Below are 288,358 nucleotides of genomic sequence, written 5' to 3'. Positions count from 1 at the left end.
TGCAAAGATCCATGGGATCTAGGCAGAGGGAACATCCAGTGCAAAGACCCCACGCAGGAATGTGATGGGAGAGTCTGAGAAACAGCAGAGACCAATGTGGCCCGAGTGCAGGGAGTAGGAGAGAGGAGTTGGGAGAGGAAACAAGGTCACTTTAGGTCTTGATGACCATGGTGAGGAATTTAATTTTTATTCTGGATAAAAAGAGAAACTATTGAAGAGTTTTTAGGACTTACGTTTTAAAAAGAAGTCTCCGGAAGTTATGTGGGAATTATGGGGGGCTAAGAGTGGAAGCAGAGAGACCTGTGTGGTGGACTAAAGATAACCATTAATTCTTTGCCTCTCCTCCCACCCAGAGGTGGATTCTACTTTTCACTACTTGAATCTGGGCAACTTCTGTGATGGCTTTGATTAAAAGTTTGCACAGAAGTGACCCTATGCAACTTCCAAGGCTGTGATGTAAGAAATCTGCAGCTTCCCTTTCAGTGCTTGGAATGCGCCCTCTCAGAACCCCACCACCATGCTGTGAGGAAGCCTAAGCAGTTGTGCGGAGAGGTGAGGCCCAGGTCGAGGAGAACTGCCAAGGCCCCTGGCCAACAGTTCCAGCCGAGCTCCCACTGGGCAGCCATCCCCCACTGCCAGCCATTTATATGAAGCCATGTTAGTCCTTCTAGCTATCCTAGCACCCCAGCTGACATCATGGGAAGCTGTAGGGCCATCTGATCGACCCACAGAACATGCAAAATAGTAAACTATTTATGCTTTAAGCCACTAAATTTTGGAATAGTTTGTTACACAGAAAGAGACCACTGAAACAGCCTGTTAGGAGACTATTAGTCTGGGTGGTAGATAATGGTGGCTGGTCCTAGAATAGTAGAATTGAAGGCAGTGAAGAGAGCAATGACAGGATTTGTTACTGTCCAGTAAGGGAAAAAGAACAGGAACAGAATCAAGAACTTAGGTCTCCACACAGGGAGGAATGAACTTGTCATTTACGAAGACAGGAAGTGTGACAGAGGAACAGGTTTGGGGGAGAAACCAAGAATTCAGATTTGGATATGTTAAGTCTGATATTTCAATTAGACTTTCAAGTGGAGATGTTGAGTAGACAGGTGAATCCATGAGTCTGAAATCCGGGAGAAGAATTTGGGCTGGAGACTTAAATTTGGAAGTCAGCAGCATATAAGTAGTATTTAAAGCCACAAAAATGGATGCGATTACTTTGGGTTAGTGTTCAAAGGGAAGAAAAAAGTTCTGAGGACTGAGTGCCAAGGTACCACAGCGTTTAGAACTCAAAAAGAAAATAAGAACTCTCCAAGAAGACTGAGAAGGATCTGCCAGTGAGATAGGAGGGAAATCAAGGGCATGTCCTGCAGGCCAAGAGAAGAACATGTTTCAAGAAGGGAGTAAACAATTGTGTCCAGTGTGGCCGGTTTACTCCCTGAGTGCAGATATAAAGGTCACTGTTTATACCAGTCATCTGATATTTGTTGAAACTTGCTCTGTGGCTGAGTATGCAGTTGATGTCTGTTAATGTGTCTGCTGCAGTGAAGGGCGCCGTGTTCTATCTATGTCAGAGAAAGCCTGCTAATTGTGTTCAAATCCTCTACAACTTTCATGAATTTTTGGTCTGCTTTATCTATCCATTACTGAAAATGGTGTGTTAAAATTGCCCACTTTATCAATGATTTTCTGTATTCCTCTTTGTAGTTTTGTCAAACTTACATCCTTTGTATATTTTGAGGCTATTTTATTAGGGGTGTTCAGATTTAGAACTGTTATATCTTTATGAAGTGACTTTTTATCTTGAGATATGCTTTTTGTCATAAAATTCATTTTGTATGTTGTGAATATAGCTATACTAGCTTTCTTTTGATACTGGCCAGATATATCATTTTCTATCCTTCTTTAACCCATTCTGTATGTTTTATTCTGATGTTTTTGATGTGTTTCTTTCAAATAAAAAGTGGCCGTTTTCTTTCTTTTTTTTCCCCAGCTATCTCTGTCCAGATGTCAGGCAGGAGAGTCAAGAAGACATCTTAGACACCCAGCCCAGTCTAGCATTCAGATGACTCCAACCCCAGCTGCGGGGTTAGCACATGTAAGACCCCGAGCAAGCACCATCAGCTAAGTCCAGTCAACCCACAGAACGGTGAGAAATAATAATACATTATTGGAGTGATTTGTTACACATCGATAAGTAACTACAAGAGAAAATTTTCTAGTATCAGAACAAATAAAATAGAGGAAATTACAAAAAGAAAAAAGGAAAGCTAATGATTTGACTGTATACCAAATATTAAACAAGGGAGGAAACTCCAAGGGAATTACAGAGCATCTCATGAGCAAAGGAAGAGACAGAGATATTCTAGGATTGGAGGGAGGTCAATGTTTTAGGTAAAATTTGAATTTGAATTTTGATAGGCTCAAAGGAAAGCCAGGATCTAAATAAAGGAGGTAACATTAGGTCTGGACTGAGAAGAGGACCCCACATCTTATTTCCTTGGAAATTACAAAATTAAGCTAAATGGTAATATCATGTCAGGTGGAAATGGAGGCTGCTCCTCTGAGTCAAAGTGACCCATAGTGCTCAGATCCTCTGGGAAAGAGGCGGATGTCACATTCTCACTCATATGGTTTCAAACAGCAAAGTTTCTAGCATTTGTGGTTTTAGAGAACAAGGTTTCTCAGCACTTTGTCTTTTTCATTCATCAACAAAACAGTTTTTGCACGTTTATGCCAGAGGCTTTGCCACTGTTTGCTGGAACAGCAAGGAGGAGGGGAGGCTGAGTCTCAGATCATTTTCTCTTGTGTAAAACCTTGATGGGAGCTGAAGTGGGCTGGGTGTGGGGAGGCCCTCCTTTTAGGATGGCTTTTCTAAAGTTAGGTCAACAAGCTTCCAAGCAGTAAAACCAGGTTTTGTTTTTAACAAAAGCAGATCTTGCAAACTCTCCAGACATTCTTAGAATATTTACAAAAACTGTTTATATTCGGCTTGATTTTGCAAGTTCCCAATGGTAGTAATTCTTCCAGCCTAATTTTCTGACCCCAGTGCAAGTGATTTAGTCACTAACTTTACTGACTGGATGCTCAACCTCAGTGGTAACCAGAGGAAGGCAAATTAAACCAACAGGGTGATGCCATTTTCTCCCCATTAGAATTGGTAACAACTATAAGCATTAGTCACATCACGTGTTGATGAGATATGGGGAAATGGGTTATTTCATAAAGTGTGGGGGTGAACTTGATGCAGCCCTTTTGAAGGTCAACTTGGCAGTTTCTATTGAAATTGTATCCAGCATTCCCTTCTCAGTATCTAGAGAAATGCCCTTGTGTGCAAGAAGGCAGGTACAGACATTTTCAAGGCAGCAGCACTCTTTGTAGTAGAAAGAAGGGACGGTTAGGTCAGGATGGTATGTTAATGTAAAGAAATACTCTGTAGCAATTTTAAGAGACCAAGGTGGAGCTATAGATAGTAATATTTTGTAATTTCTAGCACTTTTGTAACCCAAACCATAAAACTTTAAATTCCTAAATGTAAGCGTATGTTTGTAAATGCACAGCAAAACATCTGTAAGGATACTTAGCTATTTAATGTTTGAATGTTATAGAACAAGAATATTATGTATTACTTGAGCATTTGACATTTTATAGAGAAACTAGAAGAGAATGAAGCTAAATACTCATAGTACTTGCTTAGGAGGGTAAGAGTGGTGTTTATTTTCCTCTGTGTTTTTATTTTTATATTTAGTAAATTTTTAGAATGATTATTTATATGGGAAAAAAGACAATGTTGAAATAACAATAAAATCAAGAAACAAGACCACCAAAATAAAAAAAAATTTTTTTTAAAGATGCTCATTAAAGGAGATATGAAATTGCACAGTGAGGGTTCCTGAGCATGTTCTGGACTCTTCCCATTGGATATAAATCCTTCCCAGGGAGTCTGTGTATGGTGGGGGGTTGAGGGGGTGGAGTACACTGTTCTTTGGAGACCCAGAATTGGAACACATGGCTAGTAGTAGGAGCATCTCTGTGGGGCTAGTTTTCTTCATCCAGAGAGAAAACAGGTTCCACATACAACAACTGTGTAGCTAAGCTCAAGCCTTACTATGACGCTGAGCTGTTTGCCACAGGGAGGACTGGTGACACCAGTGTCCTTGGCTGGATGGAGCTGCACCCCCACCGACTGTCAGATGCTAAGGTCTCACTTCCTTCTCCCTCTGCTTCTCCTACTCCTGCCTGCCTGCTCAGCTGGCAGCAAGCTGGCAGGAACGGTATGCAAGCCAGTAGACCACCTGCCCCTGCCCCAGGATGACATGCCCTCTTGCTGTGTCGCCTTCTTACATGTAACATTGATTTTTTGAGATCAGGAGAAGTCAAGCCCACAACACTCCCTCGGGTGAGGGCTGCTCACTTTTCCACCAGCACTAGTTTGGGGTCCAGGTCTCCCCATTTCCATCTCTGGCTTTCTCATCCTGTGGATTCTAATGGTCCCAGGTACATGTTAATTGACCAATGGCCCTGGGCCCTGGCAGCGCTTTAACGTCACAGTGTGAGACCAGGTAGTGTCTGTGTGCAATGTAAACAAAACTTCTGGTCTGAGCATTAACCTCCATTTGTTAAGATCTGGCTCCCAACCCAGGCCAAAGACTCTGGATGGAACCAAGAGAAAGAAATCTGGAGAGATCAGGAGAGAGTTTGCATCCAAGGCCAGAAATATTCAAGACAGAAGGCACACAAACAGTGCTCTGGGGGGAGGGAAAGAACTTGTTTTGCCATCAAAATAAAATTCTTTATACATTTATTCTATTTGGGAGTGAGATGATACTGACAGTGATCCACGAGCACAGAAAAAGAGTTGGTGGTGCCCTACATCAAGGAAAGAGAAAACCAGGGCTGGCCAGATAGATCAGTTGGTTAGAGTGTTGGGCCCATTTTTAGGAGCAAACATTATCTGTGAGCCACATGGTGCCTATGGGTGGAGGATGAAGATGGCACCCGCGGGAAGTAGGGGAGGCTTAACCCAAGATAGCTCCAAAAGGTTTTTATTGGTCCTCCAGTATTTCCACACTCGTGAACCCTGCGTGATCGCTATGCTCAACATGTTAGTACAAAATGCATGCCTGCGTGATCCTTTAAGTGATTGGTTAGTTCATGGAAAGCCCCTACTTGCTTGCTTATATAAATTGCAGTGTAACGGCAATAAAGTGGAACTGCCCTGACAGAACCCCTGCCGCATCTGAGTGTCTCTTTCACGGGGCTGGGTTGGCGGGCAGCAGGCTCACTTTTCCCCGAGATCCCTCGGTCCCAACACCGGGGGTAATCCTGTCAGCTCCTTCTCCTTCTGGGTCTGCTGGAGGACCCCAGGCGCGCCCCCACAGTTAGAGCACAGCCTTATAACACCAAGGTCAAGAATTTGGATTCCTATATTTCAAACTTATTTTATCTTGAAATAATTTCAAACTCAAAAAATTGCAATAGTGCAGAGAACCCCCATATACTCTTTATTTAGGTTCTGACTAGTAAACATTTTCCCATATTTGTTTTCTCTCTCTCTCCCTCTCTCCCTCTCTCCCTCTCTCTCTATCTCTCTCTCTCTCTCTCTCTCACACACACACACACACACACACACACACACACACACACAGTTTTTCTGAGCCATTTGAGTAAAGTTAGAGATACTATCTCCTTTATCCCTGAATATGAGTGCATTTTCTAAGAACAAAGAAATTCATTTACACAGCCCCTTTCAATTATCAAAATTATTGATACAATGTTATTATTAAATAAACATTCCATATTCAAATTGTGCTGTTTGTCCTAATGTCCTCTATAGCAATGTTTCCAGTCCAGGGCCCACCCGGGGTCACACATCTGCACTGAGCGGTCCTGACTCTTCAGCCTCCTTCCATCTGGGACTAATGTTCCTTATTCTTTCTTTGTCTTTCAATCTGAGAAGCTTATTCTTTCTTTCTTTCTTGACCTTAACATTTTTAAAAGTACAAGCCAGTTCTTCTGTCGGATGTCCCTCAACGAGGTCTTGTCTGATATTTCCTGGTGATTATTTTGGATTACACATTGCCGGGAGATATATCACAGAAGCGACACTGTTCTCTTCTCAGTGCATCGTAGGTTGCTATATCTCGGCACTGGTGCTGCTAACATTGGTCTCTTGGTTAAGGTGGTGTCTGCCAGGTCTCTCCACTAGAAAGTTACTAGTTTTCTCTTTGTAATTAATGAGTAATTTGAGAGTAAATATTTTCAGACTATGCAAATGTCCCATTCTTATTCAGATGTTCATGCACTAGTTTTAACATTCATTGATGATTCTTGCCTGACTCAATTAATAAATATTATGATGGTTGCAAAATGGTGATATTTCTAACTTTATCACTTCTTCTATATTTATTACTTAAATTGGAGAAAAGGGAAAGCTCTTCTTCACAGTAGAATGCCAACTTATAATATATAACTACTATATGCAAACACACATATACACACATACATAATATACTAATAGTGTATATGTACATATACTTTGTACATATATAAAGTATATGTTATACTATGTAGTCTAATGTAGTATATTAATGTATACTACTATATACTCGTATATAATATACATAATATAGTAATAATGCATGATATATATACTTTATGCATAAAATATACATTATTAGTTGGCATATACATACACAGTGTACATATTTTTAAAAACCATGGATAGATGAATTCTTCTTTTATTTATGGGTTATAATCCATTACTGTCATGATTTGTTTTGATGCTCAAATTGCCTCAAATTTGGTCAGTGGGAGCTTCTTCGAGTTAGCTCCTTCATTCTTTTGATATGTTGCCCTGGAAATCTATTTTTTCTAAAAGGAAATTGGTCCTTGTCTAAAGCTCTTGAAAGTGCCCTGACTGCTCCATCGGTATATCCGCTAAGCTTCACATCTCATTACACTAAAACCTTTCCTTCAGCACTAACATTCCATGTAAGATTTAATCTCATTTAATTTTACTTTGTGTCTTAATTATTTGTAATATAACATATTGTGAAATGATTGTTTATTAAAAGGAGAGACTTTTGAAGTAATCTCTATGTTTAAACATCTTATGAAATTTAGAATAAAGTATAACATGGTTTCCTACCTATTGTTTTTGTGCAAATGAGCAATTGCTGCCACATTATGGGGTGAGTAAGCTTTTATGGGCTGATCTGGACACTTACCTAGCCAGTATGTAGAATACTATTTGCACTGGAAAACGCATTCTGACGGTAAAACAACCAATTTATAAATGGACTTTGAAAGACAGGATATTTATAAGATGGGTTCAAAGGCAGTTGAACTAGTCAGTGAAGTTTAAATTCTCCTTCACTCATGATTACCTTTAATTGGAAACCAACTCAAAGCTCGACTCTTTTTTTTTTTTTGGCTGGGAAGGGTAGTGGGGAGGCAGGATAGGGAGAGATTGGTTAATGGATACAAACTTACAGCTAAATAGGAAGAATAAGTTCAAGTGTTCTATAGTAGTGCTAGATGTCTATAATTAACAACAATTCATTGTATATTTTTAAGTGGCTAGACGAGAGGAGCTCAAATGTTCTCAACACAAAGAAATGACAAATGCAGTGATGGATATGCTAACTACACTGATCACTGACTTGAACACATTGTATACATGAATCGAAATACCACTCTGTACCCCACAAATGTGTACAATTATTATATGTCAATTAAATAAAAATTTTAAAAAAGAAAAAGACCTGTCAAATGAACCCCAGGGAGAAAAGGGTTTCCTACTATGTCCCATGGTTGGGGTCATAGTTTGCCCGCAGCATGAAGATGTGCAAAGAAAACAAGGTGAGAGAGGGTGGTTAGCAGATGCCACAGAGATGCAAGGCAGTGGTTCTCAAGTGTAGTCGCTGGACCAGCAGCGACAGTATCTGCTGGGAATTTGAAAGAAATGCATATTTTCAGGCACTACCCCAGACCTCAGGATTTGAATCTCTGGGGGTGGGACCCAGGAATCTAGGTTTTAACATACCCTCCAGGGGATTCTCATACACTCAAGTTTAGGAACCGCTGCTCTAAGGAAAAGGAGGGGAGGACAGGAGTCAGAGCTGCACCTTCTAACAGGCCAGCTGGCTTCCCAGAGAGCACCCAGCTGGGAGCAGGAAAGGGAGGGCGCTTATACTGGGGGCAGGGGGCACCATTTCCTGCCTCCGTTCTTGCCCGAACTCTTCCAGGTTTGCCCAGAGTCAGGTATTCAGGCAAACCGGTACCTGCAGGAAAAAACACCAAGCAGAGGGTCCCCTACATTCACAGAAAATCCACAGTGGACAGCGGGAGCAAAGATGTGTATATATTTGCTGTCTCCAGCAGTTCCCACTCTACACCTGCTTCTGTTTTCAGAGCAGCCTTCTTGGGATCTTGATTTTTCTCCTTGTTGAGTCTTGTCTGGCAGGTGAGGATATAGGGAGTTCAAGGCAAACAGCTCCAGGAAGCCCTGCAGAACATTCCTGTGGGATATGGACAGGGGCCAAGGGCTTAGGGCTGGTGGGTGGGGGCAGAGGTGGGAGGAGCTTCTCCCCAACCCTGTCCCATCCTGTCTGCCTTGCCACTTAGGGATGGGAATGCGACCGCCTCAGAGTTTCTGTTCAGTTATAACCAGTAGGATGGGGGCAGATGGCCGTGATTCCAAACTGTAGCTGTAATATTTGACATCTACTTAAAAATCTCAGAATAAAGCTTTTTGCTGCCTAGAAAAGGGACTGACTGTGTGCAGCAAATGGATGCAGAGGTAGGAGGGAGCACTCAAGAATGGCCCAACCGAGGCCAGTGATGGGGCTGTGCACCCGGGGTCCAGTGCACTCTTCTGGGCTCCTGGGTCCACATCTCCCATGTTTTGAAAAGAGAGACTTGGAGTGACTTCAACCTTAGGCTTCTTCAGGAAATTCTAAAGCTGGGAGCTGTGAGGAATGCTGTGCTGACCAGGGCAGCTGAGCAGAGTAAGGATCCAAATGTTTCCTATTTAATGATGAGCCCAGGCCAAGGTCAGCCTTCAGGGAAACTGCTGAGTCTTTCTTCTGCTCGCTCCAGAGCAGGGTTCGAGAGTCCTACTGGGCTGAGAGGCTCTTCAAGGATCTCAAGTTTGCACAGCAGGGAACATGTTGACCTTCACTTTTCAATCAATGGTTTGTCCCCCAAGGCCATGCAGAAGGTCAAGACTGCAATCTGTCCATTCACCTTCTTCTCTCCCTCTGAAGTCTTTTCCCAGGTCTGGCAGAGCTGTTTCCTGGAGAAGAAACAGGTAAACATTTACCTCCCAGGTCCTAGTCATAGACCATGTGGTCCTACAGCATCTGCTTTCTTACCGTTTCTGGGGACAGAGTGGAGGAGGGGAGAGTCTAGACCAAGGGCCATGGTCCCTTTCTCTCTTCGGAGGACTTGCAGGAAAGGAACTCGTGACCTAAAAAAATTGAGATCAAAAATTGAGTAAACCTCTGAAAATCCTTATAAACTGTTTAATATTTAATAGAATAAAATAATGACTCTTCCACATGATGTAAAGGCAGGATAAGCTCACCAGGAACCTTCAGCATCCTTCCATGAATTTCAATAAGAAGCTTGTGAGTTTACTTGGCTCTGGAACAGATAATACACAAACCATGAAGAATTATTAATGTGTGTATACCTGGTTCTTCATGCACACACACACACACAAAAGGTGGTTTTAATGTGACTAGCATTTATAGACCCCATATCCTGGACTTCTCTCTGTTTCTGGAGATGTCCTCCCACCTCTCCCACCAACAGAGGCAGGAAAGCCCTGGGTTTATGGACTAGCTTTCCCTTTCTTTTGATGTCACACTGCAAAAATTGTATTGTCTTTCTCTTCTTTTCTTCCCCCCCAGGTCTCATGCTTTCTAAGCACCCCCTCCAGAACGAGCATCTCTGCTCAAAAAAGGTACCAAAGGGGCCAGCCCCGAGGCGCACTCGGGAGAGTGCAGCGCTTGGGAGCACAGCGGCGCTCCCGCCGCGGGTTCGGATCCTATATAGGAATGGCCGGTGCGCTCACTGGCTGAGCACGGTGTGGGCGACACCAAGCCGAGGGTTGTGATCCCCTTACTGGTCACAAAAAGACAAAAAAAAAAAAAAAAAAGAAGGTACCGAAGGAGCTAGACATTTCCATAAGGAAAATGCACAGCTTGGAATTACTATATAGAGAAATAAATGATCCAGTAAGAAATAAAGTGAGACCATGGATAAGGCCCATAAAGAAGCCAATGTGCCACATAGCGAGTACACACGTGCACATAATGTATGTGAAAGCACTTTGTAACCCAGAAAGGACTAGTTTAGAATAATGTTCACCAAAAACAAATGATGGCTCTCACTGAAACTTATAACCTGTGAAGTAGGTAGAACAGGTGTTGTTCGCAATTCAGAGAGGAGCAGAGTTGCCCAGGTAATAACCACACCACAACTTCTAGTTCTGATTATTTCTTTAGTGAAATATCTTCCAAGAGTTCTTCATGTCTATAAAAAACAAATGCAGTGAGTAAGCCTTAAGTGGCTCAAGTTTAAAAAAAAAAATGCTATAAGAGAAAATTTTTGCAAAATAGAGAAATTTGAATATGGACTATATATGGATGGCATTACTGAGTTAATATTAGTGGCCTTAAATGTGATAATAATATTGTGATTAGATCGGAGACATCCTTATTCTTTAAAGATGTTGGCTGGAGGATTTAGGCCATCAGGAAAAAGGAAGAGATCATAGAGAAAAGGAAAGGAGAATGAGGTTATCAGAGGACCCAGGTGGTCTGCTCAGGACTCCTCTCAGCCAGATAGAAAATACACTGTTTTGAATATCTATTGTTGTGTAATAGAGCAGCCCAAATGACAACAATGGCTTATTTGCTCTCAGTCAGGTACACACCTCTGCTTCACGTGGCCTCACCTATGGTGCTCAAAATGTTTGGGGCTGAATAGAATAGCCTGCTGTGGGCTGGATTCCTTGATTCTCCTCCACATGTCCTCTCCATGTGGTGAGCTTGGGCTTCCTCACAGCATGGTGGTCTTACATAGCAGCTGGCTTCCCTGGTAGTGCAAAACTGGAAGCTGCCAGACCCTCACAAGGCTTAGGCTTAGAACTGGCACTGTGTCAATTCTGCCATAGGTAATAGGGCCAGGCCAGCTTCAAGGGACTTAAATACCAGAAGGAGAGGCTCGTGGGAGGAGGGGCACTAAATGAATGGGAGCTGTGGTCAGTGGAAATTTTCTGCAGGTCTGCAACCACAGGAGCAGGGTACTTGAGAGGTGACTGTGTTTCAAAATTCTTCAGCTCCTTGGCCATATCAGGGCACCTCAGTTGAAAAGCAGTGATCAAACTGTTCCATGAAAAAAAGAGGGAAACGAGTTTCCTTATAGCAGGACTTCTACAAGAATTTAGGAAACTGACATGCATTGTGTGTATAATATGAAGCATTTCCCAACCCTAACCACGGGGCACACTTTTTAGAAAAAGACTATCATTTGGGGCATCAGGACTGTAAAGATCCTGTATTAATTCATTTTCTATTACTTTTAATGGAGCACCTGAAACTGGGTAATGTATAAGGAAACAAAATTTATTTCTTACAGTTTCAGAGGCTAGGAAGTCCCCAGTCTAGGGGGGTGCATCTGGTGAGGGACTTCTTCAGGGTGGCCACTCTCTACATGGTCCCAATGCAAGCAATAACATGGTGAGGATGGCAGGAGCTAGAGCTCTTTCATTACAAAGCTACCAGTCCACACTCATGAAAGCCTATTAAACCATCAACCCATTACTCCATGAATGAATTCATTCATTTACCAGGGCACAGTCTTCACGACCCAATCACCTCTCAAAGGCCTCACCTTTGAAATACCATGATCAGATTTCCCACCCTCTTAACCCTGTTACAATGAAGTTTCCAATACATGAATTGGGGCGGCGGGGGGGCACACATTTGACCATAGCAATTTAGATTATTATTCTCCAGACATGAAGTATGAGTTTTCATTAGATTATAGTTCTGGCTTTTCTGCAGCCTGGCCTCAGTGCCACCATGACACCTGATCCTTGATGCTTATGATGTATGTTGATAGTCTCTCTTCTCCCACATCATCCCAAGGAGATTTGCCAAGTTTCAATGTCACCATAGGGTCAGAATGTGAGTCTTAAGAGCCTAATATGAGTTCTCCTGGTATGGGAAAACTCTAATTGCTCACAGTACATATTATATCCTGGTGATGTATTTCCCTTGTCACTCTCAGTCTCCGAATGACTGACCCCTATCTGTTCACTTGCTGAACTCCCACTGGTGTTTTGAGACTCAGCCCAAAGTTTACCTCCTTATTTAAGCCTAATATTCCCACTCACAGGCAGTCTGTCCACTCCTTTAAGTGCATTTCCATGGAATAGCAAATAATAACACTCTCAACTGGCATTTATTGGGTACTTACCATGTGTATGATACTGTGCTAAGCACTGGGATTCAAATATAGGCTTGTCTGACTCCTGGATGTAAATATCTAATTATTGCATGGCTTGGCCCCTCCAGGGATGTTTCTCTATCAATATTTCGCATATGGCATTGTGTGGCAAAGACTGATAGTTTTCCCAAAATCCGTTTTCCTTTTCTTCCAGGGAACATGGCTTCCCAGGTGACAATTGTTTTCCAACCTACTCTATGGCTAGGTATGGCCAAGTGACTAAGTATACAGCAGTTGAATGTGAGAAATTCTCAGGTCACTCCTTAAAGGGAAATCTCTTTCCTAGGAACTGTCCCCCCGTCCTCCAGTGCCTGCAATCCAGCTTGGCCATGCACACCAGGATGATACCCTGGGGATGATGGAGAAACACAATGGAAGGAATCGAGTTTCTAACTGTGTGGAGCAGAGCCACCTGCCAAACCTGGAGCTGTTAACGAAAGTGAAATAAATTTCCATATTCTCTAAGCCACTGTATTTTGGAGACTATTTGTCACAACAGCTGAAACATCATCCTAAACAACTCACACTGAGATGATCTGTTTTTTTCCCTACAAGACAGTGAAGTCCTTGAGGGCAGAAACCACACCAAATTCATCTCTTTGTCTTTCTGGTCTGGCCCGGTGCCTGGGGCGCAGCAATTACTCCAGAATGAATGCTCCTGTTTAATGCGTGATTGAATAAATTGCTACTTCTTTTATTGCTGCAAAAAAGCCTACTAGAAATTTTCATGCATTGAGACTGGCTGCAGGCATGCATACCTGAAAAGGGAGAAAGACTGGTCCTCAGCAAGATTTGGGACCAAGAGGCGGGACTAACAGCATTCTCTTGGGACTGGAAGGAGGATGCAGTCTGGTCCTGGTTGATTTCCACAGTGGCCATAAGTGTGCCTGCAAGGGCTAGGAAGGCCTGGCCAGCAGGGCCCTAAGAACACCATTTAGTGACCTACCATAGTGACCAAACCTCAGGATGTTGCAGGGTGGCTTCCTAGCTCTTTTCTCCAGCATGTTCTCTCTGTTGAGTAGCACACGGCTTTAAATTTGGGAAGGACTGAGAAGACAGTCATACTGTCCGTCAGTATCATCTGTTGTCATCTTTGAGCTGCCAGGGTGACAGCTGGGGAAGAGCGGGATCAAGTTGACTGGCAGAATGTTCCACATCTAATGAGTTTGTGCACAGTGATAGTATAATAAATAAGGCTTGAGAGGAACTCGGTTATCACTTGCATTCCAAAAGTGAGATATGGCCTTACCAGAAGCTCACAGAGCAATCTGTCATCAAATATTAGTCTTTGTGTCAATGGCTGGACAGGCCTGAGGAAATGGAAAACATCAGCAGAGGAAGGCAAATGACGACACCATGTCGTACAGGAAGATTTAAAGGGGACTACCTTAAGGAGCCAGAGATTTCCACATGATGTTGAAATAAATACATAAAATCACTACCAAAAGCAGTTAGACTTGCAGCCTTGGCTGCTGAATGCTAATGAGTCTTTCCATTGGATGAGTTCAGTTTCTGTCACTCGGGGAAAGTTGTTGAGTAATATCATCCTTATCTGCTTGGATTTGGGGCTGGAATTATTGCCATCTCCTTTAATGTGTTTTTGCCAGTTTGATCCATCAAAATCTGATCGGCACCGAAGTACTTTCTGCTGATGACACAACCATTAGTGACAGAAATATTGAAAGTGGAGGAAAGCTTGAGAACTGGATAAAAGCTGTTAGGATCTGTAGTTGTTTGCTTTCCTCGTTTTGTTTGTTTATTGAGGAAAAGGAGGAAGAAGCTCACATGCTGTCCGAAATAGAAAACTGGGGCCTAAATGAATCCCATCCATCAATAACACTAGTAAATATCAAGCTCTCAAACTGCATTGTAATAGGGAAAGTCCAGGAGGACAGAGTGGCATGGTGACCTGTAAAAAGGATGGAAAATTAGAAAAACTATTCATTGATATAAGAAGTTCAAGTACAGCCAAGTCCCAGTGGCAGCAAATGCAGCTTTTGTGGGCCATATCTGTGTAAGGTCTTCAGCCAAGAAAAGTGTGGTTTCCCACTGTTGCTAGGAGACCAGGATCAGCCTCTGCTGGGAGTGACAGATATGGGTCCCAGGGGAAAGGATTTGCTGAGGTTGATTTTTGTGGCTCAAACTCACAGGATTCACCTCTGGATTTGGTTTCCCTGTTGGGAACAATGCTTCTCAGATGTATTCTGGGATGAGAACTGGCAGATATTTATAATGGATATGGTAGAACAGTACACAACAACCATTTTAGCCCCTTCTGGTATATCTTAGTGACAGGAATATTGAAAATGGACAAAAACTTGAGAATTGGATAAAAGCTGTTAGGATTTTGTTTGGTGTTATTCTTCTTGTTGCGGGAAAAAAGGAGGAACATCACAAACCGTCCCAAATAGAGAACTGGGGCCTGAATGAATCCCATCCATCAATAACTCAACTAAGCACCACATGTTAATGAGGAAAGTCACTGTCACTAACAATTGTCCCACACAACATCACATACTGCAGAGCCCACGAAGATAAACACTACCTTTTCTAGACTCCCTTGCAGCTAGGGTTCTGTTGTGGGTCCTACCAACCAAATGTGCTTGTATGAGATTTGGAGAATGAGAAGCATGCAGGGCTGTGCTGCTGCTGCTTGGGTTCCAAGCTTGCTTGTGGAGGTGTCAGCAGAGGTCCCACAATGTCAAGGCACAGCACAGTGAACCCATTTTGCTGGTGGAGATGGTAGAAGGGTAGCTTGTTACAGGAGCTGGCAGCTCTAGTGGGGCTTTCTGATTGTGCTGGTTTCCTGATTGTGGCAGCTTTCTGATCACTGTGATATCTTGATTGTGGCAAGTGGCATGTTTCTGGTGCTGGCCGCTGTAGAGTGACTTTCCAGTTTTTTGGCAAGTGGCTTCTTTGAACAAAATCAACACATCCTTTGATGGTCCAGTTTGGTGGTGTGTGGCTACATTTGTTTCTTCAGCCTTTCCAACAATTCTTTAAGCATTTAATGGTCTATTGTGGTAGAGATTCTCCAAAGACAGCGCCCATCAGTGGTTTTCCTCCTTCCAAACACATGCAACTCCACTCCTCCCTTTGCTGGCCTGAGTTACTTGCTTGGCCAATAGAATGTGGTGAAAGTGATGTTCTGGATCATAAGAAGCATTGCAGCTTCTGCCTGTGTATCTTGGAATGCTCACACTTGGAGGACTGAGCTGCCATGTAAGAAGTCCAACTACCTTTAGACTGCCATGCTTTGAGGAAGCCCAGACAGCCACACGGGAAGCCAACTATAGTCAGGAGGTAACTTGCTAAGCAAGAATGAGAGCAGGGGGAGTGAATGGATGGTATTTCTTTTTTTTCCTTTTTTTAAGAAATTTATTTTATTTATTGAATCAAAATCGATTATACATATTTTGGGGGTTGAACATTAAGATATGTTGATTAAATCAATATTACTAGCATATTTATTGTTACAAATCATAATTATTCTTTATGCCCCTTGTCCAATCTCTCCCTTTCTCCCATTTCCTCCCCCTCCCCGCTCTAATTGCCCTAGATTTCTTCTCTCCTTCTGAAAGAATAATGATTACTCTGTTAATTTGTTGCCTAGATGATCTGTCCAATGCTGAGAGATGTGATCAGGTCCCCCAATATTATCATAGAGCAGATGCTTCTTCTGTCACTCTGAAATGGGCTTTGTGGAGAGAAACATCCTCTTCTTTTCTTTGTCTCTGCTGGTGACTCTCCTTGTGTGAATGCACTCCAGTGGTTGGCAGACCATCTGCATGATGGTTGTGGCATATAGCCACTTTTGTAGCAGCCATGGTTATTGTGGTGGCTGTGGTGGGCCACCCACATGGAGGTGCTGTTTTTGGTATGCTCCTTAGCACTGGCAGTATTCCTGGTTGTGGGGTGTGTTTGGTCACCTTCTCCATGCCTCTGGTCCCTGGGCAGGCCCCAAGGCGCTGGTGCCATGTGCCTGGTTGTGGGAAGGATTGCCAGTACCCTTCTCCATGCTTCAGGTCACCAGGCAAGACCCAAAGAGCTGGCTTGGTATGCCTGGTTGAGGGAGGGTGGTCTGGTCCCCTTCTCCATACCTCAGGTACCCAGGTGGGCCCCAAGGTGCTGGCGTTTTGTGCCTGGTGTGGGAGGAGGGTCCGGTCCCTGGCTCCCTACCTCAAGTCACTGGGCAGGACCTGGGGCACTGACTTGGTGTGCCTGGTTGTGGGAGAGAGGTCTGGTTCCCTTCTCCATGCCTCAGGTCCCCAGGTAGGCCCCCAGGTAGGCCCCGAGGCGCTGGCATGGTGTGCTTGGTTGTGGGAGAGAGGTCCAGTCCCCTTCTGCATGCCTCTGGACCAGGTGGATGGTATTTCTGTGATGGCCTGTTTCATCCATCTTCTCCAAACCTAATATGCATGCTGAATGAGTCAATTTTTGTGTGTACTGGCTGGAAGGTCAGGGGGTTGGCAGCTACCTTTACATTTGCCAACCCAATCCACATTACCTACCTATTTCAACCCCTTTCGTTTGCTTTCTTATATCATAGAAGTGGGAATGTGAAAAACAACCTTTCTTAGACTCTTCTGCAGCTACAATACAGGCATGTGACCTACGGCCTCCCAATCAGATGCAACCCTGCAAGATGTGGATGCAGAAGTGAACGGTGACACTATCCCTACAGCTGCGAGTAGAAGGAGTGGGCCCTCCAGCAAGCACAGTGGCAGAAGTGTCAGGTACCCCCAAGCAGTCAAGGCAGAGTTTATGACATCACAGTTGGCAGGTAGCAGAGATACTAGTGTTTTCACTAGGACGGTAACTTGGGCATTTTTCCTAGTTTCATTGTAGTGCTGTATGCACACACGAGCCTAGTTGGATGGTTCTCCTGGAGATTCTGTAGCTATCAAGTGTTCCTCAATAAATCCTTTTCTGCCTAATTTAAGCTACAGTGGACACTGTTGTCTGTTAGTAAGGACTCTGACCACTCTGACCATTACAAGTGATTACTGCAATCAGGCAATTGTATTTTAAGTGTTATCGCTCATTGTCAATCAAGAGACTTTTTATTCAGTGAAAGGAATTTCAGGCATCAGTGACAAAGAAGAAGGAAAGATAAAGGTGTCTACGGAGTCAGTGCAGAATAACAGTTGTATTCCTGAGGCCAATTCTGCTAAACCTAATTTGATTATGTCGCATGAGAAGTGGAGAATCCAATGAAACTATATGTGGTCTCCTTTCACCAAGAAGATAGTTTCTCCCCACTCCCCACCTTTCTTTTCCTGTAAAGGATGGACTTTAAAAAAACACAAAACTTTAAAGGAAATGCATGCTGATGTAATCTCTCCATTTCTCTCCAGTTTTTTATATTATCTCATTTGTACTTGCTAAAGTAAAATTATGACTGTTGTCACTCAAAATCCAACTATTCTAATTCATTTACTATCATATTTGCATTCAAAAATGTCTTTAAATATACTTTAAATTGTACATTCTTATGTATTCAACATTTTTTATGGAAGTATTTTAAAATTATTTCAGCCCATTTGACAATGTGCATTAAATCACCCTCTCGTTACATATTCATTATTTAATTGAATCTAAGATACCATCAATTATAAGGTCCAAAGTTATTTTATGTACCACTAAGAAGGAAAAAATACCTCTACATAATCTGTGATATGCTGCTTCCTTTTCACTTAGAATATTTGTTTTACATTTATTGAAAGAGCTCTTTGGGGCTTATTTAAACATAGATTTTAAGAAATCATTCTACAAAAAACCAAACATCTCAATTAAAAATGGACAAAAGACTTGTATAGACATTTCTCCAAAGAAGATATAGAAATGGCTGTAAAAAGATAAAAAAGATGGTCAACATCGTCAATCATCAGGGAAATGCAAATCAAAATCACAGTGAGACACCACCTCACACCCATTAGGATGAAATCCATTAAAAAACAAACAGAGATCAGCTACAATGTATATCGACAAAATAAAATTTAAAAAAAAAAAACTTAAAAAAAAAAAAAAACAAACAAACAGAGAATAACAAACATCGGTGAGGATGTGGAGAAACTGGAACCCGTGGGCACTGTGGTGGGAATATAAAGTGGTGCGCTTGTGATGGAAAACAGCACGATATGTCCTCATAGTATTAAAAATAGAATTACCATATGATCCAGCAGTTCTGCTTCTGGGTATATAACTGAAAGAATTGAAAGCAGGGTCTCAAAGAGCTATTTGTGTATCCACGTTCATAGCAGCACTATTCACAATAGCCAAAATGTGGAAGCAACCCAGGTGTTCACTCGTGGATAAATGAATAAACAAAATGTGGTGTATACATGCAATGGAATATTCCTCAGCCTTAGGAAGGAATTCGGACACATGCTACAAAATGGATGAACTTCGATGACATTATGCTAAGTGAAATAAGTCAGAGACAAAAGGGCAAATATTGTATGATTCCGCTTATGCAAGGTGCCTAGAGTAGACAAATTCATAGAGATAGAAAGTTAGAATATGGTTGCCAGGGGCTGGAGGAAGAGGAGACGGGGAGTTAGTGTTCAATGAATACAGAGTTTCAGTTTTACAAGATGAAAAAGTTCTGGAGCTGGATGGTGACGGCTGCACAACAGCGTGACCGTACTTAATGCCACTGAACTACACAACTTAGTAATGGTTAAGATGGTAAATTTTATGTTATATGTATTTTACCATAATTAAAAATAAAATTTAAAAAGAAAAAAATAATTTCACTCCTGTGCATAGATAAAAAAGAAAATACAGGCCAACTAAATAAGGTAATACATTCCCCAAACTCTTTCACATATAGAACCTTCTAAATCGCTTTTTGATTGAGTGGCTGATGTTGCTGTTTGCACGATGTCACCTGTGGTGTCATGAAATGCATTGGTGACACAAGTTTCGATGTGCTCCACTGTTATCTCCAGGACTTCCATCCAGGCAGCTGACACCCATTCTGCAATGACAACTATGTCATGACTGTAGTCTGGCCAACAAAGCACATCCCAGTTTCAGACTTGTTAGGATGTGAATGTGACGGAAATGTGAAGGGAAAAAAATGTGCCAGAAGCAATAAAATATGGTATTTTTTTCTTGGCTTTTATTAGCTGATAGGCTGGATGAGCCTAAAATGAGGCCACTTAAATGCAAATGCTCTCTTGAAATGGAACCTTCAGCCACTGTTCAAAACCCTTCAGTGGCTTCCAACATTACTAACATAATAAAGGCCAAATTCCTTAGCATGGACACAAAATTCTTCATGACCTGCTTCTTTTTAAAATTATAAACTATTTTATTTTATTTATTTATTTATTTTTAAACACACAAAAATGCAAAGAACAACATAACAAATAACATGTAGCCAACACCCAGATTTGACAAATATTTGATAAATGTTGACATTTTGCCATATTTGCCTAGAATGTTTTTTTGCTATTGTAAACATCAGTAACATTTATAACACTAATATTAAAAAGCCAGGGTAAATTATAATTACAACATATTATAACCGTTCCAAAAAACATGCAATGGGAAAATATCTAGAAAGAAATAAGCCAAAATTACAGCATGAATAATATATGCTAAAGTTTCTGGCCCATTTCACATTTTTACAGCGAGCATTCATAGGAAAATTGTTAGAAAATTAGCGGTTATCAATGACATAATGAAGAATATGGCCCTTTCCATATTTCTACATTCATAGGTACAGAAAGTTGAGGGGATATTTTGGCCAGAATATATTATTATTTATTTATTCATTTAAAAATTTTATTGATTACGCATATTCACACGGTAGAAAGCTGACCTTCACCACCTGTGCCGAGGATGTGACGGTCAGATCAATAGTAACAGGATGGCCATTAACACAGTTGCGATTATTCCCCGTGTCCCCCACCCATTTCATCCCTTACCTTCCTCCCCCACCCCCACCAAGTCCCAGCAACCCTGGGTCTGCTCTCTCCCTCTGCAAGTCCAATGCACCACTGTGGTTTTTCTTTCCTTCTTTCTCTCTTAGCTCCCACTTATGAGTGAGGACGTGCAGTATTTATCCCTCTGTGCCTGGCTTATTTCACTTAACATGATTTTGTCTAAGTTTACACATGTTGCTGGAAATGGCAGAATTTCATTCTTTCTTATGGCAGAGTAGTATTTCTTGGTGAATATATACCACATTTTTCCTTACCTAGTCATCTGTTGATGGACATTTAGGTTGGTTCCATATCTTGGCTACTGTAAACAGAGCTGCAATGAACATGGGAGTGCAGGTATCCCTTCGAGGTGATGATTTCCATTACTTTGGGTGTATACCCAGCAGTGGGATTGCTGGATCATATGACAGACCTATCTGTAGTTTGAGAAGCCTCCATACTGTCTTCCGAAGTAGTTGCACTAATTTACAGTCCCACCAACAGTGTAGGAACATTCCATTCTCTCCACATCCTTGCCACCATTTGTTATTCCCCATCTTTCCGATTATAGCCAGTCTAACTGGGGTGAGGTAGTATCTCAGTAAGGTTTTAATTTGCATTTCCCTGATGATTAGTGATGTTGACCATTTTTTTTTCATGTACCTGTAGGCCATTTGTATATCTTACTTCAAAAAATGTCTTCTCAGCCCCTTTACCCATTTTTTAATTGGGTTGTTTTTTTACTGTATAGTTGCTTTAATTCCTTGTATATTCTGCAAATTAATCCCTGTCAGGTGCATACTTAGCAAATATTTTCTCCCATCCTGTAGGTTGTCTTTTCACTCTGTTGATTGTTTACTTTTTTGTGCAGAAGGTTTTTAGTTGGATATAATCCCATTTATTTATTTATTTGTTTATTGATTGATTGATTGATTGATTGATTGATTGTTGCTTGTGCTTTTGGGCTCTTGTTCAAAAAGTCTTTGCCCAGTCCTACTTCCTGAAGTGTTTCCCCTCTATTTTCCCTTAGTAGTTTTACAGTTTTGGATCTTATACTTAAATCTTTAATCCACATTGAGTTGATTTTGGTATATGGAGAGAGGTGCAGGTCCAGTTTCACTCTTCTGCACATGGATGTCCAGTTTTCCCAGCACCATTTTTTGAAGACACAGTCTTTTCCCCAATATATGTTCTTGTTGCCTTTGTCAAGTATCAGTTGGCTGTAATTCTGTGGGTTGATTTCTGGGTTCTCTATTCTGTTCCACTGATCTGTATGTCTGTTTTTATGCCAGTACCATGCTGTTTTGGTCACTATAAGCTTGCAGTAAAATTTGAAGTCAGGTAGCGTTATGCCTCCAGCTTTATTTTTTATTTTTTTGCTCAGGATTGCTTTGGTTATTCAGGGTCTTTTGTTGTTTCATATAAATTTGAGGATTATTTTTTCTATTTCCATGAAGAATGTCATTGGAGAATGTATGTTATTTTTATTTTTATTTATTTATTTTTTGATCACGAAAGAAGAATCTTTCATGGACCAGCAAAAGGAAAGGAAAAGAGGGACAGAGAAACAGAACATGATAGAGCTTCATTACCAGTGAAGATGTGTGCCAAAGTGCACAGGCATCTTTGCCAGAGAGAGACACGTACGCACCCCTGACCTTCTCCATCCTCTGTCCCACCGGCAAACTCCTATTGGCTGCCCTCTGCCCCTCATGTCCCAACTGTTGCACAGGCTCTGGCTGATCCAGTCTGAATATAAGCAGCCTTCCTCGGGTGTGTCCCCACTCTATCCTGCCTCCACTGTACTAATTTACATTCCCACCAACCATGTATACAATTTTTTTTCTTCCCATTTCTTCAACGTTATTTTTAATTTTCTTTTAAGTAGTACCCATACCAAATGTGGTGAGATAATATTTCATTGTGGTTTTGATTTGCATTTTCTTGATGATTGGTGATGTTGAAAACTTTTTCATGTACTCATTGGCCATTTTTATGTTGTGTTTTGAGAAATATTTATGTATTTCTCAGGTCATTTGCCCTTTTTTTAATTGGATTTTTTTTCTTGGCTGGTTAGTCGTATATTCTTATATTCTGGATATTAATCCCTTGTCCAATGAAAAGGACATTTTATTTATTTGTTTCTGTTTTTTTTTAAATTGAATCATAATTGATAATACATATTTTTGGGATTCAATGTTGACATGTTGATCAAATCAATATTACTAGTATGTATATTATTACAAATTGTACTTATTCGTTATGCCCCTTGTCCAATCTCTCCCTATCCCCCCCCACCACTGATAACCCTAGATTTCTTCTCTCCCTCTGAAAGAGTAATGGTTACTCTGTTGACTTGTTGCCTAGATGATCTGTCCAACTCTGAGAGGTATGTTCAGGTCCCCCAATATTACCATAGAGCAGATGCTTCTTCTGTCACTCTGGAATGGGCTTTGTGGAGAGAGACATCCTCTTCTTTTCTTTGATTTCTGCTGGTGACTCTCCTTGTGTCAATGCACTCCAGTGGCTGGTGGACCATCTGCATAGTGATTGTGATGTCTAGCCACTTTCGTGGCAGCCGTGGTTACTGTCATGGCTGTGGTGGGCCACCCACATGGAGGTGATGTTTTGGCATGCTCCTCAGCACTGGTGGTGTTCCTGGCTGTGGGCGCGGGTCTGGTCCCCAGCTCAATGCTCCTGGTCCCCGGGCAGCCCGAGGTGCTGGTGGTGTGCCTTGGCCGGAACTAATTTTTTGTCCTTTGCTTACTTCTAAAACATGGGAACTTCCTGTGGGAACCAGTACTTGAGTTGTTATTGCTGCTTTGCTGCTATTTCCTTAGGCAAGACTTTTCGTGCAGCTCAGGGTTTAAAGTTTGACCTTACAGGTACTTCTGGTTCTCCAGGGACCTGGTGCACCTGGGTTGTGTAGAAACTCTGACCTGGGCCTGAATCTTTTCATCAAACTGCACCCCGTGCAATTCTGCATTCCCAAATAGTCTCCTCTGAGTGGTCCTGTGCTGATTGGGGACTGGACTGGCTGTCCTTGCTGTGTCCCAGTGTTCTACTGGTGGGCCTGTCTCCCCCACTGCCCATGCTCCAAACACTTCCCACAGGATGGGCCCTGCGCTGGTCCCTTGCGATGACTCACCAGCCTCTGAATGTCTCCCTTTTTCAGCTGTTCTGGCTCCTCACTCCTCCATGGGTCTATGGGAACTCTATTAGAGGTCTTGCTGTCCTGGGGGCCACCAAGGTCCTCTTCTCCCCTGCAGCCCCCCAAGCAACTGTATCTGAATGGCACAGCTGCAGCTTCTGCAGCTCCTGCTCCATGAGCTCAGCAGTTCCAGCATTAAAGTGGCCATGGCCGAAAATACTCAGAGCAGTTTTTTCTTTGTCTCATTGTGGCTTCTCCCCCTTCATGAACTCCACAGGTCTCTCTTCCTCTTCCCTTGAGCTCCAGCAGCTGCAGCTTGGCTGTTGTTACATTTTTATAGCTGTAAATTGGTTGATTTGTGGGAGAGAGTGACGCTGGGGACTGTCTGTTCTGCCATCTTGACCAGAACTCCAATATGAGAATGTACGTTTTTCAAATGTAAAGAGAGAAGCTGCCACTGATGCACTGAGGTCTCTGTACACCCTCCATCCTAGTTTTTCTTCCCCAGAGCTAATTACTTTCTTGAAGACCCCACAAATCCCTTTCACCCATGTTTTTATACTTTTACTGTTATGAGCCCTTTCCTCCCTATCTATAAAAAACACACTGAATTGTTTTGTGTTTTTCACTTTCACATACGTTTTATTAACTGTATAACTCCTTCAGCAATGATCATTTTCCTACTGGTGGGCACAAACGTTTCCAAATGTTTACTGTTTCAAACAATGCCACAGGTAAATTTTTGAGCATGTCTCTGTGCACAACAGTGAGGTCTCTATAGCACCTTCAGTCAATAGAAATATAATAAAACCACAAATGCAAGGCATATATGTAATTTTAAATTTTCTGGTACTCACATAAGAAAACGTAAAAAGAAAAAAACTAAAAAAAAAAAACTGGGGAAATTAATGTTAATGATACATTTTAACTGAACAAATTCAATACATACATTTCAACATAGAATCAATATAAAAACTGATGGAATATTTTACATTATTTCTTTCAGACAAAGTCTTCACGTCCAATATGTGTTTCTAAATTTGGACTAGCCACATTTCAAATGCTCAAAAGTCATCCTGGAAGTCGTAACTGTACTGGACAGCGTGACTCTAGGGTATATATTTAGAAATGGAATTGTTGGATCATAGGATATGCCCATCTGCAACTTCACTTGATGTCATAAATGTGTCTTCACAGTGCACTGGAGTCCCTCTTTCCCAAACTCCTTCCCAATTATCAGTGTGACCTGCCTCCCAATCCTTGCCAGTCTCTTGGGTATGAAATGGCACCGTACTGTACATTTCTTTTGCAGTTTGCTACTTTTGTGAGTCTGAGTACCTTTTTATGTTTACCGATCATTCGGGTTCTTTTTCTATGAATTGCTTATTCCAGTCCTTTGTTTTTTCTACTGAGTTGTATTTTTCTGTTGATACACATTTCTTTATATATTCCAGACACAGATCTTTGATGGATACATACCCTACAAATATTACCTTCTAGATGATGATTTTTCTTTTCACATTGTTGGTATTTTTGTCACACAGAAGTTTTAAATTTTAACGTAGTGATATTTATCTATATTTTCATTTATGAGTCTGTGCTTTTTCTGTCATGGTTAAGAAAGTCTTTCTTGTCCCAAAGTCATAAAGATACTTGCCTTTTTTTTTTCTTTAAAAGTTTTACAGTTTTTCCTTTCACACGTAGTTCTTTATTCCAGCTGGGATTTCTTTTGTGTTAAGGGTGAGGTAGAAATTTAATTTTCTGTTTTGCTATGTGGACTGCCAATTGGTCCAGCACCATTTACTGGAAAGTGTGTTATTACCTCACTGATTCCTAATACTACATCTGTCCTGTACCCAGTTAGCAATACTTCTAGGGCTTCTATTCTGCTCCATGTTTCTAGCCCTGAGCCAATACTACATGGCCTCATTACTATTCTTTATAATAAATCTTGATTACTGCTACAGCGAGACCTCTCCTCTTTATTGTTCAAAATTGTCTTGATCATTTTGGCCTTTTAAGTTCCTTCTGAATTTTATGACCAGCTTGTCAAGTTACTGGAACACCTGTTGGGATTTTGATTGAAATGGCATTGACTTTTTGGATTAATTGGAAGAACTGTGGTTCTTTTAAGATACAGAGTCTTCTCATGTGTGAACATGTAGTTCTCTGTTGTCAACAAATGTTTACAAATTTGCTTTTCAATAGCCTCTTAAAATTTTTAAGATTTCTGTTGTGTAGCTTTTGTTTTTACTGTAAATGGCATGGGGAGAGAGGCCTCAATGCTGGGGTGCAATTTGGAGGGAGAGCTGACACAGGCCAGGAAGACCAAACCTTCCACTTACTGCCCTTGCATAGAGACACAGCTCCCTGGAAGGGAGCCATGAGGCCAGAGAACTCTGGGATGATGTTAATAATGGCCCTAACTTAGAGCCACTTGTTTCTGACACCTACACTTGCACATAGGCACAGTCAGAAATGGGGGATCTGTGACCTACTGGTCAAAATAAGTTTCTCATCTCTTAGGCAGACAATGGAGCTGCAAAGTTAACAAAATAACGTTTTGATCTTGGTGATTGTGATATTCCCATAATGTTAGTTTTACTGCCTGCCTCCATGGGCATCTGAGAGCAGAACACTGGCTCAGTGGCACGTACAAGTATTTGACAATTGTTGCTGGTCACACTGTGCTTGCTGGTGTGAGACTTTACTCCATGCCCAGTGGAAGCAATATTTCTGCTTTCACTCAGATATTACAGAGATGGTTGGCCAACAACAAAAACATGACCCCAATTAGCTTTGTTCCCTTTATATGATTCTAAAAATAATAGGAGTGCAGACCCTGCCAACAGATGGCAGGAGCATGCAGGACCTCAAGAGAAGAGGGCAGCCCCTGCCACTGCTGCAGATACCACTGCCACATGGGTGGTCCACCACACCTACTCCCATAGCCACAGCAGCAGCCACTACTGTCATGCAGGCAACCCACTGAACACTTGGCTACATTGACAGGAGACTCACCAATGGAGCCTGGGGAAAGAGGTGAGTGAGCACAGACCCATGATCCAGTGGCCCAACCAACACAGGGAATTATGCTGCCACACATGGTAGCACACCTGGGAGTGGGAGATACATGCACAGGCTATGGGTCTGCTTTGGTCCAGGACGAGACACATGTGGAACCCTCTGAGAGTGCAGAAACCCAGTCTACCCAAATAGAGTAAGGAAGAAATTTCCTAATCACCACCAACCCATTCGCCAACTGGGGAAAGCAAGGACCCAGGAAAATCCTCTCTGCCTGTAGGAAAGAGAAAGAGAAACTGTACTCAGGGTCACTCAATCAAACTGAGGAGCTCCACTATATCCCAGTGCACCCACCAGGGTCATGGGACACTAGCTGGGGTGCCTACAAGCCCACCTACGGTCACCCATTCCAGCCAAAGAGCAATAGGGTACCCTGGTGCTTCTCCAAAGAACCTGACAGCTCACTCATGTCCTCAATGAACAAACTCAATGTCACTAATCTCAGCAAGCAATCACTAAGTGCCCCAGTGATTAGGCCATGGAGACACTCAAACACAACACCATACAGATGAAGAAACCACAGAGTCTACATTACAGTGTCTGCCTGGAACCAATACTAAAACATTCTACTCATGGTCAATATAAAACACATCTACAGGAGGAAGTCTCTTTCCTCAAAGCCCACTCCAGAGTAACAGAAGAAGCAACTGCTCTATAAGATGACCAGACTACAGCATAGAAATACAAAAAAACAAACAAAAACAAACAAACAAAATCAAGAAAATATGACACTACTAAAGGAATAGAATAATTCTCAAGTAACAGACCCCATAGAGCAAGAAAATCTTAAAATTACTGAAAAGGAATTCTGAGCAACAATCTTAAGGAAAGTAAATGAGATACAAGAAGACTCAGATGACACAATGAAATGAGAAAAAGTATCCAGGATATGAAGAAGGAAATTTACAAAGAGATTAATACTTTAAAAAGAATGTAGCAGAACTCCTGAAACTGAAGGATTCATTCAACAAAATAAAAAACTCAACTGAGAGCTTAAGCAGCAGGTTAGAGGAAGGAGAAGAATGAATTTCTGATCTTCAAGATGGTCTTTTTAAAATAACACAGGTGGACAGCAACAAAAAAAGAAATAAGAATTAAAAAAATGAAGAAAATCTAAGAGAGCTAGCAGACAAGTTTAGCGTACAAACATCCGAATTATGAGTGGTCCAGAAGGGGAGGCGAAAGGAAAAGGCATTAAAAACCTATTCGATGAAATAATAGTGGAAAACATCCCAGGTACAGGGAGAGACATGGAATTTCAGATCCAAAAGGCTCAAAGATTCCCAAACAGATTCAATCCAAAAAGGTCCTCTCCAAGACACATTATAGCCAAACTGGCAAAGAGGGGATCTTAAAAACAGCAAGAGAAAAGCATCAAATCACCTAAAAGGGAGTCGCCATCAGACTAACAGACTTCTCAACATAAACTCTACAGGCTGGAAGAGAATGGGACGATATATTCAAAACAATAAAAGAAAAAAACTGCCAGCCAAGAATAGGAATACTATACCCAGCAAGGCTATCCTTCAGAAACAAGGGAGAAATAGTGTATTTCCCAAACAAGCAAAAACTGTGGAAGTTCACCACCACATGACCAACCCTACAAGAAATCCTCAAGGAAGTTCTGCATCTGGAATCCAAAGAACAATAATCGCTACCATGAATACACAAGAAAGTACAAAACCCACTGGTAGAACAAAAATGCAAATGTGTAAAAGAAAGAAACTATATCTTACCACCTCAAAAAACTAACAAACACTGAAGACAAACAATAAAAGGGGAGAAAAGGAACAAAAGATATCATAAACATCCAAACAAAAATTGATAAAATGTCAGGAGTAAGACAACACCTTTCAATTACATCACAAAATGGAAATGGATTGAATTCCCCATTCAAAAGATACAGACTGACCTGATTGGATTAAAAAGCTAGGCCCTATTATACGCTGTCTTCAAGAGACACACCTCACTTGTAGAAACATACACAGACTAATAGTGAAGGGTTGGAAAAAGATATACAACATCAATGGAAATAAAAAATGAGCAGGAATAGCTATTCTTATATCACATAAAAGAGACTTTAAACTGAAAACCATAAAAAGAGACAAAGAAGGCCTTTATATAATGATAAAGGGATCTATCCAGCAAGAAGACATAAGAGTTATAAATGTATAGGCATCCAACACCAGAGCACCTGAATATATAAAGCAAACACTATTAAACCTAAAGAAAGAGACAGATCCCAACACTATAATAGTGGGGGACGTAAACACCCCTCTCTCAGCATTAGACAGATAATCTAGGCAACAAACAGAGAAACGTAGAATTTAAACTACGCTTTAGACCAATTGGGTCTAGCAGATACCTACAGAACATTTCATCCAAGAACTACAGAATATACATTCAACTCATCAGCACATGGAACATTCTCCAAGATAGACCATATGTTAGGTCATAAATCAAGTCTCAACAAATTTTTTTTAAAAAAAGGAAATCATTTCAAGTATCTTTTCAGATCACAAAGGATTAGAAGTAGAAATCAATAACAAGCAAAACTCTGGAAACTATACAAATTCATGGATATCACACAATAAGCTCCTGAACAACCTACAGGTCCAAGAAAAAATTAAACATGAAATCAAAAAATTTCTTGAAACCAGCGAAAATAAAGACAAATCATACCAAAACCTGTGGGGATACTGCAAAATTATCACTAAGATGGAAGTTTATTGCAATCTAAAGAATAGAAAATTTTCAAACAAACAACTTAATACGACACCTCAAAAAACTAGAAAAGAAGAACAATCCAATCCCAAAATTAGTAGACAGAAAGAAATAATTAAGATCAGAGAACAAGTAAATGAAATAGAGAACCCAAAAATGAAGCAAAAGATTCATGAAACAAAAAGTTTTCTTTTTTTTTTCTTTGAGAGGACAAACAAAATAGACAAACCATTAGCTAGGCTAACTAAAAAAAGAAAAGACCCAACTAAAAAAAGAAAAGACCCAAATAACCAAAAATCAGAAATGAAAAAGGAGACATTACAATTGATAACACAGAAATACAAAGAATCATTAGAGACTATTACAAACAACTATATGCCAACAAATTTGAAAACCTAGAGGAAGTGGTTACACTTCTGGACACATAAAAAGTACCAAAACTGAACTAAGAAGACAGAAAACATGAACAGACCAATAACAAATAAGCAGCAAGATTGAAGCAGTAATCAGCAGTCTACCAACAAAAATAAGCCCAGGACAGGATTGCTTTACTGCTGAATTCTATGAAATCTTTAAAGAGCAATTAATACCAATTTTCTTCACACTATTCCAAAAAACTGAAACAGGCCATTCTCCCAAACTCATTCTATGAGGCTAGCATTACCCTAATACCAAAGCAAAGGTACAACATAAAAAGAAAACTACAGGCTAATAAATCTGGTGAAAATAAACACAAAAATCCTCAACAAAATATTAGCAAACAGAATACAGTAACAGATCAAAAAAGTTACACACCAAGATCAAGTGGGATTCATCCAGGGATGCAAAGATGGTTCAACATAAAGAAGTCAATGTGATACACCACATCAACAAAATCAAGGAAGAAAAACAATATGATTATCTCAATAGATGTAGAAAAATATTTGACAAAATTCAACATCCCTTTATGATAAGGCCTCTCAGCAAATTAGGTACAGAAGGAAAGTATCTCAACATAATAAAAGCTATGTACAACAAACCCACTGTCAATATCATCCTGAACAAGACAAGGATGCCCACTGTCACCACTCCTATTTAACATAGTATTGGAAGTACTAGCCAGACCAGTCAGCCAGACCAGTCAGGCAAGAGAAAGAAATAAAGGGCATCCAGACTGGAAAAGATGAACTCAAACTGTCCCTGTTTGCAGATGACATGATCCTATATATAGAAAAGCCTAAAGACTCTACAAACAAACAAACAAACAAAACTTTTATTTATTTTTTTAAAAAGATGACCGGTAAGGGGATCTTAACCCTTGACGTGGCATTACCAGCACCACGCTCACCCAGTGAGCCAACACTGCGCATCCCTATATGGGATCTGAACCTGTGGCCTTGGTGTTATCAGCATCACACTCTCCTGAGTGAGCCACGGACTGGCCCCACAAACAAAACTTTTAGAGCCGATAAGTGGTTGCAGGATACAAAGTCAACACACAAAAATCGATAGTATTTTTATACTCCAATAATGAACTAGTAGAAAAAGAAATCAAGAAAGTAAGCCCATTTACAATAGTCACCAAAAAAATAAAATACATAGTAATTAATTTAACCAAGGAGATGATGTCTACAATGAGGACTACAAATCACTGCTGAAAGAAATTATAGAGGACACAAAAAGATGAAAAAGACATTCCATGTTCTTGGGTAGGAAGAATTAACATTGTGAAAATGTCCACACTACACAAAGCTATCTACAGATTCAATGCAATCTCCAAAATACCAATGACATTCTTCACAGAAATTGAAAAAACAATCCTAACATTCATATGGAACAACAAAAGACCTTGAAGAGTCAAAGCAATCCTGAGCAAAAAAATAAATAAAATAAAATAAAGCCAGAGGCATTACACAACCTGAGTTCAAATTATACTACAAAGCTATAATAACCAAAACAGTATGGTACTGGCATAAAAACAGACACACAGACCAATGGAACAGAATAGAGAACCCAGAAATCAACCCACATACTTACAGCTAACTGATATTTGACAAAGGCAACAAGAACATACATTGGAGAAAAGACTGCCTCTTCAATAAATGGTGCTGGGAAAATTGGATATCCATATGCAGAAGAATGAAACTAGACCTACACCTCTTGCCATACACCAAAATCAACTCAACATGGATTAAAGACTTAAATAAAAGACCTGAAACTATAAAACTACCGAAGAAAAACATAGGGGAAACACTTCAGGAAATAGGACTGGGCAAAGACTTTACGAATAAGACCTCAAAAGCATAGGCAACCAAAGAAAAAAAATAAACAAATGGGATTATATCATACTAAAAAGCTTCTGCACAGCAAAAGAAACAATTAACAGAGTGAAAAGACAACCTACAGAAGGGAGAAAATATTTGCAAACTATGGATTAATATCCAGAATATACAAGGAACTCAAACAACTTAACAGTAAAGAAACAAGTAACATGATTAAAAAATGGGCAAAGGAGCTGAATAGCTATTTAATAAAGGAAGACATACAAATGGCCAACAGACACAAGAAAAAATGCTCAATATCACTAAGCATGAGGAAAATGAAAATCAAAACCACAATGAGATATCATCTCATCCCAGTTAGACTGGCTATTACCAAAAAGACAGAGAATGGCAAATGCTGGTGAGGTTGAAGAGAAAGAGGAAGCTTCCTGCACTGTTGGTGGGATTGTAAGTTAGTGCAGCCATTATGAAGAACTATTGTGGGGGTTCCTCAAATAACTACGGGTAGAACTGCTATATGATCCAGCAATCCCACTGCTGTGTATACACTCAAAGGAATGGGAATCATCGTGTCAAAGAGATACCTGCACTTCCATGTTTATTGCAGCTCTGTTTAAAATATCCAAGAGCTGGAACCAACCTAAATGTCCACTGATGGATGATGACTGGATAAGGAAAATGTGGTATATATACAGCATGGAATACTGCCCTGCCATAAAAAAGAATGAAATTCTGACATTCACAGTAACATGGATGAACTTAGAGAAAATTAGTTAAGTGAAATAAGCCAGGCACAGAAAGAGAAATACCACATGTCCTCACTCATAAGTGGGAGCTAAACCAATAAGCAAATAAAAAAAAGAAAACAAACAATCAAAGTAATTCATTGAACTCTCAAAAGGAGAGAATATAACTGAGGCCACTAGAGATGGGGAAGGGAGACGGGGAGGAGGGTTAGTGAGAAAGTGGTAAAGGGTCACAAAAAATGATTACATTGTGTAATGTGGAATATACCAATTATCCTGACTTGAACATCACTTATTGCACACAGGCATTGATATTCAATGCTGTACCCCACAGATATGTACAATCAATTATGTTTCAATAAATACAAAAATAAAAAAATTTTTTTTTTCAAACTGTGTTTCCCTAGTGGATCACTCTACTGTTGATTTTGGAAGTTGCTCTTGTGTCCACCAACTTTGCTGAACTCTCACTGGTTCTAACACTTCGCCTTTAGTCTCTTGATTTTCCTTGTTAGCAACCATATTGTCTGTAAATAACGAACACTTTGTTTCTTCCCTTCCAATATGTGGTTGCTCCTTTCTCTTGGTGTAGTCCACTTACCTTCACAGACTCACCTAACTGCACATGTATCCTGTGCTAGCCTTATGCAACAATTACTTGTGTTTAATCTACTCATTCTTTTGTGCTTCTGAGCCTTGCATGTGCCATTTCTCTGACTGGAGTCCACTTATGCCCCCCAGCTCCACCCCATCTTGTATAAATGCCACCATGTAAAGCTCAATCCCAGGAAAAATTATTTTTCACTCTTCTGAGCTTTGGGGACATATATACCTACCATAATGTACTGTATATAAGATACTGTGTTTCAGGCTTTGTCTCCTTTGCTGGTTTGTAAGTATCCTGAGGTCGGTGACTATCTTAGATGCACCTCTGCATTCCCAGTGACTAGCACAGCAGATCTGATGCACAGAAAATGTCAGAAAAGGTTTGCCAGATGAGCAATGATAAAGCTGTATCTGAACTTCAGTTCGAGGTAGCTGATGGGGGGTGGTTACTTCAGATCTAAAGAAAAGTTCTTGACTCTGTGAGTTCTGGTGCTTGATTTCACCAGTTCATCAGATCCTGTTAAGCAAGCTCACAAGTCTGATTTATAAACTTGAAGATCAATTTATTAACTTATGCCATGATACTGCTTTTACCTGGGAAACAAGACTAGCTATGGGCCCAGCTCACAATGTCCCCATAAGCTTGACCTCCTGGAAACCCCAGAGATTAGAGAGGTGACCGGTGATCAGAACAGAGCAGCTTCCACCTTCTCCACTTAGCCATGCCCTCCCAGCACTTGTACTATTATTTAGTATATTTTTGAAAGGCAATTTTCTTTTTTCCTAAAATGTATTTTAAAAGAAAACTATATCACTTCTATACATTTTAAACAAATGTTACTTGAGATACACAGAAAGTAATTAAAAAGAAAAAAAGTTATATTTTAGCTAAAAAATTTTGTTTACTAAAGCTTTTGGGCCCTAGGCCTACTCTGTCACTAGTAAAAAGTAAGATAAATGTCAGCAAAGTGTTAAAGACTACCACCAAACCTAGGCTTCCTTATGGACTATCATCAGTACATGTAACATATGGTCTCTTGGTAAAAGATGTTCACGTGCAGGACTCTGTATATTCCAGCAGCATTGCTGACAAATAGCTAGTTAGTGGCCTGGTTGAGGGGCCTATTTGTTTTCTTAGTGGGTGTAAATCTTTTAAAGCTGGTAAGATTTAGATTAAAAATATAAATGATTAAGAGAATAACAAAGCACAGAAAAAGTCTGGGAGGGTATCAACCAGATATCAATAATGTTTATTGCTGGAGGTTGGATTTTTGTGTGTGAAATAATTTTAGATTTACAAATAAATTACAAAGATAATGCAGGGTTCTTGTATACCCATAACCCAGTTTCAGTTTCCCCTAATTTATCATATCACTGCAGTACATTTGTCAAAACTAAGAAACAAACACTGGCACATTAGTATTTACTAAACTTAACATTATTCAGATTTTCCATGAATGTCTTTGTTTGAGGATCCAATGCAGGATCCCCCATTGCATTTAGTTGTCATATCTGTGTCTTTTCCAGTCTGTAACAGTTTCTCAGCCGTTCCTTGCTTTTCATGACATTGATAGTTTTGAGGATACTGGCTAGGTATTTTGTCAAATGTCCCTCAATTTGAGTTTGTCTGATTTTTTTTCATGATTAGACTGTGGTTGTGATTTTTGGAAAGACCACCACAGAGGTGGAGTGCTCTTCCCATCGCAGCATACCGGGGAACCTGACATCCATGGAGTTATCACTGGTGATGTTAACCTTTATCACTTAGCTAAGTGGTGTCAGGCAGGTCTGTCCACTGTCACATTACTATTTTTTCCTCTCCATACTCTATCCTGTGAAGTGAGCCATTAAGTCCAGCCTACATAAAAGAGGGAGGGAGGGAAGAATTAAGTTCCGCCTCTTGGGTCACAGGTTGGAGGAACCCAGTCCATCTGCTATTTTCCAGATGGAACATACACGAATATCCAGAGAAATGCCCCTGATACTGCACCTGCTGTTGAGAGACTCCACTGGGCTTCACAACAGGGTGAGGTTACTGAGGGATCTCCCTGCCAACTGGCTCCCTTTGATTGGCTCCCATGGCTCAGTTCCATAAATGCCCCCTCTCCTCTGCCCCAAGGTTAGCAATGCCCCGCCACCTTCTGCAGCTGTCAGTAATTGTAACCACTTCATTTAGAAAGAGTCCAGCCACAGATACTTGAAGTCTCAACTGGAAAAAATTTCCTTTATTAAGGATCCAATTTACTTAAAAAAAATTTTTTTTTTCAAAGATGTAATGTTTATTGAGTGAGCATTTAGGAAACCTTGCAAGTCTCACCACTCCAGAATTAAATTACACATAGCCCGGTTAGAACAGACATAAATGAAAGAGTAGTATATTGGAATTTTCCTATGGTTAACAACCTCCAAATTTCAGTGGCTTAAACATGCATCAGCAGGGTTAGTCTGCTCATCCTGGTCACTTAGGGGCCCAGGTTGATAGAGGCTCCAGTTTGTCATATGCTTCCATGTTTTCGTCACATGACTCAGGGGTTGGTAGAAGCTCCATTTGGTCACATGCTTCCATGTTTTTGTCACATGACCCAGGAAAAGAGAAAATAAAGAATCATAAAAATTCTAACCAAAAGTAACATAAGTTACTTTGGCTCACATTTCAATGGGCAAAGCGAGGTACATTTTTTAAAAAAAATTTTATTTAATTAATTAATTTATTTTTATTTTTATTTTTTAAAATTTTATTTTGTCAATATACATTGTGGCTGATTTTTGCTCCCCATCACCAAAACCTCCCTCCCTTCTCCCTCCCCCCCCCAGCAATGTCCTTTCTGTTTGCTTGTCGTATCAACTTCAAGTAATTGTGGTTGTTATATCTTCTCCCCCCCCCCCGTTTTGTGTGTGTGTGTCTGTGTGTCTGTGTGAGTGTGTGTGTGTGTGTGAATTTATATATTAATTTTTTAGCTCCCACCAATAAGTGAGAACATGTGGTATTTCTCTTTCTGTGCCTGACTTGTTTCACTTAATATAATTCTCTCAAGGTCCATCCATGTTGTTGCAAATGGCAGTATTTCATTCGTTTTTATAGCTGAGTAGTATTCCATTGTGTAAATGTACCACATTTTCCGTATCCACTCATCTGATGATGGGCATTTGGGCTGGTTCCAACTCTTGGCTATTGTCAAGAGTGCTGTGATAAACATTGGGGAACAGGTATACCTTCGACTTGATGATTTCCATTCGTCTGGGTATATTCCCAGCAGTGGGATAGCTGGGTCGTATGGTAGATCTATCTGCAATTGTTTGAGGAACCTCCATACCATTTTCCATAGAGGCTGCACCATTTTGCAGTCCCACCAACAATGTATGAGAGTTCCTTTTCCCCCGCAACCTCGCCAGCATTTATCGTTCAGAGTCTTTTGGGTTTTAGCCATCCTAACTGGGGTGAGATGGTATCTCAGTGTAGTTTTGATTTGCATTTCCCGGATGCTGAGTGATGTTGAGCATTTTTTCATATGTCTGTTGGCCATTTGTATATCTTCCTTAGACAAATGCCTACTTAGCTCTTTTGCCCATTTTTTAATTGGGTTGCTTGTTTTCTTCTTGTAAAGTTGTTTGAGTTCCTTATATATTCTGGATATTAATCCTTTGTCAGATGTATATTTTGCAAATATTTTCTCCCACTCTATTGGTTGTCTTTTAACTCTGTTAATTGTTTCTTTTGCTGTGCAGAAGCTTTTTAGTTTGATATAATCCCATTTGTTTATTTTTCCTTTGGTTGCCCGTGCTTTTGGGGTCGTATACATGAAGTCTGTGCCCAGTCCTATTTCCTGAAGTGTTTCTCCTATGTTTTCTTTAAGAAGTTTTATTGTTTCAGGGTGTATATTTAAATCCTTAATCCATTTTGAGTTGATTTTGGTATACAGTGAGAGGTATGGATCAAGTTCCATTCTCCTGCATATGGATATCCAGTTATCCCAGCACCATTTGCTGAAGAGGCAATCCCTTCCCCAGTGAATAGGCTTGGTGCCTTTGTCAAAGATCAGATGGCAGTAAGTGTGTGGGTTGATTTCTGGATTCTCTATTCTATTTCATTGGTCAATGTGTCTGTTTTTATGCCAGTACCATACTGTTTTGGTTATTATAGCTTTGTAGTATAGCTTAAAGTCAGGTAGTGTTATGCCTTCAGCTTTATTTTTTTTGCTCAGCATTGCTTTGGCTATGCATGGTCTTTTATTGTTCCATATAAATGTCTGGATAGTTTTTTCCATTTCTGAGAAAAATGTCATTGGAATTTTGATGGAGATTGCATTGAATTTGTATATCACTTTGGGTAGTATGGACATTTTCACTATGTTCATTCTTCCAATCCAAGAGCGTGGGATATCTTTCCATCTTCTTGTATCCTCTCTAATTTCTCTCAGCAGTGGTTTGTAGTTCTCATTATAGAGATTTTTCACCTCCTTGGTTAACTCAATTCCTAAGTATTTTATTTTTTTGGTGGCTATTGTAAATGGGCAGGCTTTCTTGATTTCTCGTTCTGCATGTTCACTATTGGAGAAAAGAAATGCTACTGATTTTTGTGTGTTGATTTTGTATCCTGCTACTGTGCTGAAATCATTTATCAATTCCAAGAGTTTTTTTGTAGAGGTTTTAGGCTGTTCGATATATAGGACCATGTCATATGCAAACAGGGACAGTTTGACTTCATCTTTTCCAATCTGGATGCCCTTTATTTCCTTCTCTTCTCTGATTGCTCTGGCTAGTACTTCCAACACTATGTTGAAGAGGAGTGGTGAGAGTGGGCATCCTTGTCTAGTTCCTGTTCTTAAAGGAAAAGCTGTCAGCTTTTGCCCATTCAGGATGATATTGGCAGTGGGTTTATCATATATGGCTTTCATTATGTTGAGATACTTTCCCTCTATACCTAACTTATAGAGGGTCTTTGTCATGAATGAGTGCTGAACTTTATCAAATGCTTTTTCAGCATCTATAGAGATGATCATACGGTCCTTGTGTTTGAGTTTTTTAATATGGTGTATCACATTTATTGATTTGCGTATGTTGAACCAACCTTCCATCCCTGGGATGAATCCCACTTGATCGTGATGAATAATTTTACGTATGTGTTGCTGTATTCTGTTTGCTAGTATTTTAATGAGGATTTTTGCATCTATATTCATCAAGGATATCGGCCTGTAGTTTTCTTTTTTGGTTATATCTTTACCTGGTTTTGGTATCAGGATGATCTTTGCTTCATAGAATGAGTTTGGGAGATTTGCGTCCGTTTCAATCTTTTGGAATAGTTTGTAAAGAATCGGTGTCAATTCCTCTTTGAATGTTTGGTAAAATTCTGCTGTGAATCCATCTGGTCCTGGGCTTTTCTTTGTTGGGAGCCTTCTGATAACAGCTTCAATCTCCTTTATTGTTATTGGTCTGTTCAAATTTTCTACGTATTCATGGTTCAGTTTTGGGAGCTTATGTGTATCCAGAAATTTATCCATTTCCTCCAGATTTTCAAATTTGTTGGCGTATAGTTTTTTATAGTAGTCTCGAATGATTCCTTGTATTTCAGATGAATCAGTTGTAATATCGCCTTTTTCATTTCTAATTTTTGTTATTTGAGTCTTCTCTCTTCTTTTTTTTGTTAGCCATGCTAATGGTTTGTCAATTTTATTTATCTTTTCAAAAAACCAACTTTTTGATTCGTTGATCATTTGAATTGTTTTTTGGTTTTCAATTTCATTCAGTTCTGCTCTGATCTTAATGATTTCTTTCCGTCTGCTAACTTTAGGTTTGGATTGTTCTTGTTTTTCTAGTTCTTTAAGGTGAAGTGTTAGGTTGTTCACTTGCCATCTTTCTATTCTTCTGAAGTGAGCATTTAATGCAATAAATTTTCCCCTCAATACTGCTTTTGCAGTATCCCACAGGTTTTGGTATGATGTATCATTGTTTTCATTAGTTTCAATAAATTTTTTGATTTCCTGCTTGATTTCTTCTTGGACCCATATGTCGTTAAGTAGAATGCTGTTTAATTTCCATGTGTTTGTATAGTTTCCAGAGTTTCGTTTGTTATTAATTTCTAATTTTAATCCATTGTGGTCTGAGAAAATACATGTGATAATTCCAATTTTTTTGAATTTATTGAGACTTGATTTGTGACCTAATATGTGATCTATCCTGGAGAATGATCCATGTGCTGATGAGAAGAATGAATATTCTGAGGTTGTTGGGTGGAATGTTCTGTAGATTTCTGCCAATTCCAATTGGTCTAGAGTCTTGTTTAGATCTTGTGTTTCTCTACTGATTCTTTGCCTAGATGATCTGTCTAATATTGACAGTGGGGTGTTCAGGTCCCCTGCTATTATGGTATTAGTGTCTATTTCCTTCTTTAGGTCTAATAGAGTTTGTTTTATAAATCTGGCTGCTCCAACATTGGGTGCGTACATATTTATGATTGTTATGTCTTCTTGATGGATCAGTCCTTTTATCATTATGTAGTGTCCCTCATTGTCTCTTTTTATGGTTTTTAGTTTAAAGTCTATTTTGTCAGATATAAGAATAGCTACTCCAGCTCGTTTTTCTTTTCTGTTTGCATGGTAAATCTTTTTCCATCCTTACACTCTTAGTCTGTGTGAATCTTTATGGGTGAGTTGGGTCTCTTGTAGGCAGCATATAGTTGGGTCCTCCTTTTTGATCCAGTCAGCCAGTCTGTGTCTTTTGATTGGGGAATTTAAGCCTTTTACATTAAGAGTTGTTATTGAAAAGTGTCGATTTATTCCTAGTATTTTATTGGTTGTTTGGTTGTCTTAGGTGTCTTTTGTTCCTTGCTTTCTGATTTACTGTTTGGTTTCTGTGTTTGTTGGTTCCTTAGGTTGTAGATAGTGTTTTTGTTTGCTTGTTTTCTCTTCATGAATGCCATTTTTATTATACTAGTGGGTTTTGATTTTTCTTGGGTTTTTATGGCAGTGGTAGTTATTTTTCAGGAACCAAACCCAGTACTCCCTTGAGGATTTCTTGTAAGGGTGGTCATGTGGTAGTGAACTCCCGCAGTTTTTGTTTGTCTGAGAAATATACTATTTGCCCTTCATTTCGGAAGGATAGCCTTGCAGGGTAGAGTATTCTTGGCTGGCAATCTTTGTCTTTTAGTATTTTGAAAATATCATCCCATTCCTTTCTAGCTTTTAGGGTTTGTGATGAAAAGTCTGATGTTAACCTGATTGGGGCTCCCTTATAGGTGATTTGGCGCTTCTCTGTTGCAGCTTTTAAGATTCTCTCTTTGTCTCTGAGTTTTGCCAATTTGACTATGACATGTCTTGGCGAAGGTCTTTTTGGGTTGAATACATTTGGAGATCGTTGAGCTTCCTGGATCTGAAGATCTGTGATTTTTCCTATACCTGGGAAGTTTTCTGCCACTATTCTGTTGAATAAGTTTTCTATGGATTCTCCATTTTCCTCCCCTTCTGGAATCCCCATGACTCAGATATTTGATCGCTTAAGGTTGTCTGATATCTCTCTCAGATTTTCTTCAATGTCCTTGATTCTTTTTTCTTTCTTTTTGTCTGCTTGTGTTATTTCAAACAGCCCATCTTCAAGTTCAGAGGTTCTCTCTTCAACTTCGACAAGCCTGCTGGTTAAACTCTCCGTTGTGTTTTTTATTTCGCTGAATAACTTCTTCAGTTCAGCAAGTTCTGCTACATTTTTTTTCAGGACATTGATTTCCTTGTACATTTCCTCTTTCAGGTCCTGTATACTTTTCCTCATTTCATCATGATGTCTAGCTCAGTTTTCTTCTATCTCATTCAGTTTCCTTAGAATTATCACTCGAAATTCCTTGTCAGTCATTTCAAGGGCTTCCTGTTCTATAGGATCTAGAGTTTGAGATTTATTAACTTTTGGTGGTGTACTTTCTTGATTTTTTGTATTTCTGGTATCTTTTTTTTGCTGTTTATTCATTGTGGCAGGGGGTTTCACAGTCCACCGTTTTGAGACTAATGACTAACTAGGATGTTGCTGTGGTTGCCAATTTCGTATGGCTCCCTCCGTGACTGCTCAGTTGGCCTCTAGTGCCTTGTGTGTGTGGTTGCCTCGGGTTTTGGGCTTCTCCAGGGAGCCACCTTTCTGGTCAGCTTGGACTCTGCTGTGCTGGTGGATCACGTACCACAGGGTGTGTGATCTTTGTTGAGCTTTCACTTCCTGTGCCGGACTTCTCCCTGTTCCCTGTGCTCTGGCCCAGGCTGTTGGATCGTGCAGTGGGGACCCCCACTGGGTGTGTGGTTTCTGTCGAGTCTCCGCCTCCCTGGCAGCACGTCTCCCCACTCTGTGCGCACTGTGCTGGGCTGGGCGTGTCTTCTGCACCCCTCATCTATCAGCTGGACCTTCAAGACCCTGTTCGGCACTGCCTTGCCCAGGAAGTCTACCAGGTTTCTGCTAGGCACAGACGACCGGTCGCTCTGGGTGCCTTTGTAGCACTGTGTAGATCTTTCTTGGGTCTTGTACACCTTTGTATCCCCCCGGCATAGACCGAATCTAGCACTCGCCTGCAGCCAGCTCTCTGGCAGGTTCAAGCAGACCTGGGAACTCTCCTACCACACTATTCCCAACCAGAAATTCGTTAGGCTTTTTTCCAAACTGGTGGCCACAGAGATGGTATCTGCCTCCCAGTAACAGGAAGTTTACCAGGAGCCGGAGTCCAGGGTGTGGTGGAGTGACAGTCGGCCCGCCTGTACTTCCTTGCCCTCCTGACACTGGCCGGGTACGCCCCCTGCCACCAGCCCCACCAGAGAACCACAGAGGGAGTGGGAGGGGAGGCCGGCCCGCAGGCTCCGGAAAGCCCCGCGCCGGGCCAAGCAAGTGGGAAGGCTCAGTGATGGCCGAGCGGGGCAGAGCTGCCAGCACCTGGGAAAATGGAGGCAGCCCCGGGGCGGTGAGTGGCCTGGTGATGCAGGTGGGAGCCGGGTGGGCGTCAGCCCCCTGCACAGAGCTGAGCCAGGGGTCACTCACAGTGCTGTGCCAGGTCGGGCGCTCACTCTCTGTCTCTGGTTTGTCGCCTTTCCCGTTCTCGGCCGCTGCCGCCTCGGGCTGTTCAGTCGCGGCGCGGCTCGGGCGCTCCCAGGAATCTTCTTTAATGCCGGCCTGAAACCTCGAATCCTGAATAGGGCAGCTGGCCGCCTTCAGCGCGGCCCCGGCCTCCGGGATCCTGGCTGCATCCACAGCAGCCCTGGCGCCGTGTTCCCTGTTTCGAGACTCGCTTTTGCAGCTAAGAAACAGTTCTTTTCCTGCTCCACACTTCAAAGCTGTTGCCTGTAAGTGAGGCAGCCTCTCCTGCCGGGGGCAAAGTGGCGGTCACCCCCACGACCGGCCAGCAGCTGCGGTCCTCCCTTAAGAGATGGCGGGAGGCCACCTGGTTATCTTAAACAGACTTCTAAATTCTCTTCTAGTTTCATCTATGTATTTCTTCACAAAATCCTATGGTAGAATTCTATGGTATTTTCTTAAAAGGAAAAAAAATCTTCTCTGCCGCAAAGCTAGGTACATTTTTACATTTAAGTCCAATCCTTGCCACGCACACTACCCCTTCCTTGTCTTCTTAGTACCTATTGACAACATCGTATTTATATTGCTCCTCACTTGGCTGCCCATCACATTTATATCATATGTCATTTTTGACTTACTTTTCTTTCTTTTTTTTTTTTTGTGACCAGTAAGGGGATCGCAACCCTCCTGTGCTCAGCCAGTGAGCGCACCGGCCATCCCCACATAGGATCCGAACCCGCGGCCGGAGCGCTGCTGTGCTCCCAGCGCTGCACTCTCCCGAGTGAGCCACGGGGTCGGCCCTTGACTTACTTTTCTAAAATGAGTTTTGATGAATAGCATGCCTTTTGACTCTAAAATTCTAAGACCACATGATCTCTAAAAAGCTTTTCCAGTCCTAAAACAGTATGATTCTAAATTTTCCCTTGTTTTCTTTTGGCCATAATGTACTCCCTCATTTATGGCAGAATGACATTAGAGTCAATTCCCATTTTTTTTTTTTTTTTGTCTTTTTGTGACCGGCAAGGGGATCGCAACCCTTGGCTTGGAGTTGCCCACACCGCGCTCAGCCAGTGAGCCTACCGGCCATTCCTATATAGGATCCGAACCCACGGCGGAAGCGCCGCCGCGTCCCCAAGCGCTGCACTCTCCCGAGTGCGCCACGGGGCCGGCCCCAATTCCCATTTTTTATTACTGCTAGATAGGGAAGGAATATTTTTAAAAAAACAATGCTGCAGTATAAAGCTAAAGAGTTTTAAAAGCCAAAGAATATTTTCTTATTAGAATAACTAGGCCAGAACAATATAAATAGTGCAACAAAACAAAACAAAAAAACCCATGTTCCTGGCTCCCTACCAAATAGATAAAAGCATAACCCCTGACCTACTTTCTGCCTCCATTTTTTGTATCCTAGACACTTCATATAAATGAATTATACATTATGTGATCTTTTGTGACTGGGTTCTTTCACTTAACATAATGTTTTCAAGGTTTATCCATATTGTAGCATGAATCAGTATCCCATTCCTTTTTATTGTATGGATATGCCATATTTTGTTTTTCCATTTACTAGGTAATGAACATTTGAGTTGTTTCCACTTTCTGGCTATTAAGAATAACACGTCTATGAACATTCTTGAACAAGTTTTTGTGTAGATGTTTTCATTTCTCTTGGAGTGGGATTGTTAGGTCGGGTGGTAACTCTGTTTCACCTCTGGAGGAACTGCCAGACTGTGTTCCATAGTTGCTGCACCATTTCACACCTTCACCAGCAGTGTGTGAGATTTCTCCACATCCTGTCAACACCTGTGTTATCTGTCTTTCTGACTCTAGGCATCCTAGAGGGTATGAAGTGGTATCTCACTGTGGTTTTGATTTGCATTTCCCTGAAAACCAATGATGTCAAACCTCTTCTGCATGTGCTTATTGGCCATTTGCGTATCTTCTTTGGAGAAATGTCTATTTATATCCTTTGCCCATTTTTTAATTCGATTGTCTTTTTATTATTTTTAACAGTTCTTTATATATTCCAGATGTAAGTTCCTTTTTAGATATATGATTTGCAAATATTTTCTCCCATTCTGTGGATTGCCTTTTCACTTTCTTGATGGTGTCCTTTGCACACAAAAGTTTTAATTTTTATGAAGTAGAATTTATCTATTCCTTTCTTGTTGTTAGTGCTTTTGGGGTTATATCTAAGAAACCATTGCCTCGTCCAAGGTCATGAAGATTTACACTATATGTCTTCTTCTAAGAGTTTTATAGTTTTAGATCTTACACTTAGGTTCTTGGTCCATTTTGAGCTAATTTTTATATATAGTATGAGGTAGAAATCCAACCTCATTCTTTCGCATGTGGCTATCCAGTTGACCCGGCATCACTTGTTGGAAAGATTATTCTTTTCCCTTTGAATGGTCTTGGCACCCTTGTCAAAAATTGACCATAAATGTGAGGGTTTATTTCTGAATTCTCAATTCTAGATTACATATAAATCAATGGAATCAACATTCCATTGATCTATATGTGTATCCAGTACTGTACTGTCGTAATTATTGTAGCTTTTTAGTAAGTCTGAAAAACAGGAAATGTGAATATTCCAGCATTGTTTTTCTCTTTCAAGGTTGTTTTGGCTATTCTGGGTCCCTTGACTTTCCATATGACTTTTAGGATCAGCTTGTTGATTTCTACAAAGAAACCAACTTGAATTTTGACGGGCATTGCATTCATCACTTTGCTTCCTGATGACATTTAAAAATGAAAATTCTAGTTCATGTTTATGTCATGAAATTTCACACAAATAGCAATGTGGTCCCAAGTTTTCCTATTAAACAATTAGAAAACTTAAAAGAACATGTTTATGTTGGATATCACATATGAATACAGGGTTTCAGTTTATTCAAAGATTTTATTTCCAACAGATGTTACAGCTTATTAATCATCAAAATCATCAAAACCATCGATGGATGTATTTCTAGGACGTAAAGCAGCTTCAATTTCTGAGTTACTGTCATCAGACTCACCCCAGAAGGCTGGAAGAGAAAACCAGACAGGTATTTAACATTTCTGCACTCTGATTAAGAGTTTATAAAACAGCATAGCAGGACTGGTTAATTAGAGCATTGGCCTGCAAAAGGCCTAATACAGATACCACATGATGTACCTTACCAGACACAACTGAAATGCACTTCAATACTGTACAAATGTACACATATCACGGTGTGTTCTATGCATTGTTATGTAAAACACCTTGTAGAATATTTTTTCCCTGCTGTGTCCAACTCTTCACTATAGGATAGAGATTTAAAATCAGAGTTAACAAGGAGGTAGGGTGTTTTATCAGGCCTGTTCCACCTCATTTCAGCTGCTCCTCCACTTTATCTCCCTTTGTTCTTTACAGGAGCAGAGAGAAGGAAAAGATACAGTAGAGGAATCAGCACTGACGTCTGGCCTGAGACAGGACTTGGGTACACATCGTTTATCTGGGAGGTAATCCTAGGAACCATGGTGAGCGGAGTGGGAGAGTGACACATGGAAGAGAAGCAGGTAATAAAGCATATGCTAACGAGTGGGTGCTGGCAGTGGGCAAGTGTGGCTCAATCATGCAGGGGACCCTCTGAGAGACTGTGTAGAGTTCTCAGATTGTCCCAGCCAAGAGCAAGGAAGTGGCGCTACTGATCCATCAACTCCCCTCTCTTGATTGGGGGTTGTTCTCAATCCAGGGCATCGACTTCCTAGCACACTGGGCTGCCCTGTGAGGGCTGAGCATGCTCCTGTGGCCACAGAAAGCCCTCAGGCAGAGATGCACTGATGTCTGATGCAGAAGATCTCAGGCATGTCTGAGAACTGGAGCGGAGGTGACCTCCCAGTGGTCTGACAGGATGTGGTGGGGACACCAACAGCGTCTACTAAACTAAAAAAATCTCCATGACTACTGACATCTACATGGCACAATTTGTCAATTCTGTGCTGACTTCTTATAATACAACCCCATTTAATTCTTGCACCAACCTAAGGGCAATATTAATATCTCCATTTTACTGAGCAAAGTGAGGCTGAGAGAGGTTAAACAACTGGCTACGATTGCAATGTTAGTGGGTGGTCAAGCTGGGGGTCCCACCCAGGTCATCTGACTCAAACCCTTGCTCTCCATTATAACCCACTGAGGATGGGGGTTAAGGAGACAGGAGTAGAGAGAGCCCAAGCTCAGCAGGGGCTATGCCACAGTGGCATGATAAAAGGAGGGTTAGATTTTCTCTGTGAGCTGGGTGTTGAAGGATGAATAGGAGCTCAGTGGGCTGAGGAGAAGGGAAAGAACTTCATATAGAAGAAAACATGAGCAAAGGCACAGAGGCATAGGTGTGGTGTATCTTTTTGGCTCTGGCTAGACTCAAAGAGGGCAGGACCTTGGGAAGAAAGAGCTAGAAAGCAGAAATGAGACCAGACCACAAACAAAGTGTAGACTCTGTCCTGCAGGTGGTGGGGAGGCGTCAGCAATTCTTAAGCAGGAGGGTAAGAGGAGTAAATGGGGTTTTGGATGCTGATGGCCAGGTGAAGGACGGTCAGGAGCTGGGAAGAACTGGATGTGAGGAAATCAGTTAGAGCTACTGCAAGAGCCTGGCCACGTCATGAGCAGGGGCTACTTGTGGGGCATCAGCATGAGGATGGGGAGAGGCAATAATATACTAGGTAGAATATACTGGTGTTGGTAATCAACTAGATATGGAGGCCAGGATCCCCTGCAAAGTCATACTCGCAAATTACAATGCTTTGCCACTGTGGTCCATGGCACCTATGGGGCCCTGTCACTAAAGAACTGTGCCTTCAGAAGCCCTCAGATCCCACCCCAGGGACAGCTACAAGGGCCACCCATGTGATCACAGGCATACTTCACAGTCCTCACACGAGTGTGTAGAAAACTCATATATGTCATAAACAACTTTTTTGGTTAACACACAAAATGAAAATCTGGTGTCCAGTTATTTCTCTTACCATTAGACTTTAAACTGGTCATTGGTTTCTTTTTGTTTTCATGCCTGTAAAATAAAGAAATAGACTAAGGCCTGAAAAAAAATGACAACCAGACTAATACTTTTACAATAAGCATGTTAGGGAAGAAGCACCATTATTCACCAAAAGGCCACAACTTTAAAATTTATTTCCAGATTTTAAAAGTAAAAAGAAAACATCAGAGGTATTTGCTGATGCTTCAGTGGGAGGGTTGCTGTTAGGATAGTATCCCCAGAGACCCAAGTGTGTGCCCCTTGCAGGCTCTGCCCTGGGTGTGCTGTGCACTGTGTGCTGATCGTTCTGGCTGGGGGTGACTGCATGGCCAGGCTCGCAGAGCACTGATGTCCATTCAACTGTCCTCTGGAAAGCACTGACGTGTAAAGCTTTAGTGCTTTCAGGGAAGCTAAAAGTGAATTACCTATAGTAGGGAATTTAAGAAGTTAGAATGCAAGATACTGGAAAGGAAGTTAAAATACTCATCTCAGTCAATCCAGTGACAGCAATACTAACAGTTTAACAAAGGAGTTCAAAATACACACATGGTAGAGAAAAATGTAAGTAACATGATACCTATGTTTAGGTTTCTGGGTATCAAACACATAAAAATGCTAATGTCTACAGCATCTGGTACCTAGTGACTTGTCTATTAAAGCCAATAGGACAAGAAAACTGCTCTATGATATGATTTCCCAATGTGCCTCTTCAGGAGCGTTTGCAATTTTAATGAATTTAAAAGTCCTCTCTGGGAGCATTGTTTGAATTTTTCAATATATTTAAGTTCTTTAAGGCTATACTGAATGGTCAAAGGAGAGACTGGAAGAGGTCCCTGTGTGCAGCTCGCTCTGTGGTTTATACTGTGTGCCACCACTCCTCTTCCTGAGCCTGGGACCCTGCTCCCTCCTCAACGTGGGAAACCCTGCGAATTCAGCTTTTCCTTCCCTTTGGGCCAAGTCTGGTTAGCCCAAGGCTTAAAAATCTGTCTTTTGCCATAGCTGCCATGATTTACTCCCCACCCCCCCAAACAAGCTCCACTAAGGAATCATTTTCAGGGCTAAATAGGAGGGTACTTTAGGAAGTCTGTGGAAAAATAGAATTAAAAGATAATAGGAATCTTTCCATGAACTTTTTGAAGATCCGTATCTGTCAATATTTCCTTGAAATTTAGTGCCTGTTACTTTATTTGCATGACCAAATAGCACCTATGGCCATTTTTCCAGGAAGAGAAGAAGACCCCTGTGACCACCTGCGAGGGCCCAGCAGCTAATGGACAGTCATGGGAGTGCCAGGAATGTGGAGAGTTACCAGGAAGGTGAGCCTGCAAGAATCCATCTTACCTAAAGTGCCTGCACATGTGCACACAATAAATGTGACTGTGGGTTGTGTCTGCTATTTACCCACTTCCTGCCACCTGAAGACACTGGGCCAGGTGCTGGAGGGGAGAGGGAGATTATAAAAATGTTGGCCAGCCTGCAGAGAGGCTAATTTGCCATCTGTGATCCAAATAATAACAGCCCCAGGGGGAGAGGGCGAGATCACTGGCCGGCTGGGAGAATTGAGAACATGGTAGTAGGCCATAAGGTGAGGGCTACAGGGTCCCTGAGGAAGCAAGGCATCTCCTGGACTCTGCTCTGAAAGATGGAAAGGATTTCGCAGGCCAGGACTGAGGGACAGGATGTGGTAGGATGTGGCAACAGGGAGTCCTTGATACAGCAGTAAAGGCACAGAGGTAGGTGTGCTCAAGCCAGGGCCCCATGGCCTAGACCACTTCTCCGAGCTCCAGAAACATGCCTGGTACGCACTTGGTAGCTCCACTTGGCCTCCTCCAAAGTGCCTCGTGGTCGCAACATTCCCATCCATGACCAAACTCACTATCCTCCCAGCATGTTTCCCTCCCCTATCAAACCAGGCCCTCCTCCTGTCTGCAAAGGGCATCTCCAACCCTCTAGTCGCTCCCAAGCCTCTCTCCACTCCTATGCCCTCCACACCCAGTCAGCCACCAGGTCCTGAAAGTTTACCTCCCAGTACTTCCTGAAGTCTTCACCATTTCCCTACATACTGCCACCACACTCATCAACAAAACAAGCATCTCTTGCTTCTGTCTCTGCAACAGCCTCCTAACAGGTGACACCATATCCATCTTGCCCCCCTATGATCCATTTTCCACTCAGCAGCACGAGTGAGCTTTTCAGAACGCAAAGCTGATCATTCCACTTCCTCGCTTAAAAAACTTCAGCACCTTCCCACTGCTTTTGGCATAAAGAACTATATCCTAACCAGTACCTCCAAGGTTGATCTCCCAGATGGGTTGGGCTCTCCGCTGTAGCCTTCCCCATTTCCCAGCCCCCACCCCCACTGCTGAGTCCTTATCAAAGCTGCTGTTTTACATTCCTTTGTGTAGCTAACCTGTGCATAAGCTCCATGAGGGCAGCAACCACCCCTGTTTCAGCTCACGTGGCTAACCTGGTGCTAAGCACTTCATAAGTGTTCAGTGAATACATGTGGAATGAACAAATGAACTTGAAGCACAGGGTCTTGCTTAAAACACTCAATCCTTGAACAATATTCAATGATACAATATTTGATTTGCATATTTCTACTTAATATGTGACTTCAGAATCAGGTTGTCAAGTTTGGTTTCCCTACTGGCAAAGAAGAAAAAAACTCAGAAAAGAAAAAAAGACACACACAATGCTGCAAACACGGTCACATCTATGCAAGTGAGTGTTAGTTTGCAGTCACTTAACTCATGAGAAACAAGTCAGCCAGCAATGAGGAGGCTCACTGTGGAGGTGACCCACTGAGTAGTTCAGGGCTCTCATGTTCTGCACAGGGCATTCTAGGTGTTGGGAAAAAAGAATAGTTTAATCAGGCCCCCTCCACCTTGGGTCTGGGTGGGGATGGTGTGGCACATTCTTTGTAAGCAAATTGTGTGTGTGTGGGTGGAGTTAGTGTGTTTGCGCAATGCTGGGACTTGGCTGGCGTCTACCATGCTCGGCCATGCTCTCGAACCTATGGCTCCAAGGACCTTTTGGCCAGTTACCTAGCTCATAGACCTGCGTGTGAGGGGTCTGGTGACCCAGCCTGGTGTGTGAAGGGTTTGTGACCCAGTCTGGACAATAGGCTCGAGGGGTCTTTGAGGTCCAGACCCAGCCCTAGCCCTATAGTTGGCCCAGTCAGCAGGATTACGGGCAGATAAAAGAGCCCAAGCCTGACAATAGGCAAGAGTGAATTCCTGAAGCTACGTCTCCTTGAGGCCACCTGCTTTTCTATTTGTCCTGTGGCTACACAGTATGCCTTTGAGAACATTTAAGCCACAGGGAGCCAGTAAACATCCCAGTGAAACATGAATTAATTGTGCAATGTTTCTTAACTGTCCATTTTACAAGTTTCCTCACAAGAAATAAACACACATAGTCTACCCACTGAGAAGGGCTGAGGATGCTTTTAAGTATCTCCAATTTCACCCTCATACCTATGGAGCAATTATGTTTCCTTCTGGGAACCCATCTGTGAAAGTCAATGTGATGCCACAATTCAAGGTTGACTTCTATTACACCCAGTTCGTAGGGTCAACATTTCTTTCTCAGGTTCATACCTAACGTGTAAAGCTAAGGCAAGGCCAATGGGGACAAGGTGAGAAATTTCCTTGTAATGCTGAATAGAGACAACTTGTTTGGCTAATAGTAAATGAGAGAAAAACAAAAATTCACTTCAGAAAGCATAAGAAATGGAAGAGTTAAAGTTGTAGACCATGGGATATGATCACCATACTCTATCAAATGGAGTATATTGCTAGAAATCTGCCTGCCTAATCTCTGAGAGCGTGAAGGTAACATTTCTATCTTGTAAGGCAGGGGTTGGCAAAGATTTTCTGTGAAGAGCCAGAGAGCAAATAGCTCAGGCTTTGTGGTCATATGATTTGTCACAACTACTGAACCCTGGTCGTACCATGAAAATGTCTGTGGAAAACTGCAACCTAATCGATGTGGCTGTATTCCAATTAAACTTCATTTACAGACAATGAAATTTGTATTTCATATAACTTTCAAATGTCATGAATCATTATTCTTCTTTGGACTTTTCTCTCAACCATTTAAAATGTAAAAACCACTCTTAGCCTGTACAGCCCCAGGCAGTAGCCTAGGCATGGCCGAAAGGCTGTAATTTGCCTACTGTAAAGCACTGCCAACATCCAGTGCATGGCAGCAAACCAGCGAGCCTGCCTTTCCCTGCAGAGACTTTCATGGACAACTGCTGGAACCCAAGACAGCAGACTTGGTATTCCTTCCCTAGAAGTTTACGATTAGATTGGAAGTCCTACTTAAAAATAAATCATTTTCAGGTTAGAAACCATGAGAAAATTGAAATGTAACCATGTTTTGCTGGTCTCATTATAATGGGACAATTACGTCTGCAGAATTTCCCAGTAGGTTTGATAATTTTTTCTCCCAGCTGTCCCATGAACACCACATATGTATCAGGGAGATGCTCGTTTGTTAACATTTTGCCATATTGGCTTTATCAAATATCTTCCCTCCATCTATCCATTAAGCTATCTTATTTTTTGATGCATTTTGGTAATTGTTTTTAAATTCCCCCAGTATTGATAAATTGGATTAGGACAATTCTAATCAAAGTCACTTTTGTTTTCATTCTTGTTAAACATGAAAAGTTAAGGTCAGCCAGGATCTTTACAGAACAGGTTTTATCTAAGAGCAGCCTTGACTGACAGTGAATACCCTATACATATAATCATGACGATATGGTGTACAGATAAAACAGTAGAAATTATGTGTCAGTTGTCCATTTTATATGAGCGAAAGGCTAAGGTAGCTAGAAATAGTTGACACAGTCAAGCGACATAAATACAAAATTAGATGGTAAAGATTGCTGAAAGTGTTAAGTTTTGCTTTACGGAGCCAGCAAGTAGAGACAGAAATGAGACAGGGGTGGATCCTAAGATGGCAATGGCTGCGGCGGTTGGCGCGGAGTAGCTGAGGTGGAAAAGGTGGCCACTGGGCCTTACGCAGCCGGGAAACTTGTGGACCTTCCTCTGGCCGTCTCTCAAGGGAGGACCGCTGCTGGCAGCCGGTCGTGGGGGCTGACCGCCACTTTGCCCTTGGCAGGAGAGGCTGCCTCGTTTACAGGCAACAGCTTTGAAGTATGGAACAGGAAAAGAACTGTTTCTTAGCTGCAAAAGCAAGTCTCTAAACAGGGAACACGGCGCCGGGGCTGCTGTTGACGCTGCCAGGATCCCGGAGGCTGGGGCTGCGCTGAAGGCGGCCAGCTGCCCTATTCAGGATTTGAGGTTTCAGGCCGGCATAAAAGAAGATTCCTGGGAGCGCCCGAGCCGCGCTGCGGGACCGAGTGAGCAGCCCAAGGTGGCGGCGGCCGAGAACGAGGAAGGCAATGACGCAGAGGCGGAGAGGGAGCCGCCCGACCCGGCACAGCCCTGTGAGTGACCCCCGGCCCGGCCCTGCTCGGAGGGTGGACGCCCACCTGGCTTCTGCCTGCCCCACCGGGCCACTCACCGGCCCCGGGGCTGCCTCCACTTTCTCAAGTGGAGGCGGCTCCGGCCCGGCTTGGCCAAGCCTGTCCTCCTCGCCTGGCTCAGCTCCTCACTGAGCCTTCCAACTTGCTTGCCCCGGCACGGGGCTTCCTGGGGCCTGCGGGCCGGCCTCCCCTCCCACTCCCTCCGTGGTTCTCTGGCGGGGCTGGTGGCGTGGGGTGTCCCTGGCCAGCGTCGGGAGGGCAAGGAAGTACGGGCTGGGCCGACTGTCACTCCACCGCACCCTGGGCTCCAGCCCCCGGTAAACTTCCTGTTACTGGGAGGCAGATACCATCACTGCGGCCACCAGTTCGGAAAAACGCCTAACTGATTTCTGGTTATGAATAGTGTGGTCGGAGAGTTCCCGAGTTCACTTGAACCTGCCGGAGAGCTGACTGCGGGTGGGCACCAGAGTCGGTCCCTGCCGGGGAGATTCAAAGGTGAACCGTGTGCTGCGGGCTCCTCCCCCGAGGAGCTCACGCTCTGGTGTGGGAGATAAGACAAGTACACAAATAACCGCGATACTAGGAGGAAGGTGATAAGTCCCGAGAAAGATCTACACAGTGCTATAAAGGTACCCAGAGCGACCCGTCGTCTGCGCCTAGCAGTAACCTGGTAGACTTCCTGGGCAAGGCGGTAAAGAGCAGGGTCTTGAAGGCCAAGCTGATAGACAAGGGTTGCAGAAGACACATCCCAGCCCAGCCCAGTGCGCACAGAGCAGGGAGACGTCCGGCTAGGGAGGCGGAGACTCGACAGAAATCACACACCCTGTGGGGTCGCCAGTGCGTGATCCAACAGCCCGGGCCAGAGCGCATGGAACAGGGAGAAGTCCTGCACGGGAAGTGGAAGCTCAGCAGAGATCACACACCCTGCAGAACCGCCCTGTGATCCAGCAGCCCAGAAGAGTCCAAGCTGACCAGAGAGGTGGCTCCCTGGAGAGGCCCAAGACCCGAGGCAACCATACACACAAGGCACTAGAGGCCAACTGAGCAGTCACAGAGGTAGCCATACCAAATTGGCAACCACAGCAACATCTTAGTTAGTCATTAGTCTCAAACTGGTGGACTGTGAAACCCCCTCCTACAATGAATAAACAGCAAAAAAAAGATACCAGAAATACAAAAAATCAAGAAAGTACACCACCAAAAGTTAATAAATCTCAAACTCTAGATCCTATAGAACAAGAAGCCCTTGAAATGACAGACAAGGAATTTCGAGTGATAATTCTAAGGAAACTGAATGAGATAGAAGAAAACTCAGGTAGTCGTCATGATGAAACAAGGAAAAGTATACAGGACCTGAAAGAGGAAATGTACAAGGAAATCAATGTCCTGAAAAAAAATGTAGCAGAACTTGCTAAACTGAAGAAGTTATTCAGCGAAATAAAAAACACAACGGAGAGTTTAACCAGCAGGCTTGTCGAAGTTGAAGAGAGAACCTCTGAACTTGAAGATGGGCTGTTTGAGATAACACAAGCAGACAAAAAAAAAAAAAGAAAAAAGAATCAAAGACATTGAAGAAAATCTGAGAGAGATATCAGACAACCTTAAGCACTCTAATATCTGAGTCATGGGTATTCCAGAAGGGGAGGAAAATAGAGATTTCATTGAAAACATATTCAACAAAATAGTGGGAGAAAACTTCCCAGGTATAGGAAAAATCACAGATCTTCAGATCCAGGAAGGTCAAAGATCCCCAAACGTATTCAACCCAAAAAGGCCTCCTCCAAGACATGTTATACTCAAATTGGTAAAACTCAGAGACAAAGAGAGAATCTTAAAAGCTGCAAGAGAGAAGTGTCAAATCACCTATAAGGGAGCCCCAATAAGGCTAACATCAGAATTTTCATCACAAACCCTAAAAGCTAGAAAGGAATAGGATGATATATACAAAATACTAAAAGACAAAGATTGCAGGCAAGAATACTCGTCCCTGCAAGGCTATCCTTCCTAAATGAAGGGCAAATAGTATATTTCTCAGACAAACAAGAACTGCAGGAGTTCACTACCACACGAACACCCTTACAAGAAATCCTCAAGGGAGTACTGGGTTTGGTTCCTGAAAAATAACTACCACTGCCATAAAAACCCAAGAAAAATCAAAACCCACTAGTATAATAAAAATGGCATTCATGAAGAGAAAACAAGCTAACAAAAACACTATCTACAACCTAAGGAACCAACAAACACAGAAAACAAACAGTAAATCAGAAAGCAAGGAACAAAGGACACCTAAGACAACCAAACAACCAATAAAATGCTAGGAATAAATCAACACCTTTCAATAACAACTCTTAATGTAAAAGGCTTAAATTCCCCAATCAAAAGACACAGACTGGCTGACTGGATCAAAAAGGAGGACCCAACTATATGCTGCCTACAAGAGACCCACCTCACCCATAAAGATTCACACAGACTAAGAGTGAAAGGATGGAAAAAGATTTACCATGCAAACAGAAAAGAAAAACGAGCTGGAGTAGCTATTCTTATATCTGACAAAATAGACTTTAAACTAAAAACCATAAAAAGAGACAATGAGGGACACTACTTAATGATAAAAGGACTGATGCATCAAGAAGACATAACAATCATAAATATGTACGCACCCAATGTCGGAGCAGCCAGATTTATAAAACAAACTCTATTAGACCTAAAGAAGGAAATAGACACTAATACCATAATAGCAGGGGACCTGAACACCCCACTGTCAATATTAGACAGATCATCTAGGCAAAGAATCAGTAGAGAAACACAAGATCTAAACAAGACTCTAGACCAATTGGAATTGGCAGATATCTACAGAACATTCCATCCAACAACCTCAGAATATTCATTCTTCTCATCAGCACATGGATCATTCTCCAGGATAGATCACATATTAGGTCACAAATCAAGTCTCAATAAATTCAAAAAAATTGGAATTATCCCATGTATTTTCTCAGACCACAATGGATTAAAACTAGAAATTAATAACAAATGACACTCTGGAAACTTTACAAACACATGGAAATTAAACAGCATTCTACATAATGACATATGGGTCCAAAGGAAATCAAACAGGAAATCAAAAAATTTATTGAAACTAATGAAAATAATGATATATCATACCAAAACCTGTGGGATACTGCAAAAGCAGTATTAAGGGGGAAATTTATTGCATTAAATGCTCACCGCAGAAGAAAGGAAAGATGGCAAGTGAACAACCTAATACTTCACCTTAAAGAACTAGAAAAACAAGAACAATCCAAACCTAAAGTTAGCAGATGGAACAAAATCATTAAGATCAGAGCAGAACTGAATGAAATTGAAACCCAAAAAACAATACAAAAGATCAACACACAAAAATCAGTAGCATTTCTTTTCTTCAAAAAGTTGGTTTATTGAAAAGATAAATAAAATTGACAAAACATTAGCATGGCTAACAAAAAAAAAGAAGAGAGAAGACTCAAATACCAAAAATTAGAAATGAAAAAGGCGATATTACAACTGATTCATCTGAAATACAAGGAATCATTCGAGACTACTATAAACAACTATACGCCAACAAATTTGAAAATCTGGAGGAAATGGATAAATTTCTGGACACACACAAGCTCCCAAAACGGAACCATGAATACGTAGAAAATTTGAACAGACCAATAACAATAAAGGAGATTGAAGCTGTTATCAGAAGGCTCCCAACAAAGAAAAGCCCAGGACCAGATGGAGTCACAGCAGAATTTTACCAAACATTCAATGAGGAATTGAAACCAATTCTTTACAAACTACTCCAAAAGACTGAAACAGACGCAATCTGCCAAACTCATTCTACGAAGCAAAGATCATCCTGATACCAAAACCAGGTAAAGATATAACCAAAAAAGAAAACTACAGGCCAATATCCTTGATGAATATAGAGGCAAAAACGCTCACTAAAATACTAGCAAACAGAATACAGCAACATATATGTAAAATTATTCACCACGATCAAGTGGGATTCATCCCAGGGATGCAAGGTTGGTTCAACATACACAAATCAATAAATGTAATACACCATATTAATAAAGTCAAACACAAGGACCGTATGATCATCTCTATAGATGCTGAAAAAGCATTTGATAAAGTTCAGCACTCATTCATGACAAAGACCCTCTATAAGTTAGGTATAGAGGGAAAGTATCTCAACATAATGAAAGCCATATATGCCAAACCCACTGCCAATATCATCCTGAATGGGCAAAAGCTGAAAGCTTTTCCTTTAAGAACAGGAACTAGACAAGGATGCCCACTCTCACCACTCCTATTCAACATAGTGTTGGAAGTACTAGCCAGAGCAATCAGAGAAGAGAAGGAAATAAAGGGCATCCAGATTAGAAAAGATGAAGTCAAACTGTCCCTGTTTGCATATGACATGATCCTATATATCGAACAGCCTAAAATCTCTACAAAAAAACTCTGGGAATTGATAAATGATTTCAGCACAGTAGCAGGATACAAAATCAACACACAAAAATCAGTAGCATTTCTTTTCTCCAATAGTGAACATGCAGAACGAGAAATCAAGAAAGCCTGCCCATTTACAATAGCCACCAAAAAAATAAAATACTTAGGAATTGAGTTAACCAAGGAGGTGAAAAATCTCTATAATGAGAACTACAAACCACTGCTGAGAGAAATTAGAGAGGATACAAGAAGATGGAAAGATATCCCACGCTCTTGGATTGGAAGAATGAACATAGTGAAAATGTCCATACTACCCAAAGTGATATACAAATTCAATGCAATCTCCATCAAAATTCCAATGACATTTTTCTCAGAAATGGAAAAAACTATCCAGACATTTATATGGAACAATAAAAGACCATGCATAGCCAAAGCAATGCTGAGCAAAAAAAATAAAGCTGAAGGCATAACACTACCTGACTTTAAGCTATACTACAAAGCTATAATAACCAAAACAGTATGGTACTGGCATAAAAACAGACACACTGACCAATGGAATAGAACAGAGAATCCAGAAATCAACCCACACACTTACTGCCATCTGATCTTTGACAAAAGTCACCAAGCCTATTCACTGGGGAAGGACTGCCTCTTCAGCAAATGGTGCTGGGATAACTGGATATCCATATGCAGGAGAATGAAACTAGACCCATACCTCTCACCATATACTAAAATCAACTCAAAAGGATTTAAGGATTTAAATATACACCCTGAAACAATAAAACTTCTTAAAGAAAACATAGGAGAAACACTTCAGGAAATAGGACTGGGCACAGACTTCATGTATACGACCCCAAAAGCACGGGCAACCAAAGGAAAAATAAACAAATGGGATTATATCAAACTAAAAAGCTTCTGCACAGCAAAAGAAACAATTAACAGAGTTAAAAGATAACCAACAGAGTGGGAGAAAATATTTGCAAAATATACATCTGACAAAGGATTAATATCCTGAATATATAAGGAACTCAAACAACTTTACAAGAAAAAAACAAGCAACCCAATTAAAAAATGGGCAAAAGAGCTAAAGAGGCATTTCTCTAAGGAAGATATACAAATGGCCAACAGACATATGAAAAAATGCTCAACATCACTCAGCATCCGGGAAATGCAAATCAAAACCACACTGAGATACCATCTCACACCAGTTAGGATGGCTAAAACCCAAAAGACTCTGAACGATAAATGCTGGCGACGTTGTGGAGAAAAAGGAACTCTCATACATTGTTGGTGGGACTGCAAAATGGTGCAGCCTCTATGGAAAATGATATGGAGGTTCCTCAAACAATTGCAGATAGATCTACCATATAACCCAGCTATCCCACTGCTGGGAATATACCCAGAGGAATGGAAATCATCAAGTCGAAGGTATACCTGTTCCCCAATGTTCATCGCAGCACTCTTCACAATAGCCAAGAGTCGGAACCAGCCCAAATGTCCATCATCGGATGAGTGGATACGGAAAATGTGGTACATCTACACAATGGAATACTACTCAGCTATAAAAATTAATTGAAATACTGCCATTTGCAAGAGCATGGATGGACCTTGAGAGAATTATATTAAACGAGTCAGGCACAGAAAGAGAAATACCACATGTTCTCACTTATTGGTGGGAGCTAAAAAATTAATATATAAATTCACACACACACACACACACACACACAAAAAAAAAAAACCCAGGGGGGGTGGGGAAGAAGATATAACAACCACAATTACTTGAAGTTGATACGACAAGCAAACAGAAAGGACATTGTTGCGGGGGAGGGAGGAGAGGGAGGAGGGAGGGAGTTTTTGGTAAGGGGCAACAATAATCAACTACAATGTATATCGACAAAATAAAATTAAAAAAAAAAAAATGAGACAGGGACCTCTTAAGGCTAAGAAAGCCTCTATTAAATTAGAGCAGAGCATTTACGGATTATCAAGCCAGGGCCTTCACTGTATGGGTGGTTGGGCCTAGAGAGGTTGAGTGGTGTGTCCTAAGACACACAGAGCCAGCTGGTGGTGGATCAGAAGTGGAACAAAATGCTCTTTCCGGTACACTCTTACAAAATGCACATGTTGCAAACATCCATCTCCATTGGGCCTCCTGGGAAGTGGTAAAACACTGGGGCAGGGAGAACTCTGTTGCAGAGTGTGACTGGCTGTGAGTTGCTTTCCGAAGCTGAGAATGTATCAGCTCTGGGGCCAGACTGACTTGGCTCCCAGTGCCCATCTCTGCTCACTATGTGGTCCTGGACAAGTCGCCTACCTCTCTGGGTTTTTTCTTGCTTATAAAATGGGGATAGTAACGCCTTCCTTGAAGTGTTCTGATAAGTTTAGAGCCAGTCCCGAGTGAGAGCCTGTACACAGCAGGCTTCTGTGAGTGGTGATACTGTCATCGTATCTGGTGAACAAAAGCATGTGCTTGATTTGATGGTGTAAAGTCGTGGGTTCTAAGTAGTCAGGCACAGGGAGACAGGCCTGAGATGTATGAAGTTTCCTCCTCCAGGTCTGATGGGTGGGGAGCACACGGGATGTAGAAGAAGAAGGAAAATGGTCTCAGCTGGGCCTTCCACAAAAAGGTGGGCAGAGCATCTATCTAGTCTGCAGTTCGTTCATTTGTCTGTCCATTCATCTGTCCATTCATCCATCCTTCCACTCTTCCAGCAAACACAATAATACAATAAGGCGACATCACACATCAGGCTCTGCGCTGGGGCTGCAGCAGTGAACAAGACAGACTATATCTCTGCCGTTGAGGTGTTCCTGCTCCATTGCGGAAAATGGACACCAAAACAAAAACTCCAACACAGGCCAAAAAGGGCAATTTTGGGGTTGGCTGAGAATTGATGGCAGTGGAATTGGGGGATGACATTCCAGGCCCCCAACATGTGCCAAGAGCCTGCACACCCTCAAGGTCAGGACCAGGAGCCAGACACCCTTCTAGCAGCAGACAGGATGGCAGTCAGAAAGGGTCTCTAGTATGGGCCTTTGTACTCACTCAGGTCCTGCTTCCAGAAACTGTGACTGCACAGTGCCCGAACAGAGGGCATCATCAAAGCTGACCTTAAGAGTCTTCCTTTGAAAATTTGCATGTCCATACACACACCCCCACTCATGCTAACTGTGTGGAGTGCACGATTCCCCGCAGCTCAAGCATGTGATGCCACATACAGGCAAGAGCCCTCGTGCAACTGACTCTTAGAAAGAAAAATGCTTGAGTGAATGGTGGAGTTATATGCTGATGCTCATTCAGAAAGTTCAGTGGTTATACAGCACTGGTGATGAAGAAACCCACCACCTCAGTGAGGAGCTCACACTGAGCGGAGGGCAGGGACTTGTAATGGCTTCTATCCTTGCATTACAGATGATGACAGAAATAGCCCCAGGGGCCTCAGAGGGGGCATCCTATACAGCCAGGTCCCCTGCTTATGGAACTTTAAGAAGGTGGAGTTAAGCCTTGAAAATATACAAGGCATCAGCCAGGTGAAAGAGATGGGCAGGAATATTCAGGGACATGAAAGAGCATGTTGTGTCAGGTGCTGTTAAAAATGTTCTATAAACAGGGGCATGTGGGGGAGCAGGCTGGTGAGGGCCCGCAAGGTGTAGGCAGCACCATCCATGAGAGGAGGGTGCAGGCAACAGGGTCTCTTGAGAGACTTGAGCAGCAGAGGTGAAGCTGTTGGGATGGAGGTCAGCTGCTCATTCCTGGGCCTCAGGTGAGAAGGAATTTGGAGAACAGGAGACCTGGGGGATGTCCTAATGTTAGTAACACATTGACTCTCAATCCCCTTTTTTTTTTTTTTTTTTTAAATAAAAAATATCCACAGCCCATTAACAAACACACTAAATTACTGTGTCTTGGGGAGTTTGGCAATAGGACTCTCAGGGTCTGCTAAGAGCACAGTCTATTTTGCTGGGGACAATGAGAAATAGCTCCCAGTGGGAAAAGTCCTTCCAGTTCTAAGCTCTTATTATAAGACTGAAAATAACTAACTTATGAGAAGATGTGGTCTCGAGACTCTGAATTCTAAAATTTTTAATAATTTTGACTGCTAGCTAAAATCAGTCTAAATATTTCTCAAATAGCATGTCAGCTGGCATTGTCTTCAAAACAGACTTATGTTCCTGAAAAATAGAAGGAAAATATAATCCAGAAAGAAAAAAATCCCGGTGACTGTACAAACAAATCTCTGCAAATACTAATTTTAAACTTTAAAGACCCACCAGTCCGAGATAGTTTTAATTTGAAAAGTCTGGGCGCCCCCTGATGGTTAGTCAGGCATCCTACAGTAGATGCTATTTTTAGCTGCCTCGGATCAATTTGTTAACTTCTTCCCTTTAAATAATCAAGCAAGTGATTGTTCTTATGTGCTCTGTGCAGAAAAAACAAAGTATGTGGGCTTATGATGAGCAAGATGGAATATTTAGGAAGCTGCTAATTCAGTAGAATTTAAGCAGAATGCAGGTTTGCTAAGCCAGAGATGGAGATGGATGCTTTTTATAAAAAATGAGAACCTAAAGGACTTCCAGGAAAAGCTCACTTTTATTTCACTGGACTCATTTGTTCCTCGTGACCTTTGTATCATCCCGGGAGAAATGACACAGTGATGAGGCAATAAGAGAAGATGCCACAGCCCCCACCAGAGCTGCAGGCTGGCGCCCTCCGCTGGCTACTCCTGTGGCTACAAGGCAGGCTTGGAATGCCACCCACAGCGGCCTTGCCAGGGTGCAGTGGCTGGGTGACTTCTGCTACCTTTCCCCCGGGCAATTACGTTGCAAGCACAAACCCTTTTTTGGTAAAAACGTTATCTTGATCAAACCAGTAAGCTGAAGTTACAAGGCAGGAACCAGTAAACTGAAGTTACAAGGCAGGCTGTTAAAATACACTCTCCATTGAATAAATGGATCCGGGAGAGTGAAAACCGCTTCCTGGTGAAGGTAAAGCGAGACAATGTTTGCAGAGGAGAGGAAGCTCTGGCATGCACCCCTGAACAAAAGGGAACAAGTGGTCTTTACTCAGAGAACTGCTTCCTATTAGGACTCACTCCTTCGTACATTATGCCTTTCATCCCCACTCAACCACAAAATGATTTTGCTGAAGCAAATACAATGGTAGAAAAAGATTTACTCTCAAAGAATCTTTAATAATAAACTGTTGCCGATCTGCCTACTTGCCCGTGATTTATAATTCAATAAACATCGGATTCTATTACGGCTCATGCACTGAAGCCGCAGCTCTGAAAAACGGAATATGAAAGCACCCGGACCCCACCACCATCACAATGAAATGAGCATGTATAAATGTGCTAAGAGTATCTCTTTGCATCTTTTATAGCTTGTGTGTATTAATCTGTAACGCTTATTAAGAAAGTCATTGCTATGCAAAGCAGCACCCAATCCCTTTCTCTGGCTTTTCAACAGAGTGCACTGTTTAGCCAATAGGACGGACCCTCTGGCCCTCATTCTGCATTCATCACAGGCAACATTTGCACAATGTATCTCTCAAAGGCGGCTGAAAAGAAGGCCTTAATACTCATGTAAACAACTGCAAACCAATTACTTAATGAATCAGGCCCACACATAATGAGGTGCAGACAAAGAGCTATAAATGCATTTTTGCGCCCAAGCCGCTGCTTTAAAGTAAAATCCCTCAGCTGTAGTTTGGGCTTTAACTAGCACATCATAATTATTGTCTCTAGGACATCAGAGGAAGCCATTTTTTTTTTTTTTTTTTTTTTTTAGGTCCAGCGGGGTCTTTTTTTTGAGGTTGCTCATCAGCTCACTGACAAAATAGAGCAAAGAAGAATTTTTAAAAGTGCTACAGCAGCACTGCACTGTTATGTTTATTCTCAAGTACTGGGTTTCGAGACCACTTGTAAAAGCAATAAAGCACAAGGAGTGACTGCAGTAAGTGGGATCCTTAAATGTAAGCCTCTAAGAAATTTCAGCGAATCCAGGCACAAACAGCGAAACCAGAGATCTCCAAAGCCCAGGGTGGCGTATTAACACCACCAAACCCAGCACAAGAACCAAATCATGACAGACAGCTTGCTAAACCCACGCACTCGACGCCCCGACCTTTTCAAGGCTGATTATCAAGTGTCTAGGACCAAGGGTTCCTTGAAGACTTACTTGTGTGTGTTTTTTTTCTTAAAGGGGGTGATGAGACTACTTGTAATTTATTAAGAAATTAATTTCATGCAGAAACAAAACAACAGGAGTAAAAAAGGCCCCTACCTCAATTTGAAGGGGAAAAAGTTTAATTTTAGCTTTCTTAAATATAGACAAGATGTGAAATTATCAGGCTGAGAAAATGTTCTACAAAATCCAATTGTTTTCTGAATGTATCTTAAAAATTGCCCAAAGAATACATATAAAGAAAAGTTTTAAGAATTGTTTTTTTTATACCTCCAAAATATAATAGAGACAAACACTTCTAACAATCTTTACAAACTAAAGAGACGTATTGTTAATTAAGCCAAATAGTAACAACAAACCCTGAAAACTATCTATAGAATTTATTGTCTTTTAAAATATCTTGCAGAAGACCTAGAACTTGGATTTATAGAATAATCATAAAAATATAATACGTTAACACTCTTCTTGTCCCCCTTTATCTCCCACTTCTTTCAAAAACATGGATGAAAACCCGGGTATTAAAGATGATAATTTCTAACTGAGTATTTCCCTAAAACTGAATTTATAAAGTTTCTAAAAGCAAGAATTTTAGAAAATAAATTTCATTTTAACATATTCCGGGTCCTAAAAGTACTGTCACGTTTTCACAAAATATAAATGAAAACAATTTTATTCATTTTAAATTACTACATTCCTAGATCAAATCATTTTATCTATGGGACATTATATGTAACATTAAAAACATTAAGTTTGTGTTTTAAAATTTCATCAGGGATAAGTAGTTTATTCAAATGTAATGCAGTCATCTAAAGAACACCTTCTTAATGAGCAATGTTACTACATGAGGAAACTTGCTATACTATTTTAAACAAGATTTAGCCCAAAGCAAAAGGGTAGGTATTTCAGCAGATGATTATATTTTCATCTATAAATTCTTTCTATGTGACTTAAAGCCACTGCATGTTAGGATTTTATATTGATGACAAATTCAACACACAACTCATCATTGCTCAAAAAACTCACAAGAAGTACTACAGTTTAACAAATGTAAAAAAAGATAAATTTTGTTCTTTACAGAAAATAAGCAAGGAAGTATCAGGAAAGATACTTGGTAAAAAAGAGGAATACAAAATGAATATCCAGCAATTGCTAGTTTATATATCAGCCATCTTAGAAAGAAGAAACATGCCACTTTATTTCTTTTAAGGCCTGATGTTTTCTCTTGCCCTTTTTCTGACAACATCCATTGTGTGGTCTCTAAGCAGTCCTACTGCGAGCAGCTGTAGACGCTAATTTGTGGTTCACTGAGGTGTCAATTGAGTCTTAAACCAAGGAAACAACAGCTGCAAAACAATACTTGGCTCTGGTGCAAATATTTTCAAAGGTAGACTAAAGTTTCAACTGTTATTTTAGATAAACAAAAACCCAAACCATAACCCTCCATCAAGTCACACAACAAAATAGTATGCAGCCAGTTTTAATTCATTACGTAGTGACATTTCTCATCTTGTTGCTGCTATTCAGAAAGGCTTTCAGGACTTTACCTTGACAAAGGACTTCCTTTGCTAGATGAAAAACTAGCTTCCAGAGCGATTTTGTTAGTTGTCTTTGTCTTGAATGCACTGCTGCCAATATTCAAACCTGTGATAAAGCACAAACATGGAGAGTGGGCATTAGCCACCATGCAGTAACAAAATGAAATCAGTGATGAAGTAGCCTCATCTTAACTTTGGTAAAACAAACCCCAACAGAGGAAGATGCCATTCAAGCCACAGAAGGCAAGAAAGCTTCTGAAGTAAGGAATGAAATGTTGGTAAAATACTGAAAGGAAGTAGGGGGTTTTCCTGTGATATTTAAACAGAACCTACAAAAAGTAAAAAATAAAATCACCCAAAGAGCTCTATTTTAAATGATCTAGATGCATGTGTAAGCACATGGTCTCTACTAGGCACAAAGCACTGGCTAATTCACATTGTTATGACACACGGACAGCGAAGGATCACCAAGAAAAGACGTGCTGAGAACCAAGTCTCAGAAATAATGAACACCCCCAGATGACAGTTACCCACCCCATATACCCTTACTATTTTCCATCCCACAGAGAAGAATGAATGTCCACTGAAAGCTATCAAGGCCACTCTTTAACCAGCTTGAAAAGGTTGAGGAGGAAGTTGTACGATCTGCCTCCTTCCCGGGAGCTGGGGGGACTGGACAGTTCCCATGATGTTCCCAGCTTGCAGGAGAAACCTTGATCTCTGCCTGGGCATCATCAGCCTTGGATGTTTCTGCTACAGTTCTGGTTCTTAATTGGCAGTCACCAGAGATCACATATAGAGAGTGCATGGGCATCTTTGCATAAGGCATTTGTTGAGTTTTTAACCTATAACCTACTTGCCTGCATTAACCTCTGCAGCAAAGTGATTTTCTTAACAATGTGCCCACATTCAGCCCAAAGAGGGTTTCCACCTGCTTAACAGGACAAAGTCTTTTCAGCCATGAAAACTAAGGCTCAAGGTTTAAGTGGCTTTCCTTAGCAACAGGTCCAGAGACAGAGACCTAAAACATCTGGCTCAGAAAGTAAATTAAACATGGACTGCTTCTTCAACAGTTAGATTTGGGGGTGGGCTCCTGAGTTCAGAGCATACATCCTCACCACTCACTGTAACAAAGCTGTGAAGTTTCTCTCTGTCCTCCCAGCCCATCTTCCACTTCTCTTTGCAGCTCAGAGAAGTCCCTAAAATCTGAGAGTAGGGGTGAACAGGTAATGCACGACCAAATGTAAAATGAATACCAGAGGTAGTACCTAACTAACTACAGTGACAGCCAACATCATCAGAAGCACTTCCATGGTTCAATGCCAGAAAATGTGGAACCTTACAAAAGCACAGAGTGCAATTCTGAGTATGCTTTGAGGGAACTGAATCTAGGGGTGCTTGACTATATATAACCTACAAAGTGTCATTTCACTTATGAATAAATTAATTTAAAATAGTTAATTATTAGTATATCAATAGTACCATAATTTTTGATACATATCCAAGGGACTACAACTTATGTCAAATTTACTCATCCTTTATATTTACCAAAAGCAGTTTTGTAGAGTTGCTTTCCCAACTATGTGTGTCTGCTAACTAGCTATAATGCTCTGTGCAAGGCATCACCCTTTTGTGGCTCTGTTTGTAAAATGAGGAAGGTGGATAAATATCTTCTGAGATCCTTCTGGATTCTAATTCTGTGACTTGAATGTAAATACGGTGATGAAAAGGAAACAGTTAAGAGTTTGCAAGTGTTATATCTTTCCAAAGTGATGATGACCTCCATCAAAACAAAGGCCCTGTTTAACACCTCAACAAACCACAATATCGTATGTTTGGGAGTTCAAATAACAACCACCACCACAATGGCTGGCCCTTCTTGGGGGCTTTTTATTGCCAGGCACTGTGCTGGGCACTTAAACTGCAGTGGCCTGCTGAATCCTCAGAACAACCAAATTAAATGAATTTTGCAGCAACTGACTCTACCACTAATATTACCTAGAAAATAGTTTTCCAAAGTTCTCCAAAGCTAAGTCTGAAGCACCCTAAGTATGGCCCTCAAAAAAGTCTGTCGGAAGAAAACATCTTTCAGAGAACTGGAAAATCTAAATATTGACCAGAAATTACATGACATTAAGAAATCATTGCTCTTTTTGATAGGTGGAATTATGGCATGATGGTTAAGTAAAAATAATTCAGTCATTAATGTGTATTTCCTTTTGTATTAATCCATTTACTCTCAAAAAGAGGATTAAAGTGACTTATACTTTTAAAAAAGGTGTAATAAAAGGAAAACCACTGAGGATAATAAATGTACAATAAGTATAAATAAAACAAAATTACAATGAAAACAAAATCCTAGATAAGGAACTACATTTAAGCTTAAAATATAGCTTTCCTGGGAGTTATAGTCTCTCATTAAAATAACTCAAAATTCCCCAACATTTTAGTGAGCGGCAGCCCAGCATTACATGCCCATTGGATGATTAAGAACCTGGGAGACATGGGGAACAGCATCTCCTGTGGTTGTTAGTGACAAGTTACTATCATGACATGCCAGGCAGGATCCTAGGGCCTTAGATGGGCCATCGCCATGCTGCGGCCAGCACATATCCAAGACAGAAGGCTCTTCCAAGCACTTGTTCCCTAAGAATGAAAAAGTACTCCTTCTTTCTGACCTAGTGACAGCCTGATACAAAGAAAACTCCAGAAACCTTCAAAGAACAACTACCCTTTGCTGAACACAGCACTGGCTGCTTCCCTGTGCCCCTGGGACATGCTTCAAATGCTCAATCTGCCTTTTCTTACCTGAGAATTGTGACACAGAAGCATCTGCCTTCTGAAATCTGTCTTCAATTTGATTTGTATTATCCTGAAGGATAGACTTCTTCAGAAACTGGTAGGCTTTTGTTTCTATAGATTTAAAAAAAAGCACAGAAATAGTGAATTTTCTACTGCTCAGAGACAAGTTGCTTAAATTCTTCCTATGAGGTTAACACTTTTTCAAATGCATGCAAATTAGTTTTTTGAGCTATTGCTTTTCAGAAATTCTGAAAACAAAGAATAATTTCATTGAACCCATTTTTCAAGACTATAAGAGTTTTCTGAGGTGGGCAAATTCCATTCGTTATTTTGAGTGGGTCTGTGGGGAGGTTCCACACCACAGTAAAAGTTTCTCTTCCCTCTAGGCCTCGCAGAAGCAGCTACAGGAATGAATCAGAAGAAACAGCACTGACTTCCTAGGTAGGTAACTCAGGAGTGCTTCCTGGCCTGGTGGGATGGTCAGGAAGGGTAGTGGCAGGAGGATGAGCTTAGAATCCCACAGATGAGGAAGTCTAACCAAGGCTTGCCACGAAGAGGAGAGAGGGTGTGTTTGCAGGGAGCAAAGCCAGGTGTCCAGAGGGGTCAGCAGCAGCTAGGACCTGGTTCGTGTTCACAGGATGCTCCTGGCTGTGCAGGGCTTCTAACAGCATCTGCAGTAAGCCAAATTAAGGAAGACTATTGGGAAAAACAGTAAACAAAAATTACATAAGGGACCTGAGTGACACAACCTTCCCCATAGCCTTAAGTCTCGAGGGCACCTAGATGAAAGGGAGCACAAAGATTAGAGTTTTAGCACAGACATAACAAAACAGCATCCATGTCCACATCTTCAATGTAGCCACAAAAGGATTCCTGCTTTCAGCACCAGGGCTGGCAATCAGTTGCATTCCTGCTTTTGCTGGCTTAATTTAAGAACTTAACCACAAGCCCTTTATTACTGGATTAAAACTACCATCACACTGAAGAATAAATATATAACTTATCTTGCCCTACTGAGAATCAAGCAAGATAAAAATTAGTATTTGAAATGATCATATTTTGGAATATTAAATGCTATATATTAAAATATGTACAGATCAGGGACTCAACTCTGAAGATAATGAATCCTAAGGCAACACTTTTTAACACTGCTGGATTGGGGAAATCGGTTTGGTGTTTTGGAATTAGAATTTTGAAAAATCTAATAAAGAAAACACTGGATGCAGGGCATGCAGAGGAGAAAGTACCTGCATCATTTTGTGCAACTTCTTTTCCTGGCGGAGGTTAGTCCCACGGCACTAGGATGGCTCCAACAGAATGAGTAGTAATACTCCCCAATTAATTCTAACGTCCATATTACTTCAGATGTGTTGTAAGGAAATTTTGGGAGGGTTAAAATATGAATAAAATCAGACAGAGTGTCTGCATTCTAAAGCTAAAGAATCACTGTAAAAAAAAAAAAGGTGAAAATGCCCTATTTTGTTTTTATTTTATGAAAATCAATCAAAAAGTTTTTCAGCGTTTAGTATACAAGTCCAGATATTGATGACAATATGCTATTTCTGCATTCAATTAAGCTTATTTGGTCAAGAAAAAGATAGAAGTTTAAAAAGAAAAAGAGCAGCTTGATAAAGGTTTCTGGCCACTGGAAGCTGGAACGGGTTTGTAACTCCTCTGTCTACTGTCTTAAGGTAAATCATTTGACTCCAGTGAGACGGCTCTCCTGCTTCTCAGAAACCATGAAAACACGTGTCACTGACTTCCAGGAAAGGATTTTCAGGAGAAATATCAAGCTAGTAGTTGTGAGGTGATTTCAGATTTGGGAAGATCAAGCATTCTACCCAAATACAAGACAGTACTGATATTATTACTGGTCTGAATCCTGCAAGGGAGGAAATTACAAATGTGAAGTAAATTCACTTTTAGCAGCAAGGAGCCATTTTAATACTCTGGAAAAGATGGGCCCTTTCCATGATCTACCCACTTTCCATTCTGGTCTCCTTCCCTTCCTCCTTGAGGGACTTGGGCTCTGTAATTGAGCTTCACCTTCAAGGTGGCATATGTCTGCTTTCAGGTGACCAACAGTCTTGGAGGGAGAGGGCTCACCCTCCAGTCCCATTCAACCAGATCCCAACCCCTTCCCAACTATACTCCTCACTGGTATTTCACCATCAAACCTTCTGTGGCCCCTCTCCAGAGAGTCACTGAAGCCTGCCAGGACAATTTCTATCTGGGATGCAGCTGTCTTGACCCAAGTAATGAAGGATTGGCAAAGTCAGGCTGAGGACTGTTGGGCACTCCTCCACCCCCAACCCCAGTGCATGCCTCCTGCAATGGTCTACGGGCAAAGTGAAGTCTAAAAGGCACAAAGATTAAGTGTGGTCACTCAGAGGAATAAACACTAACCGAGGCAGTACTGGAGTGGGTGGAGCGAACAGCATGTGCTGCCATCTGACAATAGGATGTCTGTATTGAGGAAGAGACATCAAAACTGGTGTCATTCTTCCCATGGCATGTACCACACCCTTAGCTTAATTAGAATTCCTGCACAAAATGACATATGAAAGACTGGGAGATGAGCCAAACAGGAAAAACAAAATTATTAAGGTTTGGCTAAAAATAAATTAGGAGAGGGTAAAGGACACACAGCCTTTATGGAAATAAAGTTGGAGAAAGGAAGGAGGGTTTGAGGACTCAGATATTGCAAACAGACTGGACAGGGCAGGGACTGTGAATGCAGATGGCTTCTGGGACCAAGCAAGAACCACAGATAAGTGACTCTGGGCAGGTGGGAGCAAAGGGAACGGAGAACTCTGTGGCAGGCTGGAGAGTACATGCCCTGTCCACAGGGGTCAGCTGCTGGGTGGAAAAGTGGGCCTAGTATTGCCAGACGTTGCTTTTTCTTTTTTCTTTTTTCAAAAACACTGCCGAGACCAAACAGAACATATTTGCAATCTCAAAACTAGATGGTAGTGAACAATTTATTTTTGTTCACTGAAAGTGGACAAGAACACTTAGGGGAAAACTGCAGCCAAAGAACACAAGCTAGACACTAGGAAAAGCTTTCTCATTGAAAACCCTGGAACATATTATCAAGGGAGGCTGCAACAGCTGTATGATTTTTAAGCTGCTGTCTATAAGGACCAGGTTTCAGACTAGAGGCGAGTATACTTTTTGCTAGGAGTTCTGAAACAATTCAGACATCTTCCCGAAACAGCCTAGAAGACTTGGCCAGGATGCCAACTTCATGAATCAAAAAGGTAAAAGTACGGACATGAGGTCTGTGGCAACTCAGGCCCAGGCTTTTCTGGAAGGAAGACTGACAAACCAAGTGATTAAAAACTGCACTGTGTTGTGCTGTAAATTCATAGTTACTAAATGAATGAATGAACAAACAGAGGAGCAAAAGTAACAAATCTAAAAGTTCAAGTTAGCCTGCTATAAATAAGGTAGGGATGAGGTTCATATATTTCTAAGGGAAAAAGAATTTAGTTTTCTCAAGTGCAAGTAAACTGCAAATCTGAAGATTTGAGAATTGGGTGGCCACTTAGGACTTCACTTTCTAGCCTGTGATTTAGAACTCCAGGGAAATACTTCCTTCCATTCATAATGTTAAACCTGAAAATAATGAGTAGCAAAAATGAGATAAAAAAACAAACATTTCTAAAGAATACAATTATTTTCAGTTAGAATGTTCTGGTACACACAGGAAAACACATGCATGCTCAGGCTTTCAGTTCTGAACTCTCAGTCAAAAGTCTATTATATACTCAAATTTATGTCAAGATTTAGCTCACAAAGTAGAAAATATTGCAGTTTAAAACATAAAACAAGGCAAGGGGTCCCATCCTATGCAGTATCCAGCTGCAGGAGGTTAAAATCTACCCTCGTCTATTAATTCCAGACTGATGAAACAATGAGATAAATATATTTTTCTCTACTTTGTTTCATAAGCCGCCTGAACCCAATCATCTATCTTCTTGCAAAGTGCTGAAGGATCACTGAGACTTTATTTTTCTTTTTGATATGCATTTTGTGTCTAGAAAATAGAAACTGCTAGAGAATGAAAGTGAAAACATGCTGAATAAAGGGAGGTAGGAGAGAGATGATGTTGAGGAGAGGAGAAAGAAAAAGCCTCAACTTCTTATCTTTTATTCTCTTTTATATGCAAATGTACACCTGCTAAAATACTTCTAAATCTACAAATAAAAAGAAAAAGAAAATATCTGATGAACAAGTGCTTTTAACAACCCATTATAAGAGCCAGATAAACATGTGGTTCACCAGACTCTAAGGGGTGTCTTGGAGGCAGGGAATCTGCCCATTGCTTTTGCAGAAATCCTTAATGAAAAAAAGAAGAGTTGGGCCCAGAAAAGGAATAACAAAGGAAGATGCAAACAATATTATCACTACAGCTAGAAAAATGACCTTGATCTGACAAAGAACTGGACATCGTCCAGTAAGGAAGGGTTACTATTCCTATATGAAATGTATAGAAATTTAAAAATTAAATTTGAAAAATATTTTCTATCCACTGAGTTTCCTAGCAATGTTACTTTTCATGTATTTTTACACTGATGTGGGGTTTTTTCCCCCCACATTGAACTAGACGTGTTGCTGATGTAGCAAACCCAGTTGTTTTTGCAAAATAAAATAAAAATGTTTGATTATATTTAAAAAATTAATTCAAAAGACAAATATATCCAGAAATCATATGTCCAGTAATCTGTTCAAATAGAAACTAGGAAATAATAGGATATGGGCGCTTTTGCAACTCTGAAAATGCAGAAAACTCATTTATATTTAGACTTTATTATTATTATTTTTTAAATTAAGTCTTAAGTTTACATGAATGTGAAATACACAGGTTTGGATCTGTAACCAGAATCACTTTTCATGTCCAGGGGCTGGCCCGTGGCTCACTCAGGAGAATGTGGTGCTGATAACACCAAGGCCATGCATGGGTTCGGATCCTATATAAGGATGTCTGGTTCGCTCACTGGCTGAGCATGGTGCTGACAACACCAAGCCAAGGGTTAAGATCACCTTACCTGTCATCTTTAAAAAAAAAAAAAAAAAAAAAAAAAAAGAATCACTTTTCATGTCCAGACTTCATGCAATAAACTCCACTGCACTGAAGACTTGGGCCTGCCAATCTATTGCCAAGGTCTGTGCTCTCATGCTTGAAGTGGGATGAGGGCTGATGCATGAGAAGAGAAACTCCTAATTCACATGAGTTTCTTGGGGCTGCTTCAGAAAATAGGGATTTATTAAATCCCTATAAAGCAAGTCAACAATTAAACGTGAAAATAAATTCCAGTTCTGTGAATTACCCAAACTGAACTAAAACAGTTTTACTGTTATTACTACAATTTATAACAACAACGATTGCCACTTAACACTGTTTAACCACGGAAGGTGAATTTTCAACTTTCAAACTCATGGACACTTTAACTTTTCAAAGCTTGAGTAATCTTGATCAGAAGCTGTATTTTATCAGTATAATTAGTTTTTTTAGCAATTTATACTCAATGATCTATATGTATAATGAGGAATCAGAAATAATGACAATATTATCTTTATCATCAGTTACCGTAGGACCAGGAATAATCACTGTATAAGACAAACTGGATGCTAGAAATCTCTCCCCTTGCTCCCCAGGTTGAATAGTGTCCCCCTCAAAATCCATGTCCATCCACAACTTCAGAATGTGAACCTGTTTGGAAACAGGTTCTTTAAACACGTGTAAGTTCAGGATCTCAAGATGAAATCATCCTGCATTTATCATGAATCCTAAGCCAATGACTGGTGCCCTTATAAGAAGAGGAGCAGACCCAGAGAAACAGAAAATAAGGCAATATGAAGATAAAGGCAGAGACTGCAGGTATGCTGCTACAACCCAGGAGCCACCAGAAGCTGACAAGTTCAAGGGAGGATTCTCCCCTAGAGCTTTCAGAGGGAGCACAACCCTGTTGACAACTTGATTTCAGACTTCTAGCATCCAGTACTGTGAGAGAAAAAATTCCTGTTGTTTTAAGTTTGTGCTACTTTGTTACAGCAGCCTTAAGAAAATAATACACCCCCTGATCACTGATTTTATTAAAATACTTAAAGGCTGATCTCTTCTCTCTCTCAATATGAGTCTCCTGTGTCAAAGGAGGGTGCTTCACAACATGACCTACAAGGGTTCTTTCAGCTTTGAGACCCCTGCTCCATAGTTCTTAAACCTAGGAAGTCGCCTGTATGTATTATAAAATACTTATATCTGGGTCCTACCCCCCAGAGGTTCTGGTGTAATTGGTCAAGGGGATGGCTGGGGCATGGGTACGCTTTAAAACTCCACACGGGATTCTACCCTGCAACCACTATGGAGAATTTCTCTCAGTACTTACAAGTTCATTTCCTCGAATGCGGAAGCATCCAAGCAGAAAGGTGCCTTTTACTGTTTAATGACCACATTAAATAAACACCACCACCCTGTACTGTAAGGAGGAATGCTTTGCTATTGCAAGTAGCAGGCAGCAGGTCCCATGGGTGAAGCAGCAGGCTGACTTCTGCCATAGAGAGAGGGCATGTGGACTGCAATGGACAATCCAGCAGCATATGGCAATTCCCTTGGTTCTGCACTGATACCAGGCATAGCAGGTACAGGTCTTTATTGATTCTTGTCAGTAAAGCACTTCTGGGCCAGGGCAGGTGAAGTCCATCTTTAGCGAAGTCTCGATACCAGAGGTATTATGCCACTGTACCTTGGTGGCCCAAACCTGTCACTGCAGTCTTTTCTCCCAGGACAAATCCAGTGACCGATGACAACCTGGCCACTGTATGTTTCCAGCTCCTTTCCAATTTGATGTAAAACTCAAGCAATAATGTTTTGGGAAACACTGCCTAGAACTCCAAATGGCACCCTCCAAATCCATGCTGATCTCCTAGAAAGATTCTAAATGGATGTCTTAGTATGACCTTGAATATTTCAGCTTGCCAAAGAATATCACCAAGGAATGGCACAGACAGGCAACCACTTTCAACACAGCTTGATCAAGAGAACTGGTTTCAAAAGAATGAGAGGCTGAATGGACATCCTTAGAGGCTTAATCCTCTTGAGATAAAAGCCGAGAGCCCTTTTCACATGGAGCTTAAGAAGATGAGTTTGGCCAGGAGGGGCACGTGGGGTGGGAAAAGTACTGGTGGAGTGAATGACTGAAAAAGATAGTATTCTGGCCTAAATCAACAAGAATTTAAGGAAATTCCTTAGTATCCCCATTTTTATTCATTTGTTTGACAAATTAAGTGCCCACTGAGTGTCAGATACTATGTTAGGTTCTTGATTGTATGACATTTAGCATTAGCTGAATAATTTGCTAAAACTAAAACTCATTTAAGGATAAAAGGTAAATTTAGTGTGAATACAAATAAAAGTGCCAGTGTGGGGAATTTCACTTTAGGGTTATAAGTAGTTCAAAGGGAAACTTTCTCTCACAATCTAGATAATCATCACTTTCTTCCTGGCCCCAATGTTCCAGGGAAACAATGACCTGAATACCCTATGATCTGCACATGATCTCAGAGGCCTAGGTGTGCTGACACTTGTCCACTTTATAAAGGGCATACCTCTTGGTACAACCTGCACTCAGAAATCCCTGTAAGCTGCCCACCTCTTCTGGCCTAGCCCAAGAGAAAGGAAAATTATGGCTTTGTTCATCACTGCTCTGAAAAGCACCCTTGCAGAGCTCATCTTTTGTTATGATATATGCTGATATTCAATTGATCCAGACATCCTGATGCAGTTGCCTTGCTGGTAAAATAAAAGAGGCAGGCTGGTTAACAAAAAGAGTCTAGGGCTCAAATCCTAAAGTTTTAAGTTTGATTCAAGATCCAATACACTAGAACATGGCCCTGAGCAGGACACAACCTTTCTAAGTTTGTTTGACCATTGTAGGATGAGTTACTAATATTTACCCAACAGGACTGTTGTGAAGATTAGAGATGATGGAGGCTTAGTGAGGGCAGGGATCCAGTCTTTTGCTGTCCCTGGTATCCAGGATTCAGCTCAAGTAAATGTGAAATATACATGAAAATATTATACTACTTATTAATATACCAGAAAACTACACAAAGATATCAAAATTAATCTTTGACTTCTACCTGTATTCTTCAGTGAGAACAACTAGACTAATAAAAGGGTTAGTCTGTGTTAACAATAGATTATACAGGCCGTAGAAATACTTACTCTGATAGTGTGTGTGGTGTGTGTGTGTGGGGGGGGGTTCTATTGTAAACCTTAGCACAGAAAACTCATACTCTCCATAATGATTAACAAGGCAGATGCCTTTGGAGTGATAGCAAACTCTTTAAGAATGTGCCCCTCTGCCAAGAAGTCCTGTGCTTTGATGTGATAAGCAAATAAGAAAGAGAAACAAAGATATGACAATGTGAGCATGTTTGAGTCCATTAGCATAGAGAATCACAGTCTCTTAGCATTAGAAGGAATGTCAAAGGTCCCAGAAACAAGACCCTCCACAGTGCCCTTTTAAGAGAGCCACGTTTCCTACCATGGTTCAAACACCCAGCACAGAATCTCACTCCCACAAGACAGTTAGCTTGGTTTAGCTGAAAGGAAGAGCTAGAAAGTTCTTTTGTTACTGAGCTGCACTCTATGATTATGCTTGATAAATGTTCTGCCGTGTATGTGGCAGCCCCTCAACTATTTAAAGACAGCTATTGTACCATTCTCAGGTGAAACACCTACAGGACCTTCATCATTCTGAAAATGGTGAAACTTCAGAGCCCCAGCCTCCTGTGCCTGCCCTGGGTTTCACTTCAGCCTCTTTCTCTATTATATATTTTCCGAAATGGCTGTAAAGAAACTAAAGACACACGAAGGACCCCACACTGAAGAAGAGCACTTCTGGACTGTCAAAAGTTACTATTGTAACCTTCTGGTCAATTGAGGAACATCTTTAACAAGTAGCTTGATCATAACATCAGGTTGTAGTTACACTGAAGTAACCCAAAGTCACATTATAAAGCAATCCCGTCCACAAGGGAGGATCCCACAAAATGGAACCACAGGAATACATTGAAGATAATTTTAGTGTACTGAGAAAACTGGTGTCCGCATTATACTAATTGTTTTAAAAAATGTTCTACGTATATATGTGTATGTTTCATAAGGCATGTTCCACAGAATATTAATTGTGTTGGCTGCTAATCAGAAGGATTCCATTGTCAAACAGATGATAAGTTATTTGAAACTCTGGGTTCATACTTTTAAATGGTCCCTTTACTGAAAGTCTTCAATATGCTCCTGTGCATTATGCATATCACAGAGGGAGAGAGACTCATGTAGGATTTAGCCACAAAACATGCTTTCCTTGAAATATTTTCTGGGTGGAGCATTGCACAGAACACATTTTGGGAAATGCTGTACCAGCCCATCAACACCTGTAAGGCAGCCCTTCAGGGGAAGCCTGCCACCTGGTAAGCAGGTGCCCTGCAATGTCCTCAGCTGTGAGTACGTAAGGGTTACTAAGGGCAAACAGGCACTCACAGGTACAGACGACTTGGCCTTAACCAGAAAGATCCCCAGGAGCCACTTCATCAGCTCTTTGTGATTTTTCTCTACGGGTTTCCTCACGGGACTAATTGGAAGTTCCAAAATTATCATGAAACTCTCAAGATTCCTTTTTGATAAGGTAAATATCCTTCTGGATTCAAATCATCAACTGTGTTCTCAAGTGGCAATTTCTTGCAGAAACTAATTTAGCAGTACTGTCAGGAAGCACTATCTCGGAGGAATCACAGCAGCACCATGCGTGGACAGGTCTTGGTCCCAAGTGGCTCCCCCAGCTCAGGGAAGGTGAGCAGCTGCCAGAATAACAGCCTGGAGTATCCAGACACCCTTCTCAGGGCTCGTCTCTGGATTATTCTTTGTGTGATACTGCATCCTCATTCCCCCTGCTTCTTTTTCTCTTTGAGTTTGCTTTGTTAGGTTCCTTTTCACTAGATGTCACCAGTTTGGAAATGCTGGGGATTGCAAGGGCTAGTGCAGAAGACCAATAACACTATTAATGTTCATATGAATATTATTATACACTACAGATAATGACCAATAACACTATTAATGTTCAAATGAATATTATTATACATTACAGATAACGTATTGAGTGTCTAGTGTCTGCTTGGCACTTTCACATACACGATCTCACTTAAACTTTAAGACAGTCTTGTCAGATAGTATGTCTGCTTTCCCAATACAAATGCTCAGTGGAGTAGAGAAACAGAGCAGGAGTAAAAGAGCTGACACTGACAGCTGATTCCAAAGCCCAGACTCAACTGCTACATCCTCAATACACTGGGGACAGCCTCTGGAATATTCTTCTTTGGAATATTCTAGATGGAATGAAGCCCATACAAACACAACCAGCATGTACCTACACAAAAACGAAACCCCAACAGAACTATTATAAAGGGGCAGACAGACTTTATATTAAATCAAACTATGTATTTGCCTTATTCTATGACATGCCAAATCTCCAAAATTTAATAAAGAAACATTAATAAAAAGAAATGATGGTCAGGAACTTAGAGTTAAAAGTAGCTGCAATGACCGACAGAGCAATCATATGAAGCAGAGCCAAGGTGTGTGAGGTCCTCAAACATGAGCTTCATGGGAGGTCTGAGGGTGGGTGGGAAGCAGAGAAGGATTAGAGCTTGGTGGCAATGCTCGAACAAGATAAACAGCTTTGCAAAGTTTTTCTTCATATCTCCCAAAGTTATTTCTTTTTATATCTAATACTTTCGTATACAATTGACAGATTGATGGTAGGTTGTTAGAATTACAATTTCCTTTAAAATTTTAATGGCAAATAGCCCTGATTGCTTCTAAGCACATCACACTTCTTTCTGCATGAAGAGAAGAAAGATTTGAAACCCTGGTACTTAACTATTTCTTCTCTAATAAAGAAAGTCTATGAGAAAATAACATTTGCATTAATTTGGGGGAGAGTTAGCTACTTGCAGCAAGGGGTTACTGGAAAGAACACTGAAAAGAGAATTAAGTATGGTCAACTAGATCATTTCCTGGTTTGTAACAAGTCTCTATAATTTTAAGTGAAATAAATTTAGAGACCATTAGATACCTCTGCGTTCAAAGGTAAATGCAAGGGAAAAGCATCCAAATGACTTCTTGGTTATCTACAGTTTGGATCTTCTACATTTCTCCTATTGATAAAAATAATACCAGAGTTTTCTCAAATGAAGAATAAAAACATAATAAGCATTGCACTAGGAAAAATGTTTAAAAGAAAAGAAAACCTCTGCATTTTGGAGTGAAATATTATTGGACGCATAATATATTGCTCCACTATATACCCTTTTTTCAAAACCAGAGTTCATCACAGAAACATGAATTTAAAAATTAATCATCACACCATGAATTGTACTGCCATAAAAGCAAGCCACTCTTTTCTGCTTATAAACAACAATGTAACTACCACATATGCAGATGCATGCCTCAGTACCTCCGTGCAATGGTGTATTTACTTGTATAAATATTTAAAGTCAGACCTTTGAATTTATAATGAAGTAGTACACCACTTTACAAAATAAGGTACTAGTAAATTTAGATGTATGACAAATAGAACTCTGTTCAGAATACTAATTGCTGCTGCTGATGTTCTTAAACTAAAAAAAGTAATGATATGATTCAGATTCCATTAAACAAGCCTCATAATACATGTGCAGAAATCTTAATAAGTCTCGATGAAGCCTGACTGGTAAAATTTTTAAATTATCAGACAGGCTTTGTAACTGAGGCACAAGCAAGTTTCCTGTCTGGCACTTTTCCCACCCTGCTCTTATTTTAATGATATACATTCAATTACTACAGGAAAGAAAAGAGTAAAATCAGAAACATCTGTAGTTTGCCACATAATGACTGGGTGGGTATTCCCGAGGGAGACTGACCTTCTCACACAGACGCAGGTGCTTTAAAGCTGCATGATGAAGGCTGTTTACAGGCATAAATGTATAACACGATGATGAAGATTCAATAAATATGGTTATTTTCCACCTTAGTTTATGTTAATGTAAGCTTGTATGATCTTATGATTAATCTCCTGCTCCAGCGCGCAGAAGCTGAATATACTTGCTCTTAGTGGGGTCCACAAACCACTAACCTAGAATGCTCTGATTATACAATAAGGCTGAATTCAGTGTTTGAAACTCTTAGGCAACTGTAGCTTTACCTGTGATTGGGATCTTTGTGGCCATGCTTTCTTCCTTGCTCTCATCTCCACATCCACTTGAAACTTCTAAAAATTGAACACATGATAACAAAAATGTACTTCAAAGTTATGAACAGATCTTTGTTTGAGTTTTTAATTACCACTCCTTTTATTTTCACTGTCTCCCCACTTCCTTTTTTTGATTAGTTTATTTCTGGTCTGAAATAGTACTGTTTCTAAAAGGAAACTAATTCTACAACCAAGGTATCTCTATGTTGCTTTCATGCAAAATAATTTAGCCTGATATCTATCAAATTTGGGTGGGACTTAAAGCAAGTAAGCCTCAAATCCAGCACATGTATATCGACTTCTGAATACTTCCTGAGCAACTCAGCTGTTTTGGAGATAACATTAGAGTGTTTTACTGGCATGTCTTAGTGAGATAAGAGGTGCTCAGTTTCCCTTGGTTTGAATTTCAGGACACGCCTCTGGGTTTCAAGACACGCCTCTGGGTTTCAAGACACTCCCTGAGGTCTCAGGCCCATCCTCTAGAGGAAAGTTAACTGTTGCTAGTTAGATCTATTTTTGGCACCAACATCGGGAAGATGAGACCACCAGGGGCTGGCTTATGGAAATCTAGTGGCTGGGCATGCTCAGTAGAGAAAGGCTATATGACCCTGCTAGCTGAATGACTTTCCACTAGAGGTGCTAGAGAGCACAGAATATTCTTAAATATGTCTGGTGCACATGACAGAATCTGACCAATGAACATGCTCCAAGAAGAGACCGACTGAGCATTTGCAAGACTGTTACATAAAAAGGAAACACTCCATTAACTGAATATTCATTAGAAAGCATGAATATGTATTAGACGGCAAAATTATAAAAGCTAAATCACAGCAGCCAGCAGAGTGGATGTTGCTCACTTTCCTGGGGCCAATTTGTATTTTGCAGGCTGAGGTATGTGTGCTTTATTTTTGTGTTAAACTTACTTTTAGCAGGTAGCAGCTCACTCTCTTGAGCCAGCCTGCACTCTGTACTGAACTTTAAGTGTGTATTTCTTACTTTTGTGTTAAACTTGCTGTAGGCCCTGCTCAGTCTCTGGAGTTAGGTCTTACTCTCTCTGTGAAATCTGTATCTCTTATTCATTATATTAAACCTGTTTTCACTTTCTACTGTGACTCTGCTCTTGAATTCTTTCCTGTGGTAGAGTCAAGAACCGGGTAAAAGGACTGGGTGGGTTGAGGCCAGCCACTGGGCCTGCCAGACCCTTCCTCCAGCATCATAAGCAGTAATGCTAAAATAATCACAATTTCTGGGTATTAAAAATTGTTTATTAAATTTTGGGGCATAAATTCATTGATTCTTAATCATCTGTCTTGACTTTGATAAGGTTCTATTATAACTAAAAAGCATGTTTAAAATTATGAGTAAATTCTATGAAATGAAATCAAAACCTTCACTGTACTTTACAGAATCACTGTAATCAATGTACCATCTTCATATCTGTGGGATCAAAATTATCTACTGCCAAGTGATTAGTTTTGTAAGATTTCATAACTCATAAATACTTATTTTATTAAGAATTCAGCAGAACTACAGACCTACAATTAGGTTTCCAATTCCTGTTAGACTAAACAAGAACATATATATTTATTGGAAGGTGTTATAAAACATATAACATATTATGCATATTAAAATCAGAAGTATTCCATAGTCAGGTTATTTTAGAGGTATACTTTGAGAAAGAGGACGTGGCATTGACTCTGAATACCTTTTTGCTGTGGACAGACCCTTTCATAAGTTACCTTGTTTCCTTGCACGAACACTGTTGAGCCACAGAGCGGGTTTAGCTTCCTTTATTCCACTATTGTCATTCAGAATAGATAGCAAGCTGCAGGATGATTCATTACTGTGAATAGCCGAGGTATTGTCTTCGCACTCTTCTGTAAGGGCTTTTTTCAATAACCCTATTGCCTACAGTGTTTCAAAGAAAGCACACAGAAATAAAAAACTGTAGTCACACCCCCTTTGGTCTCAAAGATCCAGCCTTCAAATATAATTTTAGGTTAAGCTTTACTTAGGATTTAATTTGCTTCCTGACATTTAACTGAAATTAAAATGTCATCAAGATAAAATAACATCTGGTGATTTTACAGCATAATTTAATTCTTAACAATATTTTACACTCGCAGTAATACATTTTTTAAGGACTGAATCTTATGTAATGTGAAAGTGTTCCTCTATTTCTGTAGTATGTATATGAGATGTGACCAGCTATGTGAATCTGGGCTGGTTTATCCTCCCTTTGATACATACAAAAATCAGAGCTCCAGACCTCCTTTCTGAAGGAAAGATTTACTTATTCACTGCATAAATCTTGTTTTCCAGTTGTGTAAGACAGACTTGGTGTAAACTGAGAAAAAGATCTGGAAAAATATGACCCTGTCATATCACCAACCTCCCAGTAATGACCCCTGAACTTACCCCAAATGAGAAGACTGCAGGAAATGTTTGTGGCTGAGGATGCACTAAGCAAAAAGATAACTGAATCTAAATCCTAACCTTCAATCAAGGATAAAAATGGCCTGCACTTTGCCTCTAAGTCTGCCCAGGAGCTGGGAAACTTATGTGCCACACTGCCTTTTTACATAGGGCACTAGATTGTCTTACCTATATTACCTCATGTGTCCTGGGCAGGCAAGAGGACACAGATTTTATCACAGCCAACTTTAGAGGTGGAGAAAAGTAGCAATTCACAGGACCTATGTTAGTACCCATGTCTCTTAATTTCTAGATCAGCACTTTTTCCTCAAGAAATGAAAATATGCTGGTAACAATAGTTAGACTTTAGTAGACAACCACTGCTCACATTGTCTCGCTGCCAGTGTACATCTCTCTTTTACATCCTACTGAGGAGTGGCATTTTGCTCAGGTAGTTGGAAAGGAAACCTCAGAGGTGGTGGTGGTGGTGGTGGTAACGGTGGTAACCTTTCATTGCTATCTGACAATGACAGTAAATATGGGGCAGTGTCCAACCCAATCTGCAGAAAATGGACATGAGACTTTACAAGTTAATATGAAGAGCAGAATTGGGCAAAGCCTCACAGGTCATCTTTAGTTCAAAAGCAAAGTGGTAACAATATAATTATCCATTGAATAAGGGGTAAAAGAATAACCTTGCTTTGTGATTAACGTGGAAGAAGGCAAAGATGCACTAATACAGACAATCACTGGAGTAGAGCACAAAAGATCTAGCTTTGCTTAAGCAACTTCGAAGATACTTCAAGGCTACAATGCCTTTGGTCCTGACATCCCTGCAAGGCTCTTGCCTTCTGCCCTCCCTAGGACTGGCTGGCCTCTTGGACCCACAACCCATCCTAGGAGCCAGAGCAGATGATTTGGGGGGGAGAGGGGGGATTTAAGGAGTTCTAGTCTTCTTAGCCAAAGGACTTAGTGTCAAGTTAGCCTTGGAGCCAGGACCTTTCTGTGGTCCATTTCTAGTGACATGGGGACTTTCTTCTATTTGTATAAACTAGTCCCTAGATTTTATCCAGTTGTGGTAATTCTGTTGGGATGACTTGCTCAATATCCCTGTTTCTGCATACTGGGGTTCTGGCATAGAGTCCTGCCCTTGAAGCCCAGGCCAAGGCTGATTCTCATTCATTGGCTGCCTTACTACCACTATCCCAGCTGCCTACACGCACCACTGCAGTGCACCTGCTTCTGGAATCTGCCCAGGAGGAGAGAGGTGGAGTGTAGACACCTCTTCCTTGAATTGCCATCTCTCAACTGTCTGTGTGCTCTCTGGACTGTCCTGGGGTGTCTCTACTCATTCTGATCTAGTTTGTCTGTGCCCAATGATACTGGATATATGAAAAACATTTTAAAATATGAACAAAAAGAACTGGCCCAAATCCTGTACTAAAAGCTATAATTTTCTTTGTCTGAGATTTAAAATAATCCATACATTTTGAGAGAGCCTCAAATATTTATTTCTATGTTACTTACCTCACACAATAGCTATAACTAATAATTTCTTGACATGACCTCATAATAGCCACTGTCTTATACATTTTAAGAATAAAATTGTTGAAGGACTGTTGAAGTTTTTTATACTTTCTACTATAGAATTTGCAGGCAATGGGAAGATTCATAGATTTTTAGGCAATTGCAAATAAACAACTTTATCATTCCTCTCCTCTCCTGAATGCTGAAACCACTTTGGATTGTCAGTGACTCAGATTAGTTCTCACTAGTCCCTCAATTATAATACACAATTGAACTCACTGTTTTGCACATCCCTTTCATGTCAGACCCTCTTTTGCTTTTGCTAGGTTCCAACTGGGCTTCAAAAGAACACAGAATAAAATGCTGTAATAATACTACAGATGTCTTTCTAATAAGTCCTTGTATACTCAATAAGAATACCACCATTGGCACCAGCTCTGTGCTGAGCCCTCTTTTCCACAGTGAGGTATGCAATGTGGCGGGCATACTGCACTACCAGTTTAATTTATTTCACATATTTTATCCCATTTATCTTCACTACTCAATACTCATCTCCAGGATTTCAAAAATGATAGAGATGTTTATAAAAGGATTCATCTTTTAAGATAATTGTATAGACAATTATCAAAGATGAGTATTTTACACTGTAAAGATTTTGGTGGATGGTCAAATTACAACATGAGAATGGTTGGATGACTCTACTGGACCAAGGGGCCAATAGAGAGAGCAGTGGATCTGCCCAATGGGTCATCTACAAAGGAATCCACAATACAAGGGTACTTCAAAAAGTCTGTGGAAAAACAGAATTAAAAGATAATACAAATATTCCCATAAACTTTTTGAAATACCCTCGTATAAGTCTCTAACAAGCAGGTAATAATGATAAGCAGGGACTTAAACAAAAGGCAGCCTCAGACAAGGACTAGTCATAAGGTTTCTAGTCAAAAATACTTCTACAGAGTCAGGAAAAACATCTACAATACATCCTCAAGATGTACTGTTCGCAGATGTTCCAGAAAAGGAAGCCCCCAATTTGATGAGCTTGCGGTCTGAGATTGATAGCACTAACGCATACCTGCAAAGGAATAAAAGATATTTTACACACCTCACACCAGTAATGAATGGGCTCTGCAAATTGAAGCTCATTCTCTGAAAAATGCCACCAGACAACAATTTTACCATGGGCCTTCTATATTGCTTCAGAATGGACTATGCACAGGTTTTAAATGATCTGTTATTAATAAAGGCTCTTTGTGAATTACATACCTTTGGAGCTCAGGAGGGAAACCTGGAGATTGTTTACTGTTCTCAGTAGTCTGAAGCCAAAGTCAATAGCAACAAACTAGTCCCTCACTTTTCTGCCTTCACAGGAACCAGGAGAAGGGGTTTGGAAATTAAATGCCAAGGCACACAATATATGCAGAACACTAATGTTGATACTTCCATATTTCAGATCTTATGGAAGATAAATCATTCTTTGAATTACACTTAGTAACTTAGTTGTATTCCTAGAATTACTGGCTCAATTCTACTAGAATTTTCCTCAAAGTTCAGTTTAAATATGGATCCTACTATGTCTAGAACTCCGAGACATGTAGGATGACTCTTAATTTATATCCAGAAATGTATCAATTGTGATATTCAAATGCATAAATAGGTAGATAAAAATATTAATGGAAAAGACATTGTGTACAAAATACCAATAAGAAAAATAAAAGGCAATCAAACTGCTAAAAATATTATAACAAAATGTACAAAATTATATAAAAAGTCAATAAGAAAAAATTATAAAATTATAAGTCAATAAGAAAAAATATTACCATCCTAATAGAAAAATGAGCAAAGAACATAAACTGGCAAATTATAAAAGAAGAAACAGAAATGGCTAAAAAGTAGGTAGGAAAAAAGTTTGACCTCAATTGTAATAAAAAGGTCAAATGAACAAAAAAAAGTTGAAAGTCATTTTCACCTCTCAAATTGGTGCCAAAAAAAAAAAGTTGAGAGTATCTAGTTTCATAAAGAACTCAGAGAAATGATATTTTCATCCATTACTGGTAACTCCGATGACCCTTCCAGAGTAAGATCTGGCAATGCATAGCAAAAGCCTGAAAGACATACATAACTTTTGACCTAATAATTCTACATCTGGAAATTAATTCTAAGGAAATATAATGAATTTTTATAAAAACTGAATTGCACAGATGTTTTTTGAAACTTTTTTACTAGAGGAAAACTTAGAAACAAATCAAATGTTCAACAACAGATGACTGGTTAAAGAGTGGACAGGTCCCTCTATGAAGCCATCTGAAATTATGTAGAACATGTAATTAAGTGTATGAAAGGAAGTTCACTTTGCAACAAGTGGGAGAAAACAAGGATATGTATACAAACAACGTGACCCATGTTTGTCTATATATTAAAAACCACACACTGCAACGTCAACAGCATTATACTTGTATGAGGGGTATTCAAAAAGTTCATGGAAAGATTCACATTATCTTCTAATTCCATTTTTCCATGAACTTTTTGAAGTACCCTCAAATACAGATAATAGGATAATGGGCAATTTTCTTTTCCTCTTTTTGTTTATCTTAATATTTCAAGGTTTTCTTTCCTGCTTGTTTTTTAAAGAAAACATGCTAGCTCTAAAGGAATCTGATTTCTGCGATGGGTGGTATAAATACAAAGAGAAAGTGATGTGGGAGTATTTGGTAAAATTAGATTCCCTTCTATATGTAAAGCAGTGCTATTAATAATGACACAGAAAAGTAAGGAAGTTAAAAGCCACGGATATATACAGCAGATGATATTTTCCCCTAATACAAAGATTTAACTGACTCTTCTTCAAAAACCTTCCTCTTGGACACTGGAAGTAATTGTTCAGTGTTTAAAGAGAAATGCAAACATCATCACTTAAGTTATATCTAAGTTAAAGGAAAGGAAGGGATTTTATCTATGTAGCAATTAAAAGAAAAGGGAAAATATTCATATGAGCCAGCAAATGAGTATTCAAGAGATAAGAACAAGAAAACAATCCATCATTTAGGAAGAGTCTGCCTGGTGAATAAAAATCAGTGTGTGTGTGCATAGCGGGGGACAGGACCTGACCTACTCCAAGTAACACCAGCAAGCTGCTCTGCTGCAATGAAGTTCTCATTGGTGGAAACAGAAATCACGTGGGAGAAAATGAATATTAAGGAAGCACCCAACTCATTTTTTTTTTTCACATAAAGTAATTACAAATATTTCTGATTTAAGAGTATGCAGCTCAATTATGTAATTGCCTAATAGGTTATGTGGGCACTGTGGATCTTATCTGGTCTCGAGGGGACATAACCTGAGTTTCTGCCATTTTGATGATGTATTTACTCAAGAGAAGGACTGACTTGAGTTGACAGCCCAGGGACCCACAGGTAAACATCAATTACATGTGGCTGCTTAATTAGCCATTTACCCAAGAGATCACAGTAAATATTTCTGAGCTTCATTAGACTCTTGTGAGGAAAACAGAGTAGTTTAGTCAGGCCCCCTCACCTCAGGTCCGGCTGGGTGTGGTGCAGCACATCCTTTGTAAACAAGTTGTGTGGGAGTAGAGTTAGTGCGCATGCCTGCCCATGTATCCTTTTGCTTGTTGCTATTTTTGTGTGGTCCTCGGTTTGTGTGGTCCTCAGTGTGTGAGGCAGCGGCTCAGGACGGCTGGTCAGCGGAGCTCACGTCTGAGAATAAAGCCCATTATTTCTTCACCCACAGCTCCAAGGACCTTTTCCTGTTACATAGCTTGTAGACTTGCGTGTGAAGGGTTTGTGACCCAGTCTGGACAACGGGCTTGAGGGGTCTGAGCTCCAGCCGTAGCTCTACAATTCTTATCCAAGTAATTTCCAGTAGAGCTTTCTTAAATTTTGAAAATTACTTACTTTTAAGATTTTATCTAAAGAGAGATATTTAACCCATAGTATTTATTAAATGTGTATATTGTTTCATATGCAGAAAAAAACTAACAGTAAAAAGGTGACACATAAGCCAAAACAGTTCTAAAACCCACAAGGGCATTTTATCCTAAAAGTTCACAAGCTTGCCTTGCCTGTGCCATTTTGGTAACATTGTTCTTTGGGGCTGTGTATTTTCTTCAGTCACAGCCCAACAGTTTTAGAAACAGCCTGTTTACTTCCATTTTTAAGAATAAAATTTGTCATTAATGTATTGGTAATTCTTATGATTGTCATTAAAATGAGACAGCAATGATTTAAAAAGAAACAAATATCTACTAGAGAAGGCAGAATATCATCTGATATATTGGTTTTTGGGGGCAGCCCCCCCACCAGCCTAACAATTGAGTTATTATTTGAAATATGAGTGGATTGGTTATTTCAAACTTTAAACACATTTTCTAATATGAACAACACCTTTTCTTAAAAAAAGAGGATTAGATAACAAAGGGCAGTCGATCAACACTTATTTTACCCTTCACATGGCTGAGATGTGATGTACTGGCAGTGAACTAGAATGGAAACAATGTTACAAAACAGTGCAAAATAGTGCTCAATAAAACCTGAAAACAATATCCTTCCTAAGATTTACATTAATCAACAGAGATGGAATGGATATAAAAAAGACAGATTCTGTTCTTCTTAAAGGACATTGTTTTTAAAATTCACAAAAATGGTATCATACTGCAAATAAAACAAAACTATAGCTATTTATTCAGTTACACATAATGCAGTAAAAGGAAAATGCACGGGAAGGATATGCACAAGGGACATGGAATCTGCAAGAGGCACACAGGGGGCTTTATCTATATCTGCAATAATTTATTTCTTCCCCTTAAAGGAAAAGAGGGGAGCAAGAGGGTTAGAAGAGAAGAGGAGGAAGAGACAAAGAGCAGAAGGGGGATAAAGCAGGGGAGGACACAGAGAGAGGAGCCGGTAAGAAGATGGAGTAGAAAAGAAGCAGGAGGAGGAGGAGGAGAATGAGGAAACATGGTACAACGGTAACAACGTGACTGGATCATGAGCATGAGATTGGTGGGTTCATATTATCACTGTAAATATATGTTTGCAATGCTAAAAAAAATGTTAAAAAAGTCCTTCTACTCTCTTTCAATTAGAAGGGGGGACTTGAGGAGGACTGAAGGAGCTCTGAAAGGCTTGAGGGGTGATCCCAGAGGCTCTAGACTCTAGACTGCATAGCCACACAGGCGCATGACTTAGAGACAGAGGTGGCAAGATTTGCCTCCTGAGGGGCATGTGTAGAATCCTTGAACTATGTGCATGATAAACAAAAAACTGAAAAGAATCAAAGCCAGAAAATCCTGTATTATGAAAAAAATATACTTTGAAGACAGATTGATAAGACATTCAGCATGGGAGAAGAAAGGCCATCTCCCTGAATATGGTTTTTCTAGAGAATGATGAATACTATGATGCGAGTGCTCTACATCTGGGCTTCTGATTCCTCCCCTCAAGCTTTCCTTGCTAACTTGTATACCATCTGTTTGCATTTTCTGTTCAGCACCTTCAGACTCTCCCTCTGCACTAACTCCAAGTCAGGCCCTTCCTTCCTCTTACCTGAATCATGGCAGGGCTCCTCTTCCACTGGCTCAATCCCAAACCTAAGCAAATGAAATTCCCTAAGGCACTGCAGAAATCATAGCACAGCCCTGCTCAAAAGTTCCAGTGGCTTTCCAAAATCTACTAAACACAATCTCCCTAGCCTGAGGCCAAACTCCAAACAACATGGCCCATGACTACCTCTTCGGCTTCCTTTCCCACCATCCCCAGACTTGAGCCCATTTCAGTCACATGGATGGCTCAGTTGCCTAGATATGTGTTGGGTTTCCTGGTCTGAACTTTGTCTCATAACAGCTCCTCCTTGTTGCCCCTGCCCCTCTCCCCTATTCCCACCCTGTCAAAAAGACTGCCTACCTTTTAAGGGTCACCTCACACACCCCTATACTCCCTCCATCATAAAGTCTGCCCTCATTGCTTCTCCAGATGGCTTGGCTCCCTTTTTTGAAGACCCATATTGCTTTGCTATTTTCTTATTACATGCATCCCACTCTGTCACACCCCAGAAGAAGGGGCCACATTTCTTTCTTTCTTTCCCTCCAAAGGATCTGGGTTGGTACCTATGTACAGTAACAGATCAATAAATATTTGCTGAATTGACATGAATGTACAGTATTTTTAAAGTATAGAGTGAAGACAGCAAACCAGAATGTTGCAAGATTCTTCTAAGTTCCTTGGAGAATGCTGTGGTAGACAGATTTAATTTGGTTACCTCTGGTACCTGAATTAACATTATGTCAGGAGTTGGGATTCCTATACAAACCATTATGCAAAAGGCCTGAGATCAGAAAGTTAAAAACAAACCAATCAACCAAACACAAAACCTTGCTTATTATTTTTTTTATTGTTAGGTTTTTTCCCAAATATGTTAATCATTCTTAAGGACATAACTATTTCCTCAAATGAATAACTTGTACACCTTGAAAGTTATTAACAAATAAATAAAAATTACTAACTCTTGTCTTCTGGACCACGTTTTTGACTGGGAAGATTTCAGATAGTTTAGCTACCTACCTCTTCTTTGAGAGAAGTATCATGTTCTTTCAAGGCAGCAACATGCTGACCCAGTCGTGCCTTCAGTAAGCCTGAGTCTGGTGATTGTTCAAATCTATGAAACAGAAACAGGAGACACACTACAGATTTGTCGTACTGGGTTACTAATAAGAACCCCACATTTTTAAAGTCTTCATAATCAAGTTAGTAGAAGATAGTTTATCTAGAAAAGTCTAAAACCTAACATATTTTGGATTAACGGAATTTTGAATCCAAGCATCTCTTTTTTTAACTTTAAAAACATTTTGGTTATGATTTCATTGTTAAATGAGCACTTTCAACTTTGGCTGCACACAGAAACACTTAGGGACCTTTGCAAAATCTGCGTGCCTAGTGCCACCCCTACAGAGTCCAGTGAAATTGGTCTGGGGTGTGACCTGGCCACTGGGATTTTTTAAGGTTCACAGAGTGATTCTAAAGTACAGCCATGGTTTTGTTTCACTGTACAGATGGTCAGTCTCCTAAATGTGGTTAAGAGAAATAGAACACATTTCCATCTCAACAACAGTTTTTTGTTGTTGTTGTTGTTGTACTCTTACTATGGTCTACTCACGATTTTAAAAATTAAGATACTATTAGGAAGGAGTTAAAAAGTAAACTTCTATTGCTGCCCAGACTGTGGGATTTACATACTAAAAGAAACCAGGATCCTTTTAAAAAATGCCCTATTCCAGGCCTAGAGCATGAAATGTACAAGATGAGCCTGGAATATCTTGTCGTACTAGAAAGTAAGGAAGCTCTCAAAGACTACTGGGTCATGTCAAGAGGACTGAGGAGCTACCTTGAAGGGGTTCCCACTGGTCAAAGATGAGACAATTTGAATGCCAAAAAGAATAATAGCTGCAATGAACTGAAACACAGCAAATACATAAAAACTACAAGTTCATTTAAAAATAAATAATAAAAATAAATAAAATTAAAAAAAAAAAAACCTTTGGATTTATCCTTAAAAAGGAATAAAATTTTGTCACATGCTACATACACATGGATGAATCTTGAGGACATTATGCTAAGTGAAATAAATCAGTCACAAAAAGACAGATATTATATGATTCCACTTATATGAGGTACGTAGAGGAGTCAAATTCATACAGACGGAAAGTAGACTTGTGGTTATCAGGACCTGGGTGGGAGGGGAAAATGGGGAGTTGTTTAATGGATCTAGAGTTTCAGATGTGTAAGATGACAAAGTTCTGGAGATCTGTTGCATGACAATGTGAGTATATTTAACACTACTGAACTGTACAGTTAAAAATGGTTAAGATGGTACATTTTTTGTTATGTTCTGTATTTTTTAACCACAATTAAAGGCAAAAAATACCCAAAAACCTTTGGAGGCTGTTAGGACAACAACTTATTATTGTGAAAATTGGTACAAAAAGGAACAGAATCAAGCATTTATCCTGCCTTGTGGTCAAAAAATGCATTTCAGAGTTACCAAGTAGTTGATGAGGAAAAGTTCTTCCAATAAATGCAGAAGAAATGATTGAATTAGAAAAGTCACCATTTTGTAAGTCCAAATTAATGAATGATTCTAGCAAATGATCATAATTTTTTGAAAACTGCATAATGGTAAATTTTTATACTGGAGTCATCAATCTGCCAACACTTTAGTCTTAGTATTATTAACAGTGGGAAGACCAGACATCATGTGCTGCCTGAGCAGATGTAGTAAAAAGTACCTGGACTGCCTATGATGTCCTCTTTCTGAGTAACTGGCCTGGAAGTATAATCACATACCTGGGTCTAACCACCAGCTTACAGGTAGTAAAGGGGAGAAGAACCAGCTAAACAATACCATATAACTAGTCAAATCCAGCATGTGAATTCTCCAGGATGAATGATTGACTCATTCTTTCAACAAATTAATTCCTTCATCAAATCAATGCATAAAAAATGGAAGATATGTAATAAAACTAAAAGAGATTTAAGAGACATATCAACCAATTGTAATATATGGACCATATCTGGATCCTAATTTAAAGAAACAAGTGTAAAAAGACATTTTTTGAGATAACCAGGGCAAACTGACAAGGACTAGGTTTTTTTTTGTTTGTTTGTTTTTTTGTCTTTTTGTGACCGGCCATACCGCACTCAGCCAGTGAGCACACCAGCCATCCTTATACAGGATCCGATCCCGCGGTGGGAGCACTGCTGCACTCCCAGTGCCGCACTCTCCTAAGTGCGCTACGGGGTCGGCCCAGGACTAGGTATTAAATGAACTAAAGAATTCTGATTTTATTAAATGGTAATAATTAAGTTCTTACATGTTAGAGATATAAGTGTTTGTGACTGAAATGACATGTTGTCTGTTTTAAATTACTCAAAAAAAAAAGGTGTGGGTGAGGGAAAGAGATAAAACAAGACTGGTGAGATGTGGACAGTTGGCAGATTTGAGTGATGGGGCTTCAAAAGTTAAAAAAATTTCAAAATAAAAAGTTAGAAAAAATACTGTCTGCAACTTACTTTTAAATGCATAAAAATAAGAGATTGACGAATGGAAGGATGGATAGACAGACAAATATGGGAGAACAATATGTCAATGGTAGGATCTGGGTAGTGGGTATGTGAATGTTCATTGTATGGTTCCTTTTACTTTTCTGTATGTTTGAAAATTTTCATAATAAAATATTTGGAAAAAAAGTAAGTCTAGGTATAATTCAGAACTTTCTTTAAATAATCTTAATTCTTATAACTTTTGCCTTACTTAACTGTAGTTTTCCCCCAAGACTTGAATAAAGTGGGATTAGTCATTGGAATTCTTTTTTGTATGTCTTTTGAAAAAATTATTGATTATATATATTTGTGGGGTACAGGATCAAATATCAATACATGTGTACAATATGTGGTGATCAAATCGGGATAATTAGTATACTCATGTTTACAAAATGTAATCAGTCTTTGCGACCCTTAACTAGTTTCTCACCAACCCCCGACCGTCCCCCTTTCCCACTTCTAATAACCACAGTTCTGTTCTTTTTTTTTTTTTGAAAGTTTGATGTATTATTATGATCCTTCCTTCCTCCCTCCCTCCCTTCCTTTCTTTCTTCTTATTTAAAACCTTCCATGAATGATTCAAAGGCTTCTGACTAGTTTGATAAAAAGCCCCTTCAGCAACCTCTTTCTTTGTAACTACCATACCTTAATGACGTCATAGAACCACCCAATTCCTTTGCTCTGACTCTACATAAGTGAAGCAACCTTTGCATCTATATTTGGTTTCTCAATGGATCTCCCTTCTGGGAAATGACCAGTCATCAGCAAATTCTAGTCCATTCAGCAGTTATACAAGGGTACTTCAAAATGTTCGTGGAAAAATAGAATTAAAAGATAATATGAATCTTCCCATGAACTTTTTGAAGTACCCTCGTCTTTCTTACACGTACATCTATGTGTTTCTGGCTTGAAAACAAGCTTAATTAGGATGAATTAAATTAGTTAAATGAGTTGGGTGAATCAAATGATCAGAGAACAGTCTCTCTGGTGGCTAATACACATGATTTTCTGCAGAGGCAAAGCCCATGTGAGACTCAGGTCATTAATACTCCAGACTAATGCAACTACCCTTTGGGTCCTGGCATAAAAGAACATACTTTTAAAAGCTTATTATTAATTTCACATACTTGAAATAGCTTTCAATCAGAAAACTGCAATTTAGACTACAACTGATTTACAACAGATTTGACTGAAGTTTTAAATACAGACAAGGCAACACATACCCTGAATTTTATTCTGAACATAGGCAGAATAAAACAGAGATTTTTACATATTGAAATCCAAACAATATAGCTGACAATTTTTCAGCATGAGTTTGAGAGCACAATTGAGTAATTGTACCTAAAAGTAACCACTAATAGAGACAATTAGTTGCAACTAGATAAAAATAAGGGTAGTCTTATGTTTTTCATATAAGATAAAACTACTCATTAAGTAATCATTTTTATGTTACAACGTTTTCCAGAAGGGAATAATCGGCAAATTTTTTTTATCAATTACTCCAAATGGCATGAATCATATTTTAATAATTCAAAAAATTTCTAAAATAATAACTTGGTCCTCTGCCTGAGAATAGTAAACCTTATGTGAAAGTCTTTGAACACTTAATCCTTGATATAACATAAATCAATAATAATGACAGGAGTGGCTTTGTTCTATTTTCTCTTAAGTTGCTCCATTTTGTGAGCAGAAATTCAGAAATCTTCACATTATCTTCTAGAGTATGCTGTGGGACAGGTGTCCCATTTTACAGATCAGATGAAAGAGACAGATGTGATTGCCATGGTTTGGTCAAGTGCATAGGCAGGGCTGTTGCCACACCAAACATGGCTCTATTCAACGGGCTTTACGGATTTCATAACCTGTTAGAGCCTTTCTTTCCTGCCTGGCCTAGAATTCTATGACATCAGAGTCATCAACTAGTAAAGAACAAAAGTAGATCATTCTTTCCAAATTGGTATTTCTGGAACGGTTTATCGATTGGCCAACTGACTGCTTGGGTCCAGGGGAAGATCACAAACAGACAGGAATATTTCACTTAAGGGAGTTCCAGTAAGAACTCCCAGGTGTTGAGGAGCTACAGCAAGGTGGGTAGGGGAGAGTCTGGTGATCAAAATCCATTAGAAAGAATCTGTATTTAAAGACCTGACTGCTTCTCTCTCAAAGGTCACGAACACTTGCCAGTTTTTCCAAGGCTAGAGAGTGAACCAGTAACAATCAGTGTGCATTAAACATCATCCCGTCACAATGTACATGACAATTCTAACTAACAGAACATAACACTGACAGCAGACACCATTCCTGACTTCTTTACCTGGCTTAAGAAAATGACTACGGCAAAGAAGCAGACTTGAAGACTACAGATATTAATTTAAAAATGGCTGGTCATAAAGAAGGACCATTGTTTATGGAAGGCTGATTTATATATAACTGTAGATTGATAGTCGTGTAAAACGCAACCTTTCATAATGGAAATCAGTGTTCTATTATGAATGCTGAGAAACTTAAACATCATATCTTGTCACTCACAATCATAGTTTGGCAGCCTAGGTTAAGAGAGTCACACAATGAATCATTTTGTATAACAATTCAGGTTGCACAGAGAATTATAAATGCATACATGCTTTCCATGTTACAAACCACAATGGTGGTTTATGCCGGGTAGTATATAAATAGATATAAAAAGCAGTGAGAAAGAAAAATGAGTTCAGTTAAAGAGCCTTGCAATACATAATCACCAAATGACCAATAGCTCAGAAAGACTCCTCCCTAGCTAGTGTCTTCTGCTACCTTGTAAAGGAGTATTTTAAGACAGCAGTTTTTATTTTGAATGATAAAAAACATAAAAGGAGGTTTTCTTGCATTGCCCTTCACTGCCTTCGGTTGAAAAGATACTAACTGGGAAGGTCATTTCCAGCATTTTCCATAGTTCAGAGATCACTAGTGCAGATGCAGAATCACTAGGTCATTTCCAGCATTTTCCATAGTTCAGAGATCACCAGTGCAGATGCAGAAGGTAATGTAAAACAGAACCACTTAGTCTGGTGAAATGTTCTTGTGACAAGGTCCCTTTAGAGACTATTATCCTAATTTCTACCTACCCTTTGATGGAATATATACTAGATTTAAGCCGAATTCTACTCTGAAGAAAATGATTTTGTCCTCCTTATTTATATCACTAACACGAGACAGCCTAAGTGGCACATGAAAGGTGAAAAAGATGGTGTTAGATGTAAGCTAAGCAGATCCAAAGCTGCTTGCTCTCTCAGCCAAAGTCCCATGAGATGGGCTTTCACGGACTTACATCTGCAGACCACTCCTGAGTATAATTTGTTCTCTGTAAGTAAACAGCACAGATATATTTTAATAAGAGGAAACACTGTCAGTCCTCAAGATAAAAATCAGAGTTAAGACATTGGTAACATTTATACAACACGAATTAAGCACCTACCAGGTGCCAGCACTGGACAAACTATTACACATACTACACATTTGTGATTCTATGAACTAAATAAGTAGCCCAGATGCCATAAAGCTCCTGAGGCCATGAAGAATAACTAAGACTGCCTAAAAAGGTAGGGAGAGGGTATAGAATGGATTTCTGACTGACTTAGGAAGCGGGTCCGAGAATCGTGGTCCATACATGATGGCTGCCTAGGAGACAACTAGCCCTCTCTCTCACCTCAGCTTTATGGCCACTGGCCCAATTTTTTTTTTTTTTTTTGCTTTCAACATTTAACTCTACATATTTGTGGGGTACAGTGTATTCAAAACCAACTTTAGATTGGGGGCCTGTATCACTAGGATGATCTTGGAAATTTAGGAACCCATCTGGGGTTTGGACCTATCAACGCCACCCCTCTATCTAGCTGGTTAGGCTGGATACCCTGGGTTGTTCACCAAGACATGCTAATATACCAGCCAAAGGCTATACCTCCCTGCACCTCCCACACCCACAAAGTAAACCCTTTTATATAACCTTTAGTTCATGTACAAACCCACATCTCTTATACATTGCTACTAGCAGGCACTGACTGGATAGGTCTACTTAATTAGAAACAAATACATTTACAAAAAAATAGATAGGGAAGTCCATAAAAAAGTAAACTGATGACCACAAGTGTTTACCCCTGTGTGGGAGTGTGGATTAGTGTTTTGAAACTTTGCAATCCTTTTGATTTTGAAGCATTTGGGAACAAGAACATCCATCCCACCACAGCAGCAATTTCACACCAGTTAATACCTAACTTGCTTTTCACTGCTCTTGTCCCCCGGTAAGAGTCTGGAAAGCTGGTGAGGGACAGCTGCTCTGTAAGCTTCAAGGTCTTCTTTCAGAATGTCACTGTGATTACAGAGCCTATAAAATAAAACAGGTGCTGCAGGAGATGTTTATTTAAGCACAGACTGCCAGCTTCTAGAATCTATGTTGGTTCTTCGTGGTTACTGAAATATACCTGTAATATAATCTACACATAAAAATGCAGCAACTATACTGTCTCTCAACAGAGATGTAAAATGAGGCAGTTTGAAAAAAATCATTAGTGTTATGTGGCACCTTTAAGTCCATCAGAGGAAGTAACCGTTAACACTTTGATGACTTTAATGATGTTAAAATCCACAGCAGGGCAATCTTGTTCCACCATCCACCTGACTGATAGGAACGCTAGATAATCTTAACAGCAGAAAGGGCTAATTTTATATTGTCTATTAAGGCAAACTTAGATCTCCACAACTCATATGAAATTTACTTAAATTGTCACTGCTAAGAAATCGGAAACTTCTGTCTGAAGTATAGGTTGTGTCCTCTATTTCTGAATGCTGAAAAATTATTATTTTTCCATTCAGATCCCACTGCAATAAAATTTTCTATATTCTTAATAAGAACAGAAAGCTGTGGAAAGAGGGATTTATCCCTCATTACCTATTTCCAGTCTATTGAGTAAGTGGTAAAGTCTAACAATTTGGCCACTGTTTTAGGTTAGGTCTCTCATTGTAATAGCCTCCAGATTGGTTAGATAATATCTTAAAAAATAAAATGTCTATTTTGTGGGGAGTATAATTCTAAAAAGCCATGGGAGAAGATATCAAAGACAAAACAGTGTTTCTACTTCAAAGGAGCTGATCACATTTGTAGTAGGGAATATTTAACATATACCCCCAAAAGAAAATGAAGATTATTTACAAAGCAATATACAAAGCAATTTAATTTGCAAAGTGTCACTAATTTGTGATTAATACTACAGTAGATTAAGTTACTTGACCTACTTGATGGTCATGTGCCTGATACCACAAGCATAAAAGAGACGTGTCTGTCTGTCTATTGGACAGTGAGTGACAACTTGAGGCTCAGCCCACCCCACTGTGAAGCAGGTCTTTACCCTGGGCAGGAAATATAAATAGGCTCACTGGGCTCAGGCCCTAGTCTTGACTATTGTACACCCTGTTGGTGTTCCAGCCCCTTGCCAAATCTTAAGCTTTTGTCTAAACTCTAGATTCTTAGTCCCTGTGGGCCAGATCCTGTGTTGTGTACTTAACTCCTAAGCTCTGCTGCCCCAAACCTTCCAGACTCCAGGCCTATCTGACCTATAGTACTTATGAATACCTCTTGTTGCCTAAGAAATATCTGCATCCTACTTCTGGTCAAGATGGCGGAATAGACGGTCCCTAGCGTCACTCTCTCCCACAAATCAACCGATTTAAACTATAATAACATAACATCAAGTGCATAAAGAACGGTGAAACGTCCGGTGGGGGAGGCAGAAGCTCCGCGGAGACCACATGCCCTGCGGGGCTGCCATCACACGATCCGGCAGATAGGCTTCACCACCACCACCCGGCTCCATTCCCAGCCCAGCCCAGTGCGCACAGAGTGGAGAGACGTCAGACAGGGGAGGCGGAGGCTCCACAGAAACCACACACCCGGTGGGGCCGCCACTGCGTGATCCAGCACGTAGGCTTCACCGCGGGCATCCGGCTCAATTGCCAGCCTGGCCTAGTGCGGTCAGAGCAGGGAGATGTCCGGCAGGGGAAGCGGGAACTCCATGGGGACCACACCGCTGCCACGCGATCCAGCAGCCCGGCCCAATGCGTACAGAGCATAGAGTCATCGAGCAAGGGAGACAGAAGCTCCACAGAGTCCACACACCCTGTGAGGGGGCCACTGCCGAACGATCCAGCAGCAGGTAGGCTTCACCGCCACCACCCGGCTCCATCCCAAGCCCAGCCTAGCGCGCACAGAGCAGGGAGACATCCTGCAGGGGAAGGGGAAGCTCTGCAGAGACCACACGCTCTGTGGTACCTCGGCGCATCCCAGCAACCCGGGCCAGAGCACACGGAACAGGGAGAAATCCAGCACGGGAGGTGGAAGCTCAGCAGAGACCACACACCCTGCGGTACTGCCCCATGATCCAGCAGCCTGGAAGAGTCCAAGCTGACCAGAGAGGTGGCTTCCGGGAGAGGCCCAAGAACCGAGGCAACCACACATGCAAGGCACTAGTGGCCGACTGAGTAGTTACTGAGGTAGCCATACCAAATTGGCAACCACAGCAACATCTTAGTCAGTCAACAGTGTCAAACCTGTGGACTGTGAAACCCCCTGCCACAATGAATAAACATCAAAGAAAAGATGCCAGAAATATGAAAAATCAAGAAAGTACACCACCAAAGGATAATAACTCTCAAGCTCTAGATCCGATAGAACAAGAAGCAATTGAAATGGACTGACAAGGAATTTCGAGTGATAATTCTAAGGAAACTGAATGAGATACAAAACTCAGCTAGACATCATAATGAAATGAGGAAAAGTACACAGGACCTGAAAGAGGAAATGTACAAGGAAATCAATGCCCTGAAAAAAAATGTAGCAGAACTTCCTGAACTGAAGAAGTTATTTAGTGAAATAAAAAACACAATGGAGAGTTTAACCAGGAGGCTTGCGGAAGTTGAAGAGAGAACCTCTGAACTTGAAGATGGGCTGTTTGAAATAAAACAAGCAGCCAAAAAAAAAAAAAAAAGAAAAAAAGAAAAAAAAGAAAAAATCAAAGGCATTGGAGAAAATCTGAGAGAAATATCAGACAACCTTAAGTGCTCAAATATCCGAGTCATGGGTATTCCAGAAGGGGAGGAAAAAGGAGATTGCATTGAAAACATATTCAACAAAACAGTGGCAGAAAACTTCCCAGGTATAGGAAAAATCACAGACCTTCAGCTCCAGGAAGCTCAAAGGTCCCCAAACATATTCAACCCAAAAAGGTCTTCTCCAAGACATGTTATAGTCAAATTGGCAAAACTCAAAGACAAAAAGAGAATCTTAAAAGCTGCAACAGAGAAGTGTCAAATCACCTATAAGGGAGCCCCAATCAGGCTAACATCAGACTTTTCATCACAAACCCTAAAAGCCAGAAAGGAATGGAATGATATATTCAAAATACTAAAATACAGAGATTGCCAGCCAAGAGTACTCTACCCAGCAAGTCTATCCTTCCGAAATGAAGGGCAAATGGTATACTTCTCAGACAAACAAAAACTGCGGGAGTTCACCACCACACGACCACCCTTAAAAGACACTCTCAAGGGAGTACTGGGTTTAGTACGTGAAAAATAACTACCACTGCCATAAAAACCCAAGAAAAATCTAAACCCAGTAGTATAATAAAAATGGCATTCATGAAGAGAAAACAAACAAATAAAAACACTATCTACAACCTAAGGAACAAACAAACACAGAAACTAAACAGTAAATCAGAAAGCAAGGAACAAAAGACACGTAAGACAACCAAACAATAATCAATAAAATGCTAGGAATAAACCAACACTTTTCAATAACAACTCTTATTAACATAAAAGGCTTAAATTCCCCAATCAAAAGACACAGACTGGCTGACTGGATTAAAAAGGAGGACCCAACTATATGCGGCCTTCAAGAGACCCACATCACCCATAAAGACTCACATGGACTAAGAGTGAAAGGAAGGAAAAAGATTTACCATGCAAACAGAAAAGAAAAATGAGCTGGAGTAGCTATTCTTATATCTGACAAAATAGACTTTAAACTAAAAACCATAAAAAGAGACAATGAGGGACACTACATAATGATAAAAGGACTGATCCATCAAGAAGACATAACAATCATAAATATGTACGCACCCAATGTTGGAGCAGCCAGATTTATAAAACACACTCTATTAGACCTAAAGAAGGAAATAGACACTAATACCATAATAGCAGGGGACCTGAACACCCCACTGTCAATATTGGACAGATCATCTAGGCAAAGAATCACCAGAGAAACACAAGATCTAAACAATACTCTAGACCAATTGGACTTCACAGATATCTACAGAACATTCCATCCAACAACCTCAGAATATTCATTCTTCTCATCAGCACATGGATCATTCTCCAGGATAGATCACATATTAGGTCACAATCCAGTCTCAACAAATTCCAAAAAATTGGAATTATCCCATGTATTTCCTCAGACCACAATGGATTAAAATTAGAAATCAATAACAAATGAAATTCTGGAAACTGTACAAACACATGGAAATTAAACAGCATTCTACTTAATGACATATGGGTCCAAGAAGAAATCAAGCAGGAAATCAAAAAATTTACTGAAACTAATGAAAATAATGATACATCATACCAAATCCTGTGGGATGCTGCAAAAGCAGTATTAAGGGGGAAATTTATTGCATTAAATGCTCACCTCAGAAGAATGGAAAGATGGCAAGTGAACAACCTAACACTTCACCTTAAAGAACAAGAAAAACAAGAACAATCCAAACCTAAAGTTAGCAGGCGGAAAGAAATCATTAAGATCAGAGCAGAACTGAATGAAATTGAAACCCAAAAAACAATACAAAAGATCAATGAATCAAAAAGTTAGTTTTTTGAAAAGATAAATAAAATTGACAATCCATTAGTGTAGCTAACAAAAAAAAAGAAGAGAGAAGATTCAAATAACAAAAATTAGAAATGAAAAAGGTGATATTACAACTGATTTATCTGAAATACAAGGAATCATTCGAGACTACTGTAAACAACTATACGCCAACAAATTTGAAAATCTGGAGGCAATGGATAAATTTCTGGACATACACAAGCTCCCAAAACTGAGCCATGAAGACGTAGAAAATCTGAACAGACCAATAACAATAAAGGAGATTGAGCTGTTACCAGAAGGCTCCCAACAAAGAAAAGCCCAGGACCAGATGGATTCACAGCAGAATTTTACAAAACAATCAAAGAGGAATTGACACCGATTCTTTACAAATTATTCCAAAAGATTGAAATGGACGCAAATCTCCCAAACTCATTCTATGAAGCAAACACCATCCTAATACCAAAACCAAGTAAAGATACAACGAAAAAGAAAACTACAGGCCAATATCCTTGATGAATATAGATGCAAAAATCCTCACTAAAATACTAGCAAACAGAATACAGCAATATATACGTAAAATTATTCACCACGATCAAGTGGGATTCATCCCAGGGATGCAAGGTTGGTTCAACATACGCAACTCAATAAATGTGATACACCATATTAATAAAATCAAACACAAGGACCATATAATCATCTCTATAGATGCGGAAAAAGCATTTGATAAAATTCAGCACTCATTCATGAAAAAGACCCTCTATAAGTTAGGTATAGATGGAAAGTATCTCAACATAATTAAAGCCATATATGATAAACCCACTGCCAATATCATCCTGAATGGGCAAAAGCTGAAAGCTTTTCCTTTAAGAACAGGAACTAGACAAGGATACCCACTCTCGCCACTCCTATTCAACATAGCGTTGGAAGTACTAGCCAGAGCGATCAGAGAAGAGAAGGAAATAAAGGGCATCCAGATTGGAAAAGATGAAGTCAAACTGTCCCTGTTTGCAGATGACATGATCCTATATATTGAACAGCCTAAAGCCTCTACAAAAAAACTCTTGGAGTTGATAAATGATTTGAGCACAGTAGCAGGATACAAAATCAACACACAAAAATCAGTAGCATTTCTATTCCCCAATAGTGAACATGCAGAAAGAGAAATCAAGAAAGCTTGCCCATTTACAATAGCCACCAAAAAAATAAAATACTTAGGAATTGAGTTAACCAAGGAGGTGAAAAATCTCTATAATGAGAACTAAAAACCACTGCTGAGAGAAATTAGAGAGGATACAAGAAGATGGAAAGATATCCCATGCTCTGGGATTGGAAGAATCAACATAGTGAAAATGTCCATACTACCCAAAGTGATATACAAATTCAATGCAATCCCCATCAAAATTCCAATGACATTTTTCTCAGAAATAGAAAGAACTCTCCAGACATTTATGTGGAATAACAAAAGACCACGCATAGCCAAAGCAACACTGAGCAAAAAAAGTAAAGCTGGAGGCATAACACTACCTGACTTTAAACTATACTACAAAGCTATAATAACCAAAACAGTATTGTACTGGCATAAAAACAGACACACTGATCAATGGAATAGAATAGAGAATCCAGAAATCAACCCACACACCTACAGCCATCTGATCTTTGACAAAGGCACCAAGCCTATACACTGGGGAAGAGACTGCCTCTTCAGCAAACGGTGCTGGGAGAACTGGATATCAATATGCAGGAGAATGAAACTAGACCCATACCTTTTACTATACACTAAAGTCAACTCAAAATGGATTAAAGAATTAAATATACACCCTGAAACAATAAAACTTCTTAAAGAAAACATAGGAGAAACACTTCAGGAAGTAGGACTGGACACAGACTTCATGAATACGACCCCAAAATCATGGGTAACCAAAGGAAAAATAAACAAATGGGATTATATCAAACTAAAGAGCTTCTGCACAGCAAAAGAAAGAATTAACAGAGTTAAAAGACAACCAACAGAGTGAGAGAAAATATTTGCAAAATATACATCCGACAAAGGATTAATATCCAGAATATACAAGGAACTCAAACAACTTTACAAGAAGAAAACAAGCAACCCAATTAAAAAATGGGCAAAAGAGCTAAGTAGGCATTTCTCTAAGGAAGATATACAAATGGCCAACAGACATATGAAAAAATGCTCAACATCACTCAGCATCTGGGAAATGCAAATCAAAACTACACTGAGATACCATCTCACCCCAGTTAGGATGGCTAAAACCCAAAAGACTCTGAATGATAAATGCTGGTGAGGTTGCGGAGAAAAAGGAACTCTCATACATTGTTGGTGGGACTGCAAAATGGTGCAGCCTCTATGAAAAATGGTACGGAGGTTCCTCAAACAATTGCAGATAGATCTACTATATGACCCAGCTATCCCACTGCTGGGAATATACCCAGAGGAATGGAAATCATCAAGTCGAAGGTATGCCTGTTCCCCAATGTTCATCGCAGCACTCTTTACAATAGCCAAGAGTTGGAACCAGCCTAAATGTCCATCATCCGATGAGTGGATACAGAAAATGTGGTATATCTACACAATGGAATACTACTCAGCTATAAAAACGAATGAAATACTGCCATTTTCAACAACATGGATGGACCCTGAGAGAATTATATTAAGTGAAACAAGTCAGGCACAGAAAGAAAAATACCACATGTTCTCATTTATTGGTGGGAGCTAAAAATAAATAAATAAATTCACACACACACACACACACACACACACACACACACACACACACACACACACACAAAACCGGGGGGGGTGGGGAAGAAGACATATAACTACAATTCCTTGAAGTTGATATGACAAGCAGAAAGGACATTGTTGGGTGGGAGGGGGGAGATGGAGGAGGGAGGGCGGTTTCGTAATGGGCCACAATAATGAACCACATTGTATATTGACAAAATAAAATTAAAAAAAAAAAAAAATATCTGCATCCTAATTCTTCCTGGAAGGCTTTATCTTCTCACTACTCAATTCCAAGAATAACACCTGCCCTTAAGAAGAAGATGATCTCACAAAAGGAAAATAAGTTGAGCTTTCAAATTAATAGAAGGAAGACTCTTCCTGAATGTAGACATACATGATTCCAGTGCTACTTTGCAGGAACACTTCCTTGGAGAGGCCACCACCAGGGGTGAGCCAATTTCAGAGTAGTAAAGGACAGCTTGTAATCAATAGTAAGAGATACTGTGTGGCCATCAGACAAGCAGGAATTATGAGGCAATAAAGAGACAGAAAGATTGCTGGAGTCCTAGGGGCTTGACTAAAAAGGGGAAACTTCAACCAGACAGGTTTTAGATAGAGGTAGAGATGACATTTGAAGCTAAGGAGTGGTACAGGCAAAGGTGACAGGGAACGGCAGGGTAAGGTATGGGACCAGCTAGGGAGACAAGTTTGACTGGGTGTGGGGTTGCTGGGTGATGACAGGACAGTAACGAGGAATTAAATTCAATATGAAACATTGGAAAGGATACAGCATTAAACCAGTGGACTTCTGAGCCATCAGTGGTTTCTTGAAAGCAGTGTTTTCGAAAGGGTCAGCCTGCCAACCCTGCATAGGCAGAGCTGGTGAGGAGACCCGAGGCCCTGAGACCAGCCAGGAGACTGACTTTGTACTCCTGTAAGTATGAGAGGCAGAGGAACTCAGGTACTCACAGGGAAAGTAACTGAGAGGGCAATGCAGGTGGGTGGGGCTGCAGAGTGGGGACGAGTGCCTCCATCAGAGAGCCAGTCACCCTCAGATTCCACAGGGGAATGTGTGTCCCAGTGAGGCTAGATCTTCCTGATTTTAAAGAAATTCATAATTGCAAGTTCTATTTTTATGTGACATCTCTCAATTTTTAAAATGTGGTGACTAATTCAAAAGAAAGTTAAACACTGCCCTGGACAAACAGAACCCACGTGCAGCACATAGCAAGTCTGAGGGCCACTATTTTGTGATCTCCAGCTTAGATTGCCTTTAGTCTCACTTCCCATACCAGGCTGTAAACTTGGAGCAAGGATGGTGGCTTACCGTTCCTGTACATCCTCTAAAATGCTAGTATAATGGTGGAACTTGGCAGACACTCAATAATGCTGGTAGAGTGGAGGGTGTTGCAGCAAGAGTAGCCTCCCTCCATGAGGAGTATTTTACTCTGCCATCCTTAAAAATGGTGACGAAAGTGGTTTTACTCTTATTTTTAAGTTCTCCACGGAAAATGTACCCCCTTATTGCTTGTATCTGCATTCCCCCAACACCCTCTCACTACCACCGTGGCATGCTGATATTCAGTCACACCCGGACAAATGCCAGATACCTTTATTCTTTGCCAATCTGCTCAATCCAAATGTCAAGCTCACTTAGACTAGCTCAACTCACACCCCTCAAGAAGCTTCCCTGAAGCACTCCAGGCTCTCCTGAGCTGGGGTGGTGGGGGGTCCTCAGACCTTGGCCATGACTCCCGACACCCGCAACCAGCCCAGCAATGACCACCGAGTCACCACAGGGAGCACCCCAGGCTCTCAAGCTGGTGCGGTGGTGGTGGGTGGGGGCGAGGGCTTCAGCCACACCCTGCTGACATCTGCACCCAGCTCAGCAATGACCAGGCCACTGCTGGAAGTCCCTGGTCTCCCATGAAGGAATAAGGGGGGGTTCCACAGGCCTCAACTCCGCCCCTCCTCCTTCCTCCTTCTCCCACCCTATTTCCTTCCCCTTTCCCCATCCTCCCCAGCTGCTCTGCAACATCATAGAATCATAGAATGTAAAAAAAAAAAAACTGCATTAAAAAAAAGAAGATTCCTTGACTTCCTCACTCATAGAGATCTTTCTTATCCCTGAATTCCTTCAGCACAATACAGACATCCTACAATGTACTGTTCTTTAGTTACATCATGTCTGCCTTGTCTTCTGATCAGCACAGGAGTTTTGACCTGCTCCGTTTCCGACCTGGGCCGGGTTCACCCCTCCTTAGGCAACCTGGTGGTTCCCTGCTCCCCAGAGGTCACCATATTGAGGTCGAACTTAGTGCAGACACCCAATCAGCATAGTGCACTACAGCCCAGAACTTCTGGGTTCAAGCGATCCTCTAGCCTCAGCCTCCTGAGTACCTGGGACTATAGGTGCACGCCACTTTGCCCAGCAGCCTTGTCTTCTCAACAAGACCAAAAGCTTGTTGAGAACAGCAATTAAAACTCTGAGTGTATATATTTCACTTTAAGTTTCTCACAGCACTCAGCACAATGCAGAGCACACAACTTAATGGTGCTATCTGTTGAATGACAGGCCCAAATTGAAACCCAGATAAAATAAATTCGTATGACACACCTATTTTTAGTTTTTTATGGTTGTTGTTATACCAGTCTAGGGCTTCCTATAGCCTTGGCACTGGGTAATCAATAACATGGTCACAAGCATCGTCTGCACAGAGCTTATGATCCATTCTAGATTAACTCGGGACTTCCCCTGGCTAAAAGATGAGTTGGTCTGTGCTGAGGATTTCTAACAGCGTTTTCAACGTGATACCAGACTTTATAAAATATTCATTAGCTCTTTTGCTGAAAATAACTCTACTAAAGAATTTAAACACTGTATAGAACTAAATATTACAGACTATGTGTTATGAAAACACTATAACCATTTTAGAATTCAAGACCTCAATTTCTTTCATCATCTATGTGCATTCCCATCAGATAATTCTAGCTGGAAGGACATTGGCCTGGTAAGCCCTTACCAGACTTTCCTGGGAATGTGCGGACTGGTGTGGCACTGACACGATAGTCCTACTATCACTTTGATCTCTGTGAAATCTAAAATTTAGCAAGTGTACAAACCTGCTGAATGATACGAAATCCCTAGAAACACAAATGGCACTTTAAAGAGGTACATATTATTTTTTCTAACAAGAGTTAAATAATATAATAAATTTAAAATCTTTTCAGTCAAAATTAAAATAATTGCTTTTATAGCTTTTTATATTTTGGTCACACAGAATGTAGGAGATAATTTAAAAGAAAACAACTCCACTCCAGGACATTGTAAGTATTTAAATTAGGTTACAATTTTTTTAAAAAGCAAGGAAGAGAGAAAAGGGGCTATGCTTTTTCTTTCAGTATTGCAAAACTGAGAATTACTCAAAAACAGGGCAGAAATAACTCTACAGAACATAAACTTTTCCTTAACCATACGGGATAATATTTACATATTCCTGTGAGTGTTTTCTTTTGGGGCACTTATTTTTGGGACTTCAGTTGTGGCCCAACAGGCATGACTGGTATGTTTTATTTTCTCTAAGGAACAGCAGTCTCACCAAGGTGTGGTAATCACTGACCATAAATAGTAACAGACTTGTTTATGTAATTTACTTAATATAATCTTACTTTCATAAAGTTTTATAAAATATTTTTATTGTATTTTTAATGAGACAAGAATCATAGCACTGTATTTGGTCCTGAACACCCAGAACAATGTTTTAGGGAAGGAAATTATATTTCAAAATGAGCAACAACAAAAAGGCATCTTTCGGAGAGGTGGTCCATAAGTGATGAGTGTACAGTTTAGGAATAACCCATTCCCACAGAGGTGGGTAAGGGGCAAGGCAACCGACCTTTACTTCCAATTCCAGTGCCATAGAAAAACTGGCTGAGAAAGTCAATTTCCACCTGCTCATTGGTTTGGCCCTACCTTCCTTCCTGGTCCTGCTCCTTCGATTCCAGGGTCCTCCATGGGTGAGAGCTGCCGCTGTGATCACCAGCAGGCAAAGCGGTTAGGGGTGTGTGTGGTGGGGGAGGGGTTCTCTGCCCTCAGCATAGGAGCTGGGGTTGGAATAGTTCCCAACAAGGGATTGAGAGTGGAAAAAACTAGAATGTTCTCCACAAGGGAGCTCCAGGCTGCTTTATTGCCTTCTCTCACTAAACTCCTTTTACTTGAAGAACTCTGTGTGGCTCTCTCTATTTTTTTTTAAACCACCAAAAATGCCTGAAAGAAAGTGAGCCGAAACACCAGGTACCGATCAAGCTTTATTAAAGGAAAAGAATCTGCCAGTCTGCGCTCAAAATGGAGAGCAGCAGCCAGGGCTGCCCTCAAAGTGGAAAGCAGCACCAGGCATCGGGGTGGGTGAGCTTACATAGGTTGTAGGGCGCCAAGGGCTGGCTGATACAATTAAGGAGGGGCATTATGCTAATGGAGAAGTTCCACCTGGCTGATAAAACTGGGGTGGAAAATTGCGCCTATGTAAAACCAAAAGGGTTTCTATTTTGCAGAAGTCACGAGGTTTCTTACAAAGGGAGGGGCTGGCGACCATTTTGTGCTTGGCTTTTCCTAAAATGGCACCGGTTATGTTCAGAACCTATCAAAACCAAAGAACAAATTAAAATAAACTTGTTAGTCAAACTCATACACTAAAAATTATTCCTTTTTCAGGTGCAAATCAACTAAGGTGGGTTCTTTTCTGGATGCTTCTTTCCTCCTTTTTCCTCTTTTGACACATGTACACAGACACCTAAGGGCAAAATGAGCAAACTTTCTTATTTGTAATTATGAAAATTTTAAAATCACGATGATTTCTTTAGTCTCTGTGAGGCTGAACTAACAGTTCAGTCACTACCTCAAAATTTGCAAATGTTAAAAAACAAAAAATAAGCTAGTTGTGTTGTCTTCTGGGAACCTGCCTGGCCATTACTGTGCCTCCCCCTACAGGTTAAATGGCCAGATGCTGCTGAGATTTCCTAGGCAGCTCCTCAGCCCGGCGCATTCAATTTTACATTTCTTAAAAAAGTGATCCTTATAAACAACTGTCTACCTTCTTTCTGCCTGGAATGTCTGTTACATGGAAAACTTGTAGACTGCAGGACCCTTTTCAATTATGTTTACTGTCCTGACAACTCTCAGCAACCAATACAATTCTTTTTACCCCACGTATGGCATCATTAATTTAAGTGGCCAGCACAATGCCTGGCAAGACAGTAATAAATACTTGTTGATGTAGAGCTAGGGCTAGTGTCTGGAGCTCACAGACCCCTCCAGCACGTTCACAAACCCTTCACAGGCAGGTCTATGAGCTAGGTGACCAGTCGAAAGGTCCTTGGAGCCTTGGTTGAAGAAAGAATAGTCTTTATTCAGCACACACAACACTATGAGCTAAGCAGTCCACAGAGAAACTCAGAAACTTAACTGCTACTGGCAAAGTCCAAAGAGAAAACTGAAACTGAGCAGCTGCCAGCAGAGTAAACATGCTCTATTGTTATATGGGAGCTCTCTGTAGCCAGCCTGCTTCACAAACTGCAGAACACACAACAGTAATTAACTACAAAGATACATGGGTACACATGTGCACTAACTCCACCCACACACAACTTGTTTACAAGAAATGTCCAGGGAACCTGACTAAATTATCCTATTTTCCCCACAGTTGAATAAACAAATGCTTTATAATGGAAAAATGGTGGAATTGGTGATGAGGTGGTCATTAAAATGTCCCAAACTTCCTGTTTCCATTTCAACCAAGCATTACAAACTCCATCAGTTTTCATCTTCAATACAGTGAATCATAACCCTCTTTTCCCCACCATATTGCTGACCTTCCAGACCCTCCCTCCCCACTCCACCTCCAAACTATAAGTTGAACTCACTGCAGGCCAGTGCTGGGCATCTGAAACTCTGACATGTAGTTCTGGCTTTATGCTAGTGAAAAGACAATTTCATCTACTGTCTACAGGGCAATTCTAAACATAAGAAGGCTTTGATCTTTAAACTAAGAACACATATGGCCTGGATAAAAAAGATTACTTTTAAAACTATTACTTTATCAAGTTCTGGTTCTGATGTTTTACATATAATTCCCAAGGAAATTTTATTACAATGAACAACATTTAAAATCCTCCTAAGAAGTTTCTGACATTTAAACAGATGTAACAGAATGCATCCCTGTACCAAACACTCAAGGACCACAATTACTACAAAATATAACTAATGAACCAAAGGAGACTGGTGTTAGTCAAACCTGACATGCTAATTCAATTTCTGTGGCATACTGGTCATCTGAAGAAATTTAGCACCGTCACCGATAAGAGAAAGCCTCTAGTAACCTCCCACCCACAGGTACACAAATACAAAAGAGAATGACAGAGGGGGGTCTGTGGAAGCTCTACTTCCATAAGGATGCAAATTACGATTTAAACAGTGTAACAATTGGCTAGAGCTAATCCTTTTACGGAGGTGTAAATGGCTATTGAGAACTGAATTCCCGGCTGCTAGCTTTTGTTAAGTAACATTACAGACAAATTTCACCCAAGAGCAATGCCCAGCCACTAACTCTGAGGACTATTGATAAAATAGTTTAATAAAGTCAGTACAATTTGCTTGTTTTGATGATCCCATTTTCTGGCCATAAATCCAAGCATGTAAATATAAACCACATCAAGAATTACTGCCCTGGGAAAATAAACTGGAAGCAACTGTCTCAAGCCTGACACCAATGGCTGGAACAGCTGTATGTGAGGCCACAGTAAAGTTTGTATATGGGGTTTTGTTTGCCACACAAAACAGTTATAGAAAGGACAAACACATACATAGTTAAACGGTATTTTTCTTTTAACGGGCTGTCTTACAAAATCTATGTTTTGGTGGCTACTTTGGTCTCCATTGTGTAGCCCCCTGGGTGGTCCCTTCCAGGGGGCCACTTGAAGGAAACACAATGCCAAAAAGGAGGGAAGGAGGGGACAGCGACACAAAGGCCAACAGCGGGGCAGTCTGCAGCAGGCTGCAGACCAGGGGTCAGCAAACAAGGCTCCTTCTCTTTACCCAGGAAACAAGGGCTCCTTCTCTTTACCTGGAAACAGTGCGATTACGCTGACAGCTTGAATTATGGGCTACATTTGTAGGGGACCATCCGTCTGTACTAAGGTCCTCTTCATTGTAGTAGAAGCTGCATAAGCAAAACCCTTGCCTTTCCCCCTCCTTTGGCTTCCAAACAGACTTCATCATTCTGTTCCATTTTAGTTTTTAGAACTAACCCCCTCCCATACACTTTTTTTTTTTTTAAAGTTTCTTAATGAGGAGCTGGAAAACCTGGGAGAATTTATAATAAGTGTTTCCCTCCACCCTTAAACAGAGCTAACCAGCCTGAACCTGTCATGCTGTTTTAGTAGCCAAGAATCATTAGTGATGGCTACAGACATCCTTTATGAAATGGATAAGTGTTCTCAGTCTGTTTTCTCTTTGATAACTCTATGGATCCCAAACTTAACACAAGTTGACAAAAATTCTCCTGGCTGGGAGGGTGAAGGTTAGAAAACTTTACTCTTGCTTCCTTGAGTTTCTTTTAAAACAGCACTGACACGTTGGTAGAGGGGTGTAGTCATCAGGGTACTGGCTGAGTTCTCCAACCTGAGGGGTATAAATGATCTCCAGGGCTTAGAGAGCCAGCCACCTAAAGTGACCCTGCTTTTTCTGTTGCAAAAAAGAATGTGGAGGGTAAATGTCTTACCATACAACTTTTATGCCTTCCCCAAATTTAATACAATCAGGCCCTGTATTTTGGAAAAGTGTAAAAATACTATGAACATATTAAATTTTTAAAATTTATTAGACATTATCAAACTCTAGAGGGTGTTTGTGGTAAAAAGGAATCTGATACTGTCAAGATAGAATCTTTGCTGGGCTTAATGACAGATGTAGGACCATAAAACAAAACATCAGACTTTGCTGTATTGTTACATGTCTGTCTGTCTCTCTCTCTATACAAACACACATGTGTATGTGTGTATATAAGAGAGGAGACAAAGAGGCTCAGACTGTCACAGTGAGGGTAACACTACATAGGTGAACCTAGGGAGAAGGGAAGCCAAAGGGCATGATGGTATGGTGAATAGACTTAATGAGGGCTCAGCTAACATTCAGACCCTGAAATAAGTTAGTATGTCACTTCTCCAGGATAAATGAGTCTCCACAGAGGCTGATTAACTCTGAAGAATGGGGTCCAGTGCAGAGTCATCTTCCACTGAGAGGGGCACTCAGATGAGTACGGCAGGTACCTCCTGGGTTCTGACTCTATTCTGGGTCCACCTCCATGAAGACAATGAAATAGGAGTGGCAGTATCCAGTCAGGGCACCTGCAAAGAGACTGAATGCTTAGTTATTAACATTTGCCTCCCGATGTATGAGTATGGTAGAAGTCAAATATGCGACAGCTAAAAGATTATGCTGGTTTGCAGCTAGGCCCCTCAGAGGGTCAGTATTGTATTAAACTCAAAAAGCTGAATCAATGTATTATTCAAATGCTCACTCACCTAAAAAGCTGATAAGAAGAAGCCAAAGACTAAAAGAAGAAATAAAAAATGAAGTAGACAATAAGAAATCATTATGAGTGAATAAATGCATCAGTTGTGGAAGGAAGGCAAGCAGGATGCAATCAAGAAAACAACAAAAGCTAACTGGCTCTCCTAGGCAGCTTGGGTACCAGGTGAAATGGCTTCTCCTGTCAGTGTCAGAGTTCAGGGTATTTCAAACAAGCACATCCCAATTCTGGGTAAGTACTGTTTTCAAAACAATAGAAACTAATTCCAAGTGTGCTCATGAATACGGATGTAATAATGCTCTTGAAGCAACCATGTTCCAGTACATGTTCATGTAAGTATAACTCGGCTGATAAGTAAGGACCATCCATCCCATGACCCAAACGCACAAATGCTTTTAGGGATGCAGTTGTCCTGGAAAGCCATGTTTTGCAATGTTTAAGGTGGCATAACACGTGAAATTCACATAACTTTTTGCCATGAAGTACAGATATATTACATTTTATCACACAATTAGAAAAAAATTTACTAGCAGTCAATGAATATATGTATACAATATAAAAATCAAACCACTTGTGCATGTGTCCATGATAAAAAACTTGTCAAAGCTAATAAGATCAGCTGCTTCCATACTTTTCACTATTTTTCATTTGGTATTCTCATTCATTTTATCATCTTTTAGGCAAGCTATAGTAGCAGGTATCAAAGTTTAAGACAAATGATTTTGAGAAACTTCTCAAAATTACAAAGATTCATTTTCCTACAAACTTGGAAAAGACCGCTTAACTGTAGAATTCTACTAGAATATATCTGAGAATCACTATAGAAAACAAACTCAAATCTAGCATTATTTTCAACAGATTTAAACAGACTTATAGTCCATCAAAATGACAAGCAAATTAAAATGAATTTACACTGACAAAGGAAAAATTATTTAAAAACTTACACAACTAGTTGAAAGTCGTAAAAGACAGGATTCGGAATTGCTCCTCACATCTCTCTTGTAGGTTAAGGTAATATTCTAAGTCTCCCAACCAGGACTCAAAATAGTGAGATTCAGTATAAAAGTACAGAAAACATATTATGGTCTCACTTTTTGCTTACTTTTGAGTTTTAGCTTGTCTTCCCCACTTGATCTATCTGCACACACTCCTCCCTCACTGAAGGGAAGTTTTCCCACCCAGTCATTAAGCTTGAATGTTCTTTTTCAAATCCCACCTTAAAATGAATCTGTTTTTTTCAGAAGCCTGTAACCAGCAACTCTTCAAAGGTGAGAACTATAAGTTAAAGAGAATAAAAGGGAAGATGAACCATAAGGAACTGAAGGAGGAGGAATAAAAGGGGCAACAAAAGGGAGAAGTGAAGTTAGGAAAGGAGAGAAGGAAAGTGTTCTGGTTTGCCATCCAGCAACCGGTATCAGATCTCAGTTTTGCTCTGATGAACCACCACTCCCATATCCAAACCCATACACCTTGGGCAGAGCTCAAGGTGGGGTCTAGGTATAAGCCAATGATGCTCCTCCCTTGCTACAGTGATTTTTGTAGGGGGTGGGCTATGATGTAAGTCAGAGCCAATGAGAGATTTCGACTCAGCATGCCAGGACAAAGGCCTCTAGCTGCTGGGCCTGAGAACTGAGCCAGTCCACAGAGAATAGAGCCAAAAAAACAGAAAGAAGTCAGAGTCCATTGACATCATCTGAGCCTTGGGCGAAGACAGCCTGAAGACTGTCTAACACTGGGCTGCATTGACATGTTCCAGTAGAGCCTTCTTTGACTTAAACCAGTTTAAATTAGGTCCTCCATTACTTACAACAGAAAGAGACACAAGAGAAAATAAATTTTAAAAAGAGGTGAAAAAAACAAAAAATCCAGTAACTTACTGCTTCTGCACCAATTTTATTTTTATTGTAAGCATGCTAATCATTTGATTATAACATATAAAATACTTTGTACAGCATAAAGAACATTTAGAACATATGTAAAAAAATTGTCATTATAAGCATGCCCATTACAATGAGATTTCCAACGCCATTAATGAACACTGTGAAACCAGCCGTATAACCACAGATGCCCTTGCCTCCACAGGACAGGCACCACTGAGCTGTAGTACGTGGTTTTTAAGCTTTGGAATTCAGAATTTTTTTTTTTTAAACAGCTTTATTGAGATATAATTCATGTATCATAAAATTCACTTAAAGTGCACTCTTCTAAGGTTTTATTAGTATACTCAGGGAGTTGTGCAACCATCACACAATATAATTCCCAAAAGATGGTTTTGAGAGTTTGCTTTAGTTTAATTTTTTTTGATTATAAAAGTAATACCTTTTAATTATAGAAAATTTGAATGTGGTGTTCTCATTTTAAGCCACCAGGGTCACACATCAAAAATCTTGCTGTGGTGGTGTTGTCTCCAGACCCAGCTCCTTTGGCTATTTCCTGCATTCACAAACTCTTCTTCTGACCAAGTTTAGCAGCACTGCAGCTGCCAACTCAATGTCCATCTCCCTTCTTCCTTTTCATGTAACCTAATTTTGTTCAGTAATCAACCTCTTCCTCGTGTGACTCAGGAAGGGGTAAGCCCCTGTCTGCTTCAGGAGTACATCATGATTAGCCTAATGCAGGGGTGACAAAATCCAGCCACTGCCTGCTTTTGTACAGCCCGTGACTAAGATTTAAAGAGAAGAAAAGGAGAGAGAGGGAGGATGGAGGAGGAGAAAAGCCTAAAATATTTACTATTCTCTAAGCCAATTATAATAACCCTTGCCAGTGATTAGCTTAGGAATGGGCCTGTGACCAGACTGTAGTCAATGAGATATGAGGGAAAGTCTACTGAAGGTTTTCCTTGCTCCTAACAAAGAGACCCAAGAAGAGAGAATCTCATTCTATCTTTGGAAGCTGTAGTATCTAGATGAGGTCCTTGGCACTTACATTAGTTCTCTTGGGGAACTATAACAAAATATCATAGACTGGGTGGCTCAAACAACAGACACTTATTTCTCACAGTTCTGAAGGCTGGAAAGGCCAAGATCAAGGTGCCAGCTCATTTGGTTCCTGGTGAGTGCCCACTTCCTGGCTTGTAGACAGCCTTCTTTTCATTGTGTCTTCACATAGTGGAGAGAGAAGGAGAGTTCTTGTGCCTTTTCTTATAATTTACATGGAACCACAAAAGACCCTGAATAGCCATAATGGCCCCACCCTAACAACCTCACCTAACCCTAATTACTTCCCAAAGGCCCCTTATCTGAATACCATTACATTTGGGGTTAGAGCTTCAACATATTAACTTGAGGGTGACACAAACATTTACCCATAATAGTACTGTTTCCACCATTTTGCTCCTAGCCTTACAATGAGGTCACCACTGAGGATGACAGAGCAGGGAAATGGAAAGGACCTGGGTGTTTGATGACAAAAGTGAAGGGCAGTACCAGCCAACTCTAGGCCTGCTCCACCTCTGGACTTCCAGAAATGAGGCATAAATATGCTGAATGTTTAAGGCAGTTTGAGACAGTGTTCCTGTCATTTGCAGTCACCAGCACTCTGATTTATTAAGATAATTATAGTTGAATGTTCAACAAGGTCAGAAAGCTGTCTGAAAAAAGAACTGTGATAGATGGCTTTTCAATAGTTCAAATTTATGTTTCATCGAAAAGACCTAAAGAAGGTATCTTAAGATGACAAATGTATGTCCTGCCCCTGTTCCTCTGTCCCTCTACTATGTCTCCTCTTCATCTTTAAAAAAAAAAAAATGAATTAATAGCAGAATCCTTGACCTTGGTGTGGCTGAGCCAGCACAAAGCAAGACCATATGGCTGCTCATATGCTAGAACTGGAGTGATGAGAAAAAGACCCTTGTGGACCCTGAATGCATCCCCTTGGCCTGCAGTGGTGCTATATGCTGGCGTGTGAGGTACTCCTTCAGCTGAAGTAACCAACTGTCCCCCAGACATGAGCCATGCTGGTTTGTCTCTAGGCTTTTGCGCACACTGAAGCCCTCCCCTGAAATCTGGAATGGCTAACCTTCAATCAGCCAAACCAATCATGGCTACTCTGGTTATCTATTGCTGTGTAATAAAATAACCCAAATTCAGTGGTATAAACCAACAACCAACAGCATTTGATTATGGCTCATGGCTTCTATGGGTCAGGAGTTTGGACATGGGCAGGGCATAATATAGAGGTGGCTTGCCTCTGGGCCTCAGCTTGAACATTGTGGGTAACTTGGAATGTGGGCACTGGAATTATTTGGAGACTTCTACACCCACATTTGGGGCTTTGGCTGGATGACTTCAAGCTCAGCTGGGACTACTGACTGGAGTGCACAGGCCTCTCCCTGAGGTCTGTTTCCTATTAGGCTTATTTTCTTCAAAACCTACCCATGTTCTGCTCTTTCCTACCTTATTTAGGTTTTGAACAACTAGAGCCTGACTGTGGGTCCTCTCTCTATTTCTGAAACCATGGTAAATCTGTTCCACTCAGAATAAACTACTCTTAGATCTCAAATTTGTATTGAAAGAAGTCTCGTTTTGCTATATCCCCAGCAGGATTTTTTGTCTGTTCATTCCCTCCCTGACAGAGGTAGAAGTCTGCTCTATTTTCTCACCAGCCTCCCTGGTCTTTCCTACCCCTTCACTCGTCTCCCTTCCTTCCTCCCACTCCTCCCCCTCCATCCCATGTCTGACTCCCAGAGTGCTGGGGTGAAGGACCTTAACACTCCATTGGAAGATCTCCCCAAAATGTAATCAATGTAAATATAAAATGGTGAATAGAATTCTAGGAAAACAGTGGCAGCACAGTTATCACCTTTTTCTTCTTCTTTTAAGCTCCCTCAATTCCTTTATTTAAAGAGAGAGAGAGAGCGTGCGTGCGCATGCACAAGAGAGGGCACAATTAGGAGAGCAAAACTCATGGATTTTTAAATTTGAAAATTAGGTGACAATAGACAGCAATGCAAAAATAGTAGGAGACTTCAATAACCCACTTTCAATAGTGGATAGGACAACCAGACAGAAAATCGGCAAAGAAACACACTTGAACAATGTTACAGACCAAATGAACCTAACAGACATATTCAGTACATTCCACTTACCAGCAGCAGAATATACATTCTTTTCAAGTACACACAGAACATCCTCCAGGATAGATGACATGGAAGACACAAAACAAATCTTAAATTTAAGAAGACTGAAATCATACCAAGAATCTTTTCTGAAGAAATGCAATGAAACTAGAAATCAACAGCAGAAGGAAAACTGGAAAATTCACAAATATGTGAAAATTAAACAACACACTTTTGAACAACCAAAGGATCACAGAAGAAATCTAAAGGGAAATTATTAAATATTTTGAGACAAATGAAAATGAAAATACAACATATCAAAACTTGTAGGATGCAGCAAAAGCAGTACTAAGAAGGAAGTTTATAGCAATAAGCATCTACATTTAAAAAGCAGCAGCTCAAATCAACAACCTAACTTTACACCTTAGAGAAAGAGAAAACAACAAACTAAGCCCAAAGTTAGAAGGAAAAAAATAATAAAGATTAGAGCAGAAATAAATAAAATAGAGAACAGAAAAACAATAGAAAAAAATCAATGGAACTAAGAATTATTTTTTTGAAAAGATAAACAAAATTGACAAACTGTTAGCAAGACTAAGAAAAAGTTGAGAAGACTCAAAAAAATAAAATCAGAAATGAAGGAGGAAATATTACAACAGACACCACAGAAATGAAAAGGATCATAAAAACCTACTATGAACAATTACTCGCCTACAAACTGGATACCCTAGAAGAAATGGATAAATTCCCAAAAATACACAACCTACTAAGACTGAATCATGAGGAAACAGAAAATCTGAACAGTTCTGTAGCTAATTAAGAGATTGAATCAGTAATCAAAAACCTCTCATCAAAGAAAAGCCTAGGACCAGATGGCCTCACAAGTGAATTCTACAAAATATTTCAAAAATTAAAGTCATTTCTTTTCAAACTCTTCCAAAAAAACTGAAAAGGAGGGAACACTTACAAACTCATTTTATTAGACTAGCACTACCCTGACACTAAAGCCAAAGATACCACAAAAGAAAAAAACTACAGACCAACACCTCTGATGAATATAGATGCAAAAACTGTCAACATAATACCAGCAAACCAAATTCAACAGCACATTAAAAAAGATCATACACCATGACCTGCAAGGATGGATCAACATACAAAAATCAATGGAAGTGATATATGACAGTAACAGAAAGAAAGATAAAAAAACACATGATCATCTTGATGCAGAAAAAATATTTGATAAAATGTAATACCCTTTCATGATAAAAACTCAATAAACTAGGAATGGAAGAAAATTACCTCAACATAATAAAGGTCATATATGAAAAGCCCACAGCCAATATACTCAATAGGGAAATATGGAAAACTTTTCCCTTAAGAACAGGAACAAGGTAAGAATGCCCACTCTTGCAACTTAATAAAGTACTGGAAGTCCTAGCTAGAACCATTATTTAATTAATTTATTTATTATTGATTATACATATTCATGGAGCAAGAGCTGACTGTGAGCACCTGTGCCCAAGATGTGGTGAGTAAATCAATGCTATCAGCATGCTCACCACCTCAAATTGCAATTATTCCCCAGGTACCCCACCCAACCTTTCCTCAAATCCCCTCTACCTAGTTTCATTCTTCTGCATATGGATGTTCAACTTTCCCAGCACTATTTATTGAAGAGGCATTCTTTTCCTCAACTTACGTTCTTGTTCCCTTTGTCAAAGATCAGTTGACTGTAAGTCTGTGGGTTACTTTCTGGATTCGCTATTTTGCTCCATTGGTCTGAGTGTGTATTTTTATGACAGTACCATGCTGTTTTGCTTACTACAGCTTTGTAGTATAATTTGAAGTGAGGTAGTGTTAAGCGTCTGGCTTTATTTATTTATTTTCTCAGGATTGCTTTGGCTCTTTGGGGTCTTTTGTTGATCAACATGAATTTTAGAGTTTTTTTTTCCACTCCTGTGAAGAATATCATTGGTATTTTGATGGGGACTGCTTAGAATCTGTAGATCACTTTGGGTAGTATGGACATTTTCACAATGTTGATTCTTCCAGTCCAAGAGTATGGAATATTTTTCCACCTTTTTGTGTCTTTAATTTCTTTCAGTAGTGATTGTAGCTCTCATTGAAGAGATCTTTGACCTCCTTGGTTAAATTGATTCCTCGTTATTTTATTTTAGGGATGACTAATGTAAACGGGCTTACTTTATGATTCTTTTTTCTGCTAGTTCATTATTGGAGAATAAAAATGCCACTGATGTTTGGGAGTTGACATTGTATCCTGCAACATTACTGAAATGCTAATCAGCTCTAAGAGTTTATTGGTAGAGTCTTTAGGTTTTTCCATATATAGCATCATGTCGTCTGTAAATAGGAACAGTTTGACTTCATCTTTTCCAATCTGGATACCCTTTATTTCTTTCTCTTCCCTGACTGCTCTTGCTAGCACTTCTAACATTGTGTTAAATAGGAGTGGTGATAGTGGGCATTCTTGTCTTGTTCCTGTTGCTAAAGCTAAATGCTTTTCCCCATTCATGATGATATTGGCAGTAGGTTTGTCATGTATGGCATTTATTCTGTTGAGACTCTTTCCTTCTATACCAAGTTTTCTGAGAGCCTTTATCATGAAGGGATGTTGAATTTTATCAAATGCTTTTTTTTTCACATCTATTGAGATAATCATATGGTTTTTGTCCTTGATTTTGTTGATGTTGTATATCACATTTATTAACATGCATATGTTGAACCATCCTTGTCTCCCTGAGATTAATCCCACTTGATCATGGTGTATAATTTTTTTCATGTGTTGCTGTATTCTGATTGCTAGTATTTTGTTGAGGATTTTTGTGTCTATGTTCATCAAAGATATTGGCCTGTAGGTTTTATTTTTTTGTTGTATCTGTGTGGTTTTGGTATCAAGGTGATGCTGGCCTCATAGAATGAGTTTGGCAGAGCAACGTCTGTTACAATTTTCTGGAATGGTTTGAAGAGAATTGGTATTACTTCCTCTTTAAAGGTTTGGTAGAATTTAGCTCTAAGTAAAGTCATCCAGTCCTGGGCTTTTCTTTGTTTCTTTGTTGGGAGACTGCTGATTAATACTTCAATTTCATTGCTTGTTTTGGTCCTTTCAAGTTTTCTGTGTCTTCTTGGTTCAGTCTTAGTAGTTTGTATGTGTCCAGAAATTGGTCCATTTTCTCCAGATTTTCAAATTTGTTGGCATATAGTTGTGACTGTCTCTAATGATTCTTTGTATTTCTGTGGCATTGTTAATGTCTCCTTTTTCATTTCTGATTTTTGTTATTTGCATCTTCTACCTTTTTTCTGTTAACTTTGCAAATGGTTTATCTATTTAGTTTATCTTCTCAAAAAAACACACATTTTTGTTTCATTGATCTTTTGTATCATCTTTGGTGTCTCTATTTTATTTAGTTCTGCTTTGATCTTAATTATTTTTTTCTGTCTACTAACTTTGGAATTGGATTGTTCTTATTTTTCTAGTTCTCTAAGGTGCAGGATTAGGTTGTTTGCAATCTTTTTATTTTTTTATGTAAGCATTTTTTTGCAATAAACTTCTTTCTTAGTACTACTTTTGCAATATCCCACAGGTTCTGATACGATGTGTCTTTATTTTCATCGGTTTCAAGAAATTTTTTGATTTCCTGTGTTAATTTCTTCTTGGACCCATAAATCATTCAGGAGCCTGTTGTTTAATTTCCACGTTTGTATAGTATCCTGAGTTTTGTTTGTTATTAATCTAGTTTTAATCCAGTGGTCTGAAAAGATGTTTGGGATGATTTCAATATTTTATATTTGTTGAGGCTGGACATGTGACCTAAAATGTGGTTTATCTTGGAGAATGTTGCATGTGCTGATGAGATGAATGCAAATTCTGCAGTTGTGGGATGAAATGTTCTGTAGGTATTTGCCAGTTCTAAGTGGTCTATAGTTTAAATTCTGTGTCTCCTCTGTTGATTTGTCCAGTGCTGAGAGGGAGGTACTCAGGTCTCCCACTATTATCATATTGAACTCTATCTCTTCCTTTAGGTCTAATAGTGCTTGCTTTATATATCTGTGTGTTCTGATATTGGGTGCATATATATTTATGATTGTTATGTCTTCTTGCTGGATAGATCCCTTTATCATTATAAAGTGGCCTTGTCTCTTTTTATGGTTTTTGGTTTAACGTCTATTTTATCCAATATAAGAATAGCTACTCCTTCCTGCTTGTTTTTGGTTTCCCTTTGTGTAGTATATCTTGTTCTATCCCTTCACTATTAGTCTGTGTGTATCTTTACAGGTGAGGTGGGTCTCTTGAAGACAGCATATAGTTAGGTCTAGCTTTTTAATCGAAGCCATCAGTCTGTGTCTTTTGAGTGGGGAGTTTAATCCATTTACATTTAGGGTTGTTATTGAGGAGTAATGTCTTACTCTTGCCATTTCATTGCTTTTTGCTTAGATGATTTGAATATCTTTTTTTTCCTTTCTTCACCTTTTATTTTTTGTCCTTTTTGTTTGTTGGATTTTTGAAGTGATAAGATTGTTTTTGGTTTTGTTTTTCTTTCTCATTTGCATTTGTGTTTTACCAGTGGGTTTTGTTCTTTCTTGTGTTTCTATGGTAGTGATTATTCTTTTTGGATTCCAGATGTAGGACTCCCTTGAGTATATCTTGCAGGGCTGGCCGTGTGTTCATGAACTCCCACAGCTTTTGCTTGTCTAGGAAATACACTATTTCTCCCTCATTTCTGAAGGACAGCCTTGCTGAGGTTAGTATTCTAGGCTGGTATTTTTTTTTCTTTTAGCATTTTGAATATTCCATCCCATTTTCTTCTTGCCTGTAGAGTTTCAGTTGAGAAGTCTGCTATTAGTCTGATGGGGGCTCCCTTATAAGTGACTTGACGCTTTTCTCTTGCTGCTTTAAGATTCTCTCTTTGTCTTTGAGCTTTGCCTATTTGACTGTAATGTGTCTCAGAGAGGATCTTTTTGGATTGGGTCTGTTTGGGGATCTTTAAGTTTCCTGGATCTGAAGGTCTTTGTTTTTCCCTATATCTGGGAAATTTTCCATTATTATTTCATTGAATAGATTTTTCAATGCCTTTACCTTTCTTCTCTCCTTCTGGAACACTTACCATTCAGATGTTTGTGTGCTTAAGATTGTCCACTAGATCTCAGACTTTCTTCATTTTTTAAAATTCTCTTTTTCTTCTTTTTTCTGCCTAGGTAATTTCATAAAGACTGTCTTCCAGATCAGATATTTTTTCTGCTTGTTCTAACCTGCTGCTTAATCTCTCAGTCATGTTTTTTATTTCACTGAATTAATTCTTCAGTTCCAAGAATTCTGCTATATTCTTTTTCAAGGTATTAATCTCTTTGTAAATTTCCTCCTTCATATCTTGGATATTTTTTCTCATTTCACTGTGTTGTCTGAGTCTTCTCTTACCTTTTTGAGTTTGCTTAAGAGTTTCCTTAAGATTACTCAGAATTTCTTTTCAGTTATTTTAAGGGTTTCCTGTTCTGTAGGGTCTGGTACTTGAGAATTAGTATATTCCTTTGGTGGTGTCATTTTTTTGTTGTTGTTGTTCTTCTATCATCTCTATGTTGATTTCTGGTTATCTGGTAGATCAGTTGCTGCTTCCATTACTCTAGAGTGGACTCTGAGAAGAAAGACTTCCTTCTCTTTTTCCAGGCTCCTCTGGCGACTCTCCCTTGTCAATGCAGTTGAATATGTGGCAGGCCACTTGCACGTGGTCATGGCTGCTACTGTGGTGACTAGTGGTCCTTGCAGCAGTAGAAGCTGTGCTGGTGTCTGTTGTGGGCCATCTCCTCGGAAGTGGTGTGGGGCCTCCTGGTCCAATCCCAGTAGGTGGGTGGCTCTGGGTCCTGTCTTATTGGTGGGGGGTGGGAGAGCTTTATGGGGGGCTTTTTCCCTGCCTGTGTGGCCCTGGTCATGTTAGGCAGGTGGCGCAGTGCACTGGGGCCTTCCTTGTTGGCGGGTGGGCTTCCTGGGGGCAGTTTTTTCCCTGTCTGTGCTTCTCCAATCCCTGTGGGCAGGCAGCATGGTGTACTGGGTCCTGTCATGTTGGTGGGCAGCAGGTGGGCTTCTCAGGGGTGGCTTTTTCCCTGTGTGGCCCTGGTCCAGTGGGTGGGTGTCACAGCACACTGGGTCCTGCCTTGTTGGTGAATGGTGGGCATGCTTCTTGCAGATAGCTTTTCTCCTGCCTATGCAGCTCTGATCCTAGTGGGCAGGCAGCGTGGTATGCTGGTTCCTGCCTTGTTGGCAGGTAGCAGGTGGGCTTCCTGGGGTAGCTTTTTCCCTGCTTGTATGGCCTCCATCCCAGTGGGTGGGTGACATGCATGCTAGGTCCTGCCTTGGCAAGCAGCTGGTAGGTTTCCTGGGGGCAGCTTTTTCCCTGCCTGTGCAGCCCCAGTCCTAGTGGGTGGGTGGCACAGCATGCTGGGCTTTGCCTTGTTGGAGGGTGGCAAGCTGGCTTCCCAGGGGTGGCTTTTCCCTGCCTGTGCAGCCCCAGTCCCTGCAGGTGGGCTAGCCAGAGCAATTAAACAAGAAAAAGAAATAAAAGCCATCCATATCAGAAGAGGTAAAATTGTCCCTGCTTGCAGATGACATGATCTTATGTACAGAAAACTAAAGACTCCACACACACGCTCCCCACAAAAACTGTTAGAACTAATAAATGGATTTAGTAAAGTGGTAGCATACAAAATCAACATGTAAAAATCAGTTATGTTTCTATATGGTAACAACGAACTGCCTTAGAAAAAGACATTAAAATAGAAATCCCATTTACAACAGCACCAAAAAGAACAAAATAGTTATGAATAAACTTAACTAAGAATGTAAAAGACTTGTACACTAAAAACTACAAAATGTTGGTAAAGGAAATTAAAGAAGATACACATGAATGGAAAGACATCCATGTTCATGAATTGGAAAACTTAATATTGTTAAAATGTCCAAAGTACCCTATCCAAAGTGATCTCTAGATTCAATAAAATCCCTATGAAAATTTCAATGGCATTTTTTACAGAAATAGAAAAACAATAATAAAATTTACATGGAACCACAAAAGACTCCAAATATCCAAAACAATCTTGAGAAAGAAGAACAAAGTTAGAGGCATCACATTTCCCAATTTCAAATATGTTACAAAGCTACAGTAATCAAAATAGCATGGTCAGTATCATAAAGACAGACATATAGACCAATGGAACAGAATAGAGTCTAGAAATCACTTCACACATATACAGCCAACTAATCTTTGACAAGGATGCCAAGAGTACACAAGGGGAAAGGGACAGTCTCTTTAACAGACGGTGCTGGACAAACTGGATATCCATGTGCAAAAGAATGAGATTGGACCCTTATTTTACACTACACACAAAAATCAACTGAAAATGGATTAAATAGTTAAATGTAAAACGTGAAACTGTAAAACTCTTGGAAGAGAACATAGGGAAAAAGTTTTATGACAATAGTCTTGGCAATGATTTCATTGATTTGACACCAAAAGCATAGGGAACAAAAGCAAAAAAAGACAAATAGGACTACATCAAACCAAAAAGCTTCTGCACAGCAAAGGAAACAATCAACAGAATGAAAAGGCAACCTAACAACTGGGAGAAAGTATTTGCAAACCATATATCGATAAGGGTCTCATTTTCAAAAAATATAAGAAACTCCTATAACTCTATAGCAGAAAAACTAATAACCCAATTAAAAATGAGCTAAAAACTTAAATAGACATTTCCCCAATGTATCCATAAGACATACAAATGGCCAACAGAGATTTGAAAAGGTGCAATGTCACTAATCATCATGGAAATGCAAATAAAAATCAGAATGAGATATTAGTTTAAATTTGTCAGGATAGCTATTCTCAAAAGAATAAAAGACAACAAGTACTGGCAAAAATGTTCAGAAACTGGAACCCTGGTACACCATTAATGGGAATGCAAAATGGTGCAGATGCCATAGAAGACAGTATGGAGATTCCTCAAGAAATCAGAATAGACCTACCGTATGATTCAGTAATCCCACTTCTGAGTATTTATCCAAAAGAACTGAAATCAGGATCTCGAAGAGATATTAGCACTCCAATGTTCATTGTAGCACTATTCACAATAGCCAAGATGTGGAAACAACCTAAATGTCCAAGAACAGATGAATGGATAAAGAAAATGTGGTATATACGTACAATGAAATCTTATTCAGCCTTAAAAAGGAAGGAAATTCTGACACATGCTATAACATGGATGAACCTGAGGACATTATGCTAAATAAAATAAGCTCAACATAGAAGCTTCTATTGACATATCTTCAAGCTTATTGATTCATTTCTCTGACAAATCTACTGGTAAATCCATCAAAGACATTTTTAATTTTTGTTACAGTGTTGTTTTACTTCTAGCATTTCCTTTTGATTCTTTATTATAATTTCCATCTTTCTGCTTACATTACCCATCTGTTCTTGCATGCTGTCCACTTTTTCCATTAGAGACCTAGCATTTTATTCTTAGTTATCTTAAATTCCCATTCTGATAATTTCAACATCTGCCATATCTGAGTCTGGTTCTGATGCTTGCTTTGTCTATTCAAACTGTGTTTTTGCCTTCCTGTATGCCCTGTCATTTTCTGTTGAAAGCTGGATACGATGAATTAGGTATATAGGCCTTTAGAGTGAAGAGGTAAACAGGCCTTCACACTGAGGTTTTATGTTCCTCTGCTAGGTGTTAGGCTGTGTTTATGTCTGCTATAGCTGAAAATGTAGATATCAAAAGCTAAAATTCCCTTGAGTGTGCTTTTTTTCCTCCCTGTTGTCTTTGGGTTTCCCTAGAGACTGCTTCTTTAAGATCTGAGACAGTTAGCTCTTTCAGTTGTATTCCCATTATTATACAGGAGCCCTACTAATGTAAGGTATAGGGGGAGAGAAAACATTCTATTCTGCCCATGTTCTTCTGCCAGCAACCTATGGTGAAATGGTTGGCAAAGGCTGGGAAACTGATTTCAAGTTGGCCAGTGAACTTTTTTTTAATATCTCCTGCACAAACACCAAGTGACAGAGACTGTGATTACTGACTACTTTACTTATGATCGGGTCTCTGGACTACTGCTCTCTTGGAAATCTGGTTCTGGACTTTCAAATATTCAAACCAAAATAAGGATAAGGAAAGTTTTAGATTTTTCAGAACAAAACAGGTAAGCTAATAGTAAAGGCACAGGTAAGACTGGGGAATGAAGTTCCAGGTAGGACATGAAAGGGATACCCTGATGGCCACACCTAATGGCACTGTGGTATTCTTCCAGAAGTGTAATGCACAACCTTACTTTGGGAATAAAGGCCAGAATCTGCGTGGTGGTGACAAGAAAAGGCTCAGAGGCCACCTGTACTGAGGGGACAGAGATCACATCTGGGAAAAACAAGTAACTGTACTGATGAAAACAGAGAACTGAGAACAGACATCTGGAGGCATCATCACATCTGAAGGAAAGCTTACAAATATGCTTCCAGCTCCTCATGAAGTGAATTTAGGGTAAATTTTAAAAGAACAGAGTTCTAACCTATTACTCCATGCAATATGATTTCCAGCACCAAATCTTTCTCAGATGTAATAACTTCTTTTCTATATTTAACTGTAAAGAGGGGCTAAATTAAAATTACTGAATGGGATTCAATATATGTAATCACATTTTTATGACCTTGAAAAACCAAAGCTTTCATCTGACTTAGTTTAAGAGGCAGCATTCCATTCTGCTTTCAGTTATACTCCAGCGGGAAGAGAGAATAAAGCAACTTTGCAAGTACTTTGTTCAAGCTTAAAGAAAGGCACTTCATTAGCCTGTTTGAGGCGGGAAGGCACAAAATCAATATGGATGGAGCAAAAGGTCAAATTACCACTGCTTAGCTTTCTTTTCTTTCTTCTTTTTCTAATTAAAGAATCTAATTTGCTTCTTGAGCTTCCTCATTAAACCCTATAAAATACTGTCCTTGATGATATACCAGCTATCTAGGCAGTAGAATTATTGAGAGACAGCATAGGGTACACCAGTTAAGAACACTGACTCTGGAGACTTCCAGTCAAGACGGCGGAACAGATGGTCCCCAGCATCACTCTCTATCACAAATCAAACAATTTACAGCTATAAAAATAAACATCAAGTGCGTATGGAGCAGGAAGACGTCCAGTAGGGGAGGCAGAAGCTCCGCAGAGACCACATGCCCTGCGGTGCAGCTGCCGGGCGATCCAGCAGCCCAGCCCAGTGCACACGGAGCAGGGAGATGTCCAGCAGGGGAGGAAGAAGCTCCACAGAGACCACACGCTCTGCAGTGACTCCATCCATCCCAGAACCCTGGCCCAATGCACGCGGAGCAGGGAGATGTCCAGCAGGGGAGGTGGAAGCTTGGCAGAGCCCACATACCCTGTGGTACCACCCCATGACCCAGCAGCATGGCCAACTGCATGCTGACCAGGGAGGTGGCTCCCGGGAGAGGCCCAAGACCCGAGGCAACCACACATGCAAGGCACTAGTGGCCAACTGACCAGACACTGAGGTAGCCATACCACATTGGCAACCCCAGCAACATCCTAGTCAGAAAATAGTGTCAAAACTGTGGGCTGTGAAACCCCCTGCCACAATGACTAAGCATCAAAGAAAAGATATCAGAATTATGAAAAATCAAGAAAGTACACCACCAAAGGGTAATAACTCTCAAGCTCTAGATCTTATAGAACAAGAAGCCCTTGAAATGTCTGACAAGGAATTTCGAGTGATAATTCTAAGGAAACATGAGATAGAAGAAAACTCAGCTAGACAACATGATGAAATGAGGAAAAGTATAAAGGACCTGAAAGAAGAAATGTAGAAGGAAATCAATGCCCTGAGAAAGAATGTAGCAGAGCTTGCCGAACTGAAGAATTTATTCAGTGAAATAAAAAACACAACCGAGAGATTAAAAAGCAGGCTAGCTGAAGTTGAAGAGAGAACCTCTGAACTTGAAGATGGGCTGTTTGAAATAACACAGGCAGACCAAAAAGAAAAAGAAAAAAGAATCAAAGGCATTGAAGAAAATCTGAGAGAGATATCAGACAAACTTAAGCGCTCAAATATCCAACTCATGGGTATGCCAGAAGGGGAGGAAAAAGGAGATTGTATTGAAAACATATTCAACAAAACAGTGGCAGAAAACTTCCCAGATATAGGAAAAATCACAGATCTTCAGATCCAGGAAGCTCAAAGATCCCCAAACGTATTCAAGTCAAAAAGGCCTCCTCCAAGACATGTTATACTCAAATTGGTAAAACTCAGAGACAAAGAGAGAATCTTAAAAGCTGCAAGAGAGAAGCATCAAATCACTTATAAGGGAGTCCCAATCAGGCTAACATCAGACTTTTCATCACAAACCCTAAAAGCCAGAAAGGAATGGGATGATATATTCAAAATACTAAAAGACAGAGATTGCCAGCCAAGAATACTCTACCCAGCAAGACTATCCTTCCAAAATGAAGGGCAAATAGTATATTTCTCAGACAAACAAAAACTGCTGGAGTTCACAACCACATGAATACCCTTATAAGAAATTTTCAAGGGATTACCGGGTTTAGTACCTGAAAAATAACCACCACTGCCATAAAAACCCAAGAAAAATCAAAACCCACTAGTATAATAAAAATGGCATTCATGAAGAGAAAACAAACAAAAAGGCTATCTACAACCCAAGGAACCAACAAATACAGAAAACAAACAGTACATCAGAAAGAAAGGAACAAAAGACACCTAAGACATCCAAACAATAATCAATAAAATGCTAGGAATAAATCAACACTTTTCAATAACAACTCAACATAAAAGGCTTAAATTCCTCAATCAAAAGACACAGACTGGCTGACGGGATTAAAAAGGAGAAGCAAACTATATGCTGCCTTCAAGAGACCCACCTCACCTATAAAGACATAACAATCATAAATATATATGCACCCGATGTTGGAGCAGCCAGATTTATACAACACACTCTATTAGACCTAAAGAAGGAAACAGACACTAATACCATAATAGCAGGGGACCTGAACACCCCACTGTCAATATTGGACAGATCATCTAGGCAAAGAATCACCAGAGAAACACAAGATCTAAACAATACTCTAGACCAATTGGACTTCGCAGATATCTACAGAACATTCCATCCAACAACCTCAGAATATTCATTCTTCTCATCAGCACATGGATCATTCTCCAGGATAGATCACATATTAGGTCACAAATCATTTAGTCTCAACAAATTCAAAAAAATTGGAATTATCCCATGTATTTTCTCAGACAACAATGGATTAAATTAGAAATCAATAACAAATGAAATTCTGGAAACTATACAAACACATGGAAATTAAACAGCATTCTACTTAATGACATATGGGTCCAAAAGAAATCAAACAGGAAATAAAAAAATGTACTGAAACGAATGAAAATAATGATACTTCATACCCAACCCTGTGGGATACTGCAAAAGCGTACTAAGGGGGAAATTTATCGCATTAAATGCTCACTTCAGAAGAATGGAAACATGGCAGGTGAACAACCTAACACTTCACCTTAAAGAACTAGAAAAACAAGAACAATCCAAACCTAAAGTTAGCAGATGGAAAGAAATGATTAAGATCAGAGCAGGGCCGAGCCTGTGGCTCGCTCGGGAGAGTGCAGCGCTGGGAGCACGGCGACGCTCCTGCTGCGGGTTCGGATCCTATATAGAAATAGCCAGTGCACTCACGGGCTGAGTGCCGGTCAGGAAACAGACCAAAAAAAAAAAAAAAAAAAAGATCAGAGCAGAACTGAATGAAACTGAAACCAAAAAAACAATACAAAAGATCAATGAATCAAAAAGTTAGTTTTTTGAAAAGATAAATAAAATTGACAAACCATTAGCATAGCTAACAAAAAAAGAAGAGAGAAGATTCAAATAAAAAAATTAGAAATGAAAAAGGTAATATTACAACTGATACACCTGAAATACAAGGAATCATTCGAGACTACTGTAAACCACTATACGACGACAAGTTTGAAAATCTGGAGGAAATGGATAAATTTCTGGACACACACGAGCTCCCAAAACTGAGCCATGAAGATGTAGAAAATCTGAACAGACCACTAACAATAAAGGAGATTGAAGCTGTTATCAGAAGGCTCTCAACAAAGAAAAGCTCAGGACCAGATGGATTCACAGCAGAATTTTACCAAACATTCAAAGAGGAATTGACACCGATTCTTTACAAACTATTCGAAAAGATTTAAACAGACGCAAATCTCCCAAACTCATTCTATGAAGCAAACATCATCCTGATACCAAAACCAGGTAAAGATACAACCAAAAAGGAAAACTACAGGCCGATATCCTTGATGAATATAGATGCAAAAATCCTCATTAAAATACTAGCAAACAGAATACAGCAACACATACGTAAAATTATTCAACACGATCCAGTGGGATTCATCCCAGGGATACAAGGTTGGTTCAACATACGCAAATCAACATACACCATATTAATAAAATCAAACACAGGGACCATATGATCATCTCTATAGATGCTGAAAAAGCATTTGATAAAATTCAGCACTCATTCATGACAAAGACCCTCTATAAGTTAGGTATAGATGGAAAGTATCTCAACGTAATTAAAGCCATATATGATAAACCCACTGCCAATATCATCCTGAATGGGCAAAAGCTGAAAGCTTTTCCTTTAAGAACAGGAAGTAGACAAGGATGCCCACTCTCACCACTCCTATTCAACATAGTGTTGGAAGTACTTGCCAGAGCAATCAGAGAAGAGAAGGAAATAAAGGGCATCCAGATTGGAAAAGATGAAGTCAAACTGCCCCTGTTTGCAGATGACATGATCCTATATATTGAACAGCCTAAAGCCTCTACAAAAAAACTCTTGGAATTGATAAATGATTTGAGCACAGTAGCAGGATACAAAATCAACACACGAAAATCAGTAGCATTTCTTTTCTCCAATAGTGAACATGCAGAAGGAGAAATCAAGAAAGCTTGCCCATTTACAATAGCCACCAAAAAAATAAAATACTTAGGAACTGAGTTAACCAAGGAGGTGAAAATTCTCTACAATGAGAACTACAAACCACTGCTGAGAGAAATTAGAGAGGATACAAGAAGATGGAAAGATATCCCATGCTCTTGGATTGGGAGAATCAACACAGTGAAAATGTCCATACTACCCAAAGTGGTATACAAATTCAATGCAATCCCCATCAAAATTCCAATGACATTTTTCTCAGAAATAGAAAGAACTATCCAGACATTTATATGGAATAACAAAAGACTACGCATAGACAAAGCAATGCTGAGCAAAAAAAAAAAAAAAGCTGGAGGCGTAACACTACCTGACATTAAACTATACTACAAAGCTATAATATCCAAAACAGTATTGTACTGGCTAAAAACAGACACACTCATCAATGGAATAGAATAGAGAATCCAGAAATCAACCCACACACCTACAGCCATCTGTTCTTTGACAAAGGCACCAAGCCTATACACTGGGTAAGAGACTGCCTCTTCAGCAAATGGTGCTGGAATAATTGGATCTCAATACACAGGAGAATGAAACTAGACCCATACCTTTCACCATACACTAAGGTCAACTCAAAATGGATTAAAGAATTAAATATACACCCTGAAACAATAAAACTTTTTATAGAAAACATAGATAAACACTTCAGGAAGTAGGACTCGATACAGACTTCATGAGTACGACCCCAAAAGCATGGACAACCAAAGGAAAAATAAACAAATGGGATTATATCAAACTAAAAAGCTTTTGCATAGCAAAAGAAACAATTAACAAAGTTAAAAGACAACCAACAGAGTGGGAGAAAATATTTGCAAAATATACATCTGACAAAGGATTAATATCCAGAATACACAAGGAACTCAAACAACTTTACAAGAAAAAAACAAGCAACCCAATTATAAAATGGGCTAAAGAGCTAAGTAGGCATTTCTCTAAGGAAGATATATGAATGGCCAACAGACATATGAAAAAATGCTCAACATCACTAAGCATTTGGGAAATGAAAATTAAAACCACACTGAGATACCATCTCACCCCAGTTAGGATGGCTAAAATTCAAAAGACTCTGAACGATAAATGCTGGCGAGATTGTGGAGGAAAAGGAACTCTCATACATTATTGGTGGGACTGCAAAATGGTGCAGCCTCTATGGAAATGGTATGGAGGTTCCTCAAACAATTGCAGATAGACCCAGGTATCCCACTGCTGGGAATATACCCAGAAGAACGGAAATCATCAAGTCTAAGGTTTCCCTGTTCCCCAATGTTCGTGGCAGCACTCTTTACAGTAGCTAAGAGTTGGAAGCAGCCCAAATGTCCATCATCGGATGAGTGGATACGGAAAATGTGGTATATCTACACAATGGAATACTACTCAGCTATAAAAAAAGAATGAAATACTGCCATTTTCAAGAACATGGATGGATCTAGAGAGAATTATATTAAGTGAAACAAGTCAGACACAGTAAGAGACATATCACATGTTCTCACTCATTTGTGGGAGCTAAAAATAAATAAATAAATAAATACACATTAAAAACCGGGGTGGGGGTGGGGGAGAAGACATAACAACTACAATTCCTTGAAATTGATACGACAAGCATACAGAAAGGACATTGTTGGGAGGAGGGGGGAGAGAGAGGAGGGAGGGAGGTTTTGGTAATTGGCCACAATAGTCAACCACATTGTATTTTGACAAAATAAAATAAAATTTAAAAAAACAAAAACAACACCAAAAAAAAACCAGAAGCAAACCAACCCATCCAGAGCACACACCGAACCACCACTTTTATCTAACTCTCAAATTCGAAGCCACTAACAACCTATCCAAATCACCCCAGTGCCAGATAACAGACAATTAAGGACAGCCCCTACACCCCAGAGTCCACTGAAATTATTCAAACTAGTTGACAAAAGGCCTGCTTACTCCGCATCACGAATTTCTTCCCATGAAAACCACAATGAAGTTTCCTGCCCACATTTCCCCTCTCTCTTTCCACCTGACCGGCCTCGGTACTTCTTCCCCATGTGGAGTGATATGCCCCCTCCTCTTGGAACTTCAAATAACGAACTATCTTTTCAATGCCATTGTCTCGTGATCTGTTAGCTTCAGTGTACGTGAATAATAATAAAGCCCATATTAAAAAAAAAAAAAAGAACACTCACTCTGGACACAGCCAAGTTTAAAGTGAACAAATCCACTTTGTGACTTTGGACCTGTTATACAACTCTCTGTGTCTTGGTTTCGCTAATTGTAAAATGGTGGTAAAAGGATTAAATGAATTATTATAAATGAAAGTCCTATGACACTGCCTAGCACAGGGTAGGTACTATTAAAGGGTATATCACCACTATGATTGTGATTTGGGTGGCAGAATGCAGATATTAAGAGCATGAACTCTGGCATCAGATTGTCAGTTTGGACCCTAGCTGCACCTCTGACCAGGTCTGTGCCTGGGAAGGTTCCTTAACCTTTCTAAACCCCACTTGAAACACTCTACTTGGTTTCTGCAGCATAACTTCCTCCTAGTTCTTCTCATTCTTCTCTGCAGCTTCTTCTCGGAATCCTTTTGTGATTCTTTCTGATGTTCCTGACCTTGATTGATGTCAGGCCTTAGGCCACTTTCCTATTTATGTTTACTCTCTAGCGATGTTCTTAGGGCCCAGGGCTTTAAAATGGATTTATACTCTGATGATTTACAAATTTATTTCTCCAGTTCCAACCTCCCTCTGAATTCCAGATTCATAAAATTGATGTCTACTCAGCATCTCTACTTGAATGTCAAAAATGCATCACAAATGTAACATATGCAAAACTCCCATCTTGATCTTCTTTCCCTCAATTCTATGCCTCCTCTACGCTCCTCACCTCAGTAAATAATTCAATGGCTACTCTCTTAGTTGCTCTGCCCCCAAACTTTGGAGTCATCCTTCTGCTCCCTTTCTGTAATAACCTACATCCATTCTGTAACTAATCCTGCTGGTTTTTCTTTAAAATACATCCAGAATCTGACAAACTCTCACCGCCCCACAGCTACCACCCTAGTCCAAGGCCACAACACCTCTCCCTTGGATCACTGTAAGATTCTCCAAACAGGTCTCTCTGCTCCCATTCTTTCTCCCAGTTTATTTTCCATTAAGCAGCCAGAGTGATTCTTCATTTCCCTTGAAGTACAATCCAAAGTTCTTCTTACAGCCTCCAAGACCCTTCACGATGAGGCCCACTGATTCTCTCTCACTCCATGTCCTCCCTTCTCCCCCTCACCTCTTCCACTCCTGCTGTAACTGGAAATACCAATTATGCTCCTACTGAATGGTCTCTGTACTGTGCTTCCCTTTGCCTGATATACTCTTTCTCAAGATATAGCCCATCCCTCTCCCAGATATGAAAGGAGAGAGAGGAAACAGAAATTGAGAAACAAATATACCAGAGTAAAAAGGCATAGGCACAATTTAATGTGGCTTACTGCAGGTCTTTGCTGAAATACCATCTTACCAGAGAGAACTTCCCTATTTTATATTAAATTGCACCTGTGCCTTCTCGATCCACTTAATCTGCTTATTCTTTGTCACAACACTTTTCACACAGATTGTTTATCGGCTTATGTTTCCTTCCTTCCCCTCACATGCATGATCATAAGTACCATAAGAGCAAGAACAGTGCCCAGAAGAGTAGGCACTCAATATATAATGTTAAATGAATGTACTCCTTTTCTAGTTATAACACATAACACACTACCCTCAAACTCAGTAGCTTAAAACAACCACCAATTTATTACACCTCATGATTATGCAGATTAGGGAATCAGGCAGGTGATTTAAGAATCACTTAGCTAGGTGATTCTTCAGTTTCATTTGTTATTGAGAGAGGTAATTTGGTGATATTTAGCTTGTGGATGGACTTGTCTGGACAGTCCAAAAAGGCTTCAGCTACATGTCTGCTGGGGACAGCTGGATGGATGAGGCTAGGCTGGGACTACAGACTAGCATGCCTACACATAATTTCTTCAGCATTTCAGCCTCAGAATGGTCAGACATCTTATATAGTGGCTCATGGTTCCAAGAGTGAGTGTTCCAGCAAACAGGGTAGAAACTACATGGACTGTTATAACTAAACTCCAGAAGTCATATAGCATCATATTCCACCATGCTCTACTTGGTTGAAGCAGTCATAAGATCACCCAAATACAAAGGAAGGAAACAGAGATCCTATCTTTTGATAAGAAGAATACTGAAGAATTTGCAGCCATATTTTAAAGTGCCACACCTCATAACTCACAGTACAGAGCTTTGGGCCTGGCTGGTGTTCAGGAAATTTTGGTTGCATCAAAATGGAATTACAGAATGGGATTTTCAATTATGCTACTATAAATGGAAGTGAAAATAATTTTACAAGGAATAATTAATTTTAAATGGTTTGCATACTTTCAAAACAAAAGAAAACATCAAACTCAATACAGAATGCCTGTGGTGGGCTGAGCAGTAGACTGGAGCATAGTTAAGAAAAGAATCAGTGAGCTTGAAGATATGTTAATACAAACATTTCAAACTGAACTAAAAAGAGAAAAAAGGATAAAAAAAAAAAAAAAAGAAACAATATCCAAGAACTGTGGGACAATTACAAAGGGTATAACATACATGAAATGGAAGGAGAAAGAGAAAAAGGAGCCAAAGTATTTTAAGTAATAATGGCTGATAATTTTCCAAAATTAATGATAGACCCCAAACCGCAGATCTGGGATGCTCTGAGAACACCAAGCAGGATAAACACCAAAAAATCTACACCTAGGGATACCGTAAAAATCCTTAATGTGTATCTTCCTAACAACAGAGCATCAAAATACATAGGCAAAGACTAGTAGAACTATAAGGAGACAAATAGACAAATACACTATTACAGGTGGAGACTTGAACACATCTCTATCAGTAACTGACAGGTCCAGCAGGCAGACAATCAGCAAGGATATAGCCAAAATGAACAGCTCCATCAATCAATTAGATCTAAGTGACACTTATAGAATATTTCATCCCACACTCTTTTCAAACTCACATGGAACATTCACCAAGACAGACCACATTCTAAGCCACAGAATATACCGCAACAAATTTGAAAGAATAAAGTCATAGGAAGCATGCTTTGAGACCAAACAAAATACAAAATAACATAGACTGGGTAGCTTAAACAACCAAAATTTATTTCTCGCAGGCCTGGAGGCTGGGAAGTCCAAGATCAAGGTGCCAGCCAATTCAGCTACTGGTGAGGACTGCTCCCTTTTTGCTATGTCCTCACATGGTGCAGGAGAGCGAGCTCTGGTGTCTCTTCCTCTTTTTATAAGGGCACTAGACCTATTGGATTAGGGCCTCACTTTTATGACCTCATTTAACCTTTATCGCCTCCTCAGAGGCCCTATCTCCAAATACAGCCACATTGCAGGTTAGGGTTTCAACATGAATTTTGAAGGGACACAAATATTCAGTCCATTACACCAGACTATCCAAGAAAAAAAGAAGAGACAAAAATATCAGAAGACATAAACATCATAAATGAAGGAGAGATCATCAGTACTGATCCCATGTATATTAAAGGAATAATAAAGGAATATTATGAATAACTATGCCCACAAATTTGATAACTTAGATGAAATGGACCAATCCTTGGAACACAACCTACCAAAACTCACACGAGGAGAAACAGATGATCTGAATAGGCCTATATTGATTAAACAAATTGAGTCAATATTTAACCTTCCAAAATCAGGTCCAGATGGGTTCACTGGTGAACTTTTATCATGTACTTAAGGAAGAAATTATACCAATTGTACACAATTCTTTCCAGAAAATATAAACAGAGGGAACATGTGTTAACCAATTTTGTAAAACTAGCATTACACTAACAACAAAACCAGATAAAGACATTATTAGAAAAGAAAACTACTGGTCAATCTCTCACAAGCAAAGAGGCAAAAATCCTTAATAAAATATTAGCAAATTGAATCCAAAACATGTATAAGAAAAATTATGTACCGTGACCAAGTGGGATTTATCCCAGATATATATGGCTGATTCAAAATTCAAAAATCAATGAATATAATACATCACATCAACAAGCTAAAGAAATCCATATGATCATATCATTAGGTACAGAAAAAGCATTTGACAAAAGCCAACACCCATTCACGAGAAAAACTCTGAGCAAACTAGGACTAGAGAAGAACTTCTGCAAAAACCCTATAGCTAATATCATACTTGATGGTGAAAAACTTATGGGGAAAGATTAAGAACAAGCAAGGATGTCCTTCTCACAACTACTATTCAACATCACACTGTAAGTCCTAGTGAATGCAATAAGAAAAGGAAATAAAAGGCATACAAATTAGGAAGGAAGAAAGAAAATTTTGTTCACAGATGATGACATGCTTATACAGAAAATTCCAAACAACTGACCAAAAAACTCTTATAGATAATAAGCAATTACAGCAAGGTTACAGAATATAAGGTCAATTGCTTTCCTATATACCAGCAATAAACAAATGGAATTTGAAATTAAAAATACAATAGCTTTTATATTAGCATCAAGGAAGATAAAGTACTTAAGAATAAATAAACAATATATGTACAAGAGCCACACGAAGAAAATGACAAAAGTCAGATGATTAAAGAAATCAAAGAAAATCTAAATAAATGGAGGTACATTCCATGTTGATGGATAGTATGACTCAATATTGGTAAGATGCTAGTTCTTTCCAACTTGATCTATGGATTCAATACAATCCCAATCAATACCCAAGCAAATTTTTTTATATTAAAAAAACTGATTCTAAAATTTATACAGAAAGGCAAAAGACCCAGAGGAGCCAACATAGTACTGAATTAGAATGGTATCAGAGGACTGACATTAAATGAGTTTAAGACATGCTATAAAGCTATAGAAATCAAGAGGGTATGGTACTGGTGGAAGAATAGACAAATAGATCAATGGAAAACAATAGTGAGCCCAGAAATAGGCCCACACGAATATGGCCACCTGACCTTTTACAAAAGAGCAAAGACAATTCAATGAAGAAAAAATAGTCTTTTCCAGAAATGGTACTGAAAAATGGACATCCACAGGCAATATATATATATATATACATGCATATGTGTGTGTGTGTGTGTGTGTGTGTGTATATCGATCTAGACACTGACCTTACACCTTTCACAAAAATTAACTCAAAATGAGTCACAGCTCTAAATGTAAAATGCAAACTATAAAATCTCTAGAAGATAACTCAGGAGAAAATCTAGGTGACCTTGGGTTTGGTAATAAGTTGATATACAACTCCAAAAACACAATGCATAAAAAAACTGAAGTCAGACTTTATTAAAATTTAAAACTTCTGCTCTGCAAAAGACACTGCTAGCAGAAGGGAAAGACAACCCATAGACTGGGAAAAAATATTTGCAAAACACATTATTCATCAGACAAAGGACTGAGAAAATGAACCACCAAATTAAAAATTGGCAAGAACCAAGGTTAAGGGTTTAGATCCCCACAGCTGGAAAAAGAAAAAGAAAAAAAATCTGAACAGACTTCTCAAAGAAGATACACAGATGGAAAATAAGTATATGAAAAGATGCTCAACATCATATGTCATTAGGGAACTGTACATTAAAGCAACAATGAGGTACCACTATATACCTATTCGAATGTCTAAAATCCAAAAAACTGACAATACCAAATACTGACAAAAATTTAGAGCAACAAGAACTTTCATTCATTGCTGGTGACAATGCAAAGCTAAACGTAGACTAACTATATGATCCAGTAATTACACTCCTTGGTATTTACCCAAACGAGCTGAAAACCTATGTCCACACAAAAATCTGCACATGGATGTTTATGGCAGCTTTGTTCATAATTGCCAAAACTTAAAAACCACCTATATGTCCTTTAGTTGGTGAATGGATAAACTGTGGCATATTCAGATAATGAAATATTTTTCAGTGCTGAAAAGAAATGAGATAGCTCCCATGGGACAGAAGTCTTGATATGCGTTAGTGGAGTCCTTTGCAATGTGACTTTGCCACTCATACAAAGAGATGGACTGGATTTCTCCACCTCTTTACTTTGGGCTGGACCCTGTGACTTTCTTTAGCCAATGGGACATTAGTAAACACGATGCAAGCAGATACTTAAAAAGCACTTGTGCACTAAGGCTTGCCCTCTTGCTGTCTTGGGAACCTGCTACCACCACCAGGTAACTGAGGCTGGACTCATCACCTCAGCATTGTCATGAGCTTCCCAGATGATGAGGGACACATGGCCAAGTCATTCCTGTGGCCACAACTGACACTAGGCCAACCATCTGTTACATGAAAAATAACAATTTCTAGTGCTTTAAGTCATGAAGCCTTGTACTAGTGTTTGCAGCGAATCATTCACTCTTTAAGAATAAAAAGATTCAGAATTATCATACCTTTTAACATTTGTTCTACAGTTTCATTCTAGTATGCTTTCTTGTGAGAAGAGCTCATTATAGCTTGCAATGGAAGAGGTGTACATGAATTAGAGTCTACTTTTCAATATCTGGAAGCATCCATGGGAATGGGTCACGAAACTTATCAAAAATACTTGGCTTTTAAAGGTCCAAACAACTCAAGCGTACATTAATAGATAAATGGACAAACAAAATGTGGTACATTCATACAATGGAATATTATTCAGCTATAAACAGGAATGAGGTTCTGACACATACTTACAACATGGGAGAACCTTGAAGGCATTATGCTAATTGAAATAAGCCAGACACAAAAGGACAAATATTGTATGATTCCACTTATAAAAAAATATCTAGATTAGGCAAATTCATAGAGACAGTAGTTTAGAGGTTACCAGGGACTGGGGTGATGGTTATATAACATCGTGAATATAATTAATGCCACAATTCAGTACACTTAAAAATGGCAAGTTTTATGCTATAAATATTCTATCACAGTATTTAAAAATTAATAATTTAATATACCCTTGAATTGTACACTTTAAATGGGTGAATTGTATGTTATATAAATTATATCTCTATAAAGCTTTCTTAAAAAAAGAAAAATCAAAACAACACCAAAAATAACACTTGGCTTCACTTTTCTCCTTAGATAGGAACTATCTAGCACACTGCACTTCTCTTTTTGCCTTCATTGCCAGGAAACTCAGGACTATGTTTTATGTTTAAGCACAGCAATTCAACTGGCACACAGATATGCTAAAACCTAATAGCGATCATCACTGTTTTCAACATCATCATCAAATCAGAAGTTCCAGATTCCTGTTCATATCCACATTATGTGTCTTCCTTTGTCCCACATCTTCATCTTTGCTAACTAAAATTCTTCAATTGATTTTTCTCCAGGCCCCCAACAGACCCTAAAGTAAACTCAGATATTGATCCTCTAGGGTTTTTAGTTCTGTAAATGTGATGTTACAGCTAATCAACCTTCAGAGCAAGGAGAACAGCTCATGCTAACCAGTAATGTGGGGCCTCAAAAGCAGTGGGGACATCAACAGGTTAACTAGCATCATTTAAAACCACCTTTGACCAATTCCTGGGGAGTTTTTTGCCACAAAAAATCAATAGGCTCAAATTTGATAACACAGACACAGAAACAACCTTTTCATTCTCTGTGCATAGACAAATACTCAAAAATTCTCCTAATGCCTATAGTTTCCAATAAATACTAGAAAAGTATATCCCCAAATTCCAAGGACTTTGGTTTTAAGGTCATAGAAAAAGTCATTTGTATAGGAGAATGGGAGACAGAACATTCCTGACTTCTAGAGAAATGTTAAGCAGTAATTCCATACCCATACTCACCATTTTTCACCTCAGAAAAAGAATGAGTCCTGGGTAAGTACGCTAGTCTCCCAGTTAGCCTACTAAAGTACTAACTTATCCAACGTGCAATAAAAATAAGACTACAAACACAAAACCCAAAATAGATACATTCCATGTCTGGTAATAAAGTTTCTGATAAAGTAATATTTAATGCCTCCTGTACCTCTTTGGTGAGAAAAGTATTAATAGAAAAATCCATTTAGCTTGCTTCTCCAATAAATCAAATATCCCAAGGACAGGAACCATGTCAGTTCTTCTATGCATAGCACAAGTACTTTGTACTTGGATATGCTCTCAATAAATATTTCCTGAACATCAATTTGCAGACAGACTATAAATTAAACTTTATACAATAAGCAGATAATGATTGGTAAGAGGCAATATATTAAAAGGTATAATGGTGCTCTAAAAGAGAAGATATGCCCTCATATACAAGAACATCCGCTTGGCGTTTCACTGCTGCCAGGACTATTGGAATAAAAGGGTGACCAGCATCACGTAACTGAAAGTTATGGGGGTGGTATGGGGGTCGAGGAGGCAGGCTGTATGAAGGGCTCTGCCCCCAGTGGCTTATGTGACACTACTATGTCTCTTGCCTTAGTTTCCTCATTTATAAAAGGTGAGATCTTCCATAGCCTGTTTACTTAGGTTCCTTCTACCCATAAAAAATAATTTGATGCTATTAGTACTATTTTTTTTATCCCAGAATCAGTTTTCAGCAGTTAACAAGTTTTCTACACTGTAGATACACAAAAACTTTGTACAAAATTTTCTTCCACCTAGTATCTCTAATAGTGAAAAAGCATATAGGAGCTTTCATGAATTAGATATTATAAGTGCTCAAAATATATAACACTGATGTTCCTATTTGACACTAGAGATTCCAATGTCCTCATATTTACATTCAGAAAAGGAAAGCTGGTTTAGAAATACAATTAGAAGAACTTATTAACTCATATTTAGTCACAGGACAGAAAAGGCATTATGGGAAGGAATATAAGGATTAAGCAAATTAATTAGATACAAAGTTCTTAGTCTTTAAAATTGAATTCCTAGTAAGTTTAACTATTTGTCACCTTCTATGGTACCAGAAGTTCAAAATGAATTTACTTCCTAAAAGGCTTGAGGGTCGGGAATGGTGAGAAAGAATTATGAATTAACCAGAAATTGTTTGGATATAATTATAAACTGTCAATCACCACAGTTCAGTGATATTCAGACTTTTAAACCTATTTTGTTTAAAAAAAAAAAAGAGAGAGAAAGTAAAAGAAAGAAAATTAGATCTTATCTAAAAGACTACTTATGAGACTTAAGGAACTTACACATTCATGGCTAAGTGCTCAGTAATACATTCTCAGTGGAAAGGTCTCTAAAAATGTCTATAATTAAAAACAGAAGAGTAAAAAAAAATTGAATGGCTTACTCTCTTGTTGGTGAGTTAGTAGAGGATTCCTTTTTTGAATCAGGAGAGCTTAGGGTTTGCAAAATATGATTATTTTTGTCAGTGGATAGGGCATCTCTTTCTTGCTCAGTGTGGATTAATTTTAAGGCCTGTATTCCATCTTCTCCTTCTATCTTGTCACCCGGTTTTGGCTGTGGTTCTGGACTCCTTAAAATCAGATCATCCTCACTTACAGAAACTGTGAGGTCACTGCTGCTGCTCAAATCTTCCTCCTGTTTCTCTTGCATTTTTCTGAACATTTTTTGTTCTTGCATTTGTCGTTGTGACTTTGAGTCCCCATGAGCAAGATGATCTGTAAGAGGGGATATGAATAGATGACTGATCACTAACTTCAGAGAGAAGTGAGATAACACAGAGCAGGATTAGGCATCAGTTAAACACATGCAGAAACAATCCACAACTAATTAGAGTATTTAAAAACTCAAAAATATTAACAAATATTTTAAAAAATATCACGGTAGGTTAAAAAATATCACAGTAGATTTAAAAATCAGTGAATCTACTCGCAAAAATATTTAAGAATTCATTAGAATGGAATTTGTTGGCAAAGCCACTATTTTGTTTTTTTTGACAAAGAAATAAAATGAGTATATTTTGTCCTTACATGAAATCACTACCACCCAGAAAGACTAAATGCCAATAAAAACCAGCAAAGAAACTCAGCCGCTCATCCCACCTGAGAAACCTTCCCAAGCACAATGCTTCTCTTGAGACCACTTATTTTCAGATGCACAGTATTCTGAAACTGATATCAGAGATACTGGTGGGCTGCTCTTTCTTCCTCGACTTCAATATGTTCCCATGTCAGTATTTCTCCCTCTGATCCCTCTGATCTGCTGGAACTGTCACACTTTAAATCAGTAGTTCTGTGCTCTGGACTTAATCTTTCCTGTAACAGGGAATGGAGTTCAGCAGACTTTTTGCCTTCAGATAAATTACTCTTACCATGACGTGCGTTGCTTCCTATCTCCAAGCAACGAGTTTGTTCCTCCTCAGAAAATAAACTGGCTGTGACTGGCGTTTTCTCACCAATATGAAAAGATGTCTTTCCATCTGTTTTGTCAGACTTATTTAAGTACTGTGTGTCACTACTAGTTTGTACTACACAGCTGTCTGTCACGTTACTGCTCTGGGCTGTCTGCCGGTGTGAACATGGGTCAGGAATTGAAAAGTTCTTTGGGGGTTGGGGAGATTTCTGCTCTGCACTGAAATCTCCAATGCTTGAGATGGCTGACATTTGGCGGCCCATAAAGATTGTTGCTGGATGATACAATCCTCTTGATACCACTATCGTCGAGTTAATTCCTGCTGGCATTACAACCTGCAGTACCAAAACAGATGTGAGTTAAATATATTGTGTATGAACAATTAGGTTGTTTCTAGAAATGAAAGGATCTAAAGGAAGCATGACCACCAAAATAGTAGCTACTATATTTCATAAAACTCACAGCTTTCTATATAATGAATGAGCAAAAAACAGTACAGTCCATACTATCTAATTGTAACAATGATGTTGCTTCACAAAGCAAATAGTGAGGGAACTAGAGAATCTATATTTCTGAAAAAGGGATGCATGCATCACACAATGCAAATGTGCTTAATACAACTGAACTATGTACTCGAAAATGGTAAATTTTATGTGATGTATATTTTACCACAATAAAAAACAAAAAAAGCTATGAGTTCTAAAAGCTCTCCACAGAGAAGTTTGGAATCAATGGAACTAGGGAGGTACTTGATCCAAAAAACAAACAAACAAACAAACAAAAAACACCAAAGAGCGAATGAGAAGGACATACAAAGGAGGTTTCAAAACTCTATTTCCAGAATTATGTGTAATATTTAAAAACTTCCGCTAATCATCTGCAGGATGGCATTAAAATATACTGCATCATGTGGAAAATATTTATAATTTCTAGTCAAACTGTAAATAATAGCAACAGGTTTTGCTGAACATCTTCAAGCAATTTTAAAGACATTTAAAGCAATGTAAATGTACTGGCATGTCTATGGGACAAGAAGGGAGCATTGTCTCGTCTTTAGAAAGAGAGAAGTAACTGGTTCAGTAGATTGATCGAGGACACACAGTAGGAAGCAGAACAACAATCATGAAGCCTTTGGAAAGTTAAGTGTTTTTCTTCTAAAGGGACCAAAGCACTTCCAACACATAAGAGCATTTAATTAACACAGGCATATGGAGTAGATGGGGAGATATATTTGCACCCCTCCTCTGCAGATGGAAAAACTGAGATCCAAAGTTTGACAGAGAAGATGTCATACACACAACTGAAACAGAATTTTGAGAGAGAAAATGCCATATGTACAGCTGAAACAGAATTTTCAAATATATTGTCTCTTCTATATCCAAAATAAAAGAAACAACTTTTAAGTTAACAACAAATGAACAGGGATGTCAGAGAAAACGGTGGAATAGGACCTCTGAAAATTCTCTGCCCCATAAAATGAATAAAACTGGAAAAAAATTTCATAATAAATTTCAGAACTCTGTAAATTAACCACAAGCTTGCAGCATTCTGGGGAGCATTTATTCAAGAATAACAGCCAAATTGTAATAAGAAAAGTGAGCTTTGTGGCATTTTAACTTCCCTTATTCCCATTCCTCTCTCCCCAGGTCTGTGGTAAACTTGAAAACAGTCTGTACTCAGTGTAAATCAACAGGCCTAGCAGCCACTGGAAGGGGCAAAATAGGGATGGCATTCTTTCAAAGCCCCAATCCTAGAGAAAAGTCATTATTTGACCTGTCTGGTTATTCCTGGAAGACCTCATTTAAAAGACCTGTCTTTATTTGACCTGACTCAGAGCCCACCCAGTACAAACAACATTCTCCCTGGAGGTGTTTGTTGAAAATAATCAGAGGCAACTGTTTAACATCAAGGCTGCTTAAGGCAGTGGACAATACATAGGGCAAAGAATAGGCTAGCCAGAAAAAGAAAAAGCTGATGAATGAAATGTCTACAGGGAGCTCTGAAAAGATCCAATATATTCCTGGGACTCTAGAAGGACATCTGCATGCCCAGGTCTGTGGTCATGCCCAGGAAAAGTCCTAAGCTGTCACCTCTGGCTTACCTTGAGGCTCTGTGTGAGCAGGAAGCGAAGGCTAAGGTGGAGTTGTAAACAGCCTGAATGAGTGTTGAAGTAGTGCCCCAACACACACCTAGAGCCACTTGGCAAAGACTGTGAGAATTCTGGTTCTAAGCATTTAAAGAAACATCTCTCTAATCATTAGCTAACCACTAAGTTAACTGAATAGAAACTTCAGTGACCACACATAAAAAAGAATACAGACTTTACATAACTAGCTCAGAAAATCACTAAGCAAACAAATACTATAACAACAAACAGCAACAACAAATTCTGGGAGAGGCAGAATCCAATTTTCAGAGTTGCCACATTTTATTATTTAAAACATCAAAATTTCAACAAAATATCAGGAGACATGAAAGAAACAAGAAACTATAACCCATACACAGGAGGAAAAAAAAGACAAAAGAAACTGTTCCTAAGTTTACAGGTATTAACCTTAGTAGACATAGGCTTTAAATTCACTATTAAAAATATGTTCAAAGAACTAAAGGAAATCATGTCTTAAGAACCAAAGTAAAGTATGAGAACAATGACCAAATAGGATTATTAATAAAGAGATAGGAATTATAAAATATATAACCAAATAGAAATGTAGAAATTCTGAAGCTGATAAGTGCAATCTAGCAAACACTTGTAAGTCTGTAAGAATTTTTTTAAATAAAAAAAATGTACAATCACCTCAATGAAAAATTAACTAGACAGTCTCAGTAGCAGATCTGAACAGGCAGAAGAATTAGTGAACTTAAATATAGGTATGTTGAGATTATCCAGTCTGAGTAAAAGAAAGAAAAAAGAATAAAGAAAAATGAACAGAGCCTCAGAGACCTCTGGGACACCATTAAGCATACTGACTTACACATTAATTGAAGTCCAGAAAGAGAAGCGAGAGAGAAGGTGACAAAGAGTTTTGAAGAAACAATTGCGAAAACTTCCCAAATTTGATGAAAAACATTAATATGTATATATCTGAGAAGCTCAACAATGTCCAAGTAGGATAAATTTAAAAAGATCCACATCTACAAGCATTATAATCAAATTACTGAAAGACAAAGACAAAAAGAGAAGCTTGAAAGCAAAAATAAAGAAATGATGCCCTCACATTCAACTGATCCTCAATAAGATTAGGAGCTGATTTCTCACTGGAAGCCATGAAGGCTGGCCAGTAGTGGGATGGCATACTGATAATGTTGAAAGAGAAAGACTATCAGCCAAGAATTCTATATTCACCAAAACTTTCCCTCAAAAATTAAGGAGAAATTAACACATTCCTAGATAAACAAAAATAGAATTTGTCACTACCATACTGGCCTTACATGAAATACAACAGGAAGTCCTACAGGCTAAAATGAAAGGACATAAGACAGTAACTCAAATTCACATGAAGAAATAAAGAACAGTAGTAAGGGTAACTACATTGGTAAATATAAAAAGATAGTACAAATGTATTTTTTATTTGTAACTTTTTTTCCCCTATATGATTTAAAAGGCAACTTCATAAAGCAATAATTATAAATCTGCACTGATAAACAGCATATAAAATATAAAGATGTAGTTTATATTATACTAACATCACAAAGGAGTAGGAAGGGAATGGAGCTATACAGGAGCAAAGTTTTTGCATTGTATGAAATTAAGTTGGTATTAATCTAAATTAGATTATTAAAAATTAAGATATTAACTTAACCCACAATAAAAGAAATGACAAGGGAATTAAAATGGCACACTAGAAAATATTTTTTAACATAAAAGAGGGCAGTAATGGAAGAATAAAGGAACAAAAAAGATATTTACAGAATACAAATAGCAAAATGGCAGACAAAAATCCTGCCTCACTGGTAAATAGGTTAAATGTAAATGGATTAAATACTACAATTAAAGTTAGATACTGGAGAATACACCAAAAGAAAAAAAAAAAAAAACATGATCAAACTATATGATATGCTGTTTAAAAGAGACTCATTTTAGATTCAAAGACACAAATAGGTTAAAAGTAAAAGGATGGAAAAAGATAATCAGAGCCCTATGGAAAAAATATACTATGCAAACAGTAGCCAAAAGAAAGCTGTAATAGCTATACTACTATCAGACAAAATACAGATTTTAAAACAAGAATTGTTACTGAAGACAAAGTACATTTTATAATGATATAAAGGTAAATCCATGAAAAAGACATAACAATTAGAAACATACGTACACATAACGACAGAGCCCTAAAATACACAAGGCAAAAACTGAGAGAATTGATGGTAAAAATAGATGATTCAACAATAATACCAACATTCAATAATGGATAGAACTAAACAGAGGATCAATAAGGAAAATAGAGGACATGAATAACTGCAAACACACTAGACCTAACAGACATATACAGAAGACTCCACACACTAGCAGCAGAATATACATTCTTCTCAAGTGCACATAAAACATTCTTAAGAATATACTCATATGTATTCTTCATAGGCCATAAATTAAGTCTCAAGAAATTTAAAAAGATTGAAAATATGTTTTCTGATCAGATTACAATGGAATAAAATTAGAAATCAATAAGAAGGAAATGTGACAAATTCACCAATATATAGAAATTAAAAAACACACTCCTAAATAAACAATGGGTTAAAGAAAAAATCACAGGCAAAATTAGAAAATACTTTGAGATGTATGAAAAGGGAAAGACAACATACCAAAACCAATGGAAAGCAGTGAAAGCAGTATTTAGAGAAAAATTCACAGTTGTGAAGGCCTATCTTAAAAAAGAGGAAAGATCTGAAATTAATAACTTAATCTTCCATGGTAAGAAATGAGAAAAAGAGAAAACTAAATCCAAAGCAAGTAGAAGGAAGAAAATAATAAAGATTAGAGCAGAAACAAATAAATTAGCGAATTAAAAAGCAATGGAGAAAAATCAATAAAACCAAAAGTTGATTCTTTGAAAATATTAACAGATTGACAAACCTTAAGCTGGACTCAGCAAGAAATAAGGAGAGAAAACTCAAATTACTAAAATTAGAAATGAGAATGGGTACTTTGTTACTAACCTTACATAAGTAAAAAAAAAAATAAGGAAATACTACAAATAAGTGTATGCCAACAAATTAGATCACCTAGATTACACACTACCAAAATTGCTTCAAGAAGAAATAGAAAATATGAATAGACAAGTTAAGCAATAGAATTAGCAATCAGAAACTTCCCACAAAGAAAAGTCAAGGACCAGAAGGCTTCACTGGAAAGTTCTACCACACATTTAAAGGAGAATTAACACCAATCCTTCACAAATTCTTCTGAAAATAGGTGAGAAAGAAATATTTCTCAACTCATCCTATGAGGCTGGTCCCTGACACCAAAACCAGGCAAAGATGTCACAAGAAAACTAAAGACTACAATTTCCTATGAATATAGGTTAAAAAACTCTCAATAAATAGGTGAATCAGGCAGCATATAAAAAGGACTGTATTACTAAGTAGAACTAATCCCAGGAATGCAATGTTGTTTCAACATATGAAAATCAATTAATGTAATACACTATATTAATAGACTAAAGGACAACCCCCCCATATGATTATCTCAATAGACATAGAAAAAGCATTTGACAAAATCTCAAATGTATTTCATGATTTTAAAAAGAATCACTCAACAAACTAGAAATAAAAAAAAATTTCTTTCAACCTGATAATGAACATCTATGAAAAACCCACAGCTAACAACATCATAGTCAATGGTGAAAGACTGAAAGCTTTCCCGAAAGATAAGGATTAACACAAGAATGTCTGCTCTCACCTCTTCTATTCAACTCCGTACTGCAGATCCTAGCCAGAGTAGTAAGACAAGAAAAAGAAATGAAAGGCATCTAAATCAGACAAGAAGTAAAGCTATTTCTATTCACAGATAACAAGATCTTGTATAAAGAAAACCTTAAGGAATCCACAATAAAATGATTAGAATTAATAAATACATTCAGCAAGGTTAAAGAATACAAAACCAACAATCAATTATCAATACACAAATAGAAATAATATATTTCTATTCATTAGCAATAAACAATTAGAAATTGAAATCAGAGAACAATTCCATTTACCATAGCATCAAAGAGAATAAAGTGCATAGGATAAATCTAACAAAGATGTACAAGACATGTATAATAAAAACTGCAAAGCACTGATGAAAGAAATTAAAGACATAAATAAATGAAAAGACATTCTGTGGTCAAGAAACATGACTTAAAATTGTTAAGATGACAATACTCACCAAACTGATCTACAGATTCAGTGTAATGTTTATCAAAATCCCAGCTGGTATTTTTGCAGAAACTGACAAGCTGATACTAAAATTCATATGGAAATACAATGGATGAGAAATAGTCAAAACAATCTTGCAAAGAAGAAAAAGGCTGAAAGACTCATTTCCCAATTTCAAAACTTACTACAAAAATTACTTACTAGAGTAATTCTAGACTAAGTGGTACTGGCATAAGGATAGACATACAGATCAACAGAACAGAGCTGAGAGTTCAGAAATAAATCCATGTATCTACAGTCAACTGATTTTTGACATGGGTATCAAGATGTTTCAATGGGAAAAAAACAGTCTTTTGAACAAATGGTGTTATGACAATGGGATATCCATGCAATAATGAATAAAGTTGTATTCCTACCTCACACCATATACAAATTTTTAAAAAATGTATCAAAGATTTAAGTGTAAGATCTATAACCATAAAGCATTTAGAAGAAAACATCAGTGTACATCATTGTGACTCTGGATTAGGCAATGATTTCTTAGATACAGCACTGAAAGCACAGTCAACCAAAGGAAAAAGACTAATTGAACTTAATCAAAATTAAAAATTTTTGTGCTTCAGAGGACATCATCAGAAAAGTGAAAAGATAACCTACAGAATGGGTGAAAATACTTATAAATCATGTATCTGGTCATGATCTAGCATACAGAATACATAAAGAAATCATACAACTAGACAGCAAAAGACAAATAACCCAATTAAAAATGGTCGAAGAATCTGAAAAGACATTTCTCCAAAGAAGACATACAAATGGCCAACAAACAAATGAAATGTATATTCCCTCATTAGAGATATGTAATTCAAAAGCAAACTAAGATACCACTTTACCCACTACAATGTCTTAGTTCATCTGGCCTGTTCTAACAAAAGACCATAGGCTGGGTATTTCTTTCTCACAATTTTGGAGACTGGTAAGTCCAACATCAAGGCACTGGGAGATTCTGGGACTGGTGAGGACATGCTTTCTCAAAGATGACACCTTTCTGCTGTATCCTCAGATGATGAAGGGGGCAAAAACTCCCTTGGGCCTCTTACATAATGGCACTAATTCCACTCATGATCTAACTACTTCCCAAAGGCCCCCCATCTTAATACCAACACCTTAGAGATTAAGATTTCAACATACAAAGTTTAGGGGACACAAACATTCAGACCATAGCAATGGCTATAAGAAAGATGGGCAATAACAAGTGTGGCTGAGGATGTGGAGAAACTAGAATCATCATACATTGCTGGTGGGAATGTAAAATGGTGCAATCACTTTAGAAAACAGTTTGGCAATTCCTGAAAAAGTTAAACACAGAGTTAACATATGACTCAGCAATTCCATACCTAGCTCAAGAAAGGTAAAAACATATGTCCACACAAAATCTTGTACAAGAATGTTCATAGCAACATTAGTCATAATAGCCAAAAATTACAAACAACTCAAATGTCCCTCATCCGATGACTAGATAAACAAAATGTGGTATATCTATACAATGGGATATTATTCAACCATAAAGAAGGAATGAAATACTGATACCTGCTACATCACAATGACATTTGAAAACATTATGCTAAGTGAAAGAAGCCAGTCATAAAGTTTATAAGATTGCATTTGTAGGAAATGTCTAGAATAGGCACGTTTTTAGAGACAAAAAGCAGATAAATGGTTGCCTAAGGATAGGGGCTGGATGGCAGTGGTGGGAGGAGTAGGGGGTGAGAGAAGTTGAGGGAAGCCAGGAGTGACTGCTAAAGGACTTCTTTTTAAGCAATAAAAATATTCTAAAATTCATTGTGATGATGGCTACACAACTCTGTGGAATATACTAAAAACCATACAGCTGTCACAAAAAAGAAAAAGAAAAAAAAATAAAAAATTCTTATGGAAGAAATTAAGTTATGTGGCTAATTTAAGATCAGGAAAAGTATACCTGTGCCGTTGCGGAAGGGAGTATGAAGATCCAGCAGGATAAAAAAGTTTAGAGGAAAAAGAAAATCCTCCCTCCATGACCCCTTTAAACTTCAGTCTTTTAGTTGTTCTCCCCAGAGACAGTAACTCTGGTAAGTTTTTTGCAGATGTTTCTGGAGATGTTCTATGCACATACTAGCAAGTATGTGGGTGTATAAAGGATGGCATACTATTATAATTTTAATAGCTACATATTTCCTATTCTATAGATTTACCATAATTAACTTAACCAGTCTACTATTGAGGGACCTTGGGTTTTTTTCCCCACCATCTACCACTCTAAACCATGCTGAAATGATTATCCTTCAGTATATGTCTCTGCACACATGCAAGTATATCCTAGAACTAAAATTGCTGGGTCAAGACTGCCTTATAGGATACTGTCATTCTGCCATCCAAAGAGGCCACTGTGTCATTGTTAAGAATTGACCATTATACCATATGGCTTAAATAGCAAAATGATATTAATCAACATTCTAATTCATCAAATATGAACAGTATTTGTGATGCAAAGTGTCTTCTATTTCTCTTATAATAAAAAAGCTGATGTAATAACAAAGACAAATTTTAAAACAGGCAAAAATCATCTGTTACTACTACCCTAATCCAACAACTACTTTCATTTTTCCTGTTCTCAAAAAAAAAAAAAAAAGTTGTTTAAATAGATGACTATAGTGCTATAGTGGTGCACTGGACTTGCAGAAGGAGAGAACATACCTAGGAATTCGGGGGATGGGAGAAAGTGGCAGGAGGATGGAGGTCTGGGAGAGGTTGGGTGGGGGGCACAGGGAATAATTGCAATTTGTAGTAATGGGCATGCTGATAGTATTGATCTTATCATAACATCTTGGGCACAGGTGGTAACTGTCAGCTTTGTAATCAATTTTTAAAAAAAGAATAAAAGAGAATTACAATCCAGAAAAAAAAAATTTAAGGTTAAAAAAAAAAAATAAATAAATAAATAGATGGCTCCAAGGGATGTGCTACTGTAGAGAGCTCTAGTGGCTTAACGCTGAGGCCTCAGCCTCAGGCTGGACATGCAATAACGGTCACTTGGTAGACACTTGAGGCAAATCGGTGATGAGACTTGTTAAGTCTGAGAGGCCTTTCATTTCTCACTTTCGAGATCAGTTTAGAAGGTGTTAAAGAACCAGTCCCAGGGCAATTACCAACCCAGCACAGGAAAGACATAGCAGTTGTAAGCACCCCTCTTGTTTTGGTCTGTTAAAGGCCAAGACACAAGCAAAAGAGTAGGCCCATCTCAGAGATAAGAAAGCCTCCTGGGGAGAGCCAAAGGAAGTACCCTTGAATTTCTCCTCTCAGCCAGTAATTCTCAAACTTCTCTTACCCACTAAGAGAGGCAAAAGACTCCAGGCCCCTTCTCGGTGGATAAAGAACCCAGAGAGCTAAGAACTGGAAACAACAACAATCAAAATGGTAACCTGTACAATCAAGAAAGGCAGCATACAACCATGATTTAATTTATATGAATGCTCCGAGAACCACAGGAAGTAAAAACAATGACCAATTCAAAAGACAGCACTGTTAAGAGAGAAGTTACAACTCTGCGACAGCAAGTAGTTAGTATGTGCTGTGCAATTTTCCCAAGTATTGCCATACCTCTTATAATACTGAATTCTGGATCCTCTACAAAGTCTAGTGATACGCTGATTAATGAGAACAGTACATTTTAGTCGCCCGTAATTAATCAGGAGTTATGAAAAGGTGGCCCTTAATCATGCATAAAAATGAAAATCTATGAAGTGGTGCCTCATTTACCATTCGGCCTGTATTAGTCCGTTTTGTGTTGCTTATAACAAAATACATGGAGCTGGGTGATTTATAAAGAAAACGAAACTTATTGCTTACAGTTGCTGAGGCTGAGAAATCCAAAGTCCATCTGGTGGTGGCGACAGTGACCCAGGGGTCTCATATTGTAAGATGGTGGAAGCAGAGAGAGCAGAGAGAGAGAAAGACAGACTCTCTTCTTCTTTTAAAGCCCTCAGAACCACACTCCTGACCACCATTTTTAATCCGTTCTCTACTGCCTGGTCCTACAATCCAATCACCTCTTCAAGGTTCCACCTTTCAATTACCATAATAGGATTCCCTGCCCTCTTAACAGTCACAGTGGGGGCCAAGTTTCTAATACGTAAAGCCTGGGGGACACAATTCGAGCTTCAATGAGTTTTGCCGGACTATTCAATCTACTACATGGACCAAAAGAGGCAACTTGCAGTTGAGAGAATCTTCTGAGACCCAATAGGAAGTTTTTACTACAATATTTCTAGTTATTGCTATTTTGGCAGGGTGGGGGGAGGGATGTAACTTTTTATTTTGATATAATTTCAAATTTACAGAAAAGTTGCAAGAATCATACAAAAAACTCCCCTAATATTCTTTAGCCAGATTTACAAATTTACATTTTGCTCCTTTTGTTTTAATCATTCTGTCTCCCTCTATATATACGTGTGTATATACTTATGTATATGCATACTATTTTTTCTTAATCATTTGAGGGTAAGTCAAGACACCCGTCCCTCCTACCACTAAGCACTTCAGTGTGTATGGGTATTTCCTAAGCATAGGGACATTCTCCTTCATGAGTAGAGTTCATGATCAAAATCAGGAAATTTAACATTGATATAATCTTATTTTCTCTTCCACAGTCCATATTCAAATTCTGTCAATTGACTCAATAATGAATGTCTTTTATAGCTAGCTACCTTTGTTCCAGGTTCAGTGTCCAATCTAAGGTCATGTTTCTCAGTCTAGAAAGACCTGTCATTCCTGACCTTGACATTTTTTAAGAATATAGGCTGGCTATTTTGCAGACTCTCTATCAATACGTGTTTGACTGATGTTTCCTTATAATTACATTCAAGTTATGCATTTTTGGCAGGAAAACCACAGATGAGCAGTTTTTAATTAAGTAAGAAGACTTTGATAAAGTAAGTTTATTGGGGGGGGGGTATATTAGGGTTTTCCAGAGAGACAGACCAAAAGGACATGTATACAGATATATGAGAGGGGATTTATTAGAGGAATTGTCTCATGTGATTATGAAGGCTGAGAAGTCTCACCAGGCCGTTTACACATTGGAAATCCTGGGATGCTGGCAGTGTGGCTCAGTCCAAGTTTGAAAGCCTCAAAACCAGGGAAGTCAATGGTGTAATTCTCAGTCTGAGGCCAAAGGACTGAGTGCCTGGAGGTGCCACCTATGTAAGTCCTGGAACCCAAACACTGAAGAGCCTGGAGTTCTCATGTCCATGGACAGGAAAGAAGAGTGTATCCCAGCTCCAGAGGATTGAGAAACACATTTGCCTTCTCCTGTTTTTGTTTTTTCCAAGCCCCCAAGAGATGGGGTGGTGCCTGCCATATTGAGGGCAGGTCTTTCTTACCTAGTACACTCTGGCTCACATGCTAATCTCCTCTAGAGACACCCTTAAAGACACACCCAAAAATAATGCTTTCCCAGGTTTCTAGGTATTCCTTAATCTAGTCAAGTTGACACCTAAAATTAACCATCACAGATCCAGCTCTTGTCAACCTGATGCCCATACATATTCTCCTTCAACCATACTTAATCTACAAATGAGACAAGAACAAAGTAATTATGATTAACATGATAAACTATCCTGTGTATAATCAAAAATGCTTTAATCTCTTACCCAGAAGAGGAGGTAAATGAAGACTATGATATATACTCAGTATGCTTATACCTGTTGTGAAGATAAATCTAGACACAGGAAAAAGAAATTCACCAAAATGTGTTTGTATAGGATCATGTCAGGAATATTACCATTGTTATTCTTGTCTTTTTTCCCAATTTAACAAATTCAACTTGATTTGAAACTTTTAAAAACAGTTATATTGAGATATAATTCACATACCATAAAATTCATCCTTTTAAAGTATCCAAATAAGTGGTTTCTAGTATATTCACTAAATAATAGAGTTGTGTGCAAACATCACCACAATCAATTTTAGAACATTTTTCATCACCCCAAAAAGAAATCCCATACCTTTTAGCAATAACTCCTCATCCTCTCCAACTAGCCCCCAGCCCTAGGCAACCATTAATTTACTTTCTATCTCTAAAAATTTGCCTATTCTCGACATTTTATATGAATATACTTTCTATCTCTAAAAATTTGCCTATTCTGGACATTTTACATGAATGGAATCACATGTTGTCTTTTTCGATTAGTTTCTTTCACTTACCATAATGTTGTCAAGATTTATCCATATAGTAGCATGTATCAGTACTTCATTCCTTTTCATGGCTGAATAATATCCTGTTTTATGGATATACCATACTTTGTTTATCTGTTCATCAGATGATGAACACGAGTTGTTTGCACTTTTTGGCTATTATGAATAATGCTGCTATGAACATTTGTGTACAAGATATTGTGTGAACATGTTTTCATTTCTCTTGGGTATGAATGGAATTGTTGGGTCACATGCTAACTATATGTTTAACTTTTTCAGGTACTGTCAAATTACTCTCCAAAGTGTCTGTACCATTTTATATTCCCATCAACAACTTTTATAGCAAAAAAGAAACTTGAAAAAATTAATTGCTGCTCACTTTAAAGTAATGCTACATTTGAACTGGCTCAACATTTGGACACTAAAGCCAGATGGTCTGGGTTTAACTTTTGGCTCTGCCTAGCTGTGTAGTCTTGGCTAGCAAGTTAATTAACCTTTCTAAGCCTTTCTATAAAATGGGGACAACAATAGCATCTACTTCCAGGGTTGCCAAGAAGATTAAATGATGATGTATATAAAGTGTTACTGCAGCACCTGGCACATAGCAACAGTGCAATAATCATTATCCATTGTTAGTACTGGTATTAGAAGTGGGGTAACAATTTGCATAACCGTTCTCTACATGAATCCCTGCTAAGAGGGTTACCATAGTGGAAGTGACACTCCCAACCAGCCTTCAGTTCTCTGATGAAATTCCCTGCTGCTCAACAGTTCTCCAGGATTGGCAGGGTATAATCAGTTCACTTCTGCTTCTAGTAGAATATATTTCAGCATAATAGTTCAAAGAAACTTCACAACCTCTGTATTCATCCATTTTGTGTTGCTATAAAAGAAATACCTGAGACTGGGTAATATATAAAGAACAGAGGTTTATCTGGCTTACGATTCTGGGACTGCTGCATCTGGCACGGGCCTAGGCTGCTTCTACTTATGGCAGAAAGTGGCAGGCACAAGCAGATCACGTCATGAGAGGAAGCAAGAGAGAGAGAGAGAAGGGAGGTACCAGGGTCTATTAAACAACCAGCTCTCGTGGGAACTAACAGAGCGAGAACTCACTCATTAATCTGCCCCCCCACCAGGGAGAGCATTAGTCCATTCATGAGTGATCTGCCCCCATTACCAACACTGCCACACTAGGGATCAAATTTCCACATGAGTTTTGGAGGGGACAACACATCCAAACTCCATCAACTCCCATCCCCAAATTTATACTCTCATTCACAAATGCCATCTCCATCTTCTTTGAGTACACACATTTTGATATGTTTTTATGTATATTCTCTAATTGCTGCTCATACCAAAAAACTGAGCAGCCAGAAGAATATGCCTAGAGACAAAGAGAACTAGAGTTTACCCTAAAATTAAAAATGACAATATATAATAGAGGGGAAGAATTATTAAATTATAGTAAAATCTGTGAGGATTCAAAATGGGGCCTGAACTTTGCCTTTTTAAGTTTATTAAATAAATTAAAATTGGAAACAAGCTTAGGGGATGAGTAGACCAGTTATTAATCCTTTTAAGAGAACAGAACACATGACTTTAAAGAGCAGCCACTGGGGCCGGCCCGTGGTGCACTCAGGAGAGTGCAGCGCTTGGGAGCGCAGTGGAGCTCCCGCCGTGGGTTCGGATCCTATATAGGAATGGCCGGTGCGCTCACTGGCTGAGCCCGGTGTGGGCGATGTGGGCGACACCAAGCCACGGGTTGCCATCCCCTTACCGGTCACAAAAAGACAAAAAAAAAAAAAAAAAAAAAAATTATAAAAAAAATAAATAAATAAAGAGCAGCCACTGGATGCATGCAAACAGTGGGTGTCTTACCGCAAAACTGAGCCAGAGTTTTACATTAAAAAAATGGGCAACCACTACTTGATTCTTCTTGGCATCCAAGTTAATGCTTATGGTTAAAAGTTTATACAACCACTTTTTAAAAACATCTTTGTAATTCGGAATTATCACTAATTTGATAGATCCTCTCCCCTTTATTAGTGTTTTCCACTTCAATAGCCACCCCTAATGCAGGTCCTCGGTTAATTCCTCCTGTCTGAACTGACCCTGATTTCCTCAGCTCCACACACTCCTTCCCCCAGTTCATCCTGCACAACTCTGCCAGTTGCATCTTCCTACAGCTGCACACCTGGGATGTAACTGCTCTGTTCAAAAGTCCTTCCTTCATCGGCCTCAACACACACACACATGCACACATGCACGCATGATAATTCTAGGAGGAAATCTCAGTTCTTGAGCCTAGAACCTTAGTTCTGGATGCGAAGTCCCATCATGTACCTTTCCAAGCTTATTTTCTACTTCCCTACCAGAACTTTAGACTTCAGCCATCCTGGACAACTACCCACTGAACTTTCCTGCTTCTCCTTTACTCCTAATGTCTCCTACCTCTAGTCATCTATCACATCCCCACTGACTGACATCCTACCCATCCTTCAGTGCCAGTTCACACACAACCTCCTCCATCAAGGTGTGGGTTATTCATTTCAGAGGAAGCAGTATTTTCTTTCTCCACATAGTTCATATCTGTCCCATGTAACTGGCACTTATAACACACTATCCTGGGCTTGAAAGAACACTGCTTTGTGAGAAGCACCTTGAGGGCAAGCATTGTGGCATTCATAAAGGGGCTTACTATGGCTTCTCAAACAGAATAGTTACTCAACAACTATTTACTGAATTCAACCAGTCAGACTGTCCTATGCATTAGCAAAGTCCCTGGAGACCGACTCTCAGCATGGGGACTAATTCATATGACGATCTAAAGACAAGAAGCTCGAATTTCCACTAAAAAGAAAACATAACTCATATACGAAATTGTTCAGAAATTAGGATATAATAAGGATTAACTAAATCATGATTTTGCTGAAATGTGTTTACCTTTTAATTGATCGAACATCAATGGAAAATTGGAAAAGGCAAGATATAAATTTCTCAAAATGTTACCTCGTTGATTCTTGCATAGTCAATAGTCAAAGCATTTAAGGAGATGACACCTTTCTGTACAAAGGAAAACACTTCTAATTATTATATGTAACATTTTAAGGGGTTGCTTATCAGCTGTATGTATGCCTCCTGCCCTAATTTTAAATATGACTTAAAAGGAAACTCCATAACTACATGTAAGGTAAAGAATCAGTAGTGCAAAAAGAAAAAAAAGTCTCCCATTTTACTTAAGTACCATTGAAACTGCTGTACGAAGAATCTATCAGGAATGGCATAGAAAGAACACACAGGCTTACAGATTAAAAACACGTCAATTATTTCATGACCAAATGTCAACAGAAAAACTGCCTGAATGGTTTGGAAGTCTATCACATCACATCACATTTGGCCTACATCTAATGGCATATAAATCATTTACCATTAAAGGCCTTTTTATATAGGTCAAGGTTGCTGGGGCTTACCGTTTTGTATCATACAGTTTAAAGAATGCTCTAAATTCTAGGTTTTTTAACTTTTTAATCTATAGGGAAAGAAAACTAAAACTTCCTATAAACTCAGATTAATGCCTGCTAATGCACGGAAGAAAGAAAAACTAAAACCTTCCTCCTACTATAAAAACAAAATAGTGTGGCCTCTGTTTCTTTTCTGATAAGAGTCTTAAATACCAAACAGTTAACTGCATAATAACATTTACTGGCAGCCAGGCAGCCTGCTTAGCAGATATATAAAGCAGGTAAAAGGAGAAAAAGTTAATTTCTTGGCTGAATGATTCCATCGGTAGCTATAGGGCAAACCTGAAAGTCTTTTAGTAAAGTAGCAGTTGATTCTTCTATCAATCTGTAGCACACATACTCTTCCAAGGAAAGCATTAAATATGAAAATCATATCCCGTTATCATCTGTTTCCAGCTTTCAGCACAGTAAGCTTTTCTTAATGAATGCTGCAGCCTAAGGAACAAGCACGCTGTTGGCTTTTCTGAATAATGGAGTGATGCTACCATTTTGGCTTATTAAAATATCGACTGGCTGAGGGGGTTTCACACATAGTCACAAGTGACTACTCTTGCCAGCATGCTCCAAGTTATTACAAGATGTTTTTAGACATTTCATCTAAAAGAGCTTTACTGCTTTTAGTGAAGAAAACATCTATGGCCTCGAACAGAATCATTTATATGGAGATAGGCGGGAGGATTAGAAGCCTGCATTACGGCAGATACATAGCAGAATTTATTTAAGTATTCCTTGCCGATCTTTTTGTCTACTGCTTAGATGTTCAATCTTTTCTTTCCACTTTCTCTGTGAAAAGGTTAAAATGTGCCATATTATATACGCAAAAAAGAAAAAGAATCAAAATGTCCCATTTTGTTTACTTTTCATTTAAAACATTCCTCAAATTAAGCAAAAAGCAGCTGCAAAGCATTATTTAGAAAAACCCAATTTTACCTACTAATGACACTGAGGTTTTCTTTGGAGTCTCTCTCTTAACCCCAAAGTGACTGCCTTTCAGCAAATTTAATTATATTAGACATTAAAGCAATATTCTATAAGCAAAAGTCTTTAAATAATCACTTAAGGTTTAATCAAAAAGATTTTTGTAATAAAATTATATTATTTAAAACAATGTGATCACTCTAGAAATCTTGTTAAGAGAAAGTTTATCATTTTAATTTATTACCTTTTCTCTAACTTCATGTTTCAGTTCACTTTTTATCACGGCTCTTTCTTTTGAGAGTAGCTGCATCTTCTTAATTTGAGTCATATATTTAGTCTAAATAGAAACAAAGTTTGATTTTGTGGTAGATATTATTACAACTAGCACATGTCTATATTTTGCAGTCCTTACAACATAAAAGGGACATCAATGAGAAAGGAAAAGCTGATGCTGCCAAGAAATTCAATTTATCATAGAAAATCAAGATATTTCACAAATTTCACAAATAACACATATCAAACGTTAAGTTCTACAAAATGTTACAAATTTTTTGATAAAATAAGGTTTGATGAATTTTTACATAATTTTTTTCTTGACTTAGGAAATAAAACCTTGATATATATAATAACAGCTTGCCGCTCTCATTAAGCTATCATGTAAGTCCAGTTACTTCAGTATGAAAGTAACACATTAGACAGTGTTTTGTTTGAAAAATTTTGTCTCAAAGGATAAAAAAAAACCCTACTGAATTCTTATCTATATAATATCTACATAATATCGTGGTCCTAATAGTCACAACAATTGAATATATTATTTGCTAGATTATCAACTTAAAATGAATCAAAAATATACTGTAGATATCAATGTTCGGCAACATAAGAATCAAGTTTGCTCTAGACTAAGTAAAGATGTTTGCATCATTACTGCATTATAATTGATGAAAGTGATTCAATCATAAAACGACTTTTTCTTAAAAGGTATAAAAAAGCACTTTGATTCAGTACATTAGTAATTAAAACCTTAAAAGAGTCAGTGATTGTGATTCATCACAGATAAGTATCAGAACATTTTCTAAATTAGGCAGTTATGCACTGCAATGAGAAACATACCTATGAGATAATCAAATTAGAAAGTTGTTTCCTTAGGTCTCAGTCTGAACATAAAATAGGCCCGACCTTTACTCTGACATGGAAAAAAAGAACAGGCAATAATAGCAAAACTGATTTGTTTCCCCCACAATATTTTAAAAGGTCTTATAGGCTGTCCAATTTTTAATAACAGTTACATAGGGATTTTTTTCTGTAGCAGAATGCTATTAACATGATAGATGGCAGTAATGATCTAAATAAAAGCCTAATTAAATAAAAGTTTTATAAGACCAGTACAAATGATAAAATAATAAAATAAACAGAAAGATAAAGAAATATGGCAATTATGAAAACACAATTTACATCTCTCTGTTCTCTACTCCTTTGAACTTAGAGATGCTTAATTTTTAACCCCAAAAGCTTTAAACATGCATACTTTACAAATTCCAAGGGAAAGTATTTTTGAAAAGGGATGGGATGGATTACAATATAAACATATAATTAGAGGTTACACAAAAATTCTTTTTTCCTGTGACTATAAATTTTTTTTTTATGCTGTTTGAGATCTATGGGCATCATACTGATTTCCTCATTATGGAATCATTTCACAGCCATACATTCCAAAGACATAGCACTTTCTTATGGAAACATGAGAGTTTTATTCAATTCATTTTGCTGCAGCACAAAGGAAGTGATAACTGCATAAGGGCTTCCTAAAGAACAGTAAGAAAAGTATCTTGAAGAGCCCAATTTAGATTGTTCTCAAAACATCTGAAAATTTTACTAAACTGTAGGTACTTTTTCTGAATTAATGATGCAAATAAAAACTGTATCACGTATTTTGAAATCAAAGAGATACTATAATGAATTAATGATTAACTCTGTATCCCCTGGGACAATGGATTTCCACCTAAAAATGCTTTGTTCTTTTTGCCTTTTATTTTTACATACAACACTTGGTTACTATCCATCAAATCCACTTCTTGAACGCTAGAGAACAGGGGTTTTCAACTGTGCTCTGCACAGCCTAGTCCCACTTCCTCTGCTACCTGTATCTAAGCAGAGTTTCTACCACTTTTAAAAGTCTTTTTAAGTTTGGAAAATACTGTGCAGATGAATCTTTCCAAAACCTCCCCAGCTAAAAATGTCTGCTGCAACATCAGAATACATGTCCTTATTTGCATCCACATCTCCAACTGTTGGTCTTTCACATTTTATTCCTAAATTCTTCTCCGTTCAGTTCCCATGTGTTTCTGCTACTTTCTGATATATATCAGGGCTTGCAACGCATCCCTTCTTTCTGGTGCAGGCTCCCTCACTGTTCCCTTCCTGCCACATGCCCTAGATTTCTCACCGTCATATTTGCTACTTCAAAGGCCAAAGTACTCAGGCCCTGTAGCATTTCCTGGTTTGTAGCCCCTCTAAGGATAATCCCCTCATCTCCCCCCCCCCCCCCCCGGGAAATCTGTTTAAATAAACCCAAGTGTATTGAGTTAACCTGTCAGGTAACTTGTTCTGTCTGTTACTGTACTGCTTCACCACACTGGCTTGATGCTGCCCATCTAAATTTAGGAGAGCCTTCCCATTCACTTCCTCACTATACACAAGCAATTCATTTCAGCTCAATTACTGAAATCTGCTGAGAATGATCTGGGGTTGCAGGAAGAGGAATGGAGTTTCCGGCAAATGTTTTAGGTCTCTGGGATCTCACCTCATGCTTACAACATTATGCTTCCTTCTTCTGTAGTCTCACTTTCACTCCTTCAATTTCCCCATGTCACATTACTGTTTACCTGAAAGTGCCACCACTCCCATTATTTTTCACAGGCTTCCTTTTTTCATTCATCTTCAGGCATGCACAGCTAATTCTCAGTTACAGAATAAGTGAATAGTTGAATTGAACAGACATTTAAGATTGGCTGACCCTGTCTCCTCATATTAGAGTTGAAGAAATGGATAAAGAGAGTTAAAAAATTGTCTAATTTGATTCTTGGATGAATATGACAGATGAGACTAAGATTCTTTAGTCTTTTTGTTTTCTCTTCCCCTATTTTTTCCAATATATGTACTTCCTATTAGATGGTGAACTTTTACCAAAAGATATGGAGGAACATTTATTTATTCAGCTAATATATACTAACAGGTAAGACACTCTGGTTGATAAAAAAAAAAATGGGACTTGTTACAGACTCTGTCCTCCAAGAGGCTGAAGGTCATGCCCTGCCCACAGTATGTCACAATGCTTATTAAGAATTGAATGAGAGCTCAAAAGATCTGTTCTCAAATTTTATCCCCTATAAGTACACATAACCTAATAACTGAATTTTTAAGGAGAATCACATCTTAAATAATGACATTGTATTCTCAGAACACCTCCACTATTAAACACAAATGCTTCCTAGGAAGGTATAACAGAGTACAATCAATATCACCATTAGTTCTTACATAGTTGTTCATGATCCATAAGAGAATGAGACAAAAAACATGTAAAAATTAATTTTCAGTCAAGGGGGAAATCTCAATGCTTACTGAGTGCTTGCAGTCAAGGGGAGTGGTCTCAGTGCTTACTTAGTGCTTATTATGCACTATATTCTGGGTCAGATACTGAGAGTATTGAAATAAGACTAGGAGCTCACAGTGAAGTGGGAAAACAGACATGTAAACAATTATAATATCACAGAGGAAGTGCTTACTGAGATAATTATGACACAGACCTGAGGCAGGGCAGGGGGAGAAAGGCCTTCTAATTGAAGGAGGTATGAGATAATGCGGTGCTTTCAAAGAAATGTAAATTGTTCGGCATGTTTAAAGTACTGTGGGGGCATATGAGTGTGTGTGTGTGTGTGTGTGTGTGTGTGTGTGTGTGTGTGTGTGACAGAGAGAGCGAGCACATGGGTGCAGGAGATAAAGATGTAGAGATAGTGGGAAGAATATGGGGGTGGAAGAGACAGAAGATTTGGGGAGACAGGGATGGTGAGATTTGAGGGTAGGAAGAGACAGGGAGACAGGAATGGGGTGGGGAGAGATAGGAGAAAGAGATGGGTTTGGAGGGAGAATGTGGAGGGGGCAGATCAGGAAGCCACAGAGAGAGATGTGCACATCAGTGTACTTGTGCGAGAGAGATATAGTAAGAATGTGTGTGTGTGCATGTGTTTGTATGTGTGTGTGTCAGGGGGAGTCCTAAGGTTGAGGCTGTGGGTGATGTGCAAGCAGAGACCAGCATCAGGGCTTTGTCCTAAAAATCCTGGGCCAGCATTTCAAGCCAAGGAGAGACATAATCAGGCCCTCCCTGAATGCCCTGACACGCTGGCCCCAGCCTGGCACTGCTGCCATGAGGGAGGCTAAAGCAGACACTGGCAATGCTCTACACATGTCCATGGGACCTTTCTTGGTACTTCTAAGTTCCAGTATCTAGGTGTCTGTGCCTAAGACTCCTCAGAACCTGGGGAGGCTGTTCTGCCCACAGGAGTGCATGGTTAATTTCCCACCACCTGCCCATCAGTCTTCAATGCTGCTCAGGAGCCGCGGTATACATATCCCAAATGCTTCAAACCACTTTCCAGAGTTGCCGTGGAGAATTAAGCTCCAGTGGCCAACTGTGGGAGTTGGCTTAATAATACACCCTGTGCCCTCCCTGTCTCACCTCCCCACTTGCCTACTAACATTCTTTCAACTCCCAAATAAACCACTTATAGTCAAATCCTTATCTCTGGGTCTGGAACCCAACCTGAGACAAGGACAATGAGCACCTGAGAAAAACTGCTCTAAGTTAAGACCAACTGGGGCCCCCTCTACAAAAGTAGCTAATGCAGGGAGCAGAAGGGCAGAACAAGGGAGAGAAAGACACAGTTCTCACAGCACTACTAATACTAACATTTATATTCTTGAACTGAGTTTATCAAGCCTCTTTATTGACAAGTAGCAATAGAGCCACACTATATTTTCAAAACTACATAACAGGTCCATATCCTTAAAAAGCCCTAAAAATTACGATAGGCCCCTGAATTAAGTATTATGAGTCAAAAAATCAATTGAAAGTGTTGTCAGCATTTGGCTCATTTTAAAAGATTTTAACACATTATATAATAAGGTAGACCCAACCCACCTATGCAAAGAGGTAGAATTATACTTTGCGTAATTTGGGGAAAATCCCCACTTTTCCAAACTGCTTTGCTTTGTTTCACTTTCTGAAATTCAAGCAATTTGAAGTTCATTTGAATTAACTTTACTCTATTCAAGGGGAAATCCCCCTGGCATTTTGAGGTGTTTGGGCAATGAATACACTGTGAACACCTTTCTCCTAAGACTTAACATGATGTCAGTCAACAAAGGAGGTAAAAATCTGATACCTGAATAGGGCAGCACTATGAGACAAGTGGTTCTGGCATTCCTAAAGCATCAATGAACACCAGCATAAAAGCAAGAAGCAGAAAGAAATGGGAAACACATTATACAAGTTTTTTGGTTTTGTTTTTTAATATATCATATTATGTACAACTAAAGCTCTCAACATAAAAATACAAAGATGATTCTTCCTTGCAAATTTCTTCCTCCCACATTGGTTATGATAAGAAATCAACAATTATTTATTTTTATTAGCTCCCACATATAAGTGAGAATATGCAGTATAAATAATAAATAACAAAAAAAGATACACAAATCACAATAATTCACTGAACTTTTTAAGAGAAGAGAACAGAACTGAGGTTGTCAATGGGTGGGAAAGGGGAAAGGGAGGAGGGAAAGGCAGGAATTGGTAAAGGGCCATGAAAATTGATTACATTGTAAAATGATAAATTAAAAAATAAAAAATAAATAAACTAATGCATGTCTGGCAAAAAAAATCAACAATTAAAGCTTCAATATAAAAATAAGAGGAAAAGTTCTATTATTTCCTTTATTCTTTGGGGAAGGCAAAATTCCCTGCTTTGTCCACCATTCTAACTTTCTAAGTGAAATCTTCAAAGAGTAGTTTACAAAGTTGATAATGACAACTGTTTTTAAACTCTAAGCATTCTACTTGAATACTAAGTGAAAAAACTGGAGTGCTGTACCTAAAACTTGCTATTGCTTGGGCATATCTAGCCCCCAGACCTTGGTTTCTAAATACCCCTTCCCCATTAAAAGCACAGCTTCTTTGGTGAAAGGCTAATTCCATGTCTGAGGCACAGAAAATATAAGGTAAACCTGCCCAAAAGCAAAGAAGGCTCAGAATTTATGGGGCCATGTGAAAAGGACACAAGAGCCAATCTGAAGAGACTCTCACTGGCCAAATTTTGGACAATAGGAACAACAAAAAGAATAATTACTATAGTTGATAACACACAAAAAACCCCCACAAGTCCACCATATTAAAAGAAAAAGAGGAAAAAGAAGGGGGGAGGGGAAGAATGCTCTTAGTTACAGAAGTAAGCTAGCTAACAGATCATAAAAAAGAAAATCACCATATCACCATTTCATGACCTCCACTATAATAACTGCTTCAGGCAAGGCTTATCAACAGATTCTAAAACCATTAGGTAAAAGGCTATCGAAGAACACAATATTTCCATGAGGCCAAACCATCACTCTGTAGATTATTTACTAATTCACAATGGGGAAAAAAGGTACCTTACAATAGAGACATCTAGAGATCACTATCTTAACCAAGGCATCAAAGTCAGCCTCACTCAGGTGGGGCCACCTGATATCATGGGCCTCCTGATGGGACATAGTGGGAAATACAACCTCAGCTGTGATTATTTAAGTATAAATTAATTAAAATTAACAAAATTAAAAATATAGTCCTGTCACAAGCCACATTTTAAGTGCTAAATAGTCATGTATGGTCAGTAGCTACCATAGCAGACAGCATCAGCGTAGATATAGAACATTTCAATCAGTGCAGAAAGTTCTAATGGTCAGTGCTAGTCTAGACCACATTTCCAGTTTACAGGAAATATTGAGGAATGCTGTACAAGTAAATGATACCTCAAACTCAAAATGTGGGTCATTCTATAAGTAACTGCTCTGCCTTTTTCAAAACAGCCAACATCATGGAAAAAAAGGAAGAGTAGTAGGAGACTAAAAAAGAGACAATAACCAATAACATAGAAACCAAGTAATATGTGAAAACTGAGTTGGCTCCTGCTTTGGAAAAATAAGATACCTTTTGGGAGAACTGGGGAAATTTCAATATGGGCTGGGTATTAAGTAATATTGTGGAAACATATTAATTTTCTTAGGTGTGATGATGATATTATGATTATGTAGAAGACTGTCCTTGTGTTTAGGAGATCCACACTCAAGTGCTTAGGAGAGAAGTGTCATGATGTCTGCAGCAGACTTTCAGTGGCTGAGGAAAAAATTACACACACACAAAGCAAATATAGCAAAATATTTACAACTGTTGCATCTAGGTGGAGAATGAACGTTTGTTATAATTCTTTTCATTTTTCTGTATATTTGAAATTTTTATAGTAAAAGAATAGGGAAAAACTGATAAAGGAAAAAAAAAGAAGAGAGAAATATTAAAGCCAACTCCCCCTGTGACTAGCGTTGCGTTGGGTTAACTTGGACAGTAATTCCTGACCAGTTCCAATGGTGAGGAAAAAGGCCTAGCTCCTGGCCCTCCACACTTGGCATAATTTGTGGAGCAGCAAGTAGCCAAGGACCTCAAAGCAAACGAGTGCAAGAATCAGAGAAGGCCACAAAGGGCAGTTGCTCTGGGTCACGCAGCCGAGGAGCACGAAGGCGAACTCCTCAGGGACTGTTTTATCCCTCAATGCTCCCCCAACACAATGCCTGACCAGAAGAGAGGTGTCCAGACCACAGAAAAAGAATGCTTTAAAGACGGAAGCAGTTTCTAGAGGGAACCCAAATGCTACTCAAATTCAGTCATTTGGCCAACAAATACCATGTTTCAGAAGCTACACCAGGTACTGGCTAGTAATCTTGCCTATGTTACAGATATTCCATTAATTCCTCAACTAAAGTGGGGATCTTAGAAAATACAACATCAAAGTCTCTGATGAAATTTAGCTGTATGGTAATTCACAGAGAAAGCTGATTAATCCTGTGTATAAACAACTGAACATTAGTGATTGCCAATAATCTAAAATTTACTGTTCATTATTTCCAATTATAGCAAAACAAATAAATAGACAAATAAATAATATCGTACAAAATGTCACCTTCAGTTCTTGATGTTTCTCTGTATTTCTGGTCACATCTCGTTCAATCTCAGCTTGGAGGCGCTCAAGTCGCTTTAAATATTCTTGGTTTCGAATATTAGCCTTCTTTTCTGATTCACATATTTCCTCCAGGTGTTTCTTTAGTTTTACATATTTCAGCTTAGCTCTAGAAAAATAAAAGCAGATTTCTTAACAGTGGAATTAGACTTTGACAAACCTGAGAAGAATTTTCATTAACAAAATTGTTAATGAAACCATGTATTCGAAGATATTTTAGCCAAAGCATAAGAACTCAAAGGACAATATGTATAAATATTTTTAGAAAGAGAAAATTAACGCAGTATCAATTAGGAATCACACTGGTTACATCTAGGCATGACTCTCCTGCGAACTGTATACAAGACCACATTATAACATTCACACAGTAAAGATTTACATGAATTTTCTGTCAAAATTAGATGTCATTTCAAGAACAGTGTCTGTATGGCCACATTCAGGTGAGTAGCCCATTAGCATCCTTTATATGACAGACTATTTCAAAACTACTTGCTTACATGGAAATAGAATCAAACTATAAACTATAATGCATAAAACTAAGAAATAAAAAATTTTAAATACCAAAAAAAGCTCTCATTTGAATAATGTAAAAAACATTTATTAAACAAAACACTCTGGATGGTGGAGCAAGATGGCTGATTAGTCTGGCACTTGTTTCCCCACAAAAAGAGACCAAAACAACAAATAAACAACTATATTTTGATCAGAATGAAAAAAGAAATGCTCTGCAGAGTACCAGGGGAGTGATGAAATCCTTGTAGAGCATGGAAGACTGGGATAGCACCATAGAGAGCAGAACAAGGCATCCTGTCTCTGCCTTGCTGTCTTCCTGTAAGGACTGGCTAAGAGTCAGGTGGAGAGAAGGTAAGCTGGAAAAATCCCAGCTTTTTCCACTTCCTCCACAAACACCAGAAATCCCTGCCCCCAGTCCTCAGAAGTCCCAAACCCAGTTTGCAGAGTAGCTGGGAGTTTGTGCAGCTACATGGCCTCATGGTAGAACCCCAGGGAGAGTAACTCCCACCCTGCCAACCTAAGCAACTATGGCACAGCACCATCTTGAAAACAAGCCTGCTGCTGGAGTATATCCTGCACCCTGGGGGCCAGTGGAAACTGACTACTTCCATCCTGAGGCCCCATCTTTATTCTACCATGTTCACACGGGCTCCAACAGGAACACAACCCCAGCTGGTTGGAACCTAGACCAGACAGAAAGACTGAGATCCCAGCATTTGAATCCACATGGCAACCCTGTCCCCACCACCCAGGGTAACAGGCAGGCATCCTCAGCAGGGGAGCCGCTAATAAGCAGTGGTATACCACGTTCACGTGCACTTGCCCTGCACAACTTGCCGGCCTTCGCTGAGCCCACAGGTGTCCATGCTGGCCTGACAGCTAGTCCAATGGTAGCTCTGCCTCCCCCGCCCCCGGCCCTCCACAGAGCCACTGGGCCCTGCTACACAAGTGTACACTTGCTCCCTGACTGACAGCGATGGGGCAGCAGCTTTGCCTCCACCTGGCAGGCCTCTATGGAGCTGCTGGGCCCTGCCATACCCTTGTAGGCTTGTCAGCTAGACAGCTGAACCGGCAGCCCTCCAGGGAGCTGCCAGACCCTGCTCCCTGCTGGACAGCAAATTAGGCAGTGGCTCCACCTCCACCTGGGGGCCCTCCAAAGAGTTCTGGGCCTGCTACACCTGTACACATCTGATCCCTGATTGACAGGAAATTGGGCAGTGGCTTCACCTCTTCTGGCAGGCCTCCACAGAGCCACCTGGCCCTGCTGCACTTGTGCATGTCAGCTCCTGGCTAGGCAGTAGCATCCACTTCTCTAACAGACCTTTGCAGAGCAGACTGCCCCACAACCCTGTGCCCAGGTTCATCTGTATCCAGCCCAGAAGCAGGTCAGGAAGCACACTACCCCCTGGGAGAGACAATCTCAGAGCTGCATGTCCAAGACTGGCCTGACAGCTGGTTGGGCAGCAATTCTGCACCTCAGAGAGACTACTAAATAGCTGGCTGACCCTTTGCACCAGCACACACCTGGCCCAACAACCAGCCCAGACAGAGTCTCCTACCCAGCAAAACAGAGCCAGTGTTGGCACAAACTCCCACAGTCTAGGCCACTGAGGCATTATCAGACATCACTGATGAGGATTAAAACCAAAGAAACTACACAGAGACTGCACTTCTGAGTCTACTCAAAACTAAAGCTAATGCAACATATCCAACAGACACCCTAGAACCCACATACAGGAAAAAGTCACTTCCACATAATCTAGTCCATAAAGTTGGGAAAAGCAATTACTTCACTGCATGTATAGATATCAGTGTAGGGACACAAGAAACATGAAAAAGCAAGGAAACATAATGCCTCCAAAAGAACACAATAAGTTTCCAGTAATAGACACCAAAGAAAAGAATAGTTATGAAATGCCTGTAAAGAAATTTCAGATAATAATCTTAAGGAAACACAATGAGATATAAGAGAACACAGAAAAGCAATTCAATGATATTGGGAAAATAATTCATGCTCTGAATGAGATATTTAACAAAGAGACAGATATCATTTTTAAAAAGGACCAAACAGAAATATTGGAGCTGAAGAATTCAATGAAAAAAATAAAAAATAGTATTGAGAGTTTCAACAATAGACTGGTTCAAGCAGAAGAGAGAATTTCTGACCCAGAAGACAGACCTTTTGAAATGATCCGGTCAGGGGGGAAAAAATAAATAAGAATGAAGAAAGCCCATGAGATGTATGGGACATCATTACTCAAACAAATGTTCAAATAATAGGTGTTCCAGAAGAAGTAGTGGAGAAAAGCACAGAAACCCTATTTAATGAAATAATAGCTGAAAACTTCACAAGTAGTGGGAGAGATATGGACATTCTGATTCAGGATATTCAAAAGTTCCCCAGTTAGACTCAACCCCAAAAGATCCTGTCTGAGGCACATCATAATCAAACTGCCAAAAGCCAAAGAGAGAATTCTTTTTTTTTTTTTTTTTTTTTTGTCGGTTTTTCGTGACCGGCACTCAGCCAGTGAGTGCACTGGTCATTCCTATATAGGATCCGAACCCGCGGCGGGAGCATCGCCGCGCTCCCAGTGCAGCACTCTACCGAGTGCGCCACGGGCTCGGCCCCAAAGAGAGAATTCTAAAAGGTGCACGAGAAAAGCATCAAGTCATGTATAAAGGAATCTCCATTAGACTATCAGCAGATTTCTTAACAGAAACCTTGCAGACCAGGAGAGAATAAAATGATACATTCAAAGTCCTGAAAGAAAAAAACTATTAGCCAAGAATACCTTATCCAGCAAAGCTGTCCTTCAGAAATGAGGGAGAAACAGACCTTCCCAAACAAGCAAAAGCTGAGGGAATTTATCACTACTAGACCAGCCTTACAAGAAATACTTGAGAGTGTTATAGCTGGAAATAAAAAGATGACAATTACTATCATGAAAACATGAAAAACTACGAAACCCACTAGAGGTAAATTCATAATTCAAACTCAGAACACCCCAGTGATGTAATGGTGCTACATAAATCCTTCAATCCTCTGTTATGAAGGTTAAAGGCAAATGGCCAAAAAACGACAGCTACAATTAGTAGCTAAGGAACATATAGTAGATACAAAAGTAAGTTAAGTCAACAAAAATATAAATTGTGTGTGTGTGTGTTGGGGGTGAGTCTAGAGTATTTTCATGAGGTCAAAGTTAAGTTGCTCTCACCTTGAAACAGTTTATTATAACTAAAAAGACTCTTTATGTTAGCAGCAAGGTAACCACACAAAAAAAGAAATTATAGCAGATACACAAATAAGAAAGAGAAAGAAAACAAAGCTTAGCACTACAGAAAACCACCAAACCACAGAGGTAAATAACAAGAGAAAGAGAAAGGAAATAAGGATATATAAAACTACCAGAAAACAATTGACAAAATGACAGGAAAAAGTTCACACACATCAGTAATAACCTTGAATGTAAATAGATTAAACTCTTCAATTAGATATAGATCTAGAGTGGCTGAACGGATAAAAACAAAACAAAACAAAACAAAAAAACAAGACTCAACAATATGCTGCCTATAAGAGACTCACTTAACTATTAAAGACAAACAAACTGAAAATGAAGGGCTAGAAAAAGATATTCCAGGCAAACACAAATCAAAAACAAGAGGAGGAAGCCATACTTATACCAGATAAAACAGACTTTGAATCAAAAACTGTACAAAGAGACATAGAAGGTCATTATATAATGATAAAAGGATCAATTCAATAAGAGGATATAACAATTGTTTATAAATGCACTCAACATCAGAGCACCCAGATATATAAAGCAAACATCATTAGACCTAAGTGGAGAGATAAATTGCAATTCAATAACAGCAGGGAATTTTAACACCCCACTTTCAACAATGGATAGATCACGTAGAAAGAAAATAAACAAAGAAATATCTGAGTTATATACACCAAAGACCAAATGGACCTTATGGACGTTTATAGAACATTCCATCCAACAGCTGCAGAATACATGTTCATGTCAACTGCACATAGAACACTCTCCAGGACAGATCATATTTTAGGCCACAAAACAAGTCTGCACAGATTTAAAAAGACAAAGATCATATCAGGTATTTTTTCTAACTACAATAGTATAAAACTAGAAATCAACAAGAAAAACTATGAAAACTTTACAAATATATGGAAATTAAACAACATGCTCCTAAACAACCAATGGGTTAATGAAATTAAAAGAGAAATTAAAAAATTCCTTGAGACAAATAAGAATGGAAACATATCATACCAAAACCTATGAGACAAAGCAAAAGCAGTTATAAGAGTTAAGTTTATAACAACAAATGCCTATATCCAAAAAGATTTATAATAAATAACTTAACAAAACACCTAAAGGAACTAGAAAAACAATAATAAGTTAAACCCAAAATTGGCAGAAATAAGTGAAATAGGAACTAATAAAACAATTGAAAGGTCAGTAAAATAAAATGTCTGTTTTTCAAAAAGATAAACAAAATTGACAAACCTTTAGCTAGATCAAGAAAAAAGAAAGAAGACTCAAATAATCAGAAATGAAAAAGGAGACATTACAATTGATACCACAGAAATACAAAGGATCATAACAGACTATGAGGAACAACTACATGCCAACATATTTGATAACACAGAAGAAATGGATACATACCTGGACAAATACAATGTACCAAGATTAAATTATGATGAAACAGAAAATTTGAACAGACCAATAACAAGTGAAGAAATCAGTAGAGAAACACAAGATCTAAACAAGACTCTAGACCAATTGGAATTGGCAGATATCTACAGAACATTCCATCCAACAACCTCAGAATATTCATTCTTCTCATCAGCACATGGATCATTCTTCAGGATAGATCACATATTAGGTCACAAATCAAGTCCCAACAAATTCCAAAAAATAAGAATTATCCCATGTATTTTCTCAGACCACAATGGATTAAAATTAGAAATCAATAACAAATGAAATTCTGGAAACTGTACAAACACATGGAAATTAAACAGCATTCTACTTAATGACATATGGGTCCAAGAAGAAATCAAGCAGGAAATCAAAAAATTTATTGAAACTAATGAAAATAATGATACATCATACCAAAACCTGTGGGATGCTGCAAAAGCAGTACAAAGGGGGCAATTTATCACATTAAATGCTCACCTCAGAAGAATGGAAAGATGGCAAGTGAACAACCTAACACTTCACCTTAAAGAACTAGAAAAACAAGAACAATCCAAACCTAAAGTTAGCAGACGGAAAGAAATCATTAAGATCAGAGCAGAACTGAATGAAATTGAAAACCAAAAAACTATACAAAAGATCAATGAATCCAAAAGTTGTTTTTTGAAAAGATAAATAAAATTGACAAACCATTAGCATGGCTAACTAAAAAAAGAAGAGAGAAGATTCAAATAACAAAAATTAGAAATGAAAAAGGTGATATTACAACTGATTCATCTGAAATACAAGGAACCATTCGAGACTACTGTAAACAACTACATGCCAACAAATTTGAAAATCTGGAGGAAATGGATAAATTTCTGGAGGCACACAAGCTCCCAAAACTGAGCCAAGAAGACATAGAAAATCTGAACAGACCAATAACAATAAAGGAGATTGAAGCTGTTATCAGAAGGCTCCCAACAAAGAAAAGCCCAGGACCAGATGGATTCACAGCAGAATTTTACAAAACATTCAAAGAGGAATAGACACTGATTCTTTATAAACTATTCCAAAAGACTGAAACAGACGCAAATCTCCCAAACTCATTCTATGAAGCAAACATCATCCTGATACCAAAACCAGGTAAAGATATAACCAAAAAAGAAAACTACAGCCTGATATCTTTGATGAATATAGATGCAAATATCCTCACTAAAATACTAGCAAACAGAATACAGCAACACATAAGTAAAATTATTCACCACGATCAAGTGGGATTCACCCCAGGGATGCAAGGTTGGTTCAACATATGCAAGTCAATAAATGTGATACACCGTATTAATAATATCAAACACAAGGACCATATGGTCATCTCCACAGATGCTGAAAAAGCATTTGATTAAATTTAGCACTTATTCATGACATAGACCCTCTATATTAGGTATAGATGGAAAATATCTCAACATAATTAAAGCCATATATGATAAACCCACTGCCAATATCATCCTGAATGGGGAAAAGCTGAAAGCTTTTCCTTTAAGAACAGGAACTAGACAAGGATGCCCACTCTCACCACTCCTATTCAACATAGTGTTGGAAGTACTAGCCAGAGTGATCAGAGAAGAGAAGGAAATAAAGGGCATCCAGATTGGAAAAGATGAAGTCAAACTGTTCCTTTTTTCAGATGACATGATCCTACATATCGAACAGCCTAAAGCCTCTACAAAAAAACTCTTGCAGTTGATAAATGATTTGAGCACAGTAGCAGGATACAAAATCAACACACAAAAATCAGTAGCATTTCTATTCTCCAATAGTGAACATGCAGAAAGAGAAATCAAGAAAGCTTGCCCATTTACGATAGCCACCAATAAAATAAAATACTTAGGAATTGCGTTAACCAAGGAGGTGAGAATTCTCTATAATGAGAACTACAAACCACTGCTGAGAGAAATTAGAGTGGATACAAGAAGATGGAAAGACATCCTATGCTCTTCCATGCTCTTGGATTGGAAGAATCAACATAGTGAAAATGTCCATACTAACCAAAGTGATATACAAATTCAATGCAATCCCCCTCAAAATTCCAATGACATTTTTCTCAGAAATAGAAAGAACTATCCAGACATTTATATGTAATAACAAAAGACCACGCATAGCCAAAGTAACACTGAGCAAAAAAAATAAATAAATAAAGCTGGAGGCATAACATTACCTGACTTTAAACTATACTACAAAGCTATAATAACCAAAACAGTATTGTACTGGCATAAAAACAGACACACTGATCAATGGAATAGAATAGAGAATCCAGAAATCAACCCACACACCTACAGCCATCTGATCTTTGACAAAGGCACCAAGCCTATACACTGGGGAAGAGACTGCCTCTTCAGCAAATGGTGCTGGGATAATTGGATATCAATACACAGGAGAATGAAACTAGACCCATACCTTTCACCATACACTAAGGTCAACTCAAAATGGATCAAAGAATTAAATATACACCCTGAAACAATAAAACTTCTTAAAGGAAACATAGGAGAAACACTTCAGGAAATAGGACTGGACACAGGCTTCATGAATACGATCCCAAAATCATGGGCAACCAAAGGAAAAATAAACAAATGGAATTATATCAAACTAAAAAGCTTCTGCACAGCAAAAGAAACAATTAACAGAGTTAAAAGACAACCAACAGAGTGGGAGAAAATATTTGCAAAATATACATCTGACAAAGGATTAATATCCAGAATATACAAGGAACTCAAACAACTTTACAAGAAAAAAACAAGCAACCCATTAAAAAATGGGCAAAAGAGCTAAGTAGGCATTTCTCTAAGGAAGATATACGAATGGCCAATAGACATATGAAAAAATGCTCAACGTCACTCAGAATTCAGGAAATGCACATCAAAACCACACTGAGATACCATCTCACCCCAGTTAGGATGGCTACAATCCAAAAGACTCTGAACGATAAATGCTGGCGAGGTTGCGGAGGAAAAGGAACTCTCATACATTGTTGGTCGGATGGTAAAATGGTGCAGCCTCTATGGAAAATGGTATGGAGGTTCCTCAAACAATTGCAGATAGATCTACCATATGACCCAGCTATCCCACTGCTGGGAATATACCCAGAAGAATGGAAATCATCAAGTTGAAGGTATCCCTGTTGCCCAATGTTCATGGCAGCACTCGTTACAATAGCTAAGAGTTGGAGCCAGCCCAAATGTCCATCATCGGATGAGTGGATACAGAAAATGTGGTACATCTACACAATGGAACACTACTCAGCTATAAAAAAGAATTAAATACTGCCATTTGCAACAACATGGATGGACCTAGAGAGAATTATATTAAGTGAAATAAGTCAGGCACAGAAAGAGAAATACCACATGTTCTCACTTATTGGTGGGAGCTAAAAATAAATAAATAAATGCACCCACACACACCATAAGAGAACCAGGGGAGGCGGGGGAAGAAGACATAACAATTGCAATTCCTTGAAGTTGATACAAGCACAAAGAAAGGACATTGTTGGGAGAGTGGGGGAGAGGGAGGATGGAGGGAGGTTTCAGTAATGGGCCGCAATAATCAACCACATTGTATATCGACAAAATAAACTAAAATAAAATAATTAAAAATAAATAAATAAATATATATATAGAAAGATATCCCATGTTCCTGGATTGGAAGAATTAGTATTGTTAAAATGGCTTTTATTCCCAAAGCAATCAACAGATTTTATGCAAGCCCTAACAAAATACCAGTGACATTCTACACTGAAATAGAAAAAAAAATCCTAAAACTCATATGGAACCAAAAAAGACCCCAAATAGTCAAAGCAATCCCAAGAAAAATGAACAAAACTGAAGGCATTACACTAGGTGACTTCAAATAATATTACAAAGCTATTAACCAAAACTACATGTACTGGCATAAAAACAGATACATACACCAACGGAACAAAATAGAGAGCCCAGAGATAACTTCACATACCTGCAGTCAACTGATCTTTGACAGAGCTGCCAAGAATACACATAGAGGAAAAGACAGTCTTTTCAGTAACTGGTGCTGGAGAAATTGGATATCTACATGCAGAAGAATGAGACTAGACCTCTATCTCTCACCATATACAAAAATCAACTCAATATAGGTTAAAGATTTAAATGTAAAACTCAAAACTGTGAAACAACTGGAAGAAAACATAGTGGAAATGATCCATGACATGGGGCTGGGCAAAGATTTTTTAGATAGACTTGAAAAGCACAAGCAGTAAAAGCAAAAATAGACAAGTGGGATTAAATCAAACTCAAAAGCCTTTGCACATGAAAGGAAACTTAACAGAATGAAGAGACAACCTATACAATGAAAGAAATTATTTGCAAACTATACACCAGATAAGGGGTTAATATCAAGAATGTATAAGGAACTTAAGAAACTCAACAGCAAAAATCAAATAAACCAATTGAGAAATGGGGAAAGGATCTTAGACATTTCCAAAGAAGACATACAAATGGCTGACAGGCATATGAAAAAATGCTCAACATCACTAACAGGGAAATCCAAATCCAACAACAATGAAATAACACCTCACTTTAGTTAGAATGGCTATTATCAAAAAGACAAAAGAAAAGTGTTGTCAGGGATGTGGAGAAAAAGGAACACTTGCACACTGTACGTGGGAATGTAAACTAGTACAGCCATTATGGAAAACAGTATGGAGTTTCCTTGAAAAATTAAAAATAGAACCACATGATCCAGCAATCCTGCTACTGGGTGTATACCCAAAGGAAATGAAGTCAGTATGTTGAAGACATATCTATCCTTCCATGTTTATTGCAGCATCATTCACAGTAGCCAAGAAATGGAATCAATCTAAGCATCCAATAGAGATAAATGGATTTTAAAAAGTGGTATATATAAACAATATAATAAATACTATTCAGCCATAAAAAAAAAAAATGAAATCTTGTCATTTGCAGCAACATGTGTGGAGTTGGAGGTCATTATGTCAAGTAAAGTAAGCCAGGTACAGAAAGACAAATACCACATGATCTCACTCATATGTGGAATCTTAAAAAATAAAATAAAAAGTAGATATTATAGAGAGAGAGTGCAGAGTAGTGATTACCAGAGAGTGGGGGGGGGGGAGGGGAGGAAAAATAGGGAGAAGTTGGCCAACAGGTACAAAATTACAATTAGATAGGAGGATTAAGTTCTGGTTTCCTATTGCACAGTAGGGTGACTATGGTTAACAGTTAAGTTGTGAATATTACATAACAGCTAGAGGAAAGGTTTTTAAATGTTTTTACCACAAAGAAAAGATAAATGCATGAGGTGATAGATACATTAACTACCCTAACCCAATCATTATACAACATATATATATATAAAAACATCAAGATATACCCCATAAGTATGTACAATTACAATGTGTCAATTAAAATAAATAAAAATATTTGTTAGAAATTGTAACAACATAATAGATTGTTAAAATATTTTATAATATAAAAGGACTTCAACTCTACTCAAACAGTGAAAAAAACCCTTGAGACTCTCATCCAAAATGTAATATCAAAAGACATACCGAATAGTTCAGTTGTGCACCCCATTCTTCTCACAATATCAACAATGCTAATTCTACCTCTTTCTTCTTCACAAGTATTTAAATCATAAAAGAGTACCTGTTATGCAGCATTTCTATTGTTGGCTCAACATATTACTCAACACTCCTTCATCAAGCAAAAATAAATTTAAAAAAACAAAAACATTCATCCTCAAAACACAGATTTGCAAAGATGCTAGAAATGTTCAAAATTAATCAAGAACAAACCTTAAACCTCTAACCCTAGGTCAACAATTTTCAAGAAATTCTTAATTGTGCTAATAATTCTGTGCTTTGACTATGTTTGAATGTCTCCATTTTTCTTTCTGGACAAAAAAACTTAAAACTGGTTTTACTGCTGCCCATGTCTGCATTTTTTGATACAAGGAACGTTACAGAGGTAGAACCTAGCATATTACCTTTTGACACTCAAGGACTTAGTAAAGCTGCTTGTGGTGTCCAGTGTCTACCTGGAGGAGGTAGAATAGTAACCATGCATTCTACATCCAAATTCTAGTTCCATTCCTGCCACATCACATTAACCTTCAAAGCTGATCATCTATCCGTCCATGCAATCATTCATATATTCAGCACAATGAATATAAAAGCGGTTCAGTTAGGGTCAACAGGGAAAACAAAAAATTAAATCAATAAATAAGTGTAATGAATGCTCTGAGGGAAACTGATAGGGACTTTTACTGACTGGGCAACCTGACCTAGTTGAAGGGGTCATGGAGGCTTTCCCAGTGGAAATAATTTCTCAGCTGAGACCAAAATCGGAGAAAGAATGAAAGGATGAGGAAAAAACATTCCAGACAGGGGAAACAGCATTCCAAAAAGCTCAAAGGCAATATAAAATAACAACTAGGATACTGATAAAAAGAGTAATAGTAATAAATTTTTGACTTACTCCTGGTCAGACACTGCTTTAAGGTTCTCTACGTATTAACTCATTGAGTTCTCATACCTACCACTATTTCCATTTGGCAAATGAAGAAATGGAGGTACAGAACATTGAAGTAATTGCCCCAAGGCCACGTGGCTAAGGCTCAGATTAAACCCAGGCACCTGACAACAGAGCCTACGTGCTTACACTATACTACAAAAGATCTTGTCATGCTTGAGAAACTGAAGTTTCAGTCAGTGTAGAATTTTAGAGGGAGACTAGAAAGAGATGGTGATGATGAAAATTAAACAGGAGCAGATAATGGAGGGTCTGGTAGGCCACTGTATCAAACCTCTCATGCCCTCCTCACATCTTATCGGCTCACCTCTTTTTCTACCAGCCATGGCTGCAGCAACCTGCTGTATGTGGTGCCAGGGCTGCTTTTCTGAGTTTGCAGCATGGAAAGCCTGGATGTGGGAAGGAGTTAACTCTGCCTGGGGCTGCCCTTACCAGTGGGGGTCAGGAACCACTAGGAATATAGCTCCCTCTCTTTCTTCACTTGAGTGGACACTTGTGCGGAACAGAAGGGTAGTCTACACGGCTCCTCTGAAGGTTTGGAAGGATCAAGCCCAGGTACCCACAGCAGCGACCAGCTCCTATGTGATTCTTTCCAACCCTGCTCTCCAGTTTTATGTGACCACTTCCTCAAATAAACTACCACCGACACACAAGCCTTGTCTCAGACTCTACCTTCTCAGGGAGAGGGTGGGGGAAACCTGGTTGAGTAAGCCACGTTAGATAGTTGGGGTTTTATTCTACAGGCAGTCTAAGAAAGCCTATTTTTGGCAAATCACATCCTCTATCTTTCAGGAAACAACGAGAGGCTGAGAGATAGGAACAAACTGAGCAAACTGCAAGCTTGGTGAAGATACCCATTCTTCTCTCACAGTCACCCTTTCCACCACCATAATATCAGGAAAGTGCCCAAGAACAGGCTGCCATGAAAAGTCTATATACTGTCTTCTGACCCTTTAGCCTCAGGGCAGAAGCTGTAGCAGTGGATATTTTCCTGAAGATCCCCTCAGATTTTGGCCTGTTCCTGAGGCAATGGCCTCCATGATGCTATTTCTTCCAGAAACAAGACAAGCTATTTCTTGTCTCGTTAACAGCTGCTAGAGACATACAGCTGTCTACCTTGACTGGAAACTTTGAGAGTACACGAAATTTTAAAACCAAAGAATAATTTCGAAGATGAGGAAATAAATGGACCTAATGGGTGATTTGGTTTTAAAGTATTCTTGGCCTCTCTCTCTTCTGGATGAGACCTTTTCATTTCTCACTCATAGTGTGACACGGATAATCACAAATTTAATGTTATAGCCAGAAATCCTTCAAATGAATAATATTGGAGGTAATGCCATACATTTGGCTTAAGGATGAAGTTCAGTTTTTATAAAATAGAAATTAAAATATTAAAAGTCTATTCTTAATACTTGTTTTAAAACAAGTAATCTTAAAAGGATAAGATGTATTCGCATATTATCCACTGCTTATAATAATGTTAACAGTCATTCTCATATATCCATGAACAAATGAGACACCAGTAACCATGCCTAAAGCAACTTGCTGAAAGATCAGCTATAGATAGTAATTATGCCTAATCACTACACAAGCTCCATGTGTTTAAATTGTGACCAAAAATATAAGACTGTAATATACCTTATTAAGATATTTAAGTATAACAGATTCCTGAAATGACACAAATACCAAATAATAAAAATAAAATAATTTTATCTCATACAAATTTTAACCAAATTAACTCTTATTTTGATAGTGATTACATTAAATTGCAGTGTTTATTTCAAATTATTACACATTAGAAATAACAGAATGGCATACATTTTCCTTCTGGCTGCTCGGAAAAAAAAAAGAAATAACAGTATGGTAAAAGTACTCCAACTACGGTATTTATGACATAATATTAGTGTTAAATTTTTGATTAACATATGCAAATTGGCTTGGAAACTGTCACCAGTGTCATCTTTTACCTGAATATATCAGACTGATGATATTCATAAAGTTTCTTTTCCAGGTCTAATCTCTTCTTTTCACTGTAACACAAAAAGAAAACACTTTATAAATAATCACATTGATAACTAATAGGCAGTCAAATTTAGACCATTTTCTCCTTCGAAATCATGCCTTTGTGAGAATGCTTCTCCAGAATAATAAGAAGAAAATACCAAATGCTTTTAAAAGACACAAAAATACTTACCAGTAACCAGGGAAGTCTAAAAAACAAAATGGACACCAGTATGAGGCAAAAGAACAAGATTCTCAAACTAAATGGGGAAATGCAGTACGAAAACGCTGGGAAGTAGGTTCATTCATTCAGTGAGAATTTCTTGAGTGCCAATGATGAGCCAGGCACTGTTCTAGGCCTGCAGACTAATATGGTGAACAAGCCAGCCAAGACCCTTGTCCTCAGGCAGTTCACTTTCTAGGGGGAAGGACAGACAACAAACAAGGTAAGTATGCAAAATAAAAGTATAATATGGCCGGACTTCTCTGAGTCAGTGACATTTGAACAATGGGGGCCCCCACCAGGTCTGGACATGTCCACAAACCCCCCTTGGATTGAAGACTGATGGCTTGCTTTGCTCCCAACCAAATCAGCCTGCACACAGCCAACTGGCTGAGTTAGGAAGAGGCCTCTGAAAAGTAAACCTGGCCTCACTTATATTTAATGAATTCCAGGTCTTCTAACACCATCACTTTGAATTTGGGGAAATTTCTTTTTGTAACTTTGTAGTGTTACTGTTATTTGTCACTGACTGCTGTTTTCCTGAAGCTTCTACCAATAAAGACTTAACCTGTGATGTTCAGATGAGTGCTGGCAGAGGAGAAAGCCTGTCTTATCCTACAGCCAGCATGCGTAAGAGGTAGGGAAAGTGGGCAGTAGATGTGGCGGCAGCAACCCAAACCAAGGGGCTGAGGGGGGTGGGAAGGCATAAAACTGCTGAACAGGAAGCCATTCAGTCCTAAGAGTCCTTGGGAAGTTTAACCACAAAGGCAACCACCACCAAAGTTCCAGCTTCAATCCCACCTAAGTGAAGCCAAATTGCTAACCTAAATTAACATTAGTTAAAGGCAGAAAGAGAAATCACGTATCTGAGTGAAGAATACTAAAAAAAAACCGACTGTGAAACAAAGATAAGGACTCCAAAAGAAGGTGATCCTTCTTTTGGACTTCTGATGGAAAAGGGCTGGCGCCATGTTCCATTTTTGAACTTTTAATTACTAGCTTCTGTTTTCCTTCAGATAATTTTTTTTCCTTTTTTAAAAATAAAAATTATCCCCAAAGTTACTCTGTTAGCTACATTATAGGTTAAGTTAGTTTCTGTCCTTAGCACAATCTTAAATGGAAACCATCATTTAACCAAAATTCTTTTAATGGTAAAATGGGGTTCAAAATCCAAACACAAGATCTTTGCTAGGGGAACACAATCTATTCTTTAGTTGGGGTATGCCTGTGTTAAAAAAGAAAAAAGATTAAAAGGAAAAAAATTATGAAAACACATTTTTAACCAACAGCTTCACACTGATCTTTATTTTCTCATTAATAAGACTGAACTTAGGATACAAGTGAAGGAAATATGGTGTAATTGCTATGACATCAGAAATTTTTATTAGTTACTTTTCCCCCTTCTAAAAGTTTCATGATCAACTGGGTTCTTAGTTCAAAAAGAATGAATGACTGGATAATGTGACCAATCTGTCATTAAATTACAAGGACAGAAAGACCTTTAAATGCATCTATGACCCTGTGCCCCAGTGTAATGCTTCATTTCTGTGGTATTCCTGCCAAGAAAGCATGACTGGAGACTGGTCATGAGGAACCATAAGATGAACTCAGCTTGAGTGTCACCTTCTAGAATCAATGCTGTACTCTATGAAATTGTCAGGAATATTCAAGACAGGGATAGACTGAGGAATCTTCCCAGATGGGGGGAGACTGAAGAGACATGGCAACCAAAAGCAACCCAAGTTCCCAGATGAGAACCCAGACCGGAAAGAACAAAAGACAGTGTTAGGACAGTTGGTGAAATCTGATAGGGGTCTATGGATTCGTATATCAAGGTTGATTTCTTGACTGGGAGGACTTGAATGGTGATTATGTATGAGAGCATTCTTGTTCTTTGAAAATACACACTGGAGATTTTAGAAGTGATGGGGCAATCATATCTGTAGTTCTCAAATGGTTCAAAAAAGAGTAATGATTTTAGGTAGAGACACAGATAGAAAGAGATAATGTAAATATAATAAAATGTAAAGAATTGAGGAATGTGTGGGAGGGGAATGTTGGAGGTCTTTGTCCTGCATTTGCAACTTTTTTGTAAGCATGAATTTATTAAAAATAATTTTAAAATGTACCTATGACCTTTAGTGAAAAGAACTACAGTCTCTTTGTGAACCCATCACCTCAAGCAGCAAGGAGTGTAAAACTTCTTTGTTCCTTTTCTGTCTTCAGTAGATGCAGACTGGTCACCTTTCTTCTCTATCATAACACTTCATACACTGAAAAACCACAATCCACCACCTCTTAGCCTTCTAGTACTGGCAAAATGGAAGTAATCTTGTTAACTCTTCATCACAAGGCCATTTTATAACCCTCCTCATCCACACTACAATTCTTCTGTATGCTGAGTCCCTCATAACTGTTTTAAATTTAAGACTAAAACCAGATGTTAACCCCAGTGAAAAGCGAGGCAAAGGCTTGTTGGTAAGGATCACTCACAGTTCCTACATAGTAAGTCTCTATTTCAGGATCTTTTAGACACCCAAACCTGGGATGCTAACCAACAGTCCATGTTTTCTGTCACCTGCACCCTTAATCTGAACCTTTCCAAGTTTTACACAGCTGGGTAGTCCTTATACAGCTGAGTTTTCTTCTTTTAAGCTGCTTGTGGTATTGAAATAAAACCAGAATAACAATTCTCCACCATCTTCAGCTTTACTCAATATCTCAGTATCAACTTCTGGACTACTATAATATCTCACCATGAATCATACTGGCACTGAAAAAACAGGGACTGGTTACTGGGCCTTTTAAATAAATTTTTTTATATAACCATAAGAGTCAACTCTACTTACATGCTTCTACCATGATTGTGGGTGGTATACACACTGAAACAAGTCACTCCAGTAGACTCCCCTAGATTCAATTTTTTATTTTTACCACAATGCAGAGAAAACACTGTACTCAGTATACACACAGGAAACCATTTAGAACATAAAATTACATCTACGTGTGATTACAGCTAAGATGACTTGGGCTAGAAATATGCCAATCACAAGAAAAAGGCTTGATGTTAAACCAGCAGACATTGCAACGACCACCTCTAAAAAAGGCTGAGAAAAGGCAAGGCGGTTTGTTTTTTTCATCTCCCATTTCCCAGAAGTTTCTGGATTGATAAAGCAGCTGTGACTACCCAGGGTTGCAACCTTTGAAATGACTCCAGAATTTTAGTAGACAGAGGTCCCTGTGGCTACTAGGATTATTTTTTGCTTTTTGTTTTTTGAAAAAAGGTACATCCAAACACTCAAACAGGATACAGACAATGAGATTCTTCATGTGTTGCTTTGTAAAACTATAATTTTCAACTTTACTTTAAGACCCATTACTTTAGTAGAGTAAAAGAAAAAAATCTGTGGCCTTACTTCACATATTAGCCAAGCCCCCTCATTTCTGGTAAAGAATCAAGGTTCAGAGAGGCCGAACACCACCCTCAAGGTTACCTAACTCTTTATGGACTAGAACCCAGATTTCCATGTTTTTACTGCATCTTTCTCTGTATCTAAAGATATTTGCTTCTATACTTATGTGCAAAATGCATTAATTAAGTTAGTTATGGATTTTTAAAATGAAAAATGAATACACACAGCAATAGATTTGTACTGACTTAAAAATAAAACAAACCTCCAAATGCAGAACCATGAATAGGCTATAAAATTTGACTCAAATTCTTTATATAATTTCAACAGCCTCACCTTGCTTAATAATTAAAGCATTAGAGTGTTAAACATAAAGTTAGTAATCATTACACAGTTATCATACCTTAAGGACTATAAACAGACAGATGTTCCTAGTAGAGGAACCCAAAATGATAACTCTCAATTAACTTAGTTCAAAAAGAATGCCATTTAAACCAATAACATTCTAAAACCAGGACTTGGGCTAACAGATACAAATATTTGGGTTAACTAAGCCACTCTTCCAACAGAACAGACACTGAGCCAAAAAGCATTTTAAGTGTGCTGAAAACACAGAGAAATGTCTTGTCTTTTAACTATCAGGTACATACAGACGCTTAATACCATCTTGGAAATATCACAGGATCCACTTTTCCTAGTTAACTAGAAAAATAGCCATTATTTAGTGACAACATGTGGCTATTGGATTCTATATAAGACATTCATAATTCCTTGACACTAGCTTGTTAACTTTGAGATTTCTTCCATTCATTCAACAAATAATTATCAAGCACCTCCTTCACCACATATGGTCTATTTCGAGCTAAAGATCCAGCCAGATACGGTTCCTGCCCTCTGAGAATTCTCAGTCTAGGCAAAAAGCAAGTCATTTAAGTCCTCATCTAGAGTACTGTAAGAAGGCCAAGGTCACAAAAATTAGGGAATAGGTTGGGACAGGGAAGGCTCTGCTGAAAGTGATTTTTTAAAAAGTTGACTGGGGTAGCTGAGTGGCAGTATGTCAGAAAAAAAAAAAGGATGTAGAAAAGAGTTAGAGGTAAAACACGGTGAGGGCAATTAAGGAAGCCTGTTGTAGTTAGTCTATAAATATCTGACAAAAAATAATTCTAGCATGAGATGAATGGAATTCCTTTTCAAAATCACTTCTGCCTTTTCCTTACATGTAATTATTGTTACTATTTTAGAATTGTCACACATACGTCTCTCCTGTTCACTAGAATGATTTTGTAACTTTCAACACTCATTAAACGTTTTGTTTATCAGGAGATCCAAAAACCTATTTCCTTTCTTGTCAACTAATGAGATTTCCAACTTGAATTAATTTAGCAGCTAAATAAAGAGTTCCAACAACTTACCTTTTATGTGGTTATTTAGAGTAAATTGCTTTATAATTTTCCCTTTATGCACTGTTAGATCTAGCTGTTTTCAGTGGTTCCCATCTTTCGTATCTCACTCAAAAGCATCATGAACCCTTTAGAAACCGGACTTCTGCTGCTGGAAATTTCATTCCTTCTCTAGAAGTCTAGCTAGCCCCTACTTCCCAAAGAAGTCTCCTGTATTTAAGTAGGACATATATTACTCTCTCTCTCTCACTCACTCCCTTTCTCTCTCCCTTTCTCTCTCCCTTTCTCTCTCTCTCTCTCTCTCTCTCCCCCTCCCTCCCTCCCGTCTGCGTTTCTGGACCTGTCATCACTGATGCAATGCAGCTGTCAAGATGGGATGACAATTTGAAGAGAGAGTGGAGAGTGGGCGTGTAGCGTGTAGAATGGGACTAGAGAAAGTCACAAGGCTTGATGGAGAATGACAGACAGGAGAACTCCCACTCCCACTTCTGGGCCAATTCAGTTACGCGCCCGCAGCCTCAAGCTGGAGACCAGGCTTTAGTTGTTCCTGGGGTGAGGGGGAGGTCCTCACCTCTCTCCGCACCCTCCATTCCAGGGGGCGTCTCTGGTAAACTTTGTCCTCCAGGCCCCACCCGGAGCTTGGGAGGCGTCGTGGGCGGGCCCGGGCCTAGGGGAACCACGAGCGGAGGGGAGTGGGAAGGAACAGCGGGCAGGGCGCCCAGAAGACCCTCAGCGCCGGCCGACTTCCGGCCCCCGCCCCCCGCCCCCCACCGCTAGAGGCCGTACCTGTCCCGAAGCCCCTGCTGGAGGCGGCCCACCTTCTCATAGAAGTCGGGGCTCGGCAGGTACGAGGACGACGCAGGGGTCCGTCGCATGCTGCCACACCGCTCCAAACCGCCTCCGGGCTGGCGGTTGGCCGGGGTTACCGAGGAGACCGCCCCATGATGCACCGCGGGTAAACACTGCACCCAGCAGCCAGCAGGGGGCGGGGCGAAGGCGGGGCGCCGTGAAGGGGCGGGGTCGAGGCCTGCAGCGGGCGAAGCGGAGGCATGTTGTGGGGGCGAAGCGCCGTGGAGGGGCGGGGCAAGCTGCGGGCGTAGTGAAGGGGCGGAGTCGAGGCCTGCAGGGGGCGAGGCGCCGTGGAGGGGGCGGGGAAACTGCAGGCGTGGGGCGGGCGCCGTGGAGCGGCAGAGGGGAGGTCTAGCTGGGTGTCCTGCAAGTCGGGGCCAGCCCCCTCGCAGGGAGCCTCCTGAGGCTGCGTGTCGGCCTGGTATCTCTGCTTCTCCGTCCCAGCACCGGCGTCTCTCTTCTCCTCTCCCTTCCCCTCTCTCTTTCGGATTCGCACAAACTCCGTTAATTTCACAAGGGGCAATCTCTCCCTCCCTGTCGCCTCTCCTCGATTCCTTCTCCTTCCCCCCCCTTCTTTCTTCCCGGGATTTGCTCAGTGCCGGGCTCTGTGCTAAGCTTGCTTTTCTACCAGCACTCAAAACCAAAACACCACAAAAAAAAGACAAAACCGAAAATGCTAAACAGCTGTGTTCAGGACCGACAGTAAAACAACCCCTAGCTTGAAAATCTGTGCTGAACGTTTAATGTTCCAGCTGCCAGTACCGTTGATGAAGAGGGAAAAGTTGTTCACCAATTGCTTGCTAAGCAGACATTTGTTTGCGCAGCTCCGTGCATAATGCTCCAAATATCCTGTAAAATTCTCCAGCAGGGGCTCCGGAGCCAGACTGCCTGGGTTCAGATGCCAAGTCACCAGCTTGAAGCCCAGGTTTCCTCATCTGTACAATGGGGAGGTTATTAGGGCAATAGGATTAGATTAGGTAATATGCGTTAGTGTTTATAAGAGGGCCCAGCACGTAATAAGCATCATCGTCATCGCCAACGTGGGGAAACAGCTTCCTGAAGGAAGACAACCATATTCCAAAACCCACAGGGCAGAAAACAAACAAAAAAAAACCTATAGAGTTTTGTAGTCTCCTATTCTTCACCTTCTTTTGGTTTCTTTTCTCAGTCATTAATTTCACTTACCTATGTGCCTTAAACTATCATTGGTCATTAGTAAGAGAGATGGAGCACCCAAAGGTCCACAATATAAAATTCTGAGGTTACTCAGCCTTCCCTTCACATTTGTCCAAGTCCATGGCAAGTGTATGAATGGAGGCCCTCACACCATCTGCCTAAATATTAAGAACTTATAAATCAAGATAACGAACTACAGATAAAATATGTGCTTTCCTCTGTACCTTTACCAATATGCTGTCATAAGAACCTGGAAAGCCAGGGTGGAATTTAGTTCTCTTACTCCTTCCATAGCCCACTCCCTTATTTCCCATCACAGGCTCACTCTTGCATTGTGAGGGGCCTCACCCACAGGCAGGGTCCTGGCTCTGAATAACATATCCCCACCTCAGCCTCCTCTTGGTCTAAGAGTGAGCACACCAGTTATGGTCACCCTTGCAGCAACAACCCAGGAAAGAGGTCTTGAAGTCCTTGGAAAGCAGCGTGGGCCCCTTTGGGCAGGGAATGTCTGGTGCTGAGTACCTGAAAAGTGTTCTGCAAGGGTGTGTGTGTGTGTGTGTGTGTGTGTGTGTGTGTGTGTGTGTGAGAGAGAGAGAGAGAGAGAGGAGAGAGAGAGAGAGAGAGAAAGCACAAGTGCGCGAGCGCTCCAGGTAGCTATGTCCCCTGGCCCTGGGGTCTCCTTGCCTTGTGGGAATGACATGGTGAGAGGAGAGCCAGAACAGATTCTCTAATATAGAAGCCAGGGCAGAGGCCCTGTCACCTGGGTCTAAGAACAGCACTGATGTGACTTAGTTATGTCAAATTCATTCAGTGGTAGTATACAGAGATTTATTTTATTGATTTTAGTGTAACCATTTTACTACAACCTTGGCACAACCTTGTCAAAAAAAAAAAAAAAGCATTACATTTTTAGGATATTTTATTTAGGCCTATCCCCACCAGATTTTTTTTTTAAGGGAAAAAAAAATCCCCAAACAATATAACTATTTCCAGCAAATAGCACAGAGTAAGCAGATGAAGCAGTAATTTAGCATCCCAAATTTCTATTAGGCTATTTTAGGAGAGTCTAAAATTAAATATAATTAAACAATAAATAGATAATTCAAAATAATTATAATTTGCATTCTGTAGTTGATTCATTAATGGCATCTGACAAATCTAGATGTAGGACCCCTTTATTAGCAATAACACATAGCAAATGAAAGAAATATTTCCAGAATATTTATGGTAAAATTATGCATTCTAAATGGTGACAGACTTGTAGTAAATTCAGAGTTCTTCACTTTGAATATCTAATTCGCTGGAGTACTCTCTTTTAATATTTTTCTTCAGTCCCTTGATATTAGCAGAGCTGATTTCTGTAAGCAGCTCTGCTTTTGGCTCATCTGGAACATGGGTCATCAAGTCTGCCTAAATTGCCAAGGCTTCCTATAAGTCCCAGAATATCTTAGAAGTTAGGGGGGGATTAGCTTCACCCTCTTATTTTACAGAGGAAGAAAAAGGTTCAGGGCAGGTAAGGGACTTGACCATGGTCACACAGCTGGGTAATATTAATGAGTCTATTTCAAAATATGGGTCCCTAGTAGCCCCATTAAACAAATAGCAAGGGAAGTCAGTGTCTCGTTGGGAAAATACAGGAAAATGGTGAGGGCCCCTCAGATGTTCAGAATCTTGCCAAGCATTTGATGTAAATATGCACATGTGCCCAGGTGTTCCTTGGCTATTGTCTGATGTAATTGTGCATGTGCACCCAGGTGTCCTGGGTTGTGGACTTAAGTATAAAGGACGAGAGGCTCTGATTCACAGGACCCCCCTGCCCCCAGGATGCCCCTGGGTGGCGGGGGGGCCGCGGGGAGGTCACTACTGCTGCTGGAGGCTGTTGCTGCCAGTGCCCGTGGGATGTCCCAAGAGGCCACCTCTGCTGCTGCTTCTGCTGTTACTGCTGCTGTAGGCTGCTGTTGCTATTGAGGACTGAGATCATGTCATCTGCCAATGGCTCCTGGGATCTTTCCCAATTACCTAGCATGGACCTGCGTGTGAGGGGTCTGGTGACCCATTCTGTACAATGGGTTTGAAGGGTTTGAGCCCTAGCCCTGACAATATAAATGGAAACCCGACAACCGGTATAGTCATGTAGCTTTACACTCAGCCCAGTAGGCATATAGATCTTAGGATGAACCATATGAAACTACTATTTTTGTAGCTCAAAAACTGTTGAGTTAATGAATGGAAAATTAATTTTGGAAACATGGTTAAAATCAGAATTTTACATTTTAAAATGTAAATGCCATGTAATTTAAAAAATTAAATCCTGTATATTTGAGTCAACAACTGCTTGGATATTGTATTAGTTTGTAAGCACTGCCGTAACAAAGTACAGCCAACCCTCTGAATCCACGAGTTCTGAGCTCACAGATTCAACCAACCATGGGTCAAAAATACTTGAGGGAAAAAAAAAGCTGATACAATAACAATACAATAATAAAAAACAATACAAATTTTAAAAACAATGCATCATAACAATGATTTGCATAGCTTTTACTTTCTGTTGAGTATTGTAAGTAATCTAGAGATCATTTAAAGTATGTATGAGGATGTGCATAGGTTATATGGAAATACTACACTGTTTTATACAAGGGACTTGAGCATCTGTGGATTTTGGTATCTGTGAGGGGGTCCTGTAGCCAATGCCCCATGGATATGGAGGGATGACTGTACCACAAGTTGCGTGGCTTAAACAACAGGATTTACTGTGTCACAGTTCTGGAGACAAGAAGTTCAAGATCAAGGTATCTGCAGGGCCGGTTCCTTCCAAGGGCTGTGAAGAAGAATCTGCTTCATACCTCTCTCCTGGCTTCTGGTGGCTTGCAGGCAATCTTTGGTGTCCTTTGACTTGTAGACCCATCACCCTGACATCTGCCTTGATGTTGACCTAGTGTTCTTCATGTGTGTGTCTCCAAATTTCCCCTTTTTATGAGGGCACCAATCATATTGGAGTAGGGGCTCACTCTCCTCCAGTACGACCTCATCTTAACTAATTACATCTACAACAACCCTATTTCCAATACGGTTACATTCTGAGATACTGGGAGCTAGGACTTTAACGTGTATTTTAGGGGAACACAATTCAACCCATAATATATGTGAACATGGGAAAATATTTTATTTTGCAATCACTATGCCATTAGAAAATTTGGTTTGGAAGTAGAGATGAATCAAATGTAGGAGGTAGGGGGAAAGGCTGTGATGTCATGTGTATGTGAACCCCTCTTGCCATTGAGCATTTACACTGATGTAAGCATTTATTGCCTCGCTGGAACTCATAATAGTCCTTTGAGGACACCATAGATTTAAGCAACTGGCCCAAGATCACACTGCCACTGTGTTCTCATCAAGCTAATGGTAGTGGTAGGATCTGGATACAAGCCTGTTTCAATTCCAAAGTCCATCCTCTTTTATACTCTATTTTATGGCTTTGAAACTCTTCATTTGACAGCTACTGATATTTTTATTTTCCTGTTGGGAAAATATAGGAAAAATGGTCAGGGCCCCTCAGATGTTCACAATCTTGCCGAGCATTTGATATAAATAGGCCTATGTGCTCAGGTGTTCCTTGGTTATCATCTAGTGTAATTGCACATGTGCACCCAGGTGTCATGGGTTATAGACTTAAGTATAAGGATGAGTGGCTCTGATCTACAGCACCTCCCATCCCCGGGATGTCCCCCTCCGTAGGGGCATGGGGAGGCCACTACTGCTGCTGGAGGCTGCTGCTGCTAGTGCCCCTGGGACCCTCTGCAAGGCCACGGCCACTGCCACTGCCAGACCTGTAAGCTACTGGACCTGTAAGCTGCTGCCGCTGAGGAAGCTGAGGACTGAGCTCATGTCAACAGCTCCTGGAATCTTTCCCAATTTTCTAGCATGGACCTGCATGTGAGGGGTCTGGTGATCCAGTCTGTACAATGGGTTTGGAGGGTCTGAGCCCTAGCTCTGACAATATAAATGGAAACTTAGTATAACTAAAATAATGAAACATTTTGGCTTTAGTTATGATTTGCCTTACTTTATATTTTCTTGTATGAGATGTGTAAAATTTATACTATATAAACCTGAAGGGCATTTACACATACATGATTTATTGTTTGGGAATAGTTTACATTTACATAGAACTCATTTTTCTACATGTGTTCATCATTGTTTAATTTTCTTCCTTGGCACTCAGAAAGACTACATTTATTATCCTTTCAAGCAGTAAGTGGGTCTACATGACCACGTCTGGCCAGTGAAATGTGAGCAGAAGTGGTGTAGCCACTTCCAGGCCTGGCCCCCAAACATCCTTCATAATCTTCCCAGGTTTTGTTGGTTGGCCAGCTAGATTCACAGGATCCAATGGAGAGCTCTGAGACCCTGGAAGAAGAGTGGATGACTGCAAAGAGCACAGGACTGTAACTTAAGAAATAAATCTTTGTTGTTTTGAGCCACTGATATTTTGGGCCTGTTTGTTTTAGCAGCTGGTATTGCTTATCCTGAGTAATATACAAGCATTCCATGCAGAAATCACACAAATCCATCAAAATATCTTTCCACAAAATTTTGAATAAGGATTTATGTGACTGTCCAGATGGTAAGGTAGATGGCAAACATGGGACAGTGAAATTAAGTGGCAACATCCAAAGAGAACAACCTAGATAATAAAGTCAAAGCTATAGTAAAAAAACTAGAGCAGCTCTGACCAATGGTATTCTGCAATGATGGAAATGCTCCATTCTCCACTATCCAGTATGGTAGCCACTAGGCACATGTGGCTACTGAGCAACTGAATGTGGCTGGTGCAACTGAGGAGTTGAATTTTTAACTTAATTTAATTTAAGGATAGTAGTTAAAATTTAACTTCAAGAGGCCACACGTACTTAGTAGCCACTGTGTTGAACAGTGCAGATCTAAAGTGGAAAGATGAATAAGCATCATATGGGAGAGGAAGTGTATAAGTCACCAGGAGGCTGAAAGGCAGGAACTAGAAGGTAAGATGCTGCCCTTGGTGGGAGGTAGTGGTGGTCAGGAGAAGAGGTGTGATGGTTAATTTTATGTGTCAACTTGGCTAGGCCATAGTATCCAGTTGTTTCATCAAACACCAGTCTAGATGTTGCCATGAAGGTGTTTTTTAGATGTGTTTAACATTTAAATTTATACACTTTGAGTAAAGCAGATTGCCCTCCGTATTGTGGGTGGGTCTCATCCAGTCAGCTGAAGGCCTTAGGAGAAAAGATTGAGGTCCTCCACAATCTCCTGAGCCAATTCCCCAAAATAAATCTCTTTTTTCTCTTTCTCTCTGTTTCTGTTTGTATATGTACACTTGTATATATACACTCTCGTGATATAAATGAGTGTATATATATACATGAGCATACATATACATACATACATGGGTGTGTATATATACAAGTGTACATATACATACATATATACATATATATATATATATTTCCTACTGGTTCTGTTTCTCTGGAGACCCTGACACTAGTACTCATACAGGAAGGCATGAGGTTACAAAGAGCATATTTCGCAAAGACATTTGTAGTAGCTAATTTGAAACAATAAGAATTGGGTGCAGATTCCAATAAATAAGATGAAAACATAGGTTTCCTCATTTTATTTTATAACATATAAACCAACAACTAATATATGGGTCTCTAAAATACCTGAGATCTATAAAGGCTAAACAACAGACAAAAAATAGAATAATAGAGTAGTAAAATACCTCTAGCTACATACTACTCGACTGAAAGGGGTTCACTCTGCCTCATAGCACTCATATGCCTGTGATTTTCACGGAAGTCCTTGAAGTTCTGCTTCCATTTGGTCTCCAGGATTATTCCTTCATTGACAAAGAGGAATCCTCAGAGGTGATAGACGGGAAGCACCAAATCCTTGTACTCTTTTCTCCCTGCAGGACTGGACCGTGGCTCCGCAGCTCTGCATCCCTGCGTGCATGAGCAGCAAGCTGTAGGCACTGATATCACGCACGAATAATCTTTGAATGCTAAGATTCTTCTCAAAAGCATTTGGTGGATTTCATAATTGTCTGCCATTTGGATGCACTTCTCATCAGGGTTCAACAAGTACTCCTAACTATAAGGATTGGAAACAAAGGGATGCTCTAGGCCTGCTCCGATGACTCACAGGCAGGTTAAAACCAAAGGGTTTTGCATAATAAATACCATTTAATTTGATGGCTATGTATTTATGTTTACATGATGACAGCGCACCAGGTGGAGAATGTTCCACTTCTCATTGTCTGCAGTAGAATTGTTGGCTTTATTCATTCTTGGGGCACCTCGATGGTGACTGCCACACAGAACTTTCTCCCTACTCGAACAAATGTTTGTCATTGTGTCCTGGAGAGGCAGTCAAATACAGAGGCTGAGAATTTGGGCTTAGGTGCCCCCTCTGTGTGGTATACTACCAACTCCTCTTGCAAGTTGTGTGACCTTGGGCAGATTACTTACTCGTGCTGCACCTCAAATTGCTAACCTGTAAAATGGTGATAGTAACAGCCTTTCTCTCAGGCTTGTTGATAGGATTAAACGTGGTAATCTGTGGTGCAGAGAGGTAAGGGCCCACGTTCTCTGTCTTACATTTGTCTCTCTCTCAAAGGCATTTCCCACACTTCCCCTCTATCCTTCTTTTTCACCTCCACTGGCTCTGCATTCACCTGTCCATGCAGGGTCAAATTCCAACCACCTGAATTCATTGCTGATGACTCAGTAGGTGACATTTGGTTGAGAACCTCAATCCACAATTCAGTTTCACTCTTTTTGTGTCAATCCTGGCAGATGGAGAGATCCAGCCCATCACCCCTCTGGTGTAGAAATCCATGACATGAGGGCAGCACCATGTTGCTTAAAGATCATGTGCTTTGGGATCAGAAGACCTGAGCTCCAATCCCGGCTCTGCCTCATATCACCTGTGTGACTCTGAGCACATTTCTTAACATCTCGAATGCCTCATTTTGCTCATTTCTAAAATAAGAATACTGATATTTTTGTTTCCCAAGCTATTGCAAGGAGTAAATGACGTAACCTTTAAGACTTTCTTAGCACAAGACTGGACCATAGAAAGCACTCAATATGCAAATGGTTCAACTTCTCCCTGAGGACAAAGAAGCATTCGCAATTTCCTAGAACTTCTAAATATAACCAAAGAGGAATCACAACTGGTTCATTTTGTTAATGGCTGTGTGTGTGCACGTGTGCATATGCACCAAAAAATATCAACAAATAGTTCATCTGACTGAGCCCTACTTTGTGCCTAGCTCTTTGCATGTATTATCTCCATTTTCCAGATGAGGAATTGGGGGCACATCAAGGTTAAGCACCCAACCAAGGCTGCACAGATGGTTAAGAGGAGTGATAACCCACAAAATGTAGCACCACAGCCACGATTCTCTACCACTATATTCTACTGCTTCTCACAATAGCAAGTGTTTGTTGGAGCAGGGAAACTGAGGCACAAGAGGCTGTGTCATGTCCAAGGTGGGCCACTGCCTCTGGAGTGAAAGTTGGTGTGGACCTGGGGTGTGTTATGGAGGCATTGCCTCTCCCCAGTGGTGGACCTTTTTGGATTGGACTCAACCTGGAGTCTTTTCAGTTATTTCAGTAATGCATTGTGAGTATTTTAAAGCCATGTTCTATACCACAACTAGACTGTAAACTTTCTGCAGGGAGGAAGGCTGCCATACATTTCATTGGCATTCCTTAGCTCATTTCTGGAACCAGACCCAGGCCAGAAGACCCCCAAAATACTGGCTGATGGGCAGATTTTAAAAAATTGAGGTATTGCTTACATATCATAAAATTCACCCTTTAAAAGAGTACAATTCAGTGGTTTTTAGTATATTCACAAAGTTGAATATACTGATATATGTGACCATTACCACTATTAACTTCAGAACATTTCATCACCCCAGAAAGAAACCTTATATACATTAGTAGTCGTTCCCCATTCCCCTCTGCTGCCAGTCCCTGGATAACACTAACCTACTTTCTGTCTCTGTGGATTTGCCTATTCTGGAAATTTTATATAAACAGAATTACTATATAATATGTGGCCTTGTATCTGAAGAAGCCATTATTTTTAATGCAATAGGATGTTCAATATGGATGGCCACTTCCATTATGACTTCTGTGTTAGTTTGCTAGGGCTGCCATAGCAAAGTACCAGACAGTGGGTGACTAAAACCACAGAAACTTATTTTCTCACAGTGCTGGAGGCTACAAGTCTGAGATCAAGGTGTCAGCAGGGTTAGTTTCTTCTGAGGCCTCTCTTCTGGGCTTGCAGATGGCACCTTCTCTCATGTCTTCACATGGTCTTCCCCATGTGTGTCTATGTCTTAATCTCCTCTTTTCACAAGTACACCACCCATATGGGTTAGGGCCCATCCATATGACCTCATTTAACCTTAATTACCTCTTTGAAGACCCTATATCCAGTACAGTCACATTCTGAGGTACTGCGTGCGTGTTTTAGAGTCTTCAAACAAAAATGACTTCTTACTTGTCATGACTCTGTGGGTTGGCTGTGCTCAGCTGGCTAGCCTGGGCCACACACTAGGCACATTCAGTAAGGAGCTCAGCTGAGGCTGGAATGTCCAAGATGGCTTCACTCTTATGTCTGGGCCTCGGTGTAGCTACTGGCTGGGACTTTCTTTCCATGTGGTCCTGCATCATTCAGGGGTCTGGCTTCTTTCTGTGGTGGCTGGCTTCCAAGAGAGCTCTCATATATTTCTCGTTATTATTTCTGAAACAAACATCATCTAAAATTCAATTGTGGAAAGGATATTCAGTTAAAAAAAAAAAAAAAAAAAAGGATATCCTCTTATCCCTGCCGCTAGCCCTCCAATTTCCTTTTCCAGAGGCAATTGTTACACTTTTTTGTATCTTCCTGAGTTATTTTAAGCACATATCTATGGCTATGTCTATATGAATGTGTATATCTCTACACTTCTATATCTAGCTATTATATTATTTTAAAAATATAAATGGTAGCATACTGTTTTGCATCTTGAATTTTTGCTTAGTGTATCCTGGAGATCTTTCTCTATCAATACAGAGAGAGCTATAGATCTATCTCATTCTTTTTAAACAACTCTATAAGTATCGTTTTATGGATATTACATAAAGCAGTTTATCTAATCAGTCCTCTTGAAGAACATGTTTTTATTTCATACACTGTGATACTGACATTGGTGGCATTTACTGTAGCAATTTCTGTCTAATTTTTTTAAATAGTCTTAAAAATACTATGGGGGTGGGCATCTCTCTGGTATAACACAGCACCACCCACTGTAACACGACTGATGGGTCTTTAGTCAAATGTGTACACGTGCCATGCTTATGGAAACGTGTGGTCCAGGAAATGCTGCTCACCTCTGGACTTTTAAAAACTTGCATAATTAAGTCATACTTAAAGATGTGCTCTATTGCGGTAGGTCCACTCCTCCCAGTTTTCACGAAACTTTTAAAATACTCCATACCACTATGGTTTCATTATCTTAGAGAAATTACTTTCTTGGCTTCAGTGACCTGTGCCTGAGTCCCTCCTTCAGTCATTAGCTGTTTATGTTGCTGCTTGAAACCTCTTACAGTCAGAACCGTGATTCCTAATACCAACCTTAGGAGACAAGCATGGCATGCAGAGTTAGTACTGCACTGCGATATCCAATTATGTGCTGCTGGATATCATGTTATCATTGTTTTATGTGTATTGTTCCCACATCTGGTATAGTGGATTAAATTATGTTCCCCCCCAAACTCAATGAAGCTTGAATTGTATCCCCCAAGTTTTATGTGTTAGAAACTTAGCCCCCACTCTGACTGTTAATAGGGTGGGAACTCCTATTATGGTAATTGTAAGGCGGGGACTTGAAGAGGTGATTGGGTTGTAGGACCGTGCAGTAGTGAATGGATTAAAAATGGTGGTTGGGGCGTGGTTCTGAGGGCTTTAAAAGAAGAGGAGAGTCCGTCTTTCTCTCTCTCTGCTCTCTGCTTACACCATCTTGCAATGTGAGACCCTTGGGTCACTGTTGCCACCACCAGATGGACTACGGATTTCTGCCTCAGAAACTGTAAGCAATGAATTTCATTTTCTTTATAAATCATCCAGTTCAGTGTACTTTGTTATAAGCAACAAAAATGGATTAATACATCTGGTAAGACTAAATGACAAAGGCTAAAGCCAGAAGACCTGGGTTCTAATCATAGGTCTGCTACTGACTAGCTTGATTATTTATCAAATAACCTGTGTTGGTTTTATTCCCAAAAGTAGATCCCAAGACAAGATTCTGGGGTACAAATAGTTTACTGAGCAGGTCATCACAGGAAGTGGTTGAAAGAGAAAGGAAGTGAGACAGAGAAGGGAGGGAAGCAGATTTAAGGCAGCTGTGGCTCAGTTCAACTGGGACACAGTTTGAAGGGACTATCTAGAGTAGAACAGAATCATCTTAATTGAGGGATGAGAAAATAGGCTTTTTAATCCCCACTCCCACCACTCATTGATAAATAGTTCTTGCTGGGGTGTCATCTCCTGCTATGATCTAAATGTTTGTGTGCCTCCGAAATTCAGGTTAAAATCTAATCCCCAACATGTTGGTATCAAGAGGTGGGGCCTTTGGACATATCTGTGACATATATCTCTACACTTCTATATCTAGCTATTATATTATTTTAAAAGTATAAATGGTAGCACACTGTTCTGCATCTTGTGTTTTTGCTTAATGTATCCTGGAGATCTTTCTCTATCAATACAGGGAGAGCTATAGATCTAGGTCACGAAGTCAGAGCCCTCATAAACGAAATTAGTGCACTTAAGGGCTGGCCAGTTAGAGTGTTGTGCTGATAACACGAAGGTCCAGGATTCGATCTCTATACTGGCCAGCTGGAAAAAAAATAAAAATAAAAAAATAAAACTAATGCACTTATAAAAGAGGCCTGAGGGAGCTTGTTTGCCTTTCTACCATGAAAGGACACTGCTTCTTGCATCTTGCCATCTATGAAGCAGAGCCCTCACCAGACACTAAAACTCCTGGCACCTTGATCTTGGACTTCCTAGCCTCCAGAACTGTAAGCAATAAGTTTCTGTTGTTCATAAATTACCCAGCCTAAGGAATTTTGTTATAGCAGCCCAAACAGACTAAGACACCTCCTTAGTATTTCCAGTCTTCCATACATTCTCCTCAGTGGCCCTAGCACCAGAAAACACCCTCAGAGAGAGAGATGCAGGATACCCTTGGCTGTACAGAAACTATGAAGGTAACCTCCAGAGTGTGCCAAGGGAAATGGACTCTAACAGAATCTGCTATTTAGAAACAGCATATAATTAGTTAAGAACCTAGTCCTTGGCTCCTTAATGGAGCACTTCATAATAAGTCAACAAGTAAGGACTTTTTGAGTACTTGGGTCTAAAGGGTGCTTAGCACTCAGGGCACAAAAGAAGCTTCTATAGAGAGCTTAGAATGAGTCAAACAACACTGACATGTAATGAGTGTTTGCTACAATTTAGGCCCGGCTGGGCCTTTAACCTACCATGTTCCAGCGATTCTAACTAACATGACAGGGTAAGCGTTATTATCTGGAAGCTCAGAGAGGTTGATTCTCTTGTTCAAGGTCCCACAGAAGACAGAGAAATAGAAGTCAACCCAAGGTCATCTACATGACAAATGTCCTCTTAGCAGCTAATAGAGAGCAAAGAAACCAGGCTGTATCTTTCTGGTTACTATTGCCTTGCTGAGAACTAATAAATGAGTTTAGTAAGGTTGTAGGATAAAAGATCAATATACAAAAATTGACTGTCTTTCTATGTACTTGCAACAAACAATAGGTAATTAAAATTTTAAAAATAACATTTACAATAGCATCAAAAAATGTGAAATATTTAGAGATAAATCTGACAAAAGATGTGAAAGACCTGTACACTGAAAATTGCAAATATTGCCTAGAGAAATTAAAGAAGATCTAAATAAATGGAAAGAAATGTGGGTCAGAACATACAATAATGTTAAGATGTCAATTCTCCCCAAACTGATTTATAGATTAAATGGAATCCCAATCAAAATCTCAGCAAGTTTTTTTTGTAGATATTGACAAACCGATTCTAAAATTCATATGGCAATACAAATAACCTAGAATAGCCAAAACAACTCTAAAAAACAAGAAAATTGGAGGACTAAGACTAATTTCAAGGCTTATTACAAGGCTACCATAACCTACTGTCTTGCTCAAAAAGAAACTATTCAGCTACCTTTCCACACCCATGATTCGTGTTGAAGAGCTCAGTGGACACTTGAGCTGGAAAGTGGTGTGCACTGGTCATGAACAGGAGGTCCCACCTGAGCCTAAGCCTTGGGCCAGTTGTCTGCCTTGTGACATTAGCTCTCCTGTGCCTTCAACAACAAACATATATGTATTGATTTTCTGGCTTTTGTTGTTGTAAGATTGGGAGTGACACTCTTTCCAGTTGTTTTTAATCTCTAAGTGGAAACTGAAGTTGATGGAATGAATGAATTTTAAACAAAAAGTAGAGGAGATGAAATAATTCGGTGGTCTAGAAGTGACAATATGAAATGAAGAGAGCACCGCAGACCAACTTAATATTGAAAGATGTGTAGAGCAACTAAGTTTACCAGGAAATCCTAGAGTAATAAGTCAAATTTCTCTATTAGTTCCCTATTTCCAACACTCCATGGGATTCTTTCTCCAACATTCTCTAAATTGCTTCCTTTTCTTAAGCTTCCTTGAGTATTTCAGAGCTGAATTGCTCTATAAGAATAAATTTCTTTCTTTCTTTTTTTTTTTTTTAAAGATGACCAGTAAGGGAATCTTAACCCTTGACTTGGTGTTGTCAGCACCACACTCACCCAGTGAGCTCACCGGCCATCCCTATATGGGATCCGAACCCGTGGCCTTGCTGTTATCAGCACCGCACTCTCCCGAGTGAGCCACGGGCCGGCCCTTATAAGAATAAATTTCTAATGAATATGTTGGAAATTGGGTAATAAAAGAACAGAAAGGAAATCTTTTTATTTGCTATGGGTGTGAAAAAGAAATATAAGATTCCCAAGACCCTTCAAATCTCAGAAAATGCACCCGGGTATTCCAAGAGTAAGAGAATAATTAGACCTCATATCTTTTCTATTACAATATTCAACTATATCTCCAGAATATTTTGGCTACATTATTAAAGAAAATGATTACCTCTTGTTCTGTAGAAAGCCTGTAGACAAGGTCAATGTCACTGTTTCACAAATCATCGATAAGAGCTCTCTCATCATAAAACCAGAGAAATATTTTAAGGTTTATTTAAGAAACTTTAGAGAAATAAAGAAAGAAATAGAAAAAGCAGAATACAGTCCCTTTCACCTTAACCTGCCAACTATTTAGTTAATTTTATAACCTCTTCAGGTCCTACAATTTTTATAATTTAGTAACCTGTCTATATTATCTTATTTAATTTTTATGCATTATTTCATATTTTGCTTTCCTTGGTATTAACAAAATATGCATTATCAATTTAATGACAGCAAAATAGTCCATCTCATTAATGAGTCTTGGGAATTTGAGAACAAGAAAGTTCAAAAGACTTAAGGTCAATCTAGAACAAGATATACGCTATAGAGATGATAAAACTGAAGCACAGAGAAGCAGAATATAGTAGACAATGTCACTTCCTGTTCTGATTAGCTATTACCAAATGATAAACAATAATCTTTTATTACTCTTCATGGTTCTTTTATTTTACTGGACTCAATTGGATGGTTCTTGCTTGGGGCCTCTATCAGTTAAAGTTCTCCAGAGAAAAGAACCAATTATACGTGTGTGTGTATGTGTGTGTATACATATGTGTGTGTGTGTGTGTGTGTGTGTGTATTTTTTTTTTTAAAAGAAATTGGCTCATATGATTGCAAGGGTTGGCAAATCTGAAATCTGAAGGACAAACTGTAAGGCTAGAAACTCAAGTGGGAGTTGATGCTGTAGTCTTGAGGCAGAATTTCTTCTCTGGAAAACCTCAGGTTTTGCTCCTAGTGCCTTCAACTGATTGAATGAGGCCCTCCCGTATTGTCAAATATTATTGACTTCCTTCACTTGAAGTCAGCTGATTTTATATATTAATGACATCTGTAAAATACCTTCACAGCAACACCTAGACTGGTGTTTGATTAGATAACTGGGTGCCTAGTACCTTGCCTAGCCAAGTTGACATGTAAAACTAACCATCACAGGATCTCACATAGTTAGAGATGGGCTGTGCCACAGTCCTCTGAATACTCAACCGCGCTGGACAGCCAAGATGATTCACTCCCATGATGGCTGCTCACCACTCACATCATGCTGGTGGCTGACACTGGCAGTCAGCTGGGAGCTCAGCTAGGTCTGTTGAATTACCTGCCCATCTGTTCCCTCCCCACGTGGCTTGGAATTCTCTCAGCATGGTGGCTGGGTTTTGAGAGGGAGTGTCCCAAGAGCCAGCATTCCAAGAAACAGGAAATGGAAGCTGCTAGGCTAAGTATAATTAACAATTATACTTGGAGCTAGTACAATGTCATTTTCACTGTGTTCTATTGGTCAAAGCAGTCACAGGACCCACTCAGATTCAAGGGATGGAGAAATAGGCTCTACCTCTTGATGGGAGAGTAGTGAGGACACACTGCAGAATATGTGGCCTGGGACATATAGATGTGGCCATTTTCAGAAAGCACAATGGCACTCACATTTCCGTGCACACTGGCCAGCCATCTAACAGCCAGTACCAATAACTCTTTGCCTAAAGGCATCCTTTGGCCAGAGTCTGCTCTGCCTCCTGTGGGGCAAGTCTGAAGCATGGGAAACTAACATCTGTCCCCAGCAGTCCTCAACCAATGACTGACAATAATTGGACATTACAAATCTCTTGCCCCTCACCTGGGTGTCTGTACTGCTTGCTTGAGTTCCTCTAGCAGTATTAAGTTCCAGTTGCATAAAATGATACCTTGCTTGATAATTCACTGCGTATTGCTGCCATCCCTTCCCTGTTTCTTTTCCCTACTCCTCCTATGATGTTGCAGTCTGAGATTACCTCCTGAAAAAATCTACTTGCACGCAGATCTTTGGCACAGGACTGGCTTCTGGGGGAACCCAATTCAAGTTAGAGAGTGACTTGTCCAAGTTCACAGAGCTAAAACTAAGGGCTGACCTGACCCCCAGCCAGGAATACTTTTTATATTTGTTACTTTCTGAAAAAGTTCAGAAAATTAAAGTATTCACTCTTATTGAGTGATGGGGGAGGGCTTATAAAAGAGAACAAATTAGAAGTTCATATCTTAGCTATCTTAAACACATGCTGTTTGGAAAGAACTCTGGACCAAGAGTCAAGAGGTGGGGTTTTGCATTTGCTCTGAGTTGTGAACAAGTTCTATAACTTGCCTGAGCCTTGGGAGGAGGGATTAAATTCTCTTCTCACACTAACACCTCTAGCATTGCAGTGAGAGTCAAATGGGGTGATTTGTGCAGAAGCAGCATAATGAAGAAAGGTAGACCAATGAATGAAAGGAATTATTTTTTCCCATTTTTGGTGGCTTCATACAACAAAACTTTGTCTTAATTTTTTTTGAAAGCTTTTCATGTAGTCTTGATTCACACTCCATATTTCAGAAGTAGACAATTGCTACTTTACCAATCCATCTTGTCTAGGTACTTCAAGATATGTTCAAAGTCTCCAGTTTTAAAACAAAGTCTTTAGATACAATTTTTAGCATGCAGTTGCCAATGGCCCACTTCAACTAGAAAGAGCTCCTGGGATAGAAAGTGATTTCTCAGTCCCTGTCAACAAATGTCCCTGTCATTGCAGAATGTACGTATGCATGAACCACCTGGATAAAGACAGTCAAGATATATATTTTTTTCACTGGCTTATGAAAAACCCTGCCATATTATGGCTTTCCCCACCCTCCTGCACTAGCTTCTTTAGGATTTATGAGTTTCACCTAGCAGTGTGTGTGTGTGTGTGTGTGTGTGTGTGTGTGTGTGTGTGTGTGTGTGTGTGTGTGTGTGTGTGTTGAGTTTTGATACCTATCTCTTTGTGTGTTGATGAGCAGGGTAGAAAAAACGCAGACAACAGATTAATAGGAGAGAAAATATCTCATGAATGGTCTTGGACACATTTAATATTATCAGTGATATTCTGTGATAAAACATAACCATGGGGTCAGGACTTACGCACTTATTTGTTTACTAAATTGATCACACTTTCTGGTAGAAATGTTTAATGTGATTTAGCTGCTAAGGATTTTGAACATGCCCTGGGGTGATATTTGTTTCTATTTTATATTTTAAAAAGGGAAAACAACCTGATTTGATCTATGATTTCTTTAGAAAACTTGGCTTGCCAACCTAGCAAAATTCACAGCCCTTTCCTACAGAAATTGGCCTTTTCCTGCTACATACTAGCCTTGGCTTATGCTAAGATGAGAAGAGACTTAATTTGAGAATTACATTTCTTCCAAAGACTAATTTCAAACTAAATATTAAAAAAAAAAATGTTGGTTAACAGATCCTTCCAGAGGTGGGGGATGCTTTCCCTCTTGTTTATTGTTCTGCTGGTGCCTTAGAGCCTGGACTCTGAGAACTAATTACTGTGCGTTATGCCACTAACAACTTTTCATGAGCTCTTGCTTCTTCTAGTGAATGGAAGCAAATCATAAGAACGTTCATTTAATTAGTTTATTTATTTTAAAATATCCCCCTTATAGAAGTAGGGAAATGGGGAGGAACCCTAGAAAATAAAACAAGTTTCTAACCACTTTAGGATGAAATGCATAGATTACTTTAAAAATGAAAACCCAAAATTAAGGATTTAATTTAAAAATGATTTTTCTTTCTTTGCATTTGTATTATGTGAAAGGCAAGAGAGCCCTTTTGAGTTAGGGAAAAGTTACCCTTTGAATTGACTTCAGGGATCTGGCTCCATCTGTATTTCAAACGCATTGACTTCACACCGTCCACAGTGGATAATGAAGATGCACAGATTCGGGTCAAATTTACCCTCCTGAAAAACAGCAAATTAAGATGCTGTTGATTATACGCCGTCGCCCGTTTTAATCGTCGTGATCAAAATCCAAATATTAAGGAAAGGGGAGCGGGAGGGATGCGTTTGCGCTTTTGACAGACCCTCAGCCAAACCCAGACTGCGCTTTTCTAAATCTTTTTGCAGGCAAGAGCCCCATCAGTCCGCGCGGGGCTCGCAGTGTTTCTCGAGAGTGGTTAGACATCCCCCCAACCCCCAAACCCAGACACATCCCGACCCCCGTGAACAGTTCGGGGATGTCAAGACACGCGGTGGCGTGTTCAGTCCCAATAACTCGCGTGATGATTAATGAGCGGCTTGATAATTTAATATCGCATGTGATTAAATTATAAGGCGTGGGGGAGGGGAGCTCTGCGCTCTCTCTGCCGCCCCGGCCAGCGCCGACCAGGGAGCGGGTCTGGGCTGCGCGCGAAGCTGCGCTCTTCCTGGGCGCAGAGCCTGGCGAGGCTGGGCGAGCGGCGGGTCCGCGCCTTCCCAAGGTCAGTGGGGCTGTGGAGGGGAGGTGCCGGGGGTGGGGGTGCGGAAAAGGGTGTCTTGTCGAGGAAAGGAGAAGCGTGGGCGCCGGGCAGCTTGGGTCTGCGCCGACGAGCAGGGCGAGCCGCCGGTTCTTCTCCCGGAGAAGGCGCCGAGGGGTCCGAAAAATGGCCCCGGGCAACGGAAGATCTGTTTTTTAAGTCCCCCTTCTCTCCGCCACAGGAGTTAGAGAGTCCCTGGGACCCCGAAACCCTCTGGAAGAGAGGTCGCGGGGCCTGTGGGTCGCCTCCGGGCCCCCGCCCCCGGCCTTGACTTTGAGAGGGTTTCTCTGCACGCGGGGCCAAGGTAGCACTTGGGTTGGGGCACCCCAAGTCGCTTCTCTTCCCCAGCCCTGTCTAGTGCCCAGCAAGGTTCTCGCCGGCCCGGGGTTCAGGCACGTCCGGGGGAAGAGCAGAGTATAAAGCCGCGCAAAAGCCCGAAGCTGCGGGAAGGCGGAGACGCCAACAAAACTTATGCGCAGCGTCTCCGGGTTTCCCGTTTGACTCCTTGGGGCGGAGGCGCGGGAATCTAAACTGAGGTTACCGGAGGGACTCCTAGCGTCACTCTTTCCTCCTTACGGGGTCGGGCGTGACCACCCCTTCCTGTGGGAGAGATATGAGGACAGGGCCCGCGCCGGACCTCACGCGGTCCCCGCTGCCACCGCGCGGTTCCTCCCCGAGCGAGGTAGGTGGCTGCTTTGGCTGCTGTGCAGAGCGCACGGTCTGCGCGGGGAACGGCAGCCTCAGAGGGGGACACTGAGAGGCCACTTACGGGGCACGGGGAGCGTCGCATCTTATTTCGTGACTGCATCGAAGGGCTTAACATTTAGCCGGGGGGGAGGGGGATAGGCCCTGGAGGGGTAGGGATGGTCCCAGAAGACCCTAGAAAACGGCACCCCGGGGGGTTTGCTCAGACCCGGAGCGGGAGGGTGAAAGTTAAAGAGCCACGATCCCGCCGTGCCCAGGGCTGGAGAGAACGGCCGCGGGCTGGCTCTTCAAGTGGGAAATGGCATCAAGGGGACGCCGCGGGCTGAACCCGTGCTGCCCACTGTCCTTCAGCTGAAGAGGCCCGTACGAGCGTCAGGAACGGCGCGTCTCGTGTCCGGTGCGTTGGGCTCCAAGTGCGGCGGCCGAATCTCCCTTCGAGAAAGGGATGGAAGCTTCCTAGGCCGGTCTGCTTGGATATGCAGGAATGACCATCTCTTCCCCAGCTTCCCTAGAGATTTGGAAGTAGCGCCAAGGATGGGAGAGAATCACGAACAACCAAATGGGCTTGTAAATAGAGGTCACAGTATGGAAAAATATATATGCATATATATGTATGTGTATGTGTATATGTAATATACTCTCAGAACACCCACAGGGAATATTAAAATCAAAAAAACAAAAACCTGTCCTGCTAGCGCAGAAACAAGCCACAAACTGGTTCTAGGAGGCACAGCCTGAAATGCCCCAATTTAGCCCAGGATGGTGGCTGTGACTACAATTCCAGGCTATCGGAAAACACAAAACGCTTCTTAGGAAAAAAAGTCAGAGAGGGGAACTTAGGGGGTGTGCCCGCAAGCCGCGTCGCGTCCTTGGCCGGGTGTCACAGAAATCTTGGATGCGCTTTCTCCAGGGGACCCAACCCCCTCTGCCCGGGGCCCGCAGGCTCTAAAGAGGAGGCAACTCCCCTCAAAGTGCTTTAGTAATAATTAAAGAAGGTTTATAGCGAGGCTGTTGCCTGGGGCCACCTCTGTAGCGGAAATAATTTTAAGGAGAGGCGGCCCCAAGTATCACCTGTGTGCGCCCCGGCGCGGAACGACGCCGGCGTATTGATGCCGCAAGGCCGAGACTGAGGTTCCCTGTCATTAAAATCATTCCTTAAATTCGTTCCTCGTCCGTACTTCCCAGACACAAGGGGACCCCTTATATTTTGTTCCACCAAAAACATTGGCTCACGGAGGACAACTTAGAAGCCCAGGGCCAACCTTTTCCTCCCAAAGGTGCCACACATTGTGGCGTAAATAACGTGTGCCTGGTGGATGCAGTGTGTCTTCCCCAGGAATTAAATTTGGGTTCCGAAACTGGACTGGGAAGGTCCGAGACAGCAGTGCGTCCTTGGAAGGAAGAACCCGCGTAACATGGCGTTGGGCGGGTGGGATGAGGGACTAGGGGCGCCAACCTGGGTTTTATTTCCCAGAGTACAGACAATCTGCTGCCTGACTAAACGATGCCAGGATACTAACGATCCCCAAAGTTGCGAACGGAGGAAGAGTTAGCTTTATTCTCTATGCACAAGATCACTCAAGTCTAATGATCTTGGACACCTGCAAAATGACGTCGAGATCAGTACCACGCTGGTGGCATTGTTTGCTCGACGTGCCGGGACGCGAGCCGTGCGGCCTTTTTCTGCCTCCTGAGCCGGAGTTGGCGCACATTGATTTCGACCCTAGCTCTCCGCCCTGCTGCCGAGCACCATTTAGGCCAAGATCGTGTATAATGGGAAACACCATCAGCAGACAATTACCCTTTCAGAGGATTCACTTCTCACAGACACTGTTATTTGAGAAATAGGATCATTTGATTTCATATTGCATTAAATAACACCCAGCCGGTTAAAATTGCCAGCTTCTTAAAAACCGCCCATTGGAATAAATTGCAGCGGCCTCTTTTGCTTTTCAGGGCAATATGATGGGCACCGGGCAGAACTTGTAAAAATAACTACAAAGCCAGCTCTGAGCCATAGCTATTGGTGGGAACAGCTCTGCCACCCCGCAGGCAAGGGCATCCGGCCTGCGGTTCCCTGCCACCGCTCCCTCCGCCCGCCAGCTACGAGATGGTTCAAACACTTGGCCTTGGAATTGGGACGCACAGCCCCAGCCACCCCAAGGAAGCGCTCCAAGCCACAAGGCGCGTTAGTGTTGAGCGGAGAAAGATGGACGGGTGCGCGAGAGAGATTTCCCTGTGTCCTGCCAGTTGCCTGCAGGGCTTGCGCGTCGCCCGCCAGGTTCGCAGCTCTCGGGTTCCTAGCGCAGAGTGGCACTGGTGCGCCCTACAGGCTGCGAGCCGCAGCGCCCCTCTCCGCGCTTGGGGCGGGCGCGGAGCCGGGAGCCTTGACTTGCAGGGCCTGGCTGGGGGGCAAAAGGAGGAGGGACGGCGCACGGCGGCTTCCGCTCCGGGTCCAGAGGGAGAGAGAAAGGAGAGGGGTGAGCGGCGTGCTGGAGTTCGCTGCCCACCCGCCACCAGAGACATTTCAGAAAGAATCAAGCCTTTTGAGGTCCGCCACGAGCTGCGGTTTGTTAATTGACACTGTTCAACCGAGTGACAATTGTCCAGCTCGATGGGGGCCATCCACCCCCCCACTTTTTTTTATAAAATAAGATTTGATCCTTGGTTCTTTTGTGCCACTGCGGCAGGGTGTTTTTCAGACGCCCAGGGCTTTGGCGAATCTCTCCGTTGAAGTCTTTTTACATTCGTGTAAATATACTAAAGAGAGGCCCAATTAGATTCTCCCTCCCCTAGGTAAATTGAAGGCCGGATCCCGGAGGCTCACCGGTGCACACCTATTCGGGGTGTGAGCCTGAACGATCCTTTTAGTGGGTCCCGGGACCTAAAGTGAGTTAGTGTGGGCCTCTGGGGACAAGGTGGTAACCTTTCCCCTTCCTTGGCTCTCGGGGGAGCCAGGGAGCAGGGGGTTGTGAGTATGTGCCCAGAGGGAAGGTTCCAGGCGCGTCGGCAGTGGGACACTAAGTTCCTCTCCGTGGGGTGGGCGCAGGGTTTTGCTCCGGGGCCGAGTTGCGGGGAAGGTTTGGGTGCCCGCCCAAGCTGGGTGCTGGGGAGCAGGGGGCCTCAGCATGCCTTCACTCCACTTAGCCTTGCCTTGCAGACCCTGAGCCGCGCCACTCCTTAGCGCTTCGTCGGGTCACCCTTCTTCGCAAATAAAAGCCCCATCCACGACGCCCGAGTGCACCCAAACCAAAACCTGGGCTTTCGGCGCTGCCCTCCAGGCCTGGGGAGGGCATCGCAATGCCCAGCGTCCCACGCCGCCAGATCTGGTCCTGTGCATCCGGATCCAAGGATCCGAAGCAGGCCGAGCCCAGGAAGAGCACTGGACCCTGCTCCATCCCGGTCCCAAACTCACGGTGGTCGCGCCGTCACCCCTCGCCCCACTCCGCTCCCGCCCCGCGCCGTGCCTGCGGGCCTCCAGCTCCCTGCACGTAATTAGGGCGCTCCTTTCCAACTCCCCACCTTCTCCCCATGGGGGCGCAGCCGAGGAGCCCTTTTCCAGGAGGCAGGAGCAGGACGGTTAAATTTGGAGGAACGGGAAAATACGTCTTGCCTGGCTCCACCGTTCGCTGCCTGCGCGAACAGAACTGCAGAGCTACGAGTGGAAATGGCGAGCCACCGGCGTCGAGACTCTGACTTGGTGCCGGAGCCCTAGAGCTGGCGGAGGCTGCTGCGGCAGCGGACCGCGCCCCCGGGACCCCGGAGGGGACTCCAGGGGCGGCGTGGGTGGGCCTCCCACTCTCTTTCCGGGCCAGAGCCGGGGCAGCGCGTTAATTTAAGGTCGACCTCCAGCCCTGGGTGAGGGAGTCTTGTGCCCGCCCCGTCCCGGCCTGGGAGCCCCGTGTGAGGGCGGTGAACGCCAGGTGTCGTGGCTCCTGTCGGCTCCGGCCTCGGGCTTTGGCAGTGGCTAGCAGGTCAACCCGCTTCGCCCACTATTCCCGCCCCCACCCCGATCACGCCTCGGGGCGGCCCCCGCGCTCCCCTCCCTCGCCCGCGCTCTCCGCACGTTGCCGCGTTTACCAGCGCGTTTTGTTCCCCTGTCGGATTCCGGGCCGAGGGGCTGGAACCGTGCTCTCCTCCGACGGACGCTAATCAAGTAATTTCCCCATCCCAGCCCCATCAAATTGCTCTTTAGCTGTTGAACCGCGGAGTTTTGCTCGCCTTTTCACATGCTAATCACGCCCATTCAGCGGCTCTCGGTGGGGCTGTTTGTCGCGGGATAAATCTCCTTGTTTGCCCGCTGCATGATTAATTGATATTGTTGTCTGGCTTTTGTGGGGACCCGGAGGAGCTGAAAGACGGCGCGTCGTGGCTGCACCGGGGGCCGCTGGCGACATCATCGGGCTGCCGAGGTCCCAGCGAGGTCGGGCAAGGGCTGATGACATTATGCGCCCGATTTGGTTTTCCTTATTAGAAAGATGATGAAAGACTTGGAGACCCCAGTCTTGCAACCCACCACCCGGGCGCAGAAACCGCACAGCGTTTCAGCCACAAACGCAGACAAAGCCCCGGCGTTTGCTCAGTTCGGGGAAAAGAGTGGGTGTCACTTCACGCAGGAGACAACGAAATCTTATTTCGGCCCATGGGGGATTTCAGTAGAGTTGAACGTGAACGCTCAGCGAAGTGGTTTGGTTTTTCAAACAAAGAACAAAAAAAAAATGGTTTTTTTTTTTTTTTTTTTGGTTGGGGGTTGTAAAGACTGGTTAAACCCTTTAAAAGATAAATGGAAGCCAGAGCTTAAGGAGAGACCCTGTAGGCAGTGGTCGAGGCCACCGCTGACCCCTAGCTTTTCGGTTTGCCAGCACTTAGACCGAATCGCCGGCCACGGTGAAGCCCAGCGCCAGAGCTGAGCTGGCGCGATCACTCAGGCCCCTGTCGCCTGTAAGCCAATGTTTTATTTGACATCACCCGTCCTTGCTGCTTGCTGTATCTTCCCGCCGCCTGCAGGTTGCCGTCAAACCAACAAATTCCTCCGTCCTCCGCACCCCTCTCGCCTTCTCCCCTGCGCCCTGGGGTTTTATTCTCCACGGACATCCCTGAAAACTTGGAGATTCAATTAAATAATTCCAGTTACGCGGTGCTCCTACTGCCTGCTTATTGCAAATATTTCCTTTTTCGAGTTCTTAAAAAAAAAAGGCAAAGAAACCGTCGCCTTCGCTTTCACTGAGCACAGGGTAATTGATAGGCGCCATCAGAGGTCAAAATTTGCATAAGAATTAAGAGCAGTAAATTAATTTAATATTCCGTGCACATCTCCAATTATTCCTGGAGACCTTTGTCTCCGCGGCTGCCAGAGAGGGGATTCAGCTGCTCTTCAGCCAAACAACATCTGTGCGGTTAATAATTTGATAAACAGCTCATACAAATAGTTTCTGAATTATCTGGCAGCCCAATGACTATTCAGTTTGGAAACGTTTTGTCAGGGTCTCCAGGAGTCCTCCGAGGGCCTCAGGCACCCGCCCTGACAAATGTCTTCTTATCTTTTAAACATCAGCAGACGACAATGTGTAAAATAAGTCATTATCATTAAGCAATAACCCTAACCCATTAAAAAAAAGAAAAGAAAAGAAAAGAAAAGAAATGCCTGGGTCATTAGAGTGTCAGCAGGTCATCTATTAGAAACCCCCAAGATGCATAAACTGCTAGAGAACAACCTGAAGGCAAGGGAAGACCTGAGTGTTGGGGAGGATCTGGAGAGGGGTGGGAGGCTGTTTTCCTTTAAGATCATGGATTGAAATTGGGTGACTGGACTTCTGTATGGAAATATCTGCAAGAAATGGCTCACAGTGGTTGCTACTGGAAGGGAACTAGGTAGGTGGGTTAGAGGGAGACCAACTTTCCACTGTATTGCTTCTGGTACCTTTCACTTATCCCCCCACGTGCAGGTATTATTTATCCCAAAAATAAATACGTGAAAATAAGTTGACTTACCAGAAAACAGGGGTAAATTATTTCGGCTGAATATAGTCCTTAACTCTCTTGTTTCTATCCTCCTGGCCACATTCCCTCCTTCCTCCCTTCACCCCCAGCCAGTGCACCCTCATCCTAATATCAACTTTCCGGAAAACACAGGTATGTTGGAAAACAAATAGAGAGGGTACACATCCTCCTGTAGACTCAGCCATAACATTGAGTTTGCCCAAATTGGGAAGGAGGAACTTGTAGAATGATGCCATCCTGTTGTCAAAACAGGCCCGAATTTAGATATTCACCCCTTGCTATCCCTGTCTCTACACTCAATAGTTTCTGACAATCGTTATACTCCTTTATCTTTCTGCCATCCATAATAGAGTCTGTTCATGATATACAGTCTAGAAAGAAACCATCTGATCTTGAATGAGACTGAAACTGCTCTAATTCTTGCAACCTGCACATTGCAGTTCTGTTTACTGCAAGTCTGTGTTTACCCTGGAATTGTTCTGCACTGACTTCAATATAACAGGACGTTCCATGAGGATCTTTATCTCTCTATGCATTCTCACATGCTTGATGTGTACACCTCAACCATTCAATGTTCTACTTTTTATTTCCTGTAATACTGACAATTGAAGTACTCGAAGCTGTTGAAAACTACCCAGAAGTTCTGAGTAGTGTCAAAGCAGTAATATGATAGAGCTTTGTCCTGGTACTCTAATGAGCCCCGGATAGCATTGAGCTTTAAATACAGGCAAACCCTTCAGACTACATACAGGTCTAAATATACAACTTTACAGTGAATACAATTCTTGCCTGGGCTCAATTGAAGAATTACTTTTCTGGAAAACAAGTCATTGTGTCACAAGAATATGACAATAACATTTCTACCAGGCACATTCATTTCTATTTTTTAGCTTTTCTTCTTGCATTTCATTAGATTTTCCCTACAGAACTATAGAAACAACTGGGCTTTGCAAGCTTTTATATGCATAAAAATCATCACTGTTATTTATGATTGGGACTCTCTGCGTCTTTTTATAAATTTCTGACTTTGATTCAGACTTTAGTCAGCAGAGTGATTTGAAAACATTTCTTAAATGGAACATTATCAATTCTTTGGGGAGCCATTCTAATTTTAAACACCAACATACTCAGTTTCTTAATCTGCAGCTCTGGTGTTATTCATTTTTATGCACACAACCTATCCCTTTCGGCAGTAGTTCATTTATGCTTGATATTTATCTTCTTTACGTTTGTTTGACTATTTTTCAAGGCAGTATATGGGCAGAAAATGGCTATTAAACAAGAAGGCAGGGAACTCTGATTGTATTTTTGACTATGTAAGTGAAACCACAGAACATGAAAATTTTGAGAATTTTTTTTACTAATGAGCCCTCTCCAGAAAAGCTGTCTGGATACCATTAAAGTTGATGAGTTTGGAAGGATTGTCCTGATAAATGCTTGGCCTTTTGGTGATTAGACACATATTTTCAACAGAGTCTGCTAACTGAGGCTGAGGTCTACATGTGGAGGGAGGCTTGTTGAGCATAACTGGAAATTGCTGGGGAAAAATGTTCAGAGTACCACCTTACTGTGTAGAGTTCAAATCAGAGGTAACTGCTCTTTATGTTTACTTACACCAAAAATACTAGAAATATAGTAGTAGGTAGTAATAACCTAAACAACAGAAACCTTGGTAATTTCCCACCTAATTGTAAAAGATATATACCCTCTATCTTGGAAAAAGTTAAAGAATGGCCAAGATAGAATAATGATATTAAAACTTAGTGCAATCTCTATCGAGGATAAGGAATTTTTTTTTTTTTAATTTGAGAGATAGTGGAGCAGAGCCATTAAACAAATCTTCCAATTCATTTGCTTCTATTGCCCTTGAGAGAGAGAAAGGATTTCTCTATATATGACCAGCTTAGACCTACATCTGCAGTCAAAAACTGAATTTGAAAAACACAGGTTAGCATATGAAAGTTATGAATAGGATCCACTTAGATAAACCTGTCTGCTCTCATTTTCCTCTGTTTTAATAATATAAATGAGCTGTGCTGGGTGAGCTTAGCCTTCTAGCATCTTCATCCATGATACTAGTTTCAAAAAGAAACAGCTTTGTTGGCGTGTGAATAATTGGAAGCCACAGAAACAAATCCACGTTCTTCAGAGATGACAGTAAAATGTCTGTGATCTCCATGGATGTCAGCCAGCCCCTGGTTCTTTCCTCTCCCTCGTCTGGCCAGGATTACAATCAGACAGGTTGAGCTTCACATAACTTCCATGGTGCCCTTCACATCGTTGTTGATTTGTATGGTTTGTATGGTTTTTAAGGCATTGTTCTGGTGTATGGCAGTAGAGTTTCTTGGGGCAGGGGTAATCTGTGCCACAGGGCAATGTGGGCTAGCAGTGAGGCTGGCTGGCTGGCTCGCGTAGAAGGTAGGATCGTGGGCAGTAGGGACTGTGGGCTTCCTATGCTATTTGCTTTGGCCAGAAAGTCCAATCCAGCTGCCTTGTGTAGACTGAACCTGAGAGGGGCTCCGGTGCTCATTCTGCTTTGCTGCCTCTTGTGATAAGGGGAAATGGACCATGCAGAATGCTAGACTCTTTAACATGACATTTGAAACCTGCCACAGTCTGGTTGGAATCAAAGTGAGGGTAAAAGGAAAAAAATAGTCAGCAGAAAGGCTTATCGTTCTACTTGTTCACTAACTAGCTGCAGATACTTGAGCAATCACCTAATGTCCCTGTGTCAGAGACTCTTGTCTGCCACTTCTCACCAATATATTCTCTTCTTGCTGGGGACATGGATGGCTGCCCAGCTGGACTACATTTCCCAGCCTCCCTTGCGGCTACATATGGCCCATGTGACTAAGTTCTCACCAATGGCATGCAAGCAAAAGTGATGTGCCTAATTGTCATTTCATACATGCATCTCCCTGTTCCTTCTTGCTGGTTGGTAATGATGCTAATGGAAGCCATATATTGAGGATGGAAAAGCTTCTCCATTGGCCAGAGTCTGCATTCCCACCCTGGACTGTCATATGGAAAAGATTAATTTCTATTTTGTTTGAAAAGGTACATATTTTGGTTCACTGTATTACAATATCCACTCAGAAGTAATCTATATCTTAGCTTTCTTTCTTTCTTTCTTTTTTTTTTTTTTTTTGAAGCTGGCCAGTATGGGGATCCAAACCCCTGACTTTGGTTTTCTTAACTGTAAAATAAGAATATTTTAGTTTGGGTTTCTCCAAAATCAAGCAGTTTATTGCAAGGTAATCTTGGGAAACACCAGTAGGGGAATATGGTTGAGAGACAGAGAAGGGAAGGCAACCATTAAAGTGCATCATAAAGCAAGTTAACAGTGTGGACAACTGCAGTTTAATTCTACTAAGGGAATGCTGGAAAACAGAGGAGAACAGCTGCCTTACAGTGAGTCCACTTGAGCTGGGATATTTATATACCAGCTCCTGTCAGTCATTAGCTGAGGGCTGCTCTTTGTGGGCATTATTTTTCCAGCATTCCTGGCCTGTTCATAAGCAGAGCAAGCTTCAGGTACTAATGAAATGCAGGTGCTGTTGGTTGGACATTGAGCTGGTACACACTGAAGTATAAGGGCAAGGAGCTATTGGCAGGACACTGACAGCAGCTACTGCAAAGGTCATTGGATGGATAGTCTTGAAGATCTCCTTCCTTCATTAAAGTTATTTGGGCACAGTTTATCAATTTATATTCTTCTAGTTGCTAATCTGAAATGCCTGCTCTAGTCAGATTGGTTAACTCAATTTAGGGCTCACCAAATACTGTACACATTCATTCTCATTTTATTGATGCCACCTTCTCATGTGGAAAGCAGTTCATCGCTCTTATACTCCCCTTATTCACTACTGCATCACTCATCTATTGCCACTAAACCAATCATCCCAAGACTTAGTGGTTTAAAACGACATTTTTCCCCCCACCATTCTCTGGGTCAGGGATTCAGACAGCACGTGCTGAACACTTCTCCGTGGAGGGTCAGCTGGACTTATACATGTGGAAAGTCCAAGATGGCCTCTCATCTCCCTAGATCTGTCTTCACGTGGCCTCTAATCACTCAGAAGCCTAGCCTGGACTTCTGTAGCATTGCAGCTGTACTCTAGGAGTGGGGACATGGAAGCTGTTAGTCCTTTTAAGGGCTATGCAGCCAGAAGTCCCAGAATGTCACTCCCATATTGTTCTTTTGGTCAAAGCAAGCCACAGGTCTGACAAACTCAAGGGGGAGGGAAAATAGGCTCCTCCTTTTGATGGGAGGAGTGGCATAGAATGAGAGGAACTAAGAGTGGCTATATTTTGATACTGTCAATCGTGCCTACCTACCCCTTTCTACTATATTCAAATCCCCAAGTCCGCAAGACACACTTCTGTCCTACTTCATACGGGAAGCCTTTCCCATCGTGCTAGTCCATAGGGGTCATCTGCAGTGTGCCCATCCCCCAACTCCTAAGGCACCTCTTATTATGCACACTTGTTATTTTGTCCTTAATCATTTGTTGTCTTGTGACATTTTTGCTGCTGCTTATTGCTGGCTCTTTGAGGGTAGGAAATGCAGGTTAGAGCTCCGAGAACCCTTTGTACAGTTTGAAGCACGTGGTGGACTTTCAGCGTGTATCCATGCAAAGACGAAGGAAGGAAATAGAAATAAGGGCTAGGTGGAATGAGTACCAGTGTCCGTGTGCCCTTGGGTTAAGAACTAGACCAGTAGAGCTCATTTCTAGTAGATTTATCTAGAGTCCTCAACTGCTTATTCTGAGAATCAGTTCTGAAATCCTCCCAGACTAAGTGAGGCTTAGGTGACATATACATCTACTTGTAGGAATGGCTGAATTGTGACTGGTATGGGTCACCTGAAAGGCTTCCCCTTCCCAAATACCACCCTGGCCCTCCCCAGTTCCCCCTGCACTCCTCCCTTGTGTCAAGCATTGCCATCTTTTCAAATGCAAGTACTACCTGTTGGAGATGGAATGGGAAGGAGAGGGTATAAATTTGAATCTCTGATGCAAATTAACTGATGAGAGCAGTGTTTCTCTTTCTCTCACAGAAGAAACTGGGACAGCGTGAATGTGCTGGAAGATGAGAGGCCGTTGATGCTGAAGGAAGGAGAACTGAGAAGGAGGAATCCCTGTGCACATGTTGTCTCCCTTCATTTTGGCCAGGCCGGTGGTCCAGGAGACATTTTGAATGATGCATTACCCTGCACATTATGAAGTGGCTAACATTCTCATGGACAGCAGAGAAAAATAGAAACATGAGCCAAGGGAAGGTTCCAGAACCCGTGAGCACATTTGTGGGGGTTGCAGTCTTTGGAATCCAGTCTCCTATGTTGTGACTGGACCCTTAGTCATTAGGTTTCCAAAGGCAGAGTAAGTCTGTGGGAGAACTGGCCATGGTGACCACAGGGAGTGAATTCAGTGTTGTTTTTTAGTAGAACCACTAAAGGAAGCTTGGCAGACAACTGGGATGAGTATAAGAGCCCAACATTGACAAGACTTGATCAATTGCTCATCTGACTAGTGGGGGCACTTCTATAGCTCCTGGAACACTTTCTCACTGCAACTCCCACTCCACGTTTGTATTAAATGACCTGAATTGCTTTTAGATAAAAATTTTCTTTGTTATATTAATCAGAGAAGGCTTGCTTCAGAGTATCTCATGGCTAAGGACATCAGATGTGTAAAAGATAATGGTTTCAACACACTCATTTTCACAACTAGCAACTCTTTGTGCACTGATGTTGGCTGGTGTGCAAAAAGTGCACATTACCAGGTTCTTGGAAATTTTATAACAAGTGCTGGTGCCAGGGGAGGTCAAAAAGAGCATGGGCTCTGCCATGGATCACACCTGGGCTTAAATTCTGTTTCTGTCACTAGCCACGTGACCTTGAACACATTGGAAAACTCTACTAGACGTGTGAAAAGGCCTTCATCTGTAAAGTGGGAATAGCAAAACCTAAGTCACAGGGTTGTTGTGAGTAATAAATATATAAATGTATGCTAAGTTTCTAGAAAGTTCCCTAGCACAAAGTTGTATTTAATAAATGACTTTTAAAACAAGTTTCTTTTCTTTGTTGTTGTTAGCTACTCTCAGATCATTTTATCACATCACTGTGCTTGCAGACTGTGTATGAATTTTCCATTAACCACCAGAAAATATACGTAGGCACCTGTGACTCCTAAAGATAGGCAAGGAGTCTCCAGTATATAGAATTTCTGGCTATCTTGTTAGTTGAAGAGAATCTTTTGGTGCCAATTTGGGGGGATTCATAAAGAAGATGAGGTGTAACAGAGAGGAATTCTCGTTTATGGTGGAAATAATAGATGAGCAGGTTATAAAAACTGGCAGAAGCTCCTGGATAAAGCTCTTCTTTCTGCCTCAAACATTCAACCCCAAAATGCCCCTTAACTGGGCATTCCCACTGCTACATCGCTGCAATCTCTTACAAGTTTGTAAAGAAACCCTTTCCCTTTTGGATGACCCCTAGTCATTGAGAGTCATCCTTTTTGTCATTCTCTGAGTCACAACCACATTGAGACTTGCTCAGTCTTTTTACATCTTTATTCCTTGGCCAAACTTCTTCACATACAATTATGTCCCCCAAATAAATTAAGAGTGATCCTTCCACTCATCTTTTGTTGGCTGATGATGCTACAGAATTTGCAATGTGTTTGAAAACTTGGTGGAGCCAACATCTCTCCATTGACTCTTTGATTGAGCTGAAGCACTCTGACAAGGGGTCTTTAGTCAGACTTTTTAGTTAGATATTTGTCAGAAAGCCAGAACTGAGGGATTTCAGAAAGATCAAAAAGAACTTGGTATCTTTACAAAACTCCACTCCAAAAATTGGAAAGAGAAAAAAAAAAAAATGCCTGGAGAAAATTAATTTAAAAAAATATAAATATCAAACAAATCTGGGAAATTGCTGGAATGAACATACTTACAAATATCACCTTTCTGAAGGCAGTTAGATTCTTGAGTTTCATTACACTCATTATGGTATGTGCCCATTGCCAAGGATGCTTGCTTCCAGGAAAATAAAGGCAAATTTCTTGGCATTTGCTGTGCTACATCCTGCACTGGAAAACTCATTAGAGAGCCATTCTTGATGGCAATCAGAAATTTAAATGAAATGGCCCCTCTTTTAGTACTCAGTTGAGATGGCACAAATGTTTGGCAGAGTTGTTATGCCTTTTCTATGCAGTATTCATAAAAATAAACCAAAGTTGTCAATTGCCAACATCATAAAAGTTATGTCAGTAGTCACCATTGGAAGGAAATGGAAGGCAAGTTTGCAGTGCAGAATGCACTTGGTTTGAAACTATGGCTTTATCTCTACTTTTGGGGGAGACAGGGTTTGCACAATCTCTTTACTGAGTTTGTAATCGAGTTGCTATTCCACTCTTTCTTTTATAGAGCCATAAGAAGTGTCTGTAATGAAAGATTAAAATGGTCCTGTGCAGTGGTTTGCAGTGGCTATGCGCAAATAAAATATGACAGCTCTCTCGTAGGGCCTATATGTAAGCAGGGCGAGCTTGGTAACAAGCTGCATCACGCTATCTGCCGTGCATACTGATTGCAAATTGTGTGGGTTATCCTGGATGCCATAAAATAAAGGTGTGTGTGTGTGTGTGTGTGTGTGTGTGTGTGTGTGTGTGCGTGTGTGAGAGAGAGAGAGACAGAGACAGAGAGACAGAGAGACAGAGAGAGAGAGAGAGAGACAGAGACAGAGAAGAGAGAATTTCTTTTCCCCAAATGATTATGAACATCATGAATAGCAAGCAACAGAACAGTGCTCATATTTCCTGTAGCAGAGGTAACACACACACACACACACACACACACACACACACACACGCATCTGTACACTGACAGGCTAATGGCTACTTTCCCAAAGAGTGGTTAGAAAGAAGTAGTAAATGGGACTATGCTGATGCCAGGAGAAGACCTGGGCAAAGATCAAGATACCCAGCAACATATCGGATAACACATAATTGGCGGGTCACAGCCAAATGAGTGTAGTCATGCATCTCTGGGCAGGCCTTTGCTGGCGATAAAGACACTTGTAAACAATTCAGTCCCAGAACATGGCAATAATATGTTGATCCGGCGTGTAATGAGGTGTTCCTGGAATCAATAAGCAGTCATGGAGAGCAGGGAGCAAGGGCAGCGGCTGTCTTTTTTGATGACCTTTCCTCACCACCGAGGACCTCATCTCCCCTGAAGAGGACTTTTCTCATTTTGCAGCAAGCTCCGAGTGTCAGAACTTCCATTCGCAGCCAGCAAATGAACAGCCAGGCCCTGCATGCTAATGAAGTCCAGGCTATTTTGCACCTTTTCATCCGCACATTATGCTCTTGACTCTGGAGAAGGTGGGAATTAGGCCGGACCCCGGTGTCAGACTGCCTGATGGCTCAGCTCCGGAAAACTGGTAATTGAAGCTGATGACTGATGCGAGGGAGGCCTGAATTTGGAAATAAACAGTTTCAAGCACTGCATGTCATTTCTAGAGAGACTGCTGAGAGAATGGAAATGAGCTCCGTTTCTTGAATCTAATGCAGTTTCTCAGCAGGAAAAACACCATCTTTTAGACAACAATGCCAGTCATTAAGATTTAAATGTTCTGGTGATAATAGAAGAACTGGCCTTCCTGTTCACAAACAGCACTTATGTAAATGTCTTTCAACACCCAGATCCACATTTAATCCACACCCAGGAAGATAACCGTGTAGAAAAGCAGAACCAAATGCAATCCGGAGTCTATAAATATCGTTCATAAGGAGGGAAAGGGCAACAGTAAAATTGTTTGCCAACATATCACATAGCACTGCCTGTCAGCGCCGGCAAAAGCAGCAGCTCCCTGTTGAAGCGATGGAAGGACGTTCAGAAATCCACGTAAAAACCCGAAGCCACACTTACATTGGTATTTTTTGCACTGCTGTATTTCATTCCAAATAATATACTGCCCTTTTTATGTGGAAATGGCATGAATATTCCCTACCTTATATCCAGAACCTATATTTGGACAGTGAATCCCCATGTTTAACATCACAGTAGAACCCCAAATCTGTACCCCTTCACTTATGACCATTAAAAAGTTCTTTCATCGAGTATTTAATTTTTCTTAACATAACTAGATTGTCACAAAACCCCAGACCAAACATGGCAAGTTGTTTTAGTCCCATCCTCCCAGTTTGCTAAGATTAATCGGACCTTGTTTACTGTATGCAAAAAGAAGAGCTCATAACCCAAACACAGGCTTTTGCGTTTTAAGAGCCTTTAAAAATCATTTTTACTAGACATCCCTCCAGCCCAGATCTTCCTGTGCAGGTAAAACACCAAAGGGAGAAAATTATGAGTACAGCCAAGAGGAGAACGCAGCCACTGTTATTTATCATGGCAGGCTGGGAGTGGTTCATGAATAACCATCGGTTCACTCTTTTCTCACTTCCCTTCCCTACCCGAAGTGAGGTTTTGATATTTCAGGCCTTTTTCAATTTAATGGTGACATGCAGGATTCTCACAGGCGGTCTCTGGTTTGTTAGAGACATCAAGGATATCAGCCCAACTTGAGAGAAACTGAAGACAGCCAGGGTGTTATTGTCACTTCAGTTTAAAGGTAGCAAACCTATCTCGCAAAGGATCAGCACTGAATTATTTCAACATTTCAAAAATATAGATAAGTAATGCATTTCTAATAGCATACTTGTGGGATACTAGATAGATCAATGAATATTCAGCAATCCTTTGCATGAAATATATGAAACTCAATGAGAAAAAGGCTAAATCTTACACACACACACACACACACACACACACACACAGAGGCACACCTACCCCTCACAGTGACAATGTTGCTCCATTCTGACATTATTACTGTGTTTCATAGGTCTCCCATAACATAATGGCTAAAAAAGAGGGAGAAAATTGGAGTCACTAAAATCTGATAATGACAACCACAAGGCTCTCTGTGCATAGGTGCACATACACTAGGAATTCAATATTCATATAGTGATTCCTTCCGTGTTCAGTGTAGCATTGATTTTTTGAAAAGCCTTTATGTGTATTTTGTCACTGGACTCTCATCAGAAGCCTATGGCATAAAGATCTATTTTATTAACATGTAAGAAAAGGCAGACAGAGAGAAACGATGTGATTTTTCTAAGGTCAACAGCAAGTACAATGGTGAAGCCAGAATCAGAATTTCCTAGTTTTAAACATTTGTAGGTTGTTCTTTTCTATAAATCCACACTCTCCTGTGTAGATATTATCAATAAAGTTATGCAGTGTTAGGTTATTTCCACTTTTATTTTTCACAAGGACTACCTCTTCTGTTGCTGTTTTGAGGCTGAAATTATTCTTACTTGGAAGCAATGTGCAAAACCAATTGTCCTGAGGAAGAATAGCTGGAGCAAGGCTTTTCCTGTCTTTATTGGCTACTGATAGTTACTTCTGTTGTAATAGCATCCCTTTGTGTTGGAGAGTGTTGCCTGGATAAGGAGTAACCCAGCATAGTTGAAGGGTCAAGAACATGGGCTTGGCTTTGGTTCAATTCCTGCATCCATTGCTTTATCAGTAATAATAGAAAAGCAGAGTAGATTCACCCATGCAACCAGAATTCCGGAAGCAAGTGGTCCAGGGTGGAAGAGAACAGGCCTCATGCTGCTGTCAGTGTCTCGGGATCCTTTTGTCTTTCTACTCCACCTTTTGTAGAACCTCAGTTCCATCTCAAGGTTGCCTCCTGTTCCTATTGTGGCTATGAAGTTTTGGTCATCTCATCTGAAGGAGGAAGAAGAGAAAGATGAAAGACCCAGATGAGTCAGTCCTCCCTTCAAGGAGCTTTGCTGGAAACAGATCCACCTCTTAACTTGTGTTTGTATGTCATTGTTGGGAACTTAATCATACGGCTTTTTCTACCTACAAGGAAGGCTGGGAAATGTGGATTTGAAGCTGGACACGTTGCCGCTCCCACCATAATCTGGGTTCTTTTACTAAAGAAGAGAACAGATATTGGCAGGAAGAGTTTGCTGCTACAAATGCTTACTAGATGTGTGAATCCAAGCTAGTGTTAGATAAAATTCTAGGAGGCCATTGTCTTTGACTGAGCTCATGCACTAGGCCTCAACAGACCAGAGTCAAAACCAAAATTATGACAAATGGAGTCACTCATGCTGAGGTTCCATGTTGCCAAACCAAAACTGAGTTGTTATCTGGCCTTCAGAGAAATCAGGAGAAAGAGATAACAGCGAATTTTCCCAAACAGGCCAGTTTCCGTTGGCATGTATATTAGTCTGTTTTGTGTTGCTATAACAGAATACCTGAAACTGGGTAATTTATAAAGAAAAGAGGTTTATTTGGCTTACGATTCTGGGACAGCTGCATCTGGAGTGGGCCTCAGTCTGCTTCTACTCATGGCAGAAAGCGGCAGCCCACAGGTATGAGCAGATCACATGGCGAGAGGAAGCAAGAGAGAGAGGGGAGGTGCCAGGGTCTTTGTAAACAACAATTTCTCGGAAACTAATAAAGCGAGATCTCACCCAGGATCCCCACTGTCCCCATTACTCAAACAGCTCCCAATATTGCCACACTGGTGATCAGATTTCCATGTGAGTTTTGGGGGGGTACAACTCTATCATATCTAAACTCTATCAGCATGATGATAAAGTTCCCTCTGCTTTTATCCTCACAAAAGTAAGTAGCCTGATGTTGACCAATCAGTTATCTCTATATTGTTCTGTTTCCCCATTCCTACCTTACAAGAAAAGTAACTTCGAAATGACCAATCTGCTTTTTCATTTTTCTGCTTTCTTCAGCCCTTCTCTGTCTATAAAACTAGCCTCCTCTGCCCAACTCATTGGAACAATTATTCTATTTTATGGAATGAAGTGTTGCCTGACTCTAGAATCACAAATAAAGCCAATTAAGATCTTTAAACTAAATTCATTGTAATTTTGGCTTTCAACACTAGTTACCAAATGTCTCAGTCTCATTTTACTTATCTGTCACATGGGAAAAAAAAAGAGTACCCTTTCCTCACTTCCATACCAGGGACGGGCTATGAAGATAAATTAAAATAGTTCACGTAACATGCCCATTGCAGTTCCTGGCACGTAAATGTTATGATATGGAAACCTAAGGTACGAAGTTTGAAAACATGCTCAGACTAACTAGAGATTGGAGAAATGCAAACTAAATTGAGATATCATCTCACACCAGTTAGACTGGCTATAATAAAAAAGACGGAGAATAACAAATGCTGGTGAGAATGTGGAGAAAAGGGAACACTCCTGCACTGTTGGTGGGACTGTAAATTATCATAACCACTATGGAAAACAGTATGGAGTTTTCTCAAACAACTACAGATAGAACTACCATACTATCCAGCAATCCCACTTGTGGGTATATACTCAAAGGAATGGAAATCCTCATGTCAAAGGGATACCTGCACTCCCATATTCATCGCAGTTCCATTTACAATAGCCAAGATATGGAACCAACCTAAATGTCCATCAACAGATGACTGGATAAGGAAAATGTGACATATATACACCATGGAATACTACTCAGCCATAAAAAAGAATGAAATTCTGTTATTCACAAAAACATGGATGAGCTTGGAGGAACATGCTGAGTGAAATAAGCAAAGCACAGAGGGAAAAATACTGCATGTCTTTACTCATAAGTGGGAGCTAAGAGAGAGAAGGAAGGAAAGAAAGACCACAGTGGTGTGCTGGACTTGCAGAGGGAGAGAGCAGACCTAGGGATACAAAGTGGGGTGGGGGAAAGGGGGAGGGGGAGAGAGGTAGGGGATTAATTGGGCGGGGGACACAGGGTATAATTGCAATTTGTGGTAATGGGCATGCTGCCAGTATTGATCTAGCCATCACATCGTGGGCATGAATGGTGATGGTCAGCTTTGTACTCCATGAATATTCATAACCAATGAAAAACAACAACAAACAAATAACAACAACAAAAAAAACCCACCAATAGGATGTCATTTTCCTTTCCCTTCCAATTGACAACAATGAGTGAGAACAATAATGTATGATGTTGGTATGGTCATGGGGAAATGGGCACTCTCATAAACTGCTAGTGACATGTAACTGGATGATGTTTTTGGAGGGTAATGTGGCAGCAATCCTTTTCCTTGGAATCTACTCTAGGCAAATATTTGCACAGATTTATAGAGACCTGTCTGACAATGATCATTGAAGCACTGTTTGTAGTGGGGGTGGTGAGAGGAGGAAAAAACTGGATACATCCAAAAGGGGAATGTTTAATTAAACTGTGACACATCCAGGCCATGGCTCTCTATGCAGCAGATCAGAAGAAGGAAGATCCATTGGCACGTAGTGACAAGGAACAAAGTAAGAGAAGAAATGCCAAGACCCTGAAAAGTGAAAAGAGGCTGCAGAATGGCACGTAGGGTATGAAGTCATATTTTTCACTCATATTTTATACTGTCCCCAAGTCACTCTTCTCTGTCTCCGTCTTTCTGTCTCTCTCCCTCTAATGTGTGTGCGTGTATACACACGAGGATATGTGTGTATATGCACACAGAAGAGAACTTCAAAAAGTTCATGGAAAAATAGAATTAAAAGATAATATGAATCTTTCCATGAACTTTTTGAAGACCCCTCGTATATATAGCTCACATAGAGGTGCATATATAGATACATACATATATTTATATATATACATACATATATAGAGAGATATGTATACATATATACACTGTAATTGTATAGCTAATGGTCTGAAAAAGTATGCACTAAACAAATCAGGATTACATCTGAACTTGGAGAAGGCGAATGTTAAAGGAAACTTATCTTCGGCCTTGTCTGTAATGATTTACTGAAATGATTTTTTTTAAATGCACAGCATATTGCAATATTGTTGGGAGGTGATTGTCTATAGGTCTCCCATGTTTCTGCATGTCTTGTGAACAGAGGCACTGACAGCTTTTGTTTCAGACTATCTTTTCAAGGATGTTTGTGTAGTGAACAGCCTTGGAAGATAGAGAGAGGATCTCCCTCTGAGGCAGGGACAGATTTGTTTGCTGCTCAGTGTGAAAAAGATAACTTCTCCTTCTGGGACAAAGTTTGAGCAGGGTTTGCTTGTAGTCTCTTTAAAAGACTGGAGTTTTGGAAGGTAGCATTTCTGAGGTCTGATGCAAACCCGCCATGTGTGCAGCATCCTCCAGGGCTAATCTCCACATCCCCATTGTGGTGCTTGGGAGTCAATGGGAACTGATGTGAACATGAAGCTCAGGATTCCTCTGAGCAATAAAGTCCTTTGTCTCTGACCCAGGAGTCTTGTGTTTTCTACCAGCATCTAGGAGATTGTGGAAGGTTAAAATTGCAGATTCTTAGAGTCAATAACTATAATATAAATATTGAAAAGTACACGTTTAATAAGTGTACTATTGAAGAATCTTCACAAAGTGGACTCACTCATGTAACCAGCACCAGATCAAGAAAAAGAGCATTACCAGCTCACAGAATCCCCCCTAGTATCCCTTTAAGTCAATACTCTCCCAAGGCTAACCATACTCATATCTAACAGCATGGAATAGTTTTGCTTGTTTTTGAACTTTACATAAGTCAAATCATACAATATGAACTCTTTTGTGTCTGGATTTTTCACACAACACTATGTTTATAGGATTCGTCCATATTATTATATGTAGTTGTAATTCATCACAATCATTGCCGTATAGTATTCTGCTGTGTTAGTAAACCACAATTTATGTATATATGAAGATACTTCAAAAAGCACGTGGAAAAATAGAATTAAAAGGTAATGTGAATGTTTCCATGAACTTTTTGAAGTACCTTCATATTGTATTGTTGATGGACACTGCATTGTTTCTAGATTTTTACTATGAAATTATTTATTTTTTAAAGGAGAGTATGTTTATGTATTACTTGTATGATTGGATCTTCAAACATGAACACAGGTAAAAAAAAAAATAGTATAATGATCCCCTATATACCCGTGACCCAGCTTTAACTATCCACTTCTGATATTTTTTTGTAATTAAACTGTAATTACACAATTTAATAATATTTAAAAGGGAATAGGCCAACTTTATTCTCCCCTAAATTACTTTCAAGATAAAAGCATCTCCTTGCCTCTGTCATGAAATCTCTACGATGAAAGGATAATATCAGCTCACTCGCACGGTGGCCTCATCCTGTCTCATAACTTTGAATTCCATCTAATACCCGGTTGACATCCGAGTTTATTTCTATAGATTCAACCCACCCCCCTAATCAACTTGACATTTCTGCTCGGATGTCATTTTAGATCTAGTTCTTCAGAAGCAGACCTGAGATGAGGCTTGTGTACAAGTATCTATAAGGTGCTACTCTTAAGAGAAACTAGGAAGGGGGTGAGGAAAGCAGGACAGGATGGAATTGGTGGGGAAACCAAGCAAGGTGTGACATAAGGCAAAGTTCCACAGAGAGTGGTTTCAACCTGATCCCACAGGGTTGCTCAAACTATAAACTTTGTAATTTGTCTCAATGCAAGAGATGGGAGCTGGGCTGTGATATTCCTGCATTCATCAATCATTGTCCTAGGGCTACTCTGGGGAAATGTAAACTCCCAGTCACTTCTAGCTTGGCAGCCGATCACCAGCACTCTGCTATGAAGTCTATTAGACATCTCAGACTCAACATGTCCAAAACTTTTGGACCCCTCCCCAAACTCCATCCTTCCAGTTATACAAAATACCTTGGAGTCATCCATGACTCCTCTCTTTTGATCACACCCCTGTCAATACATCAGGAAATCAGGTCGGCTCTAGTTTCAAAATGTATCCAGAATCTTCTCATCACCTTCACATCCACCTGAATTACTGCCAGAGCCTCCTAGTTTGTCTCTTGGCTTCTACCCTTCTATCCCTCCCTGCCCCTCCCACCAGTCTCTTCTCAACAAAGCAGTGAGAAAAGTCCCTTTAAAATGGAAGTGATCATGTTTCTCTGATCAAAATCAATGGTTCCTGATTTCCCTCAGAGTAAAAGTCAATATCCTACACAATGGCCTTCAAGTGTGTACATGGTCTGCCTCCTCCCCTCCTTCCCTCTTGACCTCATCTCCTACTCCCTGTCACTCATTCCCTCCAGTTACACTGGTCTCCTTGCTGTCCCTTGAACACGCTAGGTCTGAGCCCATCTTAGGACCTTTGCACTGGCTGTTGCCTCTGCCTGGTATATTCTTCTCCCAGATAATTCCATAGCTCTGTCCCACACCTCCTTCAAGTCTTTGCTCAATGTTACCTTCACAAGGAGGTCTACCTGAACAACCCATTTTAAAATTGCAAGCATCCTCCATTCCCCTGTGCTCCTCATCTCTCTTACCCATGCTTTTTTCCCCCATAGCCTACCATATAATTTACTTTCCTATTATGCATATTGTTTACTATCTGTTTTCTCCCACTAGAACATAAACTCCATGAGGGAAGGAATTCTTGTGTGTTTAGTTCACGGATGTACTGTATATCAAGCTCCTGGAATAGTTCAGACACATAATATATGCTTAATAAATGTTTGCTGAATGAATGAACTTCTGTAAACCCCAGTATATTGATACTGTCTCAAAGGGATATGCTTAGATTTAAGACCAACTGTCTTTCAAGATGTTCCGCTGCAGTGACCAGTCATTGTATGTAGACTGCCCCCAGGGAGGAGCTGAACCTTGGGCCAGACAGCTCCCTTCAATTAAGGGCTGTTTCTGGGAAGGGACGGAACAGTGAGGCCTAAGGAGGCAACATGCTGTGCAACCATGCAGTGTGCACCTAGACAGGAGAGGTGCTGGCCGAGACTGAGGGGAAGCTAGAATGGGTAGTGGTGGAGGGAAAGGCTGAGTATCAACTTCAGTCCCTCCCAAGACAGCTGCAGCGACAGCAGTGAGAATCTGACTGGGTCACAGCATCCAGTATAGAATGACCCTGTGCTTCTCAAGTCCACTCACTGCATGTAAATTCACTCCTTCAGGATTCGAATTGTTCTTCCTGGGAAACTTACAGGAACAAGGTGAGTGGGATGAACTATAGCTCCTGGTGCTGCAGCTGTCTTGGGACTGGAGCTGATACTCCTTTTTACTCTCCCCCATTATCCATTCTGGATTCCCCTCAGTTTTGGCCAGCACGTCTCTGGTTTAGGTGGCTTCCTTGTTGGGGTGACCCAGACTTTCACCTCTTAGGAGTATGAGACTCTGGTCTCCATGCCCTCTTCTGACTGTGGCTGCTGTACTTGTCGATTTGCCGTCAAAACCAGGCGGGGGAATACCAAGAGGCACCCAATAGGTCACCTGGATGACACACATATTCCTCCCTTCCCCCATTGTGTACCAGCAGCCCCACCTCTTCCTGATGATCAGGGTCAATTGATCCTTCCCCAAATGGTGACTCTTTCCTTGCTTGCTGGTCTCTTAGCATGAGGAGCCCAAAGGTGGCATTCATAGCTTAAAATTTAATGAGATGCTGTATTCTTTATTGGGAGTGTTCTGCCTCTGGGAACCAGGATGTTTAATTCCACAGAAACTAGAAGTGCAGATATAGGAAGTTCAGATTTCCAACTAAATCACTGGAAGTGATGGTATGTGGGTCTACTTCTAGGTTCACCCCTTGGCTCCCAGATCTATTTATTTCACCTCCTGAGGATACAGTACCTTGTAATGGTCATTGGATTAGGGCACATGCCATTTTCTGGAAGACAGACCCCATCCTTGTAAGATATTATCTCTCATCTAGCATATTGTCTGTGACTTGAACAGGTGATTTTACTGCTCTGTCAGGTTGGCAGCTTCTTTGTGGTGTTGAATTCAGTAGGACTAGTAGACCCAATGGGCATGAAACTCATGCTGCACTAGTTTTGCTGTAAAGTGGGCCTTTTGATCCAATGTGACATAATGTGTGATCTTGTGTGGGTGGATGAAATACTCTGTAAACCCTTTAAGTGTGGTGCTGGCTGAGGCCCTGAGGACAAGATGGCAAACTCATTCTTGGAATATATGTTAACTCCAGTCAAGATGAATGGCTACTCTTTCCAGGGTGAAATGGGTCCAGTGTAATCAACCTGCAAAAAGGGATGAACACTGTGTTCTCACATGGCAGAAGAGATGGAAGGGCCAGGCAGCTCTGTGAAACCTCTTTTATAAAGGCATTAATCTCATCATGAGGGTGGAGCCTCATGGCCTCATCACCTCCCCAAAGCCCCACCTCTTAATACCAACACAGTGGTGATTAAGTTTCAGCATGAATTTTAGAGGGACATAAACATTGAAACCATAGCAGTATCGCTCAACTTCATGTTTTTGAGATTAAGAGTGGATGTTATGATGTGCTGTCCAGATCTCCCTTTGAAGACTGAAGCACCAATTCCTCAGTTGTTTGGGAGTTCTCAGCTCATTCTCTCTCTAGGAATTGTCTTAAGCTGAAAAGAGCAGTCTGGCTCAAGGTATGTCAACATTTTTGTTTTTGTTTTTAGTTATATTTCCCTGATGAGTAATTGTATTGAGCCCTATTCATATCTTATTATCCACTTGGATATTTTCTTTTGAAAATGCTTATTCAAATCTTTTGTCCATTTAAAAAACTGGGTTATTTTAAATTCTCTTCTTGATTTATAGGACTTTTTTTTTTTTTTTTTGAAATTCTGTATATGAGTCTTTTGTCATATACATAGGTTGAAGATATTTTCTCCTAGTGTGTGGCTTGCCTTTTCACTTTCTTAATGGTGTTTTTAAAATGTGTATAAGTTTTACATTTTGATAAAGTCCAGTTTATTAGTTTTTTTCTTTTGTGGTCTATAGTTTTGCATCCTGTTTAAGAAATCTTTCCCTACTCCAGTTCATAAACATAAGTCTTCTGTATTTTCTTTTAGGAACTTTATAGCTTTAACTTTCACATGTAGGTTTATGGGTCATCTAGAATTACTTTCTGTAGGAGGTCTGGTTTATTTTTAAAATATAGATTTCAAATTGCTCCATACTGTCTATTGAAAGTAGTTTCTTTTCCCCTTTTAGTTGTCTTGGCATCTGTGTTGAAAAATAGTTGATTATATGTTTGTGGGTCTATTTTTCAACTCTAGTCTCTATTTGTATGTCTTTGTACCAATACCACATTGTCTTAACTAATGCAGCTTTATAGTAAGACTTGGAATCTGGTAGCAGTGTAAGTCTTCCTCCTTTGTTCTTTTTTTCTTATGATTGTCTTTGCTAATCTGGGTCCTTTGCATTTCCATATAAATTATAAAATCAGCTTGTTGATTTCTAAAATAAAGCTTGCTGAGGTTTTGATTAGAATTACATTGAATCAACAGATCAGTTTGGGGAGAATTGCCATCTTTATAATATTGTCTGCCAATCCATGAGGATGGTATATCTCCACATTTATTCAGATCTTTAGTTTTTCTCAAGAATATTTTATAGTAGTGTAAATGTCTTACATGTATTTTGTTACGTTCTTTTCTGGATATTTGATGTTTTTGATGATATTGCAAATGACATTTAAGAAATTTATTTTCCAAGTGTTTGTTGCTTGTATGCAGAAATACAATTAATTTTGTATATCACCTTTGTACCCAACAGCCTTATTCTATTCACGCATTAGTTCTAGTAGATTGTTTATAGACATCTTTGGGTTTTCAACAACTACAATCACATCATGTGTAAATGAGGACAAGTGTATGTCTTTTTTCCAGGTGTTGACCTTTTTGCTTGTTGAGTTTCCCTCTTCTATTTTATGGTTTTTATTTCTCTTAAATGCTTGGTGCTTCTCAAAGGTCTCATTTTTATTTTTCTGGTTTCTTATGTGTGAGTTCTGTATATTTTTTATGAGATTTTTTTGTTTATTTGTTTGCATCTGGCCAGTACAGGAATCAAACCCTGGACCTTGGTGTTGTCAGCACTAACCAACTAAAATAACTGGTCAGTTCTGGGCCCACTGCGGCGGCGGCAGTGGTGATGGACACCCTAGAGAAGAGAGCTTCGCGCTGCCCTTCTCCTCTGTCTTGGATGAGGAATTTGATGCTGTGGTTGGATATTTGGAGGACATCATCATGGATGACAAGTTCCAGTTATTACAGAGAAATTTCAAGGACAAATACTACCAGAAGTTCAAAGACACAGAAGAGAATAAACTCCTCTACACACCTATTTTTAATGAATTTTCTTTGGTAGAAAAGTATATTGAAGAACAGCTGCTGGAGTGGATTCCTGGATTTAACACGGCAGCTTTCACAACATTGCTGCATCATAAAGATGAAGTGGCTGGTGACGTATTTGACATGTTGCTCACATTTATGGATTTTCTGGCTTTTAAAGAAATGTTTCTGGACTACAGAGCAGAAAAAGAAGGCCAGGGATTGGACTTAAGCAGTGGTTTAGTGGTGACTTCATCATGCAAATCATCTTCTACGCCAGCTTTCCAGAACAGTCTATGGCACTAGGTCCCACCTCCAGGCAAGGAATGGGCTCATTCTGGATGTCACTGGCCTCAGTTAAAGATGACAGAATACATCTGGGAAAGACTGACTCTGTTCTGCAACTCCTTGTTCATGTTAAGTATTGATGGGTCAAAACAAAATGGCCTGACCCTCTTTGACTGTTTCTCCTGAAACACCTTCTTGTATTTAGTAACCCTCGTAGTTCTTCCCAAGAGCTCAGTAACCCTAGTACTCCACCCCTCCCCAAGTAGACACCTCTCTCAAGTGCTTCTGAGTCAGACTCCTCTGGAGCAAGCCCATGTCATATGTTCCACCTGGGCTCCTTCCCCCAGCGTCCATGTTGGTGTGTCAACAGGGTGGCATAACCCACCATCACAACCCTCTTTGCCCCAGCAGGCTTTGTATGAATCTTTTTATGCACTCATAGCTTTTTCAGCACCACACTCTCCCAAGTGAGCCACGGGCCGGCCCTTACTCATAGCTTTTTTACATGGTTCAGAGTTTGAGTCCTTTGGCCTTAGTGGGATTTTCGACTGTTTGGGAATATTTATGTAGAGTGTTGCTCAGGCTAGCTGCCCATCTTGAGATTTCTGAATCACCTATGATGACAGCTTGTCTTGGCTGTAGGACCAACTGAAAGAGATGTCCTTTACCTAAAAAAGCTACATGTGGAAATCAACTCCTAGTCTTACATTTACAGTCCTTGTATCACTACATCTTCTATTGGTCCTGATTTAGTACCACTGTTTCTAGAAGTCTCTTTTAAGCATTATTTTTGAAAAAAATATTTTTTGTAGATGAATATTCAGGCTAACCTAGTGGATATGACCTTGGAACTTCCATGATTACCCACTTAACCATCAAAGTATTATATGCTGTGTGCCTTTTAGTTAGTGTTGTGAAGGCAAAAATGCTTTCTATGTTGGTGTTCCCATTTTACTGGGCACCAGTGAATGTATGCTGTGTGCTAGAAATAGACTAACAGGTATCCTGTTCTTATAGCGTGTTAAGTGCATTGTGCATGTTTGCTTACAATCCTTTCTGTGTAAACAAGTTTGTTAGACTTTCTGATGGGGTACGTAGGGACTCTGCAATTTCTTCTTGTCAAAATCTCTTCTACCAAGATGGTGTGCCACTGGCCTAGCTTGGCATTAATAGGAGTTAGTAAACAGCTTTACTGTCATCTGCTTTAGTTTAGTATGTTTGGTAGATTACCAGAAAACATGTACATCACATCTCTAGAAAGAAGAAAAACCACATTAGTTCAATTCCCAATGTGCCCCTTTGATTTGTTTTTTAAAGTAAAAATAAGAGTCTGTACTGACTTTTCACTTGGCTATTCTGGTTTTAAAGATGAGCTATAAGCTGTGTGTTTTTCTGTACAGATATGTCACTTACTGAGTACTTTTGTACCATGAGTAATATGAGGTGTTTTGTAAGAACTGTCACTCTAAAAAATAAATAAAATAACTGGTCAGCCTCTGCGTTAATGTAATTTGTCTCCAATGTTGCATGGGTAAGATGTAGAAATCTAGAACAACTTTCTAAATTTCTGGCATAGGTGGGAGGGCGGGAGCCATTCACTAAAACAGCAAATATAGAGTGAAGAGCAGGTTGAAGGGGAGAAGATGGAGACTTGGAATTTGGACACCTTGAATTTGAGGTGCCTATCATCTATACACGTTCACCAGGCCGTTGGTAGAGAACTGACACTTCAGAGAGGACAGACTGCTTTGTGATTCATCAACATATGCGTGGGACTGGATGCATGGGTAAGGATGACATTACTTATGGACAGTGAGCAGAGCAAAAAGAGGAGAGGAGAGAGGACAGAGCTCTGGGGGACGCTCTTGCAAGTGTCCATTGGATTTGCTCATTAGGAAGTCAAGAGAGCAGATTGAGTGAAGGTGTGAAAGTCTTCTGGGGGCTGCCAGGGAAGCATGGTGGGATGGAAAGAGGAAAATAAAGAGAATGAGTGTTTCGAGTGGGGATGGGGAGGCAGATGACAGTGGCTGAGAAGTAAATGAGAGATATAGCAACGGAGTGTAGATTATTTTTTCTCAATGAAAAAATATTCTGAAAATAATACTTGCAGATGGGTTGAGAAAATCAAAGAGTGCAAAAGGGCTTACCATAAAAAGCAAAATCCCTTCAACTACTTTAAACTTGTTAAGAATTTTCTTTCTTCCAGTAGTTGCCTCTAATAACTTTAATTAACGTGGCCTCCCACTAGTATTTGATTTTTTTCTTTCCACATTTTCTAGTGAACTTCTTATATTAGATGAGGACTCAGACCATGTACCCCTGTTCCTCACCTTCCCTTCTTAAGTTTTATTAGGTCGATCTTTTGTGTGTTTCTGCTGGTTACCTTTACCAACCTTTCTTTCCCTTGTGTTTTCTAATGTAAGTCATTCTGCCATATACCGTTGCTGCTACATATACAGAAAAACTCTTGCTTTATGTATATGAGACCAGACACTTACATGTCAATTTTCTGGCTGTAAATATTTTTTCTCTTTTTGGATCTAAATGTATTTTCCTCTTTGATTTAATCTGCCTCACTTCAATTAAAAGACAAAAAAATAAAACCCACATGAGAATCCTGGTGTGTGTGAAATGGAAGCCTCATCAAAAATTGAACCACACACACACACACACACACACACACACACACAAATGCACAAAACCAAACTCAACACCTGAGTCTTCCTTTTATCTGAGTAGCAAGGGTGACAGACTCTTTGAAATCCTCCCTGGATTCCATGTAAATGACCAAGACAGTTAGGTAGCAAAAGATCTTCAAAGTAGGCATCCTTCCAACCAATGTTTGCATTGATTTTGTTATTTCTAAAGGCTGATTGATGCCAGAAAGAACAAAGAGATAAGGCAAAAACTGTCTCTTTGATTGTCCCCCTTGTCTTATATTTTAGAATGAGGATGTGATATGAGTATTGGACCAATTCTCTGGTCATTTAGGGAATTTTAGACATTCTTGTTGGGAGCTAAGAGGCAGGGAGGTGGGGTAAGGTCAAGCTGCATTGTGGGGTCCAGGCGTCCAGAAGTCCCGTCTGTTGTTTGTTAGTTGTTCTTGATGACATCTGGGGATTAAGCCCCTTGAAAAAGAGTTAGAGATAACCAACCAGTTATTCTGATCTAAAAATTAAACAATTACTTTGTTTAAATTATTAACTTTTAATTCTCCACTTCTTAATGCTGTAGTGTTGAGTTTTTCAGTTTTTAATTTGATAGGGTGATTTACTTGCAATAGTTAGAAGAAATCTCTCTTAAAAATCTTTCTACAAAACCTTCAATTCAATTCACATAGACCCTCAATCCTCTCACTGTGCTGGGCCTGTGTCAAAAATATATCATAACCAGAGACCTCATGGGGCCTTCCAGGCTCTTCCATGCTGCAGATGAAGAAACTAGAGTGGGTTTTCAGCATGTGTTAAATAGAAATAAAGAAAGGGTATCAGATGTCTTACCCAGGAATTTCCTAGCAACTGAGGCAGGAGAACAGAAAAAAAAAAAAAAGTTAAGTGGGATGGGAGGACAAATTAAGCCAGGGTGTTTTGGGGGAAAAGCCAGGGGTACCAGGACAACAGGATTAAATTATAAGGAAGAATCTTTTCATTATGGAGAAATTATTCCTGATTCCTAAATATAGAAGTGTTTTAACAAGATTTTGATGTTGAAAATATTGTTCAGAAGACTTACAAATATGGCAAGTAGTGGGAGATTTAATATTATATTAGCATCCAAGAAAAAATGGTTGGTTTCAGTAATTTTAATCTTAGTACAGAGGATACAAAAGGACCTGGAACTTTGCTATTCAGTAGAAATATAGTGCAAATCAGAAATGTAATTTAAAAATTTCCAGCAGCCACATTATAAAAACAAAAAGAAACAGTTGAAATAATTAATTTTAATATTTTATTTAGCCCAACATATTCAAAATATTTTCACTGCACATAATCCATATAAAAATTATTAATGAGATATTTTACCTTTTTTGGTACTAAGTGTTTGAATTTCAGTGTGTATTTTACACTTTTAGTACATCTCCATTTGGACACTAAATTTTCAATGGTTGAAAATGAAATGTATCCCTATCAAAACAATAAAGTCGTTTTTAACAGGAAAATATTTTTACCTTTTTTTAATTTTAAAATTTAAATTAATTAAAATGAAAAAAGTTAAAAAGTCAGTCCCTCAGTCATACTAGCCACATATCAAATGTTCAATAGTCACATGTGGCCATTGGCTACCATTTTGGACAGCATAGCTCTCACCAAACAACACCCTTAAGATTTTCACACCGCAAGCCTGTTGCCAGTCTTCCAGCAAGAACTTCTTGAGTTAGAATATTTATAGTTTGTGAACATCCTGGCTCTTATGGATTGAGTTGTGTCCTCCCAAAATTTATGTGTTGAAGCCCTAACCCCCAGAACCTCAAAATGTGACTATATATGGAGAAAGGGCCTTTAAAGAGGTGATTAAGGTAAAATGAGGTCATATATCCAATCTGACTGGTGTCCTTATAAGAGGAAATTTGGACACAGAAAGAGACACCAGGGATGCTCATGCACAGAGAAAAGACTATATGGACACAGCGAGAAGGCGGCCATCTGCAGCCATGGAGAGAGGCCTCAGGAAAAACCAACTCTGCGGACACCTTGATCTCTGACTTCCAGGCTCTAGACTGTGAGAAATAAACTTCTGTTGTTTAAGCCACCTAGTCAGTGCTATTTTGTTATGGTAGCATGAGCAAACTAATAGAGTAGCCCATTATATAGAGAGTTAAATAAAATTCAGACAAGCTCTTTACCACTTCAGAGGTGATCCTCCTGTTTAGTCACCGGCTTCATGTTCAAATGTCCCACAGATCCTTAAAGCTTGGCTCTCTGAAAACCAGTGTAAGGAAAATACACGTCCACAGGGTTGTTTTTTTAAGTGGACTTGTGTACATGTTCTTATCAGCTGGTAGGCCAGGACGTTGTATGTATTTTCCATTTGGAAGGTGGGGAGTGAATGGGTCATACCCAAGAATCATGAACACACAGCTCTGAGGTTCAAATGAAAGGTCTGTGCCCATCATGCAGAGCCTCTTGCCTTTGTCCATCACAGACATTAGGTCTTTTCACAATTGCCAAAGTTTGTTAATAACGTTTGTGTCTATGCTAATACAATCAGAAAATTATGCAGACCGTCTATTTCTTCCCAGAGAGAACAGGGTGATCAGCCATTAGCGATTCACACTGATGAGCCTCCACTAATTGCACAGAATGTAATTAGTGATTATATAATATTTGAGCTCTTGCAACTGTCATTAATGTCTGCGATTCACCAGAGATGGGCCCTGCTGAATGGAGTATGATTGCTGCATGCTAAATCTAGTTAATCCAAGGTATGTTAATCAGCACAGGGAGCACTTTAGGCGGTGGTTAAAAGCACTGGTGACCCTGGGAAAAAACCCTTCCATCCACCAAAGTCTGAGCTGTGTATAATAGGGATCCATTTCAAAAGAGAAATTTAATAATTAAGTGGCCTGGAAAACTTGAGGGCAAAGTTATTGGATGGTTTTAACACATTTAGATTTTTCTGTAACAGATATGGTGATCAAAATGTTGTATTGGCACAGGCATTAATTTATGACACATTTGACTACTGACTCAGGGTGTATTATATGTCAAAGTTGTGACGATTTTGTCATGTGCCTAAGGAGAACTAGATGAAGAAATAGTGCTTTATGAAAGGGGAGATGACTATTTATAATTGCCCAGAGTCCTATTAGAGCATAATCTTGGAGGTTCATTTTATGGAATAAAACTTTAGAAGCAATAACATTATAAGGTATTCTGCTTCCTGTAATAAATAAAAGTTGGATTAGAAAATGGATTTACATGATAATACATTTTACCATATCCTGAGTCATGGTAGATTTTCAAGACATTTATAGTAGATGCTGTGGATGCCCCATCCTGTGTTCCCTTGGTCACCAAGTTTACCTGCATCTTCAGAGGAGAGTTCTTGTAAATTCTGTAAACATCTCCTCCTGAGCACGTTGGTCTCTCTGCTTTTCTTCCTGAAGGCTTTCTCTAAAATCCCATGAGCTTGGTCAACCCGGTTGCAGGGCACCCTGCAAGTGTCAAGGGTTCAACAATTCTGGGGCAAGTGTCAACCAAAAGGGGATAGGAGTTGGTGGATAAATGCCCCTGATTCCCTGTCCCTTGGCAGGACCATTCTGAGAGCGTGTCTGACACGTTTTCCCAGAGAGTCTCCAGAGCTGCTGAGTACCATGTGCCCATGGCAGTAACCTGCTCACGAACACTGTCTTCCTGGCTCTTCTCTCTTCCCTGCCTCACTGCCTGACTCCCTCACTTGTGTTTCCCAGAGCCACCTCCCAAATAAACTCCCTGCGTCCAAGCCCTTACTGCAGGGTCTACTTCTGGGGAAACCCAGCTAAAACAACCTTCCCTTCTTCCCCTCCATCCTGTCCCACACCCCATCACCCTAAGAGGATGAACTGTGGTGAGTTCCAATAGGATCTTTACATGTGTGGCAAGCCCTGAGTAGTTCTCTGCTAGATACGTAGTTTTTACCACTAAATTTATGTGAATTAAAATTTTTTATATCAACCATAATTTGAGTTTTAAGTGACAGCACACATAAACAGCTGTTTCCAATGTGGAATATGTATAGATTTACAAATTTCCAAGGCCTGCGTAATTTAATGTGGTCCAGTTTTTCATAAAATAATATGGTGGTTGTAGTCCCCAAGGAAAATAGCAGGTTGTGATTTATGTGATTTCCTCCTGTTTATGTATATTATATAAATAATACATACCCTGGCATCTTTGCTTTGTAGGATGCTTTCTAGTGTTTGTTTAAGCAGCTCAAGGTCCTTCAGGTATTTTTTGCTGGACACTGAGAAAAGTTCTGCTGAATAATAGCAATAATGACAGGAACTTGTATTGCTACTTATGCCTGGCACTGTGCTAAGCCTTCTGCTGTACGAACTGTCATCATCCCCAATTACAGATGAGAAAAATGTGGTTTAAGAAGGTTAAGTGATATTTTGCCTAAGGTCACATGATCTATACATGGAGGAGACAAGAGTAGGCCTGGAGGCACCTTGCTTCAAAGCCCATCATTTGTTTTGAGGCTGAAAACCAAAGAAGTTAGATGCTTCCCTTCTATCCCCTCCGGATTCTCCTTCATTGTCCTGCACTGAGTTAAGGGCCAGGACAGTGTAGCAGGAACTTCATGTGTTCCCAGACATCTCATGCCTGTTAGCTCCCCAAAGCCATTGCTTGTGTCTCATTGTCCACAGGGGCCCTTAGGGCTATTTGACTTTGATGGTTATTGGAAGTGTCTGGAATTTATGTTTCTTTAGGGGCAGCCCTTAGCAACGTCAGATGGGAGTAGAGCTAAAAACACTGCAACGTTTTTGCCCTGGTCTGGCCATGCTGAGGAGGGACCCACACTGTCCCCAGGGCTCCCCCATTGGACTGAAGCAAAGTCACCTTCCCAGGTGATTTGCTTGCTACTCTACCTAGGTTGGTCTCCTTCCCAGTCCCACTTCACTCTCTCCCACCAGTTTTTCCTGGGCTCAAGTCTTAGTAAGCCACACTCATATGAACCCTCATCTCAGGAACTGCTTTTGGAAAACCCAACCTAATACAGAACCTATGAAAGTGTTTATCCATTCTTGGAGTCAAAGTCCCCAAAAAGTTGAAACTGCAAGATAAACTTGAATTAGGAAATATGAACAGGATTATTCATTGTCTGAAATAGAATATGATTGTAATACAATTGGAAACAACTTGAATGTTAATCGGTAATAGATTAATTAAATAAATAACAGCACATTCACACAGTGGAATAATATAACGCCATAAAAAAGAATAGTGAGACTTCATTTTAAACCAGCAGAAGTAAATCTAATCTACCCAATTGGAAGAAAAAAAAAAAGGAAAGAAAAGAAAAATGCACTAAATAGGAAATATTAAATAAGAAAGTAGACTATCTCTAATACATTAGTAATTGTAATAATGTACGTGGTCTAAAAGCAGAGACTCTCAGATTGGATTTAAAAATCCAATAATATATCATATACAAGAGACACTCTTAAAACAGGAAGGTAAAGGAAGATTGAAAATAATAAGATTTTAAAAAGCAAGCTATACCAGGCAAATATGTGCCAAAGAAAGTTAGTGTAGCAATCTTAATATTTAACAAAATAAAATGAAAGGCCAAAAGCATTAATAACAAAACAAAATGCTGTCTAATGGCAAAAAGAAAAATAGAACAAGAATTTATATCCATCATAATTATCTATGGTTCTTATATATCAAGAAACAACTAATAGAATGGCAGGAGAATCGCGTAAACCATTGGTTGTTTTTGAGGATTTCAATAGCTCTTTCAAGTAAATTAAAAATAACCAGAGATATAAAAATTTGAACAATACAAGATTGAGCTCATAGACATATATAGAACTGAAAGAGAGAGAGAGAGCAAGAATGTCATATATAAAGAGACAGAGAGAAATTCTTCTTGATGACACACGTGGAACATTTATGAAAACAACGCATTAGCCAGAAAGGCAACCTCAATCCATTTCAAATAACCAATATCCGTATTTTCTCTATATGACTATTTTCTCTGCCTCAATGGAATTAGTTAGAAGTGAGTAAAAAATGAAAGGTAAAAAAGTTGGTATATTTGTAAATTAAGAACATATTACTAATTAACTCTTGAGTTAAAACAGAAGTCTATCAGTAAATGAAGGAATATTTAGAACTGAATAAAAAAACCCTACTTTCCAAAATTTGTGGTTTATAGCTAAACACAGCACTAACAAGGAATTTTTTTTTAGCTTTTAAATACATTAGTTAAGAAACCAGAAATGTTAATAATAAACAAATATACAACTCAAAACTTCTGAAAAAGCATGACAGGGAAAGTCTAAAAAAGGAAATGAATAAAGGGCAGACATTAATAAAACAGAGAAAAAATTAAATGAGTTTTCAAATTAAATACTAGTTTCTTTGAAGAGATTGGTAATATAGGCTGACCTCTGATCTCTGCAAATAAAGAATAAAAAAGGGCAAATGGCTACAGAGATACCAGAAATTTAAATAAAGTGAAAGAATCTTGGTTTGTTGTTTTTTTTTTTGCGAGATGGCTGACTAGAGGCAGCCAGCTCTCATGCAAAAAAAGTCCAAAGCAACATGTAGATAGTAACCTGTTAGAGTTTCTAGGAAAAAACAACAGAATCCAGCCAAACTGTGAGGAAATCCCCACAAGATCTGGAAACTCAAGAGGGCAACATAGAAAGCAGAGGAAGCACCTGACCAAGACCAGCACAGAGACTGGAGAGGCCCTGTACTGCTGGGACAAGGTAGGGGTGGGGGTGGGGGTGGCGGCTGGTTTTCCAACTGCAGATGCCTGCAAATCAGGCTACAAAGTAACCACATGGTCCTCCTGGGCAGTGAGCACAGACTGGGGAGCTGCTAAGAGTCCACATGACTATATTTTTCCAGAGGAGATGTACATTCTGAGTCTCTCCCACTCTTCTCTGTTCTGGGCTGTTGCTGGACATTGCCATTTTGGGATAGGAGCTAGGGGAGCTCAGTCTCAATGACCCAGCCCCACTCCTCCAGAAGAAAATGTGGGGGGAGCAAGCCAGCAACTTGGATCCACATTCTCCTTCCTTGGGATCTCAGAATCCACCCCCCCCCCCAGAAGGCAAACAGGGACTATGCCTATCACCTGGATCCATGACCTCCTTCTCAAGGAGCTTAGAGTTCTGCCTGCAATAGTGGACCGGCCTCTAGAGTTGCTGGAGTGTGGGGGGAGTGTGCCAATTACCTGGATCCATGCCCTCCTTCCCCCTGGGAGCTCAGAGGCCTGTCCCTGCCCCAGCCCCAGCAGACAGTGAGTAGGGACTGTGTTGGTCTCTTGTGCTTGTCGTCTGAATCCACGCCCACCTTTTGTGGGAGTTCAGAGTCCTGCCTGACTCAGTGAGCTCACCCACACCAGCGGAGAGTGAGCTGGCACTTACTACTGTGCTCACCCAGAACCAAACCTATGTCACCCAACCCAACTATCAATATAAAACACTTCTACAGGTAAGAATGTCTCCTCTCTCCCCTAAAAAACGACTCCAAAAATTAAAAGAAGTGACTACATCACTAGATCCCCAGAAATCAACACAGAGATATAAGAAGCATGAAAAAACAGGGAAACATGACTCCCCCAAAAGAAGACAATAATTCTCCAAAACCAGACCCCAAACAACAGGTAAATGGTGAAATACCTGAAGAGGAATCCCTAAATGGCAATCTTAAGAAAGCTCAGTATGATGCAAGAAAAATGGATGGAAATCACAATGAAATTAAAAAAAAAAAAAAAAACCAACAATGGAGGGCATGTATGAGAAATTCAACAAAGAGACAGAAACTATAAAAGAGAACCAGGCAGAAATCCTAGAATTGAAGAATTCATTATACAAAATAAAAAATATGATCATGAGCTTAACCAACAGGGTAGAATAAGCAGAAGAAAGAATTTCTGAACTAGAAGGCAAGTTTTGCCCAGTTGGACCAAAAAAAAAAAAAAAAAAATGAAGATAGCCTATGACAACCTTAAGTGTACAAACATCCTTAATATGGTTGTACTGGAAGGAAAGAGAAAGGAAAAAGCATTAAAGCTATTTAATGAAATAATAGCTGAAAACTTCCCAGGTATTGGGAAAGATATGGTCCCCCAGATCCAAGAAGGTCAAAGATCCACAAACAGACTCAGCCCTAAAAGGACTTCCCCAAGACAAATTATAATCAAATGTCAAAAGTCAAAGACAAAGAAAGAATTCCAAAAATAGCAAGAGAAAAGTGTCAAATCACCTATAAGAGAATCCCCATCAGACTAATGGCAGAATTCTCAGCAGAAACTCTACAGGCCAGGAGACAGTGGAATGATATATTCAGAGTGCTAAAAGAAAAAAACTGTCAGCCGAGAATACTATACCCAGCAAAGTTATTGTTCAGAAATGAAGGAGAAATAGTATCTTTCCCAGACACACAAAAACTGTGGGAATTCACCACTGCAAAACTGGCCCTATGAGAAATCCTCAAGAGAGACTTACATCTGGAATCAAAAGAACAATAACTATCATCATGAACACACGAGGAAGAATAAAAACCACTAGTAGAACAGATACACAAATGAGAAAGAGAAAGAAAATGTATCTTATCACCACAAAAACAAACAAGAAACCAAACGGCAAAGACAAAGAATAAAAGGGAAAGAAAGAAACAAAAGAACTGTCAAACAACCTTAAAAATAATTAGTAAGATGGCAAGAACAAGGCAGTACCTTTCAATAACAACCCAGAATATAAATGGATTAAATTCCCCACTTAAAAGATATAGGCTGGATGAATGGATTAAAAAACTAGATCCAACTATATGCTGCCTGCAAGAAACTCACTTCACCAATGAAGGCACACACAGACTAACAGTGAAGGGACAGAAAAAGATATTCCATGCAAATAGAAACCAAAAATGAGCAGGAGCTGCCATGTTATACCAGATAAAATTGACTTTAAACCAAGAACTGTAAAAAGAGACAAAGAAGGACATTATATAATGATAAAAGGATCAATGCAGCAAGAAGATATAACAATCATAATAAATATATATACACCCAACATTGGAATATCCAGATATACAAAGCAATTGTTATTAGATCTAAAGGGAGAGATTGATCCCAACACAATAACAGCTGGAGACTTTAACACACTTCTCTCAGCATTGGACAGATCATCTAGGCAAAGAGTTAGCAGAGAAATATCAGATTTAAATGGCATCTTAGACCAAAGGGACTTAGATGTTTATAAAATGTTTCATCTAATTGTAAAATATACATTCTTCTTATCAGCACATGGATCATTCTCCAGGATAGACCACATGTTAGGCCACAATTCAAGCCTCAACAAATTTAAAAAGATTGAGATCATATCAAGTATATTTTCAGACCACAATGGAATAAAACTAGAAATTAACAACAAACAAAACTTGGGAAAATATACAAATTCATGGAAATTAAACATGTCCCTGAGTGACCAATGGGTCAAAGAAATAAAGCAGGAAATCAAAAAATTCTTTGAAACAAATGAAAATACAGGTACAACTTACCAAAACCTATGGGATACTGCAAAAGTACTCAGAGGGAGGATTATTGTAACGAGTGCTTACAAAGCATCATTATGGACTACTATGAACAACTATACAGCAACAAATTTGAAAATCTAGAGGAAATGGATAAATTTCCAGACATGTACACCTTACCAAGACTGAACCAATAAGAAAGAGAAAACCTGAACTGATTGAATCAGTAATTAACTGTCTTCCAACAAAGGAAAGCCCAGGACCAGATGGCTGCACTGCTGAACTTTACCAAACTTTTAAAGACAATTTAATACCAATTCTCAAACTATTCCAAAAAATTGAAACAGAGAGTATTCTCTCAAACTCATTCAATGAAGCCAGCACCACCCTGATACCAAAATCAGACAAAGACACAGCAACAAAAAAAAAAAGAAAAGAAAAGAAAAGAAAACTATCATCTGATATTCTTGATTAACTTAGTTGTAAAAATTCTCAGCAACATACTAGCAGACAGACTCCAACAGCCCATCAAAAACATTGTACACCATGATCAAGTGGGATTCATCCCAGGGATGCAAGGATGGTTCAACATATACAAATCAATAGATGTGATATTCACATCAACAAAATGAAGGATAAAAACCATATGATCATCTCAATCAATGTGGATAAAGCATTTGATAAAATTCAACATCCTTTATGATAAAAACTCTCAACAAATTTGGCATACAGGCAGAGCATCTCAACACAATAAAAGCTATATGTGACAAACCCACAGCTAACATCATCCTGAATGAGGAAAAATTGAAAGCTTTTCCTCTAAAAATGGGAATAAGACAAGGATGCCTACTCTCACCATTCCTATGTGATACAGTACTGGAAGTTCTAGTCAGAAAAATTAGGCAAGAGAAAGGAATAAAGGGCATCAAAACTGGAAAAGACAAAATCAAACCATCTTTGTTTGCAGATGACATGGTCTTAGATATAGAAAAACCAAAAGACTACACCAAAAAACTCTTAGAGCTGATAAATGAATTCAGAAAAGTTGCTGGACATAAAACCAATATACGAAAGTCACTAGCATTTCTATACAACAACAATGAACTAAAAGAAAAAGAAATCAAGAAAGCAAGCCTATTTACAAAAGCTACCAAAAAATAAAACATCTAGGAATAAATTTAACCAAGGAGGTGAAAGATCCCTGCAATGAAAACTACAAAATACTGATGAAAGAAATTAAAGACACAAAAAAATGGAAAGACATTCTATACTCATGGATTGGTAGAATTAATGTTGTGAAAATGTCCATACTGCCCAAAGTGATCTACAGATTCAACACAATCACTATCAAATTACCAATGACATTCTTCACAGAAATAGAAAAAGCAATCCTAACATTGATATAGAGCCAAAAAAACAAAAAGCAAAAAAACAAAAAACCTCGAAAAGACAAAGCAATCCTATGCAGAGTAAAGCAGGAGGCATTACACTACCTGACTTCAAATTATACAACAAAGCTATAGTAACCAAAACAGCATGGTACTGGCATAAAAACAGAATAGAAAGTCCAGAAATAAACCAATGTGCTTAGAGTCAATTGATTTTTGATAAAGACTCTAGAAACATACTTTGCAGAAAGGACAGCCTCTTCAATAAATGGTGCTGGGAAAACTGGATATCCATGTGAAAGAGAATGAAACTAGACCCCTATCTCTCACTATTTACAAAAATCAACTCAAAATGGACTAGTGACTTAAATATATGACCTGAAACCATAAAACTTCTAGAAGAAAATGCAGGAGAAACACTCCAGGACATAGGAGTAGGCAATGATTTTATAAATAAGTCCTCAAAAGCATAAGCAACAAAACTAAAAATAAAGAAGTGGGATTATATCAAACTAAAAAGCTTCTGCACAGCCAAAACTAAACAAACAAAAAACCAAACAATCAACAGAGCAAAAAGAAAACCTACAGAATGGGAGAAAATATTTGCAAACTATGTATCCAACAGGGGGCTAATTTCTAACGTGTACAAGGAACTCAAACAACTCAGTAGTAAAAACCAAAGAACCCAATTAAAACATGAGCAAAGGAGCTTGGTAGACATTTCTCAAAAGAAGACATACAAATGGCCTACAGGTATATGAAAAAATGCTCAACATCACTAATTTTCAGGGAAATGAAAATCAAAAACCACATTGAGATAGCATCTCACCCCGGTTAGACTGGCTACTATCAAAAAGCCAGAAAGTAACAAATGTTGGAGAGGATGCAGAGAAAGGGAAACCCTTATCCTTGTTGGTGGGATTGCAAATTAGCACAGCCATTACGGAAAATAGTTTAGAGGTTTCTCAGACAATTAGATAGAACTACCATATGACCCAGCAATACCACTACTGGGTATATTACCCAAAGGAATGGAAAGCATCATGTTGAAGGGATACCTGCACTCCCACGTTCATCATAGTGTTGTTCACAATAGCCAGGAACCAACTGGAATGTCCATTGATCGATGATTAGGTAAAGAAAATGTGGTATATATACACAATGGAATACTACTCAGCCATAAAAAAGAGTGCAATTCTGCCATTCACAGCAGCATGCATGAGTTTAGAGAAAATGTTAAGTGAAATAAGCTAGGCACAGAAAGAAAAATACTGCATGTTCTCACTCATATGTGGGAGCTAAAAAAAGAGAACAAAACAAAACAAGCAAACAAACAAAAATAAATAAACAACAATAATAATAATAAGTTTAATTTTTAAAAAATTTCTTTTTAAATTTTAATTTTTCCGTACACATTGTAGTTTATTTTCATAAGATGAATTGTTAAAAGGCGAGAGAACAATATGGTTGCTAGAGGCTGGAAAGGGGAGGGGAGAGGAGGGATAGTGAAAAGATAATTAATGAACTCAAAAGTACAGACAGCAAGGAAAAATAAACCCTATTGGTGTACAGTCAACCCAGAATTCTATAATCAATAATGGTTTACTGCATGAAATCAAATGCCTAGAAGAGAGGAGCTCAAACGTGCATATCACAAAGAAATTACTAAGGTCTGTAATGACGAATAGGCTAATTACTCTGAATAAATCAACACTCATTGTATTTAAATACAACTCTGTACTCTATCAACATGTACAATCAATGTGTTTCAATAAAAAAGAATATCATTATATATGTATGCTAATGAATTAAAAATCTTACACGAAATGGTTAAATTTCTAGAAAAAATATAACACGCCAAAATTGGTGTAAGGAAAAAGAGACAAATTGAAAGACCAATACATATCAAATAATTTAAAATCATGGCCAAAGATTTCTTTTTTCCTAAACCTCACATGCCTAGATGGCTAAAGTGAATTAAAAAAAAAAAAATTCAAGAAGCATCTTACACAGGGCTGGCTGGTTAGCTCACTTGGTTAAAGCATGGTCCTGATAACACCAAGGTCCAGGGTTCAGACGCTTGTACCAACCAGCTGCCAAAAATGAACAAGAGAGCACCTTACACAAGGTGTTTGTTCCAGAAAATAGTGGAAAGAGTAAAAGCTGCCTGATCCCTTTTATGGTGTCATTTTAGCTACAAGACTTGATGAGGACAATATAAAGAAAGATTATAGGCCCATCTCACTTATGAACATAGATGCAGAAATCTGAAATAAATGATCAGTTAACTGAACCCAATAGAAAATAAAAATATTTGAGGACCAACCAGAATCTATCCCAGGAAAGGATGGTACATTCATCATGGTAGTAAAGTGAAGGAGAAAATAATGTGATTTCCTTAATTGATGCAGAAAAGACATTTGATAAAGTTCAATACCTATTTATGATAAATTTAGCAAGTCAAGAACAAAAGGGAACTTCTTTTAGTTAATGCAAATTTTCTACCCAAAGTTGCAGCAATCATAATACTTTGTGGAGAGGTTTAAACGAATTCCCTCTAACATGAAGACATTGGTTGAGAGTGTAAACAGGGAGTCATTAGACTGGAGGATTCAGGTACAATTACTACAATAATACCATAACAAAGACACAGGGATTAATTGATCAAATGCTTAGACAAGTGCTGCATGCTGAGATTCTCATTCCTCTTTTGGAGCCTCCCAGAAAGTCTGAAGTCAAATCTTCCCCATTTGGGTAGAAGACTGTAAGTTTCCATTGCTGGAAATCTGAGCAGCCCAAGAAGAAAAAGCCAGAGAAGCACATATTGAAGATTTGCCAATAAAGAACCCACCTCGATCACCCAGGAGTGAGGCTGCAAGTCAGCAAGCCCTAGATGAAAGTACCAAAGATACACAGGACACAGTGAAAAGTTCTAAACACGTAAATTTGGAGTCCCAGAGGGAAGGGGAGAGAACAGAGAAGAGACAAAAGGAGGAGCCTGCGGCTGAGAACACTGCAAAGCTGACATGATATCAAGCCACAGATTGAAGGAGCACTGTGAACCTCAGACAGAATGAATACAGAGAAAACACACCTAGGGACATCCTGCTAAAACGATGGACAACTAGTGACCAAGAGAAAATCTTAAAGCTAGCTGGGGAGGATGGTAGTGGTGGTGAATTAACAGTATCATTCCACAGTTTCTGTTGGAAAATTATCCAGAAGTCTAATTGTTGCTCGTTTGAAGGTAAACCCTTCTGCCAATCAGAATTCTATACCCGGTGAAAACATCCTCAACTATGAACGTGAGAAGATGATGTTTTCAGGCAAACAAAAAGTGAGAGAATTTTTTGTCAGAAGAACCATACCAAAAAAAAAAAAAAAAAAAAAAATTAAAAATTGAAGGGAGAGGTAAAATTATCCCAAAGGAAAGCACAGAAATGTAGGAAGAAATGAAAAGCAGGGTAAGAAATGGTAAATATGTGTGTAAACCTAAATTAGTGGTTCTCAGCTGAAGGCAATTTCGCCTCCTGGGGGACACACACACTGTCTGGAGACATTTTTGGTTTTAATACTGGGGGAGAAGGGAGGGATGTTGCTGGCACCTAATGGGCATAGGTCAGAAATGCTGCTAAACATCTTACAATGCCTCGGGCAGCCCCTGCACAAAGAATTATCTAGCCTAATATGTCAATTGTGCCAAGGCTGAGAAACCTTGATCTAAACAAATACTGAATGCATAAAATAACAGAAATAATATTGTCTAATGGTGTTAAAATACTTTTTAAAAAGTCAATAATAGCACCAAAGGTCAGGGAGAATAAATATAGTTAAAGTGTTTTAAATCCTTTATTTGTCTGAGAAATGGTACTGTACTAATTTATAATAGACCCTAATAAGTCCAGGTACATGTTGTAATCTCTAGATCAACTACAAAAAGAATAATGAAAGAATGTATAATTCACTAATGGAGGGTAAAAATGGAATAATAAAAAATACTTGGTTAATCCAAAAGTTGGCAAGAAACAAAGGAAAAGGAATAAACAAAAGGCAGGTGATAGAGTTTAGATGTGTTGTCCCCACCGAAACTCATGTGGAAATCTGATCCCCAATGTGGCAATGTTGGAAACTGATTGAGTCATGGGGGAGGATCCCTCATGAATGGATTAATGCTTTCCCTAGGTGGGGGGATTAATGAGTGAGTTCTTGCTCTATTAGTTCCTGCAAGAGCTGGTTGTTTAAAAGACCCTGGCGCCTCCCCCCGCTCTCGCTTCCTCTCGTCATGTGATCTGCTTGTACCCACTGGCTGCCTGCCACTTTCCACCATGAGTAGAAGCAGCCTGAAGCCCGTGCCACATGCAGCTGTCACAGAATCATAAGCCAAATAAACCTCTGTTCTTCATAAATTATCCAGTCTCAGGTATTTCTGTTATAGCAACACAAAATGGACTAATACAGTAGGACAAAGAGAAAACAAATAGTAATATGATTAGTAATATGTAATATTAGTAATAATAGTAATTACTAATAATAGTAATAGTAATAGTAATATGATACCACAAATTAGGGTATACATTAAATACAAACAGACTAAATGTTTTAATTAAAAATCAAGATTGTCATATTACATTGAAAATGCAATGCTGTGCTGCTTAAATAAAATGCAGCTTTAATGTTAGGACACAGAAAGGTTGAAAATAAAAGTCTAGATGAAAATATCATGCAAACACTAACAAAAAGAGAGCTGGTAAAGCTATATTAATATTAGACAAAATATTCTTTTAAAAAGAGGAATTAATAGAGATAAAGAGAAACATCTGTTGACGGCAAAATGTTTAATACAACAGGAAGACATGACAATCTTAAATTTGTATGCATTAATAACACAGCTTTGAAATATATAAAGCAATAGAACAAAAATAAGAAACCTATCAAATCAGAATCATAGTCATAAAATTTAAAATACTCACAACAAACATTTGAAAATATGATGAAATGAGTAACAGTGAATATAAAACTTGTGGAGGTAGCTTCAGTTGTCCCTGTAGCTATGCACGCAGAAGAGACAATTCATATTCTAAATATCTCTCTCATAAAATTTGCAAAAACGATTAAGTTAAACCTAAATAAAATAGAAGGAAGACAATAAGAAAGATAACATCAAATATTAATTAAGTAGAAAACAGGCATAGCAGAGAAAATAAATGCAGTAAAAACTTAGCTCAATAAAAATAAATAAATAAAATCATTAAACTTTTAGCAAGATTTATCAAGAAAAGTCACAAATTACTATTTATCAACAGTGAAAAAGAGGACATCGCTACATATCTTTATGTACTTGTATTAGAAAGGTAAGAGGGCATTTTGAACAACTTATACCAGTAAGTTTGCAATTTAGGTGAATTGTACAAATTCCTTGAAAAACATAACTTACCAAACATGAAGGACACATGAAGAAATAGAAAAACTGAATAGTCCTCCTGGATTCATTAAAGAAATTGAATTCTTAATTTAAAAACCCTCCAATAGAATGCCAAGACAGATGGCTTCAGCACTGAAATCTTCAAGGATGATACAACACTAAACTTACATAAACTCTTTCAGAGAAGAGAAAAAGGGAACCACTTCCTGACGTGTTTTATGAGGCTAGAATAACCTTGATATAAAAATGTCACAAGAGGAAAGGAAAATAACAAGACAATATCACTCATGGATACTGATTAAAAGTCCCAAATTATTAGCAATTCAAATTTAACAATATAATAATCATAATTAAATTGGGTTGACTCCAGGAATTCAAGCTTGGTTGAATATGTGAAAATCAACTAATGTCATTCACAACATTAACAGAAAAAAAAATCAGAAAAATATCAAATGGTTATCTCAATGAAAGTGAAAACAAAATGAGTATTGAGTTAAAATCATAAAGAACTCACAGCATACTAGGAATACAAGAGAATGTGAGAGGACAGATCCTTGGATGACCTTGGCTTACTCAGCTCTTTCGCCTCTTGCTTGCATTTTGGGGCAGAAAGTTCTAAGAATGCAACATCTTTTTTTTTTTTTTTAATTCTCCTATATTTTATTGCATATTACTGATGATTAAAAGCTGACAGAATTTTTAAATAAATGCAAATATTAGTAGCATTAGTCAGAATCAATTTAGTTAATGTTTAACTCTAAGCATAAAAACAAATTAAATTGCTATGTTTTGTATATATGTGTACATATATTAAAGCATCTGTAATATGCTGTCTTTTATATCTAGGTTCTGCTTTTTGATTTTTTTAATAGTTGGGCTTTGTATTTTGTCCCTTTTTTTTATTAGATAAAGTCTTGGAAGATAAAGAATGGATTAATCATGCTGCTTGCTAAATGTTTCTTTAGCTGTCATTTTTAAAAATTTTGAATTCATAATTTATTGTTTACACATAAATACCAGATAATGCTTGCAGCCTAATACATCTATTATTTACATTTTAAAAAATTTTTGTTGGTGGAAAATTTTTTTTAATTAAAAAGTTTAAAAAAGTTTTTTTGGCCACAAAACAAGTCAATACATTTAAAAATATTAAGATCATAGAAAATGTGTATTCTGACCCCAATAACAGAAGGAAATTTAGAAAATTCACAAATGTGTGGAAATTAAACAACACTCCCTTAAATAAACAGTGGGTAAAAAGACAAATCACAGGGAAATTAGAGAATATTTTGAGATAAAAATCAAAGTGCAACATATCAAAATTTATAGGATGCAGGGCTCATGCAGTGCTTAGAAGAAGATTAATATTTGTAAACACCTATATTAAAAATAAGAAAAATCTCAGATCAGTAATGTAAACTTCTACCTTAATAAAATAGAAAAAGATGAGCAAACTAAACCAAAAGCAAATATAAGGAGGAAATAACACAGATTACAACAGAAATATATGAAACAGGGAATTAAAAAATCAATAGAGAAAATCAACAAAACCAAAGGTTGATTCTTTAAAAAGACCAACAAAATTTGCAGACCTTTATCTAGGTTGACCAAGAGAAAAAAAGAGAAGACTGAAATTACTAAAATCAGAAATAAAGCAGGGGCATTATTACATTGTCATTATGGGTTTTTGTGGTGATAAAATTTAGTTTATTTCTCTTTTTCATTTGCTTTTTTGTTCTACCAGTAGGTTTTGTTCTTTCTTGCGTATTTGTGGGAGTGATTATTGTTTTTCAGATTCTGGATGCAGGACTTCCTTGAGAATTTCTTGTAGGGCTACTTACATGGTGGTGAACTCCCACAGCTTTTGTCTGTCTGGAAAATACATTACTTTTCTGTTGGATAGCCTTCCTGGGCATAGTATTCTTGGCTGGCAGTTTTTTTCTTTGAGTATTTTGAATACATCATCCCATTTTCTTCTGGCCTGTAGAGTTTCTGTTGAAAAGTCTGCTGTTATTCTGTTAGGGGCTCCCTTCTAGGGGACTTGATGCTTTTCTCTTGCTTCTTTTAAGATTCTCTCTTTTTCTTTGACCTTTACCAGTTGGACTATAATGTGTCTTGGAGAGGATCTTTTAGGGTTGAATCTGTTTGGAGATCTTTGAGGCTCCTGGATCTGAAGATCCGTGTCTCTCCCTATACGTGGGAAGTTTTCAATTATTTTATTGAATAGGTTTTCCATGCCATTTCCTTTCCTCTCCCCTTCTGGAACACCCATGATTTGAATGTTTGTGAGCTTATGGTTGTCTGCTAGCTCTCTTAGATTTTCTTCATTTTTAAAAATTCTTTTTTCCTTATTTTTGTTCACCTGGGTCATTTAGATAGAGACTATCTTCAAGATCAGAAATTCTTTCATCTGCTTGTTCCAGCCTGCCACTTAAGCTCTTGGTTGTGTTTTTGATTTCATTGAGTGAATCTTTCAGTTCCATGAGTACTGCTACATTCTTTTTGAAAGTATTAATCTCTTTGTAAATTTCATCCTTCATATCCTGGATTTTTTTTCCGTTTCATTATGTTGTCTAACTGAGTCTTCTTGTATCTCAATGAGTTTCCTTGAAATTGTTGCTGAGATTGCTTTTCAGTCATTTCAAGTGTTTCTTGCTCAATAGGTTCTGGTTTTGTGAGTTACTGTATTCTTTTGGTGGTGTCATATTTTCTTGGGTTTTCATATTTCTAGTATCTCTATATTGATGTCTGGTCCTCTGGTAGAGCAGTTGCTTTTTCTATTACTCTGGAGTGGGCTTTCAGGAGAGAGATGTCCTCTTCTTTTTCCAGTTTCCACTGGTGATTCTTCTTGTGTCAATGTAGCTGAGTGTCTGGTGGGCCACCTGAACAGTGGCTGTGGCAGTGGCTGTGGGGGGTCACCTGCTTGGAAGTGGTGTTTTTGGTGTACTCATTTGCCTGCTTCTGGGAGCGGGGTGATGTCCTCAGCTTCTGCCTAGGACTCTGGGCATGCTCTGTTGCCTGCTTTGGGGTGGAGGGAGTTGCCCTTCGCTCCTGTCTAGGACACTGATCATGCTCTCTTGCCTGCTTCTGGAGAATGCAACATCTTGAAATAAGGAGGAAATGTCCAGCACAATCTGGGTTATATCCTCATTCCTCCTAGAACAAGGTGTTCTTCAATGCTTGCACTCAGTGAACCAAAAGGTGCCCAGGGTATATAAACCCAGGACATATAAAAACCCAGTGCAGAGTACTTTTGGGGTCTCTTAGCTGTGCTGCAACCTGGAGAGTGCACAGATAAGACTCTGTCCACCTTGGGTGGCTTTCCTGAGCCTGTGGAGGACTGGCTTTCCATGGATCCCAAGGCTTCTGTCTATCCTTGTTGTCTATCTGTGAGTTATAAATCTGCTTCATCTGACTTGTGTGAGTGTTCTGTCTCATGGAGCTCATGCACTTGGTAGGGAACCTTTGTAGAGAACTTTCCTAATCTAATAATATGTATTTGCATAAGCCCTACAGAAAGTATCACAGCTAATGATGGATTGTTAAAAGCTTTCTCTCTGTGATTGGGGAAGAAAGGATGTCTGCTGGCACCACATTTATTCAGCATCTTACTGGTGGTTCTGGCCAGTGCAAACTGAGAAGAAAAGACCAAACAAGCTTATGAATGTTGGAAAGGTAGAAAGAAAAAAAGAAGAAATAAAATAGATGACATGTTTGGTACATAGAAAAGTTAAAGCAATCTACAGATAATTAGGGTTAATAAATAGGCTTAGCAAGCTGCAGAATACAGTGGCAACATGGCAAAATCAGTTTAATAACTATATATTAGCAATAACTAGAAAATGAAAAAATTAAAAACAATGCTATTTCCTATTGCATTAAAAATGAAATATTTAGGAATAAATACAGATGTGCAAGAGATCTACACAGAGAACTGCACATCATTACTGAAAGATATCAATGGATCGAAAGACTTAATATTATAAAGATGCTAATTCTTTCTAAATTTATCTATAGAATCAATGCAATCCTAGTAAAAATCAGCAGGGTTTTTTTAGGCATGTGTGTGGAAATTTGTAAGTTGCTTCTGAAATTCATATGGAAATGCAAAGGGTCAAGAATAGCCAAGGCAATCAGGAAGAACAAAGCTGATGGATTTACTTACTCACTGTGCTTTATTGTAAGACAATATGGAAGAGATGTAAGATAGACCACTGCGACCAATGGTCCAGAAACAGACCCACACACAATTAGTCTCTTGATTTTACGGCAAAAGTGCCACTAGAGTGCAGTAGGGAAAGGATGTTCCTTTCCAACAAATGATTCTAGGTTAATTGATACCAAAAGGAAAAAAAGGTCCTTGTCTCCTACCTACATCATACACAAAAACAAATTCCAAGTGGATTGTACATCTAAATACAAAAGGTAAAACAAATCTAGAAGGTATCATAGCAGAAAATCTTCATGACTTTTGGAAGGCTGACATTTCTTAAATAGATTCAGTATGATATTCACATACCATAACAGAAAAGAGTGAAAAGTCTAGTCACAGAGTGGAAGAAGATATTTGTAATATATAGTCAGCCCTCTGTATACTTGGGTTCCATGTCATGGATTTAACCAACTGAAGAATGAAAATATTTGAAAAACAAACACAAAAAGCAATGCAACAATAAAAAATAATACAAATTAAAGAAGCAACACAGTATTACTATTTACATATTTATACAGCATACTGTAATAAATATTAATAATATTTATATTGTATTAGATGTTATAAGTAATCCAGATATGATTTAATGTATATGGGAGGACGTACATAGGTTATAAGCAAATACTATGCCATTTTATATAAGGGACTTGAGCATCTGAGGATTTTGGTATTTGTGAGCCCGACGGAATTTTATCACAGTGAAATTTCATCACAGTGAAAGAAAATCTCCTAGAGAGTTAAAAACACATTTCATACAAATGATTGGGAATCAAAACAGTTTAAAAAGCAAACATCAGAAGCATAATGACAATGGAGCAATGCTTTTGGAATATTAAAGAAAAGTGATTTCCAACCTAAAACTCTTTATAACTGCAAAACTACCAAATAAGTGCAAAGGTAGAAATATGTTAATAGTTGTTATACTGCATTGTCTCTTTAATTTGTATTATTTTTTATTGTTGCATTGCTTTTTGTGTTTGTCTTTCAAATATTTTTATTCCTCAGTTGGTTAAATCCATGATATGGAACCCGAGGACACAGAGGGCCGACTGTGTATTACAAATATCTTCTTCCACTCTGTGACTTGACTTTTCACTCTTTTCTATTATAGTAGGTGATCACTGAATCTATTTAAGAAATGTTCAGATACCAGTAACACAATATGTAAAGACATAAAGGAAATTTAACTTCCATAAAACTTTTCTCAGAAAACTGCTCCACCAAAGTTAAGGAATAAACCGAGAAAGAGGAAGGCAGAGGATACTGAAAACAAGGGAGTCCACCTTAAGATGAAGTCTCCAGAAGCCTGGAAAAGAAAGATCCCAGGATGATGGTGGTGCACCAAACACAAGAGCAACCAGTACAGACAGGGTAGGATGACTCAAGAGGCAACTTGGCAACAGAAACATCAAGATATTCATTGCTGTTGCATAATTTTTTTTTACTTGAAGACAGAACTTCTAGGTGAGCCTGGCCCAAATTTTTATACGTCGTTGGTTCTTGTTGCCCATGTGCTGAGGAAGTTCCTGCTCTCCAGTCCGTGCGCTGTGGAATGGATTGGCTGAGAGCACTCATTTCACCTTGCAGAAGTCTTCTGCTTGGATCAGCTCCTGAAAAACCAAGGTAGGGCGCGGTGAGTACAGAAATACAGAGAGAAAATACAGAGCCACTGTCCGTATTTTAGTGAGGCATGCAGTACTTGTCCCATTGAAGTCCTTCCAGATGCCCTAACTGTGCTGAGCTGCAAGTTTTCCAGGTTCTCAAAGTTTTGCCCTCTGATTTCTTCAAAAGGGGCTCTTCTTGTAAACTACTTGGATAGCTGATTACAAACTATATCCCAGAGAATTGCTTCAGTTTATTTTCTCTAAAGCCTTCATCTAACGGTGGTAATATTGCCCTTTCCTTACACAGAGAAACTTGTACTTCCTACCTAGTTTTTAAAAAAGTGGCAGTGTATTGTTTAGAAATACACACATAGGTGTTAGATATATTTAAATAAAAAATCAAAACAGAAAATTATTAATACTGAAGTTGTGATGTTGTTTGTCTCTGGCAAGAGATAAGAGAGGGAGAATAGTAAGATATGGGAGTGGGGCACAATTATTTCTATTTCTTAACCAGGGTGATAGGTATACGGATATTTAATTTATTATTATTCTTTAAGCAGTGTATTTTAAACTTTCTATTTATACTATATATTTCATAACAAAATATTATTTTTTAAAAAGAGATCTGTCAATGCCTGTTATCCCAAAAATGATGACAACCAGACATCATTTGCTTCTTGATGGAAATTCCCACCTCTACTATAAAGTAGTTTTACTGAAACATCAAAAATTAAAAAAACAGCTTGAATTTGAATTAACTTGTGTATTCAACTACAGTGTTTTTCAAGAAATACAGAGGACTGAAGACCATGATAGACTACACAGTGGAGATGGATGCCACGAAATCCAGATTATGTGAAGCCATATGGATTGACCTACTTTCTTCAACAAAATAAAATTTTAAATAAAAGAAAGAAAGAAGACAATGGAGAACTTGTGGGATAAAACAGACCTAAGATACATAACAATCAAGTGCAATGTGTGGGCTTTATTTGCTTCCTTATTTGAAGAAACAAACTAAAAAATTAGGACATTTATGAAACTAGAAATTTGTATACCAAGTAGTTACTGGATGAAATTAAGGAATAATTGATTTTTTTTTTTTTTTTTGTGAGTGATAGGGTAAATGTGAAGGTCAGATTCTGAGTTCAATTTATTTCAATTCTTGTTTTTAATGTCTCCAAAAAAGATACCTCACAGTTATTTATTTATTTTTATTGTATTGAAACGTAATTGGTTTTACATATCTGTGGGATTCAGCGTTGAATATCAACACCCGTGTGCAAGATGTGATGCTCAAATCAGGATAATTAGTATATTCAACATGACGTGATATAAACTCACAAAGTTTTCTACGTCCAAACGAAACAAGTACATCAATGGCTGGGGTAAGGCGTAAAACACATTTTCAGTCACATCCTCCAGTTTCCAAATATTTTTATTGGAATCTGGCTAGTAAACTTTATCTACATTGACACCAGTCTTGCAAAATGATTGGAAAGTGTCGCCTTTTTATATTTTGGATAATCTGCTCAGAATGAAGAAAAATTCTGTTTAGAAGATTTTATAACAAGTTAAAAATTCTGTTTGTGAGGGTACAATTATGGGAGCTTTGGGTAATAAATATATTTGTCTGACAATGGAAACATTTCTAAAAACACACTTTTCAAAAAACCTCATTGTAGCATGTGTTTCTTTTTAAAAGCAGCTACTTTTTTATTCCTTAGTAAGTGAAGGGAACTTGCCTTCTTTTTTACCCTCTAGTAACATTGTGTTTGTTTGTTTATTTGGAAAATATGTGTGAGGTCACATACTAGTGACAGCTACTTGTCATCACAGAAAAGTCCAGAAATCTGGAACCCTTCTTGTTTCCCTATTCTTTTAAATACGCTGTCACTTTGTGTGGTCCTAAGTATTTGTATGGTCATTCCCACACTCCTTACAAAATGTGGTAAAACTTCAATCATGTTTTGCAAGTCTTGTTTTCATAAGTTTAACCCTGTAGGTGACACATTATTGTATGCTGTTTTCTTTTTCTTCAACATCTTGCTGCACTACATGCTAAGAATGATGCAGTAAATGCATTTTATGTGTTATGCTTCCTTTAACTTTATTGTAATTCTTTTTTTAAAAAACCAATAATAAATCAGCCATTCCACTAGTGATCGCACTTGCAGATTTCCTCCCCAAACATTTTTTCATTCATCTACTAATGAGAATATAATGGCTTGGTGCCTCCTAAAAAGTGGCCGTTGTTGTATTTCATTATTGAAACTGAATCTAGCAAACACCACAAAGTGAGACATGTTGGAAATATCTGTACTTTCATCCGATTCAATGGCAGCCCCCAGTAAAGCGTAATTTGTTGTAATGTGTGTATCTTTAAATCTTCAGCATTCTTTGCTATGCATTTCCAACAGTGCTGCTAATAAAGAAAGGCATCTTAACCTGCTGTCTTTTTGTTCTCTCTGTATTATTGCAGCCATTTTTACTGTGGCATAAAGAAAAGGGCTTACCCAATAGTAGGTAGCTTTCTTTTGTCTTTATTTAAAAACTTCAATATTTTTCAGTAAGCTGAGTGAAACTTTAATAAAATATTGGATTGAGTGTCTCACAACTTTAAACATTGCTGAAATATCTTGTAGACATTTGCATCTACATACTGAATATTTGCTTTATACCCGTCTTTGCTATCACCATGATGCTATATTACCTTCAGCTGACATTTTCAAACCACAACCTACATGGAGAGTTCATTGTCTTTGACAGTGGTTGTGTATGCTTATTGCCAGTAGGCGTCTTTGTAAGTTCAATATTTTTAGCTAAATTCTTCTTACACTAATTAGATCATTATAATTTCTACCTTGTAATGATGCTAGTGGGAGGTAACAGAAAAAGAAAGTTCAGTCCTACCATTTTTTCTTCCTTTGTGCTTGTGATATCAGGATAATCTCAAATCCATGATTTCTTGGCTAGAATATTTAAAGCCACTTTCTCAAATTGGAAGAGTTAACTTAAAGTTAGATTTATATAATCTGTACATTCATTTAATGGAGCTTTCAAATGTGCCTTTTATTGCAATAGGTGAAAAGCCACCAAGTGGGTGTGCCACTCTCAACAGTTTGGAGTGATGGAATTCCCGCATTTCCTTGGGGATACTTCAGATACCAATAACACAAGACTTTGACACAGAGACCCAGGAAGGGCACCAGTGTCAGTAGAACATATTTCAATAAAGCTTAATCACTTTGCCACTTTTATATAAAAACTTACAAATGGAAGTCCTAATATTTCCTTTTTTACCCAACAGATTGTCACACATGCCTTTGGAGACCCTGGCTTAAGGTTCTGTGTGTATGTCTGTGTAGCAAAAGAAGTTAATCAATATTTATAGACCACTTTCTAATACCAAGTACTGTGTTATATGAGATCCTTAATAATATAACAGCAGCTCACATCTACTGAGTATTTATAATGGGTGCCACCAGACTAAGCCCTATGCTCTTCACTCTTGTTAGAGTATTCTGCAGCAACCCTATGGGTTAGGTATCATTACTTACCTTTTAGATAAGTGATAAGGGCTAGGTATTTCCTCTGTTCGTCCAGAGACCTGCTGTTGCAGAGGGCGGCCTTTTAATACCCAGAAACATGCATGCTTGCTCACTCCTCTCTCAGAACCCAGCCTCCACATCTTTGCTTTTGATGCTTCCTATTTTTAAATATTACAATTCTTTTGGTTTTTAACTAATACTTTTTAAGAATAATGGGTATTCATGTATAATATTGAATATCTCACCTAATACCTGTGTCTGAGATTGGTCACCTCAAGGCTATGTCATTAGTGTCCAGTAGAGTAGAGTGTCTGGCAGAGTAGTCATGCAAATCTTTGTTGAATGAATGAATGAATGAATTGAAAGTTTTACTTCTGGAGGACAGTAAACGTAAAAGCCTGTCGAAAATTTATGATAACTTTTGTCTTTTACTGTGCCTTTTTTGTAAACATCCTTTAAAACTTTTTCTCAATTAAAAAAATCTTTATATAACCTTTAAAATGATAGTATCCTTCTTATATTTGACTAATTTTACATCATGTTGTCTTGAGGGAGGCTTCCCTTTATAACTGTGTACTTCCCTAATAGATGATTACAATACCAGCTGAAGCACCATGCTTTGCATCCTGGAAAAATCAAATCTCAGCTTTAGGCCATATATTAATTGTATAGACATGAGCAAACGGTTAACTATTAAGAATCCTGGATATTTTCCTAAGGATATCTTTATTTAGGATTTTAAATGGATTTTTGATTGTGTTTATCAGCGGCTTTGCAAAAACATCCTCAACCTTTTCTGAACTAGAGTTCAGCTTTTTTTTCCCCCTTACCCTAAAATGAAGCATCATTGGCTCATTCCTAGAGTTTTTTGACATATCAGCCTGAGAGGCTGTTAATTTCAGCAATGTTGCATGATATTTTTACCAAATTGGAGTTGGCTTAACTGATTAAAACTCGTTAAAAAAGCTTTATGTAAGGGCTGGCCCGTGGCTCACTTGGGAGAGTGTGGTGCTGATAACACCAAGGCCACGGGTTCGGATCCCTATATAGGGATAGCTGGTTAGCTCACTTGGTAGAGCGTGGTGTTGACAACACCAAGTCAAGGGTTAAGATCTCCTTACCAGTAATCTTAAAAAAAAAAAAAAAAAGTTTTATGTATAGTAAAAGTTTTTAAGGGGTTCCTTTTAAAATGAGCTGAGACCTCAACTATTACTTTGGGGCATATACATTCTCTTGTTCCTTAAACTTTCCATGTTTGCATGATGTTTTCTGGACAAGATCCTGGGTGAAGCTATCCTGTGAATTGCAAAGCTATCCTGTGAATTTCACAACCCCTTCGTCTACAGCACCTATTTGTTTGTAATTTAAATGGATCCCTAGGTAGATTTTTCCCTCAGCTGGCCTAGATTTATACTACATATGAGCTGTAACTAAATCTAAAACTGTGAATGAACTAATAATAAGCAGAAAACATGTTTTTGGTGCAGCATCTTCAGGAATGGAGAAATATCCATGTAACATGGGAACGAATGTGTTAAAATCAGTCCGACTGGATTAAGGGTCCCCTGGCCAGCGAGCTCTGCCAGGAGAATCTTTCCTTTGTCTCAGCATGCCCCCAGCTGGCAGACGGGGCTCACAAGGCTCACAATTTGCTTTCAAATAACTTGGCCTGGCTGCAGGATCTGGTGTTTAAAAGGAGAGAGGTACATGGAGATTTTTCCAGCCTGCAACACTCTGGGCAAATAATGATCTTTGTGGGGTGATCTTTGGCTGTTGCAACACGTGAGGATTAACTATTCAAATAAAGTTTCTTCTCTGTTTGAGAACAAGCAATTCATTCAAGCACAGTTTATCTGCTCCAGGCCGTGGGCTTTTGCATTTTTGCACTAGCATTTTCCCACTCTCTTCCTCCCTCCCCAAACCTCTGGGGTGACAGAAGAGGGCACATAATTATGGTGAGGGTCCCACTGGCTGCTCTTTCATATCTGAATGGTTTAGTCAGTGGGCCTATCATGAGCTGGGGATAGGGAGGGAGTTAAGCTGGGGAGATCTTAACTCCAAGCTTAGGGAATGGGGCAGATGCTGTCAGTACCCTGCCCTCACTCCCTTAGCCTGCCCCAGAGGTGGCCTGCAGACAGTTCCCTTATCCATTAAGCTTCCTGCATTTGTCTGTCTGAGGGTGTTGTCTGTGGTACTGTGCTCACACATGGGACAGACCAGAAGTGCCAGGGATTTAACACTAGGAGTGACCCTCAATCAATGAGGGGTGGGAATTAGTGGGGAAACGTCCCAGGGTCTTTGCCTCTCAGAGAGACAACTACCCACAGCCTCTCAGAGGGTCGCAGGGAATAGAGTCCTGGGTGTCTGCTGCAGTAAAACAGTTGCTAATGTGTATCACACTCCCTCCTGCCTGCCTTCTGCACTTCCCCAGAGGGGACCCAAAGCCAGGCCTCTTGTATCACTGGCTGAAGATGCCAAGGGCAGACCAGAGCAGCACGGGCAAGGAAGCCAGCCTTGTCTGCAGCATCCACCCCCGTGCTCGGGGATGCTTACAAATTCCCTCCTCATTTTTACTCAGTTCTTGTCTCTTGGAGACAACCAGCACAGTCACAGCAGAACAATCTCCAGCAGATTCCTGAGTGCATGCACAGGGTGACCACTCAGGAGGGTGACCAGTGGAGGACAAAACCCAGCTCTGCCTGGCTCCATCCACCAAACTCTGAGCCAAGGCATGAGGCTGGGTCAACAGAGAAGGAAATCTTTTTGCTAACTGGTCCATCCAGAGGGCGCTGGTCATTTCCCTATAGGGGAGACTTTTCTGATTTGCTCAAAGATTCTTTAAGTCTAGCAGCCTTGGCCAATGGAGGGTCACCAATTGGGTTGCCAATGTAGCCTCTTCTCTGGTTCCTGTCTTCTTGAGAAAGATGCCATGTGCTGGCCAGGGTGATGTCCCAAGGTAAACTGAGATGCTTTTCTTAGAGGACTCTGCCTCCCAGAGATTGCCACTTCCAGGGTAATGAAAAACTTTGTGGGAATAAGGCCACTTCTCACCATAACAACATAAAAACAGTTGTAGTACAGTACAGGTGTGTGTTTGATTTTTATTAAATTAATTTGTATAAACTCATCTTCATGTGTTATTAAAAATAAATGTGTATAAACTATTGTGCAGTTTCTACTAAAACAAAACATATACTTACCAGCAATTTCACTCCCAGGCATAGATTCAAGAGAAATGATGGGATGTAGCTACAAAAAGGCATGTTAAGACTTGTACTTCTCTACTTTAAAACTTACTATTAAGCAACAGTGGTCAAAACAGTGTAGTACTGGTATAATGATAGACATCTAGACCAACGGAATAGAATTGAGAGTCCAGATACAAAATCATGTCTCTCTGGTCAACTTATTTTCAACAAGGGTGCCAAGACCACTCAATGGGGAAGTGTAGTCTTTTCAACACATGATGCAGGGACCATTGGATAACCATGCACAAAAGATTGAACTTGGACCTTACCTCACACCATATACAAAAATTAACTCACAATAGATCAAAGACTTAAATGTCAGAGGTATAATTATAAAACTCTTAGAAGAAAACATAAGGGTAAATCTTCATGACCTCAGATTTTGCTACAGATTTTTAGATATGACAACAAATACACAACAACAAAAGAAAAAATAGATAAGTTGAACTTCATTAAAATTAAAAAAATTTGTGCCTCAAAGAGCACTGAAAAAAGTGAAAAGACATACCACAGAATAGAAGCAAATAATTGCAAATCATATATGTGATAAGAAGTTTGTATCTAGAATACATAAAGACCTCATACAACTCAGTAATAAAAAGGCAAACAACCCAATTAAAAAATGGGCAAAGGATCTGCATAAACATTTCTCTAAAGAAGATGTGTGAATGGCCAACAAGCACATGAAAACATGCTTGACATCATAGCTATCAGGAAAATGTGAATCAAAACCACAGTGAGATACTACTTCAAACCTACTATGATGACTAGAATAAAAAAGGCAAACAATACCAAGTGTTGGTGAGGAAGTGGAGAAATTGGAATCCACTGGTAGAAATGGAAAATAATGCCTCCACTTTGGAAGGCAGTCTGGAAGTTCCTGGAAAAAGTTAACACAGAATTACCATATAACCATCAATTCTGCTTCTAGCTAGATAGAATAAATGAGAAATGAAGACTGGTACACAAATGTTCATAGCAGCATTATTTATAATGGTCAAAAAGCAGAAACAACCCAAATGTCCATCAACTGATGAATGGCTAAACAAAATGTGGTACATCCATACAACAGAATATTATTTGACCATGAAAAGAATGAAATATTGGTACATGCCACAACATGGATGAACCTTGAAACATTAAGCTAAGTAAAAGATGCCAGACACAAAAGACCAGATATGATTCCATTTATATGAAATGTCCAGATTAGGCAAACCTGTAGAGATAAAAAGTAGATAAATTGTTGCTTGGGCCTGGGGGTGGAAAATTTTGCAAAATTTTTCAAAAATTATATGCTTTTTGCAAAAAAAGAAATTTGCAAAAATTATATACTTGTTATGAAAAACCTCAACAGTGTAGAAATGAATAGCAAAGAGAACAAAGAATCTCAACTCCCAGGGATGACCGCCATTGACACTTCTCTAAGCAGATGGCACACCTCCAGGGTCCCCCCCAAACCCTCTTGGCCCGGGCCCCCCACCCCTCATTCTCTGCCCACCACAGGATGAAGCACCTGTGGCCCGGCTGGTGCAGGACTCACTGGAAGCAAAGAGAGTGAACACTTCACAGGGCAGCTCTCGATCAGTGAGACCTGGAGCTAGTCGACAAGAACAGCTCTCTTCTTTTCCTCAGGTGGGCAATTCTGAGGCTGTCTACACAGCTCGTCAGAGGGTCCCAACCAGGCCTGGGCCCAGATGTTCACAGTAGGGATTGGCTCATTGGCTGTCCCTAGGTTAGCTTTCCCTCTTTCCTGGTTTCATTCTTCTCCAGGTCCCTCTGCTGTTCCTGTGATCACTTCCAAAACTCACTGCCCACACACAAGCCCTTGTCTCAGCCTGTTGTGGGGCAACCACATATGCCAAGGCACCATGTGTGCATGTGTGTGTGTGCATGAGAGAATAAAGAAGTAAATCTATAAATAAATAAAAGTACAAAGTAAGGTAAAGGGGCCATGCTGTTCACACGATTCTACAGCCTGAATTTGCACTTTCTACGTCAGCAGATATACTCATGTATCTATTTCCTGATTTCTATAATCTGGGTAGTACTTTTTTGTCATATGTACAATGCCTAACTTATTAGGTAGTTTCTAGGTTTTTGCTCTCTCATACAGGAGTCCGCCACTGAATGAAAATCAGCTGGATAAGTTCTAAACTATTTTCTAGTAGGAACTAACCAGCCTGTGAAGAGTAGGCCTCAAAAATTCCACTCTGTTAGCTGGAAATGTCATTTCTACCTCACCAGTCAATGCTGTGCAAAGCTATGGTCCTTGCCTGGGGCTTAGCGTCAGCCCCAGGGGGATCTCTGGAGTGTGAATAGCACCATGGAGTTTATTATCCCTTGAGGCACATGTGATCCCTGTAACATAGACTCACCGGACTCTGGCTGCCCATGGGATGGAGTCATGACCCCCGCAGTGTGCACTATAGCTCCTGCACAGAGTATTACCTTACTGAGGATTATAGAACATTCTCTTCATGGTAGATGTGTACGACCAACTGTCCATCCACATCTTTGCTATATACTCAGTGGGGCTCCCTTGCCAGTTCAATTTCCAAATAGTCTAATGAAGATGTATTAGAATCAATTTCAATTAAGTGACAGCAAAATCAGCACAAGACATAATGTACCATAAGGCATATCATAGTAACTAACAGTCCTTAATGGGCCACAGTCTCTCAAACCTCCATAAAAACCAGTTCCCAAACTCACTCAAGTTCCCTGGGGACTCCCTTACTGCACCAAGAATTCAGGCCCCTATGCCGGCATCCGACCCCCTCCTCCTCTGCTCACTGCTGCCCTCTCGTGTGCCCTCGGGTGGGCATCAATATAATTGCCCCACGGGCCATGTGGGAAGCTCTCAGGGTGCCTCTAACCTGGTACTCTGAGCTCTTCTGGGGCCTCTGGGGAATAGCAAAGAAAGCCTTTCTCTGCTTTTTTTTAAAATTTAAATTTAAATTGAAATTTAAATTTTTTTTACCTCTGGGCATCCCTGGGGTCTCTGCTGCTTTCCTCTGGGTAACCTATCTCTCCCGCCTCAGTTTATCTCCCACACCATGCATTGGAGTTCATTTGCTCCTTGGCAAGTGAGCTTGAGGAGGGACTTTACATAGCAGTCTTTTCTCACTTCTCCTAGCTGAGGAGCAGCAGCTATTGAGGGAAACAACTGCAAATCCTCCTGACTCCACTTCTGCTTGCCTTGCTGAGATAGCTGCATGATGGGAGGATCCGTGGTGCTAACCTCACTATCTTGTATGAGGCCTCAGGGAGTTGACATATGGAAGGTGCCCATAACAGTGTCCTGGTTTGCAGTAGGGAGGTAATAAACGTGTGCTGTCATTGGTGTAAGGTCACCCAACCACTGTGCCTTCCTGCCTGTCATCAAGTTTGATGGCAAAAATAGATGCCCTCCCCCCCATCCCATTTTCCTTTGTTTATATTGAATTAAAAATGTTTGATTTGACAAGGGCAGCCTGATGAGAGCTGGAATCAGTCTGTCTTGGTGCTGACACAGCCAGGAAATAGGAAGCAGGTAGAAAGTAGCTGAGCTTAATGCAAGCAGTGTGGGTTTTAGAGCTGGATAGAACTGGGTTAGAATTCTGGCTAACTCACTGGAGTCTCAAATTATCTCATTGGTAAATGGGAAAGCAATACATTCGCCATGTGGTCATTATGGGGTTTAAATGAGGAAGTAGAGCCTAGTGTTCGAGAGTGTTCAAGAGCTAGACTGTCTGGCATCTAATCCCAGTTTTCCACCACCTATCAGTTGTATAACTGTGGGTAAGTTACTTAACTTCTCTGTGCCTCAGTTTTTTCTAACTATAAAATGGGATAATAGTAACATTTACTCTGTAGTAGATTGAGTTAACATCTATGCTTGGCACATGGTAAGTGCTTAAAAACATGAAGCTCTTTATTATTTATTATATATTTTATTATTATAAATATTAGTTAACAAATATTAGCTCTTAACAGTTAGGATAAAATGAAGATGATGACAATTATATAGTAATGACACATTTTAATGAGTTGAATTTAACATAAAATATTAGTTGTTTTATATTTTTGCTCCAAATTTGAAATAATGCAAGTCTCCATGAAGAAAAAATTAATCTGGAACTGTGTCATTTCAAAACTGACAGGCCGAGGGAATTTTCTACTGGTTTATGCTGTTGCCACATGGCTGGTAATCAGAAACACTCACCTCCTTCCTTGGGATTAATGTTGAATTATGCAGGCTTTGCATCGTGCAATTTTTTCAGGAACAATACCCTTTGCATAAAGTGCCACCACCTTGCATATAAAAAACCCTTGAACACTGTCTGGCATACAGGAGCCATTCCATGAATGGCAATTACCATGAAGGTGTAGTCTCCTGTCAGGTACCAAGCAGATAACTTGAGTTCTCATGTGCTTGGTTGGTTAAGTCCTCTTTCACTACCCTGACATTACTACGCAGCAAGAAGCTTGCTTCTCTGCAAGCCTCTCACCAGAGCCACTGTGCACTGTTTTTTCTGTGAGTACAGCTCGCTTCTCTGACCACATTCTAAGTGCTGTGACATTAGGGTGTGTCTTTTCTCTTGCATGTGCTACATGTCTAACAGCTCTGGGCACTGAGTTAACATGTTACATACACGTACTGACAAATACTTTTCAAAATTTGGAGCAAGAAAGGGGAAAGGAAGTATGTGACAAAATTACCCATTCAGGACACATGCATTATTTGTCATTTCGTGTGCATGTCCAGGCGCACACCTTCCAGGTGCCTAACAAACCTGAACAAGTGAGGACAATTTCTTTCCTTTCCTGATCTAGTCTCAGGGGGCACATGGCCACAGGCTCCATTTTCAGCATCTCCTTAGACTCTTCACAGGATCTGAAGCAGCAGCTGAAGACCTAGGGTCTCAGTTGACCCCACTGCTCTTCAACTTGGTTCCCCATAATTTTAGTCTGGATTCCTGCAGAAGCAGACCCTGAGCTGAGGATCTGTGAGCAAGGGTTTGGGAGGTGATGCCAGGAAGTGCCAGGGGGGAGGGGAGGAAGTGAGGCAGGAGAGAGAAGGCAGCCCACGAAGAGCGTGTTATCAAGTCAGTTGCCACTGGGGACACCTGAGCAGATCCGTAGACCCTCTGGAGATGGTGCAGAACATACATCTGAGAAGTAAGAGTTGGGCTATTTATCTGGGAAGTTCCATTTCTATTAATTAAGGACTTCCCTGGAGGCAGCAACTCCTTGGTTCTTCTGGCCTGCCCCTCACTGGCCATGTGAGCTGAGCCAGGAAAGCCCCCCAGCAGACAGTGACCATGGCTTTCAGCAAAAAGTTGACAGCTGGCATGAAGATAATAAATGCCAAGGAGATGCAGACAGAACACTGATACTACCTGCTCTACCAGTTAAGGAAAAAAACGTGTATATAGAAATATTCTACTCAGATTCTGACTCAGGATGTACATTTTAGTTATGCATTGCTTTGCAACATTATGACAAAATTGACTGGCATAACCTCCATCTACCATTTTATTGCCACGCACAATTTCTGTCAGTCAGGAATTCAGGAAGGTTTTGCTGGGCACTTCTTTCATGTGGTTGCCATCAGTCAGTGGTTGGAGCTGGCACAACAGATGAATGGCTGGAGCAGCTGGAGATGGCTGGGAATCTCTTTCTCTCTCTATGTGGTCTGTCTGTCTGGGGTTGTTGGGCTTCCTCACCACATGGTGGCCTCCTGGACACTGGGCTGCTAACATGGCGGCTGAAGTCTATAAGAGCAGGTATTCTCGCTCCTGTGGAAGCTGCTTACTTTTTATGACCTTGCCTTGGAAGTCACTTCTGCTGAACTCCGTTGGTTATGGGTGAGTCACAAGACAGTTCGAATTCAAGTGCAGGTGAATTAGACTCCACTTGTTGACAGGGAAGTGGCAAGGTCCTAGAAGATAATACCGAGGTGGCTGCCTGTTGGGTTGGATCACAGACCCGTATGCTCTGTCCTGTGTAGGTCCTGAGTTAGGTAAGTGAAAAAAAAACCGACTAGCCTCCAGCAAAGTGGATGTACTTTATTCTTCAGACAGGTGCTCTGCTGACCAGCAGTTCAGAGCAGCTGCCTTCCATACCGAAGAGCACACACAATAATAGCAACGAGCCAAGGGTACCCGAGGGTGCATGTGCACTAACTCTACTCCCACGTAACTTGTTTACAAGGGATGTGCTGAACCATACCCAGCCGGATATGACGTGAGGGGGCCTGACTATTCTGACTCCACTTTCCTCACACTGGCTTTGGAAAATGTAATCTGATGTGTATGTGTGCATGTGTGTGTTAGTAAATACTGCCATCTCTCAATAACTATTAAATCAATGCATCAACAGAAGAGCAAATGAGCGTGGGTCAGCACAAATGCCTTGACTAGTAAGACATGCAGAAATGCACAAATTTGGAAACTGAGAGCATCCACCCACAGCCACTGGCTTGAGCTGTCAGTGGAGCTGTTGTTTCTCAACCGGCTGGAGTGTGTGTGTGTGTGTGCGTGTGTGCGCATGCTTGAGCGTTCTCAGATGAGTCAGTATTGGCTAATGATTATCAGCAACTGCGGAAATGAAGAAAATCAGTGATATAATAAAAAGTCTAATTGCTTGGCAACAGTGTTTAGGCCTCATTAGATAGATTTGTAACAGCTTCAAGAGAAATAAACTCCTGTGTCATTAGATAACAAGGCAAGAAATAAGTTATTTCCTTTTTGAAAGGTATGAAAGCTTCCAATTGCCTGATATATTCGCTTAGTAGATTATTTTCTGTCATCTCAGTTAATTGAATTTTATCCCTTGCTCTTAAAATGCTTTCCTTCAAAAGTTCAGAAAAGTCATATTTGAAATCATAGGCATAGAAGTCAGAAATCAGCCTTATCTAGACAAAGTGCTCCAAGAGGAAATAAAAAACCCCAAACCTTTAGATCACCTTTTCCCTATATACTTGGGTGACTTGGCATTCAAATAATATTTTGTAGAATACATCTTTATAATATAGCACCCAATTTAGATTTTGATACAAAAACTAAAAACTATTTATGGCTCCTTCTATTTTTTTATTATTATTATTTTTATTTTTCAATTTTATTCATATGTATTTTTGTGGGGTACAGTGTGTTGTTTCAGTACATGCATATCTTACACAATGATTCACTTCGGGTAGACAGCATAGTTTTGTCCCCATTAGTTTACCCCTTATCTTCCTCCACCACCACCCCTCCCAGCTTCTGGTAACCATTATTATATTCTCTGCTTATAAACAAACAAACAAATAAAAAACCCCACAAAGATTAGTATCCTTATTGCAAAAAGAACTCTTAAAAATGAATTAGAAAAACCTAAGCTGAAATTTGGTGAAGGACATGAGCAGAGGAGTCACCCCCCCCCCCCCAAAATACACGTGGTTAATAAGTATCTTCTAGGATCCGGATGCGGGCCAGGGTGGGGCCCTTCTGGCCCCCTCTCTCAGGATCCCTGGCCTCAGGCTGGCTCTGTTGCTGGCCTACATTTGCAGTGGTGGCAGCGATGGGTGCAGGGCTAGGGCCCACAACTCCTGTCACCAGGAACCCCCTGGGCATCAGGCTGGCTTCCGTCACTGGCTTGTATGTGCTGGGGCGGCAGTGGGGGCAGGGCAAGGGCCCATGACCCCCATCCCCCAGTCACCCCAGGCATTGGGCTGTCTTCTCTTGCTAGCAGTTTCGGAGGCTGGGAAGTCCACAGTCCACGGACCCATCTGGTGAGGGCCTTCCTGGTGGTGACTCTGCAGTGACACAGGATAAAACATGGCGAATGGCTGAGCAAGAGAGACCATCTAAATTCTTTCCATGGAATTCCACCAAAGCTTTCATCATAAAGTTTTAATTTTAGATAAAAAGGACGAAAATAAAAATTCAGATTTGAATCTGATACAAATTCGGCTTACAATATATTTGTTAGTATCACACTTCTAATCTCTGACATATTTTAAGCCTGCCCTCTCAATCTTTGTAAACTATTGAGCCTTTCTAGATTATGCATAGCACACACACACCCCTGCACACTACATGGTCAGGTCTAATGTGATACATAACTAAGCTCATCTGTTCCTTTTAAGCGCTAAAAAGTAGACCAAATCAATGTAGCAAAAATATTCACCATGTCTCCCATCTGCATTTTCAGGGCTTAAATGTCCTTGACTGTATTGTATATCATTTTCACTTTTTTTCACTACTGACTTTTAAATCCATGCTCTCTTAGAAAAAAGGAATATGAATACTTAATGGTCTCCCTGATTGCCTTGAATATGTCCCTTAGTTTGTTTTACTCAAAGCTCCTGCATTGGTCTGTTTTTGTGTTGCTGTAACAGAATACCTGAAATTAGGTAATTTATAAAGAAAGAGGTTTATTTGGCTCACAATTCTGGGACAGCCGCATCTGGCATGAACCTCAGGCTGCTTCTACTCATGGCAGAAAACTGCAGGGCAGCCTGCCAGTGTAAGGAGATCACATGACAAGAGGAGGCAAGAGAGAGGGAGGGGAGGGGCCAGGGTCCTTTAAACAACCAGCTTCCTCGGGAACTAATAGAGCGAGAACTCACTCACTCCCCCCACCTCAGGGAGGGCCTTAATCTATTCATGAAGGATCTGACCCCCATGACTTAAACCCCTCCTAACACTGCCACATTGGGGATCAGACTTCAACATGAGCTTTGGGGGGACAAATGTTGGGAGAACAAACATACCCAAACTATATCAGCCCCTCAGAAGTTCAGAACCACAGATAAGAGAAGCAAGGGGAAGTCAGCACATTGGGAAGTCTCCAGCATGGATTTTGACTCTTTGGTGCCAAATAATGTCTTATGTGGGGGTGGGTGTGTGTGTGTCTAATTCTCAACTCTCTTTTCAATGAAAACTTGGAAGAGTCTAGAGAAACAAGAATATTCTACCTTCAGTGATCACAATTCCAAGCTTGTTCAGAGTATGTTATCAAGTCAGCTGCCACCGTGAACACCTGGACAGATGATGTAGAACCTCTGGAGGTGGTGAAGGACATGCAAGGGAGTTTTCCCATCAGAAGGGTAAGAATTGGTCCATTATCCAGAAACTTCCATTTCCATTAATTTGGGGCTTCCCTGTAGGCAATAACTTCCTGACACTTCTGGCCAGAACAATTATGGGGTTTGAAAATTATTAGGATGGTACAGGGGCCAGGAGAGCTGGCATTCCTGAATCCTACCTTGGACCACAGCCATTTTCCCATAATGAATGCCATTAGTGACAAGGACAGCAGCCAAGGAAAATGAGTCCCTCACTGCTGTTGGTCTTGGTCTGGCTGCCAATGTTCAGGGCACAGAGTTCTGGTACACTGGGTGAGAGAACAGGGCCCAGCCCAGCCCTGATCCCCCACAGCAAACTCAAGACCTTGCACTGCTCCCAGTGACCTTGACACTGGTCAGCTACCCAGCAGGCAGGTGACCCATGGAAGGAGAGAACCACAGTGCATTAGGGAGAGATGAATGGAGAGCAACATAACCAGGTCTCCTTCCCAATATGAAAAAGCCTTACTGCTTTACCACGTTGGCTATGTGGAAGGAGGAAGCAGGAGAGAGAGTATGTGAGTCTCCAGCAAGATAAAGCAAAAGGGCCAGGCTCCATCTTTGTGGCCAGACCTTGGGCCAGCTTTTGCTGTTGACCTGACTGGAACAGGACAAGAGGACCACACAAATAAGCATGCCCCAATCGGTGTTTGGAAACCGACCAGTAATAGTGGGTGTGATGGTTACCTTTTTATGTCAACTTGACTGGGCCACAGGATGCCCGGATATTTGGTCAGACATTATTTCTGAGTGTGTCTGTGTGTTTCTGAAAGACATCAGCATTTGAGTTGGTGGACTGAGTAAAGCACATGCCCAATGTGGGCAGGCCTTGTCCAATCTGTTGGGGGCCTGAATAGAGCAAAAAGGTGGAGGAAATTTGAATTCACTCTCTGACTTGATCCTTGAGCTGAGACATTGATCTTTTCCTGCCCTCAAAGCTCCTGGTCCTGAGGCCTCCAGACTCGAAATCTCCACCATCAGCTCTTTAGCTCTCAGGTTTTTGAACTACCACTGGCTTTCCTAGGTCTCCAGTTTGCAGACAGCAGACGGTGGAACTTGTCAGTCTCCATAATTGTGTGAGCCCATTCATTATAATAAATATCATTTATATACTCATCTCTATGAGTATGTATCTATATCTATCTGTCTAATTATCTATCTGTATTGGAGATTATAGTAATATCTATTATGGAAGAATGCCTGACATGCTAGTATTAGTAGTATTACAGAAGTAGCAATGTTATGTTTGCTGTTATTGTTATTGAGTTTTAAAATAAAACATAAAACTTGAAAAAAATTATCTATTGATTTATCTATTAAATATAATCTCCTATTGGTTCTGTTTCTCTGGAGAACTCTAGTACAGTGGAGGTGCCTTCTGGGGGTGAAAGGGAGGTATAGAGCCAGGAGGTAGTGGGGTGAGAAACCCCCATCTCTAGAGGTCTGAATTGTGAGTTTAAATCCAGTAAGTCTCTCTCCCAAGATCATTTGCATTTTAAAGCCTGTATTAAAGGAATTTCAGGCATCCGAGGAGCTGGGAAGGAGGAATTGAGCCCATTGATAGAAGCTTCCATGCTGTCCTGGAGGTGTAACCCCAGCTTGAGTCAATACAGGCCTAGCAGTCAACAAAGGCAAGGCCCATTTAGTGACTTACAAAGTGGTGGCTGAAGTAACTGCCTGAAGGAGTCAGCTTGGAAGTGCCTGGGAGGGTGGGCAGATTAGCTACCCTTGTCTCAGTATCGGCTCATGCGGGAGCTGAACTGAAGGTCAATACCTTGGATTCTCCCGCAGTAAGCAGGTGTCTAGAGAGTATAGATTTTCTGCTATGTAAGCTCGATTCTCCTCTTATTGTTGGCCTGTATCAGGCCAATTTCAAACCCATCAAAATGTATTATGGAGAAGTCAGCCCTGAACAAAGCCCTGCAGAGGCATTTCTGGAGTGTAGGGCTGGTATTTCACAGCATTCTCTCTCCTCCTTCCATCCTTCACCCCCACTCCCTTCGTTTTCTGATGACAACACACCCTGACTGGCAGCAGCGCAGCAGAGATGCCACACTCTAGAAAGATTCACACAATCTTTAATTCACCCACTGCTATAGCTGATCTGGAAAATGATGGACAGTGGGGGAGCTTCTTCTGCTCTTGGGATTCACCTAGTAGAGAGAGAACATTTAAAGCACGTTGGTATGCATAAAACCAGTATGCTGTTTAATTTTACATGTCAACTTTACTGGGCCGTAGGGTTGCCCAGATATCTGGTCAAACATTGTTCTGGGTGTTTTTGTGAGGGTGCTTTCGGATGTAATTAACATTTAAATTGGTCAGCTGAATATAGCAGATGGCCCTCTCTAATGTGGGTGAGCCTCATACAATCAGTTGAAGGCCTGAATAGAATAAAAAGGCTGTTCTTCTCCAAGTAAGAGAGAATTCTTTCTGCCTGATGGCCTCTAAACTGGAACATCAGCTTTTTCCTGTCTTTGGATTCAAACTGAAACATCAGCTTTTCTTGGGTTTCGAGCCTGTCAGTCTTAGGAGAGTAACTAAACTGTCAGCTCTCCTGGGTTTCTAGCTTGCTGACTAACTCTGCAGATCTTGGGACTTGTCAGTCTCCATAATCACGTAAATTAATTCCTTATAATAAATCTCCTGTGTGTTTGTGTGTGTATACATACACAATTTAGTTATGCATATATGTGTATATATTCATCCTGTTGGCTCTGTTTCTCTAGAGAACCCTGGCTAATACAACCAGCACCACAAAATAGGCATTGAGCTCTTTCAGTCTTTTCCTGTCATTGTCATGCATTCATTCATTTGTTCATTTATCTACTCACTTGACAATCATTCATTAAGTATTAGTATTTGGCATTCACTGTGCTAGGTGCTGGATGTACAGCAGTTAACAAGACAAGTCTCTGCCTTCGAATAATTTAGAGTTTATTTATATCAACTAATAATTGTCATATAAGCTGCACAGCTCACAACCATAAAACTTCAGGGACCCGCAACAATAGCATTCATTTAGCTCATCTGTTTGTGTTCTGGCTGGGGGTGGGCTGGTCTTGACTGGGTGGCTCTGCTGTTCTTGGCTGGCCTGAATCACATGCATATCAGAGAGTTGGTTCAGTCAGACTGGCTTGAGTGGCAGCTTGTATTAGTCGGCTTGGATGGTCATAACCAAATACTGTAGACTGGGTGGCTTAAACAACAGGAATTTATTTCTCATAGTTCTAGAGGCTAGAAAGTCCAAGATCAAGGTGCCAGCCATCTTGGTTCCTAGTGAGGGCTCTCTCTTCCTGGCTTGCAGATGGCCACCTTCTCACTGTGTACTCACATGGAGGAAAGAGTTCAAGCTCTGGTCTCTTCCTCTTCTCATAAGGACACTAATCCTATCATGAGGGCCCAACCCTCCTGATATCATCTAAACCTAATTACCTCCAAAAGCTCTGCCTCCAAATACCACCACACTGGGGGCTAGGATTTCAGCACATGAGTTTGGGGGGATATAATGTAGTCCATAACACAGCTCTACTTCCACATATGGATCTGGTTGAGTGTGGCTCCTCCCAGAGGGTCATGCTCAAGTCTGCTCTGTGTGTGTCCATCTGGAGCTCAGACTGAAGGTGAAGCAGCCACCGTGGGGGAGCACATCTCATGATGGCCACGGTGCATGCCCCATCACCAAGACATTCCAAGTCTTCAGTCACATTACTTCTGCTCACATTCCATTCACCAAAGCGAGTCTCATGGCCAAACTAATGTGCCAAGTGTGGGGAATGTACTGTGCTTCTCTAGTCTTCTGCAAAATCACATGGCAAAGGGAGGGGTGAAGAGTCAGGGCCATTAATGCAGCCAACCACACCTGTGCCACTAGTGTTTTCTCTCAGAGGGCACCTAAGATCCAGGCAAAATCTTTTACCAGAAGAGGCTGAGCATTAGCAAATGGCTGGCTTGGGATGTAGGGGATGGTTCCTGAGCCATGGGCCTGCTGGTGAGAACGGCTCATCACGGGAGACAGGAGGAAGGCCTGTGGGACAACAATGGTGGCAGATGGAAGAATGGGTGAGCCTCAAGTTGGGGAAAAGGCTAAATTCACCTAATGACACAGGGGGGTTTGAGATGCTGTTGTGTATGAGTGTGTATGCACACACACGTCTGTGCTGTGTGCCTGAGTGAGAGGGGAGTATTGAGGGGAACATCCCATAATACCTATTTTGGGAAATAATTCAAGAAGAATAAAAATGATAAAGATAAGTCAGTTTCTTTTCATCATGGCTATGCGTGAGGTTGTTTTTAAAAATGTACCTGGCTGTGTCCTACCTATGGGGTTTCTTATTTAGCAGTTCAGGGAGAGTCCTTGAATTTCGTGTAGTTATGTTAAAAATATTTATATATATTATGTTCTAAAACCATTTTTTATGCATCTATATGGCAATGAACATTTATGCTATTGTGGATATGTGATTGTTTGGTGTTCACCAAAGTGTTAAGTATAGGGCTAGTGTATTTCTTTCTCTGTATTTCCAGTATCCATCAGGGTAGACTCTTCCTTGCTTCTATGTGAAGTGGTAGGGTGGTGAAGGTAGTGGATCTGGTTTCCATACAGGCCTTAAGCTAGTGGTTCTCAGCCTTGGCTGTACATTAGAATCACCTGGGGAGACTGCCTCTTCAATAAATTGTGCCAGGACAACTGGACATCCATATGTAGAAGAATGAAACTAGGCCCATACATCTTGCCATATAGCAAAATCGACTCAAAATGGATTAAAGACATATATATAAGACCTGAAACTATAAAACTACTAAAAGAAAACATGGGGAAACAATTCAGGAAGTAGGACTGGGCAAACACTTTATGGATAAGACCCTAAAAGCACAGGCAATAAAAAAAACCCAAGAAACAAATGGGATTAGATCAAACTAAAAAGCTTCTGCACAGCACAAGAACAATGAACAGAGAGAAAGGACTATGTACAAAATTGGAGAAAATATTTGCAAACTGTGCATTCAACAAGGGTTTAATATCCATAATTTACGAGGAACTCAAACAACTTAACAGTAAAAAAAAAACCAAGTTACCCAATTAAAAAATGAGCAAAGAAGGTGAATAGACATTTCTCAAAGGAAGATCTACAAATGGCCAACAGACACATGACAAAATGCTTAACATCACTCAGCATCTAAGAAATACAAATCAAAAACATTGAGATATCATTTCATGCAAGTTAGACTGGCCATTATCAAAAAGACAGAGAGTAACAAATGCTGGCGAGGAGGTGGAGAAAGGGGACCCCTCCTGCACTGTTGGTGGGACTGTGAATTAGTGCAGCCATTACGGAAAACAGGATGGAGGTTTCTCAGACAGCTACAGATAGAACTGCCATACAATTCAACTATCTCGCTGCTGGCTATATAGCCAAAGGAATGGAAATCACCATGTCGAAGGGATACCTGCCCTCCCATGTTCATCACAGCTCTACTTACAGTAGCTAAGAGTTGGAACCAACCTAAATGTCCATCAACGGATGACTGGATGAGGAAAATGTGGTATATCTACGCAATGGAATACTACTCTGCCATAAAAAAGAATGAAATTCTGCCATTCACAGCGACATGGATGAAAGTAGAGAGAATTATGTTAAGTGAAATAAGCCAGGCACAGAAAGAGAAATACCTCATGTCCTCCCTCATAAGTGAGAGCTAAAAAAATAAACAAATAAATACAAAACGAAAGAAAGAAAGATACAACAATTACAACAATTCCTTGAACTTTCAAAAGGAGAGAATGGAACTGAGGCCACCAGAGGAGGGAAAGGGGGAGAGATAAGGGGCTTAGCAAGAAATTGGGAAAGGGCCACAAAAAATGATTACATTGTATGACGATAAATATAGCAATTACCCTGATTTGGGCATCAGAATATTGCACAGGTATTGATAGTCAACACTGTATCCCACGGATACGTGTAATCATGTTTCAGTAAAAAAAGAAAATAATAATAAATCATAATAAGTAAGTAAATAAATAAAACCCCAATGCCCAGATTGCACCTGAGACAAGTTAAATCAGAATCTGTCTAGGTGGAGTCAGGTTCTGTTGATTCTTAAAGCTCTCTAGTCATTCCACCGTGTCTCTAAGTGCCGGGATCATATCCTGAGTGAGCCTCGGCTTCTGTCCTTTCTTCCAGGAGCACCTGGGACCAGGTGTTTCTGGAACTTGGGCTCAAAAGTTCACCCATCTCCACGGACGGAGAATAGGGACAGGGTGGATACTGGGTTTCAGATTACACAGGCAGGGGCAGCCATTTGTCCTGGAAGATGACTCTGCTCATTGAGAAACCAGGGCATTTGAGACTACAGGCTAACGAGTGGCCACCTCATCCATTTGGACGGGGAAAGAGTTTTTCAGGGAGGTGAGAGGGTGTGTGTGTGGTGGTGATCCTTCCTATTCAAACCTACTTTAAATGCAAAGAAAGGCAAATATGGTGAATTACGGGAGACTTCCACCTGCATTCACAAATCTCTTCCTCACATGGCTTGAACCACAGTTAATTAAAAATTAATTTTATCAAACAAATGTCTATCTGAGGAAAGATAAGGGCTCCAGCAAGTTATTTGCTATTTAGTATGAATTAGTTTAATCATTGTTTTTCTAGAGCCTCTCAGAAACACAGTAAGGGAACAACAGGGGTTTTGTGAGGGCCTGCAGTGAAAGCAAGATCAGGAGGTTACATCTGAGGGCTGTAGGACATGTCAGGACTGGGCTGGGCAGGTGGATGCCATGTATGGCTGTGGACACTCCAAGCCAGGATCGGGAGGTTGAAAGACTGTCAGCAGGTAGGTGTGCTTGTAGGGCGGGGTGGGGGTAGACGGTGCTGTTCGTGGTGCAAAGGTTTGGTGCAGGGGCATGGAAGGAATAGGCAAAAGTGAGAACATGTAAGAAAAGAAAGAAAAAAAAAGAGAGAGATGGGAAACAAGTCCATTTATTCAATATATTAATCACCTACTGTGTACATAAGAGCACTCTGGGTCCTGTAGGAACCTAGTTTGGTTCTCAAACTTTTTAAATAAAAGAATCTTTATTTTTTGTATGAAAATATGCTGCGTGCCAACCCCTACATAATAATTCTTCTTTTACTATTTTTTGACTGAAAACCAATATAATGACAAAAAGTTAAAGCACCTCTGGCTTAGGCCCACAAAGCTAGAAACACTCTATGGGAGTTACAAAGATTAATTAAATGCAGATGTTGTGATAATTGTAATCAGCAATATTTCTCAAATATTTACTGCGTTCCATTTACTGCTGTTAATTGCTTCATATGGACTATCTCATTTAACTCTCAAAATAATCCCCTGAAGAAGGTATTCCCATGTCTATTTACAGACAAAGAAACTGAGGCTCAGTGATAGGTAAGTTCCCCAAGTTTTCACAGTGAGGCAGAGGCTGCTAGGTGATTGCTAAAACCCATTTCCTCCTCTTAAGCATCTAGCTAAAATGTGTTTCCCAGTTGCCCTTGCAGTTAGGTGTGGACACGTGACTGAGTTCTGACCAATGGGCTGTGGGCGGAAGTGGCCATAAGACCTCTTACGTGGTACTGCACTCTCTTCCCCTATATGGCAGCTGAGTGCAGAGGGCCCAACAGAAGGGGTTCTCAGGCACCGGGGGGTGGTGGAGCCATACGATGCAAGGAAACTGCAATCCTGAATGATCATGTGGAAAGCACCTCCTGACCAGACATCCACTTTGGATTTTGTGTGAGCATTATTTTCTTGTTTCAAAAGTGAAATTTAAATCTAACTTAACATAATTAAACACCCTTTCAATGTTCACAACATACCCTAGGGCAGCTGGCACTCTTAGCTGGCTCTAAAAAAAGAAAAAATCTGTCTTTGCAAATTAAAAAGATAATCAGGACTTGAAGAGGACAAATAATTGAGTGAGGGTTTTCAGATCTAGTAATTTTAATTAAGTTATCACTCTCCCAATGTCCATGGATACATTTTCAAGTTCATGCTCCACTGGATGGAAGTTCTACATTCCAGAAAAAGCACTTTCCTCCCTACTTGATTTAACAGGCAAAGATGAACTGGCCAAAAAGCAGTTGGTGGTGTTTTTTCCCCACAAGCACTAGCTTGTGAAATGTTCTGAATCATGCATGTAGTGGCAGCTGAGGGGCTTTTGGGATGTGTCAGTAGGCCAGGCCCCTCACCCTGCCAGAGGCACCTAAGTGTGAACACACATATGGCTTGCTGTGCCTTCCCAGAAAACACAAGAAGACAAACTTTGAACTACTAGTTGCACGTGTAGAAAACCCAGGATTTCTACTCAGTTATAACAAACATCTTTCCATTCTGAGAAAAATAGATTCACCTTTACCAAACTGGAGACTTGCTTTGCAGGAAGCCTGGCTGTGAGCAAGGGCTGGCAGCTGTGCCCACCGAAACTCCCCCAAAATGGGGGATGGTTCTGGAGTGGGGAGATTCTAACCACTTTTGAAAAGGCAGCTCCGTTTTCTGCTTTGGTGAGTAACGATTATCCACCAGGCACATGAGAATAAATGGCACAGTACCTTGTTATAGAGTTCCCAACTATCACAGAATAGTCTCTCCCTGGCCCTTTCCGTTGGCTCAGTTGGGTGGAACAGTCCCGGAAAGCGAGATGCTGAGGCAGGAGAGCCCCACGTTGGCTTGTAAGCAGAATTTCTGGGGCTTTGTCTTTAGATGATAAAAGGGAATAAGTATTCCAGGCTGAGAGAGACACCACGATACTGAATTCCAGAGAAGCAGATGAACACAGAGAAAAGATATCTTTGCCCAAACTAAAAATTGCCCAATGAAAGGGGGGAAGTGATAGCAGTTGCATTCTGGAAACATCATCTCTAAGTATGTGTTGAATGTTAGTTCGCCTGCATCTGAAATGTCAGATTAGTAGCTTGGGATCCTTATTAAATAATTTCGAGCCACAAAAAGGCTCCTACAGTAGTATGAAAATATTGACTAAAAGAATCGTTAATGGAGCATTCTTAGAGCTCAGCAAATGTGCCAAACATTTCAGGAAATGGAATGAGGTGACTAGGGTTGAAGATTTAATTTGGAGGAAAACTTGGCTCCTCTTCCAACTAGGTGGGGGTCTGCCTCTGAGGGAGAACACCCCCACCCTCTAGCGGGTCACCATGGGTGGAAAGGACTTGGCAATAAATACAGGTTACCATTAATTTATTATTAAGTTCCTTGCTTTTCTGAGGACTTCCTATGTGGCCTATGGTACCACAAGATACCAGGATCAAAACAGTCCCTGCTTGTTAGTGCTCATAGGTAAGGGCAGGAGAGTTAATCATCAGCATCATTCAGTTGTTGAGCACTCATGGGTGCAGTGCCGCTTGAAGCACTTCGTGTATTTTAATTTAATTGGTTGTCACAGCCAACCTCTGAAGCAGGCGCTACTACATTCCCATTTTAGAGAGGTGGAAGCTAAGGCTAAGAGAAGTAATGTAACTTGTTCAAGGGTACAGGTGTAGCAAGTGGCAGAGCCTGGACATGTAGGGACACCTACACATATCACTAGGCAAGACATGGAAGGGGCTGTTGGAGAGGGAGAACGCGAATGCAACGGAGGTACGAAAAGGAGAGGTCACATTTGGCTAAGGGAAAGGGCAGGCTTCGAGGAGGAGGTGACAGTTCAATGGGGGCTTGGAAAGGTAAGAGGGGTTTCATCAGGTGAAGACTAGGGGCTAGTAAAAGGAGGACACTTAAAATAGACACTTTTGTGGGTGAACACTCTGGCCAGGAGTTGCTCTCTGTCATGGAGGACCCTGCCCCAACGCTCAGGAGTGAGGCCAGGCAGGTGTGTTGTCCTGTATGTCTTTATGTTACCAGTGATCCCCTGATCCAGAAAAGTGGGTTTCTGTAACTAAAAAAGTGTTGATCAAGACAATATCTATGTGGAAGAAAAGTTAGGCAGAAGGTTCCAGAGATGGCAGCACTGAGAGTATGTTTGGGAGAAGGGAGGCTCACGGTTCCTCGTGGGTGAACAGTGGGCAGTAAAGATGGAAAGAATCAGCAACTGTCGGGGCCTGTGGGGCAGACCTGTGCAGTGCTTGCATCTTTACCTACCTTATCCATTTATCCTAAATATTACCTACAAGGTGTACATTATTATCACCAGTTCGTGGATGAGCAAATTCAGTGCCGAAAGATGGGGTGACTTATACAAGACCATACCACTAGTTCCATTTCAAAGCCTGAACTCCTCCTGTGACACCGCTGGAACCTACTCACGGAGAATCTTGAATGCCAGGCATCTCACATTTCCCCCCCAACTTTTATTATATCATGGTAAAATACACATAACACAAAAGTTATCATCTTACCCATTTTTAAGCCTACAGTTCAGTGTACTAAATACATTCATAACGTCGTGCCACCGTCCCCCCCATCCATCTGCAGACCTCTTTTCATCTTGTAAAACTGAAACTACAGCTGCTCATTCCCCCCTCCCCAGTCCCTGGCAACCACCATTCTACTTTCTGTCTCTATGATTTTAACTACTCCGAGTATCTCATATAAGTGGAATTACATAGTATTTGTCTTTTTGCTACTGGCTTAGCATAATGCCCTCAAGCTTCATTCATGTTGTAGCATATTGCAGAATTTCCTCTCTTTTTAAGGCTGATGTAATGCATATATACATATAGTGGAGTATATTGCACTGTACGTACACACCACATTTTGCTTACCCATTCATCCATCAATGGACACTTGGTTTGCTCCCACATTTTAGCCATTGTGAATAATGCTGCTGTGAACATGGGTGTACAAATACCTCTTTGAGACCCTGCTTTCAGTTATTTTGGGTCTATACCCAGAAGTGAAATTGCTGGATCATATAGTAATTCAATTTTTAATATGTTGAGGAGCTACTGCCCTGTTTTCCACAGTGGCTGCACCACTTTATGGTGCCACCAGCAGTGCACATGGGTTCCAATTTCTCTACATCCTCGTCAACACTTGTTACTCTCTGCTTTTTTGATAGTATTCATCTTAGTGGGCGTGAGGTAGGCAACTAACAATTTGAAGCTGAGCGTGGTGTGCTTTAGAACATTTAATCAGCAGAGATCGTAGAACAGATTGAAAGGTGGGGGATATGGGAGTCAGGCAGGACTCCTGGGAACCTGTCTTAGTGTTGGCTAGTCATGTGCCTGGACGGGACATGGACAGAGCAGGCAGGAGAGCCATGGACACCCAAGCAAAGTGTACACAGGGTGTCCTTGATATTGATGGAGTTTCCGGGACAGCTAGAAGCTTCTCTCAGGAGCAGGAGAGAATTTTGGCCAGAAGAGAAAGCACTTGGGTTGTATTGGTCTCCCAGAAGCATACCCTGAAACGTAGTATAACAGATTTATAAAGAAATGATTCCAGGGAAATTCAGTAGAGAGTGGGGAACGGAGGCCAGGTATCCAGCGAAGTCCTATGGAGGGTAAGTTTGGCTCAGTCCTTCAAGGACTCTGAAGTCAGAGTCACGCCCCAGAACTGTCCTGCTCAGGGGGTAAGGACCAGAGCATCCGTCCATTGTATCCCATCGGTCATTAATTAAGGGAGTAAACCCCGAGGCACTTCTAGTTCTTAACGCCCTCAAGCAAAGCAGGGCTGTCCTCTGACAAAGAGATGCAGGTCCTGGTTGTTAGGAGTGAATGCACACACACAAAATGACAAAGACTTGCAGGGGACATGGGCAGAGCTCTGACAGTATGTGGCCCCCCCCCCCAGTCTTCAAAATATTGACAAGTGTCATTTCTGATGGAGTTGCCAGTATTGTGAAGGGCCAGCTTGTCTGATGGTCTGGTGTAACTGGTGGACAATCAAGAACACCAAGAGAGTCATAAATAAGCCATCAAGACTCAGTGGCACCTATAACATATGCTTACTACAATTGTAGTTGTTTAAAAATATAAAAAATTTATTTTGATGATTCAATAACAAAAGAGAAGTTTTAGGAAAATGGCTTAAGCCCCAGACTCTGTGCAGATAGCACCCTCAGTGTGATATTTAGCTCATGATTCCGTGGGTAGGCCTGGGGGC

General features: G+C 40.0%; 2 protein-coding genes across 6 annotated transcripts; one reads left to right on the top strand and one right to left on the bottom strand.

Moving 5' to 3' along the window:
- Positions 1-44,971: 44,971 nt before the first annotated feature.
- On the bottom strand, positions 44,972-189,691 carry KIZ (kizuna centrosomal protein). 5 transcript variants are annotated; one of them, XM_063114537.1, is made up of 14 exons: positions 189,543-189,691; positions 183,690-183,752; positions 169,878-170,043; positions 161,861-161,953; positions 144,549-144,924; positions 143,565-143,895; positions 97,149-97,262; positions 90,371-90,464; positions 81,590-81,758; positions 79,803-79,868; positions 67,561-67,665; positions 64,762-64,858; positions 47,045-47,088; positions 44,972-45,084 (listed from the first exon to the last, which is right to left on the bottom strand). In XM_063114537.1, exons 1-14 carry the CDS (start codon positions 189,629-189,631, stop codon positions 44,987-44,989), a joined length of 1,905 nt encoding a protein of 634 aa, XP_062970607.1. In that variant the 5' UTR covers positions 189,632-189,691; the 3' UTR covers positions 44,972-44,986. The 5 variants fall into 5 exon arrangements, with proteins under 5 accessions (XP_062970607.1, XP_062970609.1, XP_062970608.1 ...); XM_063114539.1 differs by lacking the exon at positions 97,149-97,262; XM_063114538.1 differs by lacking the exon at positions 161,861-161,953.
- Positions 189,692-228,431: 38,740 nt separating this feature from the next.
- Positions 228,432-235,584, top strand: LOC134390025 (ADP-ribosylation factor-like protein 2-binding protein). Its single transcript, XM_063113350.1, has 3 exons — positions 228,432-228,550; positions 232,161-232,167; positions 235,069-235,584. Exons 1-3 carry the CDS (start codon positions 228,432-228,434, stop codon positions 235,582-235,584), a joined length of 642 nt encoding a protein of 213 aa, XP_062969420.1.
- Positions 235,585-288,358: the final 52,774 nt, after the last annotated feature.

The sequence above is a fragment of the Cynocephalus volans genome, chromosome 11 (assembly GCF_027409185.1).
Source record: "Cynocephalus volans isolate mCynVol1 chromosome 11, mCynVol1.pri, whole genome shotgun sequence".
Lineage (NCBI taxonomy): Eukaryota > Metazoa > Chordata > Mammalia > Dermoptera > Cynocephalidae > Cynocephalus > Cynocephalus volans.
This window is presented reverse-complemented; position numbering and strand designations above follow the sequence as displayed.

Bases quoted from the DNA above. Each gene is read 5' to 3' on its own strand.
- KIZ (XM_063114537.1), bottom strand. From the start codon at position 189,631: ATGCGACGGACCCCTGCGTCGTCCTCGTACCTGCCGAGCCCCGACTTC. The intron at 90,465-97,148 runs GTATTAACTGGT...TCTGTTTCATAG, and splicing joins AGCAGTGAAAAGCAAGTTAG to ATTTGAACAATCACCAGACT. The intron at 67,666-79,802 runs GTAAAGCTACAG...TTAAATCTATAG, and splicing joins CACAAAGATCCCAATCACAG to AAACAAAAGCCTACCAGTTT.
- LOC134390025 (XM_063113350.1), top strand. From the start codon at position 228,432: ATGGCTCTCTATGCAGCAGATCAGAAGAAGGAAGATCCATTGGCACGT.